This window comes from Agelaius phoeniceus, chromosome 7 (assembly GCF_051311805.1).
Source record: "Agelaius phoeniceus isolate bAgePho1 chromosome 7, bAgePho1.hap1, whole genome shotgun sequence".
NCBI lineage: Eukaryota > Metazoa > Chordata > Aves > Passeriformes > Icteridae > Agelaius > Agelaius phoeniceus.
This window is the reverse complement of record NC_135271.1, coordinates 49,983,359-50,268,730: the sequence shown is the minus strand read 5'-3', so window position 1 is coordinate 50,268,730 and position 285,372 is coordinate 49,983,359. Positions and strand designations below refer to the sequence as shown.

Below are 285,372 nucleotides of genomic sequence, written 5' to 3'. Positions count from 1 at the left end.
GCCTCCAAACTTGATACCCAGACTGGAGCAACACTTTTGCCCTCCTGACCTTTATTTCAAAATATTCTGTGGCCCACCATTTCTCATTTCACAATATATACCCCATCTTCTTCTCACATTTTATCTGGAGGGCAATTCCCAGGGCTGGGCTGCCCTGTTCCCCCAGAGGGTGAAGAGCTCCAACCCCACAGGTCCCCATACCATCCCACTCCTGCTCCAGGCTCTATTTCCCTATTCCTGGTTGGGCTCAAGGGACAATTCCAGGATTCCTCAGCAGGAATCACTGACAATCTCCGTGCCCTGCTGCAGGCTGGGTTTGCTGAGTGCTGCTGGTGCTTTATTGCAAATAAAAATCCCCCTCCAGCCCCTGGGTTTGCTGAGCACCAATGGCTCTTTATTCCAGATTAAAACCCCCTGCAGCCCCTGGGTTTGCTGAGTGCTGCTCACTTTATTCCAGATTAAAATCCCCTCCAGCCCCTGGGTTTGCTGAGTGCTGCTCACTTTATTCCAGATTAAAATGCCCCTGTCTGGGGCTGTCCCAGGGCAGGCAGAGCCAGCCCCATCCCAGCTCCAGCCCTTCCCTCCCAGCTCTCTGCCCCTGCCTGCAGCTCCTGCTTTTCCCCTGTGCTGCTGCCATTAGAGGGAAATGATTTTTCCTCAGTTTGCTCAAAGGCAGATTTAAAGGCAGGTCCCCGAGGCAGCAGGAAAGTCGATCCCCTAAGCTACTCCCTCACTGTTTGCTTTTTTACATGTAATATCCCATTGCTGAGCCGGGCTGTAATTTCAAATACAGCACACGCTACGTAAATACATCCCTCAGAAATGGGCTAATGTGACATTTAATGGAAATTAACTGCTTTTATTGTGGTGTTTGGTTGCACTGCCACCTGAAAAATGGGTAAATCCACTTCATATACATAGAAGTATCGCCCAGGCTTTTCTTTCTTGCCAGTTTCATGACTTTAAATGGATGTAGCTGCATTTATGCTGCTGAGCCCGTTTAAAATATACCCAAATATATGTAATTTTAACTACAGCAGTCCACCTAAGAATGCCACCTGCATCTCTCCCCCATTACTTATGTACTTAGAGCGCTGGAAAATGCAGAGATCCGTGGGGAAATTCCAGATAAACCCTGGTATTTATTGCAGGGCTGGAGCAGCAAAGGGTTACTTGAGCCCAGGCATTGTAAGTACAAGCAACAGGACTCCATTGGCTTTAATTTGTCCATGTCTTTCATTTGATACTCCCAGTATTAATAGCTTTGCAAGGAAATTCTGCAGTCATTAATCATAATAATTAATCAGATCCAATTATATTGCATATAAATGCGAACAAATTGCTGAAAAAATAATGATCTATCACCAACATGTCACGAGGAAAAAGAGACTAAAATAGTAATTAGAAGCAGGGATTTAGTTGTGTGCAAGTACTCTGTGCCTGATTTTAGCAGTGTGATGATCTGATGATGTAATTAGTGGGAAGAAAGTCAAGCAGGCTTTTGCAGCAGACCCCTTAATGACTGTGCAACGCAGGAAAAAATATCCTTGCATTGCTGACTGCCTTTATATTTACCCTTAAACCCTCGCTGCTTCACTGAGATGCTTGCAAAAAGATGGCTTCTGGCATTTTCCACCCAGATTGCCTCGAGGTGCTTCAAAAACATTCAGAATTCCACCCAAAACTGGCGTGGGGCAGCAGCGCTTCCCCCCTGCACGAGGGCTGGCACCGGGTGTAAAGCTACTGGTGCTGGTGAATCTAGGAACTCTGGGTCTGGTAAAGCTAGGAAATCTGATTGGTAAAGCTAGGAACTCTACTGGTTCTGGTAAAGCTAGGAAATCTGATTGGTAAATCTAGGAAATCTGATTGGTAAAGCTAGGAAATCTGGGTCGGGTAAACCTAGGAAATCTGATTGGTAAAGCTAGGAACTCTACTGGTTCTGGTAAAGCTAGGAAATCTGATTGGTAAATCTAGGAAATCTGATTGGTAAAGCTAGGAAATCTACTGGTTCTGATAAAGCTAGGAAATCTTCTGATTCTGGTAAATCTAGGAAATCTGATTGTATGTCTAGGAACTCTGGTTCTGGTAAATCTAGGAAATCTGATTGGTAAAGCTAGGAAATCTACTGGTTCTGGTAAAGCTAGGAAATCTGATTGTATGTCTAGGAACTCTGGTTCTGGTAAATCTAGGAAATCTGATTGGTAAAGCTAGGAAATCTACTGGTTCTGGTAAAGCTAGGAAATCTGATTCTGGTAAAGGTAGGAAATCTGATTGGTAAATCTAGGAACTCTGGGTCTGGTAAACCTAGGAAATCTGATTGGTAAAGCTAGGAACTCTACTGGTTCTGGTAAAGCTAGGAAATCTTCTGATTCAGGTAAAGCTAGGAAATCTGATTGGTAAATCTAGGAAATCTGATTCTGGCAAATCTGGGCAATCCACTGATTCTGGTGGATTTAAACCTGCTGCACACCCATTTAAATCTGTGCCTAGATTTACCCCCATTGTTAGCAGATTTGAACCTAGGTGCAAATCTCCTGGTTCTGTTTACTGAGCCGGTTCTGTGGCAGTACGAGGGTCCCCATTTTCCTGTCGCTGCCGGGTGACCAATTCCTGCTGAGAGCAGCCAGGTTTTCATGCTTTGCTGTCTCAGAGTGCCCAGGGCAGTGCCAGCCCCTCACACCCACCCCTCTGTCCCTCAGACACGGATTCTGTGCCAGGCACACCCTGCTCAGCACACACTAAACCAGAGTTTTTAGGAACAGCAGCCCCGAGCCTTTAAACTCCCGTGCCCTGCTCCAGTGGATTACACTTGAAACAGTGACTGAAGATTGATGAGCAGGTTTATGACAGATTTTCTACTTGAAAATAAATGTGAAGTTCATCATAGTTTTCAATACTAAGCACTGCACTTTCCTGCCTTTGATCTGGGTGTTGTGACTACTACAAAGAAATAAAACCTTATCTTACCTTTTCCAGCATCTACTGCAGAAGACCTCAATAATGCATAAGAACATCTGGAAGTGCAGTAATTTCGGCTATCAGAGATAAGAATTGACACAAAACAGGTAAACCCTACAAAGTCATCATGTTGAAATGAGCTGATTAAGGTCTGGGAACATAAAACATCATGTAGAATGTTTTCATGCTTGCTCCAGCTTCCCATTTTCTATATATTTATGTAGAAAAGAAGGAATGCCAATTATTTCATCTCTTTTTTTTTTTTTTTCAGTGTGTTTAATAGGTTGATTAGCTGGAAGCCATAATATATTTTTATATAAAGAGACAGGAGTGACTGCAAACCTATTGCCATCTATTTCTGTGTGGAGTTAACTGTGAGTTCATAGAAAATACATGGGCATAGTAAACAGGGGTTTGAAATGACAATTTTTTACTGGTTGCAAGTGCTAATTGCTAGTTTCTCAAGGGTATAGAATTAATCACCTGCTAGATTTACAGTCTCTAGGTTGAGACCTGAGGATGGAGGCAATAAGAAAAGCTCTTGAGGGACATATCATATGGTGAGTCTAAATATCAGTCTCTATGCATATGTAAATTGGCAACAAAGTTTTTTCAAAGCTCAAGTATGCTAATTTCAAACAGGCAAGACTAAAGCTCGCTTTTAGCAGCTGTTTAACGTCTGCCTGTGGGTGGTAGAGAGAGCTTAAAATACAAGCAAACAGTGGTGCATAAGTAATTAAGCAACATTTTGCTGGGCATAAATAATTCTGTTTATATTGCTCTTTGAAGAGTATGGAATACAAAATAACAGCTCGAGTGCACCTTTGGTCACCAGAGGTTGCAAGTGCCTCCTCCTTACCTTTGCTGCTTCCACCTTTTCCAGGCAGGAATTAAATGGGGGTCGGGGCTGCTCCTGCCATTTGTGTGTTGGAGAACTTCACTCTGCATTGCAGCAAAACAAAACAGATGCTGGAAAGTTTTTAATGTGCTGTATTTGCAGCTCGGATAATTCCCTTTTTGCTTTCCCCTCAAATATTTCCCCTTCCTTTTCCCCTGGAATAACCCCCCTTCTCCTTGGTTCCCCAGCCTGAAGCTCCCCAGTGCTGCAGAGTGGCTCTGGGAAGGGAATTCATCTGTTTGGAGATCTCTGCACTTTCACCACATCAAAGTTGATAAAATTATGCTGCATGTGCTATTTTGCTAAATTGTAAAAATTAGTGAGTCAACTCGACTATTTTCAAGGTCATAAGGCTGTTGATAATCCATAAAACAAAACAGCCTGACTTTTGCAGTTGTTATCACTTAAATTATTGCATGCATTAAAATAATAAGGTGGTTGCCTTTATGGGATTCTCCTAAACCCAGGAGTCACTGAAGTGGCTGAGCACAAAACGCTCGTGTAATTTTGATGGCTCCTCTGAACTGCCAGAATTGACTAAAAGCTGGAAAAACTAAAACAAGAGAGATTTAAAAAATATCTCATTTGACTCAGTAAAAACCTTGAAATTAATCACAAGGAAGATGAAAGATGTAACATGATTTGGGAACATCTAGTCTGGAAAAAAGGATTATAAGTACCGGCTGTGATAAGAGTCAGGATTTTAGAACTTGGGTTTGATGAAGTGCTGATGGTTTAAAGAATTAGGAGTTAAAAGAAGAGGTGGTTTGTGGAGGAACCCTCTGTGCTGTGTGCTGCAGAGAGGACTGGCACCAGTGTCTGTGCTGGTTTGGTGGCACTGCTGCCCCAGTGTCATCGCTGCTTTGGTGGCACTGCTGCCCCAGTGTCCCTGCTGGTTTGGTGGCACTGCTGCCCTGGTGTCCCTGCTGCTTTGGTGGCACTGCCACCCCGGTGTCATCACTGGTTTGGTGGCACTGCCACCCCAGTGTCCCTGCTGCTTTGGTGGCACTGCCACCCCGGTGTCATCACTGGTTTGGTGGCACTGCTGCCCCAGTGTCCCTGCTGCTTTGGTGGCACTGCCACCCCGGTGTCATCACTGGTTTGGTGGCACTGCCGCCCTGGTGTCATCACTGGTTTGGTGGCACTGCCGCCCCAGTGTCATCACTGGTTTGGTGGCACTGCTGCCCCAGTGTCATCACTGGTTTGGTGGCACTGCCACTCCAGTGTCCCTGCTGCTTTGGTGGCACTGCCGCCCCAGTGTCCCCGCTGGTTTGGTGGCACTGCTGCCCCAGTGTCTGTGCTGGTTTGGTGGCACTGCCGCCTCAGTGTCCCCGCTGGTTTGGTGGCACTGCTGCCCCAGTGTCTGTGCTGGTTTGGTGGCACTGCCGCCCCAGTGTCCCCGCTGGTTTGGTGGCACTGCTGCCCCGGTGTCCCCGCTGGTTTGGTGGCACTGCCGCCCCAGTGTCATCACTGGTTTGGTGGCACTGCCGCCCCAGTGTCATCACTGGTTTGGTGGCACTGCCACTCCAGTGTCATCACTGATTTGGTGGCACTGCCGCCCCGGTGTCCCTGCTGGTTTGGTGGCACTGCTGCCCCAGTGTCATCACTGGTTTGGTGGCACTGCTGCCCCGGTGTCCCTGCTGGTTTGGTGGCACTGCCGCCCCAGTGTCCCTGCTGGTTTGGTGGCACTGCCGCCCCAGTGTCCCCGCTGGTTTGGTGGCACTGCTGCCCCAGTGTCCCCGCTGGTTTGGTGGCACTGCCGCCCCAGTGTCATCACTGGTTTGGTGGCACTGCCACTCCAGTGTCATCACTGGTTTGGTGGCACTGCCGCCCCGGTGTCATCACTGGTTTGGTGGCACTGCCGCCCCAGTGTCCCCGCTGGTTTGGTGGCACTGCTGCTCCAGTGTCATCACTGGTTTGGTGGCACTGCTGCCCCAGTGTCCCCGCTGGTTTGGTGGCACTGCTGCCCCAGTGTCATCACTGGTTTGGTGGCACTGCTGCTCCAGTGTCTGTGCTGGTTTGGTGGCACTGCTGCTCCAGTTGGTGCTGCTGGGGAAGGCAGCAGGAGGCAGAGGGAAGGGACCCTTGTGCAGCAGAAATGGAAATGGCTTTGGGAGCAGGGCTGGGGTGCCTGGGGCTCTCAGGGAAGCGGGCAGGAGGAGGGAACAGCTCCTCTGTTTGTGCCATTTTCCTCTTTCCTTGGACCTTTGGGTTCCTGGATGGCCTGGGCAGGTCCTGGCTGCTCCCAGCCCTCCCCACACCTTTCCTTGGAACACCTGAGAGCTGCTGGCTCCCAGCCTCTCTGACTGAGCCTTCTCTTTCCCTTCCCTCCCGATCTGCTCACCTTTCTCTCCCAGTTTAATTATTCATTCCCTAATTTGCTGCCTCTCCCCGCACTCCCCTGGCCATTTGTCACTGCAGCTGAGCAGCGCCGGCGCTCAGACTGATGGGGACACCTTCCCAGAGCCACCAGCACAGCCCAGGCAAGCCCAGCCTGCCCAGGCCCGGCTTAGCCATGTCCCCTCACTGCCTCCAAATGCCAGACACGGAGAGCCAGGTGGGATTGGGGATTCTGCATCAGTCTCTGCTCTCCCTGTGTGCTCGTGTTCACAGGGGCCCCAGGGTGAGGGGAGAGATGAGGATCTGACTCCATGTTTCACAAGGCTGATTCATTATTTTATGATAATATATATCTTAAAACTATACTAAAAGAATAGAAGAAAGGATTTCATCAGAAGGCTGGCTAAGAATAGAATAGGAAAGAATGAATAACAAAGCTTCTGTCTTGGACTCTCTGTCCGAGCCAGCTGACTGTGATTGGCCATTAATTAGAAACAACCCCATGAGCCCAATCCCAGATGCACCTGTTGCATTCCACAGCAGCAGATAACCATTGGGTACATTTTGTTCCTGTTGCATCCCACAGCAGCAGATAACCATTGGGTACATTTTGTTCCTGAGGCCTCTCAGCTTCTCAGGAGGAGAAATCCCAAGGAAAGGATTTTCCATAAAAGATGTCTGTGACATACCTGGTTCAGCACAGGGTGCCCAGAGCAGCTGGGATTCCCCATCCCTGGCAGTGTCCCAGGCCAGGCTGGACAGGCTTGGAGCACCTGGGACAGGGGAAGGTGTCCCTGCCATGGCAGGGTGGCACTGGATGGGGTTTAAGGTCCCTTCCCACCCAGCCCAGTGTGGGATGCAGTGATCCCATCACGAGTGCCAAGACTGGGTCTGGTTACGGGACCAGCGGTGCTGCAGCAGTCCATGGCCTGGCCATGCATTAATTGTTCCAGGTCATTAATTGGTGTCCAGGTGACCCCACGGGGAGGTGGCAGCTGCACACCCCGGGTGTGGGCAGAGGAGAGCCCCAGGATTGGGCAGCATGGAATGGGGAATACAGGGGGATGGTCCTCCAGGCCTCCCCAGGCCCCTTTGGGTCACTCCAGTGTCGTGGGACAGGGAATTGGGCATGGAAACTCTGGGAGCTGAAAATGCAGGTTCTGCTGAATGCCTCTCTCGGTGCTCTGGCTGTGCCAGGACAATGTTATTTAAAGCTGTTCACATTCTAAAAGAATATTATGTTAAAGGTCCTTTCAAGTGAAAATCTGCCTCCTCCCTTCTCTCCTCCCATTTTTAAATGCCCACTTTAATTCCTGAAGGAGCCCCTCTGTTTGCTGTTGTGATTACAGTTACCACTTTCCATCCCTGTTGCTGAACTCTCTCATTGCCTATAAAATGTGGCTTTTTCAGGCCAGTTTTGCTCTCTGAGCCCCCTCCCCTTCTCCTCCTCGGGGGTGCTGGCTCTGCAGCTGGAGAAGCCACTTTGGAGCCAGCAGCAGGAGAGCAGGGGATTGCACTGAGGACACAAGCTAAGAAAATTAAGAAATTGAGACATTTTAGGGTTTTGTAGTGATTTGCTCGCAGGGAGAGGTGATAAATATGTTCACATTAGTTTTTTTTCTCATAATAAAGAGCAGGTGATGGCTTTCAGCATCCCCTGCAATACCTGAGGAGCTGGCTTCTCACCTGGGCCTAGGGGGAAACTGTGCTCACCTGGCAAAGAGGGGTTTCTCCATCTCCTGAAGGCTTTTAATCCATGGAATTTGTACTCAGTGTCATTTGTGCTTGCAGCTAGCAATAAGAACCAAACTGAGACAAAAATAAAGAAGAGAAAAATACAATTTCTGTCCAAGCAGCTGGTTACTGGAACAGGAGGATCCTTGCAGAAATATGGAATATAATCCCATTTCTTGCCAGATTCGTGCTCTGCTTTTCACTTTTGCAGCAGTTGGGAGACCTCAGGAACTTTTGGGGTGTTTTTCATGGATGCTGTGAAACCCAGTGGTACAGGGGGGTTTTACTGGGAAACCCCAGCTTTGGTTCCCTGTTTGGGAACCTTTCCCTGCACAGCCCATCACCATCCCCAGGCTGGGCTTCCCCACCTGGATCCCCTCAGGCCCTGTGGGATTTTTACCCACTGAATAAAAGGGGAGAATCTGAGCCTCAGCTTTTCTCCCAGAGAGAGGCTCATCCGTTATTTAGGACAACAGTGCAGCTGTGGAATACTGTATTTTAATAGTATATCTGGAGAACAACATCCTCTATTGATTTTTCATTTTGGTTTGTTTTTCCTCAGGGCTTTTTTATTGGTATGATTATGTGAGTTTGCTCCCACCTGCTACCAAGCACTGGCTTTCATCTTATGGGCACTCATTTGCATAAAACCTAAAAGCAAGGGATAATAATAAATATTTGGCAATTTCATGAATTTTAAAATTGTTTTCGTTACCAGGGAGAAATACTTTTGCAGGGCCTTTATTTCCTACTGAATTTTTGACTGCTGGCCTTAAAGGAAAATTTTAAAAAAGGGAATTTCCTATCTCTTTTCCTTCGGTAGTATTGTGCATTTGCTTGAACATAAACGTTTCACAGTAAAAATGTTTGATTAAAACGTACTGATTTCACAGTAAAAACAATCTGATTAAAAGAAAATTACCTGCTCCCAGTGCTGTCAGCTTCCCAGAAATATTATGGGATTAAAAAAAAAATCCTTCAGGAAGCCACGGGTCCAGGTAGTTTGTGCCAATGCAGGGCAGATTCCTCCCAGCTCCGAGACACTTGCACGTTATATTAAAAATATAGAACCCAACCCTCTCCAGCTGTCAGGTTGCTGTGGCAGAATTTAGTTCTGTTCTCAAGAGCTTCCCTGTCCCATGAGTGCAAAGACAATAGTGCACTATATAGAGAGCCAATAAATCAATTAGCTGTAACAGCCAGCGTTCAGGAAATGCATTTATTCTCTTCAATGAAAACACAGTTTTTACTTGTAGCCATACTTCATACTGTTAAGGTCAATTTTTCATGTGGAAATTAAATCCAGTGGATGAAAAACTGCTTGTATATTCCATAAAGCAGGGAAGAAGTGTTCTCACTGATGTGGGATCACAAGTTTGTTTTATTTGTAATTATCCTTCCGCAGAGTAATTGAGATTCCAAACAGTGGCTTAATGGCTTGGCGCCCTCAAATTACCACTGCCTGTAACTTTACCTTTCCAAAAATAAGTGAGCTTTTCAATTGCAGCACGACTGCTAAAGCCCAGCTCCTTTTAGAACAATTAATTGAGAGAGGTGATTAATAGCTTAATAATGGGCTGCTCTGCGAGCGCGCGAAGGCATGGACAGGGAATATGCAATTTTGTGTCCCTAAAACCACTCCTAAGTGGGATCCCCGCGGCTCCCCTGAGCCCTGCCTAAACCCTGAGCCCGGCTCTGCCCTAAACCCAGCTCTGCCTTTTTGCCAAAACCAAAACAACCTAACAAAACAATCAAACAAAAAGCCCAAAACCAAACACCAAACCAACCAACCACCCCCAAAACCGAACCAAACAAACCCAAAACCAAAACAAAAAACCAAACCAAAACAAACAAAAAATCCCAAAATAAAACCAAACCAACCAAACAAACCCAAAACCAAACCAGACAAACAAAAAACCCCAAAAACTGAAACCAAAAGCCAACCAAACAAACCCAAAACAAAAACCAAAACCCAAACCAACCAACCCCAAACCCAAAACAAAAACCAAAACCCAAACCAAACCAACCAACCCCAAACCAACCAACCCCAAAACCAAAACAAAAAACCAAACTAAAACAAACAAAAAATCCCCAAAACCAAATCAACCAAACAAACCCAAAACCAAACCAACCAAACAAACCCAAAACCAAACCAGACAAACAAAAAAACCCAAAACCAAACCAGACAAACAAAAAAACCCAAAAACTGAAACCAAAAACCAAACAAACAAACCCGAAACAAAAACCAAAACCCAAGCCAAACCAACCAATCAAACCCAAAATAAACACCGAAGCCAAAAACCAAACCAACCAGCCAAACAAACCCAAAAATCAAACCCAAGCCAAACCAAAGAAAAAAACCACAAAAAAACCCAAACAAAAAACCCTCCAAAACAACCCCCTAATCCAAGAAAACCCCAACCCACAAACCCCAACCCAACCCCAAACCTTGGGGAATGGGAGCAGCCAAGCCCTGCTGAGGAGCAGGGAGCGGTGCCGCAGCTGCTGTCACTGCCCTTTTGCCTTGGGCCCTTCCAGAACAGAATTCCTGAGTCCTTCAGGTGGGGAAGGAGCTCCAGGACACCCAGCCCAACCTTTGGGCAGCCCCGGCGCTGCTGAGGGTGCTGGGTTTGGGATTTCCTCCCCTGGGACAGGAGGTGAGCAGAGCTCCAGCTGCTCATCCATCTCCTGTGGGATTGAGGAAAGCAGAAATGCCCTGCCCGTGCTCTGCAGCCCTGACCTGGCACCTGCTGCTGTGTCTGATCTTTGTGACACACAGGGCACTGGGTTTGGGCCATAGAACTCTCCTTTATTTGGGGGAACCCATCATGCCCTGTCCATGGGGCTGACAGATCCTCCCAGCCTCTGTCCCGGGCCCTGCTGACCCTCTGTGTGTCCCACAGGTTCTGCTCTCACACCGATCCCTCCACAGCCCTCCCAGGGCTCCCTCCCAGCGCTGGGCCCTGCTGGGGTGGTGCTGGAGCCCAGAGCAAGGGAGAGGAGCAGCAGGAGAACAACACCAGCCCTGTGCTTGCAGGGATGGGGAAGGCTCAGGACCTGCTCCCCTCTGTCTCTGTGGTCACCTCAGAGCCATCAGCTCCAGCAAATGGTTCCTTAGGCTGGCCATAAGTTTAAGCAAAGTGCTGTTTAAAAGCAGCTAATGCATTCATTTCCATTAATGAATGCATCCTGAGCTGCAGCAATTAGCTGTAATTATCATTTGGTGGGTACAGGTGGGGCTGGCTGGGAGGGAGGCTCTGGAGAGCAGCAGCCACCCCTGGGCAGACCTGCACGTTGGGCATCCATGAGAGAGCCCCAGTGTGACCGTGGTCACAAGGGTTTTCAGGATGAAGAAGAGATGAGAATGTTGACTCCATGGTCAGAAGGCTTGATTTATTGTTTTATGATATATGTTACATTAAGACTATACTGAAAAGCAATAGAAAGGAAAAGGTTTCTTCAGAAGCTAGCTAAGCTAAGAATAGAAAAAAATGAATAACAAAGATCTGTGTCTCAGACAGAGCAAGAGCCAGCTCTGCCATGAGTGGTCAGGAAATCCAAACATCCACAGGAGACCAATCACGGGTCTACCTGTTGCATTCCACAGCAGCAGATAACCATTGTTTACTTTTGGTTGCTGAAACTGCAGCTTCTCACAAGGAAAAATCCTAAGAAAGGATTGTTCATGAAAGATGTCTGCGACACCCCAGAAATGCCGTGAAAACTGATTTCTGCTCCTGGCAGAGGCTGGGTCTCAGGACTCTGGCTGCTCACAGGGACCCCCAGATGTGTCAGAAATTCTCTTTTCCCAGCCTGGCACTCAAAGAAGGAGTCAGAGCTCTTCAGTTCTCGATCTCAAGGTTGTTTGTTGTTCCTTATCTATAAAATTCTTTCTCCTGGCCTGCCCAGGTCTGCTCAGCAGGACAGACAGAGGCACTCTGCCTGCCCTGGGGCTGTGTTATCTTTTTATACTAAAAACCACCTGTACAATTGCCACAATCCATCCTTATGAACAGGTGTCGTGATGGCTCGTGGGGTGATCTCAGGGTGCAAAAAACCAACACGGCACAGGGGATTTGCAGTAGTAATCAAACAAGTGCAATTTTATTGAAATAACCACAACAGAAATGCACTGGGGAGGGACCCGGGAAAAAAGAGGAGAAAATAAGGGAGAAGAGTCTGTCTGTCATGATGGTTAAGGACGGGCGAGGGGGGTCTTCTCCTGGAGGAGGGAGCACCCCAAAGCTCAAAGCAGCCAGGCCGAGAGGTGGGGAGGATTCCGGGGCTGCTGTGCCCAGGGGCAGGGTGCCCCTCTGAGCTCAGTGCAGCACACAGCAAACAACACCTGTGGTCACAGTGAGCCAGCAACACCTTCAAGCCTCAGGCACGTCACATTCCCCCCGCTGGTTCAGCAAACAGGGGTTTTGAATTTTTCAGTGGCCTCTCTCCATGACAATCCTGAGGCAAATGAAGGGTGTTTCAGACAGACTCTCACAGCAATATTTACAATGACTTCCCAATACCCATCACCTGTGTTAGACACTGAGCTTCTACTCTAAACCAATCCAAAAGTGCCACCATCACAGCAGGAGATGGAGGCCAAGAAGAAGAAGAAGAAAGGCTGGACATGCCCAGATCCCTCCATCTTGCCCCCTGAACCCCCATTCTAAAACCCCAAAAATCTATTTTTCACCCTGTGATAAATTCACTATCATTCTGCTTAAACTTTCATGGCTTGTAAATCCTTCATATGAAGTTGGTAATTGTTTTTTCCAAGGGCTAAATCAAATGCACAGGGTCTGGGGCTCTGTGCTGAGGTCTCTGAGCCCCCTGGGCAGGGGCCCGAGCCCTCAGGGCAGCCAGAGGAATTCCCTGGGTTCCCACAGCTGGGGACAACATTCCTCAGCTGGGGAGCTGCCCCAGCTTAAAAAGGGACAAAGCCTGGGGTTGGCACAAGGTTGGTTTGGGCGATGCTCAGGGAAGCTCAGTGAGAAAACCCAGAGTGGGAATGGCAGAACTTGCTGAGGAAGAAAAGTGAGCCTGGAATTCTGGAGCTCTGGGAGTCCTGCAGCACTGGGAGCTTGGGTGGAAGGGATTTGTAAATTGTTTTGCAGTTGGTGACCTCCCGCTGAGTTTCCTCAGACTTGGGCCAATAATGGACACATTTATTCTCTCCTTTTTGTCGAGAACTCCATCAGGGAGAGAGAATGGAGGTAAACAGAGCAGGGCTCTGAAAAGGGAGCAGAAAATAAGATTTTTATTGTAGCATTTGCATAATAGTCATCTTACAAAATTGCCTGGGAATAATGGGAGGAGGAGATGGGGATGAATAGGTTAAGGAGAAGGAAAGTCAATTTTTAGTGGTGTTGGAAGTGATAATGTTCTCTCCTCCCTGAGATACAAGAGGGGAGTGTGGCAGGGCTCTGAGGGAGGGACTGCCTGGACAGCCATGCCAAAATCACAGCTCGGGGCTGTTCATCCCCCTGGGGCTGCCTGGAGGAGTCAGAGAGCTCCAGGGATGGAGCTGGAGCTGCTCTCCTGCTGCCCACCCCGACCTCCCCTGCATGGGGCTGTTCCCTCTCCTCTCCTTCTGTTCCCTGTCCTGTTCCCTGTCCCCTGTTCCCTGTCCCCTGTTCCCTGTCCCTGTTCCCTGTCCTGTTCCCTGTTCCCTGTCCTTGTCCCTGTTCCCTGTCCTGTTCCCTGTGCCTGTCCTTGTCCCTGTTCCCTGTCCTTGTCCCTGTTCCCTGTCCTGTTCCCTGTGCCTGTCCCTGTTCCCTGTCCTGTTCCCTGTGCCTGTCCTTGTCCCTGTTCCCTGTCCTTGTCCCTGTTCCCTGTCCTGTTCCCTGTGTCTGTCCCTGTTCCCCGTCCCTGTTCCCCGTCCCTGTTCCCCGTCCCTGTGTCTGTCCCTGTTCCCTCTCCTGTCCCTGTCCCTGTTCCCTCTCCCGTCCCTGTTCCCCGTCCCTGTTCCCTGTCCCTGTTTTCTGTTCCCAACCCCTGGCTGTCCCCTGCTATCAGGAATTTTTCAGATCGCTCAGCTCCCCCTGAGCCTCCTTTGCTCCATTTTTTAAAACTGTAATTCCATTTTTTTTTTAAATTTCATAATTGTGATGGCTCTTGCTGATTAACTGCCTGCTGACCTGCAGGTAGATCAGTTCCAAACTGTTCAGTTCCAAACCTCAGCTGATTTCCCCGTTTCTGGCCTTTGGTCAGTGCTTGCCCATGGTCAGAGTACTTAATTTAGGTTAAAATTTTAGGATTAAATACAACAATAATATCAGTTTAACTGATAGAAACGCCCCTGTTTATTTGGTGCCAATTTTTGGAGGACATTGTAGGGTTTGGATAGAATTTGAATTCATGCTTGAAACATATTGATTAGTGCGAGTTAATTTTTCTTGAGCTCTCTCTGATAGCGCTGTAAATATTTTCATTTGTTACGCATAACAAAATATACATTAATCTGTCAGAATATAAATGGCTTTCTGCTGGCCACTATGGCTGGAGGGATTTATTCCAAGTTCCTCATGCTGCTGTTTGCCCCCAGGATATATAATGTATATTTTAAGGGAATGTGGATTACTGTAAGACACTTATATTATTTGTGTGATTAATATTAGTGTTACAATGAATGAGGTCCCGTGCTCTTACTTTGCTCTTAGAGTGACTTCATCATTTCTCACCACGCCGAAGTCATCTTAATAAAACATTCCACCAGGCTGTTTGTTTTTGCTCAGATGTGACAAATGTGGCTGCAGCAGGACGTGGAGTTTCTGTTATTAGGGATTCAGCATCATGGATTTAATTTCCTGTGCCACGCGTCCATGATGTCCTCCTGGAGCAGGGGCGGAATTCCCAAACTCACAGAATCCCAGAATCACAGAAAATCCCAGAATCACAGAATCACAGAATCACACAATACTAGAATCACAGAATCCCAGAATCACACAATCACACAATCACAGAATAATGAGGTTGGAAGAGACCTCTAAGATCATCGAGTCCAACCTGTGCCCCAACACCTCAACTACAGCACCAAGTGCCATGTCCAGTCCTTTTTCTCTCTACCACCTTTCTCTTTTTTTTCTCTCCACCACTTCCCTGGGAAGAGCATTCCAGTGCTTTGTTATTCTTTCAGTGAAAAATTTCTTCCTGATATCCAACCTGTACCTTCCCTGCCATAGCTGGAGGCTGTGTCCTCTAACTCCAGCCCAGCCTGGCTGCCTGCAGGAGCACGGTGATATGGGGGTGTTTAAAGTTCACTCCTCAGCACCACTGACTCACTCCCCGAGCCTGGATGTGGAATTTTGCACGCTGGAAAAGGTCAGGCCTGTGGAGGAGTGGTTAAACTTTCATGGGTGTCATTTGCCAGGGACGTGAGGCAGCGCGGAGCTCGGCGCCCTCCTGGAACCTGTCCTGTGTCCCAGCAGGGTGTGCCAGGGTCCCTTCCCTGCTCCCAGGGTGTGCCAGGGTCCCTTTGTGCCAGGACCTCTCTGTTCTGGGGTCCCTCTATACTGAGGTCCCCCTGTGCCAGGGTCACCCTGTTCTGGGGTCCCTCTGCTCCAGGGTCCCTTTGTTCTGAGGTCCCTCTGTGCCAGGGTCCCTTTGTGCCAGTGTCCCTCTGTTCTGGGGTGTCTCTGTGCCAGGATCTCTCTGTTCTGGGGTTCCTTTGTGCCAGTGTCCCCTGTGCCAGGATCTCTCTGTTCTGGGGTCCCTCTGTGCCACTGTCCCTCTCTTCTGAGGTTTCTCTGTTCTGGGGTCCCTTTGTGTAAGGGTCCTTCCGAGTTAGGGTCCCCCTCTGCCACTGTCCCTCTGTTCTGGGGCCCCCCTGTGCCACTGTCCCTCTGTTCTGGGGTCCCTCTGTGTCAGGATCTCTCTGTTTTGGGCTCCCTCTGTTCTGGGGTCCCTCTGCTCTGGGTTCTCTCTGCTCTGGGTCCCCCCTGTGCCAGGCTCGTTCCATGCTGGGGACCCGTCCCCCTCCTGCCAGAGCCCAAATGGCCCCGTGAGCCCTGGTGGGAAGGGATGCATCCTGACCCTTCCCCTCCAGCCCTGCTGCCCCAGGTCCCAGCCCAGCTGGAGGCTCCTGAAGCTGCAACGTTCCCAGATGGAATTGGGACCTCACAGAGGTGGCCAAGGGGAGCTTTTCCCCAGATCACCTTTCCCCAGATCATTGGTGGATCATCATCATGTCCCCAGGTGTGAGAGGCTGTTTCCTGTTCCAATCATTTAATCACAGCACTTTTTAATTGCTGCCAAAGCCCTCGTGGCCAAATCCTGCAGGAGCTGCTCCTGGGGCTCCCATCTGTACGGGGCTTGCAGGGATGTCCCCAAAGTGGGGCTGGGTGCCCCAAGGGCTCAGCCGCTGCCAGGGCAAGCTCAGGGAGTGGCAGGGCTTGTGCAAACAGAATTAGAGAATTCTAGAACCTCAGGGGTGCAAAGGACATTACAGCCCCTCTCGTCCCACCCCTGCCATAAACAGGACACCTGCCACTGTCCCAGGCTGTCCCCAGTTTATGGACACACTCCTGCCAGTGCAGATTTGGGGCAGATGGGCCTCAGTCTATGGACACACTCCTGCCAGTGCAGATTTTGGGGCAGATCTTTGCAGATGTGTCTCAGTTTATGGACACACTCCTGCCAGTGCAGATTTTGGGGCAGATCTTTGCCAGATGTGTCTCAGTTTATGGACGCACTCCTGCCAGTGCAGATTTTGGGGCAGATCTTTGCAGATGTGCCTCAGTTTATGGACACACTCCTGCCAGTGCAGATTTTGGGTGTTTCTTTGCAGATGTGTCTCAGTTTATGGACACACTCCTGCCAGTGCAGATTTTGGGGCAGGTCCTTGGCAGATGGGCCTCAGTTTATGGACACACTCCTGCCAGTGCAGATTTTGGGGCAGATCTTTGCAGATGTCCCTCAGTTTATGGACACACTCCTGCCAGTGCAGAATTTGGGGCACATGTGTCTCAGTTTATGGACACACTCCTGCCAGTGCAGATTTTGGGGCAGATCTTTGCAGATGTGCCTCAGTTTATGGACACACTCCTGCCAGTGCAGATTTTGGGTGTTTCTTTGCAGATGTGTCTCAGTTTATGGACACACTCCTGTCCCCAGCCTGGGAGGGGCTTGGAGCACCCTGGGACAGTGGAAGGAGTGGGACAATCTTTAATGTCCTTTCCAGCCCAGGCCTGCCCCTAATCCTGTGCCATTGTCCCTAAAATGTCCCCGTTGTCCCTGTGGTGCCACCAGCCCTGTCCTGTCAGTGCCACTCTGCAGCACATCCAAGGATGGATGTTGGGACAGCAGAGTCCCCTCCCTCCCCAGAGCTCAGGAAGTGCCCTCTGTGCTGGAGCAGGGCCTCTGTGGGATCAGGAGGAGCTCTGACACCCAAACGAGCATTTCATGCTTTAAAGGACTTAAAATTATCCAGGGAGAGCCGTCTGCAGTGCCCAGGAATGGTGCTGGTAATTACAATAAATTCATCCAGGATACGGTGGACAAGAGCTTTAGAAACTTCAGAAACATCAATTAAAGCCCAAGTTCTGTGCAATAAGCATCAAAAATTGATAAAAACTCAAATTTAGGTTTTTAGATTTAGTGTTTAAATCAATCAACTGCAAACAAGATTTAATTAAAGAATATTATTTCAAAGTGTAATTACCTACTGGGATTAGAATGAACCTCTATTGCCCATAATGTTCTCCTACTGTGATCCCACACTGAAAAATGTTGAGTTTTAGATTAATATGCATCTTGTAAGTACAAGTCCTAATCTCAATCTTAAAGGACATTTAAAACACACTTGGAACCTTCTATGCAATCAAGCACAGTGTGACTACAATGTCCACCATGCTAAATTTGTGATTACATTTTTTATGTGCATGATTTAAATCGCTTTAGCAGCCGTCCAGGGAGCATTTTTCCCTGCATATTAATTACACAAAGGCTTTGTCATGTGAGGGCTCGCTGGTCATGGTCTGTAATCCAGCTCAGTGGAGCTGGCAGCGACTTCTGCCCACGCTGAGCACACCCAGCAGTGCCCTGGGGAGCAGGGAGGGGCAATGCTGCACAGCTGGGCACATCTGGCAAGGACCTGCCCCAAATCTGCACTGGCAGGAGTGTGTCCATAGACTGAGGCACATCTGCAAAGAAACACCCAAAATCTGCACTGGCAGGAGTGTGTCCATAAACTGAGGCACATCTGCCAAGGACCTGCCCCAAATCTGCACTGGCAGGAGTGTGTCCATAAACTGAGACACATCTGCCCAAAATCTGCACTGGCAGGAGTGTGTCCATAGACTGAGTGCATGGGGAATAGCCCACCCTGCACATCTCTCAAAGCCCCAGGAAAAACGACCAGAAACCAACCCCAGTCCTCACTCAGACAGAGACTCACACTGTCCTTCTGATCCCAGCCACTGCCAGTCAAAACTATTTATTAACTATTTTTCTAATGATGTATTTTTTTCCTTTCCATCTAAATACCCCTTCCCCCGCCTCAAAATTAACTCACCCTTCTAATTCTTTTTTAATTTTAATTTGTTTATCTTATTGGTGTCATCATCTCAGTTTGCAAGGGATTTACTGCACAATGCTGCAAACCAACCAAGTGTCCCTGCAATAAGTGAGACACACAATTTTTTAGAATTCACTCTGGCGGTTTTAAACCCTGTTTTTATATTACCTGTGGAAAATTGTATCTGAGGGCTGATTTCAGGGATTTGGGGTCCTGGGGTATCCTTGCTCACCTCAGCACAGACAGCCCAGGATTTGCTGGTTTAGTTTGGGCAGAGATCAGATCCTGCAACCCTTAATTATTTCTCACTGAGGAAACCTTTAATTGGAGCCATAACCAGACCATATTTTTGTTATTCTAATGACATTCCTGGGACTAATCACATCCCACAGACAGCCCTGGAACCTCTGCTGCCTCTCCTCTTGCTCAGGGACAACAGGAGGACAGCCAGACCCAGAAATGTGCTCAGAGCTTTGGGGGAAATTGCCAAAATCTGGGGTTTTGGCAAATCCCAGATTCCTCTGGGCTGGGAAAGCCCCTGGAGAACATTGAGCCCAACCATTGCCAGCATTGCCAAGGCCACCCCGTGTCCCCAAGTGCCACATCCAGAGGGCTCTGAGGGCTCTCCAAAAACACCGGTGAGGAGGTAAAATGAAAGCAAGCCCAGGTGGAAAATGGATTTGTGGGGATGTTCTGGTGGTCTCAGCCTGGGGGAAGGAAAGCCCCAAACCCTTTTCCACAGAACCTGGAGCAGGATCTGTTGTGGGTCTTCCTGAGGAGCATTTGCACCACAGATGTGGGGGAATTCTGGGCTGGGCCCAGCTGCTGGAAGAAGCCAGCGAGTGATGTCTGTGCTGGATTTCTCAACCCACTGAGCAAACTCAAAAAGAGAAACGACTTCAATTATATCACTTTAGTGGGAATTCTTCTTCCCTGTTGGTAAGATTTTTGAGATTGCACCAATAGGCAGATTGGGAAGGAAAACATGGTTTTCAATGGTGAAAATCCTTCTTTGTCTGGCTTTGAAATAGATTTCATATTTGATTTTTTCCCCACATTGCACCTTACTCTTCAGTTTGCCAAAACTGTGAATTTGGCTGGTTTTGGTTTTCTTCCATAATAAGACCAGACCAACCATCACACACAGATGTTTAACATTTATTCTTGGTAATTCCTGCTCTTCTTGATGTGAACTTCAGAGGAACTGGCTGTGTCCCTGTCTGCCAGGGATGGCTGGGACGCCTAAATCCCAAAATCCCAAAATCCTAAAGGTTGGAAAAGACCCCCGGGATCACTGAGTGCAACCTCCCAATGCAAAAGGCCCAGCCCAGCCAGTGCTGCTCTCCTGGAATTCCAACCCAACTTTCTTTCCCTTGAAACTTATGCTGAAAAAGCCAGAGAGATTTTTGAAGTGAAAATGCCATTTTCATGCCTCTAATGTCTTTTATGGTGCCTTCTAATAGAGGTGCACATTAATGAAATCTCTCCTCGCAGGTTGGGAAGCGATTTTTCTTGCCAACCCACCCCAAAACGTTGGCCTTTTCCATTAAATTTTAATCAGTCTCGAATTTTGAAATCTCAGCATAAAGCTCTTGATATCGGGCTCCTTTGATAAATTATAAAGGTAAACTTTAATGAACAGTGAATGGGATCACCTTTGCTACTTGGGGGTAATAGAATAAAAAAGCAAACAAACACATTTTTCTTACTGCCACATGCCTCTCCTTAATAATAAGTTTTGTGTCTTCTGCAGAAATGGATGCTGGATAAAGTCTCATTAAATTAGCTGAGTGATGGAATAAATGCACAGCCCGTGGCTCTCCAGTCCAGAGCAGAGCACGGGGCTGATATCTCCGAGTTCTGCTTATTTACACATGCCTCGGACTCTTCTCACAGATATGTAAATTATCCTGGTTAAAACTAAATGCTAAAGTCTACACCATTAGTCTTCCACTTCATGATCTCCACATGGGGCTGTTAGAGGGATAATGTACCATACAATACACGGTTTACTTTTAATTAATAGGAAAAAAAAGTGAAATGAATATTAAATGTAGCTTAATGTGAAAGAAGCCTCAAAGCAGTACGGTTGTTTTTTGTCGGGTTTTTTTGTTGTTTTTTTTTTTTTTTTTAAAAAAAATTCAGCTGTTTCTGCAGCAGGAAATAAACGTGGCAGGAGCCTGGAAACGTCCTGGAACATGGGAAAAGGAGGAAAAGCAGGAAAAAGTGCTGGAGAAGGGAGGTCAGAGCCTCCTTGTGTGCGCTGATGTCCAGGGAGGCTCTGCCAGAGCTCCCAAATTCCCAGGGATGGGAATTCTCCCGCTCCCGTGGGAGCCCTGCCCCAGCACCCAAGGCAGGAATAGCAGAATCTGGTATTAAATCTTAATATAAAACCACCTCATCAAACAGAAGCATTTAATTAAAACACAAGATCTGTTTGTCTGCGTTATAATTCAACGTGTCAGAATTAATGCCCCTGTTTTTAATAAATAGAATTACCGATTCACAAACAGTTTATCACGCCGCTCCCGACGCCGGGGTGGAATTTTAATGATATCCCGTTATTTATTGCGCCCAAACGAGCGCCTGGCCGCTGTTTGCCGGGGGCACGGGGCGGGATTTAGGCAGGAAAGCCCCGCTAAGCCGAGCTTTGCCGGGTGAGCCCCCTTGGTCTCACCTGGGGCCAGGTGGGGATGAGCGAGCAGACAAAGGCTGCGGAGGAGATAACGGCACTCGCTGGTTTGGGGATTAAAGGGCTTCAGCTACAGCCTGAAATTAGCGACTTCTCACCCCCCTCCCGAGCCAAACCAGGGCTCTGCACTGAAATAAAAACCCAGCTTTAAATCGACTTCAGCGGGGAGAGGGGGAAGCCCAAACACTGCTGCTCAGGGCTGAGGGGTTCAGGGATTCACATTCCCCACTGGATCCTGTCCCTGTAAAGTGTGGGAATGGCACCAGTTAAACACTGAACTCAGCTTTCCCCTGGGAATGGCACCAGTTAAACCCTAAATCCGGCTTTTCCATGGGAATGGCACCAGTTAAACCCTGAACTCAGCTTTCCCCTGGGAATGGCACCAGTTAAACCCTAAACCTGGCCTGCCTCTGGGAATGGCATCAGTTAAACCCTAAATCCGGCTTTTCCATGGGAATGGCACCAGTTAAACCCCGAACCCGGCCTGCCCATGGGAATGGAAACAGTTAAACCCCAAACACAGCCTGCCTGTGGGAATGGCATCAGTTAAACCCTAAACCTGGCCTGCCCATGGCAATGGCACCAGTTAAACCCTAAATCCAGCTTTTCCCTAGGAATGGCACCAGTTAAACCCTGAACTCAGCCTGCCCATGGGAATGGCATCAGTTAAACCCTGAACTCAGCTTTCCCCAGGGAATGGCACCAGTTAAACCCTAAACCTGGCCTGCCCATGGCAATGGCACCAGTTAAACCCTGAACCTGGCCTGCCTCTGGGAATGGCATCAGTTAAACCCTAAAACAAGCTTTTCCCTGGGAATGGCACCAGTTAAGTCCTAAACTCAGCTTCCCCCTGGGAATGGCACCAGTTAAACCCCAAACCCAGCCTGCCTGTGGGAATGGCACCAGTTAAACCCTAAACCTGACCTGCCTCTGGGAATGGCATCAGTTAAACCCTGAACTCAGCCTGCCCATGGGAATGGCACTGGTTAAACCCTAAACCTGACCTGCCTCTGGGAATGGCATCAGTTAAACCCTAAACCTGGCCTGCCCATGGCAATGGCACCAGTTAAACCCTGAACCTGGCCTGCCTCTGGGAATGGCATCAGTTAAACCCTAAAACCAGCTTTTCCCTGGGAATGGCACCAGTTAAGTCCTAAACTCAGCTTTTCCCTGGGAATGGCACCAGTTAAACCCCAAACCCAGCCTGCCCATGGGAACAGCATCAGTTAAACCCCAAACACAGCCTGCCTGTGGGAACAGCACCAGTTAAACCCCAAACACAGCCTGCCCGTGGGAATGGCACCAGTTAAACCCTAAATCTGGCTTTTCCCTGGGAATGGCATCAGTTAAACCCTAAACCTGGCCTGCCCATGGCAATGGCATCAGTTAAACCCTGAACTCAGCTTTTCCATAGGAATTGCATCAGTTAAACCCTGATCTCAGCTTTTCCCTGGGAATAGCACCAGTTAAAACCTAAACCCAGCCTGCCTGTGGGAATGGCACCAGTTAAACCCTGAACTCAGCTTTTCCATGGCAATAGCACCAGTTAAACCCTAAACTACCCTGGGAAAAGGGTTGTTTCAAACCCTACACTTCCTAGGGACTGGGCATTGTGAGAAAAACACAAACAAACCAAAAAACCCAACAACAACAACACCACCAAAGATCAGAATTTCAAGCATTTATTTAAATTGCACAGAATTGTGTTTGTTTGAGAACTTTAAGAGGTGCAAAATTGGATTTTATTTTTATTTTTTTGGTGCAATCCACTGCTCAGCAATGAAGCATTAAGCTGTATTGATTTCTCTGGGGCTCCTGACGTGGGTCACAGTTTGGGAGGCTTTTAAGGGCTTTTACAGGGCCGTGCCTGTTTGCAGGCAGCCCCATCAGGCGGCTCTGGGGGCAGCTGCTGTGCCCCAGCTGAGCCCAGGGCTGCCCACAGGTGGTGGCAGGGCCACCCCCTGCCCACCTGAGTGGGGCCACCTGTGAGGAGGAGGAGCAGGAGGTGCCCGTGGGCAGGAGGGAGCCACAATAAATTCCCTTTATCAGCAGCAGAGCAGCTCCCAGGAGGGCACAGTTCAGTGTGTGAGGGGCAGCCCTGGGGACAGGAGGATCCAGGTAAGCTCGTGGTTTTTTTGCTATGGAATGTTTGTTGTTATTTCTGGGTTGTTTTTTGAAAGCAACGGTCGAGAAGTCTGAAAGCTGATTTTTGTGTAGAGATGTGGGTTTTGGGAGCTCGTGTGAAAGCAAAGCAGAGTTGGGTTGTTTTGGTCCCAGTTTCTCTGCAGCAGCCAAAGGCCCCTGGGGGAGCAGGGTCAGGGCTGTGCTGCCCTGGGCACAGCCTGGGCAGGGTCTCAGGTCCTGCCTTGCAGGAATTGTCACTGCTGGGTGCTGAAGCTCTGCTCTGGGGACGGGACTGGGGGACTCTGGCTCTGCTTTGCTGCAGGCTGAGATGGTTTGGAGCCCTAGTAGCAGCAAAATGAGATTTGTAGAACTTCATCTGTTCTGTTTTCCCCACTCTGTGTGAGCTGCAGACTGAGCTGCTGCTCCCTTTGTATGTGACAGTTCCTGGGTGCTTTCGTGGCTGGGTTATTGGCTGCTCCTTTGGGGCTCTGAGGTTGTGTTTTAGGGTCAGGTCCCTGAGCCTGGTGCTGGCTGGGACTCTTGGATGCTGCTGTGAAGTTAAGGAGCAGCTCACACTGTCCAGGATGCTGCTTTTTCAGGCTGCAGTAAGATTGTCAACTGAAGGCCTGCTCTGGGTTGGCCTTTTCTCATGGGCTTTGGGCTGCAGAGGGAAGGTAATCTAATTAATCTGTGATTTATCTGTAGTCTGTGCCCCTTGTAAAACATCAGCACAGGTGTGATGGTTGGCCAGAGCTGGTGTTTGGAGCCTCAGCTGCAGCACAGGCTCAGAGCTGGCAGCCCTGGTGGCTGGGGAACATTCTGAGCAGTGCAGCCTAAGCAGAGGGGGCAGAAATAAAGGGCTGGTTTACAATTTCTCTCTGGTTTGTGCAGTCACACGCTGGTTTTCCCTCTGTGCCTTGCCTGTCTAAGAGCTGCAGTGCAGTGAGTGAGGCGGCTTCTCCAGGGGGTGAGCTCCCATTCCCTTCTCCCAAGGGACAGGGGAGCTTTAGGCTGGAAATCAGGGATCCCCAGCCCTGTGGATGTGTCCCTGGGGACACGGGGCACTGCTGGGGATGGTTGGGCTCTGTGATCCTGGAGGAATTTCCCAGGGGAGCCTGCCCTGCACAGCTCAGCATCCCCTGGTCCAAGGACACCCATTCAGGGCTGGCAGCCCCTGGGAGCTTAGGAGACCCCCAGGGAGGTTATCCCTGGGAATTCAGTGTTTTCCTCACAGTTACAGGCAAGCAAATGGAAAAGCGTGCAGGTTCCTGGGGTGTGTCCTCAGGCAACACCAAAAGTGCTCTCCTGTTCTACACCAAACTCCAGGAGAGTGAGTCAGAGCTCACCCCCAGCCCTGCCCCGCAGGAACGGAGTTTTGTTACAAGCATTTCAGATCCCTGGAGCTCCCCAAAGCCCCAGTAAATGTATTTATGGCTGAGTCTGTCCCTGGGCTGTAACAAATGCAGCACATCCCCGTGGGGCTCCCTTTTCACACTGCCTTCAAAGCTGAGGCACAGACACTTCTGTGCTCGGGTTGTGCCTCGGGCACTGTTGTTGGAGGGGAGGAAAAGTGGATTAATTCACCTCACCAGGCTTCCAGAGCTCCCCTCCTGAGCCTGCTCTAGGTGGAGTTTTCATTTCCTAAATACCAGGACCCAGAGCTCTGCCTTGGGAGCCTCCTCAGTGCTGCAGAGTTTGTAATTTTGCACACAATAAAACCCCTTTCTGTTGGTAGGCAGTGCTTCAGCTGGTGGGGTGCTTTTAAAACAGAGAAGCAGAGTGGGGAGGTGGGTGAGGGAGGAGATCTGAGTGAGAGCTGTGTTCTGACACCTGTGGTCAGCCTGTTTGTGAGATTATGGGATATCCAGAGCAGGAAGGGAGCACGGGCTCTGTCCCACAGCCCTGGTGAGGGGTTGGCAGGATGGAGGATGGCAGGATGGGCTCTCAGGTGTTCCTCCCATTCTCCAGCCAGGAGCCAGTCCTGGCTGGGAGATGAGAGCTGTGTTCTGACACCTGTGGTCAGCCTGTTTATGGAATCATGGAATATCCAGAGCAGGAAGGGAGCACGGGCTCTGTCCCACAGCCTGGTGAGGGGTTGGCAGGATGGAGGATGGCAGGAGCTCCCATTGCCCAGGCAGGATGGGCTCTCTGCTGCCCTGAGGGCTCTCAGGTGTTCCTCCCATTCTCCAGCCAGGAGCCAGGCCTGGGTATGTTTGGTCTAAGCCAACCTCATACACGATGGTTGGGTTTCCTTCCAGCGAGGAAAACAAATCTCTTGAAGCCTGCCTTTGGTGGAAACTGAGCACAGAGGTTTCACAGGCAGCAGGGCAGTCTGAGTCCTGTAGATGGGAGCGTTATTTGTGAATAAGTGCCCTTGGTAGTCTGGCAAAATTATTATTCAGGATGTCTTCCCATCTCACAGGTGAACTATGAACTAATGGTTCCTTTTTGCATAGTTCACTTGACAAAGAATTGGTAGATTTTCTGTGTAATTTGCTATTATCCTAAAACTCTCAGCAAACCAAAATGCCAACCTGGGTTTTAAAATGTGATGTGTTTGAAAATGGAAATTTGACCACTCCAAATAGCAAAATCTTCATTTCCATTAGGATTTTTATGAACTGTCTGATTATAGATCAGGAAAACTCACACTGTTCTCCAGCCTCCTGCGATGCACAGACAAAATGATGAAAACAAAGGCAATTATTTGTCCTGGGAGTGGTGTGTTTCATTTGCAGCTTTAGTGGGGAATTTGGTCACATTGAGGATATTGCAGTGGCAAGGATTTATTTACTCTGAGAGGCCAGAGGTGTCCCTCAGCCCTGGGAGTGTGAGTGGGACCTCACTGCCCAGGGCAAGGAGCACTGAGGTGGGATATTGTTCATATTGGGATGTGTCCACTGACACACGGGGACAATCCCATTGGGATGGGGACATTGGGATGTCCCCGTGGGAAGGGGCAGGGGCTGGGCAGTGCCACGGCCTCCCCTTGAGCTGGGTTTTATTGCTCTGTGGGCAGGGATGGGACTGAGCCCAGGGACAGCAGCGAGGGATGGGCAGGCTCTGCAGGGAGAGACTGGGGACAAGGGATGGAGGGACAGGAGCCAGGGAATGGCTCCCAGTGCCAGAGGGCAGGGATGGATGGGACATTGGGAACTGGGAATTCCTGGCTGGGCTGGGATTGCCAGAGCAACTGGGGCTGCCCCTGGATCCCTGGCAGTGCCCAAGGCCAGGCTGGAGCAGCCTGGGATGGGGAAGGTGTCCCTGCCATGGCAGGGTGGGGATGGATGAGCTCTAAGGTCCCTTCCCACGCAACCCATTCCAGGATTCTGTGACTCTGTGGAGATGTGCGTTCCTTCACTGAGTATTTTTGTGCCTTTATCCCGCGGATTTCATCCCGGATTGCTGGCTACAGGTGCAATGTGCACTAACTGCTGTTCTTCCCTTGTCCCTTTGGGCCCGTGCCCGGTGTCCCTGCCCGCTGTGCCCGGTGCGTGTCTCGGGCCACCCCCGCGGGGTTTCTGGTTTCTGGAAATGCCGCCTGTCCCCGGGGCTGGCAGCGCTCTTGCCTGCGGGCAGCCGGGCACAAAGGCAGCGGCGGCACAGCCGGAGATGTCCCCGCGCTGCTGCTGCTGCTGCTGCTCCCGGCTCCCCGAGCGGTCCCGGGGCCATCCCCGCATCCCGGGCGGGCTGCGGAGCCCGGGGCTGGCAGGGACGGAGGAGAGGACAGGACAGGACACGGCTCAGCCGGGCTCGGGAGGATGCCCCGCATCACCGCGCACCGCCGGTCCCGAACGGGTCCCCCCGGGGCTGCTGGTCCGGCTGGAGCTCCCCTGGACCCGGCAGGGGAGGTGGGGATTGCGAGAGGAAGGGTTTGGCTGCCCTGGAAGGGAGCAGGGAATTGGGAGAGGAAGGGTTTGGCTGCCCTGGAAGGGAGCAGGGAACTGGGAGAGGAAGGCTTTGGCTGCTGCTCCTCCTCTTCAGCATCGCGCTGGACCCGTTCCCTGAGAGAGCTGTCCTCGTCTCTTAGGATGTTGGGGTTGCTATTAATTATTAACTTTGTCAATAGCCAGGCAAATGAATTCTAGAGGAGTTATGAACTCTTGAGGGTCTGGGCTTTAAGGGTGCTGGGCACTGCCTGGGCTCCCCAGGGAATGGGCACAGCCCCGAGGCTGCCAGAGCTCCAGGAGGGTTTGGGCAGCACTGCCAGGGTGGGAACTTGGGGTGTCTGTGCAGGTACCGGGTTGGGTCAGCGATTCTGTGGCTCCTGTCCGGCTCAGGGTGTTCTGTGACTCTCCAGAAAAGCATTTCTGCAAGGGCAGGTTCTAGACCAAGCTCAGGCCTAGCTAAACCGGAGTGTTTGAAGCTGTGAGTGTCTGACCGAGGCTGGGACAGACTGTGCTGGTGCAGACTGCCAGCCCTGGGTGTCTCCTGGAGAGCCCCAGACAGGAGCAGGTGCTGGCACAGCCCTCAGCTCTGGGCTCCCCTGCCCAGCCAGGAGCAGGTGCTGGCTCCCCTGGGCCCAGCCCCGGGCCCGGCTCTGGGCTCCCCTCTCCAGCAGGGCTTTGGGAAATCCCAGAACAGGCCCTGCCACCATGGGTTTCACACCCACAGAACCCCCTCAGGGCACTGCTGGCTCTGTCAGCTCCAGGATTGTCCCCCTGGGGAGGAACTGCTGGACCCCACCCTGGAGAGAGGGGATCTCTGTCAGCAGCTCTTCCCTCTGTCCCCACTAATGGGGCTGCTCTGTGCTGCTGTAAATCCCTCTGCTCTCACCCCTGGAAGAGGCCCCAAAGCTTCATCATGGAACCCTGGCAGTTCCCAAGCCATCTGTGTCCTCTCCCCTTCCCCTCAGCGTTTCTGGGTTTCCCCTCCCTGCCCAGCTCTGGCTGCACACAAACCCCAGTGATGGAGGTGGTGGATGTGGATGTGGCTGGGCAGCCCTTGGAGGGGCTGAGCCCTGATTTCAAACAGAGAAATTATCCCACGTGAAGTCAGGATTTTCCTCCTGGGGGACTGGGGTAGTTCCCTATTTCATATTTCCCTGCTGCTCTGGGACACAGATGAATTTTGCAAGTAATTGTTGGGTTTTTTGTTGGGGTTTTTTTTTTTAATAGGCGTGATGACTTGCTTGTGAAAATATGAGCTCTTGAGCCCCACATTTATTCTGTCAAATTTTTCTGATAAAAAAATCTTAAAAGATTTCGCTTTGAGTGCTGTACTTTTAAAAAAGTTTATTTAATGGCTTACACAATGAATTTCTGTTTAAGCAGTCAATAGAAAAGATAAGTGCTGCAGCTCAGTCTCAGAGAATGAAAGTGATTTTTGCCTTTCAGGGAAATCCCAGAAATATAAAACCTGAGTATTCCTGCTATTTATTATTTTCATATCACTGTGTATTTTATTTTTTTTTCCCATGCAGTTTTATATAAACAGAGTCCTGACTATCTAAACATAGTGCTGCTCTTTCTGAGTGAAGAAACAGACACTGCAGAGTATTGGAAATCACCATTTCCAGTACTGTGGTACTGCTCCCAAGAGCAGGACATGGTAATAATGAGGATAAAATACTTTAATGGTGTCTGGAAGAATCTTGGCTTTCCCTGCTGATGGCTGAGGAGCAGGGAGGAGTTTTGGGCTGTTGGGTGCAGAGTGTGGAGCTCTGCAGGTTTGTTCTGTGCTCAGGGCTGGGACAGGAGCAGGCTGGGGCCAGATCCAGGCAGGTCACCCCCATGGGGCCGTGCTCCTTGTTTGCCTCCTGTGTTTTTAGCGCGTTTCCCTGCTCTCAGCAGACGCTCTGGGCTGGTTTGGGAGCGCAGCCCCTGCTGCTGGGGCCCAGCAGACACTGTCCCTTTGTCCCAGGGGCGCGGCGTTGGCGGTCTGTCCCGCTGCGGCGGTGGCAGTGCCACAATGAGTCCCCTGTGCGCCCTGTGACTCAGTGTCACCCGCCAGCTGCCAGCCTGGGCCCGCTGCCGTGTGCCCGTGCCACCCCCGTGTGCCCTGGCGGGGAGGGACCAGCCCAGGGGAGCTGGCACAGCTGCTTTGGGACAGTCCCGTGGCACGGCTGGTGCCAACCTGCCCAGCAGCAGGGGCTGGCCCGGTGCCTGTCCTTGTCCTGGGGAAACAGAGGCAGGAAACAGGACTGGGGTCCTCTTGTCTGCCACAGAGCTCCTGGAGGGGAGCAGGAGGTGCCAGTGGGGACCCTTGGCCTGGAGTCTTGGCCACTGTCCCCACGGCCCCATCCCTGTGTCCCCATGCACTCATGGCCCCATCCCAGTGTCCCCATGAACCCACAGCCCCATCCCTGTGTCCCCATGGCCCCATCCCAGTGTCCCCATGCACTCATGGCCCCATCCCCATCCTGGTGTCCCCATGGCTCTATCCCTGTGGGCCATGAACCCATGGCCCGATCCTTGTCTCTCATGGCCCAATCCCTGTGTCCCCATAAACCCACAGCCCCATTCCTGTGTCCCCATGCACTCATGGCCCCATTCCTATCCTGGCATCCCCATGGCCCTGGCCCCATTGCCAGCCTGGTGTCTTCATGAACTTGTCCCCATGAACCCATCCCTGTGTCCCCATGAACCAATGGCCCCATCCCTGTGTCCCCATGAACCTGTGTCCCCATGTTCCCATCCCTGTGTCCCCACGGCCCCATCCCTATCCTGGTGCCCTTTGGCCCTGATCCCATGCACATCCTAATGTCCCCATGGCCCCATGAACCTGTGTTCCCATCCCTGTGTTCCCATGAACCCACAGCCCCATTCCCATCCCTGTGTCCCCACCCCTGTGTCCCCAGGGCCCCATCCCCACCCCGCTGCTCCCTCCCAGGCTCTGCCATTGCTGCTGCCATGGAGAGATCCCCGTCACCGAGGGACTGCAGGATAGAAATCCCAAAGGTTAATCTATCCATTATTATAAATATTTATAAATGGGTTGGATAAATCATACTGTGTAATTATCTACCTAGCTAGTCAAGCCATTAGGACATTAAATAGCACAAATCAGAACTCATTTGGTTCATCATGAGCCTGATATTGTTATGAAACAGCTGAGCAGTGCTGTGAACCTTCCAGGGCTTTCAGGGCAGGCAACTTCAGCTGTGAGGGGTGGTAGGCCTGGAAAACTGGAAAACCAGGGGGGTTTGGTTAAAACCTGACTGTCTGCAACAGGCACTGAAAGGTTTCACCAGCACTGAGTCAAATGTGAACTGACCAGCAAAACTGAAATGTGGTGTTGGAGCTTCTACATCCCCTGTTGGCAGCATTTTATTTCTGGTGCTCACACAAAGTGCAGCCAGCTTTACTCGATGCTGTTTGTGATGATGGGTTGATTGTGGGGGAGGCAGCACCTTGTTTTGCCCCAAAGGCTTTTGGGGCTGCCCCAGCCAATGGCACAGACACTGTCCCTGAGACTTTCCCCCGTGTGCTTTCCATGTGGCCACTTCCTGAGCTCCCATGGGATTCTCCAGCTGTTCCTTGAATGCTCCTGAGAACACGTGGGTAACACCCAGCTGTGAGCCTTGTGCTGCTGTGGGAGGCTTTTGGGCCATGATTCTGGCATTCCTGGGCTGCAAGGAGCCTCCTTTCCAACCCCATCCAGCCTTCCTGTCAATGCTCCTTGTGGGTGCCTTCCAGCTCAGGCTATTCTCTGATCCCCTCTGCCCTTTCCATCCCAAGGAGGCAGAGAAAGGCTGGGATCTGATGGCATTTGCTGGGTTTGGGCAGCTGAAGGAGAGGAAATGCTGGGATCTGATGGCATTTGCTGGGTTTGGGCAGCTGAAGGAGAGGAAATGCTGGGATCTGATGGCATTTGCTGGCTTTGAGGCAGCTGAAGGAGAGGAAATGCTGGGATCTGATGGCATTTGCTGGCTTTGAGGCAGCTGAAGGAGAAGAAATGCTGGGATCTGATGGCATTTGCTGGGTTTGGGCAGCTGAAGGAGAGGCCCAGGGCCTGCCCTTCAAACTGAGCTGGGCTTGGGCTCTTACATTTCACACAACCCCTGGCAAGAAAAACAAAACCAAACACCCCAAAGCAAACAGGAGGGGGATTGTGGGTTTGGAATTACCCAAAGTGACACAGCTCTTGTGGATCTATAAGTTGGGGATAGGGTAGAAGTTGGATTGCTGGGGGTGGATTCATGGATGTGGCAGGATGGTGTGGAAGTGGTGCTGGAGAGGATGAGCAGGATTCCTCAGTGGGAGTCATTGGACACTATTTACCTCATCTATTAAAAGAGAAATGGCGTTTCCACTCAAAGCTGATTTCTGCAAACAAACAGAAATTTTGGGGTTTTTCAGACCAAGCTGAAATCCCCTCACTCCTGGCTCAGCTGGATGGTGGGAGCCCCTGGATTTGGAGTATCCCTGGCAGGATTTGTGCTGTTCCTGCTGAGCCCTGTGTGCTTTGTTCTGTGTGCTCTGGGCACTGTCCCCATGCAGGGCAGGGTTTGGGGTGTCCATGGCAGGATGTGTGCTGTTCCTGCTGAGCCCTGTGTGCTTTGTTCTGTGTGCTCTGGGCACTGTCCCTGTGCAGGGCAGGGTTTGGGGTGTCCATGGCAGTTTGTGTGCTGTTCCTGGGTTCTGTGTGCAGCTTTGTGCCTGCTCCTGGGCACTGTCCCTGTTCAGGGCAGGGTTTGGGGTGTCCGTGGCAGGATGTGTGCTGTTCCTGCTGAGCCCTGTTCCTGCTTTGTTCTGTGTGCTCTGGGCACTGTCCCCATGCAGAGCAGGGACATGGGGTGTCCGTGGCACTGAGCCTGCCCAGCCTTTGTGGGGCACAGACAGCTCTGGGCTGGCAGGGATGTTCAGGAGGATGCTGCTGCTGTGTTTGCAGGGTTCCCCTCCCCAGGAATGCCCTTTAGGCTCCAGGCTGGGATTGGCAGCGCCGGCACCCAGAGCAGGAGCAGCCTGGGGGTACCACAGCTGCCACCCCCAGGCAATGCAGATCTGAGCAGCAGCTCGGGGGTGCAGCGCCGAGCTCAGGCTGGGCCCGCTGCTCTCTGCGCGCAGATTGGAGAGCCGGCTCCGCTCTGACATTTAAATACCAGCCATGGAAAGGAGGCAGGGACTCCTCGGAGCACGCTCCTCTCCCGGCGGCTGCGTGCGGCTCCCACCGGCGCTGCCGCCGCTCCTGCACATGTGGCTGAGGAAGGAAAAACCTTTTGCGTTGCATAACCAGCCTGGATTTCTCTGGAGAGCCGCGGCTCCTGCAGCAGTTGGCAGAAATTGCGGCGTTTCAGAAGTTGTTTGTTTTACCTGCGCATCAAACTCCAACTTGTGTTTTTATTCCCCCAGTATATTGCACGTCCCGCTTGTGGGAAGAAGCTGCCTCCACATTCCAGTTAAATTGTGTTTCACGCTGTGCCTAAATACGTTCAGCGAGATGAGGTTCAAACAATTAAATGTGTCTTCCATGATTTTCCCTCTGTTCGTCCAGTAGCCTAATAATTATCCCAACTCTTTTAATATGACTCGCACGGCGTTGTCAATTTATTTAGTTGGAATTAGTTTTCTATTTCTTCTTGTAAGTGTTGCCTGTTTACTTAACAATATTTGGCTTTGCCTAATGATATGTACAGAAGACAGGGCTAAGTGGAACATCAGCTGTTTACATCAGCTCCAACAATTAATGCATGTTAATTTTTAATTACAGTGATTGTACTGGAGGCAGAATGTATGTTTTCTCACAGAACAGATGTAGCAGTCAGCTTTGCTGGGGAACAGGCAGATCGATGGGCTGGGGCTGCTGCCAGCCCTGGGCTGTGCCGCTGCTGTGTCCCCAGGAGCCTCTGCTGTGTCCCCTCTGTCCCCAGGAGCTGCTGTGTCCCCCCTTGTCCCCAGGAGCTGCCACAGCAGGGTCCTCACACACAGGTGGGACAGCTCTGGGGTCCTCGGGGGTTCCTCTCCCCAGCCATCCCAGTGGGTGCTCTCTCTGCCCCAGAGGGAGCTGCAGGGCAGCAGAAAAGCTCATTTTGGGTGGGATTTACTGGAAACCCTCAGTGGGCAGCAGCAGGAGTTGGTGGTGTTACATGACCAGGGCTGTGTCTCTTGGGTACAAATGTGTTGGAGGATTTTGTTGTGGCTGTGAAGGGCAGGACCCGTGGGCTAAAGGGAGCCAGGGCGTGGCTGGTGCTGGGGAAGGATGGGGGTGAGGCCCCAGGGCAGCTGGGGGGCCCAGGCCCACAGAATCCCACATCACTGAGCTCTACTCAGTTACCTTTCCATCCCAGGTGACTTCACACCCTCAGCTGTTTCACTCTCTTGTGTCAGGTTGCTTTTGCCTCCAGTGCATTTGGAGTTCTCACCAGGCAAATCCTTATAAAAAAAATGAACTTATCAGAATTAATTATTTTAAGCAGAAAGCTGGTGTAATTCCAGGGTGGTGCAGGGAAATAAGAATCAGAATGAAAACATGCATCCCCTAATTGGTGTTAGAGTAATTTCCATCAGCAGAGCAGAGTTGCCAGACTGAACTTAAAGCTGATCCTGCTGCACAACATCTTCACCCCCATGTGCACCCTGGCACCTGTTGGGGATCTCAGCAGGTATTAAAGAATTTAAAGAGTACAAATACTGCAGGTAACAGACTCCTCGTGTACAAACCACAATATTCATCACAAAGCCACCTCATGAGCCATAAAAATGAATCATGGTGCTCTCACAGGGCATTATGAGCAAGTTGATCCTGGCTGAGAGGAGAACCTGCTGGGTCTGGTGTCTCTCACAGCCCCCACGCACCAGCACCTGCTGGGGAGAAGGGAAAAACCCAGGGAATGGCTCCAAAGGCAGAGCAGGGTGGGGTGGGTGGTGTGGAGAAGCTCTTCCCTGTTTGGAGGCGAGGGGCTGGCCAGGTTCCCAGAGGAGCTCTGGGGTTTGTGCCCATGCACAGGTGGGACAGTCCTGGGGCCCAGGGCAGCTGCAGGACACAATTCCCTGGGGAAATCCCCCATTCCTGGCAGTGAACTGCTGGAGAGATTGCTCCCTGTGCCAGCAGCAAGAGGTTAATGGGAGCAAGGTGCCCTGATGTGATCATCTCTGTTAGGGAAAGGACACGGAGGAGTTACTCCCTTATTGACCTGGGAGCCCAGTGGGGCTCAGTGCTGCGGTTTTGGGGTTCCTGGCTCCCCCTTCTCCCTGTTCCCCTTTTCCTGGCTCTGGCAGGGCTCAGAGGTGGTGCTGGGCTCACCTGGGAAATGCTGAAGTGCCCAGAGCTGCTGGGCAGCATCACTCACGGGGGGCAATCCCTCCTTCCCATCCCATCCCCTGGCAGAGGGCACAGTGCTCTGGGCACTAATTGCACTAATTGGTGTCCCTGCTGGGGTGCAATGGTGTGGTTTCAGTGTCCCTGCCATGCTGAGGGGTGCAATGGGGTGGTTTCAGTGTCCCTGCCACACTGAGGGGTGCAATGGGGTGGTTTCAGTGTCCCTGCCATGCTGAGGGGTGCAATGGGGTGGTTTCAGTGTCCCTGCCACACTGGGGGTGCAATGGTGTGGTTTCAGTGTCCCTGCCACACTGGGGGTGCAATGGGGTGGTTTCAGTGTCCCTGCCACACTGAGGGGTGCAATGGGGTGGTTTCAGTGTCCCTGCCATGCTGAGGGGTGCAATGGGGTGGTTTCAATGTCCCTGCCATGCTGAGGGGTGCAATGGGGTGGTTTCAGTGTCCCTGCCACACTGGGGGTGCAATGGGGTGGTTTCAGTGTCCCTGCCATGCTGAGGGGTGCAATGGGGTGGTCTCAGTGTCCCTGGTGCACTGAGGGGTGCAATGGGGTGGTTTCAGTGTCCCTGCCACACTGAGGGGTGCAATGGGGTGGTTTCAGTGTCCCTGCCATGCTGAGGGGTGCAATGGGGTGGTTTCAGTGTCCCTGCCACACTGGGGGTGCAATGGGGTGGTTTCAGTGTCCCTGGTGCAATGAGGGGTGCAATGGGGTGTTCTCAGTGTCCCTGCCACACTGGGGGTGCAATGGGGTGGTTTCAGTGTCCCTGGTGTAATGGGGTGGTTTCAGTGTTCCTGGTGCAATGAGGGGTGCAATGGGGTGGTTTCAGTGTCCCTGGTGCAATGAGGGGTGCAATGGGGTGGTTTCAGTGTCCCTGGTGCAATGGGGTGGTTTTCATGTCCCTGCCACGCCGTGGCTCTCAGGGTTTGGGGTTCCCATCCCCTCTGGCTGGGGTGCAGGGGACCAGCAGCAGCAGCACCCCTGGCTGGGCTCCTCTGCTGCAGCGTGCACAGAGAACAGGGAATGGGAATATTCTCCAAATCTTTCCAGCAAAGTAGTGGACAGCAAATGGGAATATTCTCCAAATCTTTCCAGCAAAGTAGTGGACAGCAAATGGGAATATTCTCCAAATCTTTCCAGCAAAGCAGTGGACAGCAAATGGGAATATTCTCCAAAGAGTGCCTTTGAGGGGTTTGGCAGCCTGCAGCTGTTGGTGCCTCGCTGGCTCTTTGCAGGACCCTGGTACAGCCGCTCTGTGCTGGGCTGGCTGTGATGCCCCAGCCCTTTGCTCAGCTCCCTGGACACACCTTCTAGCTGGGAAATAACCTTGAACATAAAATCATGGATCTTAGGGGCTTTATAACCCCTGAAATATCTGGGGGGTTTATAGCCCCAGATCCCTGTGCCTGCAGTTCCTTTATGTGGTGCAGAAGTTTTGGGCACAGCTGTGGGTTAATAGTTACTAAGAATAATTATTTCCTGGTGTGCGTTCTTTTCCCAAATTTTCTCCCAGCCTTTCTAAATTTAACTTCCCAGATGTTTCACCTGTTCCATGGTGAGATGGAGCAGCTCCAAAGGGCTGTGCAGGGCTGGGTCCCCCGGGGATGGTGCTGCTTCCAAAGGGGCCCTGCTGCTCCCCTTCCCTGCCCTTGGAGCTGGATCAGCAAACCTCCCACCTCTGAGGGGCTGGGCAGAGGTGCTCAGGGTTTGGAAACAGCTCCTCATTGCAAACAGCAGCATTCCCTTCAGCCAGGGCAGGCTGGTGGCCCAGCCAGTTCCCACGTTCTCCACCATTCCCCTTTTCCCCGTGCTCGGTGTCAGGGAATTGTGAGGGATCCCATTTCCTGTGTGTGGGGTGTTGAAATGAGCCCTGAAGCACTGGCTGGGAGCAGAAGGGAGGGATCATTCCTCTGTGCTCCAGGTACCTTGGACTTTTGGTACCTTTTGGTTCCCCATCACAAGAGGAGCATTACTCATTGTGCTTTTAAATCAAACCCAGATTGTGTGAATGTTTACAAGAGAGATGATGCCTTTTTGCTCTTTATGGCAAAACATTGCTCTAAACCCTATTTTTTTTTTTTTTGTGGACTTCTTTCAAAGTTATCATTTCCAAGCGCCTGTTTTCATTCTTGACTTATATGAGCTCAGGCACAGAGATGAGACTGGAATGATTAAGGTTTTCTCTCCAGCACAGGAGTAGTTTGCATGTCTGGCATCTGGGCTTTTTAAATGGTTCTGGGGAATGAGGGACACACAAAATCACTTTGGGGTTGGTTGTTGGGGTTTTTTTGTTTTCTTTTTTCTTTTTTTTTTTTTTAGCAAAGCAACAGTATCTAAAATTAGTGTCCTATAATCTATATTTCAGAAAGACAGCAAATATATTAGTCCAGGGGGAATGCATCATTTTAAATGAAAAATCGATAAATAACAGCATTTGGTGGGTTTTTAATGTTAAAATATGTTCCTTTTTAATTAGTCATTATATGTATTGATTGATGCTTACTGTACTTGTGATGCCTTTCCTTCAGGGCTTTGTGTATTTCATAGATTGGGAGATGTAAAAATACTTTAAATCAAAGCAGTAAAATAAGCGTAGTTAGAGGGAGAACACGGGGGTTTTTTCTTCATTTACATTCATTACATATTATGAGTTTAATTACCTCCCTCAAATAATCCCAGGCTGAGGGGATGATGCTGGAGAAGGCGTACTTCCATGATGATTTTATTGATTGTGACTGATGGATGGCATCAACATTTCATAGTGAAGAATCATGGTTTTGTTACATCAGGAAAATTAAATTGGGAGAGTTATTTTCTTTCCCAGTGATAGTGGCAGTTAGAATATTTCACCTGTAATGAGATGTGTGCGTTATGTGCCATAGTGAACCACTGCTGAGCCATTAAATATATGTAAATGAAGAGAAACACAAGAGAGCCTGGGCATAATAACGTGCAGAACAGAGAAATGGATCCTGGAAAGTGATTAATTTATTTGATGATGCCTCAAGTGAGGAATTTTAGGTCACAAATGAAGTGACAGAATGACAAATTACCATTTTAAAGAATTTACTGGGCATCATTACTGAACAATTGTCAGGTAGTTTATGGTGGCTGAGAAGATGGTATAAATATAGATCTTTTCCTTATCTGAGATGAATTATTAATCACCTTTTTAAAAATCTTTGTGAGTGATGGTTGGCTGTCTGATTGGAAATAATGTGTTCTACAATTTTAACTAAATTCTAATATGATGTGTAACAGGAATCTTTACAATTAAAGTCTCAGCGGAGAGTGGTAGGAGGTTTACAGTCAATTGCAGTTTTAATGTGATGAAAGAGGAGGAATTCTCCAGCATATTTCAATAGGTTTCCTTAGGTATATTATCCCTGCTGTGATGTTATTCAAATGTTTACAGTTTATTTTCCTTTGAAAAATGACATTCAGATACTCAAATTGTTTTCCTGGGTTTATTAGTTAATGAAAATGAAATTCCGGTAATTACTGCCTGCCATGACATTGGGGGCAGCAAGGGGCTGTGGCAGGGGCTGGGAGCGTGGCCCCCGCATCCTGAGGGGCTCCAGGGACACCGTGTTCCTTTCCATGAGCGCCATGTCCCTTTCCTAGCAATGGCAGTGTCCCTTTCCATGGCCATGTGTCCCTTCCCTAGCAATGGCAGTGTCCCTTTCCATGAGCGCCGTGTCCCTTTCCTGCTGGTAGTGGCCGTGTCCCTTTCCTAGCACTGGCAGTGTCCCTTTCCATGGCCGTGTGTCCCTTTCCTAGCAATGGCAGCGTCCCTTTCCATGGGCACCATGTCCCTTTCCTGATGATGGCAGTGTCCCTTTCTGTGGGCACCATGTCCCTTTCTGTGGCTGCCGTGTCCCTTTCCTGGCAGTGGCCGTGTCCCTTTCCCTTTCCATGGCTGCCATGTCTCTTTCCTGGTGGTGGTCATGTCCCTTTCCATAGCCACTGTGTCCCATTCCTGGCAGTGGCTGTGTCCCTTTCCCTCTCCATAGGTACCATGTCCCTTTCCTGGCAGTGGCAGTGTCCCTTTCCATGGCCACCATGTCCCTTTCCTGGCAGTGGCAGTGTCCCTTTCCATGGCCACCATGTCCCTTTCCATGGCCACCATGTCCCTTTCCATGGCCACCGTGTCTCTTTCCCTTTCCATGGCCACCATGTCCCTTTCCTGGCAGTGGCCGTGTCCCTTTCCATGGCCACCGTGTCCCTTCCCCTTTCCATGGCCGCCGTGTCCCTTTCCTGGCAGTGGCAGTGTCCCTTTCCCTTTCCATGGCCACCATGTCCCTTTCCTGGCAGTGGCAGTGTCCCTTTCCCTTTCCATGGCCACCGTGTCCCTTCCCCTTTCCATGGCCACCATGTCCCTTTCCTAGCAGTGGCCGTGTCCCTTTCCATGGCCACCGTGTCCCTTTCCCTTTCCATGGCCGCCGTGTCCCTTTCCCTTTCCTGGCCATGTCCCTTTCCCTTTCCATGGCCGCCATGTCCCTTTCCTGGCAGTGGCTCCATGCAAAGCGCGCACAGGACCCGCGCAGGGCTGGAGTCACTCCTGGACCCACCGAGTGCTGTCCCAGGCCCATCCCGTGTGCAGGACGGGCAATCCTCTGCCCTGTGCCTCGGAGCAGGCCTGGGGTCCCTGCTGGGGCATTTCCTGAAGCTGGAAATGTTCCTGAGGTTTGGAATGCTGTGTGTGTGCTCTTCATTGTGGTATTTTCTGGGGTCCCCGCTGTTGGAAGGAAAGATGAATCCGACTCCATGTTCTTAGAAGGCTAATTTATTGTTATTATATTATATTAAAGAATGCTCTACTAAACTATACTAAACAATACAGAAAGGATACTTACAGAAGGCTAAAAGATAATAATGAAAAACTCATGACTCCTTCCAGAGCCTTGACACAGCCTGACCGTGATTGGCCATTAAGTCAAAACAATTCACATGTTGGATAAACAATCTCCAACCACTTTCCAAAGCAGCAAAACACAGGAGAAACTGATCAGATCATTATTGTTTTCCTTTTGCTCTGAGGCTTCTCAGCTTCCCAGGAGAAGAATCCTGGGCAAGGGGATTTTTCAGAAAACAGGAATGTGACACTTTATTGCTTCCTGGGGATTTGGAGGTTTCCCCCTTGAGCTGTGCACAGCTATAAATAGTTGGATATTCCCACACACACTTTGAGGGGACAGCAGGCACTCACCAAAGTGCCCAAAAAGGGGATTTGCTCTCCATTTCTCTATAGAATTTATTAATCCATCTGCTTCTCACACTGCTAAAATTCCATGTTTTTCTGACCACCCTTTGAATTCAAAAGTAATGAATGAATCAGGATAAATAGAGCTGCACCATCATTAAGAATAGGATTTTTTCATTAAAATTAATTAAAACAAATTAAATTTTTAAAAATTAATTTTCCCCCAATATTGTTAGTTAACTTAGTGACTGATTTGTAAAATCCCCTGCTCTGGTGGGGTTGCACCAGTGTGTAGTTGTGGAGCTCTGGGTCTTAACTCCTGTTTTGGGGGCTGTGTTTTGGGAGGGGAGTAGGTGCCCAGAAAGTGGATGCAGGGCTGGAAGCACCCTTGGAATCTGCTTGAAAAATCTCTGGTTAAGCCCTGTCCTTTTGGAGGCAATTTCCTTTTCATTTTATAATTTTATACTAAAGTTCTTAAATTTTAGATTTCCTTCTGTGTGCATTGACAAAGTAGCTCTAGAATTAAAAAAGCAATAAAATTAAGCCATGTTGACTTTTCTGTCACTATTTTGCGTCGCCAAAGGGGGAGTAAATCCAAGGGAATTTATCTGGACCCACTTGTGAAGAATTTCTGGGGGTTTTTCTCTCTGACAAGGGTTTGACACTCAGCTGCTTTGCTTTTCCTGCACTGGGATCTTGGGGCAGATTCCCTGCTCCTGCCGTGGTGGTGCTTCCATGGAACTGCAAGTTTGGCAGGAAAAGAAGCAGCCCTGGCCTTAAGAAGGAAACCCAGGTGATGAGGCTGCTGGATTTCAGTTTGTGTGAGAATCACACAGGTGATGAGGCTGCTGGATTTCAAGTTTTGTGGAAAATCACACAGGGGATGAGGCTGCTGCATTTCAGTTTGTGTGGAGAATCACACAGGTGATGAGGCTGCTGGGTTTCAGTTCATGTGGAGAATCACACAGGGGATGAGGCTGCTGGGTTTCAGTTTGTATGGAGAATCACACAGGTGATGAGGCTGCTGGATTTCAAGTTTTGTGGAGAATCACACAGGTGATGAGGCTGCTGGATTTCAAGTTTTGTGGAGAATCACACAGGTGATGAGGCTGCTGGGTTTCAGTTTGTGTGGAGAATCACACAGGTGATAAGGCTGCTGGGTTTTGGTTTGTAGGAGAATCACACAGGTGATGAGGCTGCTGGGTTTTGGTTTGTAGGAGAATCACCCAGGTGATGAGGCTGCTGGGTTTCAGTTTGTATGGAGAATCACACAGGTGATGAGGCTGCTGGGTTTCAATTTGTATGGAAAATCACACAGGTGATGAGGCTGCTGGGTTTTGGTTTGTATGGAAAATCACACAGGTGATGAGGCTGCTGGATTTCAGTTTGTGTGAGAATCACACAGGTGATGAGGCTGCTGGGTTTCAGTTTGTGTGGAGAATCACACAGGGGATGAGGCTGCTGGATTTCAGGTTTTGTGGAAAATCACCCAGGTGATGAGGCTGCTGGATTTTGGTTTGTGTGGAGAATCACACAGGGGATGAGACTGCTGCATTTCAGTTTATGTGGAGAATCACACAGATGATGAGGCTGCTGGATTTTGGTTTGTATGGAAAATCACACAGGTGATGAGGCTGCTGGATTTCAGTTTGTGTGGAGAATCACACAGGGGACGAGGCTGCTGGATTTCAGTTTGTATGGAGAATCACACAGGTGATGAGGCTGCTGGATTTTGGTTTGTATGGAGAATCACACAGGGGATGAGGCTGCTGGGTTTCAGTTTGTGTGGAGAATCACACAGGTGATGAGGCTGCTGGATTTTGGTTTCTGTGGAGAATCACACAGGTGATGAGGCTGCTGCATTTCAGTGTTTGTGTGGAGAATCACACAGGGGATGAGGCTGCTGGATTTCAGTTTATGTGGAGAATCACACAGGTGATGAGGCTGCTGCATTTCAGTGTTTGTGTGGAGAATCACACAGGGGATGAGGCTGCTGCATTTCAGTTTGTGTGGAGAATCACACAGGGGATGACGCTTCTGGATTTCAGTTTGTGTGAAATTGTGGGGCAGCTCTGGGGGAAATTTGTGAAATTTGGCTCCCACAGAACCATCCTGGTCCTCAAATTCTGAGCTCCTCACTCAGTGAGACTCAAATCTGACTAACTCCCAGTTACACATCCCATAGAAAATGTAATCATGAATAAAACCCACTCTCTGCCCTATAACCCTGACTGGACACAGGCTTTTAGGGGGAGGAAAAAATGAGGAAGTGTAGAAACATTTGCAGTGTAAAACGGGAGGCTCCAATTTATTCTCTGCCTCTGCAGAATGAGGAGAGTTTTCCCTCAGACTCAGAGAGGAACAAATTTGGAGCCCCCTACAAAGGAGCAGCTTTTCCCAAGGTTTTTTCCAGGGAAAAGCTGGCAGCCTGTGAATGGAGGAGGCTTATTCTGCTCCAGCAGAATTCCAGGAGTGCCTGGAGCTGCTGCAGAATTGTGGCTCCATTTCACTCTCCTCTTTCTGTCAGATGATCTGCTTTGTTTTCCACAATTTCTTTTATTCCCCAAAATGTTCTGTAGCAGTGTTAGATTTCTGATACGTGACACTGTGTTAATTTGTGGCTTTTTCTCTGTAGGGAAGCCTTGATGAGAAATTATTGCAATTTGTGAAAGCTTTATTTGTGCTGCTGATGACTCAAAAGTTAGAAATGCTGCTCTGCTGTGATTACTGGCCTTAAAAAAATGACACAAATGAAAGTGGGATTTTTTGATTCCAGCAGAAGGACTTTGTTTGAGGCAGAGAATAGAAGTATTTTTTATCATTAGCTTTCACTCATTTCAGAGGAGCTGGGCTTGTTAATAACTTTAAATGACACAATGAATCTGAAATATTAATCCACTTAGTGCTCTTCTAAGGACATGGGAAAGCAAATGCCAAGCAAGAAGCCCTGGGAGCTTTGGGAGAGGAGGGAGTTAAAAGTACAGAGCTGGGGACAGAGGAAATAGAAAAACACAGGGAATTTTCTTCACCTGAATATCCTGGGAAGCTGTGACCAAAAGGAATCCACACGCTGCCTGCAGGAAATGCTCAGGTGGGAAGGGAAGGGCTTGGCTGGGACACAAGGATGATTCCAAAGCAGGATTCCCATCCCAGATCCCCAAACGGGGCATTTTGGAAAGGCCACAGAAAAGTAGAGACCGAGGGGGAAAGTGCTAGAAGTTTCTCTTTGCAGTTTACTTTTTGGGTTTTTTTTAAAGGAGTCTCAAAATGAATCTGGGAAAATTAGAAGGGGAATTTACATGGTATTTGAGGGATTTCCTTGGTTTTACAAATATTTTATCTTTTCTAATAAAAAAACCATTAGGAGGTGTGAAAGGAAGGCGAGAAAAGGTCAGGCTGTGCTCTCGTTTGCTCTGGTCTAAGTCCAGCCCAGCCCCTTTAATATCAGTGCAGCCACTCTGGATTTGTGGGACTGCACAGCCAGCCCTGCTGGGGGATGGCTGCAGCCACTGAAGGTGCAGGGATTCAGCTCCTGTGCTGAATTGGGCAAGGGGAGGCTCTGGGACCCCTCAGAGCTGGGCAGGTTTGGGGCACAGAGAGGGGAAAAGCAGCCGGGGGCTCAGGGGTGTCACAGGCATCTTTTATGGAAAATCCTTTCCTTGGGATTTCTCCTCCTGAGAAGCTGAGAGGCCTCAGGAACAAAATGTACCCAATGGTTATCTGTGCTGTGGGATGCAACAGGAACAAAATGTACCCAATGGTTATCTGCTGCTGTGGGATGCAACAGGTGCATCTGGGATTGGGCTCATGTGGTTGTTTCTAATTAATGGCCAATCACAGCCCAGCTGGCTCAGACTCTCTGTCCGAGACAGAAGCTTTGTTATCATTCTTTCCTATTCTATTCTTAGCCAGCCTTCTGATGGAATCCTTTCGTCTATTCTTTTAGTATAGTTTTAATATAATATACATCATAAAATAATCAATCAGCCTTGTGAAACATGGAGTCAGATCCTCGTCTCTTCCCTCATCCTGGGACCCCTGTGAGCACGGTCACACAGTGGGGCACAGCAGAGTCCTGGTGGGGCTGGATGGAGCCAGGAATAACCTTGGTTTGGGGTGTCTGTGGGATCATGGAAACACAGAATTCCTGGGGTGGAGGGGTCCTGAAAGGGCATCCCATTGCCACCCCATCCATGGGCAGGGACAGGGTCCTCACCAGCGCCACTCTGGGGGGCTGCTAAATGAAAAACAGGCAATCCTGGGAGAACAGGATCAGGGAAAACTCTGTCTTGGGTGCTGTTTTAAATTCTAGTTTATTTTACATGAATTGCCCTTGAATTGTTGGCTCTGCCCTGTGTCAGACAGCCCCACAGTGCTGCAGGGCCATGGTGCTGTGGATGCCTGGGGGTGTTTTGGGCTCACCCACTGCTGGCAGGAGTCCCAGGGGAGAGAAAGGGGGGAAAGCAGCAGGAACTGGTGCAAACTGGGCGAGGCAGAGGGTCTGGGAGCCCACCCTGGGCTGGGCACAGCAGCCTCTGTGTTCTGCTCTCCCTCCCCTCTGCCTGCTTTTCCCCATCTTGTGCTTACAATTTTAAGATCTGTCACTTCTCTGGAGCAGCAGGAATTTGGTTTGTGCATCAGTGGTGTCTCTGAAACTCGTGATGTGCAGTTGGTGTTATCTCTGTGCCTATCAGAGAGAGGAACTGGGAGACCCCTGCCTCGGTTTGTTTGGTTTTAGGGGCATGGAAGTTACACTTGGGCTGGGCCTTTCTGAGGAGCTGATTTGTGGGGAGGTTTTGTTCATTGGGGTTTTTTTGGGGGGGTTGGTTTTTTGGGGTTTTTTTTTTTGGTTTTTTGGGGGGGATTTTTTTGTTGGTTTGGTTTTTTGTTTGCTTGGGGCTTTTTGTTGTTGTTTTTGGGTTTGTTGTTTTTGTTTTTTAAATCTTGGGTTGTATTTAGCAATATCTAGTCCAAGCCACAGAAGCAGAAAGCTTGTGAGTAACCATGTGTGGCTTCACAGTTTATAAAGGATAAAATATTGGGTTTCTATGTAGATTTTCCAAAAGCAGCCGAGTTTTTTCTTTGCCAGATGTGAAGGGTTGTGTGGGTGGCACTGGTGATGTTCCCTGGCCCCAGCTGCAGAGCTGAGGATGTCTCTGGATGGTTCCCTGTTCTCCTTTCCTCATTCTCCCCTTTCCTCCCCTCAGCCCCATACCCTTGCAATGTTTATCTGTGTTTTCCAGCTGAGGGAGTGTCCCTGGTGTTTTCAGTGGCACCAAGTGACACAAATTACACCTTGGTGCAGTGTTTTATCACTGTGACCCAAATTTAGGTCGTGACGGGGGCCTGAGGAAGAGCATGGTGGAAACACAATTGTCACAGGCAATCATCTTTTATGGAAAATCCTTTCCTTAGGATTTTTCCTCCTGAGAAGCTGAGAGGCCTCAGGAACAAAATGTACCCAATGGTTATCTGCTGCTGTGGGATGCAACAGGTGCATCTGGGATTGGGCTCATGTGGCTGTTTCTAATTCATGGCCAATCACAGCCCAGCTGGCTCGGACAGAGAGCCGAGCCACAAGCCTTTGTTATCATTCTTTCTTTGCTATTCCATTCTTAGCCAGCCTTCTGATGGAATCCTTTCTTCTATCCTTTTAGTATAGTTTTAATGTAATATATATCATAAAATAATCAATCAGCCTTCTGAAACATGGAGTCAGATCCTCGTCTCTCCCCTCATCCAAGAACCCCTGTGAGCATGGTCACATGCAGTAATGTCTTGGATGAGTTTTTTTGGCAATCCCAGACTGGCTTGTGTTGGAAGGGACCTTAAATCCCACCAGGGCCACCCCTGCCATGGCAGGGCCACCTCCCACTGTCCCAGGGCTGGAGCAGCCCCAGGTCCCTGGCTTGGCCCTGGAGCTGCTGAGTGCAGCTGTTGGGAGAGAGAGAGTGAGCTGCCTTTACCAAGGCACTTATGCAAATGGCAGCAAAGAACAGCACAATAAATACAAGCATTTATTTTTCCTCTTGCCCAGGCCATGCTGGGGAAAGGTGTGAGCCCAGAGCTCTGGGAATAGAATTTGCAAAGGTCAAAGATTGCTCACAGAATTCATAAATGCCCCTGCTTAACGCAACTGCCCAATTACTCTTCATGAGTAACTTACCAAGCACTTCTCATCTCGTGTCAGACAAACTGGTACCTATTAGAGAAGCCTTTTCTCAGATTTCTGCCTTTGGGAGGACAAGTTTTGGGATATAAACACCTTTTGTTACAGGATGAGTTACAAATCATCCTGGTGGCCTGGGCAGTGCTTGCTTTCAATGCTTTTAGGGGTATTTTCCAACCCAAATGAGTCTGATTCCAAGCTGTACCTCCTTGGAACCAGGAGTTTCCCGTGGCTCAAAGGGCAGCTGGGCAAGTTTGCTGCTGAGATGAGGGTTGGTACCAAGGCCAGGGGTTCAGGAATTCCCTGCACCCAATTTTGGAGGAGAATGGCTGCAGGTGAGCTCAAGGCTTATGTGCCTGCTCCTGGTCACTGATCTCAGTGGGAACGAAGCTGAGCTTCTGTGGGCTCCACAAGGAATTCTTCATTTTCCTCAATGAGACAGAGTGGGTTGACCACACGTTTCTTCTCTTTTTGCATGGCATTGCTGGAGTTTTCCCTGAGCAAGGCCAGCTTTCCTGAGCTCACTCAAAGCATGAGCCACGGCACCTGGATGAGAGGAAGAGCTGGAATGGGGCTGGAGAGGAGGAAATGCAAGAAGCACTGACAAAATTATATTTATTGGGGGTTTTTAGTTTCTGTTTATGCATATTGGTTAAAATATGAGTGACTGTAAAACACAAGGAACTGAAGACAGGTTTGAATCCCAGGGTTCAGGGCTGTAGGGATCATCTGAGGGCTGGACCTTGAACTCCTTGAGTGTGTGTGGAAGGCAAAGCTGTTAAAGAGCATCGGGAGTGTTTGTGTGCACTTTGTGGGGAGGTGGGAGGGAAAGGAGCTGCAGGTACAGGTGGCTCTGATCATGGCAATGCCTTGAAAATCGCCCATTAGTTCTGTCTAATAGGCTTATTCTGAGCATAATGGTTCTGCATATCTTTGGAAGATTCACTCCAAAGTCTCAGCATTTGCCGTGTCTTGCCTGGAGAAAAATCGCTGCGCTTGAAAATCAGGAATTGTCAGTGAGCGTTGTCAAAACAACTTTATTTTATCAAGTCAAGATAATGTTGAGAGAAGTCTATACCCACTTTAATTGCTTTGACATTCAATTAGCAAGACATTCTACTCCTCTCCAATGGAGTGAGCTTCTGTGTGGCTCACAGGAAAACCCGGCTGGAAAAGCACCAGGGGAAGTCGTGGGGGCCACGTTCCAGCCCAGCTCCTGCTGATGGGCTGGACCTGCCCCACTCCCCACTCCTAGGAATTCCCAAGAAACTTCATCCAGTGCTTAACTCTCCCATATTGGCGTTGTTGTTGTTTTTTTTTTCCTTCTGCATCTCCTTTGTAGCAATTTAAATCCCTTTTTTTCCCCCCCAATTCCACCATATACATAAAAAAACTGATTTTCCTCCAGTCTCTGCCACAGCTGTCGCCACACTTGAAAATTGTTATCGTGTCCTCCCCTAAGTGCTCTTTTTTTTTAGGATAAACAACCCCAATTCTTTTAATCTCTGCTCAGGTGTCAGGTTTTGCAGGGCTCTGATTAATTCTGTGGCGTTGCTGGAGGTGCATTATGCCGGGTGAATAATGGCCCTTGTCCCCCAGGATAGGTCATTGCTACCCGTGGCCGGATATTTATTCATTTAATCACCAGCCCAGCCCGCCAGGAGCCTCAGGAAAGGGGGGAATGAATCCTGAGCAAGAGCTTTGGAGGGAGCCTTGGCACTTGTTGCTCGTGGTGTGTCCAATGAGTGACCCCAGGAGGGGCAAATCCCTGAACTCGGGGAGGAACTGGGGAGTTGTGCCATGTTCTGGTGCTCAGGCTCCCCAGGCTTGGCCTGCAGGGAGCTTTGCTCACCCTGGGGAAGCTGGAAGGGTTTTGAAGTTCGATCCAAATGAATGGGTTTGTGCCAGCATTGTGGTGGGTGCTGGGGCAGGTCTTGTTGAGAGCCTCTGCAGGTTTGCAGGTGCTCTGGAGGTGTGCTGTAATTAATGCAAATTATCACAGACCCCTCCACTGCCCGCCCTTCCTCCCTCATCTTCCCTCCTCTTGCTCTAGGGCTGGCAGCTGAAGGCCAACAAGTTGCAAATATTGCAAATTTGGTACCTTCAAACCCCTGCCATAATGAACATAAAGAGTGGTGGAGCTGCTGCCCTGCTCTGTGCCCACAGACCTGGTCTGTGCTTGCTCTGGCACGCTGGAAGCAGCTCCAGTGCTCTTGGATTGCAGGTTTCCCTCTCTCTCAAAGGAAAAGAGGGTAACTGCATTTTCCTGCTGTGATGTCCTAGAGATTAACTTACCCAATTTAAATATTTGAGCTTTCCAACAGGAGGTGGGGCAGAACAGGAGAGGGAGGCTTGGATGCAGTTTCTGCACTCTGTTCTTTTATACCCTTCATACACTGTTCTGACAAAAGCTGAATCTAGGATTTTAATTTAAAGTTAAATTTAAATTTTAGCTGTAACTTCAGGAGCCTTAATGATTTTCTTGGATTCATTAGAAATTTGTTATTTTAAAAAGCTACCGCAGTTACACCAAGGAGCAAAGTCAGTGGGTGAATGTTTTTGTTGTTGGGTTTGTTTTTTCCCCCCCAAATCAGTGAAAAAACCTGAGAGAAGCGAGACGGAGTAGGAGCTAAAATAAAATGCTTGGGTGTGATTTCTCTGTTTCTTGGAACTGAAATATTTGCTAGAACCAAGTAAAGTACTGCAGTACATTTTTGTTGTTGTTGTTGTTATGTAAGTTCAGAACTTTTCTCCCTCCCTGCCCATGCAGGGGTGGTTTGTGGGGCGGCATCATGGAATGGTTTGGGTTGGGAGGGACCCCAAAGCCCATGGCAGGGACGCCTCTCACTGTGCCCCCCTCCCAGGCGCTCCCAGCCCCAGTGTCCAGCCTGGCCTGGGATCCAGGGGCAGCTGCTCTGGGAATCCCAGCCCAGCCCCTCCCAGGCAGGAATTTCACCCAAATCTCCCAGCAGGCTGGGGTTTCCTCTCTCTGGTGACAGGAGGAGGAATTCTCGTGCTGGGTTAGGATTTCATGAGCTCTCCAGCCATGGTTACCCAGGCAGAGCCCATTTGGACGCCTTCGGTTCCATTCTCCCAGCTCAGGCATTTTGGGCCTGGCTTTGAAAGGTGCCAAGTGCCTGCCTTGTGCAAAAAGCAGGAGAGGAGCGAATGAAATGCCAGACTTGCAGGAAATGAAGAGCAAAACTCTTTCTGGAAAACAATATTTTCTATTCTAGCTCTGCATGTGTTAAATATTTGATATTTTGAGCTGGAGAAGCCGAATTTGCAAGTGGCAGTTGATACATGTGCATATAAAGCATTTGTCTGTCTCCAAAACAAGCCCCCAGAGAAGGATGGGGTGAGGCAGCGTGAGAGAAGCATGGGGAGAGATCTTCAAACTCCAAAGTCTCTCCTTTTAACCCATAAATATTTACACTCCACTTCTCTCACAACATCTGCTCGAAGGAGTAGCCCTGGAATCGTACATCTGACACGAACAGTGAAACTGATAAAGAGTCATAATTAATGGGAAATTGGTGAGAAATTAACTGGCTCATTTGCATGTTGAGGCTGTGCCATTTCAGAGCGGGGCTGTTGTTTGTGTGCGGGTGGGAAGGTGATCCCAGAGAGCTCCTCCTGCAGCGTGGGGGCACTCCCAGACATTTCCCAGGGTTCCAACCCTGGCATCTTGAAAAGCCCTTTGGAAACAGAGCTGTGCTCTTTTTTTCTTTCTCATTTGAAATGTGTAAAGTGATGGAATTTCTGGGGTGTAAATGAAGTCGTGTTGAGGGAAAATCTGTGGGGCCGGGTGGTGCTGCAGGGAGGGAGAGGCTGCACGGAAATGTCCCTGTCCCCAGTGAATCCCAAATGGAAAGGCCACATCACAGCCCAGCTACTGTGGCCCTGAGCTGATCCAAACTTACAGTTACTTTCAATTTTATTTTTTTTATTTGAGGTTATTTTGATTTATGTGCACACTTGGAGCGTTGGGACACATGATCTCCTCCTCTGGGCTTCCCTTTAGTGCCAAGTGTGAGGGACAGTGGGAAGAGGGAGAAGCCCCAATGGCCTCAGGGGTTTTAATGCAGCCTCACCTCGTTGTCTCCAGAGGCTCCAGTGCCCTTGGAAGGGACAGTCCCCCTGTGCTGGCACTGCTGGGGCACCTGCAGGGCTGGGGACAGCTCTGGGTCATCGTAGTGGGAGATACCCCACGGGGCTGGAGCATGTCCAGGGAAGGGAACGGGGCTGGGATGGGGCTGGAGAATCCCTGAGGGAGCTGGGAAGGGGCTGCAGAATCCCTGAGGGAGCTGGGAAGGGGCTCGGCCTGGAGCAAAGGAGGATCCAGGAGGGAAAAGCTCAGCAGCAGAGCCCTCCATAAACTTCCCACACTTTTTTTTCCTCTCACGTTTTTCTCCCACAGCAAGGGAGACCCTGAGGGTTTTTGATTTTCCCCTCACAGCAAGGGAGACCCTGAGGGGCTGGAGCGGGGCCAGGGAAGGGAACGGAGCTGGGCAGGGGCTGGAGAATCCCTGAGGGAGCTGGGCAGGGGCTCCGCCTCAAGAAAGGAGGATCCAAAGGGAAAAGCTCTGCAGTGGAACCTTACCCAAACTTCTCGCACTTTTTTTTCCCCTCACGTTTTTCTCCCACTTTTTGGTTTTCCCCTCACGGCAAGGGAGACCCTGAGGGGCTGGAGCGAGGCCAGGGAAGGGAATGGAGCTGGGAAGGGGCTGGAGAATCCCTGAGGGAGCTGGGAAGGGGCTGGAGAATCCCTGAGGGAGCTGGGCAGGGGCTGCAGAATCCCTGAGGGAGCCGGGCAGGGGCTGGAGAATCCCTGAGGGAGCCGGGCAGGGGCTGGAGAATCCCTGAGGGAGCTGGGCAGGGGCTGGAGAATCCCTGAGGGAGCTGGGCAGGGGCTGCAGAATCCCTGAGGGAGCTGGGCAGGGGCTGCAGAATCCCTGAGGGAGCTGGGCAGGGGCTGCAGAATCCCTGAGGGAGCTGGGCAGGGGCTGCAGAATCCCTGAGGGAGCTGGGCAGGGGCTGCAGAATCCCTGAGGGAGCTGGGCAGGGGCTCAGGCTGGAGCCAAGGAGGATCCCCAGGGATCTTTTCCCTCTCTGGAATTCCCTGCCAGGAGGGCACAGCCGGGGGGGTCGGGCTCTGCTCCCAGGGCACAGGGACAGGAGCAGAGGGAACGGCCTCAGGCTGGCCCAGGGCAGCTCAGGGTGGGCACAGCAGGAATTTCCCCATGCAAAGGGGGCTCAGGGATTGCAGCTGCCCAGGGAGGTTTGCAGTGCCCATCCCTGCAGGTGTCCCAGGAATTCTGGAGGTGGCACTCAGGGCTCTGGGCTGGGGGCATCAGGCACAGCTGGGACTGGATCATCCTGGATGGAGTTTCCAGCACAAAGGATGATGGAATTCTGGGATTTGGGTTCAGGCTGCTGAAGCCCAGCTGGGCCTGGCTTGGGCAGCAGCTCCCTGCAGCAGCTCCTCATGGGAGGTGTCTCCTGGGGGTGGCACCATCCCAAGAGCTTCCTAGGGAATGGGGCTGTTGCTTTGCTCGCTTAGAATACCAAAAATACAACCATTAGAAAAGGATGTTGAAGCGTTTGATGCTCTTGTTTTCTCCATAACCACATTCCTGTATGCCTGATGCTCTGGGCAGCAGATTTCCCAGCTGCAGGTGTGTGTGGTGCTCTCCAGGTAAAGGCACCTCTGAGCTGGAGCAGGCACTTCCAGGCTTTATCCTATTTATTTTTAATATTTCCCGTCGTGGCTCAGCTTTGCAGTTGTTTTAATGATAAATTGTGGCCACTGTAAACAGAAGTGCTCCAATCATGGTCTCACTGCACGTGTCTTTCATGGCTGTGCTGCCACAATAATGAGGGATGGGAGATAATGACTTAAGGAAAAAGCTCTGGATTAAGTGGGACAGTAAATTAGGCATTTATCTCTCTCCATTGGAAGCCTGTTTCCAGTTCCCTTTGAGGTCTCAGCTGAGCTCTATTTAAAAGTAAACCACGTCGTATTTCACCAAGCCAGCCCACTCCATAGAAATCAGCATATAAGCACTCACATTAAATTACCATATTACCCAGGAGGTCCTGGTTTTCAGGAAGGTCAGAGTTGAGGTGTATTAGCAAGAAAAAATAAGGTTATACCATTCCATCATTTTACTGTGCATCCAGAGGGTGGAAAATTCCCACTCCCTCTGTGGCTCTGTGTTGTTTTTTCCCTCCTGTGTGTTTTAAATTCGGGTGATTTTTGGCCATGGGAGAAGAAGAAAGCACACACCTGCAGTTCCCCCTGAGGTGAAAGGGGTGTCCTGGGGTCCACTGAGGGCCCTTTGGCCCTGCATTCCCTCAGCATTCCCTGGGCAGCTCTGCCCAGGGGGATTCTTGGGGCTGCAGTCACGGGACCCTGGCTCTGTTTAATGTGGGGGGCTGAGCTGCTGAGAGAGGGATTGGAGATTGCAGAAGGGAGGAAACTGTTCCCCCCAGGAGCAAATCCACCATGCTGGAGAGACAAGGAGGCTCCTAAGCCATGGAAGGCTGGGATGGGCTTTGTTATCCACCGTTCTGCTGAGCTGGCCTAAATTAGGGGACGTTTTTGAGTTTTCAGTCCATTTTCCAGTCCTGATTTCAGCCTGATTTGGGGGCTGGAGCAGGTGATCTCCAGAGGTCCCTTCCAGCCTGAACTGTCCTGGGGTTCTGTGGTGTCTGCAGTTGTTTGGGGGGAAACAGGAGGGAATTGGCTCCTGGGTGTGTGAATCACTGAGGCAAAGCTCTGCCCGTCCCTGTTCCCTCTGCTCCTGGGGATCTCTGTGAGTTCTCATGTTCAGTGCCTTGGATCTGCAGAGGGATGGCACATTTGGCAGCAGTGATTAAGGATATGTATTTTCTGTGCTGGCAGAAGCATCAAAGGAAGGCTTTAACCAAAGATTTATTGGGTTTTCCCCTCTGGCCACCCTAACTTCCTGTCTGAAGGCATCTCAGGGAATGGTCCTTCTTTCCACTGCTAGCTCAGCCCTCTGGCCTTGCTTTCAATAAAAGCTCAGTGCTGGCAAGCTCATTCCCAGAAGTTTGTGCTGGAAGTTGATCTCCCAGTTAGTTCCTCCATAGGTCAGAACACCATTAATAAATTGCATTAGGTGTTGAGGCAAAGGTTGGAGAAGGCAGAATCCCAATCAGTATTTTACTTGGCCACAATATTCAATTAAAATATATAAAAATATATATTTCTGCATATATATTTTCTCTCCGTGATGTTTTCTTGAACAAATTTTCTCTGACTTGCAAAAAGTAATGCAGAAACATATTCTCAACATTACAGAACCACAGCTGAACCCAAGCAGGGTCAGAGGGGCCAACTTTTGAGGTGTCAGCACCATGGAAGTTGATAATCAGGAACAGGAGGCTGATACCATGAAAATATCAATGATTCTAATTGCTGCCAATTCAAGTCCTGACCTTCATTTCTAACAAACTTTGCAGATTAATTCAGACCCGAGGTATTTATACAGCGTGATCTGAACTGGTTTATAACTTCCAATTTTTCAAGCCCAGGATAAGGTTGTGGGTGGAACTTTAACTGAGCAGCTCCTGAATGCTGCAGGCACAGCTGGACCTGCCCAGGGAGCTGTCTTGGCTTTTCCATGCTGTTGTGGGACAGCCCAGCCCAGAATTCCAGGATCCCTGAGGCTGGAAAAGCTTCTGAGGCCAAATCCCAGCTGTGGCCATGCCCACCCTGTCCCCAGCCCAGAGCCCTGAGTGCCACCCCCAGAATTCCTGGGACACCTGCAGGGATGGGCACTGCAAACCTCCCTGGGCAGCTGCAATCCCTGAGCCCCCTTTGCATGGGGAAATTCCTGCTGGTGTCCACCCTGAGCTGCCCTGGGCCAGGGCAGGGCTGCTCTGTTGCAGCTGGGCTCCTCCCGAGGTGCTCGGGGCACTGGGCTGAGCTTCCAGAGCACAGGGATGGGATGGGATGGGATGCAATGGGATGCAATGGGATGAATGGGATGGGATGGGATGGGATGGGATGGGATGGGATGGGATGGGATGCAATGGGAATTCCAGTGGGATGCAGGTGCTGCCAGCAGCTGATCTGTGTCAGATCTTCCCCTCCAGGAGAGGACTCCTCTTCCTCTCTGCATTTCCCCTGTGCCCCAGAGCCGAGCTGCCCACCTGCCCTGGAATTCCTGAGCTGCCTCTTTGGCAAGATTTACACCCCTAACCTTTCTGCTGGCACCTGGGACTGAACTCTGCTTCTGGAGGGAGGTGATTAAAGCCACCGTGCCCGCTCCGCTCGGTTTCTGAGCAGGGGAAGCAGCGGCTGTGCCTGAGCCAGCCTTGGGCTCGCTGCTCAGCTCAGCAGATTTTTTAATGTCAACAATTAAGAATTGCCATTAAAGAGTATCACAATCAGAGAGTATCTGCAATCCAGGCCGAATTAATGAGGTACACTGGAAGCTCCATTCCTGGAGATGCTTCTCCCCCCTCTTCCTCACTGAGCCCACCTGTAGCCATTGCTGCTGCCCTTGATGGTTTTAAATGGAATTATTCAGCTTTTGCTCTGAAGATGAAGAGTAGCAGAGGCAGTGTGCTGGCAGTCAGGATATGGGTCACAGATCTGGAGTGTAACACCCAAACCTGCTGCTGTGGTGTCCCTGAGGGGCTTCCCTGGCACTTCCCTGCCTAAGAGACCTCTAGCAATCAGTAAATTCAAATCAAAGGTGCCATTCAAGGCTAAATGCTCGGTGCAGTGGTTCTGTTGATTCCTACAGAGTCAGGATTTGGCCTCTGTGCTCTCCCTAATTTCTGCACAGATTGGGATCTCTGTTCTCAGCCCCAGGACTGAATGTGTGGCACTTCTGCCTTAGGTGGCACTCCAGTAACTCAGGTGTAAAGCTTAATCCCTATTTTTATTTAAGAAAATACCAAAGGAAACTCTAGAGGTCTTTTTTTTTCCATGGCATGTGATATTCCAGCAGCTCTGCTCAGCACTGTTGATGAGCAGAACTCAGATCCCACTCCTTCTGGGAGGCTGCTCAAGCAGCAATTTCTGCCTTGAAATAGTTTTGTTTTGAGTCAAACTGTGTCAGAAAAAATAAAAACCACCCACCAAAACCCAAACAACAAGAAGAAGCCCCGCCTGCTTCTCCTGCAAGGTGTGGACTGCATTTCCAAACACATTTGAAGCCATTTGCTTTTCAAATTCCTGCCTGCACGTTTTGCCATGCTCCCTGATGAGCACAGAGCAGAGTTTTCCATGTCCTCTCCGTCTATGCCTTTCTCAGGTGTTTGTCCTGGCAGGGAGTGTCGCGGTCAGGAGTCACTGAGCTCTGGCAGGGAGGTTTTACTGGCAGAAAAACTTGGTTTGGTGAATTTGTGGGCAGCTTTGTGGTCTGTGCTGCTGAGTTCCTGAGGGAGGGTGATGCTGGTCAAGACAGCCATGGGAAGGAGGGCTCAGACTTGGGCTCATCTTGGGCATCTTCACTCCAGGGGAGCCGTGGGTTTCATTCCTGGGACACCTGCAGGGATGGGCACTGCAAACCTCCCTGGGCAGCTGCAATCCCTGAGCCCCCTTTGCATGGGGAAATTCCTGCTGTGCCCACCCTGAGCTGCCCTGGGCCAGCCTGAGGCCGTTCCCTCTGCTCCTGTCCCTGTGCCCTGGGAGCAGAGCCCGACCCTCCCCAGCTCCAACCTCACAAAATTCCATGGAACGACCTGGCTGGGGCATGGAACCAAAACCCTTCATGAAGCAACACGGGCGTTTGAGTGGCCACAATCAAATTTGCATTTGAGTAACTGTAACCAAATGTTTGGATTTGCAGCAGTGACCAAAGTGTGTGAATGCACACCTTGCTTTCCAGGGAGCCCTGAACTTAATGAAATAGAACTGATAATTTTTATTTTTTTTACTGAAACGTGGGCCAGAGCCCATGGGTGAATTTGGACCCAGTGTGGTCGGAGATGGTTGCAGTCTCATCCCAAAGCTGGCAGACTGGAATGCTTTTTTGAAAGATAGGAAATACTTATTTTATTATCAAAGGATTTTGGAAGAGGGGAAAAAAAATTCAAAATTGTCTTTCAGCCTTAAAAATTGTGTTTTGTTTCATGTGTGGGCAAAGGGAAATGTAGCCAGGCTGGGGTTTTTTATTATTATTATTATTTTTTATTCTCCAGAAAGCACTGGCAGCTGGATTGCTCTGATCAATAAAATTACAGCACGGGAGCAAGTCACAGTTTGTCTGCAGGTTCCAGTGCAGCTGGAGGGAGGTAATCAATAACTTTGTTTATAATGACATCTAGCTGGCAGCGTGGGGCTGCTGCTGAGCAGCCTGGCCAGACAGAAGTTGGAGGGAGCAGGGCAATGCTGAGCTCACCCTGTGGGGCTGGCACAGCCTGTGCCCCAGCAGACCAAGAGGGAACAGGCAGGGAGGGTGCCCACGTGTGAGGGGCTTCTTGGAAGAGAAGGGCATCGTTTTGTGGCTTTTGATGCTTCTGAAGAATTGCAGCCTGTCCTGTCCTGTGCTGGTGGGGTTTGTGGCTCCCCTCACCCCGGCAGTGCAGCCCCAGGACCAGGGAGGCTCCCTTGTTGCTCACAGGGAGTTCCTCTGCTCTTGCCTGTTGTTGTTAAAATGCTTTGAAGTGTCCACTCGCTCCTGGGCCTCCTCTGCTCTGCTCTTCTCAGCCTGTTTTTGGGAGCAGATTGAAATCCCCACCTCAGCTTGGTCTGGGATATGTGAGGGTGCTGGAACAGATGTTTGGGAGTGTTCTGTGGAGAAAGCAATGGCATGATAGGGCTCTTTAAAAAGAATTCTGCTTTGAACTGTTGGAGATCTTACAGAAACTTGTAAACAGCGTGACAAGCCCAAAAACTCGCTGGTTTTTATTGACAGTGTGGTACAAACTCAGCCAAATGCAAGGTGTGAGGGGCTGCTGGCCCATGTGCTGTGGGTGCTGGGGGCGGGTTTGTTCCTGGCTGGCACAGACATCTTTTATGGAAAATCTTTTCCTTAGGGTTTTTTCCTCCTGAGAAGCTGAGAGACCTCAGGAACAAAATGTAACCAATGGTTATCTGCTGCTGTGGGATGCAACAGGAACAAAATGTACCCAATGGTTATCTGCTGCTGTGGAGTGCAACAGGTGCATCTGGGATTGGGCTCATGTGGATGTTTGTAATTAATGGCCAATCGCAGCCCAGCTGGCTTGAACAGAGAGTCTGAGCCAGCTGCCTTTGTTACCATTCTTTCTGATTCTATTCTTAGCTTAGCTACCTTCTGAGATGAAACCTTTTCTTCTATTCTTTTAGTATAGTTTTAATGTAATATATATCATAAAATAATCAATCAGCCTTGTGAAACATGGAGTCAGATCCTCGTCTCTCCCCTCATCCTGAGACCCCTGTGAGCACCATCACACCTGGTGTCACTTCATGTCTGAGGCAGAGTTTGGGCTGGGCTGTGGGATGATGAGGATGAGGATGAGGATGATGAGGCCCGGGCTCTGTACCTCGTGTGGTGCTGGAGGGAGGAGCAGAGCAGAGCATCCCGGGCTCTCTGTGTGCTCTGGGGCTCTGGCGTTATCGGCAGCTTCACGGCCCTCTCCGTGCTGCTCTCCCTGCCCCGCGGGCCCGGCTGCTGGCGGGGGCCTTGCCCCGTGCCAGGCCCGTGCCAGGCCCGGGTGGCAGGGCCGGGGCCGGCCCGTCCGGCCGCAGCTGCAGCCCGGGCCGGCCCCCGGCGGCCGGCGGGGATGCTGCGGCTCGGGCAGCGGAGCGCGGGGCTCTGACAAGAGATCAATACTGTCCTCCCGGGCGGGAGCGGCTGCCGGCCCTGTCAGAGGGATGTGTGCCGTAATTGGATCAGGGATGCGGGAGCCATCCCAGCCTCCCGTCAGCACTGTCACAGCTGTCAGATGTCATCCCTCCGTACAGCTGTCACCGCGGGAGGGCCGGGGCTCCTTCTCCCTGCTAACCCAATGCAAATGTCCACTTAGCGGATGAATATTGAAGATATTAGACACTTCTCTATGCCTTTATGCAAAATAAAGATCTGTGTCATCTGTGAATTTCATGGAAATAAGTTGCAATTTATTCACTGTGAGAAAAGTGAAGTGAAGCCTGTAAAAATGAGAAATTATTTGGTTCAGGCTATTAAAAAAAAAAAAAAGAATATTTTCCAGAATAAACAAAATATGCAGATTTTCTTCTGAAGAGTAAAAAGTACCAGCTAAATATATTTTCATGAGAATAGCACCTTTATCTTAGAATATTTTTCCATGCATATAAAAATTTATCATTTCTACATATCCTTCCTGCGAGAGCGTGATTGGAGTAAACTTTGATTTCTTGGCGGGGAGGGTGGCGGGGGCGGGAATCACTATTACAAATTACTGAGAGATATATTCTTAATATTTGTTTCCCAGTGGCTCTGTGCCGGGCGAGGCTCGCTGAGCGGCAGCGCGGCTTTGCTCTGCCGCTGCCACGGGCGGACGTGGAGCCGCATCCCGCAAAGGCAAACGCGGCTCCGGCGGCAGCGAGCCGGGAGCGCCCGGCTCTGCCCCGGTTGTGCCCGGTTCTGCCCCGGCTCTGCCCTGGTTGTGCCCGGTTGTGCCTGGCTCTGCTCCGGTTCTGCCCGGCTCTGCCCCGGCTCTGCCCCCGTTCTGCCCCGCTTGTGCCCGGCTCTGCCCGGCTCTGGCGCTTCCCGGGAAACCAGAGCCGGACAAACTTTGGGGAGGAAGTGTGGGAGCGCTGCGCAGGGGGGTGAAGGCGGCGGGGCTCTCGGGGTTTGTTCCGCTCTCTGCTTCCCCCGCTCCGGCCGCCCCCGGAGCGGAGCGCGGTGCTTGGGGAGCATCGGGGCTTAAGGCAGCGGCAGAGCCGGCGGTGTGGGCTGAGGCTGGGCTGGTTCCCCGGGCTGGGAGCCGCTCCCCGCGGCGCAGCGGGCTCGGATCTCGCCGATGGCACCGGGCAGGGATGAGCGGCTGCGCTATTGCCTCGGGAATTAAACCCCGACAGCGGCCCGGGCTTTGCAGCCCCGCCGCTGCCCGCACATCGCTGCCTCTCGGTGCCCGCACATCGCTGCCTCTCGGTGCCCGCTATCCCTGCCTCTCGGTGCCCGCACCTCCCTGCCTCTCGGTGCCCGCTATCGCTGCCTCTCGGTGCCCGCTATCCCTGCCTCTCTGTGCCCGCTATCGCTGCCTCTCGGTGCCCGCACATCCCTGCCTCTCGGTGCCCACTATCCCTGCCTCTCGGTGCCCACTATCCCTGCCTCTCTGTGCCCGCTATCCCTGCCTCTCGGTGCCGGCCGTTCCCGAGCTGCCTGCTCGGCTCTGCCTTATTTATTTAATTATTCCGTGCCTCTCTCTGCCCGGAGCCCGGGGCTGCCTCTGTCCGGTGGTGACGGAGGAGCCTCACCCCGATCCCCACCGGGTCACCCCAGAGCTGGGGGAGCCACCCTGGGAGCCTTCATCCCCTTCTCCAGCCCAGCCCCGGCATCTGTGCCAGCTCAGAGCCTCTGCCAGCCTCGTCCTTATGGCCGGCTGTTATTTGCAGCACAGGAATAATAATAATAATAATTACAATAATAACAGTGCCAAGTGGAAGCAGCAGCCGTGGTGGTCCAGCAGGGCACAAGCAGACTCTAAGGGGAACTTGGAGAAGGTGGCCTGAATATTAATTTAAAATGCAGAATTGTCATTGGTTTCACCGGCAGCAGGATCAGGAATTGTTTCCTGACTTGTGCTGTTTGGGAAGTTAAGAACTAAGCAGGCTGTGCTTGACTTTTGTTTTTTTTTTTTTTTTTTCTGGTGGAATACTGATAGAGCCAGAGGGATAATCCGGGCTCAGGGAAAGCAGGAGGCCGGGGATGAGGGCCCTGCCACGGGTTCGTGCCTGTGGCTCTTTTTGGAGCATCCCTGGCTTGGACTGGGTGTCCTTAAAGGTCTTTTGCAGCCTGGAAGAGTCTTTGATTCTGTGATCTCCATCTCCACGTGCACCTCTGTGCTCAGCCGTGGTGACAAAGGAAGTGCTTTTTTTTCCCCCTTTCCTTTTAAACGTGGTTTATGGCTAATTACATCAGAGATCCCAAACAATCCTTCTTACATTTGCATTAATAAGGTGTCTCACGTGATGCCTACTGAAGGAGGAGTATACATCAAAGGTAGATTAAAGGTTGGTTAGGCATCAAACTATGTTCTGTATGTAAATTTATAGCCATGATGTGCTGTGCAAAGATAGCTCCCTCTCTATTCCTGTGCTCCTAAATAAAATTAAAAATTCACAACTCTGGTTTATGGGATTTTAAATGAATTTGATCTCTCTTTTGGGCAGGGCAAATAAGTGTTTTGTGATGTATTATTTTACAAAAAAAAAAAAAAAAAGAAAAAAAAAGACGACCATCGTTCTGGCTCATTTAATTTTGCAAGTGAATGATCTAAGATTAACTACAGACTAGTCAGTGCAGTTTAAAAGCTGAAAGCAATTTTCAGCCATAGATGGTAATGCCACATTTAGTCCACAACCGAATGACTCTAAATGACTGAGCTGCAAGGTCTTTGTATATGACCACAGGGCCTGATAAAGCCGTAGGAACACAGTAAAAGCACAAAAATAGTTCCAATTTATTTGGTGCCATCACCTTAATGAGATTAATACAGACGTGTTCATGTGCCTAATTGGTGATTTTGTTTTAACTGGTAATGAAGGATTAAATCTTCAGGCAACAGGCTCCTCGCTGGAAAAGGGGATTGGAGAGAAAAGTTTTTAATTATAGAAGGCAGCTAGTGAAATACACCACTGCAGAGTCAATAATGCATCTTTAATAAAATATAGATATAATATATAATACATGTGTGTTTGTTGTGCCTGCCCTGCCTGGGTGAGCTCGGGGAGTGCTGGTTTGGCAGGGAGCGATGGTGCTGAACTTGCTGGGCGGCGTTGGCGTCCCTGGGTGCAGAGGAGGGGAGAGCCTGGGCAGGCTGCTCCCTTCCCACCCTCAGGAAAACCCAAACCCAGCGGGTCCATGGGTTGGGAACGTTCCCCCAGCGCTGCTGCATCAGCTGGAGCAGGGTTTGGGGAAGGCCCCTCCTGGGCCCTGTCCCGGCTCCCGGGAGCTCCAGAGGGGGAAGTTCAGCCGGCGGCTCTGCCCTGCCGGGGCCAGTTGTGAGCAGGGAAATGTTAACACCATTAACCCGCTGCCAAAACACAAACACCCAGCCTGACTCATTAAAATCTAATTACAAGGGGGCAGCTGAGCCTGGGCTCGCTTTTGACTCAGAGGAATCTTGCAAAAGGCACCAGCGCAGAAACCCAGCCCCAGCCCGGTGTGGGCCTGGCACATTCCTTGCAGGGAATAATCCTGTCTGTCTCCTGAAATGGCTCTTCTGGTCATTTGAGTCAATTTAGGGGGGTTTTGGTTCGTTTTGTTGTATTTTTCCCTTTCTTACCTGTCATGCATGGATGTACAGCATGGGCCTTATGGCACTCTTGAGTTGAACTTTCAGCAGAGACAATGCCTAGGTCTTTAACACCTTTGATTGAAGACATCCTTGCATTTTTAAATTGTTTTTTACTTTAAATTGCATGTGAAGATGGTGGATTTTATCAAGCAAATGGCTTTTTTTTTTTTTATAAAAGAAAAGTAGCTTCTGAATTTGTCTTGGCAAAAGAGCAGCTCCGTCACCGTGTTTTATCACCACTCCCCTGTTATTTGTAAAACCAAGATCCTCTCAATTTTCTTCTGCTTTCCACGGTTTTATTTTGCCACTGAGAGGGGGAAAAAAACCAAAACCCAAACCAAACCCTGAAATATCAACAGCAAAAAAATAGAGAAAAGAGGAACCATCAGAGCATCCTGTAGCAAACCAAAGCCCGCGTGCTCGTCCCATCTTTCAGCCTCCGATGATATTTGGGAAGCGCTTTAAGAGGGCGCTGGGAAGCTGCAGGATTCTCCCTTCCCGTCGAACGGAGACAGGAATATATTTTACATTCCCTGTCAGGTTGAACTTTAAGCCATCTCGCCCGCTTTCTGTGTAATTTCAGCATCCAGCCCAAATGGCAGCACGCTCCGCTCGGTTCCGGCTGCCTGGAGCCGCGGTGCTCCGGCGGCTCCGGCCCCGCGCCGCATCCCGCTGTCCCCGCGGCGTGTCAAGCCATTACAGCGGGGCCCACAATGTCACCCTGGTCTCAATGGTTCGTCAGCTGAAGGATATGGTTAACAAATGTAAGCCCAAACTTCAGAGGAGCTGCTTTTCTGTGCTAAGTGATCTGTATTCCCTGTGAATTTACTTTCCCCTAACCCCGTGAAATTAACAGTACTTTCTGACATTCGACCTCCTGACCTCCCATATAATAAGAATTTAAAAAGCACCATGCATGAGTGTGTCTGTGTAATGCAAAACTGGGAAAAATGACCATGTCACCGTTTTATTATACAAAACCTTCTCCATCTCCATTGCATGCTTCATATGTGAGTGCTCGGTTCGGAGTTATTATAAAGAAAAACACAGTTTTAGCCGTAATAACTCACCGCTCCTGACTTTTATAGACAATAAATTGTAGCAAACACACATTGCTGCGGCAGGGCCCTGCACTCCATTAATGCAGATATTTACTGGGATAAGTGTTAAAAATAGGCTGGGGGGAGAGGCCGGAGCAGCGGCGGCTCTGGGGGGCCGAGTGCCGGGGGTGCGGGTGCGTGCACAATGTGTAGGTCTCGAGGTTTAAGAGGCAGAAGCAGAAAAGTGTTATGTGGAAATGATTTTGCAGTTATCAGGCTCAGGGGATGACAGCCTACAAGAGTAAGAACAAGGTGCTATGTGGCTTTTTCTTCACTGTGAAGTAAAGATTGGCAGCTGGAAGTAAGGCTTACAGGCAGACCTGCACACAGGACCTCTTCACCCAGGACTCATAATCACTACTCAAAGGAAAACGCATTTACCAGTAAAAGGCGGCTGTAGCCATCAGAAGTGTGCTTAAAACACCACTTAAATATCACTTTATACGCTATTACTTGCAAACTGTGGCTTGGTATTAAATTATACTTGCATAGGCTTTTGCTTAGGTGCTGATAATGCTTTTGAGGTTGCATTGGTGAAGAAGAATTTAGGCTGCTTTACAAGAGACGTGACTGGAATATCCCCCGGTGCTGACAGTGACAGGGTGAAAAATTGCAGAACTGTACTTTCTTTCCCCATATAGATTGTAATTTTAATTGTCATTGTGGCCCTTCTGTTTTAATTATGGGACTTCTTTGATATATACCAGGACATCGTATTGAATGAAAATATGGTGCTATAATAGTCTCTTTATAATTAATGACCACATGTAGATCTTGGTGCATAAAAGGAAAGGAATAAATGAACAATTTATTTAACTAGGTTTTGGATTTCTTTCTGTCTTCCAGTGAATATAAAATGATCCTGGGGCTTCTGAGGCTGTTTGATGTAAGAACTGCACTGAATAGCTAATAAAATTACATTGGTGTAGATTACTAAACATATTAGGTGGTTTTATTTAAAAATGTTCCCATTACGGCTGGTAAATTTCCCCTATTTACCGCGTTAGCCTCCCTGGGCTCCCGATTCCGAAACAAACGAGCGTTTTCTTTCGTTTATTTGCGAAAGCCCTTAAAAAAATTAATGCAGCTCCGGCTGGCGGGGGCAGCAGGGTGGCAGGTGAGCTCTGACGTGGGCTGCAGGTACCAGGCAATTTGTGCATCCTCCACAGGCTGCGAAGGGCCCTTCCTCCCCCCAACTTCTGCCTTCGGAATAGGGTGGATTCCCGTTCTATTAATTTCTGGCTCAGTAACTCGTCCTGCGTGTCCAGGCTTACGCAGGGGTGGATGTAGGCAAACAATAAAAATAAAACCGAGTGGTAATTTTGGGGTTTTTCCAGCCCGGTCCAGGCAGGGGAAGCGAGGCGGCCTTGGTGGGGTGCCTGGCCTAGGCCCCCGGCTCCTTCCCACCGCCGTCCATTCCCGCAGAGCGGGCTCCCTGAAACGCAGACGTGTTTGTCCAGAGTCTGTCAGCGTAAAAGTAGAAAATATCCCCTGACAAGCTTCTGCTAATTTTATTGCGGCGCGGCGCAGCGTGCACGCAGCCGGGGCGGGCGGCGGGGTTCAATCGCCGAGCAGCAGCGAGCGCGATCGGCAGAGACAGCCGCTACCCTGGGGTCAGCCGCGACCATGCCACTTCCATGTGATGTCTACTTGGGGTGATGGTGTGTAAATAAACGTGGGGAATTGCAAATCTTGTCATGGCCACGCAGAGCAGCTCAAGCATTTAAAGATGGTTGCCCGCAAACCTGACTGGGAGGTGGTTGCTCTGTGTGGTGGCTGAGGAAAAACTCCCCTCTGCGCCCGAGTCTTCTCCTGGCTGACATCTCGGGGAGCACTGACCCAGCACGGCATCGCTGAAGGGATTAATCACCAAATTGTTTCTCATTTTAGCGGAAAGTAAAGAAACTGAGCGCGCTCCAATATTGGTCTTTTAAAGCCGGGCTCTGCCGGCGCCGGCTTTGTATTTATGTTATCTGACTTGATTTATTTGTTTTTTAAAATGAGGTGAGGAATCTTAATGTCCTACTGTTTAATGAATTTGGGCGCATTAAAGTTCCATGAGGTCTTTTCATTATTATGAACTTTGCTAATGTTAGAAAATAAAATATTATAGAATTCACATTTTCTGCTCATGAAGCTAATTTTATTTAAATACTCCTTACAGTGGTCATTAAAACACACTTAGATTTTGCTGCCTTCGACCAGTCAGATGTATTTTTTGCCAGTTTTACATTTACACATATCTGTTTTTCTGTTACTTTTCCCACATGACAATTACCTTTCATTACAAATTTATAAAATCATTTACATTTGAGCAGTTTAAATGTTTCTGCTGACATTTTGTAACTATTACCCTCTCCTAGAATGGCATATGTTCAGGCAGTTAATAAAAAATTAAATGGAATAGCACTAGACAAGGTGAAGCTTTGTATCAGAGTGTTCTGCACATTTCTGGAAATACCATCTTTGTGTTGCAAACTGTGAAGTGAGGTTAGGGCTGTGCCAATATGTGTATTTGTCAGAACTGTCACAGAGTCCATGAACCAGCCAATCACTCCGCTCTTAATTAGACAGTTACACTGGGCTTTTTAGAAAGCATCCTCATGTAAAATGGTGTCTGAGCTTCCAGAGAGGTGCGGGGAGCACCGGGGGCACGGAGCAGCAGCATCACAACACCTCCTCCCCGGCTGAGGCAGAGTTTGCAGCTGCTGGCTCCTTGTCGAGGGATGGAGACCGTGGATTGCAGGAATCCTCCTGGATTTCCAGCAGGGAATGTTGTCTGAGGCTGCAGGGTGGGGGGGATTTAGGTGCGGGGGTGTGCATGGCACAAATAAATGAGAGTGGCCACTTAAGAGAAATAAAATTAGAGGAGGGTTTGCCTGGGCTTGCCCGGGGGCTGCTGGGCAGCGTGGGCTGTGTGTGCCCGTGGGAGGCTGGGGAAGCTTCTCTGAGCCACGTTGTGGCTCTCAGGAACATCTCCTCCTACACCTGACCTGGCCCCGCAAAGATACCCACAGAATATTCCACCAAATGCAGAATCCGTGGCCAGGCTTAGACTGAAGAGAGCAAAAAAATAAGGGTGAGAATAATCCTGCCTGCCTGCCGTGTTTCAGTTTCCTTTTTAGTTCTGGATCAAAAGGCATTTGGGATTTTTTTTTTTTTTAAACAAACCCCAAAATTGCAGATCTCCATTTCTGACCAAATGTGCAGTTTACAGCTATATCATAATCCTGTGTTTAAACATGAAGTTCACAAAGATCCTTTTTAAAAACACACATAGATTTGCACTGCTAGGAGGCAGGGTTTGCCTAATAAGTGTGGAGTGGCCAGGAGGGATTATTAGTGTTTGCCACGAAATTCACCTTGGGATACGGCTGGGATAAATTCCTTGGCTCCTTATTTAAGCAAAGCAGGGCAGTATTGAATTCAGAATACCAGAGAAATTCCATTTCCTCTCTGGCTATGCCCACACTGCTTTGTTTCCCAGCACGGGTGCTTCGGTGATGCAGGAAATATTCCTGAAAATCCACGATTCCCCCTCTGTTTAGGGCAGGATATTTGCTGTGGGGCAGCTTGGAACGAGCTGTTGATGGCCATCAGAACCCGGGGAGCTGAGCAGAAACGAGGAGCTCGTGTGGGGTCCCCGATGTGCAGCCCAAGAGGGGGGTTCAGCTCCGGCTCTGCCAGCAGAGACAGCGGGGCCGGGCCAGACTTGGAGGAGCAGGATGAGGAGCAGGATGAGGAACTAGTTTGGGGTGAGTGGCACGGCTGCTCCCGGTGTAAATCGTTATTCCAAAGGCGTCTCCGAGAAGTTTTAACAGTCATAGCAGATTAACCTTGCCTGGGCATTGGGAGGCGAGTCAGCTGATGAATTTACATGCAGCCGGATGAAAATGCTATTTGGAGAGAGATTGAGAGTTTATTTGATTAAATCCCTTTCTCCAATACCTTGACCTCTTTCTTGTGAAATAATCAGAACTGTTTAGCAAGAATATTCTGGCATTAATAATAAATTGCTTTGGAGCAGGTTTTTCCTGCTCTGGACCCAACCCATTGGTGCCCATGCTTTTGGGGGGACGTGGGGATGCCGCCGTGCGGAGCGAGCGCCGCGCGGAAAGGGCTGAAGAAACACATTTTAATTTTTCTTCTGGAATTTACAGTTGGATGGACAATTTACAAGCCAATGTATTATTTAGGAAGTGCATTCTCCTGGCACATCTACCGGCAACTCTTGTTTTTCGTGCCTCGTGGATGGAAATGAGGAGGGAAAGCCGTGCCTGTTGGGTGGGTCACAGGGTCACGGGCACGAAGGGTGGCTGGATCCAGGGGAGGGAAGGCTGAGAGGGGATCTCATCAATCCACACCAATAACTCCCAGCACTGGCACAGGAGGGTGCCAGAGCCTTTCCGGTGCTGCCCAGTGACAGGACAAGGAGCGATGCCCGTAAAATAAAGCACAAGAAGTTCTACCCCACTGAGGGTGGCAGAGCCCTGGAACAGTTGCCCAGGATGGCTGTGGAGAGTCTCTGGGGACACCCCAGACTCACCTGGATGTGTTTCTGTGTCACCTGCCCTGGGTGACCCTGCCTTGGTGGGGGCTTGGGCTGGGTGATCCAGAGGCTCCTTCCAGCCCAAATGATTCCAGGACTCTGTGGCTGATTCTGGAGGGTGTGCAAACTCATTTTATTGTTTTTAACTCTTGTGTCACCTCCACGTCCCCCATTGGTCCTGCAGTGGCAATGTGAGCCCAAACCTCCCTCTGTGGGAGCAGTGTGGGAACACAGTCAGCTCTGGGTGATTTATTTTGGAAAGGGCATTTGGCAGTCGGGATCTGGAGCCACAGCAGTGACTTTACAGCATCCTTGACTTCCAGGTAAGGAGACCAACATGAGCACTCGTGGGCAGGGAGCTCTTACCTGAGCAGGTGTGTGTGTGTAGCTGCTTGAGGTGCCCCAGCGTTGGTGTCAGAGCTCCCTGAGACACCTCCTGGCACTGGCAGCGCCAGGCAGTGACAGGATCTTGGCTCCCAACTAAATTTAGCTTCGTTATAATTTGTTTCTTAATAACCCGCACTTCACCGTAATGTGTAAAATGCTCGGCTCCAGAACAGCCCCATGCCAAAGCTGTACAGTAGCTCATTTGCATTGAGCAATTATATTATATTACAATATATTAAGCTGCAGAAAACCTAATCTAACATGATAATTTCAAATCATAATTTACAGTGCTTTACACAGGGCATACAAGGCAGGTTACAATAACACGTTGCCGTTCCACAGCAGCCAGGGAAATTATTTACTCATCTATTATTTCATTTTCCAAAATGTTCTGGGTGCATTTAATTTCATTTATTTATTTATTTATTTCAGTCCTATTTACTGAATTTTACACTGGATAAATAACAATTTCTGCTTATTTATTTCAGTACTATTTACTGAAATTTGGCAACTGGCATTTCCCCGAATAACAATTTAGGTGGAATATTTGCATTAAACGGGGAGTGGTTTCTGGAAGGGAAGGCTGTTCCAGCAAGTGTAGGTTTACCCAGATATTCTTTGCTGCTAAAAACAAAAGGAACAGAGGAGGGCCCCGTGCTTTAAGGACTTTATCCAGGTTGTGACACAGCATTTGATGAATCATTTAATATGCAGCTCGTGACGCAGAGTGTCAACAGCTGGCTCCTGTTGCAGCCTTTGTTTGGATCTGGCTCCCAGATAAACTTCAGGGAGCAGCAGCCTGGAGCTCTCAGTGCTTCCAGTCACTCCAGTATGGTGAATAAGCTTTGTCAAATGTCTGCTTTTTCATTCCAGCATGAAGAATCCAGTATTAAAAGGAATATGGGCTCCTTAGCTGCTGATTTAGCAGTTAATGGTTTAATTCTGGTGAAATTTATTCCTCCAGGTAGCAATATTTGATCTGAGTGGGTATTAAATACTGGGACTGAGTTTGCAGCATGGAGGGAACAAGGGGTCTGTTTCAAGTTTAGAGAATCCAAATCTTTTACATTCAGCACAGAAAGGAGGAGGCTGAGGGGAGACCTCGTGGTGGTGTTCAACATCCTTATGAGGGGAAGTGCAGGGACAGCTTCAGTCTCTGCTCTGTGACAGGGCCAACCCCAAGGGAATGGCTGGAGCTGGGCCAGGGCAGATTAAGGTTGGATTTTGGGAAAGGTTCTTCCCCCAGAGGGTGCTGGGCACTGCCCAGGCTCCCCAGGGAATGGGCACATTCCCAAGGCTGCCAGAGCCCCAGGAGGGTTTGGACAGCGCTGCCAGGGGTGCCCAGGGAGGGATTTTGGGATGTCTGGGCAGGACCAGGAGCTGGATCCGTGATCCCTTCCAGCTCAGGATATTCCATGATTCTGTGGTATTGTAAAGACCAGAAGGAGAATCTTTTTACCTTCAATAACATAGAAGTGTGTGAAGCTCCTTGTTGCTCTCATCCCTCCTTCCCCACTCAGAATCATGGAATGGTTTGGGTTGGAGCTCTCATTCCACACCCGCACGATTGCAGTCCCTGCAAATCAGCATTTGGGTGTTGATGTGTCCCATCCATGTCTCAGCAACAGACCTCAGGAAATGCCTGAAAATAAGAGAACTTTGAGTTTTGGGTTGTTTGGGGTTGTTAGAGCTTTTATTTTAAAAGCACACTGGTACCACCATGGTTTGCACTGGAATGGGATCCACCTCTCCGGAGGGGATTTTCCCTGGGAATTAGCCCCTGTTAGGAATGTCAGGAAAAGAGAGACCCTCAGTTTTGGATGACTGGCCTGTTGTGTGGCAGGAGTGGCTCTGTTCTCTCGAGTTCCTGGTCTGGCCTTGGGGCAGGGCCTGCACCAATGCCTGGGCCTCTGTCCTGCTTTCCATGAACAAAACCCCTGTGCATATTTTAATTAAACTGTGCTGGATCACTCTGCACGGGGATATCAATGCTCCAGCCCTGGCATTGCTGCGCTTCCCTCGTTGGGAATATTAATGATGGCACTGTGCAGTTGCAAAGGATGTTGTCAGCTCCTGTGGTGATTGTGGAATTCCCAAGACTAGAAGTTCCCCTGGTATTGTGGGATGCAAAGGCTGCAGGGTTTATTTGGTGCTTTTGTGAGGAGCATTTTATTTGGCATGACTGTGTCCATGGGCTCACCAAGGCATCTCTCTGGATATTTCATCTCACCGTGAGGCTTTCCAAATTCCCATCTACTTCATTTTCCCACTCCCACTCTCTAGCTGTGCAGTCAGACCATTAATTACCACTGGTCTTCTCTGTCGCCCCTCTCCCTGACCTGACTGTCCCAGGACATTCTGGCCCTTCTCTCCTCCAAGGTGCCTGTGATGGACAGTGTGAGAAAAGGCCCAGCACTGGGAGAGTTGGCCTTAATGAATTTAAAGGTCTTTTACAACCTTAATGATTCCGCGATTGCTCTTTCCTCATCAGCCTCAGATCTTCACTCACGTACAGCCTCTTCAGAACCTTTGAGTTTTCCCCCTTTTCTTTCAAACGTGGTTTTTTTTCCCCAGACTTTTCTTTCCCACCTTTCTTTCCCTGCAGAGCAGGTGGGTTGTGCCCTGCTTTTCTTTACCCAAATTTTGCTCTGCTGTGTCACCACATGGAGCTCCTGGCCCTTGCCATGGCCTAAGCTCATCCTCTGGGCATCCCCTGGACCTGCATCTCCATCCCTGTGAACTCCTGGAGCTCGACCAAAGCTCGCTTTGCAGTTCCAAGGGCTGAAATGGGGACAAAGTCTCCGACTTTGCTGGATCCCAAGGCAGTCTCTTAGCACCTGGCAGGAAGAAACGCGATGCAGTTTTTCCACCTCGCGCTTCCAAGGCTCATCTTGCGCTGAATCCCAATTGCAATCTGCAGCTCGCTCCACACCCGGAGCAAAGGCAGCAAACAACGGCATCTCCATGGAGAGCCTCTGCTCCTCCCGGTGTCCCAGGGAAGTTGTCACTCTGAGCAGGGAGGGGTGAAAACTGTCACCTGTTTTTAAACACTTAATGGATTCCATGACTGCGGGTTGTAAACCAGCGCTGCCGTTAAACCGCGCCTCCCGCACTGCTCCTTCCCTGGGTTCTGTGGAAGAACAAACAGTAGTTAGGGAAATAAATGTGGAAGAAAGGAATAAATCCTGGAATGAGATGCATAGCTAATGAGCTGCATTAACCTCCCAGTACCGGTGGAAGCACAGAGCAAAGTCAAGGCAAATACTCCGTCCTGCCCATGATGGTGGTCTGTAATAAAGCTCACAGATGAAGCTGGGGGATGAAAAGATGAGTTATGGCTGAAAAGAATATGAAAATTTGTCCTTGCCTCCAAAAGTGTTCCCATTCCCACTGCTTTTCCAGGGCTTTTAGAGCATTGTTCCCTGAAATGGGAGGTGTCTTTTTTTCATGATCCTGATCCCTGGAGCTGATTCCCAGGGTCTGTAGGGTCCCCCAGACCCCAGCAGGTTGACTTCCAGCCATAGCAAAGCCCTGGGTGAAAAGTCCTTGAACTTTCTATTCATTGTCTGTCGTCGTCTTTATTAGGTTTAAATTGATTGACTCTGCAATGCCATTACAAGTAGAATATTTCCCAAGTTATTTAGCTGGGCTCTATTTTTCCTGGAGACTCGTGATATATTGGATCCTCAGCCCTGACAGAGCTCCTGTTAGATCAGGGCTTCTCGTGACTGAGAGATTCTGGGTCATGGCTGCAAAGCTCTCCCTGGCAGTACCTTTGGGATTGGGAACCTGTTCCATGTGTGCACTTAGGACATGTGAAAAGTCAGTGGGACAAAAGAGTGATGCATCCTCTCCAGCTGAGACTCACAGAGCAATCGAGGCTGGAAAATACCTCCGAGATAATTATCAGTGTAATCTTCAGATTGTTAGAGAGACAATGCCAGTGCACCCAGCAGATCCCTGCAGTCAGAGTGGAAATGCCATTGCACAAATAAAGACCTCGGAATACTTTCGTTTGCTCCCAGGGCTCAGACAACCCCACTTCGGAAAAAACTGCTGGCTGTGGGTTGGAGTTACATAAATGACAAGGAGACGTTGTCCCCTCTGTGCCCCCCAGGCACAGGGGGCTGCTGACACCCCAGGCAGGGCGGGGGGCTGAACCACCTTCAATATCCCAGAGTTTTAAATGTCCTGGGCTTCCTTTGCCTTCCTGCCTCATGTCCTACCTGCCCTTCCTCATGTCTGGGCATTGACAGCACTAAAACAGGCTCTCAGAAGTGATCAAAAGGCATTTATTTGGGGTTTTAAAGCGAGGTAAAGGTTTCAGTTGTTCTCTGCACTCTCAGATCTCCCAACTCGCAGCACCCTTGTGGGATTTGTGCCATTGGCAGGGAGAGCCCTGAAGGTTCCTGGCTCAGCCGGGGAGTGCAGGTGGGGATGGGAGATGCCGAGTGCCTCAGTGTGGGCACACAGATCACTCAAGCCTTGAGGAACTCAAGTGCTGCCATTTCAACTCAGAGAAGGAAAAAAGAAAAGGTTGCTCTTTTTCTCACGCAAATTTTTCTGCATTTCCACGTGCTTGAGTGTGAGAGTCCCTGGGATGTAAATATTCCTCTTTTGGCTCCCAGACAAAGCTGATGTGGGGATCATTAAGGATCTCCTGGTGTTTTTGTAGCAGGGCAGGTGTTGATATTTATGTCTGAACTGGGGGCACACGAGGGTAATTCCAGCATGAGCCATCCTGGGGTGTGCCAGGGGCTTCCTGATGGTGCCCAGTGCTCCATCCCATGACAGCACCAGGATCTGCTGGACCTGCTGGACAGTGAAGAGCATCACTGGGGGATTCAGCCCAAATGGTGTGATCCCCTCCAACAGGATGGTGAATGTGTGCTTAGTCTAAATGCTCTCTCTGCCCAGAGGGATTGTGGGCTCCCTGGCAGTGCCCAAGGCCAGGCTGGACTGGGCTTGGCACACCCTGAGACAGTGGAAGGTGTCTCACCGTGGCAGGGGTGGGATGAGATGGGCTTTAGGGTCCTTCCCACCCAACCCATTCCAAACTCCGGGGGCCAAGAATGTCCTGTGGAAAAGGCCCCAGTGCTGAGGAAAAGCCACCAGCAGGCTTGCAGCACTGCTGAGGAGCAGAGTCAGCTCGGTTATCACAGCAGCGCCGGCATCAGCCCATCTTATCAGCAGGGTGGGTGAGATAATGCCGATAATCTCGAGTTCCCATCGCGCGACGTGTTGCTAACACCTCGCGGAGTTTGGAGGCGGAAGGGCCCACGAGGCAGGGAAAGATATGTACATATATCTGTGTGCAGAGGAGCTCTTACCCTTTATTATGCAGGTATTTTCAGGAGCTCGAAATGCCACCTTTGGAACAGAAGATTCCGATCGCGCGCGGAGGGAAGGGGGAGAAGCTGGGGGGCCCCCCCTGCTCTCCCAGCTCACTTGAAAGAGCACGCTGGAGGTAAATTAATTGCCACAACTCTGCTGAGATGAGATCTCAGTCTGGCCAAGGGGCTGGGAGCCTCTCCGGGTGCCGTGTGTGATTGAGGGGATCCAGAAAGGCTTTTTCCCATGGGAAGGAGAGGATTCACAAGTGCCGTCCCTGCCTTGTGCCTCTGGCTCCAGCGACTCGGTGTTAATTGCACCCCAATTCACAGAGTTCCGAGGTGCCCTTTGAGCCGGGCCCTTGGCCCCACTCAGGGCTCTCCCGTGTGAAAGCACACTTGACTGCTGGCTTCTTGGGATAAATTAGGAGTGATTTTAGTCGGGTTTAAGCAGCCATGGAGCCTGGGCATGGCTGTGGCTGGGAGCACCTGGCAAGGCCACGCGGAGGGGAAGCACTCGGGAGTTAACAGCCTTTCACCACAGCCTTAAATTGAGATGTTTTTACCCTCTGTTTTCTTTCCCATATTTTATTTTATTCTTCTCTCATAGTTTCCCCATCCCCGCAGTGATCAGCCCTGATATACGAGAGGGATTTTCACTTGAAGGACTGTGCATCTTTAAAATGTCTTCCCTTTATTCTTCCTAGTTCTTACACATGTAATTTCCCCTTTAATTTGACATCATTTAACGGCACATTACACGTCAATGATGTGATCTGTGAATATTTACAATGTTCGTGTCATTTTTATTTTCTAATCCAATTTAAGTAGCTCTGCTTTTTATGACATCATGAATTCTTCAGTCTTTTTAGTCTTTTTGGAACTAATTATTCCATTAGTTCCTTTGAGCGGGCTCCGTGTTGTCAGTCATTTTCTCCCTGTTTGATCATCAGACCTTTGCTGCCCTCCTTTGCATCTGCAGCCGGAGCTGGAGGAGGCTGTGCCCAGTGCTCGAGCTGTGCCTGAGCCTCACCCTGCCCCCAGCACGGCTTTGCTGCTCAAAATAATCCTGCAGAAAGTCCTTCACATACATCCAGATGAGCAACTTCCCCCCAGGCCTGTCCTTGTGTCCTCGCAGGGAATGTTGTGCTGTGCCTTGGTCTCCAGGCTGGACAGGACTCCCTTCCCAGCTCTTGGCTTTCTGCTGGTCCACGTCCCCGGAGCTGGAGTCTGGGTGTGAGGGCATGAATGGGGCAGAGAGCACCAAGAGGATCCAGCTCGTGGCCCTGTGCTCCACCCTCATGTTGTGACTCACGGTTTAGGGGAGTTTTTAGTATCTGCCCTTGCTGAATCGACAGGAGATGGGCTCAGCTCGCTGAGCATCCAGGCTTCCCAAAGGCTTTCCCAGCCTTCCTGTTCCCATCCCAAGGAGGCTGGAATGTGGGACAGGCAGATCCCAGCCTCTCCAGCTCCCTTGTTTACTGGGAATGTTAAACATTCCCTCTGTCATGCTAAAGAGCTCTGTTGTCTGTTGCTGCCCTCTGTAGTGATAGAGTAGAGACCACACGGTTCTCCTGTGCAGCAATAATTCTGTTTGTTGGCAATCGTGAATGCATTACGGAAATCAGCGTGGCTGCAAACCCAGGGCTTTCCCAGTTTTTCCTTCTGTTGCTTCCTTTCATTTAGGGTTATCTGACCTTCCCCAAATCATCACATTGAAGGGGTCTTCATGGACTATTTATTTTTATTTCTTCCCAATTAATGTTTAGAATTTTTCAGAGTAACCTTTTGTTGCTGACCTGCTTGAAGTGCAGCACCTTAAAAGCCATAAAAACTCAGTGGTTTTACCCCCAGAAAAGAGAGAGGCTGTTCCTCTGGATTCCACAGCACAATTGTTTCTCTGAAAGGGCAAATTGACAGAAAATCCCAAGTGTTGCTCATTGTCTCCTTTCCTCGAAACTTTAGGTAAAGCAACTTTTTTTTTTTTTCTATATATACAGTCAGTTGTAAAATGCAGATTACTCGGGGAATAAAAAGCCAATATTGGCCTGTGTCTGTTGTCCAGCCTCTTCCATTGTTATGCAGATTTCTCCTCAGTGTTTTATGGCAATGAGTGCAATATAAACTGAGATTGCTGAGCAAATAATGCCAGAAAATAATGCTGGAATCACCCTGCCTCCCCGTGTTGATGTATTTTATTTTATTTTCCTCTTGGTATAAAAATTCAAGTAATGAACCTTTAAATATTGAAGACTTCATAAAAGTTAAAGTAAAATCAGACTGTGTGTTGTAGACAGTAGCCCACATGCTTTAGGTGGTGGAGCAGAAGTCCCTCACACCGGAGGGAGTTTTGGAGAGGGTTTCACTTAGTGGTGATTGTGGGCTTTGTTTTCATTTTGATATAAAGAAAGTAATTAATTTGCCATCTCTAAAGTTGTCCCTGGCCGTTGTCCAGATCACACAAAGTGTTGAACATGAGGCAATGGTCCCGTTTGGGAGTGTGGAGTGTGTGGGATGTGACATTTGGGGTGCAGGTGCTTTGTTTGAGGTGGTGTTCCGTGAAACAGGGAATTTCCACCTGGAGATCGGCAGGTCTGCATTGCTCAGAGGGGATCATGTGTTGGTGCTGGCTGGAAGAGATTTCCATGGGATACTAGGTAGGAATTCTTCCCTGGCAGGGTGGGGAGGGGCTGGAATGGAATTCCCAAAGAAGCTGTGGTTGCCCCTGAATCCCTCAGAATGTCCCAGGCCAGGTTGGACAGGGCTTGGAGCACCCTGGGATAGAGGAAGGTGTCCCTGCCCATGGCAGGGGTGGCACTGGATGGGATTTAAGGTCCCTTCCCACCCAAACCAGTCTGGAAATCTGGGATCCATTAAAGATGTTGAGGTGTCCATGGTGTCCATGTGCTGCTGGAGCTTGGGGCTGTCCCTCAGTTCCTGGTGCAGTTCAGGTGGGGAGTTCATCCATGGGGGTTCTCCATCCATCCATCCATCCATCCATCCATCCATCCATCCATCCATCCATCTTCCATTCATCATCCATCCATCCATCCATCCATCCATCCATCCATCCATCCATCTTCCATTCATCATCCATCCATCCATCCATCCATCATCCATCCATCCATCCATCATCCATCCATCCATCATCCATCCATCCATCCATCATGCATCCATCCATCCATCCATCCATCCATCTTCCATTCATCATCCATCCATCCATCCATCCATCCATCCATCCATCCATCCATCATCCATCCATCCATCATCCATCCATCCATCCATCCATCCATCCATCCATCCATCATCCATCCATCCATCCATCCATCCATCATCCATCCATCCATCCATCCATCCATCCATCATCCATCATCCATCCCCCATCCATCCATCCATCCATCCATCCATCCATCCATCCATCATCCATCCATCCATCATCCATCCATCCATCCATCCATCCATCCATCCATCCATCCATCATCCATCCATCCATCCATCCATCCATCCATCATCCATCATCCATCCCCCATCCATCCATCCATCCATCCATCCATCCATCCATCCATCCATCATCCATCCATCCATCATCCATCCATCCATCCATCCATCCATCCATCCATCATGCATCCATCCATCCATCCATCCATCCATCCATCCATCCATCATGCATCCATCCATCCATCCATCCATCATCCATCCATCCATCCATCCATCCATCCATCCATCATCCATCCATCCATCATCCATCCATCCATCCATCATCCATCCATCCATCCATCCATCCATCCATCATCCATCCATCCATCCATCCATCCATCCCCCATCCATCCATCCATCCATCCATCCATCCATCCATCCATCATCCATCCATCCATCCATCCATCCATCCATCCATCATCCATCCATCATCCATCCATCCATCCATCCATCCATCCATCCATCCATCCATCATCCATCCATCCCCCATCCATCATCCATCCATCCATCCATCCATCCATCCATCCATCCATCCATCCATCCATCCAGAACGAAGGCAGAGCAGGGCCTTTTGAATTAACCAAAAGTGAGGGAATCCACCTGGGGGCTCCAGAGCATCTGGGCTTGCCTTGTTCCCACAGCCCCAGTTTTTTGCCAGGTTCATTTTGGACAACCAGGGTAGGAGTGGCCCCAGCAGGGAGCTTATTCACTGCCTCTTACACCACTCATTAAATTAAGTTTTGTTGTAACACTTCTGCGGAGTTCTCCTTGGCAGGGCAGGATGGACATGGAGCAGTAGCTGGAGTTCTCTTCCCACTTCCAAACTGAGCTTCCTCTTATTTCTGTTTGTACTGCACCTGCAGCTTCCATATCTAAGCATGGCCAGGATGTCCCCACAGTCAGCAAATGGAATTTCATGGAATCATCACAGAATCCCAGACTGGTTTGGGTTGGAAAGGACCCTAAATCCCATCCCATTCCACACCTTCCACTGTCCCAGGCTTCTCCAAGCCCTGTCCAGCCTGGCCTTGGGCACTGCCAGGGATCCAGGGCCAGCCACAGCTTCTGTGGGCACCTGTGCCAGGGCCTGCCCACCCTCACAGGGAAGGATTTGTCCCCAGTTTCTACTCTAAACCTACACTCAGTTAAATTTATTTGTGTTCCCACGAGTTAACAATTAAGCAGGACCCAAATATTCTACTAAAATACAGAAGGATATTAAAAGAATCACTTGGACAATTATCCTCAATCTTTGAATATTATTTTAAAGAGATCAAAAAGAATAGCATTGACAGGTGTATGAAAGCAAATGATAATCTGAGGAATAAATAACACTCTGCAATAAAAACCCCAGAAAACAATAATTCCAGAGAAATAACTTTCCATATGAAGTAAGTAAAGGAAATAAAGGCAGGAATTGTGGTTATAGCATGGCTAGGTGTTAAATTTATACGCTAATAATTACATATTTGTTGGAAAGGATAGTGGAGTCAGATCACGTAGGGGCAGAAGCAGGAAAATGCATTGTGGAAGGATTTCCTTTAATCCTGCTTGCCCAGCCTGTGTGGATGTGTGTGGTTTGCTCTCCTGGAACGATCTCCAGGGAAGGAGGATGCCCCCCACCAGGCAGAGTGGCTCCTTTCCCTTTCAGGAGGTGCCTTTTGAAATGTTCCCTGTGCTCAGAAGTTTAAAAGGGAGCCACCAGATCCTAGAGAATTTGTTAATAAATATGGAGAGCACGGCGGAGTTTTTTTATTTCTCTACCAAATTGCAGCAGGAGTAGGGAAACCAAACCCCTCAACAAAATGGAATTTTTGTAACTGAGTTACAAAGTCAAAATCTTTGCTGGTGACACGCAGGAATAACCCTGTGCATTACTTCTTCATGTGGAAATGGGAAAACCCCATACATTCTTGTCCTGAAGTGAGCATCTGTAGTTTGTGATGAGGATCTGTAATTTGTGACCAGAATCTTTAGTTTGTGATGAGGATCAGTAGTTTGTAATGAGGATTTTTTCTTTGCAATGAGGATCTGTACTTTGTGACGAGGATCTGTAGTTTGTGACCAGGATTTTTGGTTGTGATGAGGATTTTTAGTTTGTCATCATTTGGGAGCACTGGAGTGGAACTCCATTAGGTCTGTGGCCACTCCGCAGCTGCTCAGTGCAGCTTAAGTGGGAGAAGAAGTGACTGCAACAATCTGGTGGAAAAAAGTCAGTTTTGTGACATGAACCAGCTGTGGCTCATGCCCATCTCTGTGATGGCCAGAGCTGCTTCTCTCTGTAACATTCCAGGTGTTTGCACTGGGGATTATGTCTGAAAAAGGATCAAACCAGCTGGTGGTACCCCTTGCTTCCAGTGAGACAAGGACAACTGTCAAAAGTTGGTTTAGAATGCTTAAAACTTAGAGGAAATTTGAAAGCCAGGAAGTTTTTCTATAAATTTTCTGTTATTTTGATGGAAACGGGATACCGGGAGATCTTGAGGCCAAGTGATTTCCAGTAAATTTGGGGACTGCTTGTACACACACAGTCACAGCTGCAGAGATGCCCCCAGAGCACTCAGGGTACCCCAAATCTTTAACCTCAAACACGTTACAGATCATTTCTGCTGTCACCAACCCAGCCCTCAGCATGGGCTGCAATGTGTTTGTGTTACCTGAGCATCCATCATTTTCCCCCAGGAGCTGCACCCAGGTTTCCTTGGCACACCCCTACCCCTGCCCAGGTTCTGCTGTTTATTGGTGAATGGGTATTGGGATTTCCCTGGAGTGCTGTTAGTTAGCCAGGCAGCTGTGGGGCTGAAGCATCCCTCTGGCAGGATCCTGGTGCCTGTGGGATGCAGGGTGGGCCACGGGCCCATCCAGGAGCCAGCGCAGGGACACGAACAATCCCTGGAAAGCTTGGACTCCTTGCGCAGAGAGGGTTCCCTGCCGTGCAATCGCAGGGAGCGCTGGCTGCAGGGCGTGCCCGCAGGCTCGGGGTGAAGCTCGGCCGGCCGGGGAAGCTGCCGGCACGGCTCGGTGCGGTTCTCCCGGGCTGGAAATGCAGCAGATGCGGCAGATGCGGAGCTGCCGGCCGCGGGGAGCGCGGGGTGCGGGCAGGATAATTGAGTGTACCTGTGGCACGGGGCTGTGTCTAATCAGCCGCTGCGGAGGTGGGCAGTGTCAAGTGCCATCCATCTGCTTCCCCTGAGCTCGGCGCACGCAGGAGGAGGGGGAGTGATCAGACAAAGATATATAACCGTGTTGACCACTGAAGTACCTGGTTAACAACTTAATTATCTGAGTTCAGCTATCAGTCAGCAACAAACCCGGACAATTTAGACATCCTTTATAATTTGCTATAAAAATGGCATAATGATAAGGACAGTGTTGCTCGAATTAGAATCTGCATTAAGTGTGTTTAATTTAATTTTTCTAATTATATTTCTAATAGCTTAAATATGTGCACTGATAAAATGGTTAGCCACCTGCATTTAAATGCCACCTGATGCGTTTATTTTGGAACAGTAGCAGATTGATATAATTTGAGCACGAGCTCCCCTGAAAATTCCTTTATTAATGGGTGTTAAATTATTCTTTGTGCTGCACGTGAAGTTCTGGAGCTGCCACTGGGATGGCAATGGCTGGGAAATGCCTGAAACCTGCAAATATTTATTGTATTTTCTGAGCTGGAAACAGGGAGGGGTCTGTTTAATTAAAAATTAAAATTTGTAGTGGCATTTCACAGTTCTGTGCTCATTAAGCCTCTTTTTTTCTTATATCAGGTAGGTTAATTTTCTTTGCATGGAGTGTGTGGATTGAGGGTATTCCTATAGAATTCCACATTAAGCATCCCCATATGATACCAATTTACCAAATTCATTAATAGCCACAAATCTGACTAATTCTATGTTGCAGGTTCAGTGACAGCTGCCTGTTTGCAAATGTTGGATGTTTCCTGAATAATTCCTCTTTTGAGCTGAAATTGGGCCTTTTTGCCTCAATCTCTGTGTACGATCAAGGCAAATATTAAAAAATTTGTTAGAGAAAAACACAAAAAAAATCTTGTTCCTTTCCTGGCAGTAAATGAAAATTGACTTTTAAAACAACTCCTGTGCAGCTAATGCTGAGCTGATGTCTCCAGGCCAATTCAAATGTATAATAAATTACAAATAAAAGAATCATTTAGAAAACACTACTTAAAAAATAACTAAAACAGCTTCACTTCCTGAATTGCATGTGGCAGATATTGTTCACAGGGCTAGGACAGGAACAGAAATCCATAAAATCAATGTTTATTAATTGTTTATTTGCACTCGGAGCTCTGTTTATTTTCTGTGCTTTACTACCAAGCGAGGAGGTTGTGCTGTGAGAGGAGCAGGAGCCTCTCTGCTGGGACAGACTCACCATGGAGTTGGTGTGAGCAGAGGATTCCATTCAGAATTTTAATTCCTTGCGTGGAACAAGGTCAGATAAAAAAGTACTTTTAACGAGCACCATAAAGGGCACCAGGAAAATGAAGCTGAGAGTGTCCATCAGCCCCACACAGCCGGGCTGGGCTCTGCTGCTGTGTCTATAAAAACCGGGCAGCTGGGAGTCTGGGAATGATGGATGTGAGCTGGGGATGGAGCAGGGACAGGGATGCTCCTGGAGGTGCTGCAGGGCTGCTCCCCACGTCCCCAGCCTTTCCTTACATTTGAATTTTGATTTGCTGCTTTTCCCAAAGAACTTCTCCCTCTGCCACAGCCCCGGGGACAATTCCCCTGTGTCTCACTGGATGATCTGGGATCCTCCTGCTCCTCTGGCTCTGCCCACATTCCCCATTCCCTTGTGCCCATTGCTGGGTGGATTTTAGAACCATCACCCCCAAACCAGCTGGTTCTGATCCGAGGGCCGCTGTTGACAAAACCCAAAGTGCTCAGATCTCACAGGAAGCACTGTAAACACAAGGAGCACTCCCTTCCCAAAGCCCCTGAGCCGGAGCCGTGGGTTCCCTCTGAGCCCCTGGAAGTCCATGGGATTCCTTTTATTGACTTGGCTGAGCTTGGATCAGCCAGTGCCACACACACACAGGGACCCCAGCCCCTGGCATGGGGATGATTTCCATTGCAGGGCCCTTGATCTCCCGTGGATTCCTTTAACATTTACCTAAAGAGGAGTAGTATTTCTGGTGTCTCGCACCAGAGGCGTGTTCATATTTAAATATTTCTGCTCTGGGGGCTGGTGCAGGCAGTACCAGTGCTGGAGATGTTGGAGGATGGACCCTAAACTGTGATCTGAGCCCACACTTCCAGTCTGAAGCTCCCTGTGCTGTCACTACCAGCTGTGGTAAATGGGCTCTGCTCTGGCAGAGAAGATGGATGCAAAATAACAAAACTTGTGGTTTTTGGTGAATTATGCTGAAATGAATGTGTTTGCACAGAAAAGCAGGAGGTTTTGTAGCTGTACATGTACATCTGTAAATGAACTGCAAATTCACTGAGGCTGGGGTGGAGCAGGTGCTGCTCCCTCTGAGGGCTCTGCCTGCAGCCCTGTTACTGTTCGGTGATGTCGCTGCTGCTCTTGCCAGTACCAGGCTTTGTTGGAAAGACTTTATTTTCTGATGTTTGTGTGGATGTCATATGGCCAACAACATCTGTCCCGAGCGCTTCCTAGCAGGGAGATTTTGAGCCACTGCCAAAAAGACGGGTTCCATCTCTCGGTGTTGTTAGCAGGGTGTTACAAGGGTTAGTATTGACTAATCCAGCTCAGTATTGGAAGGGAGCTGTGGGGAGGCACAGGCTGCTGCAGGCCGCTGCTTCCCCACACACCGGGGATGCTTTGCTGTACAGACCCCTGAGGGAGCTGCTCCTGCCCCTCTGAGGCACATCTGGGGTGATCCTGCTGCTCTGAGGCACCTCTGGGGTGATCCTGCTCCTCCAAAGCACCTCTGGGGTGATCCTGCCCTGGGAGGCACCTCTGGGTGCTGTGTCCAGCTCTGGCTCCTCAGCACAGCAGGGACAGCAGCTCCTGGAGCTGAGCAGGGGCCTGGAGCATCTCAGTGCCCAGGAGAGGCTGAGGGAGCTGGGGCTGCTCAGCCTGGAGAGGAGCCCCAGTGAGAGGGGCCTCAGCTCTGCCTGGCCCTGGCTGCCCCTGTGTGTCCCTGTGTGTCCGTCTGTCCCCGTGTGTCCGTCTGTCCCCGTGTGTCCGTCTGTCCCTGTGTGTCGTCTGTCCCTGTGTGTCCGTCTGTCCCCGTGTGTCCGTCTGTCCCCGTGTGTCCGTCTGTCCCTATGTGTCTGTCTGTCCCTGTGTGTCTGTCTGTCCCTGTGTGTCCGTCTGTCCCTGTGTGTCCATCTGTCCCCATGTGTCTGTCTGTCCCCATGTGTCCGTCTGTCCCCGTGTGTCCCCATGTGCAGGGAGGTTGGAGCAGGCCCAGGCTCTGCTCCGTGCCCAGCTCCGGCCCCAGAGCCGCGGGCAGGGCTGAACCCCGGAGCTCCCAGCACAGCAGGCAGAGCCCCTGCCCCGAGCAGAGCCCGGGCAGGGCTGGAGTCTCCTCCCGGGGCCATCCCAGAGCCAGCCGGACACAGCCCGGACACTGCTGTGCCCTGAGCTCTGGAGTGGCACCGGTGACCCCATGGGCTCTGCCGGCCCGGCCCAGCCGGGACCAGGCCCTGAGGGAGGCTGTGAGGGAGCTTTGGGGGGGTGGGGGGGGCTCTGAGGGAGCTCTGAGGGAGTTTGTGAGGGAGCTCTGTTGGAGCTCTGATGGAAGTTCTGAGGGAGGCTCTGAGGGAGATTCTGAGGGAGCTCTGTTGGAGCTCTGAGGGAGCTCTGATGTAGGCTCTGAGGGAGCTCTGATGATGGAAGTTCTGAGGGAAGTTCTGAGGGAGCTCTGATGGAAGTTCTGAGGGAGGCTGTGCTGCAGCTTCTCCTCGGCCCGCCGCAATCCCCAGGGAGGAACGAGAACTGTGAGAACACCCTCAGTGCCTCGGGCGATGATTCCGCTCCTCCTGAATTCCAGGATTGTGCCTGGCTCAGAGCCCTCCCTGGCCAGTCCCTCCCTGTCCCCGCTCCCTGGGTGACAAACACTTGGATAATGCTCCATTGTGCACGGCTGAGAGACAAGCGCCATGTGTCAGCACGAGAAAATGAAATCAGTATTTAATTACTAAATATTCTACATCTAAAATTAAAAAAAAAAGCTTAAATAATTCAGTTTGATTTGGTCTAATTAGCCTGATTTCCTAGTATTTAGCCCTAATTATGTGATACATAAGCCCTAATTATGTAGTACGTATACAGTGTGCTCTCTAAAGTTAAAGATCAGAACGGATACTGACTTAAATGATAAAATATGTTAAATTATTAATTATAATTAATCTTACAAAATAGGCATAATTAGTTTAAGTACTTTAGATATTCTACTTAATAGCATAACGCATTATATGCAAGGTTTGAGCGTTTTACAAATACTCTTATCCAAGGAAAATACTGGGGAGGGCTGGGATTCACTGGAGCCAGCACAGGGGCCTGGGCACTGTCAGGGTCCTGTGCTGTCCCATGGGAGATCAAAGCCTGGGAATCTCTGGAAATATCTTTTAATGCCTCTCAGGTTTATCAACTGCTGCTGCAGAGCTGGGCAGGGTTCCTTAGCTGCTCAGTCCAGAGCAAAGAAGGGTTTTGGGGGTTCCAAATCCAGCCCTTTCTGCTCCTACAACCCGCTGTGAGTCACACCAGCACCCTGGGCCAGGGCAAAATGTCCTGCCCATGGAATGGGATGAGCTTGAAGGTCTCTCCCACCCCAACTCATTCTGGAGTTCTATGGGATCAATCAGCGCAGTAAAAATATGTGCCAGGTGTTTGTAGTTCTTCCACTTCAAGGGTGCTTTCCAGCTCATTTCCCCAGGGTGATGTGGGCATAGTTGGGCTGGAATTGCTGGGAAAACTGGGGCTCACTGGGTTTTTTATAGTTCTGCCTCTGGTGAGGGGAGGAGTTGCTGAGGTCAGCTTGGCTCAGCGGGGTCTGTGTGGGGAAAATGCAGGAATGGGTGAGGGAAGGAAGGGATTCCAAAATCTCCTGAAAAAGGGAAGGAAAGAGAGAAAAAATACAAGGGTTATTCTCTTTTCAATCTCAACATTTGCAGGAACAGGGGGCAGGGAAGCACTCAAGAATATTTTTATAAACAGATTCAGCCACTCCTGGTGAATTGTTGTTGCACACCCAGCTCGTTGCAGATTGATGGTTCTGCAATGAAATAAACTCCAATAAATGTAGAAATCACAGTGAACCAAAGAAGGCCTTGAAACCATCCCAAGAGAAAAGACATTTTCAAACCCACTGCCCCACAGCCTGTACCTGTGACACCACCTGTCCTTGTGGCATCACCTGTGCCTATGACATCACCTGTCTTGTGACATCACCTGTCCCTATGACATCACCTGTCCTTGTGACATCACCTGTCCCTGTGACATTCCTTGTCTCTGTGACATCACCTGTCCCCCCTGTCCCTGTGACATCCCCTGTGCCCATGCCAGGAACTCCTGGGCTGTTCCTCAGCCCCAGAGCAGCAGTAACAAATGAGGCACTTAAAATGTCCTTTGTTCACAGTTTTGAGCTTTCCAAGCTCTGCTTCTCATCTATCTGAGGGAAAATGCTCCCTGACAACTGAATGGGATTATTCCAAGATTGGGAAAATCAATATTCTTGGCTGGGTTATTCCACAAACCAGATGTAAAGCTGGAATCTCCTCCTGTGACACATTTGCAAATACCTGAAGGAAAGAAAACCCCAACAGAATTAAATCTGCTGACCAAGGCTTTCACCTTTATGGAGGGCGTTTTCCCACCAATTCCAACAGGATGGATTTATTCCCAGAAATATTTCTCCCATCCCTTGGATAGCAGTGGGTAGCAGCACATGAGGGGATTTTTCCCTCTCTTCCATGTGTTTATGTACTCTTAATCCACTATTTGTTTTAGAAAATGGGTGAATATAACAATTTTTTTGTTTTATTGAAACCACCTAAGAAAAATTATTTAATACACAAAGGAATTTCTAAATCTTGGTTTAATTTTTTTTTTGTGTTCTGCATTACAATACGGAAAAGATCTGTCCTTCTGTCTGACTAATGTTAGTTTGATGATTATACCAATATTAACTGCTTTACTTGAGCAAGCAAAGAAAAAGTAAAATACCAGTCAGAGCAGCTGCTAATTCACCGAGTGTTGTACTCTGGTTATTAAAAATACCCAAAAGATGTACCTTGGTGGTTCAGGCTTTTGAATTAGAAGCAGAATATTAATTTAGGCCTGAAGCATGATTAAACATTGTAAGGCCCCTTAAGAATTTTCACCAAATTTTCTTGGATTTCTCTTTATTGGGTCTTCCTCGACTGTGTTTAGCCGTGTAATTGCTTTGCTCCTTTGTTGATAGGTTAAAGCACAATGTGATTTTCTCCATGTCATAATATTTAAGAGGACGGTTCAATGTTCCGCATGTCTGATGTGCAGCTGAGGCAGCGCAGGGGGAGCGGGCCCGGCCCTTTGGGGGCGTTTTTCCCTTCTTCCCTGCTCTTTTCCCTTCTATTTATGACACTCCGCAGAAGCTGCTGGGCTGCAAAGCTACCTGTGCTGCCTGGGAGTTTGGGAGGGGTTTTCTGGAGCAGAGAAACTCCCAATCACAGAGAAAGGGAATTAAAACACCAGGTCCTTCTCTGCTCTCCTGTTTTTAGAAGGAACTCAGAACATGACATTTCTCGGGTTTCTCGGGGAGAGACAAGAGTTAAAATGTAATACTTGAAATTCATTGCTCATATGTACCAAAATAATGGTGATTTGGGCATAAAGAGGATTAAAATGTGGAGCAGGAGCTGGATGTCAGGGGTGGAATAAATCAAAAATAATCTGGGGTCGGCCATTGGGCTTGGGACCTTCAGTGTGGCTGAAGCCAGGCCAGACCTGGGCAAGCCTAAAGGGTGACAAGCCCCAGATTTGCTGCTGTGGAGCTGGGTTTGGTAACCAGGTGGGAATTGTCCACGTGGGTGTTTCTGATTGCAGCTCTGGGCAGGAACTGCAGGATCTGGGGTGTCCCAGGCTCAGAGAGACCTCGGTGTTGGGCTTGGGGAAGGAGCAACCCATGGGTGGGACCTTCCCTTCTCTCCAGGAAGGCTCCCACGGCACAGGACCATCAGCAGAGCCCATGAGGTGACACTCAGGCGTCTGGGAGGGTCCATTTCAGCTCCTGGCAGTGGCTGGATGGTGCAGAAGGAGCAGGTTTGGGTGGTCCTCACCAGTGCCTCTGCCAGCCTGGCAGAACAGCAGCTCTGGGTGTTGTTTGTGAGATTTCAGGAGAGCTGGATGAGTTATCCGAGCCGAGGATGGAGCTGACAGGGAAGGGAAGGGCTGAGGGATAACTTTGGGCTGGGGATGCTGTGCCACAGCCCACGAGGAGGGGCAGCAGGAGTTTGGGTTGGGATTTCAGGGGCAGCCCAGGCAGGAATCCAGAGTATGGTGTGTGGTGTTCTTGGAGAAAAGGCCCTTCCTAGAAAGGTGTGATGAGTTTTCATTTCCATCAGATTTCAATGTGCAGATTCTCAGCGTTGCAGAGGAGGCCTCATTATCAATAACGAGGGGTATGTGTGGATCACTCTGGGAGCCAGGAGGGGTTTGAAAGGCCCGAGTATTTGGCTGTGGTTTGATAATTTACATACAATTTATATAAAGGACTACCAAAACTCTAATCCAGCAGCAAAAATGTTGACAGGGCTTGGAGCGCATTGGATAGAGACAGTCAGACCGGTTGATTTCATTGCTGAAGAAAGCAATAATTATCTTTTACATGCATTGATAAAAACCTTCCTGTCCTCAGCTTTTGGACAGCAACTGTTGGCTAAAAATCCTGGGATATCCATTTCCCACAGAACAAAAAAAAGAGAGATATAGTAAAAAGGACTGAACTGCATCCCAGATGTGTCCCAAGGCTGCAACACCTGATAACAAACTAAAATACATTTTAGTGGAGCATGTCCCAGGAAGGTTGATAAGAACAGTGATGCTGAGCTGAAGGAAATGCTGAAGATTGAAATAAAGGTTCAGAGGGAAAATGACCTGGCAATTCATGAATAAAGGATGAATTGTGGCAATGACGGAAAGGAGGGAAGGAGGGAAGGAGGGAAGGAGGGAAGGAGGGAGGGAGGGAGGGAGGGAGGGAGGGAGGGAGGGAGGGAGGGAGGGAGGAAGGAAGGAAGGAAGGAAGGAAGGAAGGAAGGAAGGAAGGAAGGAAGGAAGGAAGGAAGGAAGGAAGGAAGGAAGGAAGGAAGGAAGGAAGGAAGGAAGGAAGGAAGGAAGGAAGGAAGGAAGGAAGGAAGGAAGGAAGGAAGGAAGGAAGGAAGGAAGGAAGGAAGGAAGGAAGGAAGGAAGGAAGGAAGGAAGGAAGGAAGGAAGGAAGGAAGGAAGGAAGGCTCAAAGCACAAATTGTGCACACTCTCAGTGAGAGGTTTCATGACTTCTCTTGGAAGAGCAGTGGCCAGGTGTGACCAGCCCCATGACCAGGTGTGACCAGTGATGTGCCAGGTGTGACCAGCCCCGTGGCCAGGTGTGACCAGTGATGTGCCAGGTGTGACCAGCCCCGTGGCCAGGTGTGACCAGTGATGTGCCAGGTGTGACCAGCAGACCCTGAGCCCGGCAGAGGAAGGAACTGGGTGTCCCCCGTGGTTGGTAGGCTGGACTGGAGTAACCCTGGTTCCCCACAATCCCCAAATGAGGGTTTCAGGAAGCAGAGGAGTTGAGCTCCGATAATTACAGACAGTCAGAGAGGAAAATTGCTGCAGTGCAGACAACCCAGGCAACCCAAAAAATATGTCCTGGTCTAGTTAGCGCAGCTCCACGAGTGCATTAATTAGTGGTGAAACGAGTGCAGGCGTCTGGGGCTCTGATTCAGCAGGGAAATTAAAATCCTTCAGCTCCCAAAGGCAGCAGCTGCTGGAGTTGGAGATCAGTGTCCTCTCCAACTTGAGCTGCTCGTGATTCAAGCGTGGTTCTCGTGGTTCTCGGTTGCTGTTAAGTCATGAAATACCAGGAATTCTCCTTGAAGTGCTCGGATTATCTCAGTATGTTCAAATCGAACAAGCAATGGAATTTTTAACTTTACAAGGCACAACAGGTTATTTGCTTAAAACCTAATGAGTTGCATTTTTCTATTTAATGTGATATATAATTATGTGATTCCAACCTGAACCAGATTAGCTCATTTCCCTGCATTTCCCTGTTTTCCTGCGGGCTCTGGTAGTGTGTTCCTGCAAGTGTGGCTCTTCACATTCAGAGAATGACAGAGCTCAGAAATACACTCACAGCATCTTTTCCCACAAAGAATCCATAGGCAGGAAACATAGTCTGTAAAACTTCCAGAAGTTTTCCTTTTCCTTCCAGAAGAGTGTATGGAAGTTTGGAGTTATCGAGGTTTATCTGCTATTTGAACATTTCTAAAAATCAACATAAATGGTGCCCTGGGTTAGAGAATCCCTCCCCATGACACACAGGCTTCACCTTCACCAGGGGCTTTTCCAGTTTGATAAATTTTATCTGGATTTTCGTTACAGGAAGGAAACACTTTGCTCATATTGCAAATAAATACATTTTAGAGCAAAGATGTTTTCAAAAACACTGAGCTAAATTTAGTGAACAAAACAGAGAAATGGATGCTTTGGATTTCTGGGTGTTGTTTGAATGCAGCATTTCAGCAGAAATTTCAAACCAAAGCATCCTTGCCCTGCAATAAATGCACATCCAGCTCTGCCCACAGCCCCTTGGTTGACTTTTCCTTTCGGGAGGTGATTCCTGCCCTGTTGGATGGAATCACTGTTAACCAGATCATCTCTGCAGCAATTCCTGCTGGCTTTGGGCAGGATTCCTGCCTTTTCCAGGTTATGGGCAGGATGGATTCCTGCCTTTTCCAGGTTATGGGCTGGATTTCTGCCTTTTCCAGGTTATGGGCAGGATTCCTGCCTTCTCCCAGGTTATGGGCAGGATTCCTGCCTTCTCCAGGTTATGGGCAGGATGGATTCCTGCCTTCTCCTGGGCTTTGGGCAGAATTCCTGCCTTCTCCCAGGTTATGGGCAGGATTCCTGCCTTCTCCAGCTTATGGACAGGATGGATTCCTGCCTTCTCCTGGGCTTTGGGCAGGATTCCTGCCTTCTCCAGCTTATGGACAGGATGGATTCCTGCCTTCTCCAGGTTATGGGCAGGATTCCTGCCTTCTCCCAAGTTATGGGCAGGATTCCTGCCTTCTCCTGAGTAATGGGCAGGATTCCTGCCTTCTCCCAGGTTATGGGCAGGATGGATTCCTGCCTTCTCCCAGGCTTTGAGCATGATGGATTCCTGCTTTCTCCCGGGTTATGGGCAGGATGGATTCCTGCCTTCTCCCGGGTTATGGGCAGGATGGATTCCTGCCTTCTCCCAGGCTTTGAGCATGATGGATTCCTGCTTTCTCCCGGGTTATGGGCAGGATGGATTCCTGCCTTCTCCCGGGTTATGGGCAGGATGGATTCCTGCCTTCTCCGGGGCTGCAGGCAGGGTCTCTGCCTTTGGAGCCGGCGCTTGATTTGCTTTCCACTCCTGGAATGCGAGCGTTAATGAGGAATGTGGGAATAACAATGCCGCTCGCACTGAAGCCTCGCTGTCGGTGTCGCCTTTCCCTTTGTGGGTTTTCCATGCGGGAACCGGGGTGGATCGCGGGGAGCAGAGGAGAGCTGCGGGCAGAGCTGTTTGCCAGGGCTTGTTTAGGGAATGCTGGGCTGGAACGGCGGGACGCGAAGGAGGGAGCGGTGCGCGGCACCGGGGTGATGGTCGGGGCAGCTCTCAGCGGCTTCGGGGTGATTATCCCGGCACTTCCCGGCGCGGCAGGCGATACACGGACGGTGTCGGCTCTGCCACTTCGATTAGAGCCGCTCCCGGCTCTGCGCATCCCGAGCATCCCGCGCATCCCGCTCTGGGAGCCGAGCGGAGCAGGCTGGGCAGGGGCACGGCCCTGGGCAGGAGCCCGGCCATGCCCAGTGCCAGGGAAAGGCTGGGATGTGTCACAGGAATGAGCCCGGCCATGCCCAGTGCCAGGGAAAGGCCGGGATGTGTCACAGGAATGAGCCCTGCTGTGCCCAGTGCCAGGGAAAGGCTGGGATGTGTTCTGGGAATGAGCCCGGCCATGCCCAGTGCCAGGGAAAGGCTGGGATGTGTCACAGGAATGAGCCTGGCTGTGCCCAGTGCCAGGGAAAGTCCAGGATTCTCTCCTGGAGCCCACGGTGTGGGCATCCCCAGGGATGGAGCCCCGCAGGATGGGCAGAACTCTGTGGAAATTCAGCATTTCAGGTTGTGAAATGTAAGGGAAAACCAGCCCAACCAAGATTTAAGCAGCATTTAGGGGTAGTTTTCTGTGTTTCCTGGCTCACACAACCCTGGTGAGGCTGCCTTAGGGTACTTTGGGATGATCTGAGTTCATAAATTGAACAAATAGCTGAAGCTGTACAGAACTCTAGGAAATCAGTATTACTGTCTTTTAAATTGAGTTTATTTTAAAGTGGGGAAAAAGTGGAGAACTGTGGCCTGTTGTACTCCCTCGACATGAAAAGTAGCAGCTAAATACTTTATTTTTGCCCACTGGTCTTTTTTATCCTTCTGCGTCACTTTTCAGACCCATGGGGAGCCTGTGCCTGGGGGTGTGAGGAGCACACACAGGATCTGTGTTTAACGTGGGCTGATTTAATAATTCCCAGTGCTAGGAGCCCTTGCCAGTATGGAAATAGGCTCCTCATGGGCTGCCTCTGCAAGCTTGCGGGAAAAAAAAATCCCATTTCTGGAAAAATAACCAAAGATTCTCAGCTTTCTCAGCTGCACCCAGGACTTTTTGGAGTCTCGTGGGGAGAACTCCTCTGCCCATCTGCAGTTTAACTTCCCCAATGACACAGAAATATGAGGCTCATATTAAAAATATATCTGGATATTTCTGTGGCAAACTCCCATCACTCTGCTCTCTGCCAAGATACTGCAAAGGATGGAGTGAAAATGATGTTGGAATAATTAGTGGATGGAACCAAAGCAGTGAAAGAGCACAATAAAGTCAGAGCAACCCCAAACCCCATGAGCAGAAACCTGGGCTGGGCTCCCCTGGCTCCAGCACCCATGGAGGGGTCAGTGCCATTCCTGTCAGATAAAATGTGCTCAAGCAGCTCCCTGTTAAACACATTCAGGGGCTCTGGGAAGTCCCAAGGCCGGGATTAGGAAGGGAATGCTGCTCCTGTCGGGATGTGCACGGAGGTGTTTGTCATCCCTAAGGAGCACCGAGAGCATCTTGCTCCCAAAAAGAAACAGAATTCCAGCATTATCACTCAAATCACAGCAGAGATACACAATAAAAAATAATATATATGTGTGTGTGTGTTTATATTGTACATATATGTGTGTTATGTTAGTGTATTTATAAATCTATCATGTATATAATATCTATATATTTGTATATATCCACTAATAGGTATTAAATGCTGATCCCTGCACACCTCATAGGATAAGAAAGGTCTTTTTGAGCACTGAGTAAATATTTAAATATTTTAAAATACTTTCCAAATTCATGTTTAAATACTCCATCATCATATTTGGAAGAAAAGATTAAACCAATTTAAAAGTCCTTCATCCTCCTAATGTAGCCCTTTTGCCCTTTATGTTCCCTTTTTTTAAAAAAAACCCTTATATAAATATAGTTCTAGAGCATCATGAGTGAAATTCCCAGGGGGGATTTTTGTGGCACTCAGAGCAAATGTGGTTGACACTTGTTCTTTGTTACCCTTGGGCTACTGTTTTGATCCTTGACTGAATGGATTTATCCCTGTCAGCACAAGGAATTTCACACTCTCGTCCTAAGTAAATTCTACAGCCCTTTCTCATGTGGAAATGCAGCACCAGAACGTTCAGGTGCTTCATGTTCTGAGCAGCTTTGGGAATTTACAGAAGGAATTCCATAGGTGAGCCCTGGAATCCTGATCCCACTCTCACCATCCAGGGAAACGCGCTGCCATTGACATCCCTGGTTTATTTGTTCCCCCCTTCGTGTGGATGGGAGGCACACGAAACTCTAAACAGCCACGGGAAATAATTGGTATGAAGCTGGAGAAGCATAATTTTGATGAAGCAATTAGTGGCTGTTTCCTGATTGCTCTCAGAGCCGTGAAGAGGAGGTGAAGAAGATCGTGCCGCCTCTTTCAATTCCCAGCCCTTCCCCAGCTCCCCAGACCTTTTGCCCTCCTATTGGACACAGCCAAAGTTGCTTTGAATTTTTTCAGAAAGTGTCTTGTGACCATGGATTCTCCAGAAGGTTAAACATAAATTAGTCATAAAGCCAACAAAAGGGAGAGGAAAGGAGGAGGCTCAGCAATTCTCAGCCAAATTTCTCCCTTTTCGAACTGCTGGGGGATAATGAGAACCAAGAAAAGCTGAATTCTAATTCCCCTTTCAAATAATAATAATAATAATAATAATAATAATAATAATAATAATAATAATAGTAATAATCTCTTTGCTGCCATTTCTAACCTCCAGCATTAATGTGCCATGAGCTCTCTAGTGCTGCAGATCTGAGCAGTGTTTAAGACAACAAAGTGCCGTTTGATAGTGGAGCCTTTCTGTGGAGCAGCTCCTCTTCCTGCCTTTGATGGGCGATGCTTTATTTAATCAATTATTCATCAAAGTTCGGGCATTCTTCTTATATATTTAGGGAAAAACTAAAAGATGCCTTTCCTGGCTTTCTTGTTTGAATAAAAGTTTAAATAGAATGTGGAAACAGTCGCTTTTGAAGGGAAAAAATCCCACAGCTTGGAGAGCTCGCGGTGTCGAGCGCCTGAGCAGGATTTGCGTCTTTGGGAAGAGAGAGGAGGGAAAAAATAGACATTCCCAAGTTCTGTCTCTCAGCCAAAGGCGCCGGGAAGGTTCTGCCAGCCCGCCTGGCTGACACAAAGAGCAGGACCAGGGACCTGCCCGGGCTGTGCCTCGGCCAGGGCTGAGCCCAGAGGGCAGCAGGGCTGGGCCGGGCGGGCTCCGGACACTCCGAGTGGGGCTGGGGAGCATCTTGAGCAGTTGGGAACATTTGGCAGCTTCACACGGAAAAAAATGACTGCTGGGGAAGCTGAGCGGCTGCTAATTAGCAGCACTGAACTGTGGGTAAGGACAGTGGATTTTAATGTGAGAGGAATTCTACAATAACCACCCCGGTGAAGGAAATAGCAGGAAATGCTCCCGAGCTGACCCTCGTGGCAATCTGAGCTGCACGTTGCAATAATCCTGTAAATTACTCGGTTTTTTTATCCAGGAACTTGGAGTTAATTAGTAATTTAACATTCCTCCACGCTATTAAATGTCTTTCTTGCATTATATTATGTTGTTTCATGGTCTTACCTTAACACTAATGGGGTTTAGTTCTATTTTCTCCAAACAGTAACAGTAAAATAAAACCAAGCTGGAAAATTAATTAGTTCTCTTTTACCTTTGATTTACCTGTTAGGAACAATTAAGTGGCAGAGTAGAGGTTTGGAGTGGTACGAGGCTCCCTGGAGATGAATGGATTCCCGGGAAGTGCTGCTGGAGTGGGGCTGAGGAGCAGCAGTGGGTGAAGGGCTGGGGGCTCTGGGGGGCTCAGGGCTGAGAGGGGCCAGGGTGGGAGGGGACACAGCCCCTCTTCCCTGTGTCCCTTTATCCTTTTATCCTTGTGTCCCTCTATCCCTGTTCCCTGTATCCCCTCATCCTTGTGTCCCTTTATCCCTGTGTCCCTCTATTCCTGTGTCCCTGTGTCCCTTTATCCTTCTATCCCTGTGTCCCTCTATCCCTGTGTTCCTGTATCCCCTCATCCCTGTGTCCCTCTATCCCTGTGTCCCTCTATCCTATTATCCTTGTGTCCCCTCATCCCTGTGTCCCTTTGTCCTTTTATCCTTATGTCCCCTCATCCCTGTGTCCCTTTGTCACTGTATCCTCTCATCCCTAAGTCCCTTTATCCTTTTATCCCTGTGTCCCTCTATTCCTGTGTCGTTGCATCCCTTTGTCCCTGTATCCCTATATCTCTGTGTTCCTGTGTCCCTTTATCCTTTTATCCCTGTGTCCCCTCATCCCTAAATTCCTACATCCCTGCATCCCCTCATGCTCAAATCCCTACACCCCTGGATCCTCTCATCCTCTCTTCCCTGCATCCCTGGGCTGCTGGGAGCAGCTCTGTTCTTCCAATCTGGAATTGTGTGCAGTTTATTCCTCCTGGTGTTGTCCTTGCAGCTGCAGGAGTCCAGGGGCTCCTTAGGAGTATCCAGCACCTGAACTGGGATCTGAGGGAACGTTTGGGATACAGTTCCAGGGGGCATCAGGTGAAGGAGCCTCTCCTATGTTAATCCAGCACAAATTCAAACTTGGAGTGCCCTGCTTCCTCCACACTCAGTTGCTCAGCTGCAAGGTTTGCTTCCTTGGAAAGACAGCAGAGAGTGTGTTGGTTAAGCCAGGTTTGGGATTTGGGTGATTAAGCCAGGTTTTTGGTTTCATTTTATTAAGCCAGGCTTTGGGTTTGATTTGATTAAGCCAGGTTTTGGATTTGTACTGATTGAGCCAGGTTTTGGATTCAAGTGATTAAACCAGGTTTTGGATTTGTACTGATTGAGCCAGGTTTGGGATTTGAGTGATTAAGCCAGGTTTTGGATTTGTACTGATTGAGCCAGGTTTGGGATTTGAGTGATTAAGTCAGGTTTTCAGTGGCATTTTCTGCTCCTCTAGTGGTTGGCAGCAGTGGCAGCTGGGGGGATTTCCATTCCCTATGGGATGGGTTTCCATGCCCTATGGGATAGGTTTCCATTCCCTATAGGATGGGTTTCCATTCCCTATAGAATGGATGTCCATTCCCTATTGGATTGGTTTCCATGCCCTATAGGATAGGTTTCCATTCCCTATAGGATGAGTTTCCATTCCCTATGAGATGGGTTTCCATGCCCTATGGGATGGGTTTCCATTCCCTATAGGATGGGTTTCCATTCCCTATGAGATGGGTTTCCATTCCCTATAAGATGAGTTTCCATTCCCTATAGGGTGGGTTTCCATACCCAATGGGATGAGTTTCCATTCCCTATAGGATGGGTTTCCATGCCCCATGGGATGGGTTTCCATGCCCTATGGGATGGGTTTCCATTCCCTATAGGGTGGGTTTCCATGCCCTATGGGATGGGTTTCCATGCCCTATGGGATGGGTTTCCATTCCCTATAAGATGAGTTTCCATTCCCTATAAGATGAGTTTCCATTCCCTATAGGATGGGTTTCTGTGCCCCATGGGATGGGTTTCCATTCCCTATGAGTTTCCATTCCCTGTAGGATGGGTTTCCATGCCCCATGGGACATGTTTCCATGCCCTATAAGATGAGCTTCCATTCCCTGTAGGATGGGTTTCCATGCCCAATGGGATGAGCTCCACCCCAGAGCACTTTGGCAGACCTGGGAGCAAGGCAGGCCCGAGGAGCTGAAGGACTGAACCCCACACAAAACCCTTCCCAGGGCTCATCCCACACAAAACCCTTCCCAGGGCTCATCCCACACAAACCCCACACAAAACCCTTCCCAGGGCTCTGTCTCCGGGGGCTCCCGCTCCCAGCAGTGCTGCTCCCATTTAAAGCCCGTCCTTTGCTGCTGGACTGGAGCTGCCATAAAAAATTCATCGGGGCTTGAAGAGATTTGTGCGTCCGTGTCCTGCCCATTGTCAGACAAATTGAAGTGTGCAGGGAAGGCAGAGCCCAGCCCGGGATTTATTTACTCCTCGCGTTCCAATATTGAGAGGAGCCGCTCCGGCCCTTCAAAGGGGACGGTGACAATGCGGTGACACCGGGTCAGCGGCGCCGCGGTACCTGCGAGGGGATTGTTCTGCTGCCAGAGAGGAAGTGACTGAAACCTCTTTTTCTCATCACTGTCTGCTCTGATTGATGGCTCGCTGGTCACACTCAACGTGCCCTTTTTAAATAATTCACGATGTCATCACAGCACCAGTTTATAACTGGCCTGTTATTTTTACCTTTGTTCACTCACTAACAGGAGATTCCATAAATTAACTACTCGGGGCTTTGGGAGCCTTAGGACTGGGTGAAACGTTCCTTTTGCTTTCTCTTTTCTTATTCTAGCTGATTTTTTTTTTTCCTAAGCTTTCAAAGCCCTCCTGCACACGGCAGCAAAGATTTTTCAAAAGCCACAGGCTCCAGGTGTGATAATTCATTAAAAACCAGCTTAGAAAATCAATAGATTCTTCTTGATGACATTAATAAAAATATAAGGAAATGCCCAGAATAAAGCAGCCACATTTACCCAGGTTGGGATGAGTTTATCCCTCATACAGGGAGGGCTGGTTTAGGCATCACAAATTCCTGCTGGAAGTTCAGGATGAGAACTGGGCATTAATTGATGCTGAGTGCTGTTCTCTGACTGTGCTGGAAATAATCCAAATAAAGACAGCTCCAATTGGAGCCCTGAATTATTTCAGCAGCAGTTAATGGCTAAAATATTGAATAATGTACTTTGCAAATCAGATTCTATTTGTTTAACTCGGGAACTGGGGCTGGGTCACTCAGATTAGGCGCTGGCTGAGTATTTATCCTCTCTCACTGGGCTGTGGAAATGTGGCTCCTAATTAATGGATGCCAGGAATAATCCCTGGGATTCCTTTGCCAGGCTCTCTCATTAGAAGACTTGGGGCAGTTTTTACTGTATTGTTTCAGTAATTTTTTTATGAAACACCTGAGGGTAAATGTCTGATTCATCCAGAAATGGTGCTTCCCCCTTCCCTGCCCCCTTGGGGTATGTGTGTTCCCAGAGCCAGGGGATATCCCTGGATAGGGACAGCAGATTCCTGAGCAGGGAGGGCTTCCAAAGGTCCTATATTGAAGGGGACTTTGAGAGGTCAGCTGTCAGGGAAAATGGGATTGGGATGCCCATTTTCACCCCTTTTTGGGACAGGCAGGGGCAGCCAGCTGGGCACAACCAAACCAGGAATTCACCCTCAGTTTCATTCCCTGTGCCACTCTGGATTTGGGTTCTGGAGCTGGAGAAACTGCAGCAGCTCCTCAGGGCTGGGATGTGCTCTGGGAATGTACAGGATTTTCCAGCACCAGAAATCACAGGACCAAATCCCTGGGGTGCAGAGCAGTGACCCCAAAGGATGTCCTGGAATGGGCAGGGCATGGAAGGATGAACCCAAAACTGCTCTGGAAAAAGCTGGGGATGAAATATCTGGTGATGCCTGAGAGATCTTTTCACCTTTGGTCTGCTATTCCAATCTAGTCAGGATAATAACAGCCACAATATTTGGGGTTTTTATTGTTGTTTTGAGTTCTTTTTTCCTGGGTTTGGTTTTTGTTATGGGGTGGTTTTTTTGTGTTTTTTTTTTCCTTGCATTTGGTGGTGGTTTTGAGGGGCTTTTTTGTTTGTTTTCTTTTGTTTTGTTTGTTTGGTTTTTGCTGTTCGTGTTGTGTTTGGTTTGTTTTTATTTTGTTATTTTGGGTTCTTTTTTCTGTGGGGTTTTTTTTTGGTTGCTGGTTGTATTTTTGTGAGGTTTTTTTACTTGATTTGTTTTTACCTTGTTGCTGTTCTGAGTTTTTCTTTCTGAGTTTTTTTTTTTTTTTTTTGGTAGTTAGTGGTATTTTTGTGGGGTTTCTTTTGCTTGGTTTGTTTTTATTGTTGTTTTGGTTTTTTCTGGGTTTGTTTGTTTGTTTGTTTGGGGTTTTTTTTGGTTGTTGTTGTTGTTATTGCTGATATTTTTATGGGGGTTTTTTATGAGGTTTTGGGTTGTTCTGCTGGGTTTTTTGTCTCTCTGAGATTTGGTTTCCAAGCCCTTCCCTGATACCTGCCGGGGGCAGAGCTGATGCTCAGCCCCAGGACCCCGTGGGGGTAATTAATAAGGAGTCAAGTTCTGAACTAACTGAGACAAATTGGAAAGCTGCGAGTTGGGAGATAAGAGCCGGGGGTGACACTTTATTTGTGCCGGGGTTATCAAATCAGAATAAGCACTTGGAGCAAACAGCAGCATAAAAGGCACGAGGGAGGTACAAGAACCCCGCAGTAATTGGGTTTCCCCACACAAATGGGATCCATGTAGCAAAAGGGTTTCCCTTTGAAGCCGCTGCGCTGGGTTTGGGGTGCACGGTTTCCATTAGCCCCTGCTCGGCTCCAGCCCCTTGCCAGGCAGATAAATGGAGCAAACATCCCAACATTTGATATCCTAATCCCATTTGCTTCTCTTTCCAGCAGCCCAGAGTGGCCAGAAATAAATCACAAAATTGCAAGAGGGATAATACAGCACACGGTGCCTTTCATGAGAATATAAAAATGAGATTATTTGTTCTTTTTAATAGATTTTTTTTGTATTTTTCAGTATTTGGTTATTGATTTAAAAATATTAAAATCCCAGTTTTATGCACCATAGGCTTAGGGAGTTATCTAGAAAAGCAAAACAGATTTTAGTCTTTAAAATTTTGAAATTTCTCCCTTGTATTCAGAAAGGAAATAATGAAGGGATAAAAGCAAAATAGAGAAATAAAGAATCTGTGGAAATATATAAAATACAAATAAAAGAGATAAAGAAAATATAAATTGATTTTCTGGGAGCATAAAAAAGAAAATCCGAAGTGTTGACTCTGTAGCTCAGAACCGCACAACTGTTACCGGGTTTAAAATATTCCTGGGCTCTTGGACTGTATTTAATTTTATTTTCCAGCAGGATTTAGAAGGTAAACAATACTAATGTGTATATATATATATATATATATATATATATATCTCCCCTGTGGAACCATTGCTCAGGGGACCCTTAGTCCCCTCCACTCCATGTGCCAACCACAGGTGACAATTGATGCCACCACAGTGTTTGGTCCCAGCACTGGGTCCCAGCTGGACCCAGGAGGCCTCATCCCCTCTTCCCGTGCTGCCTCAACCCAGAACCTTCTGGAATTTCCACAGAATCCCAGAATCTTTTTAGGTTGGGAAATCCCTCCAGGATCATGGAGCCCCAGCTGTGCCCATGCCCACCCTGTCCCCAGCCCAGAGCCCTGAGTGCCACCTCCAGAATTCCTGGGACACCCCCAGGGATGGGCACTGCAAACCTCCCTGGGCAGCTGCAATCCCTGAGCCCCCTTTGCATGGGGAAATTCCTGCTGTGCCCACCCTGAGCTGCCCTGGGCCAGCCTGAGGCCGTTCCCTCTGCTCCTGTCCCTGTGCCCTGGGAGCAGAGCCCGACCCCCCCGGCTGTGCCCTCCTGGCAGGGAATTGTGGAGAGTTTGGGTTTGTGGTTTTCTTTAGCCCAGCAGTGAGGGGTTGGTTTTAGTGGGGTTTCTGTCAGGTTTTTATGGGGTTTTGTGGGTTTTTGATAGGATTTTGTAGGGTTTGCTCCCTCTCCCCCCTGCTAAGCATTCCATGGTCTCAGGAATCCCAAAGCCATGGGGCAGCTCCCTGCTGGCTCCTGGTGAGTCCAAGCTCTTCCACTCCTGCCCTGGGTTTGCAGTGGGTGCCCCTGGATGTGAGGGAGTGTTCCATTTCCTGGGAATGTTAGTGTTCAAAAACACATAAAATCACATCAGCCATTATATGTGGTGCTTTTTATTCAAGAGCTCTGGGAATCGGGGTAGTTTCCACCCAAATCTGATTCTGACCATACATTCGAGGTGAATGTGTTTTATACTCTATTGTTCTATAACTTTCATGTTAATTATTAAACTTATGTTGCTCTATTGTATACACAGATTTCAGCTAAACATAGCCCCCTTTAAATTTCCAACATAGTTTCTCATGATTCTTCTTATGGTTACATAATAATTATATTTAATTACTAAACAATCATCACATCTAACAATTATATCTTTTATCATACTGCCTACGCAGGTGCAGTGATCTGAGAAAACACAAGGCCCAACATTTTCAAAGACTATTTTTAACATTTTCCAGGGCTCCACTATCAGGAACCCTCCCCTGCCCAGGACTCCACTGGTTTCCTTGGGTTTCACTGCCATCCCCCCATCAGTGGGGGCCTCAGCCAAAGCCATTCCTGGGGCAGGCACAGCCTGGTGGCTTTTCCCGGGGATGGGAGGTGGGAACAGGCTGTGGGTGCTGCTCCATGGGGACACAGCCCAGGCCTGGCTGCAAGCCCAAACTGCAGAGGGGGAGCCACTCCTGCCTCAGCTCCTGGGGCTCCCACCAGGGCCAGGAGTTTATTTTTATATATAGACATCATTTCGTTTCATTGTGTTTCATTTTCATGGAAACAGGAAGGTGGAGATGCCGGATCAGGGCAAGGGAACAAACAAACAAACAAACAAACACCTTCTCTTTAAAGGGTTTTCCCTTTCCAGCAGGGTCTGTCCTTCCTGCCTGGGCCTCCCTGAGCAAGCCCAGCTGCCAGAGGAGAAAGGCTCCAGGTGTGAGTGCAGGAGGAGGGGCTGTTTTCTCAAAGCTGGGCTTTGGCTCAGGTGCTTCTGCAAGAGGAGAAGTCCACATCTGGCTATTCCGCTCAGGGTATTCCAGGATGCTATAAAAACCCTTTTCCACCTTTTTTATCCATCCATTTCTTAGCAGGGACCAAGCACCCAAGGACTCCCAGCTCAGGCTGAGCTTTCCTCCCTCAGCAGGGAGATGAAGGTGAGGATGAGGAGCTCACACCTTGCCTCAGACAGGGGCACCACCAGAGGGCCTGGGGGACACGGCCAGCAGGGATTTGGGCTCTCCTCCCTTTTCCACAAGGTCCTGCTCAGCCTCTGTGGGAGGCAGCGCTGCAGATCCACCACGGATCCGCTCTGGGCAGTGTGGGATGTGCCCTCCCCATCCTCACAAGGATGGTCCCTGCTCCACATGAACTCATCCAGCATTGCCTGAGGAGGGGTTTATCCCCAGAGAAGAGCTCTGGGCAATGAAGCCCAAACTCACTCCTCCTCCTGCAAGGATTTTCAGTTTGCCCAGTGAAGCAGAAAACCTCCCCTACCCACCAAACACGCGAATGCCTTTGGAGCACACAGGGGTGGGCAGGGATGGCCTTAACCCTTGTCAGCACCTCCCTGAGCAGCTGGAAAAGGCCATTTCCTGCTCCTTCTGGGTCCGTCCCACCTGTGGGAGCTTCTCCCAGCCTGGAGCAGGCAGCAGGGGTGGGGTGGGATGGCTCCATGTGCTCAGGGACACCCTACCTGTCCCTGGGCCTGGTGGCAGCACAGGCAAAACCCCCTCGTGCAGGAGAAACGCTCCCAGCGCAGAGGCCTGGTGTGGAAAATCGGGGCTGCAGCACCTGAATCGCCGTCTTTAGTTTATGAAAATTATAATTATTTTGATTTTAGTCCACAGACAGCTTGAAATGTTGCAAAACTCTGCAGGTGCTCTCGGTTATAACAAAACCCCAGAACAGATGGTGCAAGGTACCAGGCCAGCTCAGGGGATTAAACGCAAGGCTTTTGAAATTTAAAATTAAAGCTGGGTGATCTTGGGAAAATGTACCTGCCAAACAAGCTCGCTTAAAAAAAAAAGTTCTCCAAGTTCTCCATGCAAGCTGATTTAAATTCAAATTAGACAAAAATTGGGCACTTTAAAAGTGCTTAAGAGAGGATTAAAAATCTGCGTGCGGGAAGAAATGGGATGGATACGAAACATTTGTTGCGGCAGTGGATTTTTTGGTGGCCAAAATCGCGTTCCGTCTTCGTTTCCCCGGGAGTCCTTTCAGCGGGAAAGGCCCTGCCGCCCTTCCCTGGGCACTGCCGCTGCTCGGGGCGGCCTGGCACGGGTCGGTGGCAGGAACCATCCTCGGTGCCGCCCCAGCGCCGGCTGGGCAGCGGGCAGTGCCTGCTCTGGGGTGCAAAACCCGTCCCTGAGCCCGGGCAGGGCAGGCTCGGGCACCGCGGGGCAGGGATGGAGCAGCGCGGGGCAGGCGGGGCCCGTGCTCCAGATGTCCCCTTTGTCCCCGCACCGAGCCATTCCCGCTCCCCCCGGCACGCCGCATTGTTTTCCGTCGGTTTTTGGTCAAATCGCTCTTAATCGCCGGCCCGGTGGGGGCATTGAGGCTCACAATGGGCAGGGAGCCCCCGGGGTGGAAAAGCCGCAATCTGGCCGGCTTTGATGGCCTTGTTGGCCGGAATTTGGGACTCCAGCGAACGCCCCGCCGCAGCTCCTTTCAAAGCAGAAAGGGCTGGCAAAGCCCGAGCTGCGCGGTGTTTGCCGCAGCCTTGGGTAATGTGCGAGATAACCTATTAATCACAACTTTTATATTCATATGCAAAACGTGCCTGGAGGACAATTTAATCATTTATTACAAGCGCTCGCTGTATTTACTCTCCCTTTCCCTCTCCCTTCCCTCTCATTAAGGGAGAGGGAAAAGGGATTCGGTCGGGACGGGCACCGGGAGCCTCCTGGAAAAGGCAGAAGTGCACAAAGTTTCAGCCCGCGCCGTGTTTTGATAGGGATTTGAAAGTCAGCGTGATTAAAGTAATTGAAAGATCCTCTCTTATTTTTCCTGCCCGTTCCTGTCTCGTCTTGTCACATTAAAGGTTTTTAAGGACTTTAATTAGGTGTGGTGGTTAGGGAGCCGACAGAGAGCAGCCCTGTCCACGCCCAGCCCCTTGATGGGAGATGATCACTCTGGCAGGTACAGGCTGGCAAGCTGAACCGATATAAATTAACTAGGAAAGGTTAAATTAGAGTAAAATGAGGATTGTAGACCAATCTAGGAAGCAAAGTCAGTTCTGAGCCGGTGCCTGTTCTGCCCGCCGTTCTCAGCCGTGACTGCACGGAGAGCTCGGGATTGGGAAGCTTTTCCATGGGGATCACCATTAATTGTTTCCTGGAAAATAAATTCGGATGTGGGGAGACGAGTCAGGGCTGGGAACTCTCAGGGAGGACAGTGCGAGGTTTGCACAAAATTTTATTTTCTGAGCGGTGCAGGAAGGTGGAATTTGGGGGATTTGCAGAAAGCGAAGGGAACAAACATTGGGAGGGCTCTGAGTGGAGCAGAGCAGAGGAGGCAAAGGGACAGAGGGGGACTCTGTGCAGCCACCTGGACCTTCAGCCTGTGTCTGTGTCCCTGTGTGCCACTGTTCTGTGCCCCCGTGTGTCACTGTCCTGTGCCCATGGCCCTTTGTGTCACTGTCCTGTGTCCCAGTGTGTCACTGCCCTATGTCCCTGTCTGTCACTGTCCTGTGTCCCTGTCTGTCACTGTCCTGTGATCCTGTGTGCCACAGTCCTGCGCCCATGCGCAGTGTGCCACTGTCCTGTGCCCCTGTGTGTCACTGTTCTGTGCCTCCGTGTGTCACTGTCCTGTGCCCATGGCCCTTTGTGTCACTGTCCTGTGTCCCAGTGTGTCACTGTCCTATGTCCCCATGTGTCACTGTCCTGTGTCCCCATGTGTCACTGTTCTGTGCCCCCGTGTGTCACTGTCCTGTGCCCATGGCCCTTTGTGTCACTGTCCTGTGTCCCTGTGTGTCACTGTCCTGTGTCCCAGTGTGTCACTGTCCTGTGTCCCTGTCTGTCACTGTCCTGTGTCCCTGTGTGTCACTGTCCTGTGTCCCTGTCTGTCACTGTCCTGTGTCCCTGAGTGTCACTGTCCTGTGTTCATGGCCCTGTGTGTCACTGTCCTATGTCCCCATGCGTCACTGTCCTGTGTCCCTGTGTGTCACTGTCCTGTGCCCCTGTGTGTCACTGTCCTGTGTCCCTGAGTGTCACTGTCCTGTGTTCATGGCCCTGTGTGTCACTGTCCTATGTCCCCATGCGTCACTGTCCTGTGCCCCGTGTATCACTGTCCTGTGTCCCTGTCTGTCACTGTCCTGTGCCCCTGTGTGCCACTGTCCTGTGCCCATGGTCACAGCCCCAGGGAGTCCTCTGGGCCCATTTCTCCACCCTGCCACCATTCCCTGCCACCATTACCAGGCACAGTGCTGGGAATTTGTCCCCGAGCATCCCAGCTCCGAGGGACAGCCTTGGCTGGGGCTCACCTTCAGCACCCTTTGGAGTCAGCACCACAGGCTTGGGATGAACCTTGGGTTGTTTTTCAATGATCAGGACCAATAAAAAAGGCAGTGTGAGAGCAATGCAGAAATGTTAATTTTTAAATGTGTTTGTTAGTTTTTATTATATTTAAATTATTCCACAGCACACAGCAAGACAGGACCACCTCAGGATGGTCCTTGATCACTTTTGTAACTCTCCTGTAGGACTGCTGAACAATGCAAACAAACAGAGATGGATCCTATTCTTTATCTAAATTAAAAAAACAACACTCCTTGTTGTGTTTTATCAGGATGTCTATTTGGCTGGGTATTCAATTACAGGGTTCATTAAATCAAGATCGCTGTAGCCATATTTCATCTTTTCATTGCACTGCGACACTGAGGGGGGTTCCATGCTCGGTGCAGGAGGCTCAGTTGTTGCTTGCAGTCCAGAAATGACATTTGCCTCCTCAAACTGGTGGGAATTTCCAGAATTCCCAAAATTAGAACCTCACATGCTGCCAGTACATCCATAACCGGGATCACTGGTTCCACGCACCCTTTTACCCAGCCATAACAGCCAGGAAAAGTGGCTTTAATTTGTCTGACAGTCTTTAATCTCCCCCTTTGCTGGAGCCTTTGGTGTTGAAGTATTTTTTCAAGGACTTGGTGGTTGCTATAGATATTTTTTCTCCGTAACAAGGATTACATTGCATTAATCCTACAAAAAGATACCATAATTAATTTGAAAATTGCTCCGGAGTCGAGAAGTATTCAAAGACCTTAATCAGGCCCACCCTTGTTTTCTCTCCCAGCTCCTCAGATGCGGGCTCTGAGGAGGGGAAGGTCCCCGTGCCTCTCTGTCCCCGCGCGCCGCCGGGAGCAGAGGGAAGCGGTTCTTTAAAGCTGGCCAGAAATGCAGCGCATTTATCAGCTCTGAGTGGATATCATTGTGTTTATAACAGAGTGGAGGCACCATGCAATTTTGCTCTTGAAATTGGTTTATATAGATGACTGGTTGCTGTGAAGTGTGTGTCAGAGTTGCATGCAGCCCTTATGAAGTAGTACAATTGTCATCGCTTCTTACATGGTTGTTGAGGAGAGCTGAGAGCCCGGCTCAGTCAGCTGTTGAATAGATAACCCAACACACTTAACGTGGCATACATTGTAAAGAATTACATGCCTGCTACAATGAGCTCTGGGCCTCTGCTCGAGATAATAATCCTGGTGGGTGTACCACGTGTGGCGGCTGTCTGATCGCTCAGATATGACTGACGAAACATAAAGAAAAATGTCAGGCGGCTGCGAGGAAAATGCTGCTGGAAGTTTGTTTAAGGTTCACGGCCACGGCTGCGCTCCCGCGTTAACCCCGGCTCTGCCGCGGCCCCGGCAGCTCGGGCTGGGCCGGGCTGGGCTGGGCTTTGTCAGCTGCCACCAAGGCTCTGCCTGTCCCTCCCCATCGCCGCGGTGGCCTTGTCGAGCCAAGTCCTGGTGTCACTTCACATTTGCCAAGCGCCACCGCGGAGGGCGAGCGCTCGCGACTTCTTAAGTGCCGTGGCACAACTCATTGTGGGGAAGGGAAGGGCAGCGCGGGTAATCGAGCTGGCAATGTGGACTGGGCCTCAGCAGCAGTAATTAGCAGCGCTGGCATGTTAATGAGGGAAAGAGAGAAATAAACAGAGAGCAGCCGCTGCGGAGGGGCTCGGACGCTGCGCAGGTGAACGAGGGAGAGACGCGGACGGGGCCTTGAGGCGCCCCGGGGTCAGAGGCTGAGTTCCCTGGATCTGCTGCAGCAGAACCTGCGCTCTGCACACCCCTCCTGGGACACCTTCCACCCCTCCGCTGCTCCTGGGATGGAGCATCCCCAGGAATGGGCCTGTGGAGGGGCTGGAAGGGCCCCCTGGGCATCTCCCTTGGAGCCGTACAAGTCTGAGGGAGCCCATCTGGGCTGGGAGCTGGGAGCTCCTTCTGTGGGAAAGCTCAGGAAGGGTTTGGATGGAAGGAGGGAGGTGGGGAGACCCTGTCATTTGTCATTTCTGGTATTGTTCAGCCCACAGCTGTCCTATGGGATGGGAGATGTCCTGCACACCCTTCCCATGCATATGGAGGGAAATGCCAGGGCCAGCTGTTCCCTGCTGGATTATTTCTCTCTGTTTACATGGAAGCCTTTTACCTGCATTTTTATTTAATTCCCAATTTATTTCCTTGAGGGAAGGTGAGAAGGGGTGGGATTATGCCTCAGTAACCTCTAGAAATGAAGTGTGTGGCTCTGGAATGGGTTTGGACCTTTGGGGCCGCAGTCAGCAGCATCCCCACAGAGCAGAGCAGGGCCAGGGGACAGGAGGCAGAGGTGATGGGGCTCATTTCCCTCACCCTGAACTCATGCATAGCATTTGAGCAGCCTGGACCGGGGAGGTGTCCCTGCCCATGGAAAGAGGTGCAATGAGATGAGCTTTAAGGTCCCTTCCAACCCAAGCCAGTCTGGAATTCTGTGATTGAGTTCTACAATTTTCCCAATAACTTGTGCCTGATGTTCCTCTCCCACCAGCCCATCCCAGCCACCCTGGATTTGGGATATTTTCCTGTCAGTGCAGCAAAATCTGGCTTCTTCTGGTAAGAAAAAAACAGGGCTTTCCTACTACACCAAGTCTTTTCTAGATCTTTATTGTTGGGATGTGGCCAGTCTCATAATCTGGCCCTAATTCTCGTTGTTCTACTCCTTTCCCCCTCCCATCCCAAACACTTTTTTCCCCTCTTTTTGATAAAGTCTCCATAAAGAAATCCTGTTTCAGGAGCTGTAGCTGAAAATACCCTGTAGTGAAGCTGCCAATTTTTTTTGGTAAAAGTTGAAGTAGTCTTAAATTGGCGACTTATTTGGCCCAGGAAAGGGTGCAAAGCTCATCCCAAGAGGTGAAAAAAATCTCAAGAAAATAAAAATCCAGGCAACCTCCTGGTTAAACCCTAAACTCAGAAAAAAAAAAAAAAAAAACAACTAGAGGCTGGGGGAAATTATTAATGCTAAATAATAGAAATATAGGAGCAGAATGGATCATTTTTTCAGCTAAGGCATGGAATTCACACAGGTGCTGGAGTTTTCCTTCCCATGCCGTGGATTCCCACCCCCTGAACAGCCAAACTGGGGCTCTCTGGGTTGGATTCTGGGGCTGGCCCTCTGGGGACTCCTGTCTGCTCTCTGAATCCCCAAACTGGCATCAGCACAAGGGGCTGCACTTGGGGGCTGGGCTGGGAAATGCTCCTCGTGTCTTCTCCTTGGAAATCTCGCAGGAGCTCAGAACTCCACTGGAATTCCCTCTCCCCCCACAGCCTGTGTCTGTGCATTGTGGTATAAAACCCCTCCCAAAGGGTCCTGTTCTGACCTGGTTTTCTGTGGTGTCATACTATATGTGTGTATGCATATATATATATATGTATATGTATGTATGTATATATGTGCACACATGCAAATAGTATAATTAAGGGGGTATTTTTATTTTTTTTAAGGCTATCTGTTCATCACTTACACAAACCTAAGTTAGGAGCAATACAAATTATTGCAGTGTGAAGCTAAATTGCTCAATGTGACAATATTACCTGATCTATGCTACATTCTTTTTTTCTCTCTTTTTAAAATATCTGCAGGGAAAAACCCCCAGTGTCTTCCTAGAAGGAATAGGCAATAAAAGAGATGGTAAGAGAATGCAGCCCTCACCCAGGCTGAGGGTGCAGTGTGTGCAGCAGGAATTGCAGGCATTTTTCAGTGTCCATCGCTGCCTTCTGCTTGTGGTGCTCAAATTCCCACTCCTGCTCTGCAACCTGGCCCCAGCCTGGGAAGAGAGCTGGGAAAACAGAGTTTTATATCAATTAACACCAATTATTTAATTTCTGAATACAGAACAGGGGCTCACCGTGGTTGTTTAGGGTTTTTTTTGCTTTTCTTCCACCAAAGCCTCACTGATTTGCATGGAGCTGGTTTGGGAGGTGATCCCGTGAGTGAGGGTGGGAGGAACCTGAGATCCCATTCCAGGGCCACATCCCAGATTTCCTGCTGGTGCTGGGAAGGTGGTGGTGCCCAGCCCCAGGAGTGAGCAGCTTTGCTCTGCAGAGAGCTCAGGGAGCTCTGGGATGTTCAGGAGCATCCAGGGCGATGCTGTTTGGGAGATTTGGGATAGGGAAAAATGATCAGATGAGGAATGCTCTGCAGAAATGCAGAAAATGTCAGCCTGTAGGTGTAGAACATTTATATTTAGGAGAGTTGCATATTGTTCCCTTCAGAGAGGACACAGGGCTCTTGTGCCCTGATTTTCATATTTAGATTTTCATGTTTATGACATGTTGCTCAATTGATTGAGTTTTTGGGACACAGAGCATTTCCAGAGCTGGCCCAGAATGTCAGAAAATGGGATCCCACAGCAGGGCAGAGAGTTCTTGGTCACTCACCTGATTTTTCATCTAATAATGGGTCCATGTTTAAATCTGACAAGTTGTGGGGTTCCAAGTACTTGATTCTAATCTCCCTTAACTCTTCCTCCCTTTTCTGCCTGATATTTCCCTTTCCAGATTTCCTGTGCTGGTTTTCTCACTTTGCTGATGCCCCAGGGCAGAGCAGAAGTGCCTGGTGTCAGAGCTCGGGGTGCAGCCCTGCCCTGCACAGGGACACACACACACATACACATTTATTCCATCTTTCCCTTTTCCCCTCTCCCACTGACAGTGCCTTGTCCTGTGCATCCTCCCAGAGCGTGGAGCTCTGTTTGAGGCATGGGAAGATGGAATTCCAGAGCCTGTGTCCCCACTCTGGGTGCGTGGGGAGCAGGAGCCTCTGGGGCTGCTCTGGGGAACCCTTCGTGCCTCACCTCTCCCTCCCAATGGGGGAATTCAATCCCTGAAAGGCAAAGCTGCCTGAGCCCTGCCCTGACTACCAAACCCCAGGATCACAGAGGCTGGAAAACCCTCCAGGATCACTGGATCCAAGCTGGGACCGACTCCCTTGGTCAGCCCTGAGTGCCACATCCAGGGGTTCCTACAGGGCTGGGATTTTGTCTGTACAACACTGCAGGATGCACTGGGAACACTGGCACCTCTGAAAGATGGGAAAATGCAGAGGGTTTGTTCTCGTTTTTAAATTTTTTTTCCAGCTTAAGTGGTTTGGGAACTATTTTTCTTTCCCAGGTAAAGTAGTTTTATTTTAATAACTGCAAGCAGCTCTGTTTGTGTCCTTCAGGCAGAAATCCCCACCGCGACCACGTTGCTGTGCTAATGGAAATAAAAGGTGAGAGAACTAAAAATAAAAATAAAAATACTTCAGGTGTCTACACTTGAATTCAATTAATGCCTCCATCTTAGTCTATCAAACACTTGACAGAGCCACAATAAGAGGAAATATAGATATAAGTGCCCAAACAAAGTGGCCAGCAGACAGAAATCACCCCCTCTTCACACAAATGCTCAGAGAATCAAACAATCACTTTGATTTTCTCCACTCACTGGAGCTACTTTCCCCTTCAACAATATCAAATATTCCCTAATACCAAACCCAGCCAGGTGAGGTTCCCTCTGCTGCTGGGAGAGGAGGAGCTGCAGGCCCATCCTGGTGGGCAGGCAGGGCCCAGCATTCTCCTCCTGGCCCTGTTTTCCACAGAGCTGGGCTTTGCTGCAAGCATCCAAAGGAAACCACTGAATTATGTGATTTTTTTTTTTATTTTTTAAGTGTGAATCCCTGGGGATAAGTTAGAAAATGCTTCAGTGCTTTTTAAAATAGCATTTTGCTCGAGTGCTGGCTTGGCTGGCTCTGCAGAGCGGAGATTTTATTTATTGAATTAATTATTTGTTTGTTCATTTATTTGTTTTAGGATCTAAATATTATTTTATTTTTATTTTTATTTTATTTTATTTTATTTTATTTTATTTTATTTTATTTTATTTTATTTTATTACTAAGATCCAGGGATGGATTCCTGCCCCTGCATCTCTTCCTCTGAGTCTTCCCATTGTTGGAAGTACTTTGGTTCCCTCTGTTTTTCTTCCAGCTCTGTTTGCAGCCAGCCCTTGAAGAATACCAAATTGGTTCATTTTTATGGTTTCATTGGTTTTCCTCTCGGATGTTCCTGAGGCTCCGGGGAGCACATGGACTGAAATGAGGGACAGGCACCCCTGATGTGCCTGGAATTTGGAGAAAACCTCACAGCCAAGACCCCTTTGTGCACATCAACCCCAGATTTGGGTGTAAGGGACCTTAAATCCCCTCCCATCCTGGGCAGGGACACCCCCAGGGAGCAACAACTTGGACATTTATCTCGAGAGGACTTGGAATAGCCAGAAAATGTGTGACCACAAATATTTCTGTTTACAGGTGGAAAACTCAGTCAGAGGAGCTCGAGTTCCTGCTGCCCGGCCTTGGGACATCCTGGAAACAATTCCAAAGTCAGGGCTCTGAGGGGCACTTCAGAGGAATTGTCACATTTTGGGGACACCCCGGGCTGAGCAGGGCAGGGACAGGGGCAGAGGGCTCAGGGTGGGCTCTGCAGGCTCAGCTCTCCCCACCCAAAACCTCTGATCCTGCCCAGGGTGAGCACACGGGGCTGAGCTTCAACTCCACGCTGATTTCCAAGTCTGGATCTCACCCCCTGGGCCCAGAAAAGTCAAGATCCTTATTTTAACTTTCAAATCTCAAGATTTCCATGAATTAATATAACAAAGTGCCCCTGACTTATTTACTGGGATAATTCCGAAAATATTTTTGCTACAAAAACTTCATTTTGGTGGGAAATCGTGCTTTCGTCGCCCAGAAAAAGGCATCAAAGGGGTGATAAAAATACCTCTGGCAGTGTTGTGTGGGGTGAAAAAAGGCATCAGTTTTCCTTTCTTGAAAGGCCACGTTTGAGCACAAAGGGGCTGGGAGTCCCTGGGCAGCCCTGCCAGGGGTGGCTCTGTTCAGGGACAGGGTCAGGGTCACCCTGGATGCTTTTGGAGCATCGTTCCATGGCACCCACAGGCTCAAACGCTTTCCCTCTCCTCACGCATTCAGAGACACGATATTTGTGAGGGAAACGTGGATTTGTCCTCAGAAGCCTCGATCCCAGGTTGAATTTCCAGGAAATAAATCAGTGTTTGCAGCTGGCCCGAATGTCAGCGGGATATTTCTTACCTGCCACTCACAATTCTGATTTTTGGGGGTCATTTTGCAGCAGGATCCTTTTTCCTGGAAAGACCAGGCAGGTTGAAATAGCTCTTTCCCATAGAAAACCCACAACGAAATCCTTTTCAGTCTGGGATATTTTTCCATCTTATTTCTCACTTCTGCATCATTAATTTAAATATCTCCCTTAATCTAAGATTGTAAAAAAGAAATTGTACAAACATTTTAAAAGCCCAAATCTTGATGCACCTGTGCCCACTGGTTACTAGTGAGGGGTTAAAATAATTGATCCCATTATCCTAACGAGTTCCTGATGCACCCAGAGAGAATTTGCCAGGTGATTTGGTTAAACCCAGAACCCTGGGGCATTTTCCCAGTGATACATCAACACGTGGAGAGTGGGAAAAACACGTCCAGGCTCTTGTGAAAATGTAAAAAGTTTAATGAAGGACCATAGGAGACAATTGTACCTTGGCACTCAGCTAAGACTACACGTTGTTTTGGAAAAACTACTTATATACTATTTTTACTATATTAGCTTATTATATATTTATAAGTAATTATGTATAGTAAGCTTTTTTCCTAAACTAGTTTATATATTCTAAGTACTATTTAGTGTGATTCTTCTTCGGTTTTTACTTTTTTAGAGTATGTGTATTCCTGGTTGTGGTTGTACTTTATTACTTCTAGTTTTTGGGGTTTGGTCTACACTGCCTTTAGACAGTGGCTGTTGATAGTTGGTATATTTGCAGTAGGTGGTTTTGTGATATGATTATTGGATCTTATCTAAGTAGGTAGGTACTGTGACACAAGTATACTTATATCAGTTATTTTACTACTGTGCCTAAGCTTAATTAACAACAGAAATAAAAATTATATATTTATAGCAAAGTTTCTTTAACACTACACATTATTACATGATACATAATATATATTATATATTATATAATATATATAATATAATATAGATAATATATAATATAATATAGATAATATATAATGTAATATATAATATATATAATGTATAATAATAATATATATTATATTATATAATATCTTATATATAATGTATAATATATAATATATATTATATTATTTAATGTAGTATAAAGTACATCATTATACATTATATTATTTTCTATATCATTATATATAATGTAATATAATATAATATATTTTATATATTATAGATAATAAGTTAATACAATAATCAATCAATATAATATTAATATAATATTATAATAATGACTGGTATACTTTAATTATAAGTAATAAAATTATAATTAATAATTAATATACTGTAATACTATATATTATATTATATTATTAATTATATTATATTATATTATATTTATTATATATAATATTTTATTATATAATATTGTATTATATATTATGTATTATATTTATTATATTATTTTTGTTATATTTATTATATTTATTATACTATATTTTACATATTTTTAACATTTTTAATATTTGCGACAACCCAGTATTCTAGTATGTCCCTGTACCCATGGTGGGTGCCAAGCTGGGTGCTGGCACGGCGATGAGCGTTCCGTTTCCAGGCAGGGCTGGTGTCGCTGGTGTCGCTGTCCCCGGGCCATCAGGGCGGGCACAGCGCTCCCGGGCACCCCTGCCCGGCCCCGAGCATTCCGCAAGGACGGAGCCGCCGCGCGGGGTTTAATTTAAAGCGTGTTTCTCACTAGGCTGCTCACAGCACTTAATTAAACCCCGCTGCCGTGGCAATGACAAATGCTGCGGCGCTGCCGAGCCCGGCCACAGCCACCGATTCTCTTCCATGCAGGGCACGAGAGAGGGGAGCTCCACAGTGGGGCTGTGTCAGGGCTTGGGGGCAGCTGCCACTTCCTGAGGAAAGGTTCGGGGCTGGGATTCGTCAGTCTGTGCATTTGGATATGGGAAAACATTCCTGCTGTTCCTCAGCCTCTCCAGCTGAGATGCTGCTCTCCATCCCAGGTCCCTCTCTCCATCCCAAGGTCCCTGTTTTCATCCCAGGTCCCTCTCTCCATCCCAGGTCCCTGTTTTCACCCCAGATCCTTCTCTTCCCCCTGCTGGATCAAGGGCACTGACTTCCTCCTGTGCTGGCACTGCTGGGCTCACACCTCCAGGGCTGGGGACAGATCTGGGACCCTCAGGACAAGAGGGACCCTGAGGGGCTGGAGAGTGTCCACAGAAGGGAACAGAGCTGGGCAGGGGCTGCAGAATCCCTGAGGGAGCTGGGCAGGGGCTCAGCCTGGAGCCAAGGAGGATCCCCAGGGATCTTTTCCCTCTCTGCAATTCCCTGCCAGGAGGGCACAGCCGGGGGGGTCGGGCTCTGCTCCCAGGGCACAGGGACAGGAGCAGAGGGAACGGCCTCAGGCTGGCCCAGGGCAGCTCAGGGTGGGCACAGCAGGAATTTCCCCATGCAAAGGGGGCTCAGGGATTGCAGCTGCCCAGGGAGGTTTGCAGTGCCCATCCCTGGGGGTGTCCCAGGAATTCTGGAGGTGGCACTCAGGACTCTGGGCTGGGGGCATCAGGCACAGCTGGGACTCCATGGGCTGGGAGGGCTTTTCCAACCTTGATCCTGGGATTCTGCTGTGGGACATCTCTTCCCAGGAATGCCTCCAGGTGCTCTCCAAACCCAGAGGCTCTCCCTGGAGGAAGGTGATCCCAGAGAGAATCACTGCTTTGGACAGATTGTGCCATCCCCTACATAGCCAGATTTTTAAATAAACAACTTTCTTCCGAGTCAATAAAAAAAAAAAAAATCTATTTTCTCACATTTCTGCCACGAAATACCAGGCTGGGATGTGAGGAAACACTCTTGCCTGGGTATTTTTAGCTGCCAGCCCTGTGTTTTAGGCGTACACGGACACAAACGCCGGTGCATGTTCAAGCACGGTGTCCTCTGGTTTAATTCCCTGTTCCCTGTCCACCTGTCCATGCAGCTCAGGCAGGGGAATGTAAATTGTCAGGAATGTGTGGTCTCGTTTAACACCTGCATTAATAAAAGAGGCAGTGAAAAGCTCTCTCTGGTGGGAGCAGTGGGGCTTCTCCTCTCTCTCCCATCCCCAGCCACAGTGGGCAAGCACACAGTGGGAACAAGAGGATCCTTAGGGCTCCTCCCAACCCAAACCCTGGGATTCCATGAGGACACACATTTTGGGAAGCTGCCCCTCAATTTAAGCCTGTCCTGAAGCTGAAAATTTCTGAGGCAAAAAAAAAAAACAAAAAAAAAAAAAACGAGTTTTTTTTGCTGTGAAAACCTTTATTGGGAAAAATAAATTAGAACTTTACAAAATGAGGCTTCAGTTTCATCTGGGGTGTTAAAAGAAGGGGATTGGGCGCAGGGGAGGAGGCAGGTGCCCCCAAACCTTGGGTGTGATTCCCTGTGGGTTCCAGAGGCTCCCAGACATTGCAGGGAGCGTTTCCTGGGCATGGGCTCAGTCCTTGGGCATCGGGCACGGCAGCCAGAGTCACAGAAACAGCACCCTGCTTTAAGCTTGTTTTGTTCTTTCCAGGGTGTTTTTGATGAATTCTAATGCAAACCATTTTGTTAATTTAATTGATTTTTTTTTTTTTCTTTTTAGCAGGGACTTGAATAAAACCTCACACGAGTCCCCAGGGGCCAGTGCTTCCCTTTGATGTGGCCCAGCTCTTCCTTCCCCTGCTCTCTCCCATCCTTTCCCATCCCTTTCTCCTCTCCTTTTCCTCTGCCAGGAGCTCTCCCCCAACCCTTTGCAGTTTCCCCCTTCTCCCCTCTCCAGCTGGGGTGACCCCAGAGCATCTCTCAGTCACAGGTGGGGGAGATTCCTGTTTCCCCACCCTCCCAGGGATCACCTGCCCCTGGATTCCCTCTGATGAGCTCTGATATTTTTCCCTCTCATCCCCACCCACCCTCTTGGGTGTTGGGTGCTGCCCTTCCCAGGGCTTTTCCAGCAGCAGGAGCTGCTCCATCTCTGCCTCCTGGGGCTGCCAGGTGAGCACAGCCCTGGCTCCTCTGCTGCTTCCTGAGCCTGCTCCAAGGGAGAAGGTAAAAGTTCCTCTGCTGCGTTTTCCTGGGTGTAGGAAAATGAGTCAATGGGTTTGTAACTGCTCTGGGTTTTAGGCCTTTAGGATGGTTGTGCCTGTGCTGGGAAGGGTTTTTGCTCTGTTTAGGAGGGGACTGTGCCCCAAGCCTGCCCATACCCACCTGTGGTTCACAGCTGTGCTGAGAAGCCCAAAAAATCTGAGTATTCACCTGCAGACAGCAGCTCTGGTGTCACAGAGGCCGTGGTGGCTCCTGTCACAGAGGCAGGAAAATGTCACTGCCAGGAGATCTCTTTTCCTGCTGCTAAAATGCTCTTGGTTCTTTATTCAGCATCCTTTGGATTGTCCTCCTTGTGCACCAGTGTGTCAGATGATGGATTGTTGTTCAGTGTGTCAGATGATGGATTGTTGTTCCTGTGGCGTTGGTTGTTTTGGTTTGGGGTTTGTGTTGGGGTGCTGTTGCTCTTTTGGGGAGGTTCATGGAAACAGATGGTTTGGGTTGGGAAGGATCTTTGGGAGCATCTCGATCCAAACCCCTGGAGTGGATTTGGACTTTGGGTTGGTTCTGATCACCCCAACATGAAGAGGAGTTTCTGGGGCTGCTGTGGGCCCTGTGCAGGGCTGGGTGAGGCTGTCACAAGCATTTGATGCTCTGGTAACCTCAACTCTTTGTCCCACCTCTATTTCCTGGTAGATTTCTGTGGAGTTTTGTGGCTCAGGGATGTCTGAGCCCACTGCTGGATTTCCACCACGTCCCAGCCTTGCCATGGCCCTGCAGTGCCTCTGGGGCTGCTTTGGTGCCCAGGCCGGGCACACCATGGACACGAGCCATGGAAAATCTTCCCCTGCCTGGAAAATTCCACCCCCTCAGTTAAACTGGGGATTTAAGAGCCACCCGTGCTCTGTATTAACACAGACTTTGCCTCCAAATCTCAGTGTTTGCTCTGACTCTTTGGCCACTTTTCTCCCCTTCTTTCATTTTCCCTCCTGCCTGTGCCTGGCTACAGTCTCGAGATGTTTGCCAAATATCCCCCAGTACAGCAAGAAATCCATGTTGAGAGATACCAAATTCCTGTTAGCTCTTAGGGCTGGGAGAGGTGTGTTAGGTAGCCCATCACATAAAGCTTGATCAAAATCCCTGAGTAAATGCCACGGGAGCCCTCCAGGAATAGAGCCTTTAATCTTTAGATGGTCTGAGAGGAGCCTGGTGACATGGCTGGGCTTATTGCACAAAGCTCATTTCAGGCACTCTGATATTGGGAAGAGCCTCAGGTCCTTCTCCCCATCCTCTTCCAACAGGCAGAAATGAGTTCTTCCTCTCTTTTTTTTTGCCTTTCCCAATGCTAAAATATGAAAAATTACATGGAAATGGAAACTCTTGGAGTGTCTGAGCCCTTTTACCTTCTCAGGGTGCTGGATGTGGCTGCTGCTCTCCTCACCAGTTCAGAGCATCCTTGGGACCACTTGGCTCAGGGTCTGTCTTAGGGAAGGAAACTGCAGCAGGCAAGAGTAGAGGTTTCAACCTGTTATTTATCATCCAAATACCTGATTCTTTTCTTTTAAATTACATTATGAAGGGGGTAATAAAAGGACATACTTGGGAAAAGTAACATTGCTTTATTTAAAAAAAAATGGGACCTGCATAGCTAATTCCCATTAGCTTGGGGCTTTTTTTTTTCCCTCAGAATTTTTTCCCAATAAGGAATAAATCTTGGCAAATCTATTATTATTATTATTATTATTATTATTATTACTATTATTATTATTATTACTATTATTATTACTATTATTATTACTATTATTATTACTATTATTATTACTATTATTATTATCTGTTTCTTGCAATAATATTTCATCAGTGGGGAATGTGTAGAAAAATTGGTTTGTGGCCTGCTGTGGGCAGGGTGAGAGGGAATGGCCTGATCTGGGCCCGGGCAGCTCAGGGTGAGCATTTCCCCATGGAAAAGGTTGGTAAAAACTGGAAAGGGATGCCCAGGAAGGTTTGCAGGGCCCATCCCTGGAGGTGGCACTCAGGGCTCTGGGCTGGGGACAAGGTGGGGATTTGAAACAGGCTGGACTCCATGGGCTGGGTGGGCTTTTCCAGCAATCCTGGGGTTCTGCTGTGGGACATCTCTTCCCAGAAATGCTTCTGGGTGCTCCCCAAAGGCAGAGGCTGAGACAGGGACAGCACCAGGAGTGCCCCGTGCCACCCCAGCTGAGCCCTCGGGGCACCCATCCACCTCCTGCTCCCCTTGTGCACTCCTGGGTGCTGGCAAAGGCAGAGCTGTGTTGAGACAAGGCTCAGCCTGGGTTAATTAGCTCCTCTGCAGGGCTAATTAGGAGCTGAGCGCTGTGCTAACTCACCTGCATCGCTGGGGAGGGGGGAGCTGCAATTCCTCCTCATATTCCAGCTCCAACCCAAGGTCCTGCCTGGCTCCAGCCAGGGCCTGGCTGTCAAATTCTGGGTGGTTTTTATTTTGTGTCAATTGGTCCTTCTGATCTCCTTCATCTGAAAATCCAGTGTTTGCCTGGCTCCCCAGGGCTCCCAGTTTGGGAGGCAGGGAGGGCTGGGCAGCACCAGTCTGGCTCCAGGACAGAAGGGAGGCAGTGCAGGGATGGTTTGAGCAGGAATTCATCACCAGCTGAGGGACAGGAGGGACCCCTGGGCTCAGCAATTGGCCTCTTCCTGGAATGCCTCCCCTGGAATGGATGGATCCAGGGAATGTCCAGGTGGGGCCATGGGGCTGGTTTAGTTTTACTGTTGTTTGGAGATTTGGATGCTGGAATGGCTGATAATCACTGCCAAAGCGTTGTCTGCACATGGAAAACACCCCAGGAGCTACAGGGACCTTCCTGGGGTCTGGGTGGGGCTCAGGGACCCCCACTCTGGGGGGTTCCCCCTGTTCAGCTTTCCAAACTGCACCATTGAATTGATCATTTCACTGAACATGAAAGCTGGGCTCACTTTTTCACCATAAAATAATAATTCTTCTGTAATCACCTCTTTAAAAGATTATTTTCACTATTTCACAGCAAGATTACTTAAGTGTAAACTTTTTAAGGGTTATAATCCATTTTAAGAGCAAAAATACCCTAAATATTGCTTGTAATGCACCAAGCAAAGATGGACTCCTGTCCTTCAGCTGGCACCATGTTCAAAATAAAAAAAAAATATGGAAATATTTCCATTTCACCCAACTTAAAACCATTTGATCCATAGTAATATAGCAGTGCTGGGGAAAATTTAAATAATAATAAACATGGTATGCTGAACAGCACTTTGGAAGGTGCTGCCAGTGCTCTCAGAACAGTTAATAAAGTAGTCACAAATGATTCTGCCCACTTTTGTCCCAAAGAGGATCATATTTAATGCTCCATTTAATTTGCTCAAATGTCAGGGAACATCAAAAGGGGAAATTTATTGTATTAGTCACTGAAAGAGATATAGTAGGAGCATCCTGCTATCTAAAGATGATTAATAAAAATAGCTATTGATTCTGCAAAGTCAATAAATCCAGCTGTTCCGAGGGTGGCATTAGTCAGTCCCAGGCACTGCTGGAGTTTGTTTGGCTCCTGCAGATGGATCTGCAGCCCCTGCTGCTCCCCCAGCCAGGCAGGAGAGGAGGAGCTGCCCTGGGCTGTGCCCTGCCTGCATCAGGATCCCACCAGCCCCGATGGAATCCTGGCTCCAGGGTCTCCCTTGCTTGGGCCCAGTGCAGAATTCCCTGGTTGGGCTCTCCTGGAGCTGCTGGTGAGGCTCAGGTGGGACAAGCTGGAGGAACACCCAGAGAGGGGAGTGAGACTGTGGCATGGATTGGGTTGGAAAAGTCTCTCAGACCATTGAGTCCAAGCAGTTCCTTCAGCCAGCACTGCCTTGTCCCCAGTGCCACACCCTGAAATCCCTGCAGGTGTGGGGGCTCCACCTGAGCACCTTTTCCTGCAGGAATTGCCCCAAAATCCACCCTGAGCTGCCCTGGGCCAGCCTGAGGCCGTTCCCTCTGCTCCTGTCCCTGTGCCCTGGGAGCAGAGCCCGACCCCCCCGGCTGTGCCCTCCTGGCAGGGAATTCCAGAGAGGGAAAAGATCCCTGGGGATCCTCCTTGGCTCCAGCCTGAGCCCCTGCCCAGCTCCCTCAGGGATTCTGCAGCCCCTGCCCAGCTCCCTCAGGGATTCTGCAGCCCCTTCCCAGCTCCCTCAGGGATTCTGCAGCCCCTGCCCAGCTCCCTCAGGGATTCTGCAGCCCCTGCCCAGCTCCCTCAGGGATTCTGCAGCCCCTTCCCAGCTCCGTTCCCTTCCCTCACCCCTTCCCAACCCCTCAGGGTCTCCCTTGCCGTGAGGGGAAAATCAAAAAGTGGGAGAAAATGTGAGAGGAAAAAAAGTACGGGAAGTTTGGGTAAGGTTGTCACTGCAGAGCTTTTCCCTTTGGATCCTCCCTTCTCCAGGCCGAGCCCCTTCCCAGCTCCCTCAGGGATTCTGCAGCCCCTGCCCAGCTCCCTTCCCTTCCCTGGGTCTCTCTTGTCCCAGCTTTCAGGTGCAGCCTCAAGGTTTGCTCAGCATTTTAATGCTCCTCAGCCTCTCTCTCTGCTGTAATTCCCATTTCTGGAGCAGCCCTTGCTGGTATTTAGGGAGAGCAGGATCTCATTCCCTCCCTCCTCATGTGCCAGAGCTTTGGGATAACATTTCCAACCATTAGGTTTGGTGGAGTTTTTTCCCTCTCTGCATAACTTTTAAAGGAACTCCAAAGAAAAAGCCCTGGCCACGTTTGGAATTCCACCCAGGGCCCAGCCAGGTTCCCTGTCCCCATCTCCCACTGGCCTAAGCCTCAAACTCTGCTTGAGACTTCTGGAGAGCCCTAAAATAAATCAGTGTTTGGCTCAGGGCATGGAAAGCACTGTCTGATTTCAACACTTCCTTCCCTGTTTATTTCCTCAGCGGGGCCAGACGTCACCAGGCTAATTTTTCTTGGGCTGATGATGGGAAAAAATTAGGGATGCTAACTTTAGCTGACAAATCTTCCTGCAGCAATATCATCTCCACATTTCCCTCCTGAACCCTGGAGCAGCTGAGCTCCATCTGCAGAAATGTCCATGGCAAACTTGCAGGGAGTGCAGGGATTGGTGCTGACCATGATGAGCAGCACAGGGATATTTCCATGAGGGGGAAAAGCCCCTCTAATTTAAATATTAAAATCATTTGCTAATGAAGTGCAGGGGAGGTTGTAAAACGGGGTAGATTGTGGCAGCTTTGAACATTCCAGGATGGTGCTGCTGCTTCATTTCTGATCTCTTGTGATGCTGATCCCTGCTTTAATTAGCAGTAGGGAAACAGGAGCTACAAATGGGCTGCATTCCCTGTGCCCTGGAGTACTGAACGGGAAAAGAGAGAAATTCCTCAAAAATCCCCTTGTGCTGCTGCAGGAATGGAGGAGGTGCCATCCAGGGCAGGGCTGAGCAGCCACTGAGCACTTTGATGGGACCTTGCCTGGCGTTCATGGCACTGTCCCCTCACTGGAGCCCTTCCTGGTGTCCCTGTGCCCCTGCTGGCTCTGCAGGCAGCGCCTCTGGGATTTGGGAGCTGCCCCAATCCCCCTCACTGCCCCTCTGCTGTCCAGAGCTGTCCTGCTTGGCATCACCTGAATTTCCCAGGTTGGGCTGGCCCTGGATGTATCTGCAGGTCTGTGCTCAGTGAAACCTCCTCAAGTGTCTTTTGGAAAATTCAACTTTAGTTTAGCCTCTGCTGATTTTCCCTTCTCTGTTGTGGCAGTAGCACCTTCAAAGAACACCAGGGATCAGTGGGGCTGCTGTCCCCAGTCAGCCTCCTCTTCCTCCTGCCTCCCTCGGGATTTTCCTTCCACAGATAAGGAGCTCCCTGCTCTGAGGTTCCCAGTGTGCCTGTGTAAAGCAGCTGAGGGCTGTTTGACAGCTCCAGAGCCTCTGGAATCTCGCCCCAAAGTTTATGAGCTCTTTAAAATGTCCATTAAAGATTCACAAGTTGCCACGCTCATCATTTGACACTATAATTCAAGCACCTCTGTTCTCCTCCATTTTTAGGTGGCGTTTTCTTTAAGCTTTTTCTTTAAGCTTTTTTTTTCTTCAGGGAAATGTGCTGATAAAATCTTGTAGTGGTCACTGGTGTGAGGTTGCACCAGGGCAGGGTCAAGCTGGATTTTGGGAAAGGTTCTTCCCCCAGAGGGTGCTGGCACTGCCCAGGCTCCCCAGGGAATGGGCACATTCCCAAGGCTGCCAGAGCCCCAGGAGGGTTTGGACACCAGGGATGCCCAGGGTGGGATTTTGGGACATCTGTGCAGGGATCCATGATCCTGTGGCTCCCTTGCAGCTCTGGATGCTGTGATTCCAACCCTGATTCCCCCCAGCAGTCTCACCCCCCTTTGAAGCCCCCCTGGAGCCCCAATGGCCCCAAGCTGTGGCCAGGATGGAGCCGAAGGAGCCTGTGTGTGCCAGGGAGGGGAGAGGGGAAGCTGAGGGGCAGGGCAGGGCAGGGGGTGCCCAGGCAGGGAGGATGGTGGAAATGCTGGCCCATTATGGCAGAGAGCAGATAATGTCCCTGCAGGGGCATTTGTCACCGTGGGTGCTGAGCCGTGGCAGCGCTGAAGAGGCACCCAAGGAGCCCTAATCTGGGGGGAATGGAGACATTAGGGAACATGGCCCTCTGGAAAATGGTCTCATCTCACACCTTGCATATGTACCGGCCCTTCTGCAGGGCCCACGATAAGTAGGGCTCCTTGTTTCACTGAAAGGAGCAGTAAATAGTCACATAAAACCCATATAATTTGCTGGCTTGTAAGTTAAAGCCCCAGGCAGTCTTATCACTTCTTTTGTCATGTTCCTTACACTTCCAGGGCAATTCCAGTGTCAAATTGCTCTACATTTTGCACCCTGACCCAGCAAAAGTGGAAGCCTGCAGAAAACTTACCACTCTTCATTTTTCCTTTTTCCCCCTTCTTCCTTTTTCCCCCTTCTTCCTTTTTCCCCCTTCTTCCTTTTTCCCCCTTCTTCCTTTTTCCCCCTTCTTCCTTTTTCCCCCTTCTTCTTTTCCCCCTTCTCCCTTCCCCCTTCTTTTCCCCCTTTTCCCTTCCCCTTGTTCCTTTCCCCATTTCCCTTTCCCCCTTTTCCCTTCCCCTTGTTTCTTTCCCCATTTCCCTTTCCCCCTTTTCCCTTCCCCTTGTTCCTTTCCCCATTTCCCTTTTCCCTTTCCCTTCTCATGCTTTGTGAACTGAACTCTTTTTCCTCCCCGCGAGCAGAGTGTGTCACTTTATGGATCTGCCTGTGAGTGTGTCTGGAGCTGCACCCAGAGCACAGCCTGTCTGTGTGGGCCATGCAGGAAGGGAAAGCAGCGCTGTGCGCCCAACTCCAGGAGTGAGGATATCCATTATTGGCCAGGGAGATCTGCCCTGACACTGATGCCCAGGCTGAGCCCCTGAACCAAGGTGGCCAGGGGAGGCTGTTTGCTGCCTCTGCAGCCCTGTTTGTGCTGTGCCAGGCGGGGCAGGGCCGTGGCAGCTCCATCCCAGCCCCGCTCGGTAAATGCCAGGGCGCCGCAGCCCCGCTGGAGTTAACGGCGCGGCACTTTTGTGTTCGCTAGCATGAATCATTAATCATGAGGCAGGCCATATTCTTGTACTGCTGCTGCTTTCATTACTTGGCCTAATTAAACAGTTCTCTGAACTGGAATCTCAGATTCCTCTGTTACAGATTATCATTAATTATGGTGAAAGTGCTCAGAGATGTTGGACTCAATTATATTCTGCTCAACTCTGGCACGGCGTGATTCATTGCACAGCCTGCGCTGCAGATGTACTCTGTTCTTATCTCGCACTCCCACTTTTGTAAATTGGGCTCTGCCAGCCAACAAACCGAGAGTTATGTGCCGCCTTTTCATTAAAAACATGTTGGAGAAGCACACACCAATTAAGGAGCCTGTATTTTATGCCCAACGAGGAGCGGGTTTGGGAGCGAGAGCCGAGCGAGCGGCGGCTCCGCTCCTCGCTCAGCCCTGGCAGCTGCTCAGGCTCCTCTCTGGGGTTTGGGATCCTCTCCTCCACGTCCCCAAGGTGTGGCTCCTCCCAGGAGGAGCAGGCACAGTGCTGGCATCACCCGTGTGTGATGTGTGTGTGTGCGGGGTGTTCGCAGAGCCCGGGGCCCTTCCTGCACAGCGTTATCCATTGAAATGCTGGGAATGGCCCGAGCAGCCTGGATTTCTTCTTATGATTAATGCAAAGAGTGGCCGTGGCATTGAGCAGTGGTGTAACAATGTTAATATTAATTATTATTTTAATATCCAACCAGCCTCAGCACCTTGCAGCAGGCAGTTTCATAAATTAAGGTACGAAGTAAACGCACGGCTTTGAGGGTTGGTGGTTCAAAATGTTTTGTGTTCTAAATTGAGACTAAATGTGAAATGAGAACTAACCAGAATTAAAAAATATTGGGATCTGAAATGCAGTGATCATGCAGAAAAAAAGAGAAGGGGCATTTTTTCCTTTTATTTTTTTGGCATCTTTAGAACTCGGTGTTTCTACCTGCTCGTGGAGCTCATGGGCGGCTGTGAGGTGACGCTGTGGTCAATTAAACCCCCTTGAGTAGAGTGAAAATAGATATTGGGGTAAAATCCATGGGAAATGTCACAGCCATGTGTTGTCCCCGATGGAAAACCCCTGCTGAGCACCCTGGCACGGCTCGGGCACCGATGCCAGCTCTGCCCACACCCGGGAGCAGGGCTGAGCATCCCTGCCCTGCCCTGCACCCCAGCTCTCTCCGGAGCGCTCCGCCTCGGAGCTCAGCTGTTCCAAAGTGAAATAGATTGCCAACAAAATTGCTTCTCCTGCTCCTCCATTGTCAACAGGAGAGGATTTCCCCAGTGTGGGTTAACATGGCTCACATGAGAGAGCCGGGGCAGGGCCGGGCTGCGATCCGGCGCGGGCAGAATTGATATTCAGCAGCAGCGCCGAGCGCGAGCCGTGCCGGGGCTGAGATGATGATTAGCTAATTCACCTGCCCTAAGTGGATTTGTTTCTCCGTGTCAAAATACACCCTGGGTTTTATCTACAGGTAGATTGGAGCAGAGAGTCCTTGATTAAGTTATCAGGAGAGCGGCGTGGTTTGTACTCGGGCTTTGATTGCAGGGACAAAAGGCACCTCATACACAAATAATTGGTGTGGGACTGGGAATCCTGCTGTGTCACCCAGAAATGGGGGCTTGGAGCCTGCCATGAAGGAAAATGAGTTAGAAGATGGGTTGGAAGAGGGTTCTGTGTCATCCTTCTCTCCGTTGGCTCACACCCCAAAGCGGCGTCACCACCTGGCTGGGCTGAGCGTGCGCCACGTCCCCTTCCCATCCCTCCCTCCACGTGAGCACCTTCCAGCCCAGGTGCTGCATTTCGGGTGTTCCTGGAGCTGCACGGCCAGGCCCACGTGGGGCTGGATGTCCAGACCCCGCAGGACATCCCCCTCTGTCCCTGCAGAGGCACAAGCCCAGCCAAGCCCTGAAGTTGGCCGCGGGAGCTTTCGGGCGCCGCCGCGTGCGGAGCCTCATTTTTCCGCAGGAGTTGCAGGGTTTAATATATATGAAAATCAGGCGTGGTGTATCTTTGCATATGTGCCTTTTGTAATCTAATTTTGACAGATGGCGAGCTCCATAAATCTCGCTCCTCGCTAGAGAAACCCTTGGCTTGACTCGCGCTCTCCGCAAACTCGCTGCCGACTGCGTTTGCATTTCAGTTTTTAATATAGATGCGGATTTTTTTCCCCCCTGCTCTGCTTTTGTTTTGATTTTCAATGTATCTGCCAAGTATTTCCACCCCTGATTTCCACATACAAATTGCAACCGAGCTCTGGTTTCTCCTTTCTTTCTATTTTTTCAGCCCTCTTCGGTGCATAATGCCAGGGACTTTGCTATTCTGCATGTTGCCTTATTAAAAATAAATATGCTGCCCTGTCCCTGTTTGCACCGTCTCCCATTACTGACAACAATCCCGACAAATTCTTACTATTTAAGGGTGGTGAAAAAACTCCACCAGGAAGCAGTTTCCTCTCCTGCCAGCTCCAGACAGGCTGCTCATTGAAAATGTAATACACTGCTGCCATGTCACAGGTCAGCTGGCAAATGGCAATCTGAATTTTAAAAGGAATATGAATAAAATTCTGTTTTATTTTGAAAATGAACTTTGTGCCCTCCATCATGAATCCAATATATGTCTTAATCTTCTATGCTCTTGAAGCCTGCGGCTCCTGGCTGAGTCCTTTGACTCCTGAACCTAATAAGGAAAATAGGTTGTTTTCCCATCCTCGCCTCATTTTGAGAGGAGCTGAAACAAACAGTCCCTATTCCAGCTGTAATTGGCAAAGCATAAAAACATGTGTGTTATATAATTTTGGGGGTTTAGGGCCGGGCTCGGCGCGGCGGTGCTGGGCTTTGAGCTTTGATTGAGCCGTGCTGCCTCTGGAAATGACGCTGTCAGCGCCGGGGCGCCAACGCCGCCCGTGTTTACCCACGCTGCCCGGGGAGGAAAGGCCCCTCGGGGTGGGAAGTTCTGCCTCAAGCCTCGATTTCCAGCCCCGTTCTGAGGGCTGGGTGTTCCCAGCGAATCTGGGGCTGGAGAATTCCCAGCAGGAGGGACAGAGGGCGGGTTTGTGACATGGGTCTTGTCCAAGTGCTTTGTCCTCCAGGACACGTGTCTGTATTGCTGTGGACATGTGTCTGTATTGCTGTTTTAGGATGTTTTCATTGCTGAATCACCCAGGGCACCACCTGCCTGTGCCATGAGCACCCCTCGTGTCCCTGCCCGTGCCCAGAGGTGCAGCCACAGGCCGGGGGCTCTCCAGGTGCTCTCCAGGTGCTCCATTCCTGACCCATCCGTGTCCCAGCACAGTCCTGCAGCTCAGCTCCTGGGAATTCATGCTGACCTTTGCCTGGCTGGGTCAGAGGAACACCAGGGTGGCTTTGTTCCCAAACCACCTCGTTGAGGTGCTGTGCTGGGGGGGCAGGATCCCAGCTGGCAGCAAAACAGGAATTCTGGAAACAGGAGCCTTTTCTCTCCTGTTAAACTGGGATGTGGGTTTGAGAGTTCACTGTGAATTTGGGGAATTTCCTCTCAAAGGTGGGAGAAAAATCACAGACTGTGAGGGAAGATTAGCCATCTATCAATCGTGGATTGGTTGTCTATCTATCAACTGATGCACAATTGATAGACAGCTGATGACCTATCAGTACTCTATCATCAATCTATCAATTAGCTCTCATTGATCTTTCAATTATCTCTCATCAGCCTCTCAATTGCCTCTCATCTCCAGGAATTATCTATCCCTACACATCTCTGTGGATACACACGGACAGAACCACTCGGTGCTTCCCAGCACCCCAAAAAGCCAAACCCCCAACAATTCCCCATTTTCCTGCAGAGAGATCCCCCCTCTGGGAAGGGAAGCATTTCCTCGAGGGCTCTGTTGATCAGAGCCAAATCCACCTTAATCCCTCATCCTGGGAGCCTCAGGGGCTCTGGGGTGTTTGAGGTAGGGATGGGGATGGAAATGTTGGGATGCACCAGGATAAACAGCACCAGGGAGATTCCAGAGATCCCAGTGGATCCCACTTGGGTCAAAAACGTTTAATTTATAAAAATAGTTTATGTGGGCACTGAACACCCCAGGAGATTGGGAGGAACAAACTCCTTGAGAAGAGCAGGGAATGAACAGGGGGACCACTGCAAATATAAATATATGATAGATATATACTTATATATATGCAAATATATCAAATTAAAAATCAGCTGCAATGCTGAATCCTGTATTGCCTGAAACCCTCCAGAAATACAAACAATTCTTTTCCACATTTATCCCACTTCCAAGACATTTGGGTGTGAGCATTGTCCAGGGGGGCTGCTCCCTCAGGGGAAGGGAGATCCCTGCTCAGGTGAGGCAGAGAATAACAGTAATAATAATGGCAATAATAATAATAATGGCAATAATAATAATAATAATAATAATAATAATAATAATAATAATAATAATAATAATAGGTTTTGGCTGGTGGATATTTCCAAACTGAAGACTCCAAAGGAAATTCTGTGTGAGAGGAGCTGGGATCTCCCCAGTGCCGTGGGCAGGGCAGGACTGGTGGCTGCAGAGTGTCCAGCCTGGTGTAAAACAGGGAAGCTCCGTGTCCCTGGCACCGGGAGCAGGGAGGGGTCTGGGGGCTGGGAGTGTCCCTGGGCTGCCGAGCACAGCAATTATTTCATTACCCAGCCCTGTCTCATTTAGCCCCAGCTCCTGTTTGTGTTTGATTGCTGTACTGATAATGATGATGGGGAGAATTGCTGTGATGAGAAATTGCAATCAGCTAAATAGCAGCAGAGCTTCCCCCAGGGACAGGGACTCGTGGAATCCCACTCCGGGTTGTTTGGGGCTTCTCCCTCTTTGTCTGGGTGAGCCTGGTGGGAAAGAGGAGCCGGAGGCAGGACGGGTGAAGGAGCTGAAGGAGGGAAGCCAGAGGCAGAGCAAGTGGTTCTGAGTGATTTGGATTTGATGTCCTTGTCCTGTCTGTCACCGTGTCCCTGCGTGGGCACAGATTGTGGCAGCTTGTCCAAACACTCACAGGCATGGAATCCTGAATGGATTGGGCTGGATGAATCCCACACCTCCCACTGTCCCAGGCTGCTCCCAGCCCCAGTGTCCAGCCTGGCCTTGGGCACTGCCAGGGATCCAAGGGCAGCCACAGCTGTGCCAGGGCCTGCCCGCCCTGCAGGGAACAATTCCCAATTCCCAATGTCCCACCCATCCCTGCCCTCTGGCAGTGGGAGCCAGGAACTTAGGCTGGGGGAGCTGCCTGGGAGCAGCTTTGAGGGAGAAATCCCACTAAAGCAGAGCCAGGGGTGAATCTTGGGTGTCTCCCATTTTTCAGGGCTTGTGGCATCTTCTCACACAGGGAACAGAGGGAATTCAGAGCAGGCAAAGGGTCTGAACAGAAGACCCTGGGGGTTAAACCCTCCCAGCAACTTCAGCCAACTGAGGCACCTTCATTACAGCAGGAGCAGCCAAAATTCCAGGGGAAACAGCAGCTGAAATTCCAGGGGAAACAGCTGCCAGGACTGGCAGATTGTGGTCCAAGGCCTGGGAATGGTGGTGGTTCTGCAAGGGGCATTTGTGAGATGTGCAAGGCAAGCAGCTCAGTGGGTTTGGGGAACTGCAGCAGCTTTGGGAACGGCAGTGCTGAGGGCTGGCAGCCAGCTGGGAACAGCCCCACTCCATCCCTGGCACTGGGAGGGACTGGGAGGGACTGGGATGGCACTGGGAGCTGCCCTGCTGCTTGTCCGAGGTGGGACCATCCCCACATCATCCCTGGCACTGGGCTGGCACTGGGATATCCCTGGGATATCACTGGGATGCCTCTGGGATGTCATGGGCTGTCACTGGGATATCACAGGCTGGCACTGGGGTGTCACTGGCTGGCACTGGGATGCCCCTGGAATGTCACAGGCTGGCACTGGGCAGGCACTGGGATGGCACAGGCTGGCACTGGGCTGTCACAGGCTGGCACTGGGATATCCCTAGGATATTACTGGGATGTCACTGGGGTGTCACTGGGGTGTCACTGGGGTGTCACAGGCTGGTACTGGGCTGGCACTGGCTGGCACTGGGATATCACAGGCTGGCAGTGGGATGGCACTGGGATATCACTGGGCTGGCACTGGGCTGGCACTGGGCTGTCACAGGCTGGCACTGGGATAGCACAGGCTGGCACTGGGCTGGCACTGGGCAGGCACTAGAATGTCACTGGGCAGGCACTGGGATAGCACAGGCTGGCACTGGGCTGGCACTGGGCAGGCACTAGAATGTCACTGGGCAGGCACTGGGATAGCACAGGCTGGCACTGGGCAGGCACTAGAATGTCACTGGGCAGGCACTGGGATAGCACAGGCTGGCACTGGGCAGGCACTAGAATGTCACTGGGCAGGCACTGGGCAGGCACTGGGATAGCACAGGCTGGCACTGGGCTGGCACTGGGCAGGCACTAGAATGTCACTGGGCAGGCACTGGGATAGCACAGGCTGGCACTGGGCAGGCACTGGGCAGGCACTGGGATGGCACTGGGATATCACAGGCTGTCACAGGCTGTCACAGGCTGTCACTGGGATGTCACTGGGGTGTCACTGGGATGACACTGGACTGTCACAGGCTGGCACTGGAGCTGCCCTGCTGCTGTCCCATCCCAAGGGCCTGGGCAGGACCCCCCAGCAGCAGCAGCAGCAGCAGCTCCAGTGTGCTCCAGTCCAGGGGGATGGATGGATGGAGGGATGGATGGATGGATGGGCTGCCAGGATCCTCCCCCACCTCCAGCAGCAGGATTAGCAAATTGGAGCTTAATCCAAACCCCCTGTGACCCCCTGGGATTCATTAGCTGCAGGTTTCGAATTATCTCCCAGGTTAAACAAAAGAATTGGGCCTTTTTGCATATCTCGGGAAGGTGGGGATCCTCTGGAGACTGTAGATTATCTTGGTAATATTTTTTCCTCCCCTGTACATTCCTGTAGCTGAGAAATCTCTGAAAATAATTTCTGGAACACTTACCAGGCTTACAGAGACTGCCTGCCTTAAATAAGGATATTACACTTAATTAAGCATTGTGCCTGTGGGGCCGAGCGTGCAGGGTTCAGCTGAGAAGTCTCAGGTTATGGGAATTTATCCTTGAATGCGACGGCTTCAGCAACTTTTTGGATTCAGGCTGTTGGCTGGTGAGGAAATCTAAGATGTTTTGAGAGGGGAAAAAATGACTGATCTGATGTAAAAAATTATTGTATTGCTGTGTTGAAAGTGCTGCGAGCCACGGGGCTGTTTAGTCATGCTCAGATGAAGGCTGAAGCGTTGCCTTTATCCTCGCCACAAAAAGAGGATTATTATTTTTAAAATGGTGATTTTTTTTTTCTTTCCTTCCCCCCACCCCGCTCCACAATTTCAAATTAGGCTTTGATTGTGCAGCAGCACAAACAGAGCCCCGCTGCCGGAGCTATTTATCTTCTGAAAGGAAAAAAAAAATCTGAATAAATAAATAAATAAATAAATAAAAGGAACAGGAAAGAAAAGAGAGGGAGAGAGAGGAAAAAAAAAAAAAAAAAAAAATCCCCCAAAGTTTGACTGACACTAATTTCCCGAACAAGATCCCCTGGAAAGTGCAGTTTATGTGGTGAGATGATAAGAGGCAGGGTTTGTGCTGTCCCCTCGGTGAGGGCTGTCTGCTGTCAGCTGGCAGCGGCGCTGACGGAGGGAGATGCGCGCGCTCGGATGCCAGCGCGGGGAACAGGAGCTGTCACCAGCAGTGTAATGTGCTGTGTATTATCACTCACTCTGATCCGGGGGCCCGCGCTCTGTCAGCTCCGGAGACTGTACAAGTCAACACAAATAAAACTGAGGAGGCAAATGATAATGTCTGAGATAGATCCAGGCTCATTCTCGCCATTGCTTTTTATTCAAACCTTAGAGATGACATGATGTGAAAAATGAGCCTGTGTCTAGTTCAGTGCCCATTAGTGTGTGAGCACATTATCTTCCACTTTTCACATTGAATCTCCCCGTACATCCCGTGGCAGCTGCAGCTCTGCAGCCCGGCAGCTCCGGGGGCAAACGCTGCCCCTGCAGGGCTGCCCAGCTTGGAGCTCCTCATCCTTCCTGCCCGGGGGCAGCAGGGCTGGCCTGGCTCCTCTGCACCCAGGCAGGGTCCCCGTGTGCCTCTGGAATGTCCCAGGCCTCCCCACCAGTCCTTGGATCACCCTTTGCTGCTGTGGGATAGCCAGGGCTGGTTTCCTTCCTCACCATCCTCATCAGCACAGCCCTGCTGTCCCTCCCTCCCCACAGAGAGCCCATGCTGGGCTGGCTCCTCTGCACCCAGGCAGGGTCCCCGTGAGGCTCTGGAATGTCCCAGGACTCCCCACCAGCCTTTGGATCACCCTTTGCTGCTGTGGGATATCCGGGGCTGGTTTCCTTCCTCACCATCCTCATCAGCACAGCCCTGCTGTCCCTCCCTCCCCAGGAGGCTCCTCTGCACCCAGAGCTCTCCAGGTGGCTCTGGAATCCCCCAGGATGCTTCACCAGGGCTTGGCAGACCCATCCTGCTCTGGGATAACTGAGGGCTGCCTTCCTCCCCTCCTGCTCCTCCATCCTCATCCTCCCAACCCCGCCGCCCGTGCCCCAGCACAGGGCCCTGAGCCAGGGCAGAGCCATCCCTGACCTTGCCCTGGGGATAAATCCATCCCTTGCCCTCCTCTCCCTGCTCCTGGGGCCAGGGGAGGTGCCCATGCCAGGGGAGGTGACAATGCCAGGGGAGGTGCCCATGCCAGGAGAGGTGACAATGCCAGGGGAGGTGCCCATGCCAGGAGAGGGCCCCTCAGCACCTTCCTGGCATCCAGGAGCTGCCAGGGCCCTTGGGAGCCCCCAAAACCCCCAGAGGGAGCCTCAGCTGGGCACAGGAATCACCTTCCCGAGGAGCTTTCAGCACAGCTGCTGACACCATCAGCACCCGAGTAAAATTCCTATTACTCTCCTGTATAACCTTTAATTACCCCCACCACCCCAAAAATATCCCTCAATTACCTCGCAGGCAGAATTATGCATATTTTTAAAGTTCTCCCAGGGATATAACACTAAACGTTGGGTTGTTATGGTTCAGTGGTTTAAATTACAGTGTACTTAATTAAAACAGCATAAAAAGCTGTCAGTATTCCATATAATTTGAGAGACTTTGATTAGTGATTTCTTTCTTTTACTGTTAGAGCGCACTCAGCTTGGCCATTAGGTTGTCATTTACCAGCACCTTGGTGCTGCAGCCATCATTTCACAGCACTGGGGGAAAAAAAGAAAGGTAAACAAATGACACTTCCAGCAAAAGAAGTGACAAGCAGAGAGCAGCCGCCCTGAAGGAGGAGGGGAAACGGGGTGGGAGGCGGGATTTGGGATAGGAGATGGGGGAATGAGCCCTGCTGGGGACAGAGCTGGGCCAGGGCAGCTGTGGGAGGTGGAAGGAGGGAGGGCAAGGAAGAGCTGGGATTCCTTCCTCCAGAGCTGGGAATTCTCCTCCAGAGCTGGGATTCCTTCCTCCAGAGCTGGGAATTCTCCTCCAGAGCTGGGATTCCTTCCTCCAGAGCTGAGAATTCTCCTCCAGAGCTGGGAATTCTCCTCCAGAGCTGGGATTCCTTCCTCCAGAGCTGGGAATTCTCCTCCAGAGCTGGGATTCCTTCCTCCAGAGCTGGGATTCTCCTCCAGAGCTGGGAATTCTCCTCCAGAGTTGGGATTCCTTCCTCCAGAGCTGAGAATTCTCCTCCAGAGCTGAGAATTCTCCTCCAGAGCTGGGAATTCTCCTCCAGAGCTGGGAGTTCTCCTCCAGGAGCGAGGGGGAAGCTGTGCTGTGCTCCCTGGGCTGTGCAGGGAAGGCAGCAAAACGCCACAGGCACAGGGGCTGCAGAGGGGTTTGGGCTGGGAGGGAGCAGAAATCCCAGCCTGTGCCAGCCCTGCCATGGCAGGGACACTTTTCACTGTCCCAGGTGCTCCAGCCTGGCCTTGGCACTGCCAGGGATCCAGGACAGCCCCAGCTGCTCTGGGAATCCCATCCCAGCCAGGAATTATTCCCAAAAATCCATCCCTGCCCTCTTCCACCCTATAACCATTCCCCCTTGTCCCATCACCCTCTGCCCATATAAAGTCACTCCCCTGTTTTCCATCAGCCCCATTTTCTATTCCTGTGGGAGCACACTCAAGGCTGCAGAGTCTGGGACAGCTCCACCATTCCTGGTGCTCTGTCCTCCCCAAAGCCTCCCAAACCCCCAGGTTTTATTTCCAGAACCTCCTCCTGAGCTTTGGGAAGAAAAGCTGCTCCCCTCCCCAGCAGAATCCCAGAAGGGTTTGGGGTGGAAGGGACCATAAGGACCCCGCAGTTGCAAGCCCCTGCTGTGGGCAGGGGAGCCTGGGGTTCCCTGGAGCAGCTGCAGCATCCCCTGGGAGCTCAGGGATGCTGGGGGAGGTGTTGCACTGCCAGGTCACTGTGCTTAGGGAGGCTTTTGAACATAATCCATGTTTATTTATAAACCAGTGATGTGACAGTGCTCACGCTGGGAACATCTATATTTTTCATCAAGGCTTTTTATTATGGCCAAACACGAAATCATAACTGTGAACAGGAAAATCCTGTTTAGCCACGGGCTAAACATCTCAGCCACACTCAGAGCCGCGGTTCCCTCTCCACATTATCGGCCTAAACAAATATTTTTTAAAATACACTTAGAGCAGAGCAGATGCTGGGGATTCACAATGGTTTTTTCCAGCTCAGAGGGTTCTCAAGGCTATTTGCTGGCTGGGAATGTGCAGATTCATTCAGGCTTGCTTGAAAAATTATCCTGTTGGTAAGTAATGACTTGCTGGTAATTGTTATCTCCTCAGAACTCGGGCACTTCAACCTGTGCTCATCCAGGGGCTGAGCCTGCCACTAATGGGGGTTTATTTATCTCCTGGTTGGGGTTTTGCAAAAATGTGGCACCTGAGGAAAACAGAGCTCAGCTGTCCTGTATGCCACAGTCAGAGCTGGGGCTGGACCTGCCCTGATTTAGGAGGGAATGAAGCAGTTGTGAGGCAGAGCCCTCCAGCAGCATTTCCTTCAACTCTCCGTGCTCCTCTCCCCATTTCATCCGTAATTCCCGAGTTCCTAATTGTTCTTCCCAGGTTCCTTCTCTCCAGAGAAAACGAGGAACTCAAATTTTCACCTCCTCACCACAATTACCCTGAAAGGGCCCAACTCCTCCATCCCCGTGGGTTTCCTCTCTGTCCTGGCCCATGGGCCAGGCCTTTCCCAGTGCCCCTGGAATTCTCAGTGCCCCTGGATTTCCCAGTGCCCCTGGAATTCCCAATGACCCTGGAATTCCCAGTGCCCCTGGAATTCCCATTCCCCCTAAAATTCCCCATGTCCCTGGATTTCCCAGAGCCCCTGGATTTCCCAGTGCCCCTGGATTTCCCAGTGCCCCTGGAATTCCCAGTGCCCCTGGAATTCTCAGAGCCCCTGGCATTCCCTTTCCCCCTAAAATTCCCGGTGTCCCTGGATTTCCCAGTGCCCCTGGAATTCCCAATGCCCCTGGATTTCCCAGAGCCCCTGGATTTTCCAATGCCCCTGGCATTCCCATTCCCCCTAAAATTCCCAGTGTCCCTGGAATTTCCAATGCCCCTGGAATTCCCATTCCCCCTGGAATTCCCAGTGCCCCTGGGTTTCCCACTGCCCCTGGAATTCCCAATGCCCCTGGAATTCCCATTCCCCCTGGAATTCCCATTCCCCCTGGAATTCCCAGTGCCCCTGGATTTCCCAGTGCCCCTGGAATTCTCAGTGCCCCTGGAATTCCCAATGCCCCTGGCATTCCCATTCCCCCTGGAATTCCCAGTGTCCCTGGATTTCCCAGAGCCCCTTGGAGCCCTGGCTCTGCCCTGGCTGTCCCGGCTGGGCAGCACCTCTGGAATTCTCCTCCCCCCAGCATCCAGCAGTGCCAAGCAGGGCGAATTCCTTCACAGACTCCTTCTCCAGATTGCCAATTCCCTGCACAGATGGCTCTGCAGGAGCCTGTGTGGGAGAAGAGTGGCTTTTTAAGCCAATTAAACAGAAACCTTGTCCAAGAAGGCTTCTGGAAGTGCTGGTGCCTGTGAATTCCTGACGTCCTGGGCTCCGTGCTGCCAGGGCTGCTCCTCCCTAGCAGGAGAGGGAGGGATGGGCACAATTTCCTTGGTTTAAGGTCACCGCTGAATTTGAACAGTTTTTAATTTTTTTTTAATATATTTTTTTATTTAAAGCAAAACTCCAGAAAGAACTTCCAGCTCAGGAACATTGTGGAGTATTTTAGATATCCAGAGAGAAGCTTTTTGTCATCTCTGCCCATGAATTCTCCCTGCCACCTTCCAGCCTGGTCCTCAGCGTGAAAGGCAAGCCATGATTTGTAGTAGCAGACATGAGAGGAAGGGAAAGAGAGAGTAAAAGGTGTTTAATGACACCCAAAGGGGGAAATCCTGGTTTTTCTCCCCTTATTTTCCTCCTTATTTTCCTTCTTCTTCCTCCCTTTTTTCCTCCTCTTTTCCTCCTCTTTTCCTCCTCTTTTCCTCCTCTTTTCCTCCTCTTTTCCCCCTCTTTTTCTCCTCCTTTTCCCCTCTTTTCCCCCTCCTTTCCCTCTCTATTCCCCCTCTATTCCCCCTCTATTCCCCCTCTATTCCTCCTCTATTCCCCCTCTTTTCCCCCCTCTTTCCCTCCTCCTTTCCCCCTCTTTTCCCCCTCCTTCCTTTCTTCTTTCCCCCTCTTTTTCTCCTCCTTTCCCCCCCCCGTTTTTCCCCCCTTTCTTTCCCTTCCTGCATCCTCCTCTCCCTTTCCCTTTTCCCTGCTCTTTTCCCCTTCTTTTCCCTCCTTCCCTTTTCCCTCCTTCCCTCTTCCTTCCTTGCCCGGTGTCCCCAGAGGTCCCTTCCGCCCCCATCCCATGTTTGGGATGCTGTTTGTCCCTTCCTCAGCAGAATTGCTCAGGATCAGGATGGAGAGGACAACCCTGGCATTGGGAATGGTGCTAAAACACTTCCCAAATCCCTCCAGCCCTTTCCCCCTTGGATTTGGGGAGGGAATTGTTGGCGCTGTGGGCTCTGCGGTCAGAGGGGAGCTGCGGAATTCCCTGGTTTTTGGAATTCCGGGATTTTGGGTGCCGCACATCCCGGGTGCCCGGCGTTTCCGAGGGAAGGAGCCGGAGAGGAGCAAACAGGATGGAACCGCTCGGGAATGAGGCAAACACAGCCGGGAGAGGCAAATATTGGAGCAGCACAAACGCTGCGAGGCACGGCCGGGCTGGGAGGGGAGCGGGCGGGCAACGGGGAGGAGCAGGAGGGGACATCCTGTGGCATCTGCCATCCCTGTGCCACTGCTGCTGCCATCCCTGTGGCACTGCTGCTGCCATCCCTGTGCCACTGCTGCCGTCCCTGTGGCATCTGCCACCACTGTGCCACTGCTGCTGCCATCCCTGTGGCACTGCTGCTGTCCCTGTGGCATCTGCCACCACTGTGCCACTGCTGCTGCCATCCCTGTGCCACTGCTGCCCCTGTGGCACTGCTGCCCCTGTGGCACTGCTGCTGTCCCTGTGGCACTGCTGCTGTCCCTGTGGCATCTGGCACCACTGTGCCACTGCTGCTGCCATCCCTGTGCCACTGCTGCCGTCCCTGTGCCACTGCTGCCCCTGTGCCACTGCTGCCCCTGTGCCACTGCTGCTGTCCCTGTGGCACTGCTGCTGTCCCTGTGGCATCTGCCACCACTGTGCCACTGCTGCTGCCATCCCTGTGCCACTGCTGCTGCCCCTGTGCCACTGCTGCTGTCCCTGTGGCATCTGCCACCACTGTGCCACTGCTGCTGCCATCCCTGTGCCACTGCTGCTGTCCCTGTGGCACTGCTGCTGTCCCTGTGCCACTGCTGCCCCTGTGCCACTGCTGCTGTCCCTGTGGCATCTGCCATCACTGTACCACTGCTGTCCCTATGCCACTGCTGCTGCCATCCCTGTGCCACTGCTGCCGTCCCTGTGCCACTGCTGCTGTCCCTGTGCCACTGCTGCTGTCCCTGTGGCATCTGCCACCACTGTGCCACTGCTGCTGCCATCCCTGTGGCACTGCTGCCGTCCCTGTGCCACTGCTGCCGTCCCTGTGCCACTGCTGCTGTCCCTGTGGCATCTGGCACCACTGTGCCACTGCTGCTGCCCCTGTGCCACTGCTTCTGTCCCTGTGCCACCGGGCTCGGGGACCGCAGATATTGGTGTGTGGCACCCAAGGGAATGGGAGAGCTGCTCCTAAATCCCCACGTCCAGCAGAGGAATTCCTGCTTGTATCAGCACAGCCCAGGGGGGCTGGGATCTCTGGGGGTGCTGGGATTGGGAATTCATTGGAGGGGAGCTTATCCCCAGCAGGGTCCCAAAGCTCTTCCTTGTCTGCCAGTGGGATGGGATAATGGGATGAGATCGATGGGATGGGATGGGATGGGATGGGATGGGATAGGATGGGATCCATGGGATGGGATGGAATGGGATCCATGGGATGGGATGGGATCAATGGAATGGGATGGGGTGGGAGAATGGGATGGGGTGGGAGAATGGGATGGGGTGGGAGAATGGGATGGGGTGGGAAAATGGAATGGGATCAATGGAATGAGATGGGATGGGATCCATGGGGTAGGATGGGATCAATGGAATGGAATCGATGGGATGGGATAGGATGGGATCCATGGGATGGGATGGGATCAATGGGAACACTGGGATCAATGGGATGGGATCCATGGGATGGGATGGGATTAATGGGAACAATGGGATCAATGGGATGGGATGGGATCAATGGGAACACTGGGATCAATGGGATGGGATCCATGGGATGGGATGGGATTAATGGGAACAATGGGATCAATGGGATGGGATCCATGGGATGGGATAGGATGAGATCCATGGGATGGGATAGGATCAATGGAATGGGATGGGATGGGATTCATGGGATAGGATGGGATCAATGGAATGGAATCGATGGGATGGGATAGGATGGGATCCACGGGATGGGATAGGATGGGATCCATGGGATGGGATGGGATCAATGGGAACACTGGGATCAATGGGATGGGATCCATGGGATGGGATGGGATTACAGCCACAGATCCATTACTCCATGGTAAATGGATAATGAGAAAACCAGGAAAATCTGTTTGAGGGAAGTGTTGAAGAAGTGCCAACATTTAGAGGTTGTGTCACTGTGCAGGGACACCTGAGGTGACAAATCCCAGCCTCCCCCAGAGGTGACCTGGGACATTCCCAAGGCAGCCTCGTCCATCCAGAGGATTTGATCTTTCCCAGCACTCCCAGAGCAGCAGAGCTGGGCCCAGCTCAGGTCCTGTGGTCCCTAAAGGTCCCTTCCAGCCCAAGCCATCCCACAGCTCTCCGGGATCGGCTCCCTGCCAGAGCCACCCATGGAATTGTCTCCTGGAGGTGAGGATGGGGAGCCCTGGGGTGCTGCTGATGGGGCTGGGGAAGCTTTGCCAGCTGCTCTGGGGTCTCCTTCTCCAGAGATGCCCAACCCCTGCTGGGATCCTGTGCTCCCAGTGATCCAGCCTGGCTGAGATGCTCTCCAGAGGAGCCTTCAATCCCAGCCACTCTGTTTTCCTGGGATTCTGCACTGCCTCTCAGCTTTGAAGGGTTTTAGATTTCTTCATTGCTTCAGGGGCTTTTGTTGGGGGGAATTTGTTGGTTTGTTTGGGGGTTTTTTGTTTGTTAGTTTAGTTTTGGTTTGGGGATTTTTATTGTTTGGTGGGGTTTTTTTTGTTTATTGCTTTAGGATGTTTTTTTGTGTGTTTTCTTTGTTTGTTTTGTTTTAATATTTTTTATTTTATTTTGATATTTTATTTTATTGTTTTTTATATTTTTATTTTATTTTATGTTATAATTTTTGTTTAATTAATTTTATATTTTATTTTATTCTATGTACATTTATATTTTATTCATATTTATTTATATTTTTATTGATTTTATTTTTATTTTATATTTTGTTTTAATTTTATAGATTTTTATTTTAGTTTAGTTTTTGTTTAATTATTTTTATATTTTATTTTATTTTATTCTATGTATATTTATACTTTATTTATATTCCTTTATATTTTTATTTTATATTTTGTTTTAATCTTATATATATTTATTTTATTTTAAATTTTGTTTAATTATTTTTATATCTTATTTTATATTTTATTTTAAATTTTTGATTTATTTTATTTATTTTATTTTATATCTTGTTTTTATTATTTTATTTTATTTTAGTGTATTTTATTTTATTTTAATTCTATTTTATTTTATTTTATTTTTATTTTATTTTATTTTAACTCTATTTTATTTTATTTTATTTTTATTTGATTTTATTTTATTTATTTTTATCCCTGCCCTGGCAGGTGCTCAGTGCCTCCCAGCAGCTTTAAGCAGTCACTTCCTCCATCACCCAGTGCTCCCCTTGGGATGGCAATGAGGTTTTCCTTCATTCCCGACTCGGAGTTTCCCGGACTATCCCATTCCCAGGATCCTGCCAGGGCTCAGCAGCTCCTCCCAAACCCCTCCCCTCCTGCTCTGGATGGGATGGGATTAACGGGATGAACTTCATGGATGGATGGGATTACACCGGGACAGGGGCACCCCGAGGCTGCCCCAGGCTTAGGAAGGATTCCCACGGGGAAAGCGAGGACTAAAAATGTCTGACATTTGTAGCAGATGTTGGGAAAAGAAAGGGAGACTCAGGAGAGGGGGAGAGGAGGCTGGGAACACATTCCCAAAGGGCAGGAGAATGGAAAAGAAGTGGGATGTTAGGGGAGTTCAGTTCTGCTAATCAGGCACCTCTCCCCTTTTTAAAAAGTTCTTTTCTCCTAAGAATTTCCAAAGAGAGGAGGAGTTTAGTGTGAATATTGCTGTGCAGGAGGAATGCAGGAACAAAAATCGGTAAATGCTAAAATCTCCCTTATTTTCCATAGAGAATTGGACTTTTTTTAATACACGGACTCCAGTGGGTGTGAATCCTTCCTTATGCTCTCCCAGTGGGTTTGAAGGGTGGAGGATATTTATTTGTAACGGGGGAGCAGCTCCCATTTGTGTTGGAATTAGGGCAGAGGGGAAGTTTTGCTCCTGTCAGTGCAAGGAGAAAAAGGATTTTCACCCTCCTGGTGCCTCTGGTTGCCTTTGCCACACTTGGGATCCTGATTTTGGGTCTCAGCCACAGAAATGAATGATCTGTCAGGGAAAAAAAATTCCTAAATAATAGCTGAGATACCCTAAAAATGTGCTAGAAGTTCAGGAGGGCTGCAAACAACTGAGCAGAGATTGTGAAATGCAGAATAAATCCCTGAGGTTTGCAGGGCACACAGAGAGTTCTCCATGACCCCAGCAAATTCTGGGGTCAGAATCCATCCCAAACAAAAATGCAACAGGAAAACAGGCTGAAAAAAAGAGGATTTGGGGGCACATTTTGAAAAATTCTGCTATTCTGAGAAGGATTCAGAGCCAGCTGTGAGTGCCCAGAGCCATTTTTCACTGGGAGGAAAATGCCAGCGCTCTTTGTGTGGCTGGGGGTGTCCTGGAAGGGAAATCTATGGATCCATGGACATCCCCTGACCTTCCTCAGTGCACCAGGAGCACCTGGCACAGGCCATAGCAATGCCATTAAAAGCAGTCAGGTGAGAGACAAATTCCCAGGCAGAGCCATCAGCTCCCGGGATTTAAACAAGCCCCACACGCTGGCTGCCTCTCAGCTGCCCAAATTGCCTAATAAGCTGCATCTCCCCATAAATCTCACTTCTCTTTAATTAGGACATCACTGGAAAGCTGAAAGCACGAAACTTCCAGGGCTGGGTTCGGTGGGAAGCAGAGCCAGGCTGGAAAACCTCCCTGGGAAGGTTTGGAATGCGTTTGGAATCGCTCTGATGAAGGTTTGAGGAACTCCAAAGTGGGAAAGATCAGCAGGAGGGGCTGGGAGGGAAGGAGAAATTGCTGCTGGATTTATCAGGCTGCAATCATCCCCCAGTATTCCTGAGGATGAATGGGCAGGAATCCTTTCCAGCCAAAATAAAAAGCAGCGTGGCAGAGTTGCCTTTGCCACAGGGGTTATTGGTAGCTGTGATAAATTCCCAACATCCAGCCGGGAAAAATCCCAGCAGCAAGGCTGGAAGTGGGGCTTGGGAGGTGCTGGAAGTGCTGGGGATGTTTCCTCCCAGCCCAGCCTCATTATGCCATGGGCAGAATGTAAAACAGAGGCTGGGGAAATGTCTCATTAAGGATTTCCCGGCTCGTTCAGGGCTGGAATAATGAAAAATGCAGGAGAACCTCTGGCACACGGGGTGGGGGGTGGCAGGAGCAGCACTTTGGCATGGGGGTGAATTCCTGGGACTGGGAGGGGGACAGGGCTGGGAACACTGGGGTTCATGGGGGATTTTACACCTGGAGGACTGGATCTGGCTCAGGCACAGAATCCCAGCATCCCTGAGGCTGGAAAAGCCCTCTGGGATCATCAGATCCCACCCTGTCCCCAGAGCCCTGAGTGCCACCCCAGGGATGGGCACTGCAAACCTCCCCTGCCAACGTTCACCAAGCCCTGGCCCTGGAATTCTTGGCCCTGTTTGGTCTCTGTGGGCTCTGAGCAGGAGCAGGGGCTGGGGACGATGCAGGGAAGCTGACAGGATTCAGGTCCTCCAGGCAGAAAAGCCAATTCTTTATTCTTTATTCACAAAACTCCTATTTCTAGGAAATACCAGAAGGCACCGTGGCCAGCAACGCCCTGACACCCAGTTTGGCGCTCTGTAAATGGCCCGGGTGTGTGTCTGTCCATTCTCTCTGTCCTTGGTTCCTTCACACGTTTTGTTCCCCCATTCCCAGGGGACAGATTTCCTGATTATTGCAGGTGCACATGGTTTCCTTCCCAGAGCAGTTTGTTGTGCTAACTGCTCTCACTCTTAGCGCTTCTCACACGGGAGGTTCCAAGCTGATGCTGGCTTAGCCAGAGCAGCAGGGCCTAAACCATATTTTATAGAGCCCTTCTCTTATGATGTCTCTACTTGTGTGCAACATGGAATAACCACAAACTTCCTTTATCTGTTTATATTCCTTCCGGATCCATCCAAACACAAATTCCCCTGCAAAGCTGGCAGTGTTTCTAGCTTCCAGAATAGCTGAATTATTTTGAAATATTTGGATATTTGAAGTATTTTGAATGCTCGAAATGTTTTGATGCTTGAAATACCTCTATTTGAAATGTTTTTGATGATTGAAGTATTTTCTTATTTGAAATATTTCGATGTTCGAAATATTTTGATGTTGAACCAAAAAATCTTGAAATTGAAAATTTCCTTTCTTTCTTTCAGGGGGTTGAGTTCCGACAGTGACAATCCAGGTTGGAAATTGCATCCAATTTTTTATCCATCCACTGAGAAAATAAAGTGAAATTTGGAGATTTAAGGATGTCCTGGAGTGATAGGAATGGTCCCTGGATTTTTTTTTCTGCCCTGGATGTGGGAACACCTGATCAGAACCCCTGTGAGGCTGTAGGGACTCTGATTTACTGGAGGGGTGAGTGATCTCCAGGGATGTCTGAACCTGGATTTCCAGGTGTGGGGGGCGAGGGGTGCCCAGGTACCACCTCCTCCCGTGGAGAGGGCGCTGGAAAACGGATCCCGAACCTCCCTCTGGCCAGAGGCACCTTCGGGACGAGCTTCTGGAGCTTTGGGAAAGGGTGAACAGCAGAGAATTCCTGCCTTTTCCCCAATTCCCCACAAAACTACCCTGCAACACCACCTAGTGCTGCCGGGCCGCGCGGCGGGGCAGATCCCGGTCCCAAAACCCCGCTGGGAAAGGCTCCGGGAGGAATTCCCATCCCAAAACCCCTCTGGGAAAGGCTCGGGGAGGAATTCCCTCGGGAATGGATGGGGGCTGCAACTGGGAACGGAGAATTCCCTCGGGAATGGATGGGAATTCCCAAAACCCCTCTGGGAAAGGCTCCCCAAGGAATTCCCTCGGGAATGGATGGGAATCCCTGTCCCAAAACCCCTCTGGGAAAGGCTCCGGGAGGAATTCCCATCCCAAAACCCCTCTGGGAAAGGCTCCCCGAGGAATTCCCTCGGGAATGGATGGGAATCCCTGTCCCAAAACCCCTCTGGGAGAGGCTCTGGGGAGAATTCCCTCGGGAATGGATGGGGGCTGCAACCGGGAACGGAGAATTCCCTTGGGAACGGATGGGAATCCCGGTCCCAAAACCCCTCTGGGAAAGGCTCCCCAAGGAATTCCCTCGGGAATGGATGGGAATCCCTGTCCCAAAACCCCTCTGGGAAAGGCTCCGGGGAGAATTCCCTCAGGAATGGACGGGAGCTGCAACCGGGAACGGGGAATTCCCTCGGGAATGGATGGGGGCTGCCAGCCCAAACATTGGGACAGGGAAAGCTGGGAGCTCCCGGGAGCAATAATGATAATGATAATGATGATGATGATGATGATGATGATAATAATAATAATAATAATAATAATAATAATAATAATAATAATAATAATAATAATAATAATTTATACCATTGTATGATATCTATATTATAGATTCATATAATATCTATATTATATATAAATATATAATGCATAAATGCATATAATATCTATATTACATATAAATATATAGTGTATAAATTATTATTCCATAAATTTTTATGTTAATAATAATAGCATCAATAATAATAAATTTTACATACCACTATATATAATGTAAATAAATAATATATATAATGTATATAATATATAATGTAAATAAATTTTACATACCACTATATATTATGTATATAACATAAACTTTTATGTTAATAATAACAGCAATAATAATAATAATTTTTCTATACCATTATATATAATGTATATAATATCTATGTTAAATAAAAATATCTCCTGTATAAATTATTATTATTGGATAAACTTTTATGTTAATAATAATAACAGTTATAATAATAATTTTACATACAATTCAATATAATGTATATAATATCTATATTAGATAAAAATATATCATGTAAAAATTTTATTACTGGATAATTTTTATGTTAATAGCAACAACAATAATAATTTTCTATACCATCTTATATAATGTATATAATGTCTATATTACAAATTATTATTGGATAGATTTTTATGTTAATAATAATAACAGCAATAATAATAATAATAATTTTTCTATACTATCTTATATAATGTATATAATATCTACATTCTACATAAATAGATAAGGTATAAATTAATATTGGATACATTTTTGTCTTAATAATAATAACATCAATAATAATAATTATGAGATATGGAAAGTTGACTCTGCTTTCAATGCCAAAATATCAATATCACTGGAAGGATCCTGCAGGAGCAGGGATTGGAAAAGGGATAAAATCCAGCGTTGGAAGCACCCCAGTGATGTCTCAGCCAGCTTTCCAGGAAAGGTGGAGCTCTCCCAACTCCTTCCCTGTGTGTTTGGGGGGAAATGATGGAACTTCTGCACCAGGGCAGCTCAGGGTGGGCACAGCAGGAATTTCCCCATGCAAAGGGGGCTCAGGGATTGCAGCTGCCCAGGGAGGTTTGCAGTGCCCATCCCTGCAGGTGTCCCAGGGATTCTGGAGGTGGCACTCAGGGCTCTGGGCTGGGGACAGGGTGGGGGTCAGGAAAAGATGGAACTCAACCCCAGCTTTTTTATGGTATGTACATTTTTTAGGGTATTCTTAGGGCAAGTTTAATTTTTAGCCTAAGTTTACCTTTTAGGGTATTTTTTAGGGTAGGTATAATTGCTTAGGATAAGTCTTGTTTTTTAAGATAAGTTTTGAATTTTTAGGATAAGTTCAATTTCTGGGGCAGGTTCCTTTTTTAGATAAGTTGCATTTTTAAGGTGAATGCAATGTTTAAGGTGAGGTGTGTTTTTTTAAGTTTAATTTTTAGGATAAATGTGAGGTTTTTTTGGTGTGAGTGCATTTCTTTTATTTTGTTTTTAGGCTGAGTTCATTTCCTTAGGCTACATCTATTTTTTTTTCAGGTAAATGCATTTTTAAGGATAGATTGGTTTACCAAAGAAAGTGCATTTTTTCAGGGTCAGACTAATTTTGCAGGAAAGTTGTGCAAGCACCTCCTGCTTCCAATTCCAATCCACAAAGGGGAAAAAGGAAAAGGAAGAGGAAAAGGAAAAAAACTTGGCCCCACAGATGGGCTGAAAAAAGAATCACAGAATCCCTGAGGTTGGAAGAGTTCTCCAAGGTCACGGAGTCCCAGCTGTGGCCATGCCCACCCTGTCCCCAGCCCAGAGCCCTGAGTGCCACCTCCAGAATCCCTGGGACACCTGCAGGGATGGGCACTGCAAACCTCCCTGGGCAGCTGCAATCCCTGAGCCCCCTTTGCATGGGGAAATTCCTGCTGTGCCCACCCTGAGCTGCCCTGGGCCAGCCTGAGGCCGTTCCCTCTGCTCCTGTCCCTGTGCCCTGGGATGATCCCAAACCCCCCTGGCTGTGCCCTCCTGGCAGGAGCTGGGCAGAGCCACAGGGTCCCCTCTGATCCCCCTTTTCTCCAGGATCTCTCCCCTGTCCCTGCAGCAAGGATGTCCCCAGCCATCCCCAGGCTCTGGGGTTTGCTCTCTGAGCCTGGCCCTGACAGCTCTGTCACAGGGGACAGACAGCAGCCCTGATTCAAGCTGAAGCCTCCTCTCTGATGGCAGCAGGCTCCAAAGCAGATGCTGATCATCAAGATAATCAAATCAAGCTGCTGAGATGTGAGCCTGTGGGACGGGCAGACACGTTGGGCTGTGTGAGCAGCCCTGGCATTTATTGCACTCACTCCAGGCTGCCCGGGCTCCACAACCTTTTCCACACAGATTATTTTGGGGCTGGGGAAAAATCGCTGTGAAGAGCGAGGCTGCTGCTCAGGAAGGGCCTGAGCCAGCCCTGAGCTGCTTTAATCTGCTCTGACGTGGCTCAGTGCGGGCACAGATTGCACTCAGCAGCTGCCTCACAACTGCTGGGGACAAATGGTGCTCCCAAAGTGGCCAAAGTGTCCCTGGGCTGTCCCTGGGCTGTCCCTGGGCTGTCCTGGCCACGGTGCTGCCACCACAGAGACTCTGTGCAATGAGCTGGCAACTTCTGGGAACAACTTCCACGTTCCAGGAGATCAGGAATGTCCATCACACCTGGAGCTGGGAAAAACCCAGCCAAAAATGGTTGGATGTGTCCCAGGCCAGGCTGGATGGAGCAGCCTGGGGCAGTGGGAGATGTCCCAGCCCATAGGAGGGGTGGGATGGGATGGGATGGGATGGGATGGGATGGGATGGGATGGGATGGGATGGGCTTTCAGCCTTCCAACACAAACTATTTTAGGATTCTGTGGTTCTTATCCCTAATTTTTTTTTTTAATATTTTAAGGTGGGTTTAGGAGAGTCCAAACCATTCATCATTACCAGATGAACTTTGTGGCTGGACCTTAAAACTTCCTGCACCTGTCAGGGATCTCTAGGAATGAGAGATCAAAGCACAGCACTGAGGGTCTGCAGCTCCTCCTATAAACCAAAAATTCCTGTGCCTGTCAGGGATTCCGGGAATCCCAAATCCCAGCCCTGAGGATCTGTCAGGGATTCTGGGCATGGCAGAGGGAATCCCAAATCCCAGCCCTGAGGATCTGTCAGAGATTGCAGGAATTGGAAAGGAAATCCCAAATCCCAGCCCTGAGGATCTGTCAGGGATTGCAGGAATGGGAAAGGGAATCCCAAATCCCAGCCCTGAGGATCTGCAGCTGCCCAGGTGTGGCTGACCCGGTCTGGGTGGGGCTGACCCAGCTCAGGTGCTTCTTATCCCTATTTTATTTTATTCTTTTTAACATTCCTGGGCAGGGAATTCACTGGGAGTTGTGCCCCTGGTGCTGGGTAACCCCTTCCTGAGCTCCCTAAATCTGGCAAAGGGAATGGGAATGATTCTGGAGCTGGTGGTTTGGAACTCTGCTCTGGAAATACTCCTGGGTTCAGTGGTACTTGCTGTTATTTCCTCTCTGAAGGGAAACAGCTCCTTTGGACTTTCTTTTTAGGGAAGTTTAGGATAATTTGTCCCAAAAGTGTGAACTGAGTGCACACAGGAGGTCTGGACCTGAGCAGGGGCAGTGCTGTGAGTCCCTGCTTGGGCCACAGGGTGTGGAAGGAGTTGCATGGTTTTTAATATTTATTACTGCTTCAGATTTTTAATATTTATTACTGCTACAGAGTAACCAAGTAATCAAAAAATCCCACATTTTTATTAAGGTAAAGAAATAGGAGTTGCATTGTAGGGGGATGGGTGTGCTGGGTTTTCTTCCTTTTTTTTTTGTGAGGGTTTTTTTTTTGTTGTTTTTGTTAGTTTGTTCTGCTTTGTTTTTTTGTTTGTTTGTTTGTTTGAGTATTTTGGGTTTTGAGGGGTTTTTTCCCCTCTTTATAATCTTTCCTTGAATTGTGGTTGAACTTGAAACGACAACTCCAAACCTGCAGCTGGCTTCACTTCCAGCCCTTCAGCTGAGGTGCTGAAGTCAAGGCACAGCTGCTGCTCTTGTCTCTGGCACCTCTGCAGTCACAGGCTCAGACAAAACTGAAAACAGCCTCGGTGATTTGAGATGAGTTGGCAGGAAAGGTTTCTTTAAATTAAATAAATAAACAAACCATCCTCCGGCTGCGGACAGTGAGCTTGGGCCTGGAGTTTGCTGAGAAACACTGAAAGGGAGCTGGGGTTGAACTGCAGGATTGTTTTTGAAGTTTTAGATGATTGGCTTTAAGGCATTTACACTGTAGTGTGGCAAAAGCTGATGGGCCAAAAAATGCTTACAGTGTATTGTGATTAGGAAATATTTGGCTTCTGCTTGTGGTGGTGTGAATTATAACACCTGTATTGTCCCACCCTTCACATGAGACTGAAAATGGAGCAGAAGTTTCTAAAACACCTAGGCAGTCACTGCATTTTTCTGGTTTATCCCCATTTCTAATTCATTTCCAGGGACAGAAAATGGGCTCAAGCACTGAGCCTCGGTGTCTTGATACCACCCCCAAATATTCCAGAAAAAACCAGCTGAAAATAATTGTTATAATTTCTTATTCTGTGATTTTGTGAGCAATGCAGCTGCACTGACTGGCACCGTGGGGATGAGTTGGAATTTGGGATGGAATCCTGCGCCCTTTTGGGACTGTGCCTGTGTCCAGGTGGGACCATCCCTGCTCCCTTTTGGGGCCACCCCCAGGGCCCATTTGGGACCACCCCTGCTCCCTTTTGGGACCATCCCTGCTCCTTTTTGGGACCATCCCCAGGGCCCTTTTGGGACCATCCCTGGTGCCCTTTTGGGGCCATCTCTGGTCCCTTTTGGGACCATCCCTGCTCCTGCTCCCTCCTCTCCTATTTGAGACCATCCCTGGTGCCCCTTTAGGGCCATCCCCGGGGCCCTTTTGGAACCATTCCTGGTGCCCTTTTGGGACCACCCCTGCTCCCTTCTGGGAGCATCTCCAGTGCCCATTTGGGACCATCCTCGTTCCCTTTTGGGGCCATTCCTGGTTCCCTTTTGGGACCATCCCGGGCTCGGTGCTGCTGCAGCTCCAGAGCCAGCTCGGAGGGAGAAATGAGGAGATGGAGGAGCGCGGCTGCCGCTGATGAGGGCCAGCTCCGCGGGAATGTTAATTGCTGTAATTGGCTCGCGGTTGCCATGGTGATGGCAGGGCGCTCCGCCGGGGCTGCCACGGGCGAGGGGGGTTTGTTCCCTGGATCCTCCCTGGATCCTCATTCCTGGAGGGCGGCGGCCCTGCAAATAAAAAAAAATAAAAATTAAAAAAAAAAAAAAAAATCCCTTTTTCCCTTAAACTCTGCGCCTGGATCTGGGGATGTGCTGCCTGTGGCAAGACACGGATATTCCGTGGATATCCCATGGATATTCCATAGATATCCCATGGATATTTCATAGATATTCCATAGATATTCCGGGTGTATTTATTGCTGTGGGTGAACCTCTGCTGTGGCTCCGGCCGCCCTCTCTCCAAGGGGTCCCAAAAGTGGCACTGGTGAAGGGTGGTGGGACGTAATTGGCATCTGTAGGAATGATTTCCCGGCTGATCCAGAGGGGAGATGGGATTTGGGATTTTTAGGAGCTAATTTGGGATTTTTAGCAGTAGCATTCCTGGAATAAGGAATTGCAAGCTGCACATCCCTGCCTTCCTCGGGGTTTGTTTTTGAAGGATTCCAGCTCAGGTATTCCTGTTGTGGAGGAGTCTTCGGGAATTTCAAGCTTTTACACTAAAAGGACAATTTGGGGAAGTTCTCAAGGATCTGTGGCTTTTCCTAAGTGAGGATTCCTGTGTCCCACCCCCCTCCATCCCTCCCTGAGCCCCCCCTGTTATCCTGAAGCAGAACAAAGTTTCTAACGGAGAGCGCAGAGCTGCCAGAGGGCCCTTCCACGCTCGCAGTGCCAATAATTCCCTGCCCAGCTCAGCCGGGACCAATCCACCCGTGCCCGTTCCTTCCCCGCAGCCCAGAGCAAGCGGGGGAGGAAAAAAGAAATAATTTGGGAGGGATGAGATGCCCGTGCCTGGCGCTGCTCTCCGAAGGCAGCAGGAGGGGACTCGGATGTGCAGCGCTCCCGGAGCTCGGGCAGTCACAGCCGATCCATCCGTGCTGTGGCCAGCAACAGCCGCCGATGAGCCCCGTGCGGGAAGGATCCTGTCCCCCACCCCTTCTCCCGGGTTTCCAGGATGATGGGCTGGATCCAGCCCCGTCCCCGGGGCCCTGCGGAGCCGCTCCCGCTCCCTTTTCCCTCCCTCGCTCCCCGGGAAGCTCTGGCCAGCCGGGAGAGCCACGTGCCCGGCTGATAATAGTCCTGATAATAGTCCTGATAATAGTCCTGATAATAGTCCTGATAATAGTCCCGGCCGCGGCAATTCCTTGGGAAATCAGGCGCCGGGGAAGGGCCACTGGAGCAGGGGCAGCTGCTGAGCCCTTTTGGGGCTGTTCGGGGCTGGGATCGGGATCCCGCAGGAGCAGCCCTGGCCTGGCACACACCCCTCCCTGAGAGGTTGTTTATTTTCTATAAACAACCCAATTTTTATTGTCCGAGAGGTTGTTTATTTTCCATAAACAACGCAAATTTTATTGTCCGATTTTCAAGAGCTGGGCTGGGGTGGTTCGAGAGGCGCTGGATCGTTTTTCCCGGCAGGGAGAGCGCCAGCCGTGCTGGGAAAAGGGGGAAAGTTCTGGCCGGGCTCTCTTGCCCAGCCAGGGCTGAAATCCTCGCGGATCCTCTGGAACAGAAAGCGAATCCCCCGAGCTGGGGGTGGGCTGGGTTCGGATGGGAGCGTGGGTCCGGGAGCAGCGGGGAGGGCGGGGAGCCCCGGGTTCGGTGTTCCCGGGGGGATCCGGCCGAGGCCGCGCCGTGCGGGGCTGGAGCAGCGCTCCCGCCGCCGCTTCCCGGCCTGCGGCCCTGAGAATTCACATTCGTGACTAAAAGAGGGGATTTAGGCAGAGATTTCCGTTTGAAATCTCCCTCGCCGTGCTGAGCTCTGCGGGGACATACCCAGCAAAAACAAGCGTCCCTGGAAGAGGGATCTTTATTTCTCCTGGCAGTGCAGTCGTTAGCCCAGTGACAATCTGCTTTTGCCGTTTTGCTCTCAGACAGTGACAATAAATCTGAGCTCCGGGGGTTTTCCTCCGACAATTCCTCCCGAATGCGGGCTGGATGTGCTCCCTGTGCCAGGAGCTCGGCTCTAGCCCGGGTTTTCCTTCACGGGAGCAGCCTTAGGCAGGAATTTCTCTCTCCCCACTCCAGCTCCATCGTTCCCAAGTTTATTCCAAAGATTTAACTCCTCGTTGTCCCCCGTCCCATTTCCCAGCTCCAAGCGGCAGTGCTTGCGGGATCAGATCCCAAATTCCAGCCCAAAACACACAAAGGAAGGAAAACCCATCCCAAAGGAATCCACAGCCCGGGAACGCGGCTGAGCGGCTCCGGGATGGGGGAGAAGGGGAAAAGAGCCTTGATTTAAAATCCCCGTGAAGCCGCAGGGCTGGGGCGGCGAGAGGCTTTGGGAGCGCTGTGTGCTCAGGGATATTTGTGTGTTTTCGTGCGTCCGGCTCGGGCAGGCAGGGACTGCTGCTGCTGCCGAATTCCCGCTGGAAGCAGCCGGGATCAGCGCGGGGCTCCCTGAGCCCAGCCGGGAAGTCATCCCCGAGTAATTGGGACTTTTTTGTTTTGTTTTCTTCAAGGGAGAAATCGCCCGTCCTCCCTGATTGCTCCGAGAGGGTGGGAGGAGGGTGCTGGTGGGAACAAAGCTGGAATGGGATTCATCCTCCCCGGGAAAAGGGGCTCGGCCCGCCGGGCTGGGCGCTCTCCTGAAAGGATTCCTTTTCTTTCTTTCTTTCTTTTTTTTATTATTAATAGAAATGCCAGTTAATTTGATTTATAATCCGGAGTGTTAATGGAAGAGAATCGTAAAGCAGCCAGCTCGGGGAGCTCGCCGAGCGCCGTGCAGCTCCTCTTTAATTAGCCCCGAGCTGCCGGACCATTCCGAGCCCCAAAGCCCCGAAAATCCAACCCCGCTCTACCCAGCACCCAAATCAAAGTTTTCCTTCCCGATGATCAGAACAGAACCCTCTGTTGTGGCGGGTTCGGTTTGTTTGGTTGGTTTTATTTTTATTTTTTTTTCCCCGGTAATTTTATTTTCTCTCCAGCACGGCGGCTGCCAGAACCCAGCAATGAGCAATGTTTGAAGGGGCAAAAGCGCTGGCTGTAAATGTGCACAATATTCCACATTATATACATGTCATTCCTGAGCACTGTTGGAACGAGGCAGTGTCAAATCTGGATGACAGATTGAGGTGAAAGCTGGGAAGGGAGAGCCTGGGAAGGAACAGCCCTGACTGAGGCAGGCACCCTATAGAATTTATCCTGCAGGCTATAAGGAACCGGTTCCATGGCAGAGAGCGGCGCAGGAGGGATAATTGTCACTAATTTGGGGCTGGGCGGCCGCCGGTCTCACAATGCCACCTAGTGCTGCTGGCTGGCTCCCCAGAGCCCGGCCCGACCCCAAAACCGGGACCTGGCCCCGGGTCCCCAAAACCCGGCCCCGATCCCAAAATCAGGACCTGATCCCAGAGTCCAACCCCAACTCCAAAATCGGGACCTGTCCCCAAATCCCAGCCCCGACCCCAAAATCGGGACCTGTCCCCAAATCCCAGCCCTGACCCCAAAATCAGGACCTGTCCCCAAATCCCAGCCCCGACCCCAAAATCGGGACCTGTCCCCAGATCCCAGCCCTGACCCCAAAATGGGGACCTGTCCCCAGATCCCAGCCCCGAGCCCAGGCTGGGATCTGCCCCCCTGCCCTTCCTGGGCTGCAGGACAAACCTGCCCCGCACGGGGCTGTTAAAGCCGCCCTTGGGGCTTCCCATGGGGCCGGGCGCGGGTGGGATCGGGGCTCCCCGGGGCTGGGAGGCTCCAAAGGAGGGATGAGGATGGCTCAGGTGTCAGGGGTGGCTGCTCCCCTTGATCTGGGGCTGGCAGGAAGGAAGGAATTACCACAGGAGTAAGGACAGGCAGGCTGCAGCCCGAGAGCTGCACAGGGCTGGGCAGCTTCGGTTTATATTTCTCATTATTTTTTTTAAATTAGCTTAAATTATCTGATTTCACCCTTTTTTTTTTAAATTTTTATTTTTTTAATTTATTTGCTCCCACTCAGTGCTGGAAACTTTCGGCTAAAACACGCAGGCTCCACAGAGCTGGAAACCAGCAATGAGCTCCTGGGGGAAATGGAGAAGCTCCTGTGCCTCCAAGGAGGAGCATTAACCCCCATCCCTGGGTCAGAAAATTCCAGGGAAATATTCCCAAAGTGAACCTGGGTGCAGGTGGGGAGCCAGGATCCGACATGCGGGGCCTCCATGCCCTTCCTCCAGGGTGGATTTTGGGAGCAGAGCTCCCAGTCCAGTGCTGAAACTCCGAGCTTTCAGTCATTTTTTCATTTTCAGTTTTTGCACAGAAGTCGTGATTCTCAAATGCCTTGAAAATCTGCAAAACAACTTTACAACTTTGGATTTGTTTTGCTCTTTTAGAAGGAGCTTTTTTGGTTGGGTTTTTTTGTGTGTGTGTGTGTGTGTGTTTGTTTTTTTTTTTTGTTTTGTTGGTTGGTTTGGTTTTTGTTTTGTTTGGGGGTTTTTTTTGTTGTTTTTTTTTCTTAAATCTGTAGCATCTGAAGCAAATATTCCATCAGAAATACATCATGGATCTCGGGAAGGGTTTTACACCCCAGCACTTTTCTATACAGAGGAAACAGGGGCATTTATTTGGGATTTTTTTTTTTTTTTGGTGCTGTTTCCCTCTCCCTGCACATTTTGGGCCTGGGACACAAATCCAGGGATGCTCCAGGTTTGGGGGCAGAGCTGGGCAGCTCAGAAGGTTTTCCTGGGAAACCTGCCTGGCTTTTGTCAGAAAGAGCAACAAAAACCCAGCAGGTCCTTGCAGCGCGGGTTTACCCCACCCAGCTGGCTCTTTCTGATAGCCAAAAGGACCCATTTAAAAAATTAATAATAATTAAAAATCTGACGAGCCCTGTGCCGAGCAGCATTCCCGAGCTCCCCGGAGCTGCTGCTGCTGCTGCCGAGCTCCGGCAGGGGAAACTGGGAATTGTTCACAACTGGGGCTGTGTTCAAAGGGATATTCCCGGCAGGAACGAATCCTGGGTGCTCTGGATCCATCCCAGCCTGTCTGGGGGGCTCCGGAGAATTTTTAGCTTGGAGGAGCTGGGAAGAGCCAGGAATCAGGGTTTGTGTTGCTATTTTTTATTCATTCATGGAGAAGTCCTGAGGTGCTGCTTCCTCGGAGAGGGAAGGATGATCAAATCCTGGAATGGTTTGGGGTGGAAGGGACAGGAAGGATCATCCCACCCCACCCAGCCCTGCCATGGCAGGGACACCTCCCACTGTCCCTGGGTGCTCCAGCCTGGCCTTGGGCACTCCAGGGATCCAGGGGCAGCCCCAGCTGCTCTGGGAATCTGTGCCGGGGCCTCATCTCCCTCACAGGGAAGGATTCCTTCCCAAAATTCCATATCTCCCTCTGGATCTGTGAATTCACTGATCCCAGCAGGCCTGTGAATTCAATGATTGCTGGGGATCCATGAATTTATTGATTCCTGGGGATTTGTGAATTCACTGATTCTGGGGGATCCATGAATTTATTGATTCCTGGGGATTTGTGCATTCACTGATTCCTGGGATCCATGGATTTATTGATTCCTGGGGATTTGTGCATTCACTGGTTACTGGGATCCATGAATTTACTGATTCCTGGGGATTTGTGAATTCACTGATTGCTGGGATCCATAAATTCACTGATAACTGGGGATCCATGAATTTATTGATTCCTGGAGATCCATGAATTCACTGATTGCTGGGATCCATGAATGTATTGATTCCTGGGGATTTGTGAATTTACTTATTCCTGGGATCCATGAATTTATTGATTCCTGGAGATCCATGAATTCACTGATAACTGGAGATCCATGAATTTATTGATTCCTGGGGATTTGTGAATTCACTGATTCTGGGGGATCCACAAATTCCACGCGCCCAGTGCTGGGAGAGCCGGGTCTGCAATTCCTTCCTTTGGGATGGCAGTGATGCCCAGCACTGGGATCACAGGGTCAGGGTGGGCTGGGGAGGCTGCTGTGGGATGGGGTGGGCACTTCCCAGGAACGCTGCCCCCATCCCGGGGTATCTGCCCCCATCCCGGGGTATCTGCCCCCATCCCGGGATATCTGCCCCCGAGCATTACTGAACTCTGGGGAGCAGCCCCGCTTTTCCCTGTAGGGATATCTCTCCCGGGCCTCCATGAATTCCCATAAAAGCGATCCTGAAGGACGCTCGGGCTGCAGGGAGCGGGGCTGAGCCCGAGCCGGCATTCCTGGGGCTGCAGCTCCATCTACCAGCAGCTCCGGGAATGGCCTGGGTGCGGGATATAGGAGATGAGATATGGGATGCGGGATGTGAGATATGGAATGCCGGATATAGGATGTGGGATATGTTATATGGGATATGGGATATGTTATATGGATATGTTATATGGGATGTGGGATATGGAATGTGGGATATGGAATGTAAGATATGTTATATGGGATGTGGGATATGGGATATGGGATGTGGGATATGGAATGTGGGATATGGAATGTAGGATATGTTATATGGGATGTGGGATATGGGATATGGAATGTAGGATATGTTATATGGGATGTGGGATATGGGATGTGGGATATGGAATGTGGGATATGGACTGTAGGATATGTTATATGGGATATGTTATATGGCATGTGGGATATGTTATATGGGATGTGGGATATGGGATAGGAGATGCAGGATGTGGCATAGAAGATATGGGATGTGGGATGAGTGATATAGGATGTGGAATGTGGGATATGGGATGTGGGATGCAGGATATGAGATGTGGGATGTGGAATACGGGATGTGAGATGTGAGATATGGGACATGGCATGTGGGATATGGGATGCAGGATACAAGATATGGGATGTGGGATACGGGATATGGGATATGGGATGTCACATGTGGGATATGGGATGCAGGATATGGGATACAGGATGTGGCATGTGGGATATGGGATGCAGGATATGGGATGCGGGATATGGGATGTGGCACGTGGGATACGGGATGTGGCATGTGGGCTATGGGATACAGGATATGGAATGCGGGATATGGGATATGGGATGTAGCATGTGGGATATGGGATACAGGATATGGAATGCGGGATATGGGATACGGGATGTGGCATGTGGGATATGGGATGCAGGATATGGGATGCTGCATGTGGGCTATGGGATACAGGATATGGAATGCGGGATATGGGATACGGGATGTGGCATGTGGGATATGGGATGCAGCCGCGCCACCCCAGCGCACCTCCACCTCCATCCCCCTCCCTGCAGAGCTCATCACCCGCCCCTCTGTGGCCACAAACGCCTCGAATTAATGGAGATCTCCTTTCTTTAGCCCTTTTCCAACTCTATCCCCGTTTTCTGGCGCACCAGGCTGTGCTGGGCAGGACCGAGCCGCTGGACCTTTGCTAAGGAATTTTGGAAGGATTTTTGTCCCGCCTGTGGGAAGAGGCGTTCAAAGCCCTTTCCTCCCCATCAGAAGCGCCGAGTGCTGTCTCTCTCAGGTGATGTAATTAACGGCCGTAATTAGCGGCTGGAGCGGATCCCCAGCGGCTCGATGGAGGTAACAGAGCCCCGCATTTCGGGGGGCTGAAGGACAGCCTGACCCGGCCGAGCTCGGCACTCCGTGTCCCCTTTGGAGTAAGGCCGGCTCGGGGAGGCGCTGCCACCCTCCGCACACCGAATTTCAGCCAAATATCCGCTCGTTATCCGCTCGCTGCCTTTGTCGGGGCGGCTGATTGCGGCTCGCTCGTTAATTGCCGTTGATTAGCAGAGTTTGATAGCACGGGGACCTTTCTGCTGCTGGGGTTTGCTGGTTCCAGCAGCTCCGGGTCCCGGCAACGTGGGGAAATGCTTCCCTCTAGTGCTGCTGGCTGGGCTGTGCCTGGAATTAAACATTCCGCCTCTGCCAAGGCGCAGGGATCGCTCCGGGGTGATTTGGGGGGTGCTGGGTGGGGTTGGGTGTAGCCAGAGCTCCATGGAGGATTGAGACTCAACAGCAGGAACTGCTGAGTGATGATGAGGCAGCAAAATAAGCTCCTGTCTTCTGTCTCGCCCCATAGCTTATCTCTGTAACCCCACAGGTCACCTTTTCCCTGACCCTCACTATTGGACAAGTTTGGATCCCCCTATACCCTATAAAAAGGGGCTGGTTTAGCCCATTTGGCAGGAGAAGAGCTGTCATGGAACCCTTCACAGATCCCTCAATAAACCATGGCTGTGGCACACCAGGACCTCTCCTTCTCCTCTCTCCTGTCTGCTTCTGCCCCAGCCAAAGGCGCCCCAGCGAGCAACAAAGAGCTGGGAATCCTGAGAGAGCTGAGAATCACTAAAGAGCTGGGAATCACTAAAGAGCTGGAATCCTGAGAGAGCTGGGAATCACTAAAGAGCTGGAATCACTAAAGAGCTGAGAATCACTGAAGAGCTGGAATCACTAAAGAGCTGGAATCACTAAAGAGCTGGAATCACTAAAGAGCTGAGAATCACTGAAGAGCTGAGAATCACTAAAGAGCTGGAATCCTGAGAGAGCTGGGAATCACTAAAGAGCTGGAATCCTGAGAGAGCTGAGAATCACTAAAGAGCTGGAATCCTGAGAGAGCTGAGAATCACCAAAGAGCTGGAATCACTAAAGAGCTGGGAATCACTAAAGAGCTGGAATCACTAAAGAGCTGGAATCACTAAAGAGCTGGAATCACTAAAGAGCTGGAATCCTGAGAGAGCTGGGAATCACTAAAGAGCTGGAATCCTGAGAGAGCTGAGAATCACTAAAGAGCTGGAATCCTGAGAGAGCTGAGAATCACTAAAGAGCTGGGAATCACTAAAGAGCTGGGAATCACTAAAGAGCTGGAATCACTAAAGAGCTGGAATCCTGAGAGAGCTGGGAATCACTAAAGAGCTGAGAATCACTGAAGAGCTGGAACCCTGAGAGAGCTGGAATCACTAAAGAGCTAGGAATCACTAAAGAGCTGGAATCACTAAAGAGCTGGAATCCTGAGAGAGCTGGAATCACTAAAGAGCTGGAATCCTGAGAGAGCTGGGAATCACTAAAGAGCTGGGAATCACTAAAGAGCTGGAATCCTGAGAGAGCTGGGAATCACTAAAGAGCTGGGAGTCACTAAAGAGCTGGAATCCTGAGAGAGCTGGAATCACTAAAGAGCTGGGAATCACTAAATAGCTGGAATCCTGAGAGAGCTGGAATCCTGAGAGAGCTGGAATCACTAAAGAGCTGGGAATCACTAAAGAGCTGGGAGTCACTAAAGAGCTGGAATCACTAAAGATCTGGAATCACTAAAGAGCTGGAATCCTGAGAGAGCTGGAATCACTAAAGAGCTGGAATCACTAAAGAGCTGGAATCACTAAAGAGCTGAGAATCACTAAAGAGCTGGAATCACTAAAGAGCTGAGAATCACTAAAGAGCTGGAATCACTAAAGAGCTGGAATCCTGAGAGAGCTGGGAATCACTAAAGAGCTGGAATCACTAAAGAGCTGGAATCACTAAAGAGCTGAGAATCACTAAAGAGCTGGGAATCACTAAAGAGCTGGGAATCACTAAAGAGCTGGAATCACTAAAGAGCTGGGAATCCTGAGAGAGCTGGAATCCTGAGAGAGCTGGAATCCTGAGAGAGCTGGGAATCACTAAAGAGCTGGAATCACTAAAGAGCTGGAATCACTAAAGAGCTGGGAGTCACTAAAGAGCTGGAATCACTGAGCTTGCCAAGGGTGGCCACGGCTGAGAGCTGGCAGGGGATTTGGGCACTCTGTCCCCCACAGGGACTGAGCTATCCTGACCATCCTGCAGTGCTCAGGGACAAGGCCAAGGTCGGGCTCTGATCAGCTGGGGATGCCCTGGGAGGGCTGGGGCTCCTTGGAGCAAACCCCTCGTCCTGCAGGGATGGGCAGGGGAAATCTGGGCTGTGGAAATCGCTGCTCTGCTCCAGATGAGCTCAGTTACAGCTCAGCTTCTCCTTGGTGTTTTGGGGACATAATCAAAACTCCACAACTTTAGTGAAAGTTGTAAAGCTGGTATGTTCAGTACAGCACTGGATGCAGGTGGGAATCGTTCCCCTAAAATGACATGTGTACCTTGGGGAACTTCGGGTCCCTTTTTATCCCCCTCTCAAATACAAATGCATACAATTTCACAATAGGTTCATACATATTCATTGTTATGAATTTTGTGTGACATTTGGCACTAGCTTTTCTTTATCAGAAAGCATTCCTGGGTCAGCTTGGCCTGCTCTCACAGCAGTCTCTGTCTCTCTCTATCACCCTCTGTCTGGCCCCCTTATCTCTGTCCTTCATTGAATCCCTGAGCCTTGGCCTTGCAGTCAGGTTACAGACTACAGGCTTCAAACTACAGACTTAACTCAAAAATGAACATTTCACTTAAAACAGATTTCTGCTCTGGAGAGTTTCTGCTCTGTCTCATTTGGGACCCGGCTGGGAGGGGACACAGGGCTGGCCCTGGGGCTGGGGGCTCCTGCTGCCCCACCAGGGCTCCCCTCGGAGGGACACTGGCTCTCCCGAATTTCCACCCAGTTCTGGATGGAAACAACCCCTAAAAACCCAGCCCAGGGCTGGGTTTGACCCCCCTGAGGTGGTGCTGAACATCCACACCTGGGACTGCTCCCAGACCTCCAGGTATTCCCCAAAATGCTGGGATTTGTGTGGGAATTAGGAAAAACGGGGAAGGAGACGCTCATGGATGGCTGCAGAGTGAAGGTTTCCTGCCATTAATTCCCAAAGTTATTCCTCATACAGCATGAAAAGCTCTGCTCTGGCAGCACTCTACTGAAGTGTCTCAAATGTGCATTTAATTTGGATTTAATAACACCATTTTTCCCTCGGAAAACTCCGTCAATTATTGAAAGCATTTCTTGAGGTTTAGCAATTATTTAAGAGGTACATTTACAGTAAAGTAATTAACTCAAATGGCATCGTTGTGGAAATGGTGTATTTCAAACAAATTTCAATATTTGTTCACCAGGGAAAATATTTTCTCCTGCTCTAATTTGATCATCTCACAGGCATTGTCTGGAAAAGTTTTTGGTCTCATTCAGCAGCTTGCTGGGGAGTTTTGAGGGGGATGTGACAACAGGAAATTGTCTTAAAGTGGGAATGGCTGTGTCCAGCCACTCATGGATTCTTCCTAAGCTGCTTGTTGGGTTTTCCTTAAAGAAAAAAATCAATTACAGGAGAAAGTCTGGAATCTCAGATTGGTTTGGGTTGGAAGGACCTTAAATCCCATCCCATCCACCCTTGCCATGGCAGTGACACCTCCCATCATCCCAGGGTGCTCCAGCCTGGCCTTGGGCACTGCCAGGGATCCAGGGGCAATCCCAGCTGCTCTGGGAATCCCATCCCAGGCAGGAATTCCCAATTCCCAATGTCCCATCCATCCCTGCCCTCTGGCACTGGCAGCCATTCCCTGGCTCCTGTCCCTCCATGCCTTGTCCCCAGTCCCTCTCCAGCTCTCCTGGAGCCCCTTCAGGCCCTGCCAGGGGCTCTGAGCTCTGCCTGGATCCTTCCCTTCTCCAGGGGAACATTCCCAGCCCTCCCAGCCTGGCCCCAGAGGGGCTCCAGCCCTGGAACAGCTCCTGGCTCCTCTGGGCTCTGTCCCTGTCCTGCTCTTGGCTCCCCCAGGGCTGGGGCAGTTTTTCCCTTCACTCTCCCACCTCCTCTCCCCTGGGCAGCAATTTCCTTTCCCCAGGGAAAGGAAACAAAACCTTGGATTTGTTTAATCCCAGTAAGAACCTTTGGAGACCCCAGGGAGGGGGACAGGAGGGAGAGACCTCTGGGAAAGCAGCCATGGAGTGACCTGTGAGGGACATTAGAGTGATCCCATTCCAGCACATGGGGCAGGGACACCCCCACGTTTGTGATTAGCCCAGGGATGCCTCATTACTGCCCTCAATTAACTCCTCCTCTCTCCTCCTCCTCCTGCCCTGCTCACTCTCAGGCCTCTTCTGCTCATTTAGAAGGAACTGTTCAGCCAGAATTAAAAGAATATCCAAGAAATTGTCACCAAAACTGCCTGAGACTGCATGGCTGGGGATGCTGAGCTCCCTGCTGGAGTTTGGAGGCAAGCCCTGAGCTGCAGCTGCAGTGACACAGGCCCAGAGCTCAGGTGAGTGCTGGGACAAGCAGGTGAGGAAACTCCCCTGAGCTGGGGTGAGGGTGGCTGGGGTGGCCCAGGTGGAAATCCCAATGAATGTGTGCCCAGGGACTGCCAGGATAACAAAAACCTGGGATGGGACCTGCAGGAGCCACCTGTCAGAGGCCACAAACAGCTCCTGATCCATGGAAGGTGATATGTTGGAGTTCTGGATGCTGGGAATTTCAGACTCTCTGTGCTGGGAATTTCAGATTTTCTGTGCTGGGAATTTCAGACTCTCTGTGCTGGCAGGCACTGACCCCCAGGAGAACACTGCATTGACCTGAGGCCGTGGGGAAGCTTCCAAAATGGAATGGTGGAACTGGGATTGTGGGTGTGCAGTTTGGATAGAAGTGTGTGATATCACAGGGTGGGAAACTCAGAGTTTAAGGGTTTAGAATACAGGAATAGATAGAGAGCAAGGTGGAGGTTTTTGGGTGGAGGCTGGTCCTTCTCCTCCTTCTCCTTCCTCTTCTCCATGGGTTTGGGTGTTATTGTGTAATTAATAACCAAGAACCAACAGTGATGGATGCAGGGCAGGGGAACAGCAAGGAGGGGCCCTGGGGGCTGAGCCCACCCAGACCCCAGCCTGGGAATTGCCTGCCCTCAGCCAAAGGTGTGGCAAAGCTCTGGCATTGCCTTTGTCCAGCTCTGCCTTTGGCTTTGTGCAGCTCTGGCATTGCCTTTGTCCAGCTCTGCCTTTGGCTTTGTGCAGCTCTGGCATTGCCTTTGTCCATCTCAGCATTGGCTCTGTCCAGCTCAGGATTGGCTTTGTCCAGCTCTGGGATTGCCTTTGTCCATCTCAGGATTGGCTTTGTCCAGCTCAGGATTAGCTCTGTCCAGCTCTGGCTTTGGCTTTGTCCAGCTCTGGGATTGGCTTTGTCCAGCTCAGGATTGGCTTTGTCCAGCTCAGGATTGGCTTTGTCCAGCTCTGGCTTTGGCTTTGTCCATCTCAGGATTGGCTTTGTCCAGCTCTGTCCAGCTCAGGATTGGCTCTGTCTAGCTCTGGCACTGGCTCTGTCCAGCTCAGGATTGGCTCTGTCCAGCTCAGGATTAGCTCTGTCTGGCTCTGGCACTGGCTCTGTCCAGCTCAGGATTGGCTCTGTCCTGCTGGCTTTGCCCAGGGACGCTCCTGATGGGAATGTGGCTGGGACAGGGTAGCAGGACACACAGACTGGGCCCTGCTGGCAGCTCTGGGTTTGCTCCTGTGCCACCTGCCTGCACCTGGTTTATGGAGAAGCTCCTGCCTGGGGATATTCCTGCCCAGGAGGGGATGGATCTGCTCAGAAGGGTGGAGGAAACACGAGCACAGCTGGGACAGGTTCCTTGCTTGAGGCTTCCTTGGAAAATGCTGCATTACAAAATCAGGGAATTGCTCAGGTTGGAGAAGCCTTTTGGGGCTATCAAGTGCAGCCACCACCCACAGCCTTCACCACTGCCCCGTGTCCCCAGGTGTCACATCCACACATTCCCCGAATATTCCCATGCCTTGCAGTGCCTTCCAGCCCTTCCCATGGAAACTCCTTTCCTCATATCCACCCTAAACCCCCCGGGTACAGGTTTGTGGAGGCCAACATCCACCTCTCACACGAAACAACACAATGTGGACACGCTGCTGTTTTTAAGGTAAAAAGGGAAGTTTGTTTTTTGACTTTAACATTTACAGACTTCTAAAAGCACCAGTGGATCGGAGGGTGGAAGTGCCACCTCTCCAATGACACTGGACAAACCAACAGTTTATCATTTTTTTTATTCCATAAAAGAATGTGAAACAATAAGTTACTTACATAAAGTGTGTGACAAAGTTCGTTACAAGAATGGAAACATCAGAAGGCTCAGAAAATCTTAAAAAATCAGGGTGACATCCGCCCAGAGCTGGAGAACTGCACTCAGGGCACCCAGATCAGGCTTTTCCCAGATTTCCTTGACTGCTGTTTTGTGTGGCTCTGAGCTGCTCCAGGACTCCAGGCTCCATTCCCGGGGTTCCAGCCCCGCTCCAGGCCGGGAGCAGCTCCTGGCACCGCTGGATTCCTCCCTGACAGATCTCCCTCTTTGCAATATTGGCTGTTAGACACTTTTCTCCCCCTGAATCTTGTGTCTCCCAGCAGGAATCCGCACGGGGATGCTCGGGGTGAATTCCACAGGCGATTCCCAACAGGAATTTTCACGGAGTGAGCCCTGGAGGAAGCTGTGCCATCCCCGGAGGTGTCCGAGGCCGGGCCGGACGGTGACTGGGGCTGTGCCCTCCCTGCATCCCACTGAGGGGAGCTCTAATCCCAGCAATGAGCGCTCAGCCTGCCCGGGCTCACCATTTACCGCTTTGATCCTTATTTGTCATTTTTATCGTTATTTCCTGTGGCAACGGGACCGGGGCTGAAGGTCTGAAAGTGCCAGAGGGCAGGGATGGATGGGATTTGGGAACTGGGAATTCCTGGCTGGGCTGGGATGCCCAGAGCAGCTGGGGCTGCGCCTGGATCCCTGGCAGTGCCCAAGGCCAGGTTGGACACTGGGGCTTGGAGTGCCTGGGACAGGGGGAGGTGTCCCCAGGGTGGCACTGGGTAATTCTCAGTGTCCCTTCCAACACAACCCATTCTGTGCCCTACAATCATTCCTGTGAATCTCTGGTGCCTGGGTTTGTTCTGTCAGTCCTTGGAAGCCTCTTGGGTTACCTGATAGAAGAAATTTAATTGTTTGTGGGGTTTTTCCGTCCAGGATTTATATAATATAATATGAGCATAAACATAAATATAAATATGAACATAAACATAAATATAAATGTGACCATAAACTTAAATAAATATAAATATAAATATAAATATAAATATAAATATAAATATAAATATAAATATAAATATAAATATAAATATAAATATAGTATAAATATAAAATATAAATATAAATACAGTACAAATATATGTTATTGTATTAATTATTATTAATTATAAGTAATAAGAATAATAATTATTAAAATATACATGGTTGAATATTATTATAATAATTACTATAAATATAATTATTTCTATAAATATGAATTGTGGGAACTCAGCACATCGTTCCCGATGTCCAGAGATGCCAGCTGTCTGTCTCTGCCCCGACAATGAATATTAATATAAATATAAATATAGTATACCTATAACTATAAATATAAATATGAATATAGTATAAATATAGAAATATAAATATAGTACAAATATATGTTATTGTATTAATTCTTATTAATTATAGGTAATAAGATTAATAATTATTAAAATATACATGGTTGAATATTATAATAATAATTATTATAAATATAATTATTTCTATAAATATGAATATAAATATAGCATACCTATTAATATTAATATTAATATAGTATAAATATATACTTATAAAATATAAATATAAATATAGTACAAACATATGGTTTTGTATTAATTATTATTAATTATTTAATAAGATTAATAATTATTAAAATATACATGTTGAATATTATAATAATAATTATTATAAATATAATTATTTCTATAAATATGAATATGAATATAAATATTGTGTATAATTCTATTATTTTGTATATTATTATATATTATTTTTATATTATGTATTTATATAATATATGCTATATATTAACATAATATAATGTCATTTATATATACATATAACAATATATTTCTATAAATAATTCCCGGAACAATCCACTCTGCCTTGGCAGGGACATTGTCCCCTTGGTGTCCCCTTGGTGTCCCCTCAATGCCACCAGTGCCTGGTGACAGCGATTATGGAATTCCTGGCAGGAGGGACCTGGCACACAGTGCTGGATGTCCTCAATTCCAGCAGCCACAGAACAAACTCCAGCAGCCCTTGGTGTGCAGGGGCTGGGATTTGTCCAGCCCTTCCAGAGGATGCTGGGTGTGGGGCTGGGATTCTCCTGGGCTGGGTCGGGTACCCTGAGTTCCAGGGGGGTTCCAGAGCTGGGAATTCTGTGCCAGCCCCTTGGAAACCTGGTCCTGGTGGGGAACTCCTTGGCACAATAAATAGTTTTAGTGGTTGGAGATGAAAGTTACATTTGCTCTGCTGGAACAACTTAAAAATGGCACATTCCTCCCTCTAGGTGTCCTAAAAATGGGATTTTTGTTCTGCAGGGTCTCTCCAGAGCTCAGAGCTCAGAGCCCCTGGCAGGGCCTGAAGGGGCTCCAGGAGAGCTGGAGAGGGACTGGGGACAAGGGATGGAGGGACAGGAGCCAGGGAATGGCTCCCAGTGCCAGAGGGCAGGGATGGATGGGACACTGGGAATTGGGAATTCCTGGCTGGGCTGGGATTCCCAGAGCAGCTGGGGCTGCCCCTGGATCCCTGGCAGTGCCCAAGGCCAGGCTGGAGCAGCCTGGGATGGTGGGAGGTGTCCCTGCCATGGCAGGGGTGAATTGGGGTGATTTTGAAGGTCACCCCAAACAAAACCAATCTGTGACTCCAGACTTTCTAAAAAGCAAGAACAGTTCTTGTTCTCTGCAAACCACTCGGTTTCCATTGACTCCACGTGGATTTGGCCCCACCAAGGCCCTCTGGCCTCACTAGGACCTGTCTGAAGGGTGGAGACCACATTTAACCCCAGGTAACTCCTTTCTTCTCGGGCTGCCTTCCAGTTCTACATTTTCAGGTATTCTCTGACATTTGAAAACAGCTGTGCTCCTCCAGAGCAGAAACACAAACCCAGGGAATGTCACCCCATTCCCAGAGCCCCTGCTGACAGCCCAGGGTGGCAAAAACATCACCCAGGACAAATCTTCCCCTGGAAGCACCTAAGGCGTGCCTTGGCTGTGGGGTATTGGCCTTACCCCACATTAAAGGTTAATTTTCCCTCCATTATTGGATGGAATTGCAGCAGCCCCACGTTTCCTGGCAGCTCCTTTATCTGAGATGCTCAAGAGCAGCTCTGCAATGATTTGTGGCCATCACATGCTTGGTGCTGGGCTATTTCTGGATCCTTATCCGTGGCCAGCAGTCCCAGCTCCAGGGTGGCAGTGGATGGGTGGCAGGGACGGGCACAGCAGAGGTGCCAAGGCAGTCAGGAGCACCCCCAGGGCCTGGCAGGGACTCCAGCAGGGCATTTCATGAATCTGGGGACATTTCTTCCATGGGGGATCTGTGTCCTGGTGTGGGGATATCCATGGGATGCACCTCATCCATCAGCTGATGAGCCCAGCCCCAGCTCTGCTTTTCCAGCTCCTGCAGACCTTCCAGTGACTCTCCAAAGGAATTTATGGGGAGAGGAGGCTCTGCCTCCTCTGCCCTCAAGCCCAGCCTCATGGAAGGCTGCTCCAGCTCCCAGACCCTTCCCTGGGCAACCCAGACCCTTCCCTGAGTCCAGACCTTCCCTGGGCAATCCAGCCCCTTCCCTGAATCCAGCCCCTTCCCTGAATCCAGACCTTCCCTGGGCAATCCAAACCCTTCCCTGGGCAATCCAGCCCCTTCCCTGAATCCAGCCCCTTCCCTGGGCAATCCAAACCCTTCCCTGGGCAATCCAGCCCCTTCCCTGAATCCAGACCCTTCTCTGACCAATCCAAACCCTTCCCTGAATCCAGACCTTCCCTGAGGAATCCAAACCCTTCTCTGACCACTCCAGACCCTTTCCCTGGGCAATCCAACCCTTCCCTGAGGAATCCAGACCCTTCCCTGAATCCAAACCCTTCCCTGGGCAATCCAACCCTTCTCTGACCAATCCAGACCCTTCCCTGAATCCAGACCCTTCCCTGAATCCATACCCTTCTCTGACCATCCAGACCCTTCCCTGAATCCATACCCTTCTCTGACCAATCCATACCCTTCTCTGACCAATCCAGACCCTTCCCTGAGGAATCCAGACCCTTCCCTGAATCCAGACCCTTCTCTGACCATCCAGACCCTTCCCTGAATCCGGATCCCCTTCCCTGGGCACTCCACAGGTGCTGGGGGTGGCACAGTGCCCTCCCCTCTCCAGCCCCTTTGTCCCAAAATCAGGAGTTTCCCTTTGGAAGCTGCTCTGGTCCCAGAGGGCACTTCAGGGTGGATCCTTTGCTGGAAACCACTTTAATGTGGTTTTATTTTATTTCCACCAGGAGAACAGAGATCTTGGAGAGCAGTGCCCAGTTCATGGCACGCTCCCATCCCAGCTCCCTTGTCCCAGGGCACTGCCCCATCCTGCTGGAATTCAGAGCAATCCATGATGGGGAAATGGGAAAGACAATGCCAAAGGCAGGCAGCAGGGCTGTGGGAGCTGGGACAGCCCAGGGATGGGGCTGCTCAGTCCTGTCCCACCTGGAGCAAGGACTCACAGCCCTCCCTCTGCCTGGGATGGGAGGGGAGCAGAGCCAGCACCTCAACCCGAAAACACCCCAAAATCCTGGGCTTTGAGTCTGCTCTGCAATGTTGTAGTTGGCCAAATATAGCTTTCCTGTAGTGAGGAATATCGATGGATCTCATCTGACTGTGCCCAAAATAACCTCTCCAATGTGCTGAGCGTGGATTTTCTGTCAGGAACTGGAGCAGGGATTTCACTGAGCCCCACTGTGGGCACAGGGAACTCACAGCTCACCCCAATCCCATGGGCAGGGCTGGATCCCAGGATCCCAGCTGGCTCCAGGCCACCCAACCCAGTGTGGAACCCCCCAGGGCAGGCACAGGCACAGCCTGGGGCCAGGAGTGTGGTATTTGAGAGGTGCCTCGTGCTAGGAAGGAAGTGGTGAATTTTCTTTATGTTCTTAGAAGGCTAATTTAATTATTTAAATAAATACTAATATATAATTATTCAAATTATTAAATATATATATATATAAAATATAATTATATATTATTTAAATTATATATAGATAATATATATAATTATATAATTATATCCATTATTTATATATGGATAATATGCTTAAGTATATAATAATATATATTATTTATATTATATATAAATAATAATATATTATTATATTAATTTTTAAAAATAATTTATTATTTTAGAATATTACTTTACATATTATTATATTTAAATATATTTTATTCATTAAATAGGTTTTTAATAATTAATAATTTATTATTTAATTAATTGTTTATTTATTTAAATTATTATAAAATAAAATATTTATAATGTAATTATTTATAAATTTAAATTATTAATTAATTATTTAATTAATTTATTGATTAAATTATAATTGCTTATAAATATTATTTAAATAATTATTTTAAATATTTTTAAAATATGATTTATATTATATTAAATAATACTAAATTAACTGTACTAAAGAATACAGAAAGGATACCAATAGAAGGTTAGAAAGACATTAATGAAAAACTCGTGACTTTTTTTTTAGAGTCTGACACAGCTTGGCTGTTATTGGCCAATGAGTAAAAACAAATTCACATGAAACCAATAAAACAATTACCTGCTGAATAAACAATCTCTAAACCACATTTTAAAGCAGTAAAACAAGAGAAATAAACGAGATGATATTGTTTTCCTTTTCCCCTGAAGTTTCTCAGCTTCCCAAAAGGAGAAATCTTAGCAAAGAGATTTTTCCAAGAAACATAACAGTAACACAGGAGCGCTCCAGAAACCCTTGGGATCCTGGGGAAGGACAAAATCCCGTGGGAAGGACAAAAGGGGTGGCAGCTCCAGCTCTATTTCCGTGCCACGAGGGTGGCAGATGGTGCTGCTTTTGTGCCTCCCCCTCTGCCCATGTTTAATTACAGCCCAGAAATAGCTGCCTCCGTGCCTTAGGGTCAGCTGCTCCTCCAGCACGTGGGACAGCCAGCGAGAACAAAACCAGATTTTTGTCCCCCTTCCCTGCAGGAAAAAACCCCAGGAATGGTGGCAAAGCCTTTCAGAGAGAGGGGTTCAGTCAGGTTTGTGTTTTACCCTGGTTTTCTCCAGGAAAAAAACCCAGGAATGGTGGCAGAGCCTTTCAGAGATTGGGTTCTGTCAGGTTTGTGTTTTATCCTGGTTTTCTCCAGGAAAAACCCCCAGGAATGGTGGCAGAGCCTTTCAGAGATGGGGGGTCTGTCAGGTTTGTGTTTTATCCTGCTTTTCTCCAGGAAAAAAAAACCAGGAATGGTGGCAAAGCCTTTCAGAGAGAGGGGGTTCTGTCAGGTTTGTGTTTTATCCTGGTTTTCTCCTGGAAAAAACCCAGGAATGGTGGCAGAGCCTTTAAGAGAGAGGGGGTTCTGTCAGGTTTGTGTTTTACCCTGATTTTCTCCCCTTCCCTTCAGGAAAAAAAAAAAAAAAAAAAAAACAGGAATGGTAGCAGAGCCTTTCAGAGGGGGGTTCAGTCAGGTTTGTGTTTTATCCTGGTTTTCTCCCCTTCAGGAAAAAACCCCAGGAATGGTAGCAGAGCCTTTCAGAGATTGGGTTCTGTCAGGTTTGTGTTTTTCCCTGGTTTTCTCCAGGAAAATACCCCAGGAATGGTGGCAAAGCCTTTCAGAGAGAGGGGGTTCTGTCAGGTTTGTGTTTTACCCTGATTTTCTCCCCTTCCCTTCAGGAAAAAAAAAAAAAAAAAAAAACAGGAATGGTAGCAGAGCCTTTCAGAGGGGGGTTCAGTCAGGTTTGTGTTTTATCCTGGTTTTCTCCCCTTCAGGAAAAAACCCCAGGAATGGTAGCAGAGCCTTTCAGAGATTGGGTTCTGTCAGGTTTGTGTTTTTCCCTGGTTTTCTCCAGGAAAATACCCCAGGAATGGTGGCAAAGCCTTTCAGAGAGAGGGGGTTCTGTCAGGTTTGTATTTTACCCTGGTTTTCTCCCCTTCTCTTCAAGAAAAAACCCACAAATGGTGGCAGAGGCCTTCCAGAGGGGAGGCTTCAGTCAGGTTTGTGTTTTACCCTGGTTTTCTCCAGCCACCTGAGGGATTCGGTGGTGCTGGAAGGGCTGTTCCCTATCAGGAGTGTTTATTACACAGAAAAATTCCAGATTTTCTGTCCCATCCCTGCCTGGCAGTGCCCAAGGCCAGGCTGGCCATGGTTTGGAGCAGCCTGGGACACTTAGGGAGTTGTCCTGCCCATGGAATTGGATGGGATTTTATGTCCCTTCCACCCCAATCACTCCAGGATTCTGGTTTGAGGAGACAATAGCTGAGCCTGTGCATCCCTGGGCCCTCCCTGGAAACAATCCCTGTGGAAAAGGAGATCAGCTGGATGTGACAAACCCAGCAATCAAACACCTCCTGCTCTGCCACCACCCCATAAAAAATGGGATCTCCCCCTTCTTCCCTGAGCCTCTGAAGCCTCATTCCAATGGATGCAGCACCCAAAGCTTGGCTTTGGCAGTGAAAGCTGCACCCTGGAGCCTGGCTTGGGAGGGAAATCCTGACTGAGAGCTTCCCCACATTCCCTGCCATGGGGAAATGTGGATTTCAGCCTCATTCCAATGGATGCAGCACCCAAAGCTTGGCTTTGGCAGTGAAAGCTGCACCCTGGAGCCTGGCTTGGGAGGGAAATCCTGACTGAGAGCTTCCCCACATTCCCTGCCATGGGGAAATGTGGATTTCAGCCTCATTCCAATGGATGCAGCACCCAAAGCTTGGCTTAGGCAGTGAAAGCTGCACCCTGGAGCCTGGCCTGGGAGGGAAATCCTGACTGAGAGCTTCCCCACACTCCCTGCCATGGGGAAATGTGGATTCCAGCCAGGATTCAAAGGGGTTTGTGGAGCACTCCTGGCCCCAGGCTGTGCCTGTGCCTGCCCTGGGGGGTTCCACACTGGGTTGGGTGGCCTGGAGCCAGCTGGGATCCTGGCATCCAGCCCTGCCCATGGGATTGGGGTGAGCTGTCAGTTCCCTGTGCCCAAAATGGGGCTCAGTGAAATCCCTGCTCCAGTTCCTGACAGAAAATCCACGCTCAGCACATTGGAGAGGTTATTTTGGGCACAGTCAGATGAGATCCATCGATATTCCTCACTGCAGGAAAACTACTCCTTCTCTGGGAGAAGAAGTTCCAGACCTGGACACAGGGCAGAGCAGGGGGTGGGAGCAGATCCCAGGAACATCCCAGGCTCGGATTCTGCTCCTCCTGCCTGTGCCATTCCCTGGCTCCTGTCCCTCCATCCCTTGTCCCCAGCCCCTCTCCAGCTCTCCTGGAGCCCCTTTGGGCCCTGGAAGGTCTCTGAGGTTTCCCTGGATCCTTTTCCCTCTCCAGGGGAGCATTCCCAGCTCTCCCAGCCCGACTCCAACCTCCTCAGTTTTCCCCCTCAGTTTTTTCCCCTCAGTTTTTCCACCTGGATATGGAACTTTGCTGTTATTCAGCAGAGCAATCTCTCTGTGATTGGGGTTTGATTGATTATTGCTTTTCCTCCATGAATTGCCTCATTAGCGTGTTTGGAGTGCTAATTGGTGCTCTCCAGATTGGGAGGCACAGCCCCACCCTGTGCCTGGCTCTCGCTGCTGGCACCGGCTCCCTCTGCCTGGCCCCATTCCAGGCTGGGCTGTTTTGCTTAAAGGGAAGCAGAAAAACCTGGAGCTGGTTTTCCCCTGGAAAAATGAGGCTCTGATTGCTCTGCCCAGCAATGGCTGAGCTGGGTTTGGCGCAGGCCAGGGGTGGGTTAGGTCTGGCCTTGGCTCTCTGGCTCTGCCATTGATGACACCCCAAGCAAGGCAAGGGCATCATCAGGGATGGTTCTGCTCCTTAAACAGACCCCACTGATTGCAGGGAGTGCAAGGAAAGCAGGGATTCTCCCAGCCAAGGAAAACGTGTTTGCTGTGCTGTCCATCACCCTGCTGCTCAGCAAAGGGAGCCAAGGCCAGACCTGCTGATGTTCTACTGATGCAGCCACCATGAAGCTGAAGAGGACACTTTAAATTATGGGAAATCCCTTTAATATTTAAATTATGGAAAACATCTTTAATATTTTAATTATGGAAAATTGCTTTAATAATTAAATTATGGAAAACCCCTTAATATTTAAATTATGGAAAATACCTGTAATATTTTAATTATGGAAAATCCCTTTAATATTTAAGTTGTGGGAAATCCCTTTAAATTATGGGAAATCCCTTTAATATTTTAATTATGGAAAATCTCTTTAATATTTAAATTATGGGAAATCGCTTTAATAATTAAATTATGGGAAATCGCTTTAATAATTAAATTATGGAAAACCCCTTTAATATTTAAATTATGGGAAACCCCTTTAATATTTAAATTATGGAAAATCACTTAAATATTTTAATTACGGAAAATCACTTTTGATAGGATTTAGGAGAGCTTTGGGAGGATTCCCCATCCCTGGCAGTGTCCCAGGGCAGGCTGGACAGGGCTTGGAGCAGCCTGGGACAGTGGAAGGTGTCCCAGCCATGGCAGGAGTGGCACTGGATGAGGTTTAAGGCCCTTTCCAACCCAAACATCCTGATGTTTTAGGATTCTATGGAATGTGTATGGATAAATTTTCCTCTGCTTATTTAAGATTTTGGTGGGACTGAGAACAACACCTGGAGGAGCAACCTTGCTTCCATTTTTAGTCATGTTGCCTCCCAAATATCTGGGAGTCTCAGGAAACATTTTAAGAGGAGGAGGAGGAGCAAACCATCAGCAGCTGGTTTCCTTCTCCTGGAAGAGGATGAGGAGGAGAGGAAAAGGTGAAGCTGGAGAAATTAGAATGAAGGGAATCCCAATGCACAGGGGATCCATTCCCTGTGAAAACCAGCGTTCCCTGGGCCTCTGAAACTGGGGAATGATTTCCCTGCTGGGGTGGATCCAGGCTGGGAGGGATCACCTCCCACTGCTCCCTGGGGAAGCTGGGCTCTGCAATTCCCTGATTTTGGGAGGAAAATGGAGTCACTGGAGGGTCACAAGGCCGCAGCTCCACCCAGGATGTTCTTGTTCCTCAGCCCTTGGAATCAGGGGCTCCTGACAAGCTTGGAGAGGGCCAAGGCTAACAGAGAGGTGAAATATGGGATCTGTCAGGAGTTTAATTAAAGAGAGAACCGTTCCAGTCCCTCAGCTCGTTTAAAGCCCAGCTCAGGAGGCTCTGCTCTTCTCACAGGTAATTATCCAAGCATTCCCTGCACATATTCCCACCGAAGAGCAGAGTGTGCTCATCCATCACCTGGTTAATGCCAGGGCTGGTGATAAACAGGAACAAGGAGTTAGCAGGGTGAAAATGGGATTGGGATCTGCTCAGCTCCCTCAGCACAAGAGGAGCTTTTCCCAAACCAACCCCAAGAGTTGTTTCAGAGCGGGAAGATTTTACCATATTAAACAATTATTAATAAAATTTAATTAATTGGATAATTAATTTAATTTCGTTTAAACACTTAAATATTTAAATAATGAAATAATCTCTTCCCAGCGCAGAGAGGAAGAGCAAACCCTTCCATGGCACAGGTGAAAATCCAGCATTTCCCTGTGCTCTGTGTCCCTCCTGTGCAGAGCTGGAGGCTCCCCCAGGCTGAGGAACCTCCAGCACCTGGGCTGGGACTGCTTGGGGGAGCTGCTGGGGAGGGAAACGGGGCCCAGCACGGCTGCTGCTCCTGGCAAAGAGCACCTGGAAGCTGTGCCAGGGCCTTGGGGCTCAGCCAGAGCAGAGCCCAGGCTGCCCCAGGAGGGCACCATCCCCTGGGCTGGCAGCTCTCAGCAGGCTCGCCTTGCTCTGGGTCCTGCTCTCCCATTTCAGGGCACAGAAAGCCCAGTTTGGGGGGCACAGACAGCCCAATTTAAGGGGCACAAAAAGCCCAATTTAAAGGGCACAGAAAGCCCAATTTGGGGGGCACAGAAAGCCCAATTTGGGGGGCACAGAAAGCCCAATTTAAGGGGCACAAAAAGCCCAATTTGGAGGGCACAGAAAGCCTGATTTAAGGGGCACAAAAAGCCCAATTTAAGGGGCACAGAAAGCCCAATTTAAGGGGCAGAGAAAGCCCAATTTAAGGGGCAGAGAAAGCCCAATTAAAGGGGCACAAAAAGCCCAATTAAAGGGGCAGAGAAAGCCCAATTAAAGGTGCTTTCCAGCATGGCTGGAAGGTTCCTTTCCCTGCCCATGGAGGGGTGGAAGGAGATGTGTTTAATGCCCCTTCCAACCCAATCCAGTCTGGGATAGAGGGCAAAAAGGGTCCTTGAACCCCACAGCTGCACCCCTGGTGTGGCAGGGGTGGGAATGCAGCAGCAGGGTGGGATGGGATGGGATGGGATGGGATGGGATGGGATGGGATGGGATGGGACGGGATGGGACCCCCAGGCTGTCCTTCAGCTCCTTCCCACCCTGTGCCTCCAGTGAAGGGGGCCCAGTGGGACCCTCAGTGTCCCAGCCCCTGCAGCTCTGGGACCTCCACCCCGGGCAGGGCTGCTCCAGGGGGCTGCAGCTCCACATCCCAATGGCCCCAGGACCCCCAGCCCATCCCAGCCCAGCCCAGGGGGTGCAGCTCCACATCCCAATGGCCCCAGGACCCCCAGCCCAGCCCAGGGGGGGCTGCAGCTCCACATCCCAATGGCCCCAGGACCCCCAGCCCATTCCATCCCAGCTCAGGGGGCTGCAGCTCCACATCCCAATGGCTCCAGGACCCCCAGCCCAGCCCAGGGAGCAGCAGCTCCAGGAGAGGCCACCCTGGCACCCCTGGATCTCAGTCCCGTGGCAGCTCCCAGGGAGCAGGGCTATATTTAGGGTGGGAATGATGTGCATTATGTATGAGGGCACACGTCACAGCAGCCCTAACACGGAAAGGCACTCGCAGTGCTGCTCTCCTGAGGGAACAGGGCTTGGCTCCTTTCTCTGTGCTTCATCCATATGCAAAGCCCCTCTCTGGAGGTAAAAACCTTTTATGCTCATCCATAGGTAATGAGGGACAGAGTTATAAATACCTGATGGTGTTTAGATCTTTCACAAGTTCGTGGCTTAGCTCTTCTCAGGGCTCGAATTTTCTCCTGCCAGCCCCATCCCAGGCTGTTCTCCCTGGAGGGAACACTTGGAGACAGGAAAGTGTTTCATTAATGACTTGTCAGCTCCAAAGGAGTGCTCAGGAGGCTGTTTAATTGGTGTGTGCACGCGGAGGGGCTGGCAGCAGAGGCCTGAACAGCTGAGTCACCCAGGGATGCTTCACGGAGCAGAATGGAGCTGTGGCCCGGCAGGAAAAGCACGTCAGGAGCGCTGCACACCCCTCCCCTGCCTGAGCTCCGAGGTGCAGCTCAGCAATCAGCTTCCCACAGCAGGAGTGCAGGGAACACAGCAGGGATGGCATTGTTCAGGCTGTCCCCAAGGCCGGCCATCCCCTGGCTCCCAGCAGCGATGGATCCAGCGGGCTGGATTGTTCCAGAACACTCTGAGGGCAGAGATGTGCCCAGCTCCCCATGAATCCCTGCTCTCCATGGCCCCAAGTGCCACACGTGTGTGACCCAGGAGGCCCTGCAGGGTGGGGACAGGCCCTGGCACCAGGGAGGGGTCAGGCCCTGCCCACCTTCAGCCAGAGAGCACAGAGCATCTCCTTCCACCTCCCTCCATCTCCTTCCACCTCCTTCCACCTCCTTCCACTTCCTTCCATCTCCTTCCATCTCCCTCCATCTCCCTCCATCTCCCTCCATCTCCCTCCATCTCCTTCCATCTCCTTCCATCTCCTTCCACCTCCCTCCATCTCCCTCCACCTTGTTCCTCCTTCCATTTCCTTCCATCTCCCTCCACCTCCCTCCATCTCCTTCCATCTCCTTCCATCTCCTTCCATTTCCCTCCATCTCCCTCCATCTCCTTCCATCTCCCTCCGTCTCCTTCCACCTCCCTCCACCTCCCTCCACCTCCCTCCATCTCCTTCCATCTCCTTCCATCTCCCTCCATCTCCCTCCATCTCCTTCCATCTCCCTCCATCTCCCTCCATCATCTCCTTCCATCTCCCTCTGTCTCCCTCCGTCTCCCTCCACCTCCTTCCATCTCCCTCCACCTCCCTCCATCTCCTTCCACCTTGTTCCTCCTTCCATCTTCCTCCTCCTTTCATCTCCTTCCATCTCCTTCCCTCCTCCTTCTATCTCCTTCCACTGAGCATCCTCGTTCCACCTCCTTCCACCTTGTTCCTCCTTCCAGTTCCTTCCTCCTTCCATCTCTCTCCACCTCCCTCCTCCTCCCAGCCCAGCCTGTTGTGTTTCCATCCTCTGGGCTGTGGGATTTTGGATGTGGGCTGTGTGCTGTGTGTGTGTGCCAGGCTCCTGGCGCTGTTCCAGCACATGCAGCTGCTCTGGGGACAGAAGGAGAGCAGGGCCAGGGAAATCATTTGGGATGGTGCAGAACCTGCCCGGGGGAAGAGTGGGCAGGGCTGCAGTGACAGCACCACCCAGGTGTTGGTGATGGAGAGAGACCAGGACTCGCTGAGAGGGTCAAAGGATTTATTGTGGGATACAAATGCTTATGTTGTATTTTAGGGAGGCCAGTAATGTTTTACCACAGTGATTGGATTAAAAAACAAACTTATGCATTTTACATCATCTCTTGCTTGCAGAGTTTGATGCCATTTTCTTTTTCAGGTAAATCTGTGTGATTGAATCTTCTCTGAATCTTGATTTAATCCTCCAAGTTCTGTTTGCTCTTGCCAAGGCACTTTGTTTATCAAATCTCTTCTGGTCCCAAAGCTTTGTGTACCCCAGTACCCAAACTCCTCCTGCCAGGCCAGGAAAGGCTTACAGCTCATGGGCTAATTAGCTGGAGTGCTAATTAGGGGCACCCTGCTCCTCATTAGGAGGCCCAGGGGGAGCTGTCCTGGAAGGGAGGTTTGGGATGGCCCCGGCTCCCTTTGGGAATTGTCCTTGCTGCTGGCCTGGGACACAGGTGGGTGTGGGGGGCAGAGATCTGTGGGGTGCAGGGATGCGCAGGGTCCCTGTGGGGTCCCTGTGGGACACAGGGGCATGTGGGGTATCTGTGGGATGTCTGTAGGATACAGGGATGTGTGGGGTTATCTGTAGGATGCAGGGATGTGTGGGGTATCTGTGGGGCCCCTGTGGGATGCAGGGATGTGTGGGGTATCTGTAGGATGTGTGGGGTTATCTGTGGGATACAGGGATGTGTGGGGTCTTTGTGGGGTGCTGATGAGATGCAGGTGGGTGTGGGGTCCCTGTGGGATATGTGGAGTGCCTGTGGGGTGCAGGGATCTGTGGGGTTATCTGTGGGATCTGTGGGGTGCCTGTGGGGTGCAGGGATGTGTGAGGTATCTGTGGGGTGCCCATGGGATGCAGGGATGTGTGAGGTATCTGTGGGGTGCCCATGGGATGCAGGGATATGTCAGGGAGTGCCTGTGGGCTCCCTGTGGGATGCAGGGATGTGGCACTGGTGTTTTGGGAACGGGTTTGTGTGCCCGGGGCGGGGCTGGAGCTGGGCTGTGATGGCTCGGGGTGGTCCCTGTGCAGCCACAGCTCCTGGGGGCCGTCCCACAGCCCCGGGATGTCCCTGCCGGTCCCACAGCCCCGGGAGGGCCGGGCAGGGCTGCCCGGGCAGGGTTTGAGCCCAGCCCTGTCCCTTCCACCCCTGGGGATGGGATGTGCGTGTGCCAGGCTCCTGGAGCAGCCACCCTGCCTGGGGACGGCTTCAGCAGCGCTGGAGAGGCAGGGACAGCCAGGCCAGGGGGGATGATTCAAACCCCTGAGCATCCCCAGCCTCTGGGACCAGGAAAATGTGCCTGGCCCTGTCAATCCCCCAGCCTGTGGTGACGAATGGCTCGCTCTGTGTCACAGGCATCTTTTATGGAAAATCCTTTCCTTAGGATTTTTTCTCCTGAGAAGCTGAGAGGCCTCAGGAACAAAATGTAACCAATGGTTATCTGCTGCTGTGGGATGCAACAGGTGCATCTGGGATTGGGCTCATGGGGTTGTTTCTAATTCATGGCCAATCACAGCCCAGCTGGCTTGGACAGAGAGCTGAGCCACAAGCCTTTGTTATCATTCTTTCCTTTTCTATTCTTAGGCAGCCTTCTGATGGAATCCTTTCTTCTATTCTTTTAGTATAGTTTTAATATAATATATATCATAAAATAATCAATCAGCCTTGTGAAACATGGGGTCAGATCCTCGTCTCTCCCCTCACCCTGGGACCCCTGTGAACACCATCACAACTCTGCCCATGCAGAGCTCCTAAAAACGGCCCAGCCTCGTTATTTTGTAGCACATGGAAGCGCTCCAAGCCAAAACAGCTTCTCTGGAATATCTGCTGCCAGGCCCAGGTGCAAGTGGGAGCCACAATCAGCAGGCTGGGCTGAGAACCCAAACAATTCTGATCCCGTGGGATGCTCAGAGCTCCTGCAGCTGCATCCCCAGCTGGGTGCTGGCTCTGGGACTGGGCTGGGATCCTCCTGCCCACCACGGTCCCATCCCAGCCTGCAGGGACCCTCCAGGGCAGCCTCCCAGAGCTCCTGAGGCTCTGCTGGTGTCCCCAGGTGTTCCCTGCCCTGCTGAGCCCCATCCTGCTCACCTTGGGCTCACCTGGAAGGAATGGGAGGGGAGCAGGGGCTGATGGAGCTGAGGGCCCTGGCGGTGGGGACAGGAGTGCTCTGGACACTCTTGGAAAACACAGGGCAGAGCCCTCCTCCTCCTCCATCACCTTGGAAATCCACAGCTTTCCACGCTGTGCCCTTCCCCGTGTAGGGTTTGTGTGTGCCCTTCCCCATGTAGGGTTTGTCTGTGTCTTCCCCATTTAGGATTTCTGTGCCCTTCCCCCTGTAGGGTTTGTGTGTGTGTCTTCCCCCTGTAGGGTTTGTGTGTGTGTCTTCCCCCTGTAGGGTTTGTGTGTGTGTCTTCCCCCTGTAGGGTTTGTGTGTGTGTCTTCCCCCTGTAGGGTTTGTGTGTGCCCTTCCCCCTGTAGGGTTTGTGTGTGCCCTTCCCCCTGTAGGGTTTGTGTGTGCCCTTCCCCCTGTAGGGTTTGTGTGTGCCCTTCCCCCTGTAGGGTTTGTGTGTGCCCTTCCCCCTGTAGGGTTTGTGTGTGCCCTTCCCCCTGTAGGGTTTGTGTGTGCCCTTCCCCTTGTAGGGTTTCTGTGCCCTTCCTCCTGTAGGATTTCTGTGTCCTTCCCCCTGTAGGGTTTTTGTTTTGAGGCTCCCCACAGCCTGCAGGGGCTGCACAGAGCTCAGCTCAAACCCTGGGCTGGTATTTACCCCAGGCAGAGCCACTTTGCCATGGAAAAATGCAGGTAATGGGTGCTGGAGAGGAAATTTGGGCTTTTTTCTTTTTTTTTTCAGGGTATACAGGGCTATTGTCCTTTAAATTAACACCAGCCAGTTCCAGCTAATGAGCTCCAGCCCACCCCATGTGCAAGATGAACCCTTGCTAGACAGAGAGCTTTGGTTAATCTTGTAATTATCAGATGAATAAAATGATCCCTAACAGCCTGTAATTTCGTGGTCAAGCAGATAATTGCCAGCCCTGCACAAAGCAGGGAAAATCTGCCTTACTGGAGATCAGCTTTGAGGGCAGAGGCCTCTCCCCATCCCTGCTCCAGCCTGGCCGCCCTGCAGGGCTCTGGGGACACTCTGGGGGTGACCTCAGTGCTGGCCTGAGCCCCTGCCCCGGCCTGAGCCCCTGCCCAGCTCCCTCAGGGATTCTGCAGCCCCTGCCCAGCTCCCTCAGGGATTCTGCAGCCCCTTCCCAGCTCCCTCAGGGATTCTGCAGCCCCTTCCCAGCTCCCTCAGGGATTCTGCAGCCCCTTCCCAGCTCCGTTCCCTTCCCTGGCCCCGCTCCAGCCCCTCAGGGTCTCCCTTGCTGTGAGGGGAAAACCAAAAAGTGGGAGAAAAACGTGAGGGGAAAAAAAAGTGTGGGAAGTTTATGGAGGGCTCTGCTGCTGAGCTTTTCCCTCCTGGATCCTCCTTTGCTCCAGGCCGAGGCCCTTCTCAGCTCCCTCAGGGATTCTCCAACCCCTTCCCAGCTCCGTTCCCTTCCCTGGCCCCGCTCCAGCCCCTCAGGATCTCCCTTGCCATGAGGGGAAAATCAAAAAGTGGGAGAAAATGTGAGAGGAAAAGAAGTGCAGGAAGTTTGGGGAAGGTTCCACTGCAGAGCTTTTCCCTTTGGATCCTCCTTTTCTCCAGGCCAAGCCCCTGCCCAGCTCCCTCAGGGATTCTCCAGCCCCTGCCCAGCTCCCTCAGGGATTCTCCAGCCCCTTCCCAGCTCCGTTCCCTTCCCTGGCCCCGCTCCAGCCCCTCAGGGTCTCCCTTGCCGTGAGGGGAAAATCAAAAAATGGGAGAAAATATGAGGGGGAAAAAAAGTGTGGGAAGTTTATGGAGGGCTCTGCTGCTGAGCTTTTCCCTCCTGGATCCTCCTTTGCTCCAGGCTGAGCCCCTTCCCAGCTCCCTCCTGGATTCTGCAGCCCCTTCCCAGCTCCCCCTCAGCTGATCCAGGTATTTCTGGTTTGGAGGGGGGGGGGGGGGGAAAGAAAAATAATCTTTAGATTTGGTAATTCCTAAAAACACATTTCCCTAAAAGTTTTGACAACTGGAAATAGAAAAGCAGCAAAAAACTGAGAGTGGAGTCTGAGAATGGAGTCACTTGGTGCTCTGGGCTGGGGAGGGGGCACAGGATGGGTTTGGTGGTCCTGGAGGGGCACAGGATGGGTTTGGTGACCTTGGAGGGGGCACAGGATGGGTTTGGTGACCCTGGAGGGGGCACAGGATGGGTTTGGAGACCCTGGAGGGCTTTTCCAGCCTCAGGGATTCTGGAATTTTCCAGCCTCAGGGCTGCTGGGTGTGAGCCCAGCAGTGGCTCCAGCCTGGCTCTCCCAGCAGATCCCAGCCCTTCCTGGGGTGGGCATCTCGCCCTTCTGAGCTCTGCAGCTTTGCCTCCTCCTCGTTGCAAGCCAAATTTGAAACCCCTGCTGTTCAGGAGCTGCTGGAGTTTCATTTTTCCTTGCACTCTGTGCTTTGACCCAGCTGCTTTGGGTTTCATTAAGCAACTGCTGACTTTCCCCTTATTAACATTTGCTGCTGCTTATAAATAAGAAACGAGCTTCTAATAATAATCGCTTTCTTTGCTTAATTAAGGCACTCTCATTTAAGGGCTGCTGAGTGTTTTTTCTGCTTCCTGGTTTGTTTTTTAGCACCTTGCCCTAATGATCCCAGAGTCTGAGGCATGGCCCTGGGGAGGAGGAACTTTCCTGGCCACATTTGGGGCTCTCTGGGGAGCAGCACTGGTGGCACTCAGGGCTCTTCCAGTAATGACTCCCAGATGTCCCCAGTGCTGGGAAAATCAATCCACAAACACCAGAGGTTTGTGCCCAAAAAGGAGCCAGAGGAGTCCTTTGGCTTTATTCCAATCAAGGGAGAGGCCATGGGGCATTTCCACTGGGGTCTCTCACATTTTTGGAGGGTGCAGCCTCCCTGTTTATCCCAATTTCCCAGCTGCATTTCCCCTCTCTCTTTCCCCATTTCTGAGGTACCTGAGAGGTTCAGACTTCCCAGAACACCTGATCCCAGAGATTTCCCTCTAATGTACAACCCTCCCTTTTCATTTTTAATTCTTATGGAATTTAGGGGGTTTTCCCCATTGTTTCTTTCATCTCTCAATGTCCAATTTCGTTTATCAGCAATCTAGAGTTTATTTGTAAAAGCAAATATCTCTTTTTCCATGCATCAATCAGTGGAATCCTTCCCATGGTTTCTTTCATCTCCCAGTGCTGGTTTCACCTCCCAGCAGCCCCACAGCTGCTTTGGAAAGGCAAATCCACCATTCCTCTCAGCAGTGAGGTTCTCAGGGAATGTCCTGTGATCCTGCCAGGGGATTACAGTGGATCCCAGTTCCAAGGGCAGCTCCCTGTTCCTCACCACAGCCTGGAAGGGGCAGAGCAGAACAAATGGATCCACCCAAGGCTGAGCAACGGGAGCAGAGCAAGGCTGGAGCTTTGCTGCTTCTGACAGCCCTTCCCATTTATTTAATGTCATTTCCTTTCAAACCTTGTTTTAAAAACACACCAGCCTCAGAAACAGAGAGAGCTTTAAGGTGACATTTTTGTACATCTCTGCATAAACACCCAGGAACAATGGCATGAGTTAATATTGAGAGGAATGGTGGATTTGCCTTTCCAAAGCAGCTGTGGGGCTGCTGGGAGGTAAAACCAGCACTGAGGGATAAAGGAAACCATGGGAAGGATTCCACTGATTGATGAATGGAAAAAGAGATATTTGCTTTTACAAATAAACTTTAGGTTTGCTGACAAATGAAATTGGACATTGAAAGATGAAAGAAGCAATGGGGAAAACCCCCTAAATTCCATAAGAACTAAAAATGCAAAGGGAGGGTTGTACATTAGAGGGGAATCTTTGGGAAATCTCTGGGATCAGGTGTTCTGGGAAGTCTGAACCTCTCAGGTACCTCAGAAATGGGGAAAGAGAGAGGGAAATTGGGATAAACAGGAGGCTGCATCCTCCAAAAATGGGAGACACCCCAGGGGATGCCCCATGGCCTCTGCCTTGATTGGAATAAAGCCAAAGGACTCCTCTGGCTCCTGTTTGGACACAAACCTCTGGTGTTTGTGGATTGATTTCCTGACAATATAAATTCATGGGGATGTTTGGGATGAAAGCTGCCAGGGAGCCTGGGAATGCTGAGTGCAGACATTTCCTGCCCTTTTCCAGAAGGTGTCCATGGAATGCAGCCCATCCTGCAGGGCCCCGGGCCTGGAGCCCATCCCTGCCCACCTGCTCCAAGGTGGGTGGAGCAGCTAAAAAAATCCTTCATTAAACATTCCACCTGTGCCAGATGGAGCCGGGCTTCCCGGGGCTGCTCTGGGGGATTTGGGCACCTGGGGAGGGACAGAGGCACTGCCAGCCCTGCTCTGAGAGGGATTTGGGGGATTTGGGATCCTGGAAAGGCACAGAGGCACTGCCAGCCCTGCTCTGGGGGGGATTTGGGATCCTGGGAAGGTACAGGGGCACTGCCAGCCCTGCCCTGGTGGGGATTTGGGGGATTTGGGATCCTGGGAAGGCACAGGGGCACTGCCAGCCCTGCCCTGGTGGGGATTTGGGATCCTGGGAAGGCACAGGGGCACTGCCAGCCCTGCCCTGGTGGGGATTTGGGATCTTGGGAAGGCACAGGAGCACCAGGGGTGCCAGTGATGGGGGCCAGCAGAGGATTTTGAGGGAGGTTTTGGGGGCAGGGGTCGGGGACGCTGCTGTGCCTGCCCGGGCAGGGCTTCCCAAGGCCTCTGCAGTGGCTCCGGGATGCGGAGATGCCCTTTCCAGGCAAGGTTGTTTCCATGGCAACCGGACGGGATCTCCGGGAACGGCTCCGCAGCCAGCGCCGGGAATTCTGCTCCTCTCCCTTCCCCGGGAGCAGCAGAGCGGGGCCGGGGCTGCGAATAACCCTGCAGCTCCAGAACTTCCCTCCCACGTGCCCGGGCCGCTGGCCTGGGAGAAAATTGCTGGGATTTTGGATGGAAAAGCTGCGGCCCCGTTCCCGAGCTTGGAGGTGTCTGCTGCAGCTTTCCATGGGATGGATGTGGAATAGCCTGGGAGAGCTGGGAATGTTCCCCTGGAGCAGGGAAGGATCCAGGCAGAGCTCAGAGCCCCTGGCAGGGCCTGAAGGGGCTCCAGGAGAGCTGGAGAGGGACTGGGGACAAGGGATGCAGGGACAGGAGCCAGGGAATGGCTGCCAGTGCCAGAGGGCAGGGATGGATGGGACATTGGGAATTGGGAATTGCTGGCTGGGAGGGTGGGCAGGCCCTGGCACAGGTCATTCCATGGATGCCCCTGGATCCCTGGAAGTGTCCCAGACCAGGCTGGAGCACACTGGGACAGTGGGGTTGGGATGGGATTTAAGATCCCTCCCAACCCACCCCATTCCTGGGTTCATCCATTTTCCCAGTGCCAGAATTCCCTGCTCCCTCCAGCTGCCAATCTCAGCCCCTGGGGCTGTTCCTGCCCATTCCAGCCTCCAGAACACCCTGAGGCCAGAGCTGGACTGAACTCCTGCAACATCCTTGGGCATTCCTGAAAACCCCTGGGCATTCCTGCAACATCCCCTGGAATTCCTGCACCATCCCCAGGAATTCCTGCACCATCCCCAGGAATTCCTGCACCATCCCTGGGCATTCCTGAAAACCCCTGGGCATTCCTGCAACATCCCCTGGAATTCCTGCACCATCCCTGGCAATTCCTGCACCGTCCCCGGGCATTCCTGAAAACCCCTGGCAATTCCTGCACCATCCCCCGGAATTCCTGCACCATCCCCAGGAATTCCTGCACCATCCCTGGCCATTCCTGCACCATCCCTGGCAATTCCTGAAAACCCCTGGCCATTCCTGCACCATCCCTGGCCATTCCTGCACCATCCCTGGCCATTCCTGCACCATCCTTAGGCATTCCTGCAATATCCCTGGTGATCCCTGCACCATCCCTGCCAATTCCCACCTCCTTGCAGGGTAGTTTTGTGCTTTTTTTCCCCAGACAGGTGGCAAAGCTCTGCTGGCTGCAGGTGGGCGCTGGATGTGCAGGGGAAGGGCCAGCACTCATTAAAGGGCACATGCTGCTGATTGGTGGCAGCTAATTAGTGGGAGCTGTATCCATGTGGGCAGCCCGCACCAACTCTGGCATTTATTGTCCCTTACAGAAGGATTTCAATGACGTTTCGGGGGTGTGGCAGTGCCACAGTGACCCCAGCACTGCCTCCTCTGCTCTTTTTTAAACAATATTCTGAATTATGGCCACAGCAGCTCCTAAAAACACTCTCCTGCTGCCCGTGGCTTTTGAAATATCCTTGAACCGGGCTTGCTGAAGTGCTGCCCATAAACCACATCCCATCCCTGCCGGGGAATTGGGGATCCGGAGCCATTCCCTGATAAATCCTTGCTCTGCAGGGGAACTGCAGGGGTGTGACCGCATTCCCCAGGGCAGACTTTATGGAGGAGGTGAATCACCTGCAAATCCCTGCTGAGCCTCAGCTGGGCTCTGGCAGAGCCCCGGGAAGTAAATCTTTGCCACAGGGCAGGATTTAGGGGTCTCCAGGAGCTCTCACATTCAAGGCTCTCCATCCTAACCCCCATTCGGTGCCATCTGGGCTCAGGTGATTTGTGGGAATTGCAGGTGGCAAAGGTGAGCTGGTTTGCCTTGGGGTGGATTTCCTCTCCCGTTCCACACGCAATGGCCTTGAACTGCCCGGTGGGGTTGGGAGGGAGATTGGTGTCAGGAAAAGGAATCCACAAACACCAGAGGTTTGTGTCCAAAAAGGAGAGAGAGGAGCCCCTTTCTGGCTTTATTCCAATCAAGGGAGAGGCCATGGGGCATCCCCTGGGGTCTCTCACATTTTTGGAGGGTGCAGCCTCCTGTTTATCCCAATTTCCCTCTCTCTTTCCCCGTTTCTGAGGTACCTGAGAGGTTCAGACTTCCCAGAATGCCTGATCCCAGAGATTCCCCTCTAATGTACAACCCTCCCTTTTCATTTTTAATTCTTATGGAATTTAGGGGTTTTCCTTCTCCATTGTTTTTTTTCGTCTTTCAATATCCAATTTCATTTATCAGCAAACCTAAAGTTTATTTGTAAAAGCAAATATCTCTTTTCCCATTTATCAATCAGTGGAATCCTTCCCATGGTTTCCTTTATCCCTCAGTGCTGGTTTTACCTCCCAGCAGCCCCACAGCTGCTTTGGAAAGACAAATCCACCATTCCTCTCACTTTTGTTGGGAAAATCAATCCACAAACACCAGAGTTTTGTGCCCAAACAGGAGAGAGAGGAGCCCCTTTCTGGCTTTATTCCAATCAAGGCAGAGGCCATGGGGCATCCCCTGGGGTCTCCCACATTTTTGGAGGGTGCAGCCTCCTGTTTATCCCAATTTCCCAGCTGCATTTCCCTTCTCTCTTTCCCCATTTCTGAGGCACTTGAGAGGTTCAGACTTCCCAGAACACCTGATCCCAGAGATTTCCCTCTAATGTACAACCCTCCCTTTTCATCTTTAGTTCTTATGGAATTTAGGGGGTCTTTTTCTCCACTGTTTCTTTAACCTCTCAATATCCAATTTCATTTATCAGCCAACCTAGGTTTTATTTGTAAAAGCAAATCTCTTTTTTTTCCCATTCGTCAATCAGTGGAATCCTTCCCATGGTTTCTTTTATCTCCCAGTGCTGGTTTTACCTCCCAGCAGCCCCAGAGCTGGTTTGGAAAGACAAATCCACCATTCCTCTCAATGGGAATTGGGAATTCCTGGCTGGGCTGGAATTCCCAGAGCAGCTGGGGCTGCCCCTGGATCCCTGGGATTATCCAAGGCCAGGCTGGAGCAGGCTGGGGCAGTGGGAGGTGCTGGGGTTGATATGGGTGGAGATTTCAGGCTCTTTTCAACCCAAACCAGTCTGGGATTCCACACACAGGTTTTTTTGGTGACATTTTGGGATTTTTTGGGTAAATGCATTTCCGGTGGTGGTCACAGCCAGTGCTACTCTCCATCCCTGGGTTCTAATTCCAGTGGGTTCCAGGGGAGTCTCCTGTTCCAGCTGGATCCCATATTCCTTTTCCTTAGGCTCTGCTGCTGAACCATCCCTGGGAATTCCTTTGTCCTGGTGTGTCCATGAAACTGTGGATGGAAACCCTGGTTTGGGATGCAAGAGCCAGGTTTGGGATCCTGCTGAGCCCAAACCCAGCAATCCCTGCCTGTGCTGGTGCTCACAGGGGTCCCAGGGTGAGGGGAGGGACGAGGATCTGACTCCATGTTTCACAAGGATGATTGATTATTTTATGATATATATTATATTAAAACTGTACTAAAAGGATGGAAGAAAGGATTCCATCAGAAGGCTGGCTAAGAATAGAAAAGGAAAGAATGAATAACAAAGGCTTGTGGCTCAGACAGAGAGTCTGAGCCAGCTGGGCTGTGATTGGCCATGAATTAGAAACAACCCCATGAGCCCAATCCCAGCTGCACCTGTTGCATCCCACAGCAGCAGATAACCATTGGGTACATTTTGTTCCTGAGGCCTCTCAGCTTCTCAGGAGGAAAAGTCCTAAGGAAAGGATTTTTCATAAAATATCATGGCTACAGATCTATGGGACAGAGGGCACAGCAGGACAGAAAACCTGGGATAGGGATAGAGGGAGCAGCAGGACAGAAAACCTGGGATATGGGGATGGAGGGAACAGCAGGACAGAAAACCTGGGATATGGGATAGAGGGAGCAGCAGGACAGAAAACCTGGGAGATGGGATAGAGGGAGCAGCAGGATAGTAAACCTGGGATAGGGGATGGAGGGAACAGCAGGACAGAAAACCTGGGATATGGGATGGAGGGAACAGCAGAGGGGAAAACCTCAGATACAGGATAGGGAGAATAGCAGGACAGAAAACCTGGGTTAGGGGATAGAGGGAACAGCAGGATAGAAAACCTGGGATAGGGGATGGAGGGAGCAGCAGGAGGGAAAACCTGGGATAAGGGATGGAGGGAACAGCAGGACAGAAAACCTGGGATAGGGGAGGGAGGGAACAGCAGAGGGGAAAACCTCAGATACAGGATAGGGAGAATAGCAGGACAGAAAACCTGGGATAGGGGATGGAAGGAACAGCAGGATAGAAAACCTGGGATATGGGATAGAGGGAGCAGCAGGACAGAAAACCTGGGATAGGGGATCCAGGGAACAGCAGGACAGAAAACCTGGGATAGGGGAGGGAGGGAACAGCAGAGGGGAAAACCTGGGATATGGGATGGAGGGAACAGCAGGAGGGAAAATCTGGGATAGGGGATCCAGGGAACAGCAGGACAGAAAACCTGGGATAGGGGATGGAGGGAACAGCAGGACAGAAAACCTGGGATATGGGATGGAGGGAACAGCAGGACAGAAAACCTGGGATAGGGGATGGAGGGAACAGCAGGACAGAAAACCTGGGATATGGGATGGAGGGAACAGCAGGACAGAAAACCTGGGATATGGGATGGAGGGAACAGCAGGACAGAAAACCTGGGATCGGGGCCAGGGAAGCAGGAGGAGGGGAAAGCTGGGACGCGGTGCCTCTGTGCTGGGAGCAGTGGGAGTCCAGCAGCAAATCCCCTTCCCAAACCCTCATTCCCTAATTCGAGCCGGCTCCAAGCCCCACATGGCCGTGGGTTCCAATTATCCAGCGGATTTAATCAAGGAACAATGGAGCCGTGGGCTGGAGGGGCCCCGGAGGAGCTTTGGGTGGCGCTGCCGTTGTCCTGCTCCTTTTCCCTGTTTTCCCAAGGCTTCCCGGGATGCAGGCAGCTCTGTCTCTATAGAAACGGGACCTGGGCTCTGCTGCAGCCGCTTCTCCAGGGCTCCATTGCTGAAACGCTCGGAAAATTAACGGCAGGAGGAGGAGAAAATGAGGGATAGGGAAGGAGCAGTTGGGAAGAGATCAAATGTACAAACTGGGGGTTGTTTTGCCCTAAGAGGGAGGGGAAAGGAGGAGAAATATGATGAGTTCTATAGATTGAATTGATGTTTAATATATGTGGAAGAATGGGAGTATTCAAATTGCTTTTTCACCCAAAAATGGGTCAAAGAACCAGAGCTGGGTGGAAAATAAACACAAATTTATTTGTTTAGGAATATCAGTCCCAGACAGATTGGCCTCCCTGCTGTCGGAGTTTTCCTCTCTCTGAAGACAAAACCCAAAGGTTTCTTTGGTGAAATCCTCGATTTCTGATGCATTTGTTATTATTTAAGGTTTATTATCCCACAGGTTGTTTGGAGAACCATCCATGCCAGAATCCCTGCCCCACTCCCAGGAAGGGCTGCATTCCATGGGGAGTTGGATCACAATTCCACAGAGCTCCCAGGGTAACACACGGCTGTTCCCTCATTTCTTCCTCCTTTGGGAGCAGGTTCCATATGAATGTCCGTTCCTCTGGTTGAAATTCCAAGGATCTCATTCCAAAGGGTGACTTTGGGCTGGATTCATCTTTTTTTAGTGCGTGATTTAGCAAGTGCTGGAAATTCTCCTCTGCGCTCGTGCAGCCTCCACTTCCAAAATATCCTGGAAAAAGCCTGGAATGCAATGCAGCATCCCAGCTCTGCCAGGAGCAGGGCTGTGTGGGAAGTGTTGTACAGAAACAGAGCCACTCCTGAATGGAGGGGAAAAGGGGAATAAAACCCAGGAGGTTTGTACTGCTGGAAATGACTAATTAAAAAAAAAAAGGAATCATAACACCTTTCCCAAGCATTGTCTCCTGCTGGAAGCAGGATTTTCCATCAGGTTTTCAGGATTTGGCAAGAATGTCTCAGGTAAAGCAGGATAAATATTTCAGATGTTCAGCTCGAGGTCACTCTGGGGAGGAATGACAACCTGAAGTCATCCCTTGCGGTCTGTTTGATTTGGAATGATGCTCTGGAATCTTCAGGACGGGGCAGGTTCCATCCAGAGCACCCCATGGGAGCAGGAACACTTCAGAACTGCTGGGATTAAGCAGTTTGTCCCCAGCTTTGGCCTTCCCAGATCCGTGGGGATCGGGTGTTGCTGTTTGAAGACTTTAAAAGCAAACAGAGCTGGGAGGAACCGTGGGCAGCCCTGGGGTGGGGTCCCCTCATCCCTCACAATTCTCAGCCCCTGGGAGTGACTGATCCCAAACTCCCCACAGGGAAAGAGGCACCCAAACAGGAGTTTGGGATGTTAAAGGTTCAGGAGAGGGGTGATGAGGCCCTGTCAGCTGGGGTGTGAATCGTGGCATGATAAGAGGATGATAATTTGGATTTTATTGGAGAAAAATTTCTGTTCCAGAATTTTGGATGCTGGGAATGACTTCAGCTCCCAGCAGTGGTTCCAGGTGGAAGGGTTTGATAATATTCCCATTTCACCATCTCCTGACTCCAGAGCTCTCCTGGTGGGTGCAGAGCTCCCACCGGGCTCTCCCATGGATATGGGAGCCAAACCAGAACTGGGGGACTCTGGAGCTGAGGACAAAAGGGCAATATTTTGGAAATACATCCTTTTTTAAATTCAATTCTCTCCCAAATAATATTCCAGCTTTGGAGCCTCCTGCCTCCCTAGCCTCCTTTCCTGGCTGCCTAGGGCACCTCTGGATTTTCCAGCTCCTGATCTGTCCCTGGCAATGGGATCATTCTTGTTCCACAGGACTAACATTGGAAAACACCTTGGCTTTCCTTTGTTCCCTATTCCTCACAGGAATTCCTGCCACCAGGACTGGGGAACTGTTCTCTGTGCTGGCACAGCCCAGAGCTTCCTCATGAGGTGCTGCCAGAGGGATTTTTCATGGATGCATCCCATGGTTTCCTCCATGGATCTCCGCAGGTGATCTGTGGGTGCTGCCCTGTTTTTTTGAGATTTTCTGAGCCTTCTGATGTTTTCCATTCTTGTAACAAAGTTCTCACGCACTCTATGTAAATAACTCATTGTTTGGCATTCTTTTATGGAGGAGGAGAAATGTGATGGACTGATGGTTTGTCCAGTGTCATTGGAGAGGTGCCACTGTCACCCTCCAATCCACTGGTGCTTTTGGAAACCTATAAATGTCAGAGTAAAAAAATCAACTTCCCTTTTTAACCTTAGGAAGAGCAGCGAGTCCACCTTGCGCTGTTCCGTGTCCTACAGTGACCTGTGGGGAATTGGGTGTTGGATTTTCAGCGTGGATGAGGGAGACCTGCGGGAAAGGAGGAGCGGGAGGCACCGGGACCCGAACGGCTCCCGTGCTCCATCGCCATGGAAACAGAGATCCGCGCACGGGCCCTGGATACCGCGCATTGCAGCCCTGGAGCAGCCCCTGTGAGCAGCACCGAGGGGAAAGCTGGGGAAAGGCAGGGAAAGGTGGGGAAAGGTGGGAAAAGGCGGGGAAAATTGGCAAAAGGCGGGGAAAATTGGCAAAAGGTGGGGAAAATTGGCAAAAGGTGGGGAAAATTGGCAAAAGGTGGGGAAAATTGGCAAAAGGTGGGGAAAATTGGCAAAAGGTGTTTCCATCTGCAGCTCACCCCAGCACTCCTGGTGGGTGATGCGGCTGAGCTGTGGGATGGAGCAGGAGGATTTTGTTGTCAGTTGGTGAGGGCAAGGATGAGACATAAACTTGAAGGGATTACAGATTTTAGAGGAGCTAGGATTTTAGTTAGAGATAAGCTTTATTGGAGTTAATTGAAATAAATGGGGAGGCCTTGGTGAAGTTAAGAGTTAGTAGTTAACTAATAATTGATTGCTTGTCAGCACAATGTTTGGTTAGCTGGGTTTATAATGAAGAATACAGGAACTGATAAATGGCTTTTAGGAACATCAGACAATTGTAGGAACATAAGACAAATTCCTCTGTTCTGAAACCAACTGAAGACAGGAATGGGAGTTCTACCAAGGGTTCATTTCTCATATTTGTATTGAAAATGTAGAAAGGTCAGAATGAGGAAGACTTCATTTACTTCCTCATTTTGGGACCCCTCCCCATGAAAGGGACCACTGACCCATTTCAAGGAACAAACTAGGCATGCTTAATGGCTTTTGAACTAATTACCATGGGAAGTGGGGAATGGGATGTACCAAAGTTATGAATATATGTTTGTATTTTGGGCATTCAATACTTGTATAGATAAAAGGGCTCTGTGATCACCTGTAAATTGTGCTGTGTATTTGGGAGCTATCCCACAATAAACATTCGCTTTCTAACTTTAAACTGTTAGAGAGTTTCTGACCGTCACAGCTGGGTATCGGTAGTAGATCAATATCCATATTTTTTAGTAAATTAAGGACAAGGAAAATCCCTGAGGAGATCCCACAGAGAGAACCCCACATGCAGGGTTTAGGCTGGGAAAGCCTTCCAAGACCACAGAGCCCAACCATCCCCAGCACTGCCCCATGTCCCCAGTGCCACATGCACAGGGCTGTGACATCCCTGCAGGGGTGGGGGCTCCACCTGAGCACCTTTTCCTGCAGGAATCGCCCCAAAATCCACCCTGAGCTGCCCTGGGCCAGCCTGAGGCCGTTCCCTCTGCTCCTGTCCCTGTGCCCTGGGAGCAGAGCCCGACCCCCCCGGCTGTGCCCTCCTGGCAGGGAATTCCAGAGAGGGAAAAGATCCCTGGGGATCCTCCTTGGCTCCAGCCTGAGCCCCTGCCCAGTGTCGTTGCTATTTTATGGTGGGATCATTTTCCCTTTTTCCCATCTTCCAACTTCCATCCCAGTGAAATTCTGTGGCAGCAGAATCAGTTTTCCCTGGCAAGTCAATAATATCCCTGTGAGTTTTGTGCTTTTGCTCTGAGGGAAAAATAAAAAAATGGGAGGAATAGTTTTATATATTATTATATTTATTTTTCTGTATATTTATTACATTTACATTTATTATATATATTATTATATCTATTTTATATATTATCAGTATTTTATTAAATATTTAATGATGTTTTGTTATATGTTTAATTATATATTTTAATTAATGTATTAATATAGTCTATAGTTTTTCATATTTGTAATATATTTTACTTCGTATACTCTTGTATATATTTTCTTATATTTTATTACATATGTATTATTTAATTTCATTATATATTTACTAATATACTTTATTATATACATTCTATACATTGTTAATATATTTCATTATATATTTACTAATATATTTTAGTATCTATTAATACAGTCTCATATATTTATTTTTCTATCTATTTATTCCATATTATTCATTATATATATTATTTTTTATATTTATATATTATCTATATTTCATTACATATTTAAATATGTTTCATTTTAGATTTACTAACATATTTTATGAATAATATTTTAATAATAATATAATAATATAGTAAATGTATAATTTCATATATAATATATATTATATAGAGTAAATTTTATTATTAATAATTTACTAATACATTTTATTATATATTTATTAATATCCTAGATTACAGATTTATTATATATTATTATGTATTATTTTATATATATTATTTATATTTGTACTTTATGACTTTAATATTTTTATATATATTTTATTATATTTAATATATTTTCTTTTATTATAATTAATACATTTTCTAATGTACCTGATTATGTATTATCATTATTATTATTGAGTGTTTCTAATGTTTATGTTATTGTATTATTATTGTATTATTATTAGTACTATATATAGATATTATATGCTATGTTATTAATAAATTATATTTATATTTATACAGTATTCTATTTCTATTTAATAGTTTATTCAATTTATTTTTATTATTATTATTTTGCTCCCCAAGTGCTGGTGCCCAGCACTGAAATTTCCCCTCAAGCCCCAACTTTGACCCTGAGTTTCCCTGAAAAGCCCAGAGGATTGTCTGGCCGGGATCTGCCAGCTCTGGGTGATTCCTGGGGCTGAATGTGGATGATCCTAAGGAAAATTCCCACTTTTCCATGGACAGGGAAAGGCCTTTCCCAAAGGAATTCAAAGACCTCAAAATGCAGCTCAACCCAACTCAATTTTTTTTTTTTTGCTGCTTTTTAGAGCAGAAAGACTTTGATTTTTGCCCTTCCCCAAAGGTGAGAGGAGGAAATTGAGGAGTTTATTATTGGTAATTTTATTAAAGTGACAAAAGGGGGGGACAAGTGACAAATGCCTTAAAACCACCCCAGTTGGGGCCAGTTTAACAAAGCTGGAGATAAAGCCGAGCTTTGCAGCCTTCATCCAAGACTTGGTTTCACTGTAGAACTCAAACCAGACTTGAACATTTATCCAGAGAGACACTGCATGCCCAAAAACGCTTTTATTTCTTTTATTTCTTTAATTGTAATTGAAATATTTACAATTTCCAGGAGAATCCAAGCGGGAATTCAGCAGGAGAGAACACAGACCGGCTGTGCAATCAACCAATCAACCAATCAATCAATCATTGTTAATTACAGTCCTTTTTAATGAGCAGAAGCAAGGGCTGGGTTCAGATGTTCATAAATAAATTAAAATAAAGTGAGCACACCATAAAAATGAAGTATGAACACGAGGAAATCCCTAAAATAAATAAATATGGACAGGTGTCTGTTCTTGTACCTCAATCCCAGCCACAAACTTTGGGAATTCTGCATCCAGCAGGGATGGATTGAACATCCAACAACCCTGGCTCCCTCAGCACCCAGACTGGGTTTTACCACTGCAATAATTCCCTTAATATTTGCTTTTTTGGCACATTTTCATTTAAAAATCAGAATTTTCCAGTTGATCCCAACTTGATGTTTTTATTGCATTAAAGGGGGCTCCTTTTCCAGTTTTTGCCCCACTTCCAGGGGGTTTTTGGAGGGTTTTTCTCACCTCCAGCTCTTCTCCCTGGGATGTTTTCCATTTGTGGAGAAACCCCTGGGGAACCCCAAATTGCACCTGGGCTGCTGTGCCAGAGTCAGGAAATACAATGGAATAAAATGGGATAGGATATGGAAAAGAGAAAATGAATAGGATAGGATAGAATAGAATAGAATAGAATAGAATAGAATAGAATAGAACAGAATTCAAATTAGAAATTAAAACCAAAATAGAATTAGAATTAATATAGACTAGAACAAGGCTACCTCAAGAATAAGAATAGGAAATAGAATATATTAAGAAGAGAATAAGAATAAAAATAGATCTAGAATAAGAATAGGAAATAGAATAGAGTAAGAGATTAGAATAAAATAAAGTAGGATAGAAAATAGAATAAAATAGGACAGAAAAAGAATGGAATAGGAATAAAGAATAGAGTAAGAACAGGATAAAGGATGGAATAGTAATGGGTTAAGAATAATAATAGAATAAAGAAAAATAATTAGAATAGAATAGAATAAGAGGAAGAATAAAAGGAAGAAAAAGAATTAAAATGGAATAGAAAACTAAAATGAATAGAATAGAATAGAATAGAATAGAATAGAATAGAATAGAATAGAATAGAATAGAATAGAATAGAATAGGAGGAAGAATAAAAGGAAGAAAAAGAATTAAAATGGAATAGAAAACAAAAATGAATAGAATAGAATAGAATTATAGAATAGAATAGAATAGAATAGAATAGAATAGAATAGAATAGAATAGAATAGAATGAAGAATAAAAGGAAGAATAAGAATTAAAATGGGATAGAAAATAAAAATGGAATAGAATAGAATAGAATAGAATAGAATAGAATAGAATAGAATAGAATAGAATAGAATAGAATAAGAGGAAGGATAAAAGGAAGAATAAGAATTAAAATGGGATAGAAAACAAAGATGAATAGAATAGAATAGAATAGAATAGAATAGAATAGAATAGAATAGAATAGAATAGAATAGAATAGAATAGAATAAGAGGAAGAACAAAAGGAAGAAAAAGAATTAGAATGGAATAGAAAACAAAAATGAATAGAATAGAATAGAATTATAGAATAGAATAGAATAGAATAGAATAGAATAGAATAGAATAGAATAGAATGAAGAATAAAAGGAAGTATAAGAATTAAAATGGAATAGAAAATAAAAATGGAATAGAAAATAAAAATGAATAGAATAGAATAGAATAATAGAATAGGAGGAAGAATAAAAGGAAGAATAAGAATTAAAATGGAATAGAAAACAAAAATGAATAGAATAGAATAGAATAGAATAGAATAGAATAGAATAGAATAATAGAATAGGAGGAAGAATAAGAACAGATAAGAATAAGAATAAGAATTAAGAAACAAACTAGCTTAAGGAAAACAATAGAATTAGAACAGAATAAGAAAAGAATAAGAGTAAGCTCAGGATAACTATGGGAAGGAACTCTGGGAATTGTGCAGCATCCTCAGGAATACAGTGACAGTCACACATTGACACTTCCAGGGACACTGGTGGCTGAGCCAGCTCCAGCAGTGCTGGGCTTCCAAATCCTCATTCCATGCCAGCATCTCTAAAATCCCAATTTTTTCCTCAAAACCCATCATCTCTGTCATTAATTATCCAGCAATGCTGGCATGGCTGCAGGGGGATCCAGAGGTGCCCAGTCAGGGATGTTCCTCTGCCACACCCGGGAGCACCTGGATGTGATCCCAAGGGTTTCACCCAGGGGATGGCACTCGGAGCCCTGCTCCTGCTGGGGTGCCTGTCCCACCCATCCCTCCATCTATCCCAAACCTCCTCCAAGCAGCCTCTGGAAAGGCCCCAAATACAGCCCAGGGCTCCACGGGCACCTCAGCCCTCTGGATTTTGGGGAGGTTCTCCATCACCTCCAGGCCTCATCCCAGGGCCCACCCTGCCTTGATCCAGTGGACAGAGGAAACCCAAACACAGGCACCGAGGGATCAACCCCAGCACTTCAACATTCATCCAAGCTTTGGCTCACTCTGGAGCCCCAGGGGTGACCTGCAGCTCAAACAAGGTCAAACAGCACTTTCACCACAAAAAGCAGTGAGGAACAAGGCTTGGGAGCACCCTGCCCTGCCTGGCAGGGAAATCCAGGCCCAGAGGGACGTGGGGAATTGGGGCTCTGCTTTTGGGGTGCAGTTTTTCCAAGAGAAGAGCCTGCTTGGCACCACGGGTACATTCAGCTTTTTTCATGGTAGGCTGTTTCAGCAACCAGAGAAATCAAGCACATCCTGCTGATTTTCTTCCACGTATAAATCACAAAGATTTTATAAAAACATTACTAATTGTACCTAAAGTGTGAACTCGAGTAATTTATTTATCACTTTGCCCCAGGCTTAAAAACACAAGTTTCTTTTCTAAACAAAGCCTGATGAAATACAGATTTTTATTTTTCCCCCCCCAGTATTTTTCCTTGTGGGTTTGACACAGGGAACAATCACCCCCCCCCCAAAAAAAACCTGAAAGCAAACTAGAAACCAGCAGTGGATTTAAGGCGAGCAGATTTGATGTGAAAGGTGAACTAAAACACCTCCTTGGAGGAAAAAAACCCACATGCAGCAAACAACTTGGGTGAGTAAATCACGACCCACGGCAGGGGAAAAAACAAACCCCAAACGCTTTCAACTCAAGTTCAGCTCCCCCTGCACGTTCCCCACTCCGTGTTGTCCCTATTCCCTGGGGAATGCAGGGGCAGGGAGGCCCCTCTGGGTGTTTTTCGGGGTACAGAGTATAAATACAGGAGAGGTCATGCCACGGACTAGATGCAGAGATTGCACACGGTTATTGCATGCGCTGGGACCGGACGCGCCGAGGACGCGGCCCTCGCTCGGAAGCCCGCGGGACGCCCCCAGCTCCTGGAGCCCTGAGCCCGCCCCGGCTCCCCCGAGCCCACCCCGGCCCCTGGGCGGCCCCGAGCCCCCGGCAGCCCCCGCTGCCCTCCTGGCAGTCCCGGCCGTGTTATGTGAAGCGGTCGGAATTCATTTTGCGCAGTTTGGGCGGGAGGTTCCCCTCCATCCTGCCGCCGCCCCCCGAGAGCTTCTGCAGCTTGGGGGGCAGCTCTGCCACCGACTGGCTCATGGGATCCGACATCATCTTCGTGGTCTTAGAGCCCAGTTTCTCCTCGGAGTTGCCGGGCACCGAGCTGATGCGCTGGAGTTTCATGGGCAGGTCGCCCATGCTGTAGGCCTTCTCCGAGGTGGTGGAGCTCATCCTGAGCAGTTTTTTTGGGAAGTCGTCCCTCCCGGTGATTTTCTGCAGTTTTGAGGGCAGCTTTGTGCCCACCTCGTCGAGCCCATCCAGGCACTCCACAGAGTTGTTCCTCTCCTTGCTGTTGCTGACGGCGGGTGGGATCAGGGGCGAGGACATGAGGAGCATCTCCTCCTGCTCCTTCACACTGTAGGGCGGGGTGGGCACCTCGAAGGTGGCGTGGAACTGGGAATAATCCACCTTGAAGAACCCTTCCTCCAAGGAGATCACCGGGAAGAAGCGGTGGCCCCAGAGCACCTCGTCCTCCGTGTAGGATGTCCTGGCCTGGCACGTCATCCCTGCAAGGAGAAGGGAGGAAAAGCTTCCAGCAGTCCCAGGAAACTGGGGATGCAAGGAAATCCTTCAGCAATTCCATGAAATGGATTTTAGGGGTTTAAATGTATTTAAAAATAATAAAAAAAAAAGGATTGGCCTGCCCTTGTTTGGAGGAAATGATGCACCAGGGGAGGTTTGGTTGGATATTAGGGAAAATTCCTTCATGGAAAGGGTTGTCCAAGGCAGCGGTGGAGTCCCCATCCCTGGAGGGATTTCAAAGCCCTGTGGATGTGGCACCTGGGCAGGTGGGCCAGTGGCATGATGGTTGGACTTGATGGCTTTAAAGGTCTTTTCTAACCCTAAGGATTCCATGATTTTAGGATTCTACAGCTGTTAAATTGTCATTCCCAAGGGGAAAGGATCCAACACCAGTGGATGGGGCAGAACTGAAGAATTCCACCTACATTTACAGACCCTTTCTGAAGGTGCTGCTGCCAAAGGGGCATCAGGGCTACCTGAGAACCCTGGGACTGAAGCAGCAGGAGCTGCAAGGGCAAATGGGACTTGTCAGATCCTAAAGTCTTCCTAAGTCATTCCACATTTCCCTCATATCCATGAACGCACACAAAACCAGCCCCTCATCAGCACACTCCATTCCATCAGCAAGTCCCACAAAATACATTTATTCCTCCTCAAAGGCCTCACCAGCAACCTGCTCCCACATCCATCGCTGCCAGGCTGGGATCCAGCTCCAAAAGATTAACAGGGAATAAAATCCATGACTAATAGGCACAACACTGCCCTTCCTCTTCCTCCCACCACGGAGAAAAGTCCCCCCAAGCACCAGACCTGGCCACCCTGGTGACCCCTGGAAATCAGAGGGAGATGATGCTCATGGATTGCTGGAGGCTTCCAGAAGAAATCCTGCTTTTTTTCATCATGATTAGTATTATCATTATTATTATTGTTATTATTTTTAACCACTCTCTGTAGAAATCTGCAAATAGATTTACGCTGCCATTTGCTCCTCACGCAGCCAAGTGGAAATGTGACATTTGGATTTCAGGAAGCTCCATCCACCTCTGCAAACACATCCCCTGCCTGGCTCACCAGGAGCCAGGAGAAAAGGAAAGGAACTTGGGAAGGCACAGGAAAAACAACAGCGGGGCTGCAGCGGGGGGAGTGGGATGGAATGTGACACATGGCCAGGAAAATTCCAGTTTATCCCACCTCATGCTACTGCTGATGGAATCAGTGCTGGTCTTGCTGCTGATCACAAGACAAAACTCTGTTTCCCACTTTATCTCTTGGGAGGAAAATATGAATCCAGGGGTTTTAGCACTGGATGCTGCTCCCACTGCCAGGGAGGCCTCCCATCTGCAGGAGCACAGCCAGAGCCATCCCACAGCCTCACCCAGGACATATTTTGTACTTCCCAGTGAATTTTCACCCAGAGCCCAGGTGCTCCTGTTTATGAAGTGGAGTGGAAGCAAACCCATTCCTAAAGGGCTTAGGAAAAACCAATTCTGAGAGCAATGGCAATTTGAGTGAGTTCCTCTTCCAGCTGTGCCCCTCGCTCTGCAGCTGCTCAGCAGCAGCTTCAGCAGCAGATCCCAGAGCTTCCCCTCCTGAGCCTCAGCCCTGACTCTGACCAGGTCTTCCTTAGGGATTGAATGTGGGATTCCACATCTGTATCCCCATCCACATCTGCATCCCCATCCACATCTGTATCCCCATCCCTTTCTGCATCTGCATCTCCAGACCTATCTGCAATCCCATCCCCATCCCAATTCCCATTCACACCTATTTTCATATCCACATCTGCATTCCCATCCCTGTCAGCATTCCCATCCCATCCACATCCTCATCCCCTACTGGATCCACATCTCCAGACACAGATCCATCCACACTCACATTCCCATCCAAATTCCCATCCCAGTCTGCATCCACACCCCTGTCAGCATCTGCATTCCCATCCCCATCCCCCTCTGTGTCTGCATCCACATCCACATTCCCATCCCCTTCTGCACCCACATCTCCAGACCCAGATCCACCTGCATTCCCATTCCCATCCCCACCCAAATTCCCATTCAAATCCCAATCCCCATCCTCATCTGCACCAGCATTCCCATCCCCTGTCCCATGTGCATCCCCATTCCCATCCCAGGCAATCCCATGGCAATGTCCCAAGGGCTATTTCCACCTCCTGCCCCATGGTCCTGCCTCTCCCAGCAGGCTTTCCAAGGAGGAATTCTGTACCCACTATTACCATGGAAAAATTCATCAGCACAATCTCAGGAAAATCAGCCACAAATTCTGTCTCATTCCCACACCAGCTCACTGGAGGGGCAAATATCTGCAGGAATATCATTTGTCTTTCAGATCCATTTATCTCCTTCCCAACAAACCCAAGGGCACAAATTATTTAAGAGCCTCTCAGGGTGAAGAGCAGCAGCCAATATTGCCAACGTTCTTGAGAATACGTGTCAGCCAGCAGACAGTGCTGAGACTTGCTACCAAGGCCAGGACGGGAAATCAATTCCCAGCTTTTCTTCCAGCTCTGCTGCATTTTCCAGCTTTTCCTTTGTGTTCTGTTCTCTCAGCAACGCCTCAGCCTCAGCTCAGAGCTCTCACTGTTGTTCTGCTGTTCCACACTTGTATTCCAGCAACAACAGAACCCCACAATAGTTTGGGTGGGAAGGGATCTTAAAAACAAAACCATCCCATCCCATCCCATCCCTGGCATGGGCAGGGACACCTTCCACGGTCCCAGGCTGCTCCAAGCCCCAGTGTCCAACCTGGCCTTGAGCACTGCCAGGGATCCAGGGGCAGCCCCAGCTGCTCTGGGAATCCCAGCCCAGCCAGGAATTCCCAATTCCCAATGTCCCATCCATCCCTGCCCTCTGGCACTGGGAGCCATTCCCTGGCTCCTGTCCCTCCATCCCTTGTCCCCAGCCCCTCTGCAGCTCTCCTGGAGCCCCTTCAGGCCCTGCCAGGGGCTCTGAGCTCTGCCTGGATCCTTCCCTTCTCCAGGGGAACATTCCCAGCTCTCCCAGCCTGGCTCAGGGAGCAGAGGGGTTCCATCCAAGCCCAAATCCATGAACATTTCCATGTTTTCCCACAGAGAGAGTAGGATCAGTTGCATGCGCCCCACCTCTGCCAACCCTTCTGCTAACCACCCCAGGATTATTGTCCATGAATTTTCCTCATGGATATCTCTCCCTCCTGGCTCCCAGTGTTCCATTCCTGCTGTGGCCATGGAAGGGTTTTCATTTTTTGAGTTTTTCCCCTCAGGAGTTCCCCCTCAGCAGGGCCCGCGGCCTGCGCTGCTCTGAGGCCTCCACCCCGACCACGGGCCTGCTCCCATCTTCCCAAGTTCTCCCAGGATTAATATCCATTTGCAGGATAAATTCCCAGCTCCAGCTTGGGAGCTGCCTGCAGTGGAATTATTTATTATGGAATTAAGCAGTGTTTGTCAAAGGAAAAGGCTTTGGAGCATTTTGTTCCCTGCTCCCAGCTCAGCCCCCCTCACCGAAGGCTCTGGGAACCAGCAAAGCTCTGCCTGCACACAAATCCCACCTGAGCAGGTACAACAATTCCAGTAGAAATACCCCAAAATAATAAATATTATTATATCAAATAAACCCCTTCTCCATAGCTTCAAAACCAGGGAATGCTTTTTGTGCATGTGGGGAACCCAGAGCAGCTGTGGCTGCCCCATCCCTAAAAGTGTCCAAGGCAGCTTGGACAACCTGGGATGGTGGAAGGTGTCCCAACCATCCAATTAAGGATGATCCTTAATTTCCCTTCCAATCCAAGCCATTCCACGATTCTGTGACTCGCTGTCAGCCCAGCTCATTGCTGCATTCCCAGATTAATGAGGGGGCAGATGGAGGCCAAAAAAAAAAAAGCCGTAAATAAATGCTTCGACTAATTCCACCCTCTAATAATCCTCCAATTACTTCCAAATTTCTAAAGGGCCCAGATGGAGCTGGCTGTTTTCTAGAGCTCATCATAAATTGTCTTGAAAAGAATCCCAGCCCTGTTATTTATCCCATTTGATCCCCGAGGTTGGCCGCTGCCTGGGAAATCACAGATCATTAATCAGCTTTTAACAGCTTCCCCCTGCCCTGGGAGAGGCTGCAGAGGCAATTCTGGCACCCAAAGGTTCCCTGGCTCTTTCCCTCTCCAAAGGAATGCCAGAAATGTCACCTTCAGCCGTTGGAATGCAGTTAGCTGGACACAGGGACACACTGGCTGTCCTTCCCAATGGGGAAAAGTTCATCCTCATCAGTGGGGAAAGGGGGAATTAATTGGGAATTACAGCGACTCAGCAGCATGGGGTCACAAAAGGGCATCTCTGTGTCCTAGCATTGGGAGGAAGAGGAAGGAATTCCAGCAGGAATTCCTGGCCAAAAGGCACAAACATCCTTCTTTTTGTCAGGTTTTTACCTTTTTCCTTAGGAAGAGCTCCTGTCCTGCAGGTTAAAACCCCCAGAGCTGAGCCAGGGGCTCCTCCCTGTGCACTTTGGGGCGATGATCTGCCTTAAACCTGCAGCTTACCTGTAAAACCTCCAAAATACCAGTGAAAAATTAATCACACAGCAAAGTCTGATGAATTTCTGATAACTGAGCTAATTCAGAACTGTAATTTAAGGCCCATGAAGGGAAGAGTAAAGCCTGGTTGGGACTTGATATAGAGACATACAACATTTGCCCTTTGCTCTTGTAGGACTGAGGGAGGACTTGCTGCTGCAGGGAAAAGGATTCCCACAGCAACCTCTCCTCTTCCAGGAGAGCAGGGGAAATGATGGAATCTTGGCATGGTCTGGGTCAGAGGGGAAATCAAGGATCAGAAATCAGGATTCATCCCACCCCTGCCATGGGCAGGGACACCATCCCAGGCTGCTCCAAGCTCCATCCAGCCTGGCCTGGGATGGTTCCAGGGATGCAGGGGCAGCCACAGCTTCACCCCAAATACAGGGACAGCAGCTGGTTCATCCCATTTATCTAAGGAAAACTGATAAATGGGGTAACTGATAAACAGGATATCCTGATATTCACATCTGCAACGGTGACAGATTGTTACCATGATATTTTCTGAAAAATCTTCTTTGCCCAGGATTTTTCTCCTGAGAAGCCTCAGAAAAGAAATGTAAACAACAATTATCTGATTGCTTTCGGAATGTGATCTGGAGGTTGCTCACCAACAAGTGCCTCTTTGATTGGTTCCATGTGAATTGTTTTTAATTAATGACCAATGCCAGACCCCCGTAGGGACTCTGGTCAGTCACAGGTTTTTATTATTCATTCCTTTCTAGCTTTCTGATGTATCCTTTCTCTATAGTTTAGTATAGTTTTAGTATAGCATTTCTATGATATATGATATGATATGATATAATAAGATATGATATAACAAGATATGATATAACAAGATATAATATAATAAATATAATAAATATAATATAATAAATATAGTATAATTAATATAATATAATTAATATAATATAATATAATATAATATAATATAATATAATATAATATAATATAATATAATATAATATAATATAATATAATATAATATAATATAATATAATATAATATAATATAATAATCAGCCTTCTGAGACCATGAAGTCAAATTCTCATGTCTCACCTTGTCCTGGGGACCCTCTCCCAACACCTCAACAGATGGCTGAGATCTGCAATCAGCCAGAAAATGGGGGCACCAGTGGGGCTCAGCCCCCAAACCCAGGAGGGTTTCAGCTCCCAGGCTCTCCCTGTCCCCCTGCTTTCCCATGGCAGTTCAGTTGGCAGACTGGGAAGGGCACAGCCCTTTGGGAGAGCTCCTGAGCAGCACAGACAGCGTGGGGCTGCAGCTCCAGCACCTCCAGCTCCCTGGGAACAGCAGCAGCAGCAGCTATTTCTGGCACTCACATTTCCCCAGCACCAGCGCAAGGCTGGTCCCTGATTAAAGTGATGATGGCTTGGAGTGCTCCAGAATGTTCTGGCAGTCGTGGCCAGGGAGCTGGGGATGTTCCCCTGGAGAAGGGAAGGATCCAGGCAGAGCTCAGAGCCCCTGGCAGGGCCTGAAGGGGCTCCAGGAGAGCTGGAGAGGGACTGGGGACAAGGGATGAAGGGACAGGAGCCAGGGAATGGCTGCCAGTGCCAGAGGGCAGGGATGGATGGGACATTGGGAATTGCTCCCTGTGAGGATGCTGAGGGAATTTTTTCATAAAAACCCACTTTGGTTAAAGAGAAAAAAAATACAGCATTTCCTGAAATGAAAGACACAAAATGCATCCTAAAGGTACCAACCACAAAAACCCTTTATGAATCCATGAAAATACCACAGAATCCCAGGATTATCTGGGTTGGAAGATGATTAAAGCCCATCTAATTCCAACCCATGGCCAGGGACACCTTCCATTATCCCAAGCCCTGTCCAGCCTGGCCTTGGACACTTCCAGGGATCCAGGGGCAGCCCCAGCTGCTCTGGGAATCTGAATCCCTGGGAATTCCAACACACACAGATTTAACACACAAAGTCTGTGTGCAAAAGGGAACCAAGATGATCTCCAAGATCCCTTCCAACCCAAACCATTCCATGATCCCATGCTCCCGTGGCTCCAGACCACACTCCTGTCAGTCAGACATGGTTTTATCCCAAACACTTTATTTCTCCTCACCCTGGGGAGCAATCCAGGCTCCTGCCCTGCTCCTCAGTTCAGCCATGCTGTTTATCTCCGTTCCATAAATACCTCCTGCGTTATTCCCACTGTCCTCACGGAGCATTCCTGACATTTAAACAAGAGCCATGACACCAAAGGTATTCTCCTTATCAGCCAGGCCTCTTCCAGGAGCACTTTTTGATCCTCACACCCCTAGATTTCCCTGGCACCCTCAGCAGCTCATCCTGTGTTTGCCAGGACCATCCTTAGCCCAAATCACAGCAGGTTTCCAAAATCCCATGGAAGCAGCACAGGAAAGCATGTCCTGCTCCTGCTCCCACATCCAGGGATGCAATGGGATGCTGGCATGTCAGGAACCTCCTTAATTTGGTACCAAAACAAGAGGGGAAAATGAAAGTTTGGCAGCCTCCAGGCCTGGAGCAGGGCTGTTGATCCTTTTGGAAAAGCAGAGGCAGGAGCAGTTATCTGGATCAGACATTCCCTGCAATAACACACATTCCACGCAATAATTAATCCTGGCTGAGAAATCTGCCCTGCTATTTTTAGCCCCTCCTGATTATATATTTTTTTTTTTTAATCCCAAGCCCAGGCTCCGCTCCCGTTCCCCACGGCCGGAATGCGTCAGGGCCCATGCCAGCCCCTGCAGCTCGTTCCTGGGAGCAGGCTCCTTTCCCAGAGCCATCTGCCACCCTCCCAGGTCTGCATCACTGCCTCCCACCTGCCTGGGACTGACTCAGCAGCACCAGAAGGGCAGCATTTCACTGCCTGCCCCACGCAGCTCCTGCCGGGGAGCACTGGCAAGGGCAGGGGAAAGGGGCGGGAACGGGATGGGAATGGATCCCCTCTCCTTGGCTGGGGATATTCCCAGCAGCTGGGCACATGGGTAAAGTGGGGTTTGCATAAAAGCTGGAATTGCCCATCCATGCCCTGGAAAAACGCAGTGGATGCTCTCCAGAGCTCCCATCAGCCCCAAATATTCCCAGATTTTTCCTGACAGCACAGCCCTATGGAAACATTCCTATGGAAACATTCCTTATGCTGGACAGATAATTCCAGACTGCTTTAGGTTGGAAGGGACATTAAGGATGATCCCAATCCACCCCTGCCAGGGGCAGGGACACCTTCCACTGTCCCAGGCTGCTCCAAGACTGTCCAACCTGGCCTGGGTTAATTCCAGGGATCCAGGGACAGCCACAGCTTCTCTGGGAATCTGTGCAAGGGAAAAACTCCTTCATGGAAAGGGCTGTCCAGCCTGGCAGTCCCCATCCCTGGAGGAATTCCAAAGCCCTGTGGATGTGGGGACATGGGGCAGTGGTGGCCTGGGCAGTCTGGGACTGCATGGGTTCCATGGTCTCACAGGGATTTTCCTAAAAAAAAAAAAGAGCTGGTTCTGCTTTTCATGGAGTTAGGGCTCCAAAGTGCAGCTGGAAAGGAGGGGATTCATTTGTAGCTCGATGTTGGGAATGGTGGGGAAGAGGCACGGGGAGAAAGGAATGTTCTGTTAAATCCCAGGAGACTGGGAGGTCAGAGCAACAGCTGAGGGAAGTCTGGGGACCAGTGAGAAAAGGGGGGGAAAAAAAAAAGATATTTACAATAATTTCTGCTCTCCAGACGAGAACATTTTCATTGTGAGGCTGAGCCCAGCCCTCCCCTCCCCTCTCACAGCCACTCCTCCAAACACCCACCCGGCCATATGGGCTCAGCACCAAAATAGAGCTTCCCTCTGCAGCCCCAAAAACACCCTGAGGGATCCAGAGACGCCTTCCTGGATGGAAAATCCAGCTCTCCTCACGTGGAAAGGGACAATTTACTGGGCTGGACACAGGGCCACACAGGCAGAGCATTCCTGGGCTCCAGGATCTGGGGATGATCCCTGAGTGCTGCCAGAGGCAGCTCTGCTGCTCCACGCCAGCATCCCTGCCTGCAGCCACCCCATGGCAAAAGGATGGCTGGGAGACTGATTTAAATAGAACACAGAGTCAGCAGCCACTTTCTGAGCTGAAAATAATCTGTAACAACGTCAGGGCTGGTACAGAGAGGGATCATCTGCCTCTGATCGCCCAGAGAAGGTGTGGAATCCCCACCCCTGGCAGTGTCCAGGGTTGGATGGGGCTTGGAGCACCCTGGGACAGGGGAAGGTGTCCCTGCAGGGTGAGTTTAGGGTCCCTTTCCACCCAAACCAGTCTGGGATTTCATGATTTACAGAAGGCAGCATGGAGCTGTGTTTGGGAATAACCTCTCAGGATTTAGTGCTGCTGGTTTAACACAGGGATGGATTTGTTGAGTCTCTTAAAACATTTTGAGGCCATCAATTCATGCCCAGAACTGCTTCCAACACAGCTGCTCTGTGATTCCTGCTCCTCTCCTCCAGCCTCAGCTTGGCCAAGGAATTCAGGGGGAGACCCCCCCAAATCCATCATGGGAGAGGGAAAACAGCTGGGGCTGTGCCAGAGGGGGCTGGCATGGAGATCAGGGCAAGGCTCTTCCCCCAGAGGGTGCTGGCACTGCCCGGGCTCCCCAGGGAATGGGCACATTCCCAACAGCTCCAGAAGGTTTGGGACAGCACTCCAGGGATGCCAGGGTGGGGTTTTGGGGTGTCTGTGCAGGGACAGGGGTTGGATCCATGATGCTGTGGCTCCCTCCCAGCTCTGATACTCCACAATTCCATGCAAACCTCACTCAGCAGCCCCTCATATTTAAACCCAATATTTATAAACCAACATCCCCCAATACTCAAAACCCCTGGAGAGCAGAGGCTGCACTCCTGTGTTCCCAGGGCTGGATGCAGGGGATAACCCCTCCCAGAGCCTGCCAAAGGGATCAGCAGCCCTGCCAACCCCAAACTCCTGTTCTGGGGGATCCTTCCGCTCCTCTGTGCCCAGACAGCTGCTGAGGCTGGCTCTGAGCATCTTTCCCAGCTCCTCACCTGCATCCATCTGTCTGGCACTGGGAACACCCCAGTTGCCATCCCCAGCACCTCCCAGGCTGGAACATCTCCTGTCCCGCGCCTCAGAGCTGTGCACAGCTGGAACAGCACATCTGTGAACCAAACACGGATTGTGGCACACAGCTGGCAGGAGGGGCTGGCAAACACTCCCTGCCTGACACCAGGAGCACACAGACTCCCAGGAAAGGGAGGATCAGCACTGTCAGCCCTGCCAGCTGGGACTGGGGGCTGCAAGAGGCTCTTCAGGAATCCACACACTGCTTGCTGGGCCATAGATATACAAATCTATGCAAATACCATGGAATGACAGACTCCCAGCGTGGTTTGGGTCGGGAAGGACAGTAAATCCCATCCCATCCCACCCCCTGCCATGGGCAGGGACACCTCCCTCTGTCCCAGGTTGCTCCAGCCTGGCCTGGAACACTCCCAGGGCTGGGGCAGTACCCCCTTCCCCTGCAGTGAGCAGGGATCTCACTGGGACCTCCCCCACTTGGAAAACCTGGAAAACCTTTTCCCCTAGGAAAAAAACTCCCCAACAGCCCCTCCACACCCTCAGCAGTTCCATGTTGGATTCTCCCCCTTGGTGACACATTTTCCTGCCCCCCCAGGTGCTCAGCACCTCCCAGCTGCTCCTCCCTCCTCAGCACCCTCACACCTCTCCCGAGGAGAGCCCACATCCCAGAACACCTGGGACAAGGATCCCCAAATCCCACAGCCCTACACCTCTTGCAGCAGAGGAAGGGGAGGCTCAGAGGGGCTGGGTGCTGCTCCCTCCCTGTGGTTCAGATCCCAGGGTGGCACAGGGAGATCATTTCCTGCAGGAGGGAGGGAGAGAGGGGGGTTAATTAGGGCCCCCCATCCCCAGGGATGTGATACCATCCAGCAGCTCATTATTCCCAGGAGGATCAATCTGATCCCAAACCCATCCTGCATTCATTAGGGCCCCCATTCCTGGGATGTGATACCATCCAGCAGCTCATTATTCCCAGGAGGATCAATTTGATCCCAAACCCATCCTGCATTCATTAGGGCCCCCATTCCAGGGATGTGATACCATCCAGCAGCTCCTTATTCCCAGGAGGATCAATCTGATCCCAAACCCATCCTGCATTCATTAGGGCCCCCATCCCAGGGATGTGATACCATCCAGCAGCTCGTTATTCCCAGGAGGATCAATCTGATCCCAAACCCTGCATTCATTAGGGTCCCCATTCCTGGGATGTGATACCATCCAGCAGCTCCTTATTCCCAGGAGGATCAATCTGATCCCAAACCCTGCATTCATTAGGGCCCCCATCCTGGGATGTGATACCATCCAGCAGCTCCTTATTCCCAGGAGGATCAATCTGATCCCAAACCCATCCTGCATTCATTAGGGCCCCCATTCCTGGGATGTGATACCATCCAGCAGCTCCTTATTCCCAGGAGGATCAATCTGATCCCAAACCCATCCTGCATTCATTAGGGCCCCCATTCCTGGGATGTGATACCATCCAGCAGCTCCTTATTCCCAGGAGGATCAATCTGATCCCAAACCCATCCTGCATTCATTAGGGCCCCCATCCCAGGGATGTGATACCATCCAGCAGCTCCTTATTCCCAGGAGGATCAATCTGCCACATCCCAGCCCGAGCTGCACAAATACCCACATGCCTGCCAGGGGTTTCTAATTTTACATCCCAGCCTTGCCTGCCATCCCCATCGTGCTGATTTAGCTCTCCCCAGGCTGGCTTAAAAGCCTCCAAGTCTGGAGCATTTTTGCCATTTTAGGGAAAACGATTCCTTTTATTTCCTGCAGGTTTCAGAAGCGTTTGGTGTTTATGACACTGGCAGTTCTGGCTAGGGCTCTTTGCCTTTTCCCATCCCACATGTCAGGGCCCTGCTTTGCTTCCAGGAAAAATCCCGGTGGGCTGCAGAGGTGCTGCCACACCTTCACAGCCTGGTTTGGGTGGGAAGGGACCTTAAACCCCATCCCATTCCAGCCCTGCCGTGGCAGGGACACCTCCCACTGTCCCAGGCTGCTCCAGACCCAGCCTGGCCCTGGACACTGCCAGGGATCCAGGGCCACCCATGGAATCACCTGTGCCAGGGCATCCCCCCTCCCAGCCAGGAATTCCCAATTCCCAGTGTCCCATCCATCCCTGCCCTCTGGCACTGGCAGCCATTCCCTGGCTCCTGTCCCTTCTTGTCCCAGCTCCCTCTGCAGCTCTCCTGGAGCCCCTTTTCCTCTCTGCAAGTGTCCATGGCCAGGCTGGACAGCACTTGGAGCACCCTGGGATAGTGGGAAGGGTCAGGGGTGGGCTGGGATGGGCTCTAACATCCCTTCCCACCCAACCCAACCTGAAATTCCGTGATTTCCATTCTTAAAGCTTTCCGAGTAGGAGCCCCTGCTGCTCATTTCCCCATCTTTTCCCAACCTCATCATTCCCAGGTACCAGTTTGGGCTGAGCAAGCCCCAAAGCAGGAAGCCAGAGCCACCCCACGGCACCATCCCAGCCCTCCCACAGCCCCAAAGGGCGTTCCAAAGGGAATTCCAAAGGGCATTCCAAAGGGAATTCCCTCGGCAGCAGCACCCCCAGAGCCCAGCCCCACCTCGGTGCTCCCGGGGCCAGCAGCGGCGCTGCCAGGGTGGAGCCCACTCCCCGAACATCATTAATTGCTTTGTTTGTGTTGTCGGGGTGCTCAGGCTGATCTGCTCAGCACTAATGAGCCATTAACTCCCAATTAGGAGCCTCTCTCAGAGCACGGCTCTAATTCCAGGCAGTTCTGCTGATGAATTAATTACCAGGTGAGCTCAGCTGCTGCCTCAGCGCCCCAGCAGCCAGGGAATGCATTCCCCAAGCGCTGCTCCTGCAGACACCTTCCCACCGGGGCAGTACAGACACACGGACACCAACCCCAGCGTGGGCAGGGACCCCAAATCCCATCCCAGGCCACCCCCGCCATGGCAGGGACACCTCCCATCCTCCCAGGCTGCTCCGGCCCAGCTTTGGACCATTCCAGGGATCCAGGGGCAGCCACAGCTTCCCTGGGAATTCTATTCCAGGGCTCCAGCATCCTCAGAGCCAGGAAGTCCTTCCCAATATCCCACCTACAGTGCAAATCTGGGATGCTTTCACAGCCATCATGGACCAGGCCACAACTCCAGGCATGTTTTTCATGCAGCTTTTAAATTCTTAACCTCTTCCAGTTTAAAAAAAAAAAAATAAAAGGCAAAATCCCCTTTTTTTTTCTGGCTGAGGTCCTTGACACAAAGCACTCCCTGGATTTTTTCCGAGTTTTCCATGAATTTTTCCGAGTTTTCCACGAATTTTTCCAAGTTTTCCACGATTTTTTCCTATTTTCCCAGCCCTGCTTGGGTCTGGCTGCTGAGCAGCAGCCACGGGCAGGGAAATCGTGGGCAATATTCAATAGAAATGCCAGCTCCTCCATCACACAGAGCTCTGAACACGGAGTCAGCAATGTTCCACTGGGGGAAATCCCACCCCCAGCTCCCTGCCCCGGGAATTTAAAGTGTCTGCAGCACGAGGAGGAGCAGCAAAGGCTCCGGAGGGATACGGGGAATGTGCTCAGCACCACGGGAAAAAAGATGGGCAGAGTAATGCTGTGGGACGGAAAAGGGAAAAGGGATGGAAAAGGGAAAAGGGATGGAAAAGGGAAAAGGGATGGATCACTCACAGGGATCCTGGGCTGGGATTCCCAGAGCAGCTGTGGCTGCCCCTGGATCCCTGGCAGTGCCCCAGGCCAGGCTGGACACTGGGGCTGGAGCACCTGGGACAGGGGGAGGTGTCTCTGCCATGGCAGGGGTGGCACTGGAGGGGCTTTAAGGTCCTTCCAACCCAACCCATGATCCTGATTCCCTGATCTTTGTTACCCTTGCACTCACAACATATTTTCAATTTAAACATTTCTATTTCTATTTCTAACAATCCAAACATTCTTATTCTTACTTACAGCGATCCAAAAAACATCCAGAAGCCACGGCCAGCCCCACACGTGCCCAACTCCAGCCCCTGGGGAGCCAAACCCGGGGCACAGAGAGCAGGAGGATGGAGAGACCCTCCCTGGGCCACAGAGCCAGCTCCTACATCACAATCAGTGCTGCCTGTCCCGGGTTATTTATCCCGGAGCTGTGGCCCGGGGGAGGGCCAGCAGCCACAGATCAATATCTTAACGAGCAGAGGAAACCTCAGCAGGAACATTGCTGCTCCATTCATCTCTGCACCTCGGGCTCAGCTTTCCCCAGTGCAGCAGCAGGAGGTGATTCCTGAGGGGATTGGGCTGCCTGACCCACCCCAGAGCAGCTGTGGGACCTCTCAGCATCCCGAAGTCATCACTGCCACCCATCCCAGAACATGGTATGGGTTGGGAAGGAGCCCTAAATCCCATCCCATCCACCTCTGGACACCTCCCATTGTCCCAGGGTGCCTTGGACACTTCCAGGGGCAGCCCCAGCTGCTCTGGGAATGTGTGTCAGGGCCTCCCCACCCTCCCAGCCAGGAATTCCTTCCCAATATCCCAGCTAAATCCCCCCTACCCCCACCAATCCTGCAGTTAAAAGCCATTCCCTCTTGTCCTTGTCACACAGTGGCTCCTTGAATCATTATCCCTTCTGACAAAGCCTGAGCAGAACGAATCCTTGCAGGCAATAAATGGAATAAATGCATAACAACAGCAGGAATTCCAGCAGGAGGGGCAGGGCAGAGGCACAGAGCAGATCCAGGGGCTGGGTAAGCACAGGGTGATTCCAGCCCGGGCTGCACTCACACAGGTGAGGGCTGACCACAGCCAATAAATCTCTGCATAAAATTGACTCCATGGAGCATTTGCCTGTCTGGGGGCACAATTGTTTGTTTCCTTGTTGTTTTTCTTTTTTTAATCCTGTCAGTGCTGAATGCAGGGGCAGCCACAGCTTCCCTGGGCACCTGGCCCAGGGCCTCTCCTCACTCCCAGCCAGGAATTCCCAATTCCCAGTGTCCCATCCATCCCTGCCCTCTGGCACTGGCAGCCATTCCCTGGCTCCTGTCCCTCCATCCCTTGTCCCCAGTCCCTCTCCAGCTCTCCTGGAGCCCCTTCAGGCCCTGCCAGGGGCTCTGAGCTCTGCCTGGATCCTTCTCTTCTCCAGGGGAACATTCCCAGCTCTCCCAGCCTGGCCCCAGAGCAGAGGGGCTCCAGCCCTGCAGCAGCTCCAGGTCCCTCTGCTGTGGGAGCCCAGGGCTGGGGCAGCTCTGCAGGTGGGCTCTCACCTGAGCACAGGGGCAGAACCCCCCCTTTCCTGCAGGTCCCTGACTCCAGAGGCACCTGGACACCTGATCCAGTTGCCTGCTCCTGGAGCCCCATCCCAGACTGGGTGTGAAATCCAGATTTGGGGTTCATCCCCAGCACAGGGGCTGAGCCTGCCCTGCAGGGAGCTCTGGGATTTGCTCAGGAGCTGCAGAGAGTCACTAAGGCTGGAAAGCAAGGACAAGGAGCCTGTAATAAATATTGCAATTAGAGGAGGGAGCTGTTCCCAGCATTGCCAGAGCCTCTCCCGCTGCTGGAATGGCACAGACAGCTCCAAACCTTTGGAGCCCTGTCACTAAGGTCACTAATGGGCTTGGTTTGGGCTCCCAGATGCACTCAGGGCACAGCACACGATGATCCCCCCTGGCTGCCTCCAAGGGCACTCAGGGCTCAATAAAAAGGGGCAGCTGTGGTGGTGCTCACAGGGGTCCCAGGATGAGGGGAGAGACGAGGATCTGACTCCATGTTTCACAAGGCTGATTGATTATTTTATGATATATATTACATTAAAACTATACTAAAAGAATAGAAGAAAGGATTCCATCAGAAGGCTGGCTAAGAATAGAAAAGGAATGATCACAAAGGCTTGTGGCTCAGACAGACTGTGATTGGCCATTAATTAGAAACAACCCCATGAGCCCAATCCCAGATGCACCTGTTGCATTCCACAGCAGCAGATAACCATTGTTTGCATTTTGTTCCTGAGGCCTCTCAGCTTCTCAGGAGGAAAAATCCCTAAGGAAAGGATTTTTCCTAAAAGATGCCTGTGACAGGCAGGCTCTGTCTCCATTCCCCAGGAAGGATCAACCAGTAGTGGGCAGGGCTGCTGCCCCTCACCCCTTGCTCCTGCCCCTGCTCCCCAAACCCCACAAACCCCCCCAAAACCAGCCTGGAGCACAGGGAAGGGAGGCAGAGGCAGCCCCCAGCCCTCCAGGCTCTCTCCAGCCCGAGCACAGCTTTCCCCTCCATGAATTCCCAATTCCTCCTGACGTTTCTGATGACTGTCCTGGAATGTCCCAGCGTTTTACCCACGCCAGGCCTCTCCCCCTTCTCCTGCCAACCACTTTTATCATCACTGAGCTCACAGCAGCCTCGGTGCAGCCTGGATTGTGTAACACACCAGCAGCTAAACCAGCACTTTCCTCTTAAACCTCACCTTCAAATCACCCCAAGAACCAACAGCAGGCACAAAGCAAGGCCTGAACTACAACTGGTTTATGTCACCTGTAAACTGGGAGTGCCCAGCTGGGACAAACCTGGCTGCAAAGTGTCAGACTGGGAAAACAACAAGGCCAGGCTTGGGTTCTTCCCTTAGGATGAGCCCCCAGGAAGGGCTGGGGTGGGATGGGAGAGAGGGGCTGGAGGGGAAATGGGGCTGGGAAGGGGCTGCAGAATCCCTGAGGGAGCTGGGCAGGGGCTGCAGAATCCCTGAGGGAGCTGGGAAGGGGCTGCAGAATCCCTGAGGGAGCTGGGCAGGGGCTGCAGAATCCCTGAGGGAGCTGGGCAGGGGCTGCAGAATCCCTGAGGGAGCTGGGCAGGGGCTGCAGAATCCCTGAGGGAGCTGGGAAGGGGCTCAGGCTGGAGCCAAGGAGGATCCCCAGGGATCTTTTCCCTCTCTGGAATTCCCTGCCAGGAGGGCACAGCCGGGGGGGTCGGGCTCTGCTCCCAGGGCACAGGGACAGGAGCAGAGGGAACGGCCTCAGGCTGGCCCAGGGCAGCTCAGGGTGGATTTTGGGGCGATTCCTGCAGGAAAAGGTGCTCAGGTGGAGCCCCCATCCCTGCAAGGAGTTTCTTGTGCTCCTTGCCCCACAGCACATCCTGCTCCCCAGAGAATTCCAGGGGTTCCAACCCCTCGAAAGGCAGAAGAAACCCAGAGTTAACCTGGAAGAGAGCTCGGGGGTCTGTGCCTTTCCAAAAGGAGACACTGGGCATGGCTGCTCAGGGATTGCACCAAGTGCCCTGGGAAGGCCAGTTCAGCTGGAATTGTGGAATTCCAGAAGGGTTTAGGCTGGAAAAGCCTCTCAGAGCATTGAGCCCAACCATCCCCAGCACTGCCCCTGTCCCCAGTGCCACGTCCAGGGAGCTGTGAAACCCCCCCAGGGATGGGGACTGTGTGCCAGGCCTGGACAGCCCTACCCATGAAGAAATGTTCCCAAATATCCAACCCAAACCTCCCCTGGAGCAGCTCAAGGTCATTCCCAAGCCAGGATCCCTCAGGAGAGCGAGCCTGTGAGGAGGAGGTGGGAGGGAGCTGGAATATTTAATATTTAACACCCTCCCCCCCCCCGTTGTGCAGAGCTGGAAATAAAGAATTACAAACAGCAGAATATCCAGGCCAAGGAACAGGTATCCATGGAAAAGGCAGCTGGGCATTCCTGGAGCAGCACACCTGCCCGAGGCACGGAGCTGCTGCAGGCCATTGAAACAATAAATAAATAAAAAACACTGAGCAGGGACCCGTGGGCTGCTGCAAAAACCTCTGGCAGCAGCAGCCATAACTCACTGAGGGCAAATATCCAGGGAAAGCTGCACTGCCAGAGGATCCAGGAGGTAAATAAGGAGTGGGCAGGAGGTGCTACAGAGAAAAAATGGCTCGGATTGCAGTACAGTGAAGGATTCAGGGACAGGGATGGGAGGGAATGGCTTCACATGGAAGGGTTTAGGTAGATTTAGGTGGGATATTGGGAAGGAATTCCTGGCTGGGAGGGTGGGCAGGCCCTGGGTCACATTCCCAGAGCAGCTGGGGCTGCCCCTGGATCCCTGGCAGTGCCCAAGGCCAGGCTGGGTGACCTGGGATAGTGGGAGGTGTCCCTGGCCATGGAATGGGATGGGATTTGAGTCCTTCCATGCCAAGGCATTCCAGGATGCTGTGAATCAGCCCCACTGGAGCCCTGAGGGTTTTATCTGTCCATCAGTTTCTCCAGGAGGAGCAGTCTGGGGCTGTATTCAGCCAGCAGCATCCCCACATCCCAGCCCTCCAGGACAAATCCCAGCCCTCTGCCTTCCCCTTTCCCACCCCAGCATTCCCAAACCCCCGTTCCAGCAGGAGCTGGAATATTCCCCTTTTCCTGCCCTGCTCCCCAGCTCCTGGCAGCAGGTGCAGAGCCTCAGCAGAGATGGAGTTTTGGTGCTCCCAAAATCATCATTTCCAGCTCAGCCTCCCACAGCAATCCCTGGAAAAATGGGGCTCCACAGGGAGCTCCAGAGGCTGTGGGAGCAGCAGCTCAGCACAAGGAGGCTGCTCGAGCAGAAGGAATCCTGCCTGATCAGGCGTGAGCGGGGAATTTTGGCAGAGACTGCCGCGATTTCAGCTCAGCCCCTGCTCACAGGGATCATCCACGGGGAGAGGGAAAGGGAAAAAAGGGGAAAGGAAAAAAAGGGAAATGGAAAAAAAGGGAAAAGGGAAAAAAGGGAAAAGGGAAAAAAGGGAAAAGGGAAAAAAGGGAGAGAAAAAAAAGGGAGAGGAAAAAAAGGGAAAGGAAAAAAAGGGAAAAGGGAAAAAAAGGGAAAAGGGAAAAAAGGGAAAAGGGAAAAAAGGGAAAAGGGAAAAAAGGGAGAGAAAAAAAAGGGAGAGAAAAAAAAGGGAGAGAAAAAAAGGGAGAGGAACAAAGGGGAAAGGAAAAAAAGGGGAAAGGAAAAAAAGGGAAATGGAAAAAAAGGGAAATGGAAAAAAAAGGGAAAAGGGAAAAAAGGGAAAAGGGAAAAAAAGGGAAAGGAAAAAAGGGAGAGAAAAAAAGGGAGAGGAAAAAAAGGGGAAAGGAAAAAAAGGGGAAAGGAAAAAAAGGGGAAAGGAAAAAAGGGGAAAGGGAAGAGAAGGTGAAGGGGGAAAAGGGAAAGAAGGGAAGGAAGGGAAAGAAGGGAAAGAAGGGAAAGAAGGGAAAGAAAGAGGGAAAAAAAGAGAAAAAAGGGAAAAAAGAGAAAAAAGGGGGAAAAGGGAAAAAAAGGAAAAAAAAAGAAAAAAAAAAGGAAAAAGGGAAGAAAAGGGAAAAGGGAAGAAAAGGGAAAAGGGGAAAAAAGGGAAAAAGGAAAAAAAAGGAAAAAGGGAAGAAAAGGAAAAGGGAAAAAAAGGGAAAGAGGAAGAAAAGGGAAAAGGGAAGAAAAGGGAAGAGGGAAGAAAAGGGAAAAGGGAAGAAAAAGGAAAAAGGAAAAAAAAAGGAAAAAGGAAGGAAAAGGGGAAAAAAGGGAAAAGGGAAGAAAAGGGAAGAGGGAAGAAAAGGGAAAAAGGAAAAAAGAGGAAAAAGGGAAGAAAAGGAAAAGGGGAAAAAAGGGAAGAGGGAAGAAAAGGGAAGAGGGAAGAAAAGGGAAAAGGGAAGAAAAGGGAAAAAGGAAAAAAAAGGAAAAAGGGAAGAAAAGGAAAAGGGAAAAAAAGGGAAAAAGGAAGAAAAGGGAAAAGGGAAGAAAAGGGAAAAGGGAAGCTCCTGCCCAGCTCCAGGTGAAAATCACTCCCAGTTTTCTCTCCTGGGCCTCCAGAGAGATCTGAGGGAGAAGAAGAGGGGGCAGGAAGGCCTGATGCAGGGGGATTTGGGGAATTGTGCCTCAGGCAGGAGGAGCCAGCGTTACCCCAGACAAAAGTGGGATGGATCCCAGGCTCCCAGGCTGCTCTGGCTTGGGAGAGACCCCAAATCCCACCCCATCCCAGCCCTGCCATGGCAGGGACACCTCCCACTGTCCCAGGGCTCCAGACTGGCCCGGGACACCTCCAGGGTGTGTTTGGATTCTTTAGGATTTTCTGAGCCTTCTGGTGTTAATATTTTTGTCATGAACTTTCTCACACACTCTATGTAAATAACTCATTGTTTTGCATTCTTTCCTGGAGGAGGAGAAATCTGATGGGCTGTTGGTTTGTCCAGTGTCACTGGAGAGGTGCCACTGTCACCCTCCAATCCACTGGTGCTTTTGGAAATCCATAAATGTTGGAGTCAGAAATTAAAAAGTCCCTTTTACCTTGAAAAGAGCAGCATGTCCATGTTGTGTTGTTTCGTGTCCTATACTGACACCAGGGATTTGTTGTTCCAAACTCTCCTCTCCCACCAAACACATCCCTGCATTTCCCCAGCACATTCCACCTTTCCCTCAGCTGTAAAAATCCCTTTTCCCCCCTTTCCCAGCCCAGCAGCTCCAGGGGGGCAGAGGGAAGCTGGAGCTGAAGGTCCCAGTCCCAGGAAATCCCAGCTCTGCCAGGGCCAAACGTGTCTGTCCACATGACCAAAAAATATTGGATTTTCCACTGACAGATTTCCTATAACGGCAGCACTGGGAAAAGATCTGAGGGATGTTCAGCCCTGAGAGTTTTAAAGGGATATTTTACCATGCTCAGGCTGGGCTTAAAAATGTTTAAAATAAAATAAATGCAATTTCAAAGCTGCTGTCAACATGTGAAGTGCTGAGTCCTCTTTTCCTGTCGCCCTCCCATCCAACACACACAAAAAAAAAATCCCAAAATCTGAATGGAAAGATTAAAAAACACAAATAAATTGACCTTTAAAGGTCCCTTCCAACCCAAACCATTCCAGAATTCCCATATTTTATGTTCTTTAAAGGTGCTGAATTTGTATTGAGGTTTCTCACTGACCCTCAGAACAGACATCCAAGGAAAAAAAATCCCATTTTCAATGGAATCATCAGAATCCTGGTAATTTTCAGAGCTGTCCCAGCTCTTTGTTCCCTCAAGTTGCTGCGTTCTGAGCTCACCCCCATGGATCTCAGAGAACCCTTCCTGTGATTCCAGAATTCCAGTTTTTTCATGTTTTTAAAAGCAAAACCAGAGGAAAAGGCCTTTGATGCCATCCCTATTTCTTTAATTAAAAAGCCTGGCAGGCTCTGGAGTTCCTTTAATCAGCAAATCACGGGAAGAGGTTTCCAAAATAAATTCAATGAGTTTGGAAAACGGATGCACAAACCATTCCTGCAGGGTTTTGTCTGCTTCAGATTCCTATTAATGGCTCATTTTTTCAGGAATTTTAGCAGCTTATCAATAAATTGCAGGATAACACAAAATTCTAAAGGGTTACATAATCCCAAACACATCCAGAGGCAAATCCCAGCAGGAAAATCCAGGATGAAAGTCAAATTCTGCACAGGAACGGCACCAGGAAGGCTCTGCTGACAAAGGAGCTTCCAATTCTCCATGCCAACAATGGGAAAGGAGGACAAAAGGTTTGGGAAATAAACCCTTGGGATGTTCTTCCCAATTCCAGTTTATCCTAGTAATTGTAGGGTGGAATGGGATATCCAAATATCCAAAATGTAGGGGTGGAAGAGATATCCAAAAAAACCTGGAATGATCAGCACTGACCCTCAGGAATTGTCACCAGCTCCATTGGAGCATCTCCACTGGGAAAGGCTCCAAAACCTGGGAACAATCCCAGTGCAGAGTGGGGCTCCTCCAGCTCCTGGGGGCTGGCAGCAACTCAGGGCACTCCCCATGCAGGAATTTGAGGTCATGGAACCATGGAATGGTTTGGGTTGGAAGGGACCTAAAATCCCATCCCATCCCATCCCATCCCATCCCATCCCATCCCATCCCATCCCATCCCATCCCCAACGCTTCCCACTGTCCCAGGCTGCTCCAGCCTGGCCCTGGGCACTGCCAGGGATCCAGGGCTCCCTTCTCCCTTTGCCCATGGGTGATCCCAGAGAGCTCCTTTCCCTCTTCCCTTTTTCCTTTTCCCTTCCCCTTTCCTTTTCCTTTCCCTTTTTTCTTTCCTTTTCCCTGGATCCCACAGCTGCTCTGGGAATTCCAGCCCAGCCCTCCCCACCCTCCCAGCCAGGAATTCCTTCACCCCAATATCCATCTAAATATTCCCACCTTTAGTTCAAACCATCCCAAGGAATCACCTCCACCATCATAGGCCGGGACCCCTCCTAAAAAATCCCAGAGGAGACACTTCCCTAAACCAGGGAGGAATTCCAGGAAGCTCCCAGGGAATTCAGGAAGGACCAGGAGCTCCCAAGGAATTCCAGAAAGAATCAGGAGCTCTCAGGGAACTCCAGGAAGGAGCAGGAGCTCCCAGGGAATTCAGGAAGGATCAGGAGCTCTCAGGGAACTCCAGAAAGGATCAGGAGCTCTCAGGGAACTCCAGAAAGGATCAGGAGCTCTCAGGGAATGCCAGGAAGGTTCAGGAGCTCCCATGGAATTTCAGGAAGGAGCAGGAGCTCTCAGGGAATCCAGAAAGGATCAGGAGCTCTCAGGGAACTCCAGGAAGGTTCAGGAGCTCTCAAGGAATTCCAGAAAGGATCAGGAGCTCTCAGGGAATTTCAGGAAGGATCAGGAGCTCCCAAGGAATTCCAGAAAGGATCAGGAGCTCTCAGGGAACTCCAGGAAGGTTCAGGAGCTCCCAGGGAATTCCAGAAAGGATCAGGAGCTCTCAGGGAACTCCAGGAAGGTTCAGGAGCTCCCAGGGAATTGGCTGGATCCACTTCCCACATATTTTCCTCCAAATATTTTCCTCCCAACAGCCCAAAGCCTGGGACCAGCGAGTGTAAGGACAGCAGGAAGGGATGTGGATGTTTCCCAAAATTCCAGTTGCACTGGGGAGCAGCACATGAGCTCCATCCAGGCAGGATGAAACTGTCTGGATCCCGTGTCAGAAATGGGAATTTCCATCAGGCAGGTGGCACTGAGCAGCAGGAATCTCCCCAAACCCCTCCAGTGCCTCTGCACCCAGATTTATTGGGAATATTTCCTCATTGGCCAAACCCCCCAGGGCTGGAGCTGATCAAAGGCAAGGATTAAAGCAGGGAAAGGAAAAAAAAAACTCCTCCCAAGCTGGAGCCAGCCAGGAGGCTGCAAATCCACAGGAAAAGAGAGAGGGGCCTCAAACCATGGATACTCCCATTCCTAAATCCCTGATTATGGTCAATATTGGAGGCAGAAACACCCAGCACTTCTGACCCTGGCTGTAACCTGGGAGGGGTTTGCAGCACAGGGAGAAGGGGGAGGAATGGAATGGGGATAACCTGGGAAATGGGAAGGAAACAGGATCTTTATATGATTAAAGGAGGAATGGAATGGGAATGACCTGGGAAATGGGAAGGAAATGGGATCCTTCAGTGATTAAAGGAAGGAAAGTTAACAGGAAAAAATTCCTCACAAGCACCTGCTGGAGCCAACCTGGAGGCTCCAAATCCACAGCAAAGCCAACTCAAACCATGGATACTCACATTCCTAAATCCCTGTTTATGGTCAATATTGGAAGAAGAAACACCCAGCACTTCTGATCCTGGCTGTAACCTGGGAGGGATTTGCAGCACAGGGAGAAGGGAGAGGAATGGAATGGGGATGACCTGGGAAAATGGAAGGAAACGGGATCCTTCCATGATTAAAGGAGGAATGGAATGGGAATGACCTGGGAAAATGGAAGGAAACAGGATCCTTCCATGATTAAAGGAAGGAAAGTTAACAGGAAAAAATTCCTCACAAGCACCTGCTGGAGCCAACCTGGAGGCTCCAAATCCACAGCAAAGCCAACTCAAACCATGGACATTTGGATTCCTAAATCCTTGATTATTAGAAATAATGTAAAATGGAAAGGGAGAAACACATCCCTGAATGCTGGTCCTGCCAGTGCCTTTAATTCCCTTTAATTCCCATCTCTTATCCCACCCCTGAAGTGACCAAGGCCAGGCTGACCTCATGGATCATCTGCTCCAACCTTTCCTGCCCACAGCAGGGTCTGGACAAGGTGCTCCAGCTGAATTCCCTCCAAATTATTCCACAAAGAGAGAAAAAAAAATGGGATTTGTAAATTTTTCAGCTTTTTACAGGTCCTGTCAAAGCTGAGGCTGAACCTTCATCCCAGGCCTTCATCCCAGCTCCAGGGTCACATTCCCAGTACCACACTCAGCCTCTCCAAATCCCCAAATTAATACCATTTTTCCCTTCCCAGAGGTATCCAGGGATGTGGCCCATAGAAAATGCATCCCGTTATTCCCAATATTTAATGCCCATTTATGTGCAAGGATGGCAGAGTTTGCTCATGGATCACTGCAGGTTCCCACAGGAAAACCTCTGCTTTTCCAGAGCTTTGGGCTGCCAGGGGAAGGATGGGAGGGGAAATGCAGCATTTGCTGGGAAAAGCCTGGAACCGAGAGGAGAATCTGGGATTTCTGCAGGGTTTAAACCCACAGGGGTGTCCCCTCTTCCCTAAAAACACCAGCATCCCTGGATGAGCTCTCCCATCCCTCAAACCCAGCCCTGCCCTCTCCTCCTCCTCCTCCCTTTGCTCCCTCTGGGAGATTTTCCCAACCCTTTCATTCCCTCCTGTGTTATCCAGATCCAGCACATTTTGCTCTATTTTGCCCAATTTTCAGCTCAGCTCCCAAAAGTAGGTCACAACATTTGGAACCTTATCCCAGTTATGCTTTAAAGACTCAGAAATTGCCTTTTTTTTTTTTTTTTTTTTTTTTTTTTTTGCCCATTCCCTGTATAATTTCCAGGTTAATAATATTTCCCAAAACAAAGCCGGGGTTTAAAATTCCAAGAGTTATTTACAAAAGAGCTTTTCTTCCCTCATTTTGTTTGGAATTAATTTTTTGAGGAATTAAAACAAGGTCTGGTCTGCAGGTCAGGCCTGGAAGTTTTCCATGAGCTTTTCCAGGGAATTTTTATGGCAATATCACAAATTTTTTAGGGAAATAGCAGGGAGTTTAGAGGGAAATATCAAGGAGACTTTAGGGAAGTGCAAGGGGGATTTAGGGAAATATCAGAGAGTTTTTAGGGAAGTATCCAGGAGTTCTGGGAAAATATCAGGAAGTCTTTATGAAAATATCAGGGTTTTTTTTTTAGGGAAGTATCAAGGAGTTTTCAGGGAAATACCAGGAGGTTTTTAAGGAAGTATCAGGAAATTTTTAGGGAAATATCAGGGCGGTTCAGGGGAAATCTCAGGGAGTTTTAGGGAAATATCAGGGGGGTTTTATGGAAATATCAGGAATTTTTTTTGAGAAATATCAGTTTTTTAGGGAAACATCAGGGAGTTTTTTAGGGAAATGTCAGGAATTTTTCATAGAGACATCAGGGAGTCTTTATGAAAACACCAAGGAGTTTTTAGAGGAATTTCAAAGAGATTTTAGGGAACTATCAGGGGGTTGGTAGGCAAAGATCTGGGGTTTTTAGGGAAGTATCTGGGGGGTTTTAGGGAAACATCAGGGAGTTTTTAGAGGAATATCAAGGAGTTTTTAGGGAAGCATACAGAGGGTTCACCTCCCTCTCTCTGGGCTCTGGTCTCCTGTCCTGGGGGAGCAGGGTGGGAATACTGGGACTCCACAACACGGCCCCAGATGGATCAAAGGTACCCTGGACATTCCCTGTCCTGGACATTCCCTGTGCCTGGCAGCAGCTGGGAAATGCAGGAGCACCACATCCCAGCCAGGAGCTCCACATCCCCAACCCCACATCCTGGGAGAGCCCCAAAATCCATCCCCTTGGAGAGACCTCAGCACCAAAATCAATGCCCTGGAGAGAGCCCCAAAATCCATCCCCTTGGAGAGAGCCCCAGTGCCAAAATCCATCCCCCTGGAGAGCAAAAAAATCCATCTCGTTGGAGAGAGCACCAAAATCCATCCTCAGAGCACCAGTGCCAAAATCCCTCCACCTGCAGAGCACCAAAATCCATCTCCAGAGCACCAGTGCCAAAATCCATCCCCTGGAGAGAGCCCCAAAATTCATTACCCTGGAGAGAACCCCAAAAATCCATCCCCCTGGAGAGAGCCCAGCACCAAAATCCATCCCCTTGGAGAGAACCCCAGTGCCAAAATCCATCTCCTTGGAGAGAGCCCCAAAATCCATCTCCTCTGAGAGAACACCAAAATCCATCCCCAGAGCACCAGTGCCAAAATCCATCCTCTTGGAGAGAGCCCCAAAATCCATCCTCTTGGACAGAGCACCAGTGCCAAAATGCATCCCCCTGGAGAGAGCCCCAAAATTCATTACCCGGAGAGAACCCCAAAAATCCATCCCCCTGGAGAGAACCCAGCACCAAAATCCATCTCCTTTGAGAGAACACCAAAATCCATCTCTTTGGAGAGAGCCCCAAAATCCATCCCTTGGAGAGAGCCCCAAAATCCATCTCCTTGGAGAGAGCCCCAAAATCCATCCCCTTGGAGAGAGCCCCAAAATCCATCCCCTTGGAGAGAGCCCCAAAATCCATCCCCTTGGAGAGAGCCCCAAAATCCATCTCCTTTGAGAGAGCCCCAAAATCCATCCCCTTGGAGAGAGCCCCAGTGCCAAAATCCATCTCCTTGGAGAGAGCCCCAAAATCCATCCTCTTGGAGAGAACCCCAAAATCCATCCCCCTGGAGAGAGCCCCAGTGCCAAAATCCATCCCCCTGGAGAGCAAAAAAATCCATCTCGTTGGAGAGAGCACCAAAATCCATCCCCTGGAGAGAGCCCCAAAATTCATTACCCTGGAGAGAACCCCAAAAATCCATCCCCCTGGAGAGAGCCCAGCACCAAAATCCATCTCCTCTGAGAGAACACCAAAATCCAACTCCTTTGAGAGAGCCCTAGCACCAAAATCCATCTCCTTGGAGAGAGCCCCAAAATCCATCTCCTTGGAGAGAGCCCCAAAATCATCCCCCTGGAGAGAGCCCCAGTGCCAAAATCCATCCCTCTGGAGAGACACCCCAACACCAACACCCCTCTGCAGCAAAGCCCAGCTCCAGCTGCCCCCCAGCTCTCCAGCCATGCCAGGAGCCAGGGGAACCCCGAGTTGTGCGGGTCCAGCAGGGAACCCCAGCCAGGCCGGGCGCACTCACCCGTGGTCTCCACGATGCCCTCGAGGATGACGACGATCTCGAACTGCTCCGTGTGCATGCTGCGCTGGGACAGGTCGTAGAAGGGGCTCTTGGAGTCGATGACGTGGCAGATGGTCAGGGGGGACACCAGGAAGAGCTGGTCAGCCCCCGTGCTGAAGCCCACGTCCAGCTCCAGCTGGTCCAGGGGCAGGAATTCTCCCTCCGGGGTCTGCCGGGACTGCGGGGGACAAGGAGGGGACATGGGAGCTGCTGGGAGTGCCCAGGGGAGCTGGGACAGGGCTTGGGGCAGCCTGGGAGAGCAGAGTCCTGCACATGGGATGGGATCGAGAGCCCTTCCTGCCTGAACGTTCCAGGATTCCGGGATTTCACCAGGTGGAATCGGGAGTTTGGGGATACCCAGGGAAATGGGGTGAGCTTCAGGGGGAGGGAAGGAAACAGTGCAATCCCAGAAAGTCCGGGTTGGAAAAGGCCTCCAAGATCAATTCCCAACCATTCCCAGCACTGCCCCAGGTCCCCAGGTGCCACATCCATGGCTTTACAATCCCTGCAGGAATGGGGCTCCATCCATGGCTCTGCAATCCCTGCAGGAATGGGGCTCCATCCATGGCTCTGCAATCCCTGCAGGAATGGGGCTGCATCCATGGCTTTACAATCCCTGCAGGAATGGGGCTCCATCCCAGGCTCCTCAATCCCTGCAGGAATGGGGCTCCATCCCAGGCTTTACAATCCCTGCAGGAATGGGGCTCCATCCCAGGCTCTGCAATCCCTGCAGGAATGGGGCTCCATCCCAGGTTCCACAATCCCTGCAGGAATGGGGCTCCATCCATGGCTTTACAATCCCTGCAGGAATGGGGCTCCATCCCAGGCTTTACAATCCCTGCAGGAATGGGGCTCCATCCCAGGTTCCACAATCCCTGCAGGAATGGGGCTCCATCCATGGCTTTACAATCCCTGCAGGAATGGGGCTCCATCCATGGCTTTACAAACCCTGCAGGAATGGGGCCCCACCCCTGCCCTGGGCAGCTGTGCCAGTGCCTGACCTTCCTTTCCCTTCCCATGGATAAATCTTTCCTAATATGCAATATTAGGAAATATTAGGAATATTAGCAAATACCTTTCCCAGCTGCAGGTTAAATTCCCACAGCACCAGCGCTGCCCTCCCTGTCCCTGTTATTCCCAGGGATCCAGCACATCCCTCCCAGCCCTGCTGTGGGACAGCTGCAGGGATCCAGGTGTTCCCAGATCCAGCTGGGATTGCACACACTCCCAGCTGCTCCCAGGGAATTCAGATGGAATTCCAGAGCTCAAATCCAGAGAAACCAAGTTTAATTTTACACCTCCCCAAGCCCCGGGAAGAATCCAACCCCAGGCAATTCCAGAGGGAACATTTTGCTAAGGAATGAACCCAGAGCAACTCCTTTGCTCCAACTGATGAGGGAGGAAAAGCTCAGGAATTCTGAGTGACATCCGAGCTCCTTCGGATCCCAAAAATCCATCCCAAAACTCCTATTACATCCAAAGAGGCTTGGCACAGATTTCCCACTTTGAGGCTGTGGGGTTGCTTTTGCTCCTGGCCTGAGCTCAGCAGGAAAAATGAAGGAATATTTCCCTATGGACTGGGATTGCCAGTTCCCCCCAGCTCTGCAGGAAAAGCACCTTTTCCATAACAAAAACCCTTCCCAAAGGAGACCTGACCCCGGGGGCTGGCACAGGTGGGAGCCAGCCTGGCAGGAGCTCTGGGAGGAATTCCTGAATTCCTGAATTCCACATCCCTGTGCCCCAAAGCTGGGAACACCGGCCAGGCCTGGCTCTCCCTGCTGCAGCCCTGGCTCCTCTTTGTTCCTCCTTTTCCCTCCTTGTTTTCCAATTTATTGGTTTTCTTCCCCCTCCCCCCCCCTTTTTCCTTTTCTCCCCTTCCCCTTCTTTTTTGTTTTCCTTTTCCCTTTTTTCCTTTTATTTCCTTTTCATTTTTTCCCTTTATTTTCCCTTTCCCTCATTTTTTTTTAGTTTTCCTCTTATTCTCCCCCTTGTGGGTCCCTTTTATTTTCCCTTTCTCCTCTACATCCCTTTTTCTTTTATTACATTTTTTGTATTTTTTTACCCTTTCCCCCTTTTATTTTCCCATGCCTTTTATTTTCCTTTTTTCTTTGATTTTTTCCTTTTATTTCCCTTTTTCCCCTTTTTATTTTTCCTCTTATTTTCCCTTCCATTTTCCTTTCCCCTGCTTTTTTCATTTTACTTTTCCCTTTTATTTTGCTCTTCCCCCATTTTTTCCTTCTAATTATCCCTTTTTCCATTTTTCCCCCTTCCTTTTTTTTTTTCCCCAGGAGGCCTGGCCTGGCTCTGCTTCCCTTCCAAGCACAAACCTTTCTTTTCCCATAATTCAAATCCAGGCAATTCTTTTGGAGCCACACTAAGTTTAAATCTCCATCTTTTAAAATTTGTCCTCTGGGACTTCCAGAGCCCAAAAAAAAAAGAGCAATTTTCAAATGCTGAACTGGAAATTACTCATTTTTGATCTTTTATAGCTTGAAACATATGAAATTATTTAAATATATTGATACAGTATGCAAATATATATTTACACATTATTAAATACTTTAAAATAAACTGTATGAATTATATATTGTTAAATATAAATATTTATGATTGCATATTACATAAATCCACGCTATTATGTTTTAATGCTATTTTATACATTTATCCTTATAAATAATATTTATAAATAATATCTATAATATTTATAAATCATATTCCATCATTTTAAAGGTATTAAAGGGTTATTTGGGGAGATTTTTAGGAATTCTTTCCCTCTTTGAGGCACAGACTCCCTCAAGGTTCAGGGGACCCCAACACTGGGCCAGTCCTGATCCTGAAATCACACGGGAAACAGGGATTTGGGAGAACAGGACACGGGGATTTGGGAGAGCAGGACATGGGACACTCATCCCAAGGACAGGACATCCCCATTCCCTACAGGATAGCCTAAATCCCTGCAGGACACCCCCAATCCCTGAAGGATATCCTAAATCCCACCAGGACACCCTAAATCCCTGCAGGACACCCTTCCAATGGAAACAGCACCCACATTCCCTGCAGGACACCCCACCCCAAGGACAGGACACCCATCCCAAGGACAGGACACCCATCCCAAGGACGGGACACCCCATTCCCTGCAGGACACCCTATTCCCTGGAGGACATTGCCCCGAAGGACAGGATACCTCAACTCCTTGCAGGACACCCCATTCCCTGAAGGACACCCCCATTCCTTGTAGGACACCCATCCCAAGGACAGGACAGGACTCCCCATTCCCTGCAGGACACCCATCCCAAGGACAGGACTCCCCATTCCCTGCCCAGCCCCCCTGCAGGTATCCCGATTCCCGGGGGTCCCTGTGGGATGCTCCGCGTGCACCAAACCCCCCCCGAGCCGGCTCCTTCCTCCCACCGGCTCCATCCCCATCCCCATTCCCCATTCCCGACTCCCATTCCCGATCCCCTCTGGATCCGCGGCCGCCGGGCGAGCCTCGGACCAGCGCTGGCTCTCCCAGCCCTCCGGGGCCAGGGATGCTCCGGAGCCAGGGATGCTCCAGCTTTAACCCTGGCACTCCGCTTTCCTTGGAGCTCACGTCAATAAAGTTCAGCCTGCCCAAAAAGCTCTGGATTATGCCCGGAGCTTTCTCCTTCCCGGCTCACGGAAGGCTCGGAGCTATAAAGGATTTGATTTCCTTGTCAGGGAAACGGAGCATTTTATAGGAATCTATAAATACCCATCCCAATCCTGCGCTGAATGTAGGAATTATCTCCGAGGAGGCTGGGAATGCGCTGCTGATGGCTGAGCCCGCAGCCCGAGGCTCCAGGAGATGTTCCCTGCGCCAGGAAAACAGGGCAGGGATGCTGGGACAGCGGCAGGACCCAAAACACGATCTGGGATCAGCCAGTCCGACCCCCGGCCACAGGCAGGGCCACATTCCATGGACCGGGCTGCTCCAAGCCCCCGGGACGAGGGGACAACCACGGGCAGGAGCAAGGGACCTCCAAGGGACACGGAGAGGGGCTGGGATGTCCCCGGGGAAGCGGCAGTGGGGCCACGGTTCTGTCACAGAACCATGGAATTTAGGTGGGAAAAGCCCTCCAGGACCACGGAGTCCAATCATCCCCAGCACTGCCAAAACCCTCACAGAATTACTGAGGTTGGAAAAGCCCCCCAGGACCATGGAATCCAACCATTCCCAGCAGTACCTGGGCCTCCATGGAATTACTGAGGTTGGAAAAGCCCCCCCAAGACCAAGGAATCCAACAATTCCCAGCACTGCCAGGGAACCCATGAAATCATTGAGGATGGAAAAGCCACCCAAGGCCATGGAACCCAACCATACCCAGCACTTCCTGAGCCTCCATGGAATTACTGAGGCTGGAAAAGCCACCCAGGACCATGGAATCCAACCATTCCCAGCACTCCCAAGGCCCTCACGGAATTACTGAGTTTGGAAAAGCCCTCCAAGGCCATCAAGTCCAACCATCCCAACCATGCCCAGCACTGCCAGGGCCCCCACGGAATTACTGAGGCTGGAAAAGCCACCCAAGACCATCGAGTCCAACCACCCCAACCATTCCCAGCACTACCAAGACTCCCACATCCCCAGGCGCCACCTCCACGTGGGATGGGGACTCCCCCACTGCCCCGGGCACCTTTCCAGGAGGGAATTTCCCCCCGGAGCACCCACCTTGAGCAGCTTGCAGCGGATCTGGGCGGACACCATGTGGCTGTTGCGGAGGTTGCCCACGCGGAACATGAGCGTGAGCTTTCCGTCGCGCATGGAGATGGCGGCGTGCTCGCTGAACATCAGCGTCTCCGCCCTCTTCTTGGGCTGGGACATCTTGATGAACATGCAGCCGATCAGGAAGGCGTCCACGATGGAGCCCAGGATGGACTGGAAGAGGAAGAGGATGATGCCCTCGGGGCACTTGTCGGTGATGTAGCGGTAGCCGTAGCCGATGGTGGCCTCGGTCTCGATGAAGAAGAGGAAGGCGGAGGGGAAGTTGTACACGTTGGCCACGCACGGGGTGTAGCTGTCGTCGTGCGCCTTGTTGAGGTCCCCGCGCATGTAGGCGATCACCCACCACATGGAGGCCATGAAGAGCCAGGCCACGGTGTAGGTGAGGATGAAGATGAACAGGTTCCAGCGCCACTTGAGGTCCACCAGCGTGGTGAAGAGGTCGGACAGGTAGCGGCTGGTCTCGCCGCCCAGGTTGCCGTGCTGCACGTTGCAGCGCCCGTTCTTGTCCACGAAGCGCTGGCGCTTCCCGCGCGGGGCGCTGCGCGGGGGCGGGAGGCCTCCGCCGCTGGCCGAGGTGCTCACCACCTGGTACTCATCGCCCAGCTTGCGCCGCAGCGCCGACATGCTCCGCGCAGCCCCGCGCAGCGCCGCGCAGCCCGCACGGTCCGCGCAGCTCCGCACAGCCGGCAAAACCCGCGCAGCCACCGACACCGACACCCCGCGCAGCCACCGACACCGACACCCCGCGCAGCCGGAAAGATCCGCACAGCCGGCAAAACCCGCGCAGACACCGACACCGACACCCCGCGCAGCCGGAAAGATCCGCGCAGCCGGCAAAACCCGCGCAGCCACAACACCCGCACAGCTCCGCGCAGCCACAACACCCCGCTCAGCCGGCACGGTCCGCGCAGCCACCGACACCCCGCGCAGCCGGCAAGATCCGCGCAGCCACAACACCCGCGCAGCTCCGCGCAGCCCCGCTCAGCTCCGCATCCCCCGCGCAGCCCCGCGCAGCCCGCCCGGCCCCGCCGCGCCGCGGCCGCGGAGCCTCCGCCCGGCGCCGCCGCCTCCCACGCGGAGCCGCCGGCAGCGGCCCCGGGCAGGGCGGCACCGCCCCGCGCAGCGACACCCCCCGAGCACCGCCCTCCGCACCGCCCCTGGATCCCGCACCGCCCTCCGCACCGCCCCGCGCAGCGACACTCCCGACACGCCCCCCGCACCGCCCCTGGATCCCGCACCGCCCCTGGATCCCGCACCCCCCGTGCCCCTGCGCGCCTCAGCGACCCCGCGCACACCCCGCCCTCCGCAGCCTCGGTGCGCTCCGCATCTTCATCCTCAGCATCCTTCGCTTCCCCCGGCATCATCCTCCTCCTCCTCCGCATCTTCCTCTCTCCCCAGCATCCTCCCCCGGGCCTCCATCCCTCCTCCTCCCTCGGAGCGGCTCCAGCTCCCACGGAACCAACCAGGAGGGGCCGAGGAGGTCGGGCACTTCTATTCTATTCTATTCTATTCTATTCTATTCTATTCTATTCTATTCTATTCTATTCTATTAATTTATTTTTGTTTTCTATTCCATTTTAATTCTTATTCTTCCTTCTATTCTATTCTATTAATTTATTTTTGTTTTCTATTCCATTTTAATTCTTATTCTTCCTTCTATTCTATTCCATTCTATTCTATTCTATTCCATTCCATTCCATTCTACTCCATCCCATCCCATTTTTACCTTCATTACATTTGATTTTAAGTTTTTGAGCTGTTTAGATCCCCACAGCAGCCAGGCAGCACTGCAGGACACAGAGGGGACACAGCCCCTTCCACCTGGGAAGAATTCCCCTGAGAGAAGCCACAGAGCTCAGCCCTGATCCAGGACCGGTGGGAAGCAGGAAACCAGCCCCAAAATGTGGATAAATCCAGGGAATCACGGAGCAGTTTGGGTGGGAAGGGGGCTGCTGATGCTCCAAAGGGCCAGGCTGGATCCAAGGGTGCTCCTCACCACTCCTGCTCCAGGACTGCTGCCAGCAGCTCCAGAAAAAACTCGGATCGGCAGCTTTGACCATGGGATAAAGCCCAGCCACACCTCATATTTTAACCATTATCCCTTCACCTTCCTCAGAACAGATTCCCAAGGATTTTTTCTGGCCACTGCATTTCTATTCTAGCTTTTTTTTTTTCTTTTTGCCAGAAAATTAATTTAGTTTTCTCACTTTTCTGTTTTCTATTCTATTCTATATTTCTATTCAACTTCTCCTGTTCCCCAGCCTTTTTTCCTGTGATTGACACAATGCCTGTTAATTTTCCCACCCAATTAAAGGAAATTTTGCATGGAATTCATCCCAAACTCTGGCCATGCTGCCAGAACCCTCCTGGCTCACAGACCCAGCAGCCTTGCCAGCTTCCCCTCTCCTATTTCTCCTTCCTCTATCCCTCCTGTTTTCCCAGAGGCCTCTCCCTGAGCTGGAATTGGGCAAAGATTCCCTGTGATCCATCCCAATGTGACAGTGACAATCCAAAGGGAGCCATTCCCTGTAATTACTGCAATTAAAATCCTCCTTGCTTTTAGGGGCATGAGCAGATTCCCAGCACTGCCAGCATGCTCTGCCAGCCAGGGTGGGATGAGGGAATAGTGGCAGTGGGGAAGGAGTGGTGGACATGGAACAGCGTCCCCCAGAGGGTCCTGGGGACAGGAGGCTGCTCCAGGCAGCCCTGGCAGAGCCGTTCCCCTGGAATGATGGAATTCCCAGCTGATCCTGCCATGGCAGGGACATTTCCACCATCCCAGGCTGCTCCATCCTGGCCTTGGGCACTGCCAGGGATCCAGGGGCAGCCCCAGCTGCTCTGGCAATCCCAGCCCAGCCAGGAATTCCCAATTCCCAGTGTCCCATCCATCCCTGCCCTCTGGCACTGGGAGCCATTCCCTGGCTCCTGTCCCTCCATCCCTTGTCCCCAGTCCCTCTCCAGCTCTCCTGGAGCCCCTTCAGGCCCTGCCAGGGGCTCTGAGCTCTGCCTGGATCCTTCCCTTCTCCAGGGGAACATTCCCAGCTCTCCCAGCCTGGCTCCATGGCTCCTCTGGACTCTCCAGCAGCTCCACGTCCTCCCTGTGCCGATTATCCCACAAACCCAACCTTCCCCTGCCTGCTGCCATCCCAGCTTTCCCATCCCTGGCCCGAGGTTTGTGTTTAGATCCATTTAAACTCACCTGGGCAGGAGCTCCCTCTGGGGCTCCTTTCCCTGTAATTCCATTTCTTACCTGCAATTCCCTGATTTCAGCACCTGGAGGCTTTCCCAGGCTTTAGCTGATGTGGGGACGATGACAAATGAAATGATGAAATTCATGATGTGTTCCCTGAATGAACAGATACATTCCCAAACCTGTCTCTGCCAATCCCACTGCTTGGATGTGGATCTGAGGGCAGATCCTGCTGTTTTTCCTTGGAAAAATCATTTCCAGTTTGAAATGGGAGTTGGAGCAGGCAGTCACGGCACCAGCACCAGGATATTCCTGACCTAAAAAATATCCTAATATCCCTCTGGATGAATCCCTAAATCCCTTAAATAAATCCCAAAAAAAAAGGGATAAATCAGATTTCCAGGGAAATGAGATGGAGGTTGGTTCCCTCTCTGTAATTTTCTGTCAATCCTAATTATTAACATTTCTGAGAAATTCCAAAAAAAAAGGGGAAATACCTCCATGCCTGCATTCATCCCTCCCAAAGGGATTATTGGGTGATTCATTCCCAGGCTCCGCAGCCCATCATTAACAGGAACAGTTAATTACCTCTAAAGGCTTTAATTACCAGCAGGGGAGGCTGGGCCGCACCAGGGTTTGGTGTCACCTGCAGCTCCAACCCCCCAGACACCTGCAGGGACAACCTGGAGCAGGGAATTACTGAGAAAAGGGATTTTAGTTGGGCTTTTTCCATGGTTTTTGGACAAGGAAGCAACTCTGGATGTGGGGAATCTCATTAAATGAGTCGTTAATTAGTCCTTTTGTGATTTGGTTGATTGAAGGGCACTGCAGCAGTGTAGGATGAATTACAGAATTATGTATTAATATAGAAATTCTATTTATAAAATCCTGGTTTTGTGAACAGCTCCAGCTCTGATGTCAAGGAGCCTTGGGAAGGGACAGGGCAGCGTTTGTTGGGAATGTGGAGCTGTCCCCCTCTGGAGCCAGGGGTGCTCCACAGGGAGGTGGCACCGCCCTGTCCCTGTCCCCAGCTCATTCCCCACCTCCTCCTTCCCACCCCAGAACCCACCCAGGGCCAAAGCCCTCAGGAAGGAGGTGAAATAAATAATGGATTCCTCTTCTCCTGCGTGGAAATTCCTGTTTAAACTTCATCCTGACGTTTTCCTGCTCTTTTTACGAAGCAGAACAGAACCTCTCCCTTTTTGGGGGATCTTTTAAACCACATTTTGTATTTTCGGAGGATGAGCAGGAGGCTAGAGATGAACCCCAAAATACAAGTTAATCCAGGATATTCCAGCTCCATGGATGCCCAGCAATCCCTGTCCCAGCTGAACTCCCTTCCTGCTTCCCCTTTAATGCTCAGTGTCCAGCAAATCTCCTCTGTCATTTACACCATCCATAAACCCCAGGATGAATCCAGAACCAGCAGAGCAGATACAGAAAATACCAGCATTTTTAATGACCCAGTGCATTTACAGAGATTTCTGGGGAATTGTGAGGGAAATCCTGGGAAACATTTCCCCACTTACCCGTGCTGGGATCCCGCTGCCCTGGGATTTCAGTCTCCTGAACCCTGGGCAGTGAGAATTCCCAAAATCCCAGCCCAGAGGGCCACAGCCGCATTGGGGTGGCTCCCACAGGAATGTCCCTGTCCCCACATGCCAGCAGGGAGCAGCTCCTGAGGGCCAGCAGCGCTTTGGGAACATTGGGAACAGCCACACCCACGCAAGGACTGAGCCCCCAAATTCCTGAAACCAGAAAGGAGCCCCTGTGATTCCAGGGAAGGCCTGGAGGCAGAGCTGGGAGCGGATCCGGGGACAGAGCTGGGTGCAGGGACTCATGGATGTGTTGGCATGGAGGGATGGAGACCCTCCGAGCTCCAGAGGTCTCAGTTTTGGTCCTTCCAGGTGTCCCCCGAGCCCCAGGTCCAGCTCCATTCCCATGGAAGGAGGGGACAGCTCCCCCCATGCCACCCTGAGGTCCCACGGGTGTCACTCCTTCCCCTCGGCATCCGCGCGTCTCCTGTGGCCTCATCTCTTGGAATTCCTGCTGAGGTGCACTCTTGGCCTGGTTCTCCCAACACTGGGTCCTGTTTTATCCCAGCACAACCCAGGACGCTCTGGTGCTGTTGAATCCCACTGGGCACGAGAGAACAGCCGAGATCCCCCAGGATTTCCTCCAGGAGAGCCCAGCACATCCCAGCAGCTCGGACCACACCTCCCCGGATGGCTCCCAGTGCCAGCTGGGGCCACAGGGCCCTCAGGCTGGGCCACCTCTCCCTGGTGACGTGGGACAGTGACACCTCCATAGCCCAGCTTCTCCAAGGTGCCTCTGGAATCTCTGGAGTGACAGCAACGCCTCCATATCCCAACTTCTCCAAGGTCAGGTGCTGGCTCTGGAATCTCTGGAGTGACAGCAATGCCCCCATATCCCAACTTCTCCAAGGTCAGATGATGTCTCTGGAATCTCTGGAGTGACAGCAACGCCTCCCTATCCCAGCTTCTCCAAGGTCAACTGGTGCCTCTGGAGCGACAGCAAAACCTCCCCATCCCGACTTCTCCAAGGTCAGATGATGTCTCTGGAATCTCTGGAGTGACAGCAACATCTCCATATCCCAACTCCTCCCAGGTCAGCTGATACCTCTGGAATCTCTGGAGTGACAGTGATACCACCCTATCCACCTTCTCCAGGGCCAGCTGCTGCCTCTGGAGTAACAGTGACACCTCCCTATCCCAGCTTCTCCCAGGTCAGCTGATGGCTCTGGAATCTCTGGAGTGACAGCAATGCCTCCATATCCCACCTTCTCCAAGGTCAGCTGATACCTCTGGAATCTCTGGAGTGACAGCAATACCTCCCTATCCCACCTTCTCCAAGGTCAGCTGATGTCTCTGGAATCTCTGGAGTGACAGTGACACCTCCCTATCCCACCTTCTCCAAGGTCAGCTGATACCCCTGGAATCTCTGGAGTAACAGCGACACCTCCCTATCCCAGCTTCTCCAAGGTCAGATGATGTCTCTGGAGTGACAGCAATGCCTCCCTACCCCACCTTCTCCAGGGTCAGATGATGTCTCTGGAATCTCTGCAGTAACAGCAACGCCTCCCTATCCCAGCTTCTCCAAGGTTAACTGGTGCCTGTGGAGTGACGCAAAACCTCCCTATTCCAACTTCTCCAAGGTCAGATGATGTCTCTGCAGTAACAGCAATGCCTCCATATCCCAACTCCTCCCAGGTCAGCTGATGGCTCTGGAATCTCTGCAGTGACAGCAACGCCTCCCTACCCCAGCTTCTCCAGGGCCAGCTGCTGCCTCTGGGACCTGGAGCCCGCTGCCGTCGGCCCCAGCAGATCCCGGATCCCCTGGAGAGTCCCAAGGGCAGGGCGGCCCCAGGAGCCCCCGGTGACTCTGCCGGGAGCAGCGGGAGCAGCGGGATGCGGTGGGAATCACGCCGGCAGGGTCATGTTGCGCAGCAGCCACTGCTGGGCGCGGCCGCCGCCGCAGTCGCGCACGGTGGGCACCAGCCGGTCCTCGTCCGACGGCTCCGCCAGGCACTGGTTGCTGTTCAGGTGCCTCAGGGTGAGCTTCTGCAAGAGGGGGGACAGAGAATTCCTGCTGAAAACACAGCGTCCCACTGGAATTCTGCAGCCGCCATGTTTTCCGAAAAATCCCTTTGCCGGGATTTTTCTCCTGAGAAGCTGAGGCCTCAGAGGAAAAGAAAAACAAAATTATCTGCTGCTGTGGAGTGCAACAGGTGCATCTGGGATTGGGCTCATGTGGTTGTTTCTAATTCAAGGCCAATCACAGCCCAGCTGTCTCGGACTCTCTGGTCAGTCACAAGATTTTATTATCGTTCCATTCCTTTCCTTGCTAGCCTTCTGATGAAATCCTTTCTTCTATTCTTTTAGTATAGTTTTAATATATCATTTTAATATATATATAATAAAATAATCAATCGCTTCTGAAACACAGAGTCAAGATTCTCATCTCTTTCCTCATCATGGGACCCCTGTGAACACCACCACAGAATTCCACCTGGGAAATTGCAATTTCCCGGCATTCCAGGCCAGGTTTGGCCACTGGAGCAAATCTGCTGGAGCTCCAGGACAGCCCCACCACCCCTCAGGACAGCTCCAACAAACCCCTCAGCAAAGGGAAGGGAATTCCAAGGAAATCTTGTATTCCCAAGGCACAGCTGCTGGATGGAGGAGTTTGGTCTCCACAGCCATGGATACGTGGAATGTTTGGGACCAGAGCAGGAATTTTTTGTTGCTGATGGAAACGTATTTGCTCAGTATTCCACGGAAATGCTGCTGTTCCCTTCTTGGGACACCTCCTCTGATCCCACCCCATTTCTGTGGGATGGGAGAATTAGGAAGACACAAAACGAACTGGAGGGAATAAAACACCACCTTTTCCACAGGGAGAACAAATTCCCAGAGAAATCCCAGGAAGTTAAACAGGAAACTCTGTCCTTAAGTAACACCAGAGAGGTTCAGTCCCAGCTGAGCTGGGAGCGTTCCCACCACCATCCCCTGGGATTGTGCCAGGGCTTCCCCACCCTCCCAGCCAGGAATTCCCAATTCCCAATGTCCCATCCATCCCTGCCCTCTGGCACTGGGAGCCATTCCCTGGCTCCTGTCCCTCCATCCCTTGTCCCCAGTCCCTCTCCAGCTCTCCTGGAGCCCCTTCAGGCCCTGCCAGGGGCTCTGAGCTCTGCCTGGAGCCTTCCCTTCTCCAGGGGAACATTCCCAGCTCTCCCAAGAACCCTGGGAATGGGGAGCTTCAGGGTGGAAATCCTGTCTGCAGATCATCCACTGGAGCAGAGCTTGATTTTATGGCAAGGGAACAAACAGGGAAAACCAGGCTGGGCAGGAAAATCCTGGAGCTCTCAGGAAAGGAAGAATTAATCCCAAAATTCATCCCAAACAGCCCAGGCTGATGTCAAACCTTGGGATCTCCTCAGGGATAGAGGGGCTGGAATGGTGGGAGATGCTTGAGGTCTTGGGCTCACCCAGGAGGATAAATATTGATATAATATTTTTAAAAATATATAAATTAAATAAATTATAGAAAAATTATATAAATTAATATTAAATATAAGATTATAAAGAATATAAAAATAATATATTAAATAATATAGATTACTATATGTTATGTACAATATAACCAAATATAAAAAAAATAGTATAGAATACAAAATTTAAGGGACTAAAAATAGATTAAATAATATAATCTAGAATAATATAAAAGATGCGATTTATAAAATAATATACTAATAATATAGCACCCAATAATATAAAATATAGGTTAAAATAAAATAAAATAAAATAAAATAAGACTACTCCTAACTGAAGGAAAATCAGGAATTATTTTCACAAGAGTCTGATGCTCTCAGGGCTCACAAACACCATTTATGTTCATTATTTATGATATTTCTATATAATGTTATATTTACTGAAAAATACAGCGTTATGCTTATATATTACATAATAAATATATGGGTGTTTATGAGTGTAAATTTATAACTATTATAGCCCTATATATTTTAATTTTATATAGAAATAAAAAATTACAAAATAAATACACATATATATAAAAAATTAAATATATATAGATATAAAGAAAGACTTTTTCCTACTGTTCCAACTAAACTGGTGGGAAATTCCAACAAGGAATTTGGTTTTCCTACCACCCATCTCCTTGTGCTACTCCACTGAATGGGAAGAATTCCATGAAAAGTACAGGAAAAAAAAATCTATTAAAAAACCAAATTCTAGGAAAATTCTAGGAAAAGTCTGTGGATAATCCCAGGAAAAGTGGAACCTTTTTGAGAAAATATTTTGCAACTGGAATTAGTTTTATGTCCTGGAATAGGAACCAAATCTTCAGCTCCTGCAGATTGGAACAATCATGGTGACAGCAAGAGATCAAGGGAGTTTAATTCATCCAAAATCAATTAAAACTAACAATAACTAAGACTAATAATTACTAGTAACTAATAACTATTAAAAACTACAAGAGCTAACACTAAGCATCTTTTCTATCATACAGCTATAAAATCTTCTTCTGTCTTGTTTTATAGGAAAAAATCGATATGAAAAATTATATTAAATTATATGAAAATTCGATGGGAAAAACATGAGATTTTATGAAAATTCTATCAAAATTATATTAAAATTCTACAAAAAATTATATCAACATTCTATGAAAACTCCATGAAAAATTATACGAAATAACTGTATGAAAATTCTGTGAAATAATTGTATGAAAATTTTATGAAATAATTGTATGAAAATTCTATGAAATAATTGTAAGAAAATTTTATGAAATAACTGTATGAAAATTCTGTGAAATAATTGTAAGAAAATTTCATGAAATAATTGTATGAAAATTCTATGAAATAATTGTACGACAATTATATGAAAAAAGTGTTAGAAAATTATATGAAAATTCTACAAAAGATCCATGAAAATTTAATGGAAAATTCCATGGAATATCGCATGGAACGATGAAAAACTGTGTGAAAAAGCGTTTCAAAAATTCTCGTAAAATTCCCTCGAAACATTCCATGAAGATCTATGAATTCCATGAAAAACGAACAGTGGCGAAACCGCCAAAAAAAAAAAAAAAAAATTTCAAAAGTGCAAAAAATTCCACCCAAAACTAAAACAAGACAGAAACTCCACCGGGCTCCTCCAGCAGAGCCCGGAGCAGGAAGATTCCCTGGCAGTTCCTTACCACATCCCAGCTCTCCTCCCAGTCCCGACGGCCCTACAGGAAGTAATCAGTGGGGCTGGAGTAAACCTTCCTAAAGACTTCCAGGCGGGAGTAATTCCTCAGGCTCCAGGTCTGCAGGGCGCTCCCGTCGCAGGCCTCCACCGTGGGGCCCTGGGAGCCGTCCTCCACCCTGCCCAGCGTCAGGCACGACTGCGTGATGATGTGCAGGAACGTGCGCCTCTGGAAAAGCGGGAGCGGCGCGGAAAACCGGGAATTGTTCACGGAGAGCGGGATGGGAACGCGCCGGGGACAGGCGGGGATGGGCGGAGGGGAATTCGTGGGCTGGGGCTGAATCGCACACAAAATCTCCTCCCTGCTCTGGAGAGCGTTCCCATGATCCAGACTGTGGCTCCAAATCCTGTTCTCCCTGCCCTTGGATTGCTATTCCCCATTGGGAAAATCCACAGATGGCATTTTCCTAGAAATATCCCCAAACTTCCACCTTGCTTTTGAGAGCGTTCCCATGATCCAGACTGTGGCTCCCAATCCCCTTCTCCCTGCCCTTGGATTGCTGCAATTCCCTGCTGGGAAGATCCACAGATGGCGTTTTCCTAGAAATATCCCCAAACTTCCACCTTGCTTTTGACAGCATTCCCATGATCCAGACTGTGGCTCCCAATCCCCTTCTCCCTACCCTTGGATTGCTATTCCCCCTTGGGAAGATCCACAGATGGCGTTTTCCTAGCAATATCCCAAAACTTCCACCTTGCTCTTGAGAGCAATTCCCATGATCCAGATGGTGGCTCCCAATCCCCTTCTCCCTACCCTTTGATTGCTACTCCCTACTGGGAAGATCCCCAGATGGCGTTTTCCTAGAAATATCCCAAAACTTCCACCTTGCTTTTGAGAGCAATTCCCATGATCCAGAGTGCACTGTAGCTCATTCTCCCTACCCTTGGATTGCTGCAATTCCCTGCTGAGAAGACCCTCTTGCAATCCACATATTTGGGATATTTCTATCCAATTTTCTATTGGATAGAAATATCCCAAAACTTCCACCTTGCTCTTGAGAGCATTCCCATGATCCAGACCAGATTGTGGCTCCCAGTCCTGCTCCTCCAACCCCTTGGATTGGGACTACTCCCTGCTGGGAAGACCCAGGCATAGATGGGGTTTTCCTAGAAATATCCCAAAACTTCCACCTTGGTCTTGAGAGCAATTCCCATGATCCAGACTGTGGCTCCCAATCCCCTTCTCCCTACCCTTGGATTGCTATTCCCCATTGGGAAGATCCACAGATGGCGTTTTCCTAGCAATATCCCCAAACTTCCACCTTGCTTTTGAGAGCAATTCCCATGATCCAGATTGTGGCTCCCAATCCCTTTCTCCCTACCCTTGGATTGCTGCAATTCCCTACTGGGAAGATGCACAGACGGGGTTTTCCAAGAAATATCCCAAAACTTCCACCTTGCTCTTGAGAGCAATTCCCATGATCCAGAGTCCAGAGTGCACTGTAGCTCATTCTCCCTACCCTTGGATTGCTGCAATTCCCTGCTGACAAGATCCTCTTGCAATCCACAGATCCACATATTTGGGATATTCTATCCAATTTTCTATTGGATAGAAATATCCCCAAACTTCCACCTTGCTCTTGAGAGCATTCCCATGATCCAGACCAGATTGTGGCTCCCAGTCCTGCTCCTCCAACCCCTTGGATTGGGACTACTCCCTACTGGGAAGACCCAGGCATAGATGGGGTTTTCCTAGAAATATCCCAAAACTTCCACCATGCTCTTGAGAGCATTCCCATGATCCAGATGGTGGCTCCCAATCCCCTTCTCCCTGCCCCTTGATTGCTATTCCCTGCTGGAAAGATCCACAGATGGGGTTTTCCTAGAAATATCCCAAAACTTCCACCTTGCTTTTGAGAGCATTCCCATGATCCAGATTGTGGCTCCCAATCCCCTTCTCCCTACCCTTGGATTGCTGCAATTCCCTCCTGGGAAGATCCAGGCAGAGATGGGGTTTTCCCAGCAGAAATATCTCAAAACTTCCACCTTGCTTTTGAGAGCATTCCCATGGTCCAGAGTGGATTGTGGCTCCCAGTCCTGTTCTCCCTAACCTTGGATTGCTGCAATTCCCCATTGGGAAGATCCAGGCAGAGTTGGGTTTTGTTCTGCACAAATATCCCAAAATTTCCTCCCTGCTCTTGAGCCCATTCCCAAGATCCATGTTGGAACACAGCTCTCAATCCTGCCTCTCCAGCCCCTTGGATGGCTGTGATTCCTCACTGGAAAAATCTGGGCACAGATGGGGTTTTTCCTGCACAAACCACCCTAAACCCCATTTGGGAATTACCCAGTTAAAACCAGAATTCATTAAACATTTATGAGGGTTTGTTTTTGTGGTTTTTTTGGTTTTTTTCCCCACAATTCCAGCTGTTCCTTTCCAGTGCCAATTCCAGGTGGGTGAGATGAAGGGGAGCTTACACTTCTCTAAATTCTCTAAAGGTGGAATGCTCTTCCCACATCCCTCCCCCGCTCCTTTTCCATGTTTTTGGCTTGGGAATGGAAAAAGTGACATGAAGATAAAGGAGCCACTAAAAATACCAGAGCCCAGTGTCCCTAAAATGTCACTTGGAGTCACGGGCAGGGACAGCACTCCCTGTTCCCTCCTGTCCATCAGCCCTTCCAGGGAGAGCACAGGTCCATCAGTACAGGACTTGGAATTCTCTCTCTGCTGTTCACAGGATATGAAATATCCAAAGGTGGCAGATTCCCTCACATGGGGATAAACATCAGTGTGGGAATCTGAGCAGGCTTTTCTTGGTACGTGGATTCATGGGATGGTTTGGGGTGGAAAGACCTTAAATCCCATCCCATCCACCCCTGCCATGGCTGCTCCAAACCCCAGTGTCCAGCCTGGCCTGGGACACCTCCAGGGATCCAGGGACAGCCCCAGCTGCTCTGGGAATCCCAGCCCAGCCAGGAATTCCCAATTCCCAATGTCCCATCCATCCCTGCCCTCTGGCACTGGCAGCCATTCCCTGGCTCCTGTCCCTCCATCCCTTGTCCCCAGTCCCTTTCCAGCTCTCCTGGAGCCCCTTCAGGCCCTGCCAGGGGCTCTGAGGTTTTCCTGCATCCTTCCTTTCTCCAGGGGAACATTCCCAGCTCTTCCAGGCTGGCTCAGGGAGAGGGAAGCTCTGGAATGTTGGAGCAGCAGCTATGGAGAAGCTCTGAGTGAGGGCACTGCTACAGGAGCTATTCCAGGGATTGGGATTTGGCACAGGGATTGCACCAGACTTACCTCAAAGCTATACTCCCATTTCCCAAAATACTGAGGGAAGGGAAGACAGAAGGAAAGCGGAGTCAGTGATCCAAGGAACATTTTTTGTGCAGCCCCTCAGCTCTCCCTGGATGGAAATTCCACAACTTTGCAGGGACACCATGACTGGGGACAAACAGTGGCAATTATCCAGGAAAAAAATCATGGAATTCTGAGCGGGGAGGGATCCACAGGGATCACGGATCCAAACCTTGGGCCTGCCAGGATATCCCACAAGCCCATCCTGTCCCTGAGAGCCTTGTCCAAACACTCCTGGAGCTCTGGCAGCCTTGGAATAAACCCTGAGGGATCTGTCAGGAATAAATGCTGAGGAGCTTTTCAGGAACAAACCCTGACATCACCACCCTTCCACAAGGAATTAAACTCCTTTCCCATCAGCTGTGACACATTTCCAACTTCATTTTTTCCCTGGATCCCTTCGTGCATGTCACGTCCCAGGATCTCATCCTTCTCCACATCCAGAGGTTTCTCCAGATGTCACAATGGGAATCACCAGGTGTGGGAGCCTGGAATCTATTCAGCATTTAAATACCACAAATTAAATTATATTATTTAAATTATATACTATTATAAAAATAGTAGCAGGAAATCATAGAAAATTCCATGAAAATCCGTCAGAGAAACCCCTTTTTAGGATTATTTCATGTCCAGCTGTGGCCATGTTGTCCATTGCCAAGCCAGAATTCCTAAAAATTCCTAAAAACCACTCAAAATCCCTCCATGCAATGCCTAAATAAGCAAGGTAAGGAAAAATCAGTGTAATTCCACTGGAAAATTAAATTAATGAATACAAGGGATCCAGGAAATACCCTGTAATTGTTTCTCTTGGGAAAAAAAATTGGAATATCACAACTGGTTGTTTTCTTGGGAAAAAATTCCTGGATATTAGGAATGTTTGGAGGTTAATAATACACTAACAAATATATAATAATGGCAATAATGAAATGAAAGGGAAAATGGGCAGCTGAAATCTGAATATTCCAAGGAAAATTGGCAATAAAAAGCTTTGCTCAGTAAATCCAGGGACAGGGAATGCAATGAGATGTTTTCCAGGAGAACAAGCAGCCAGTCCTTGGAGATGCCATAAAACCATGGAGTATTCCTGTTTTAGGAGCTCCACCTCATGGCCGAGCTGGGATTTACACAATTCCTGGGAAATTCAGCTCAGTTTAAGGGAAAAACCAGCACATTGCCTGTGTGCATTTTATTGGAAGAATTCCAGCCTTCCAGGCAGGAAGGGTGGAGGTGCCCAAGGAATTCCTGGATGCAGCTGGGCTGGGGACAAGGTGGGGATGGGGCACAGCTTGGACCTGATGACCTGGGAGGGCTTTTCCAGCCTCAGGGTGGACACCAGCAGGAATTTCCCCATGGAAAGGGTGACACTGTCATATTTTCTGGAAAAATCTCTTTGCCCCCGATTTTCTCCAGGGAAGCTGAGAAGCCTCAGAGAAAAAATGAAAACAATAATTATCTGATTTGCTTCTCCTGTGTTTTGCTGCTTTGGGATGTGGGTTGGACACTGTCTACCACCTGGTCATTGTTTCCTTGGTTCCATGTGAATTGTTTTTATTTATTGGCCAATTATGGCCCAGCTGTGTCAGGGCTCTGGAGAGAGTCACCAGTTTCCATTATTATTATCTTTTCATTATTATCTTTTATCATTATTATTATTATTATTATCTTTATTATTATCTGTATTATCTTTTCAGCCTTTTATTATCATTATTATCTTTTCAGCCTTCTGTCTGTATCCTTTTTGCATTCTTTAGTGTAGTTTTGTACAGTTTTAGTATAGTGTTCCTTTATATAATATAAATTACATAAATAACATCAATATAAATAACATAAAATAATAAATTAGCCTTCTAAGAACACGGAGTCGGATTCATTCTTTCCTCCTCCATCTGGGGAACCCCAAAAATACCACAGGAAGGGGGTTCAGGCCTTGGCAGGGGCTGCCCAGGGGGGTTTGCAGTGCCCATCCCTGCAGGTGTCCCAGGAATTCCTGGAGGTGGCACTCGGTGTGAATGGAAATCCCTGTGGGAATTGTTCAAAGTGAGATGGAATTGGGTGAATCCCAGGAGGATTTCCCCAGGAGCTGGCTGGGAATTGGAACCTCCGTGTGAGTGGACACCAGCAGGAATTTCCCCATGCAAAGGGGGCTCAGGGATTGCAGCTGCCCAGGGAGGTTTGCAGTGCCCATCCCTGCAGGTGTCCCAGGAATTCCGGAGGTGGCACTCAGGGCTCTGGGCTGGGGACAGGGTGGGCACAGCTTGGGAGACACCATGACCCTGGAATGCTTTTCCAGCCCCAGGGATGCTGGGATTGTGCCAGAACCACCCCCAGGCCCGGGTACCTCAGCATCGTACTCCCAGAGCTGGTTGCCCCTCAGGTGGTGGCACTTGAGCATGAGGACGGGGCCGTTGAGCCGCGACACGTCCAGGCACAGGTCGTCCGTGCGGATCTCCTTGTCCGCCGTGTAGGAAAACACCTGGAACACAGAGGGGCTGGGAAAGGCCTGGGAAAGGGCTGGGAACCCCAAGCCCAGCCCTGGGAGGGAGCCCGGGCTGGAAAGTTGGAGCCTTTCATCGGAGAATCCATGGGAATTCAGGGGAAGAGAAAGATTCTCCACTGGAGAAATCCATGGGAATCCATGGGAAGGGGAAGGTTTTCCCCTGGAGAAATCCATGGGAATTCAGAGGAAGGGAAAGGTTTTCCACTGGAGGAATCCAAGGGAATTCATGGGAAGGGAAAGGTTTTCCACTGGAGGAATCCATGGGAGTTCAGGGAAAGGGAAAGGTTTTCCACTGGAGAAATCCACGGGAATTCAGGGGAACATTCTCCCTTAGAGAATTCCCTGGGAATTCATGGGAAGGGAAAGGTTCTTCCTTGGAGAAATCCATGGGAATCCAGAGGAAGGGAAAGGTTTTCCCCTGGAGAAATCCATGGGAGTTCAGGGGAAGGGAAAGGTTTTCCACTGGAGGAATCCAAGAAAACTCATGGGAAGGGAAAGGTTTTCCACTGGAGGAATCCAAAGGAAATCATGGGAAGGGAAAGGTTTTCCACTGGAGGAATCCATGGGAATTCAGGGAAAGATTTTGCACTGGAGAAATCCACGGGAATTCAGGGAAAGGTTCTCCCTTGGAGAAATCCATGGGAATCCGGGGGAAGGGAAAGGTTTTCCACTGGAGGAATCCATGGGAATTCAGGGAAACGTTCTCCCTTAGAGAATTCCATGGGAATTCATGGGAAGGGAAAGGTTCTCCCTTGGAGAAATCCATGGGAATTCAGGGGAAAGGAAAGGGTCTCCATTGGAGAAATCCATGGGAATTCAGGGGATGGGAAAGGTTCTTCCTTGGAGAAATCCATGGGAATTCAGGGAAAGGTTTTCCCCTGGAGAAATCCATAGGAATTCAGGGGAAGGGAAAGGTTTTCCACTAGAGGAATCCATCAGAATTCAAGGGAAGGGAAAGGTTTTCCCCTGGAGAAATCCACAGGAATTCAGGGGAAGAGAAAGGGTCTCCCTTGGAGAAATCCATGGGAAGTCAGGGGATGGGAAAGGTTCTCCCAGCCAAAAAGCAGGGAAATGAGGCCAAGCTCCAGTGAGGATGGAGGAAGTGACAGGAGGAGATGGCAGGAGCTGGGATGAACCTTCAGGATAAATCAGGGATGGGAACATGGAGCATATCCCAGCCTTTCCCAGCAGGAATGTGGCCAGGAGCAGGTGTCTGGAACACCAGGGCTACCAGGGAATTGTGACCGTGCCAGGCTGGCACCACCCCTGGAAAATTCTATACATAAATAATAAACTCTAATTAATTAAAATAGAGTTAATTTAAAATCTGCTTAGAAGTCCCTTAATTATAATTTACATCCCAAACCCCATCTGGAGCAGCCATGCTAATTTGAATATCCACTGGAATATGCAAATTTTGTTCTAATTAACCCAGAGTTGTTGGTCACAAGACCAAGAATTCCATCCACTCTTCTACTCCCTTTCCAGTTCCTCCAAATGAAACTCCCCAGGCCCCCACCATTGGAATTCCACTAAAGAACTTCCATGAATATCCTGGATATTTATTTTCCTGCACACGTTCAGAACAGATGGATTCAGCTACGTTTATGGATTATGCCCATTTCATTTTTATGAAAATAAATTCGAATTCCTGATCACACTTCCTGAAGTTCATGTCTGGAATGTTTAATTTATTATTAAATGACAGCAGGATTCTATTCAATATATTCACTGGGAGACTTCCCATGGATGTGCCCCAATATTCCCCCATAATCTGGAGCTAAAACTGAAAAAAAAGGGGCTGAGTCCTCTTAAAATCCTTCAGCTCGAAACTGAATGTATTTTGGAATTTTCATTGATTATTTCGCTATTACTTTCACAAAAAATCTAAAATAGAATTGAAACAGATATTTAAAATATTCCAAAGGAATTCTTGGACAAATAAGCCACTTTTCCCTGGTTTTTATTTACCTGGTTCCCTCCCATGCCATGGCAGTTGAAAAATCCCACTTTCTCATTCTCCTTGCGGCCCATGTTGTCCAAGCACTGGTTGGTTTCAACATTCCTGATCTGGAAAAAGGAAAGAGGTGAAAATTCCTTAAAGAGGAATTCCTTAAAGAGGTGAAATATTCCTTAAACTATTTCCAGGCCACACTGCACAGTTCAGGTGTTTTAATCACTTCTTCCTGCCAGATTTGTGCAGAAAATGGCAATTTGTGAACAGATCACATTCCCAAATAGTCAGGGAATGGTCTGGGTTGGAAACAGCCCCAGAGCTCATCCATGGCCAGGGACAACTCTCGCTATTCCATGTTAAGCCATGAGGGAATTCAGGGTGATTATCCCAAGTCTGTCAAAATCTCCATTTCTTTTTCTCCCAATTTGTCCCAGAAAACAACAAAACATCCACTTGGGGAATGCCCTTTGAGGCCTGGTGCTCCTCACCTTTGATTTATACCATTTTTCCTTGGGTTTGAGCCCAGGAGGAGCCATCCAGGGCAGGATGTGGATCATTTATGGCCTAATGATGCTGCTGCAGCTTGGATGGATCAAATCCTGCCCAAATCTCTTTGGCAAGGCAGGAAAATGTCCAAAAACCGCACTTCCAATGCCTTAAAAATCCCCCATTTCTCTGCTGCTCCCTGGGCTTTAAGGCTGCAATTCCCTTTTCCTGCTCCACTGGAACAGCCAAGCAGGGCTTTAATTCCCAGCTCCTGCCTGAGCCGCTGTTTCCATGGGAACTGAGGCCACACTGCACACATCAGGTGTTTTAATCACTTCTTTCTGCCTTTCTCATCCCATTTTCCAGCCTGACAATGTGCCACAATCCCACTTTGTTTGACATTCCTTAGACAAGTCCTTTCCTTGCTGGAAACCCCCGTTTCCCTTTATTTTGGCAGGATTAAACCTGGAATCCTCCAGTGCCTTTTATTCCTGCCTACAGTGGCAAATTTCAGTGGGAAATCACTTCCCTGGATGTCAAAAAAAGCCATTTGTTCCTCAGAGCGTTATTCCAGCATTGTTATTCCATCACCAAATCCTTTGATTGTTATTCCATCATCTCAAATCAACCCATTCCAGAGCCTTTAAAAGGCAGTGCAGGCACAACTCAATGTAATATTTTTAACTGTGAATTTGTTGAATTTCAAAGAAATTCCAGCTCCTGGTGGTCCCAGAACCTGGTGATTACCAGGAATGACTGTGACCCTCAGCTCCAGGCTGGAAAACATTCAGTGAACAAACATTTCTTTAAAAAAATTTCAAAAAAAGCCATTTCTAGTCTCTTTCAAAGCAATTAATGATGATGGAAGGTTTCCCTCAAGGGCTGCATATTCATTGTGTCAAAATATTAATTCCAAACTTCACTTTTCCAATCTCCTGCTCCACTTGGGAGATAAATTCGCCTCGTGAACATTTGGAATAGACACTTGATTTAAAGGGAGATTTTTAAGGAGAGGGAATATGTTTGGAACAGCAACTTCTCCTTAAAAAGGACTTTAAAAAATGGAAATAAAGAGAAATAAGAAATTGAGAGGAATAAGAGGGAACTCCAGGACCTGAGTCTTGGCTCCAAAGCCACCTCATCTCCTTGGGAATGGATCCATTGGCTCTGGACACCTCCTGGTTTTACTGATTTTCTACATTACTGGATTCCTGCACTTACTGGTTTCTTTCCTTACTGGTTTGTGGCACTTACTGGATTCCTGCACTTGCTGGTTTTTGGTACCTGTTAGTATTCCTTACTAACAGCTTTCCAGTTCTTACTCTTTCCTGTACTACTGGTTTTTCCTTTACTCACTGCTTTCCTGTACTCCTTGCTCCCTTTGCTTACTGGTTTCCTGCTTTCCTGAATTCTTTTACTTACTGGTTTCCAGTACTACTGATTTGCTGCACTTCTTGGTGTCCTGGATTTACTGGTTTTCTTTACTTGCTGGTTTGCTGCAGTCACTGGTTACCTGTAAGGTTCCTTTCCTTTCCTTACTGGTTTCCAGTTCTGACTGGTTTCCTTTATTTCTTGGTTTTCCTGCTTTCCTAGACTTCCTGCTTTGTTGTAGTTACTGGTTTCCTTCCCTTACTGGTTTCCAGTTCCTGCTTTACTTACTGGTTTGTGGGACCCATGGAGGGTTTGTGGGACCCATGGAGGGTTTCCTACATGGATTGATTTCCTTTAATTCCTGGCTTCCTCTATTCCTGGGTTCCTACATGGATTGATTTCCTTTCATTCCTGGTGTCATCTATTCCTGGTTTCCTGTACGGATTGATTTCCTTTCATTCCTGGCTTCCTCCATGGATTGATTTCCTTTAATTCCTGGTTTCCTCTACTCCTGTTTTCCTGTATAGATTGATTTCCTTTCATTCCTGGTTTCCTGCATGGATTGATTTCCTTTCATTCCTGTTTTCCTGCACAGATTGATTTCCTTTCATTCCTGGTTTCCTCCACTCCTGGTTTTGTGCAAGCCCTGCTTTCTTTTCTTTCCTGCTTTCCTTTCTTTCCTGCTTTCCTGCCTCCTGGATGGCTGCCCTGCCCGTTACCCCCCATTCCCATCCCATCCCATCCCATCCCATTCCCATCCCATCCCATCCCACCCCATCCCACAGTGAGTTCCAGTACCTCTCCCAGGGAGTAGTAGCGCCGCGGGATCTGCGAGTCGGGGTACACGTTCTCCAGGTACCAGGAGAAGGGTTTGCAGCCCAGCCTCTCCCGCAGGGCTTTCCTGACAGAAACGTCCCCATAATCCACCTTCACCACCCCTGGAATGGGGAGAGAACAGCCCATCAAACATCCCAGCTTGGGGAAAATCCCAGAGCTGCCCCAGCTCCACTGCAGGGCTTTCCTGATGGAAACATCTCCACACTCCACCTTCACCACCCCTGGAATGGGGAGAGAACAGCCCATCAAACATCCCAGATTGGGGAAAATCCCAGAGCTGCCCCAGCTCCACTGCGGGGCTTTCCTGAAGGAAACGTCCCCATAATCCACCTTCACCAATCCTGTAATGGGGAGACAAGAGCCCATCAAACATTTGGGCGAAATCCCAGAGCTGCCCCAGCTTCCCTGCAGGGCTTTCCTGAAGGGAATGTCTCTATAATCTACCTTCACCAATCCTGGAATGGGGAGACAAGAGCCCATAAAACATTTGGGGAAAATCCCAGAGCTGCCCCAGCTTCCCTGCAGGGCTTTCCTGAAGGGAATGTCTCTATAATCTACCTTCACCAATCCTGGAATAGGGAGACAAGAGCCCATAAAACATTTGGGGAAAATCCCAGAGCTGCCCCAGCTCCCCTGCAGGGCTTTCCTGAAGGAAACATCTCCATAATCCACCTTCACCAATCCTGGAATGGTAACGTAAGAGCCCACAAAACATTTGGGGAAAATCCCAGAGCTGCCCCAGCTCCACTGCAGGGCTTTCCTAATGGAAACATCTCCATAATCCACCTTCACCAATCCTGAAATAGGGAGACAAGAGCCCACCAAACATTTGGGGAAAATCCCAGAGCTGCCCCAGCTTCCCTGCAGGGCTTTCCTGAAGGGAATGTCTCCATGATCCACCTTCACCACCCCCTGGAATGGTGACACAAGAGCCCATAAAACATCTGGGGAAAATCCCAGACCCATCCCCAGGTCCCCTGCAGGGCTTTCCTGATGGAAACATCTCCACAATCCACCTTCACCACCCCCTGGAATGGTTTTCTTAAATCCAGCTTGGCTTTATTAAAAACTCTGTCTCCTGACTCATCTCAGCACAAATAAAGATTTTCCTGTTATCCACACAAAAACAGGAGTAGGCACCAATTAAAAATAGGCTCAATATCCTAAAAATTAGAGCTGAGCTCTCCTCCAGCAGAATTCTGTTTTCCCAGGGAATCAGATCTCTCCAGACATTTAATTTTGGATGTAATTGTGAGGTGTGCCCCTAATTATGCTGAGAAGTCTACTTCCCACAGGGAGCAGCCCCTGGCTCCTCTCTCCTGGGATCTCAGCTCAGGAATGGGATGAATCAGCTCCCAGAGGAGCTGGGGGATGAGGCTGTGCCAGACAACAGAGCCCTCATTACCAGCAGGCAAATTCCTTTGTTCTCCCAGAGAATTATCCAGAGATCTCCATTTTCTTCATTAATAGGAAAGGAAAAGGATCAAAAAGCAGATTAAAAATATTTTAAAATATCTTTTATATTTAGGAAGGCCCTATTAAAAAAAAATTCTGTGATTTCCTACTTCTTTTTATGGAGAATTTCCATGAAAACTTTCATTTTATTTCCCTTTCTCCTCCATTTGCTTCTCAACGCCGGGGAACAACCTCATTATATTTTATCTATTAATTAATGCAGATATTAATAACATGGAAAGAGATCAGGGGCTGGAGCATGTCCAGGGAAAGGAATGGAGCTGGGAAGGGGCTGCAGAATCCCTGAGGGAGCTGGGAAGGGGCTCAGCCTGGAGCAAAGGAGGATCCAGGAGGGAAAAGCTCAGCAGCAGAGCCCTCCATAAACTTCCCACACTTTTTTTTCCCCTCACGTTTTTCTCCCACTTTTTGGTTTTCCCCTCACGGCAAGGGAGATCCTGAGGGGCTGGAGCGGGGCCAGGGAAGGGAACGGAGCTGGGAAGGGGCTGGAGAATCCCTGAGGGAGCTGGGAAGGGGCTGCAGAATCCCTGAGGGAGCTGGGAAGGGGCTGCAGAATCCCTGAGGGAGCTGGGAAGGGGCTGGAGAATCCCTGAGGGAGCTGGGAAGGGGCTGCAGAATCCCTGAGGGAGCTGGGCAGGGCCTGCAGAATCCCTGAGGGAGCTGGGCAGGGGCTGCAGAATCCCTGAGGGAGCTGGGCAGGGGCTGCAGAATCCCTGAGGGAGCTGGGCAGGGGCTGCAGAATCCCTGAGGGAGCTGGGCAGGGGCTCAGGCTGGAGCCAAGGAGGATCCCCAGGGATCTTTTCCCTCTCTGGAATTCCCTGCCAGGAGGGCACAGCCGGGGGGGTCGGGCTCTGCTCCCAGGGCACAGGGACAGGAGCAGAGGGAACGGCCTCAGGCTGGCCCAGGGCAGCTCAGGGTGGATTTTGGGGCAATTCCTTCAGGAAAAGGTGCTCAGGTGGAGCCCCCACCCCTGCAGGGATTTCAGAACCCTGTGCATGCAACACTGGGGACATGGGGCAGTGCTGGGGATGGTTGGACTCAAAGACCTCAGAGAACTTTTCCAACCCAGACAACTCCATGACACCTCCCATTCCCAGCTCCCTTTTTTCAGGAAGCACTCCAGACCTCCAGAGGACCCCACACCCAGCCATACCCGGGGAGATGATGTAGAAGAAATCCTTGAACTCGTCCATCCAGACCTCGGCCAGCCTGCGGTTGTTCTTGTTGATGACGTGGCCGGTGCCCCCGGGGAAGGTGTAGGGGGTGGCCTTGCGGAACACGTGTCCCACGTGGGAGCAGGTGACGATCTCCAGGGAGCCTCCACACTGCCAGATCTGCAACGGGAATGGGGCCAGCCTGCAGGACACTGGGCAGGGCCCAGGACATCCCTCTGGCTGCCCTGGAGGGCTCCAGACCCTGGCAGGGGCTCAGAGACCTTGGCACGGAGTCACAGACACCTGTGCCTTGGATTTTAACCCACAGAAACAATTCCCAACTTTGTGTGAGGAGTTACAAGCCACAAGGGTTTGAGTAGAGTGATGGTGAATTTGTCACAGGGTGAAAAAGTAAAATTTTGGGGATTTAGAATGGGGGTTCCAGAGGCTCAGAGACCTTGGCATGGAGTCACAAACACCTGTGCCTTCCACTTTAACCAATGGAAACAATTCCCAACTTTGTGTGAGGAGTTACAAGCCACAAGGGTTTGAGTAGAGTGATAGTGAATTTGTCACAGGGTGAAAATGGAGAATTTTGGGGATTTAGAATGGGGGTTCCAGAGGCTCAGAGACCTTGGCACGGAGTCACAGACACCTGTGCCTTGGATTTTAGCCCGTGGAAACAATTCCCAACTTTGTGTGAAAAGTTACAAGCCACAAGGGTTTGAGTAGAATGATAGTGAATTTGTCACAGGGTGAAAAAGTGACAAATGAACTATCACTCTACTTGAAAGACTTCCAAGAATTTTGGGGGTTTAGAATGGGGGTTCAAGAGGCAAGATGGAGGAATCTGGGTGTGTCCTGTCCTTCTTCTTCTTGTCCTCCATCTTCGGCTGTGATGGTGACACTTCAAGATTGGTTTAAGAGTAGAGACAGAGTGTCTAACATAGGTGATGGGTACTGGAAATTATTGTAAATAAAGCACATGTAGATTCTCAGGGCTCTGGCTGCTCACAGGGACCCCCAGATGTGTCAGAAATTCTCTTTTCCCAGCCTATCACTCAAAGAAGGAGTCAGAGCTCTTCAGTTCTCGGTCTCAAGGTTGGTTATTGTTCCTTATCTATAAAATTCTTTCTCTGCCCTGCCCAGGTCTGCTCAGCAGGACAGACAGAGGCACTCTGCCTGCCCTGGGGCTGTGTTATCTTTTTATACTAAAAACTACCTGTACAATATTTACAATGACTTCCCAATACCCATCACCTGTGTTAGACACTGAGCTTCTACTCTAAACCCATCCAAAAGTGCCAACATCACAGCAGGAGATGGAGGCCAAGAAGAAGAAGGAGAAGGACAGGACACGCCCAGATTCCTCCTCCACACAGGAATTCTATGGAAAACAACTAGAAAAGGAGGATTTTAACTGGGTTTTCCTGCTCTTCCCCAAAATCCACAGAGCTCGGGCCCAGCCCCACTCCAAGGAGCAATAAAGACAATTTTGACTGGATTTTTCCTGCTCTTCCCCAGAGCTCCCAGAGTGGAAATGCTGGGAATGGGTCACTTGGATTTGTCCCTTGGAGCACATCCTGCTGGGAAAGGCGTCATTCCCTAATGGATTCATGGAGGGCGTGGATATTCCAGGATTCCATAATATTCAAAGGAACAGAGCAGAACTTCTACCTACACACTCAAATATATAATCTTTCCATCTATTTTGATATACAGTTAGGTATACATATTATACATGTATATATAAACATAGACTATATATTATAATATATTTCTATTTTTATATAATTACATTTTATTTACATATTTACAGAAATTTTTCCAAGCAGAATCCCATCCATGGTCATCCTGAGGAAAGCCCCAGCATTCCCAGGATACTGCCACACCCAGGGACACAAGGAAGCACATCCCAGACCCCCCAGAGATGAAACCCAGGAATTCAGGGTGTGCCCTCCACCTCACGTGCTGGTGAAATCCCAAAAATTCCATAATAAATGAAGAAGGCAATGTGGGGGACTTTTCCCAGATGGAAATTTTCCCTCTCCAAGGGAAATCCATGCTAGGGATAATCTAAAACGTGCTGGAATGCTGGAATTTGGAACTTTGGGGTTAAATAAAGTAACGAATTCTGCTGCTGGATCCCTACGGAGTGAGAAATGCTGGGAATCCTGGAATTATTTAGCTTGGAAAAGACTTCCAAGAACATTGAGTCCAATGTTAACCACATCCACCACTGATCCATGTCCTCATTCCACAGCTTTTAAATCCTTGGGGATGGGACTCCACCTCTGGCGGGGTTTTAGTCCCCTCCTAAGGAGCCAGAAGGACCCAAATTATTTAATTCTTTATTTTAATTAATTTAAATATTTTATTTTAATTATTTCAATTATCTATTTCATTTTAGTTGGGTTTTTTATTTCAATTACTTATTTCAAGTATTTCTTTCCATTTTTAAATTTCAATTATTCATTTCAAATATTTTAATTATTTCAACTTTTCATTTCAATTATTTTATTACAATTCTTTCGCTTCCAGGCTCCTCCTGGTGTTAAATCTCTGAGTTTTTAGGGAGTTTTGAAGAGGAGCTCCGGTGGAATCTTGGAATTAAAGCTCCTTGACACAGACCCGAGTTCCCATGGCAACCAAGGCAGATTTAGCTAATTAGGGCTCCCTCCATTTCCAGAATTCCATGAGAATGAGGAGGGATGGGATCTGTGGGATCAGCAGTGAAACATCCCTGTGTTAACTGCTCAGGGACTCAGGGGGAACTTCAGGATCAGGGGTGCCAAGGAATTCCAGAGGGAACATGGAAAAATCCCAAATATACACCTGGGATGTGCCTATGGAGCAACCTGGGAGCACGGAATAACCCCAAATGACTCCATGGAATAACCCCAAATAATTCCAGGGAATAACCCCAAATAACTCCATGGAATAACCCCAAATACACCCCAGAGAATAAATCCCAAATATTCACCCAGCATGTGCTCATGGAGCAACCTGGGAGCATGGAATAACCCCAAATAAACTCCAGGGATGTGCTCATGGAATAACCCCAAATAATACCATGGAATAATCCCAAATAACTCCAGGGAATAACCCCAAATATACCCCAGGGAATAAATCCCAAATATTCACCCAGCATGTGCTCATGGAGCAACCTGGGAGCATGGAAGAACCCCAATTAATTCCATGGAATAACCCCAAATAACTCTATGGAATAACCCCAAATAACTCCAGGGAATAACCCCAAATACACACCGAGGAATAAACCCCAAATATTCACCCAGCATGTGCTCATGGAGCAACCTGGGAGCATGGAATAACCCCAATTAATTCCATGGAATAACCCCAAATGATTCCAGGGAGTAACTCCAAATATACACCAGGGAATAAATCCCAAATATTCACCTCATGGAGCAACCTGGGAGCACAGAACAACCCCAAATAATTCCATGGAACAACCCCAAATAATACCATGGGATAACCCCAAATATACTCCATGGATGTATTCCCAGAGCAACCTGGGAGTGTGGAATAAATCCCAAATATACCCCAAGGATGTGTTCATGGAGAAATCTGGGAATAACCCCAAATACACACCAGGGAATAAATCCCAAATATTCACCACGGATATGCCCCTGGAGCAACCTGGGGATAACTGGGCACCCAATTTGAGGCACCCTCCATCCCAAATCCCAGCATTCCCCTGCTGGTTTCCCATTCCAGCTGGCAGGGAATTCCTCCCACAGCACCACTTTTAAAAATCTCTGCTCCTGGACACTTTTCCAGCCCATTTTTGGCTCTCCTTGGAGCAATCTGCTCCCTGTGCCAGCTGGGATAGGATGTGGGGGAAAGGAAAATATCCCTTTTTTTTCCTTAGGAAAAGGGATATTTTTCAATATTTTTTTTAAATCCCAACAAACCAACCTTTCTGGGACACTCCCTGGGAATGTAACTGCTTCCCAAAAGTTCCCATCCTGCCTAAGAATTGTGGGGTTTCAGGGATCTGTTCCCCTCACAGACTACGGGATGCGTTCATCCCTCGCTGTGGTGACCCCAGGGAGCCAGGGAATTCTGGAATGGTTTGGGTGGGAAGGGCATTAAATCCCATCCCAACCCATCCAGGGACACTCCCACTGTCCCAGGCTGCTCCAGCAGGAAAATCCAGAGAAATCCCCTTTCCCCTGTCCTTCCTGCACTTCCAGCAGTGCCAGAAATCCCAAATAAACCCCATCCTACCCCACCCAGAGCTCACATTCCCTTTCCCAACCTAAGGAATCCTAAGGAATAATCTCATAGGATTTTTATTTTTTTTTCTGATGGACAGATCATTTTTAATTCCCATAGGAAATCCTTTCAGAGCATCAAGTTTTCAGGGCATTCTTCAAGTGGGATAAAACCACTTGGAGAATTTAACAGGAAACTAAAAATTTCAGTAATTCCATAAATAAAAATAAAGTTTAGGAATAAATCAGATTTTCCTTGAATAAAGCAAACCCCTGGAGCTGTAAGAGATTTCTGCCAGGAATTGTCATCATTCTTCCCCCAATTAAAAGACATTCCTAAAAGGACTCATTAAAGACCCATCAGCAACAAGAAGCAGCTAAAAGAAAAAACATGGATTTTCCCAAAATAATCAAATTATACCCCATGGATGCTCCTCCTGGAAATGCCCCTGAGAGCAAAAAAAGCTGGAAATCTTAATTATTCTTTGGGATAATGTTGGAGCTGGATACAGATGAGACAGACACGATCCAGGGGAAGCAAAGGCACTGGGTGACATTTATGAGGATTCAGGAATTCACAAACCATGGGGGGAATGGCTGGGTTTATTTTATTTTTGGGGATTTATTTTTTGGGGATTTATTTTATTACTCTGAACCAGTCGCAGATTTCCCCTCTCCCTTTGGTGACACAATCCTGGGTGCAGGAACAGCTCCAGGAACACCCCTGTGCCTCCCTGCAATCCCAGCCCTGTCCCACAGCAGGAATTGCCCCCAGAGCTCTCCTGACAGGAGAAATTCCCAAACCCCACTGGAAAAGGGAAAAGCTCCAAAAAGCTTTGGAGCTGGAGGAATCTCCCTGATCCTTCAGCTCTCCTGGCCCTCATTCTCCCATGGATTTGTTCCCTCAGCTGGGATTTGAACCCTTGGATGTCCCTGACAAAGTCACACAAAATATCCCTGGATTTTCAGTTGGTTTTCCTTCCAGAAAAGGAATTAATCCCAATTAATTAGGAATTAATCTAATTAATCCCAATGAACAGCACCAGGTGATTTCCTGGCCTTCCCATGGCAATATCTCCATTTATTCCTATCCCTGCCCCCATTGATTCACTGGTTTAGGGTGGAAAGGCACATTTGGAATGGTTTAACAGTGCCTGGCACTCCCTGCTGCAGGGATCTCCTGTAGAACATGGAAAACCATGGAAAAGAATTCCTGCACAGGGGCCTTGGCACACCCCAGGAGGAATTTTAGGATTTAAAACAGCAAAAAAAAGTGGGAATCTCCTCATTGGAAGCATCCAGGCTCAGGGGAGGAACAGAACCCTTTGATTTTCCTGCAAAGGGAACAATTGAAGTTCAGAGGAATGGCCTGGGAAAGCTTTCAAAGTCCCAGCTGATCTTCCCTGGAAAAGTCTTTTCCCTAAAAAACTTCAAGGGGTCCCTGGCAAGGAAAACATTCCTGGCAGAATGGAAAAGACAGGAAAAGGGGGGAAAGGGCATTGCCAGGATGTGCTGTGGGCACCAGAGGGATCCTGGGCGTTATTCCCATCACCAAATCCAGAAACTGGGACACATCCCAGGAGTTCCAAGCCATTCCCACCATCCCTCCCAACCATTCCTCAGCCAAGCCTCAGTTTCCCATTTTTCTGTCCCAAGGGCAGTGACTGGATGCATTTCCCTGGGGTGTGGCTCACCCCTACCCCAGCAGGAATATCAGCATTTTCTGCAGGATAGGAATTTCCCTGGCACAGACCCAGAATTCCAGCTGGAACTTGCAAGTCCATGATGTCACCGTTCCCAAAGTGTCTTAAAACGTATTTTTAATTTTATTTTTCAATGTAAATTCATATCAAATTTCCGCTGGGCACCTCATTTCTTCCATGAAGGAATGACCAAAATATATGGAATTTTGGAGGGATCAAAACCCTCAATACTAAAATATTCCACGCAGCAAAAAAATCCCAAAACACCCAATGAGGCTCCCCCGAATTTTAAAAATTCCATTTAGCTCATGACTTGCAGGCCAGCTAAAGCAGGAGCTCCCTGAAGAAATGAGAGCACAAAAGGGGGATTTTTGGGGTTGGGGGTGGGAAGAAAAGGAAGGAAAACAGGAATTACCCTAAAGGACATTTCAAGATTCTCGCCACCCCAGATATCCATTCCTGCATCGTAAGTTCCTATCTCTTCAAAGTAGTTCCTGTCAATAGAAAACAGGCCACCAGCCATAGTTGGGGTCCTGGGTGGGAAACAAACAGGAAAAAAAACAAAGGAAAACAGAAAAGAAAAGGAAATTAAAAAAAAAAAAAAAAAAGGGAGAAAGGAAAGAGAAAAGAAAAAAGAAAAAAAGACCTTTTAAAGGACACTCTGGAATTTACAGCACATTTCACTACACAGGAATTCTACTGAAAACAACTAGAAAAGGAGAATTTTAACTGGATTTTCCCTGCTCTTCCCACAGATCCATGGATCTCAGGCCCAGCCACACCCCAAGGAAAAATAAATACAATTTTAACTGGATTTCTCTGCTCTTCCCCAAAATCCATGGAGCTGGGCCCAGCCACACTACTCCCATTTCCATGGATTATTTCAGGGGAATTGTGAGGGAAAATTGGGTGAGGTTTGGGCATCCTGAGTGAGCAGCAGCTCAAATCCAAGCAGGAATTCTTGGAAGGAGTTAAATGGGGGAAAAAAAATACTTTTTGAAGGACACTGTGGAATTTGCAGCCCATTTTACCACACAGGAATTCTATGGAAAACAAATAGGAGCTATGAAAAGAGAATTTTGACTGGATTTCCCTGCTCTTCCCCAAAATCCATGGAGCCTTGGGCTCAGCCACACTCCCAGGAGCAATAAAGATACTTTGGAATGGATTTTTCCTGCTCTTCTCCAAAATCCATGGAGTGCAGGCCCAGCCACACTGCAGGGAGAAATAAAGAAAATTCTGACGAGATTTTCCTGTTCTTCCCTAGAATCCACGGACCCCAGCCCAGCCACACTCCCACTTCCATGCATTATTTCAGGAGAACTGTGAGGGTAAATTGGGTGGGATTTGGGCCTCCTGAGTGAGCAGCAGCTCGAATCCAACCGGGAATGGATTTGGGAGGAGTTTCATGGCTGGGATTTGCCTCAGGGGGAGCCCAAAACGGCATCAAAGGAGCAGGAAAATCTCAGCTAAGAGGATTAGAAATCCTTACAAACAGGCAATCCCAGGGGACGGCTGAATTTCCCTGGAAATGGGAATGCCAGGGAATGCCCAGCCCAGCTCAATCCCAAACCCAGCTTTCCTCTGAGATGTCCCAGCACAGCCAAAGGGGTTTGGGGGCTCTGCCCATCCCAGCCCCTCTGCTGAGGCCCCAGCAGCCCTAAACCTGTGGGATTTGGGGCAGTGACCCTTGGGACGAGGCTCTGGAGCTGCTGCAGGGCTGGGGCCAGGCTGGGAGAGCTGGGAATGCTCCCCTGGAGAAGGGAAGGATCCAGGCAGAGCTCAGAGCCCCTGGCAGGGCCTGAAGGGGCTCCAGGAGAGCTGGAGAGGGACTGGGGACAAGGCATGGAGGGACAGGAGCCAGGGAATGGCTCCCAGTGCCAGAGGGCAGGGATGGATGGGACATTGGGAATTGGGAATTCCTGGCTGGGCTGGGATTGCCAGAGCAGCTGGGGCTGCCCTGGATCCCTGACAGTGCCCAAGGCCAGGCTGGAGCAGCCTGGGATGGGGAAGGTGTCCCTGGGTGAAATGGGATGGGATTTCAGGTCCTTCCCAATCCAAACATTCCCATTCCTCCTTCTTCCCTCCCATGGGTGCAGACACTCTTTTCTTGACACACAATTCCCCATTTTTTCCAAGACTGAGCCTTGAGCAAGTTTTGAAGGATGAAACTGAACTGGACACACAGACCTGGATTCTTGCTAAGGACCCCAAATCTCCTTCGCTTCCTGGAACCAAACACCTCCCAGATCCCTCCCTAACAAACCTGGGAGTGCTGAGTTTCACCCTGGAAAATTCAGTGACTCCTGCCCCGATCCCCAGCCCAGCTCCTGGGATAAGGGGAATGCAGCAGGCAGGATTGTTCCCTGGGATGTGAATTTAATGGGACACAGCCAGACCTGCAGAGCTTCCCTTGGAAAATCCCCTCCACCAAAACCCTCTCCATCAAAATATCGGGAAGGTCAAAGGCCTTAAAGTGGTTTTTAAACTGTAAAAATAAATTTTTTTCCTCAGTTCTGCATCTTTTCCCTGTGGAATCACCTGACAGCTCCTCCTGGGAATTGCTGTGATTGACTCAGGATTCCCATTCCTGCACAGAAAAATGGGAGCAATCCCAGGTTTGCTGCACCCCAGCCAAGCCAGAGCCCATGCCAGGATTTTATGATGGGAGAGGAGGAGGGATGGCAAAGGGCTCCCCATGGCATCACCTCATCCTGCTTTTCCCAAGGAATCCCATCCTGGGCATCCAAAGGGCTCCAGCAGCACAAAATCCCACTAAACCAGACCTCTGTGGGCATAGCTGGGAATAAAGGATGGGCACCAGGATCAACATCAATCCCTGCTGTTCATCACCCAGGCAGGGCTAATTAACTGCAATCATCTCCAGGTTTAATTATTCACAATCAAGATATTAATATAATATCAAGATAATAAGTAACATATTTATAATATCCAGAGTTCCAGGAGCATTTGGAAGATGTTCCCAGGCACAGGGGGGATTTTGGAGATGTCTTGCAGGGCCAGGGGTTGGATTGATGGTCCTTGAGGGTCCCTTCCAGCCCAGGGAATGCCATGATCTGGACACATTCCTGATATTTCATCTTGCCTTTTTCCTATTTTTTTATCTTGCCTTTTTCCTAGGATTTGAGTCCTAATTTATACAAAACATTTCCTGCACCACAATCTGTATTTTTAGTATTTCTAATCCCAGCCTGGAGTGCCTTCAGCTTCAAAAACTGAGGGAAGAGCATGGAAATATCCACAAAAATGGGCTGCACCGAGCCTGGAAATGCCCACGATTCTGGGATTCTCTGACACCAAAACTGAAATTCCTGGACTAAAACCTGAGATTTTGGACTTAATCCAGCCTAAAGCACCAACCCTTCACTCTCAGCTCTTTGTGACCATTGTGGCACAGGTGACATTTGTCCCTCTGCCTCCTTTGCTTCCCAGCTCCCACTTCATCCAGAGAATCCCCCAAAATTCCAGCCAAAAAACTGATGAGAAAAAAGAAAGGAATTTTAAAAACTCCCATTTTTTCTTGCTTTATCAGTTTTAAGAGTCAATTCAGTGTCTGGGCTGGGATGAATTTCGAGCCCAGCTCCATTTCAAGGTAAGGAAATAAGGATGGATGGATGGAGCTCAGCCAGGCCCTGCAGCTCGTTAGGAAAATTCATTTTCCCAATTTCCATGCACACCTGAGCTTTAATCAAGAGCTGCTGGCCTGGAAAGGAAATCTTGGATCAGGAGGAAAACGATTCCCTTGGCTCTGACAGCCAGGGCCTGCTGGCTTTTCCTGGGAACAAACCCCAAATCCCGGGAATAAACCCCAAATCCTGGGAATAAACCCCAAATCCGCCCTTCCCCGATTCCAGCCTTGCCAGGACAATCAGGGGCAGAAATGGGAATTTTGAAAGCAATTTTGGAAGGTTTTTCCTGCCCTTCCATCCCTTCCTTGCCTGGTCTGATCCCTGAGCTGTCCCTCCCTCCACCTGCAGGCTGGAATTCTTCCCCCTTCCCAGATTTAAATCCATTCCATCCACTCGGGAACCCTTTTTTGGTCTCTTTTGGAATTTTGCAGGAAGCTGAGCAAACATCCCATGGCCAGGAATTTATTCCATTTGTTCCCTTTTCAGCTCCATTTGCAATTTTGGAAGAGGTTTTGTTCCACTCTGTGATTCCAGCAATTAAATGGAAGAGGTCAGGACACGCTCTTGGATCATTTTTCCCTCAGGGTGCTGCTCCGTTATCAATCCCATTTTCCAAGCAATAAACCAGGAATTTAAGTGCAAATTCACTGGGGTTCAGTGCTCAAAAATGCTCAGAAATCCTTTAGAATATCTGCCCTAGATTCCGAAAAAATGGGCATTTAAATCCCAAAAAAAACAGGAATAAAATGCATATGCAGCAAATTAACAGAGGGAGCTGAACAGGCAGAAATCTCTGGAATTCCTGAACATTGGGAAGAGGATCGGATGGGGTTAAGTGCAAATCACTGAGGTTCAAAACTCAAAAATGCTCAGAAATCCTTGGGAATATCTGCCTTAAATTCTGAAAAAACAGGAATAAAAATCTGTTTGCAGCAAATTAACAGAGGGAGCTGAACAGGCAGGAATCTTTGGAATTCCTGAACCTTTGGAAGAGGATGGGATGGGGTTAAGTGCAAAACACTGAGGTTCAAAGCTCAAAAATGCTCAGAAATCCTTTGGAACATCTGCCTTAATTTGCTGCAAACAGATTTTTATTCCCGTTTTTTTCGGAATTTAACAGAGGGAGCTGAACAGGCAGGAATCTTTGGAATTCCTGAACATTGGGAAGAGGACGGAATGGGGTTAAGTGCAAATCACTGAGGTTCAAAGTTCAAAAATGCTCAGAAATCTTTGGGAATATCTGCTTTAAATTCCAAAAAAAAAATGGGAATAAAAATCTGTTTGCAACAAATTAACAGAGGGAGCTGAACAGGCAGGAATCTTTGGAATTCCTGAACCTTTGGAAGAGGATGGGATGGGGTTAAGTGCAAAACACTGAGGTTCAAAGCTCAAAAATGCTCAGAAATCCTTTGGAATATCTGCCTTAATTTGCTGCAAACAGATTTTTATTCCCATTTTTTCGGAATTTAACAGAGGGAACTGAACAGGCAGAAATCTCTGGAATTCCTGAACATTGGGAAGAGGATGGGATGGGGTTAAGTGCAAATCACTGAGGTTCAAAACTCAAAAATGCTCAGAAATCCTTGGGAATATCTGCCTTAAATTCTGAAAAAACAGGAATAAAAATCTGTTTGCAGCAAATTAACAGAGGGAGCTGAACAGGCAGGAATCTTTGGAATTCCTGAACCATTGGAAGAGGATGGGATGGGGTTAAGTGCAAAACACTGAGGTTCAAAGCTCCAAAATGCTCAGAAATCCTTTGGAATATTTGCCTTAATTTGCTGCAAACAGATTTTTATTCCCCTTTTTTTCGGAATTTAACAGAGGGAGCTGAACAGGCAGGAATCTTTGGAATTCCTGAACATTGGGAAGAGGATGGGATGGGGTTAAGTGCAAATCGCTGGAGTTCAAAGTTCAAAAATGCTCAGAAATCCTTGGGAATATCTGCCTTAAATTCTGAAAAAACGGGAATAAAAATCTGTTTGCAGCAAATTAACAGAGGGAGCTGAACAGGCAGGAATCTTTGGAATTCCTGAACCTTTGGAAGAGGATGGGATGGGGTCAAGTGCAAAACACTGAGGTTCAAAGCTCAAAAATGCTCAGAAATCCTTTGGAATATCTACCTTAAATCCCAAAAAACAGGAATAAAAATCCATTAACAGCAAATTAACAAAAGGAACAGGCAGAAATCTTTGGAATTCCTGACTGTTGGGAAGAGGATGGCATGGAAGTTAAGGGCAAATCAAAGCTCAAAAATGCTTAGAAATCTTTTGGAATATCTGCCTTAAATCCCCCCCCAAAAAAATGGGAATAAAAACCTGTTTGCAGCAAATGAACAGAGGGAGCTAAACAGGCAGGAATCTTTGGAATTCCTGAACCTTTGGAAGTGGAAGAGGTCGGGATCGGGTTAAGTGCAAATCAATGAGGTTCAAAGCGGTTCAAAGCTCGATAATGCTCGAAATCCTTTGGAATATCTGCTGGTACTAAAAACCTGTTTGCAGCAAATGAACAGGGGGAGCTGAGCAGGCAGGAATCTTTGGAATTCCTAAATCTTTGGAATTCCTAAATCTTTGGAATTCCTAAATCTTTGGAATTCTTTGGGAAGAGGACAGGACGGGGTTGGCCCAAGCTCGCAAGGCCACGCTGGGGTTTGGGCTTTCCCTGCCATTCTGCCTGTGATCCTGCAGCGGAATTTTGGGATCTGGGGTGGGGATTTTTGGGAGAAGGGGGGCACTGACCTGACGGGCAGGGTCCTGTCCCCTTTCCTGCGGTCCATCTCCCTCTGGGGCACCGGGTACCAGCGGAAATTCAGCTTCCAGTTGAAACCCCCGTAGGTCATGTCCGAGCCCGCCATGTACTCGAAGGTGTCGTCGCTGATCACGTCGATGATGGGACACACCACTGTTTTCCTGGGGGAAAAAAATGGGAATTTGGGGGTTATGGGGGTGTTTGGGCATGGTGGGAGGGAAGGGGGAAAGAGGGGGGAATAGAATGAGGGAGAAGGGGAGAAGATGGGGAAAAAGGGGGGAAAATAGGAGAGGGAAAGGAGAAGGAAAAAGGTGGGAAAGGAGAAGGAAAAAGGTGGGAAAGGGTGAGGAATGGGAGGAAAAGAGAGAGGAAAGAAGGGGAAGAAAGGGGGAAAATAGGAGAGGGAAAGGAGAAGGAAAAAGGTGGGAAAGGAGAAGGAAAAAGGTGGGAAAGGGTGAGGAATGGGAGGAAAAGAGAGAGGAAAGAGGGGGAAGAAAGGGGGAAAATAGGAGAGGGAAAGGAGAAGGAAAAAGGTGGGAAAGGAGAAGGAAAAAGGTGGGAAAGGGTGAGGAATGGGAGGAAAAGAGAGAGGAAAGAGGGGGAAGAAAGGGGGAAAATAGGGGAGGAAAAAGAAGGAAAAAGGTGGGAAAGGGGGAGGAATGGGAGTAGAAGAGGGGGAAAAGGGAGAGAAAAGGAGGAAAAAGGGGGGAGAAAAAGGGGGGAACAAATTGAGGGAGAAGGGGAAAAGAGGGAAAAAAGGGGGAAAAATAGGAGAGGGAAAGAAGAAGGAAAAAGGTGGGAAAGGGTGAGGAATGGGAGGAAAAGAGAGGAAAGAGGGGGAAGAAAGGGGGAAATAGGAGAGGAAAAAGAAGGAAAAAGGTGGGAAAGGGGGAGGAATGGGAGTAAAAGAAAAGGAGGGAGAAAAAGGGGAGAATGAGGGAGAAGGGGAAAAGAGGGGGAAAGGGGACAAATAGGAGGGGGAAAAGAGAAGGGAAAAAGTGGGAAAGGGTGAGGAATGGGAGGAAAAGAAAAAGAGGGGGGAAAGGGGGGAGGAAAAGGGGGGAATGAGGGAGAAGGGGAAAAGAGGGGGAAAGGGGAAAAATAAGAGGGGGAAAAGAGAAGGGAAAAAGTGGGAAAGGGTGAGGAATGGGAGGAAAAGAGGGGGAAAAGGGGAAGAAAAGGAGGAAAAAGGGGGGAGAAAAGGGGGGGAATTAAATGAGGGAAAAGGGGAAAAGAGGGAGGGATGACAGGAAAGAAAGGAGGAAAAAGAGAAGGAAAAAGGTGGGAAAGGGAGAGGAATGGGAGTAAAAGAGGGGGAAAAGGGGGAGAAAAGGAGGAAAAAGGGGGGAGAAAAAGGGGGGAATAAATTGAGGGACAAGGGGAAAAGAGGGAAAAAAAGGGAGAAAAAATAGATGGAGAAAAAGAGAAGGGAAAAGGTGGGAAAGGGGGAGGAATGGGAGGAAAAGGGGAGAAAAGAAGGAAAAGAGGGAGAAAAAGGGGGGAAAAGGGGGGGATAAATTGAGGGAGAAGGGGAAAAGGGGAAAAAGGAGGGGAAAAAAGAGAAGGAAAAAGGTGGGAAAGAGGGAGGAATGGGAGGAAAAGAGGGGGGAAGTAAAGAAAAAGGGGAAGAAAAAGGGGGAAATAAACAGAGGGAAAAGGGGAAAAGAGGGGAAGGAGGAGGGAGAAGAAAGAGGGAAAACAGGAGGGGAAAAAGAGGGAAAGGGAAAGAAAAGGGGGTAAAGGAAAGGGAAAACAGAGTAAAGGTAGGGGAAGGAGGGGGAAAAAGGGAGAACAAGGAAGAAAAAGGAAGAAGGGGGAAAGGGAGAACAAGGAAGAAAAAGGGAGAAGGGGGAAAGGGAGCAAAGGGGAGGAAGAAGGGAAAGAAGGCAAAGGGAGGGAAGGGGAAAAAGGAAAAGGAGAATAATACAGAAAATCAGGGGGAAGAGGGAAATGGAGGGAAATAAGGAAGAGGAAAAACGAGGGGAAGAAGGAAAAAAGGAGGAAAAGGGGGAGGAACAGAGGGGAAAGGGGGAAGAAAAGATGGGGAAAAAGGAGAAAAAAGGGAAAACAAGAAAAGAGAAGGAATAAAAAGGGTGCGAATTTCCATGAGTTCAGGGGGTCAGAGAGAGAAGTTGTTCCTGGTAAAAAACAGGGAGAAAGCTTCCTTTGAATGGGAGAGATCCAGACCTTTGGAAAGCTGCTCCCACATTTACTCAGGAATGAGATTTTGATACAAACAGCAGCGAATTCAAAAAATATTCAATGTTACGTTCATTCCAGCTCAGTGAATCCTTTTAATTCCTGATGGGTTTTTTGGGGTTTTTTTTTGTTTGGTTGGTTTTTTTGTTTGTTTGTTTGTTTTTGGGGTTTTTTTGGGTTTTTTGTTTTGTTTTGGTTTGGTTTTTGGGGGTTTTTTTTTAATTTTTTGTTTTTTGGTTTTTTGTGGGTTTTTTTTGATTTTTTGTTTTTTGGTTTGGTTTTTTTTTTTATTATTTTTTGTTTTTTGGGTTTTTTTTTAATTTTTTGTTTTTTGGTTTTTTGTGGTTTTTTTTTATTTTTTGTTTTTTGGTTTTTTGGGGTTTTTTTGATTTTTTGTTTTTTGGTTCTTTGTGGGTTTTTTTTTTTATTTTTTGTTTTTTGGTTTTTTGGTTTTTGGGTTTTTTTGTTTTTTTTTTTAATCTGCCCCAGGGAAGGGCCAGGAGCAGATCCCAGCCTCTGGAGCTGGGAACCCCTCACCTGTCCTCCTTGATCCTGGCCAGCAGAGGCTCCAGCCAGCCCAGGGTGCACTCGCAGTGGGCATCCAGGAACGTGATCACCTGGCCCTTGGCAGCCGCCGCCCCTCGGAGCCGCGCCCGGATCAGCCCCGACCTCTGCTCCATCCGCAGGATCCTGACGGGCACCCCCAGCTTCTTCACGTAATTCTCCAGGGAGGCCTTCAAAAACTCTGCCAGAATTGGGGGCAGACAGAAGGAAAACGGGATTTTTAGGGAGGTTTTATTCCGAGGTGGTCACAGAAGCTCCCTGCTTGGAGCACCTGAGGTGGGAGTGGGCTTTAAGGTCGCTTCCAAGCCAAAGCATTCCCTGATTCCAGGATAATAGCTCAGGAATTTTAAGCAAAGCACAATCAGTTCCTTGGATGAACCAGCAACCACAAAACAAAGACATTTTCAGCAATTTGCTGCTGGTTCAATGAAAAAAATTGGCATTTTTTGACGGATTTCCCCACTGGAGCTCTTTGCATGCTTTTAGGAAAAATAGGAATCACTTGGCTCAAATCTTCCTCCACCTTCTGGCACGGGGAATCATTAAGTCACTTAATGAGCAGGGAAATCCAGGGAGTAATTAGGGTTCAATTAATGCTCCATGGGGCAGAACTGAAGGATGGAGTGGCTGCAGGGTTGAGTTTGCCATCAGCACTCATTGGGCAGCTCCAGGATCCTTTCTCATTCCACTGATTCCATTTAAGGAACTTGATGGGGTTCCTTTTTCAGGGAGTCCCTGTTCCACAGGCAGAGTTTGCTTTTTTTTAAGTCTGGGGTCAAAACAGAAATGAAAAGGCAAAAAAAAAAAAAAAAAGTGAAGAATGAAGGAAACAAAGCACAAAGAGGAGCAATAAAGGCAGAGTTAGAATGAGATGGTCCCTTCCAAGCCAAACCATTCTGGGATTCTATGGGAATGATTTAGTGGGGATATTCAGGAAAATCTGAAGCATGGAATGAGGAGGGTGGAGAGACAGGAAGGAAAGGATTGACCTTTCCAGGAACATCAGATTTACTGAGCTGGATCTGATCCAGGGCCTGAAGGGGCTCCAGGAGAGCTGCAGAGGGACTGGGGACAAGGGATGGAGGGACAGGAGCCAGGGAATGGCTGCCAGTGCCAGAGGGCAGGGATGGATGGGACATTGGGAATTGGGAATTCCTGCCTGGGCTGGGATTGCCAGAGCAGCTGGGGCTGCCCCTGGATCCCTGGCAGTGCCCAAGGCCAGGCTGGAGCAGCCTGGGATGGTGGGAGATGTCCCAGCCATGGTGAGGGGCTGGATTAGGTGCCCTTTAAAGGTCTCCTCCAAACCAAACCACCCTGGATTCCATGAATTTTTTCCACCCCCCCTCTAGAACCCACCACTGCCGGGATGAGCTGGGTGGGAACCACACTCTGAGCCCTGCCTGAGCTGCAGGAGCTGCCCTGGGAGCAAAGGATGGGCTGTGGGATGGGATGGGCTGTGGGATGGGATGGGCTGTGGGATGGGATGGGATGGGCTGTGGGATGGGATGGGCTGTGGGATGGGATGGGATGGGCTGTGGGATGGGATGGGCTGTGGGATGGGATGGGATGGGCTGTGGGATGGGATGGGCTGTGGGATGGGATGGGATGGGCTGTGGGATGGGATGGGATGGGCTGTGGGATGGGCTGTGGGATGGGATGGGATGGGCTGTGGGATGGGATGGGATGGGCTGTGGGATGGGCTGGGCTGTGGGATGGGATGGGAGGGGATGGGCTGTGGGATGGGATGGGATGGGGTGTGGGATGGGATGGGGCTGTGGGATGGGATGGGGCTGTGGGATGGGCTGTGGGATGGGCTGTGGGATGGGCTGTGGGATGGGCTGTGGGATGGGCTGGGCTGTGGGATGGGGTGGGCTGCGGGATGGGCTGTGGGATGGGCTGTGGCAGCCCCACCTCTCTCGCTGGCATCGTCCACCAGGAGGATCTCGGCCAGCAGGCGCGGCGGGGAGCGCTCCAGCACGCTGTGGATGGTCCTGAGCAGCGTGCTCCACGCCTCGTTGTGGAACACGATCACCACGCTGGTGTTGGGCAGCTCCTCCGGGTACACCTTGCTCTTGCACCTGCCCGAAACACCCGGGGAACAGGGAAAGGGCTCAGCCCCACAGCAGGGACAGCCCGGAGGGGATCCCTGCCCTCCCGGCATGGAAACGGGGCTTGAGAGGCACCGCGGCACTGCTGCCACTCCCGGGGATGGGGCAGGAATCACAGGGGCAAAATCCCAGAAAATGGAATGCCAGGAGCTCTGAGGGGGGATGGAAAAGGGGCTTGGAAGCAGCCATGGCTCTGCTCCAAGGGGGAGGTTCCACATCCAGGGGGTTCGTAATTATAGGAATGAATTAAAGGGGCAAAGTGGAGATCAGAGACTGGAATTCCTGTGGCTCTGAGGCAGGATGGAAAAGGGCCCTGGAAGCAGCCATGGCACTGCTCCAAGGGGGACCTTCCACATCCAGACAGCTCAGGATGGTGGGGAATTAAAGGGGAAAAGTGGAGCTCCAGAGACTGGAATTCCAAATGCTCTGAAGCAGGATGGAAAAGGGCCCTGGAAGCAGCCATGGCACTGCTCCAAGGGGGAGGTTCCACATCCAGGGGGTTCGAAATTATAGGAATTAAGGAGGCAAAGTGGAGCTCCAGAGACTGGGATTCCAGTGGCTCTGAGGCAGGATGGAAAAGGGCCCTGGAAGCAGCCATGGCTCTGCTCCAAGGGGAACCTGCCACATTTCAGGCTGATGGGATGAATTAAGGAACAAACTGGAGGCCCAGAGATTGGAATTCCAGCTGCTCTGAGCATGACACAGCTGGAGAAGGGGCTCATCTCACTCTCCCATTCCTGACATTCCCTGCAAGGACCGAGCTCAACCGCAGGGATCTGACTCCAGCCCTGAGCTGTTTGATCAGGAATTCCAGGTACAGCCATTCCCAGGTGGATTTGGCCCCAGGGAGGTTTGGAGCACACGGGGAATGGCCTGGCATGAACTGCCAAGGAAAGGCAGAGCTGACCCAGGACTGATCCACTAGGAATGTTTAAATCCCGCCTGCTTTCCCAAATTCCCACTCGAGGACCAAACCCTGCCAGCTGAACCAAGCACCATTCCATTTTTGAGGGTATTTCTGGGAAAGCCATTTTAAAGGACGTGGGGCACCTGCACGTCCTTTAAAAATGGGATGTTCAAAGTTAATCCATGCACACCAAAGCCTTCAAATTCCCCCTCCCAAACCCCATTTCCAGAGGCCTGTGGGAAAGGTGGGATCCCAGATTTCCTGCAGATTCTCTAAGAGAAGACACCGTGGGAAGGAGGTGAGGGCCCTCCCAAGGCAGCCTGAAAATTCACCCTTGGGAAAAAAAAAATCCCTGCAAAATAACCCTGAGTTTATCTGGAATTTTATCCAAACTGCTCCAGCATTTACTGCAATTCCAAGCCCCTTGAAACCAGGAATAAAGGAAATTTAAAAATCCCCTTTGGAACAATTTTCCTTAAATAAAACCTGGTTTTTTTCTCCATCCAGGGATGTCTTGGGGGCCCCTCCAAGGCTGCCAGGGAGGAAAATCTGTTTTCCATGATTTTCACACTAATTAAGGAGCTGACAGCTCCTCTTTTCCAATTATATCTCCCATGCAAACGGCTGCTCCAAAGGCAGCTGCAGCCCACGTGGAAAACATGGGAGGGGGAGCAAGGACTGTGCTTCTGGAAGGGAAATTTTCACATGTTCTCAGAATAAAGGAGAACTGCAACAATCCCAGGGTGTCCATGCCCATGAAAAACATTCCAGGGATATTCCATGGAGTGCCAGAAACGCCATCACTGATCCATGGGATCAGGGAATCCCAGGATGGGCTGGAAGGACCTGGAATCCCAGTCCTGCAAGGGGCAGGGACACCTCCCTCTGTCCCAGGCTGCTCCAGCCTGGCCTTGGCTCTGCCAGGGATCCAGGGGCAGCCTCAGCTTTCCTGGGAAAGCTGGGCCAGCATCTCCCCACTCTCTGAGGAAGGAATTTTATATCCACCACAACTAAAGAGCTGGAAAAATCCCAAATCCAAAAATCCCAGGTCCCGGTGGAGAACAAATGCATCAGGTGTGGCTATCCCAAAATAAACCAGTTTTCCCTCCCCTAAGGGCTAAATTTCAGGAATGACAAATTTTGGTCCCACCTCAAAATCCAATCAAGAATTCCTGCCCTGAAACATGAATCTGAGGGAAGGATTTTCCCAGTTACAGGGAGTTTTCCCACACATCCACTGCCACCCCTGCACTGCTCCATCCCAAGCCCTTTCCCTCACCCAGGATCACATCCCAGTGTTTTTTCCTTTGGAGAATCCCCACAAAACTCCAGCTCCGTGTTTAACCCTGGCAGCTGTTCCAGAAATCCCAAAGTTTCTGCTCAGCCCTGGATGTTCCCAAGCACTGAACACACCCAGGAGCCAATTCCAGCTGCAATCTCCAGGAGAAAATCCAATTAGGATGCTCCAGCAATCCATGGAATAGCACTTGCAGCCTCACTCATCCAGAAAAGATTGAGGATGGATTTCTTCCCTCGCTGGAGAAAATCCTTGGGAATGAAATGAGGCATTTCCCTGGTGAGTTAAGCTGGGTTTAAGGTCTATCAATAGCTCCTAATTAGAGCTGCCTCTGATTAAAATCTCCAGCTTGGCCATTTCCAACAGGACCCTGGAAATCCAGGGACATGCCCTGACAGAAAACCCAGGATGGAAAGGGAATGAAATGAAACTCTGGGTGTGAGATCCCATGGATCAGCTGGAATTAAACCATCAGCCCCAGGGCAGGGGTGCAATGGGAGCCAGTCCTGCTTGGATGCAGCAATGGGATGGGGAATTCCGGGGGTCCTGATGAGGAATCCCATTCCCACAGAATCCCACTGACCCTGGAGCCAGGCTGGGAGAGCTGGGAATGTTCCCCTGGAGAAGGGAAGGCTCCAGGCAGAGCTCAGAGCCCCTGGCAGGGCCTGAAGGGGCTCCAGGAGAGCTGGAGAGGGACTGGGGACAAGGGATGGAGGGACAGGAGCCAGGGAATGGCTCCCAGTGCCAGAGGGCAGGGATGGATGGGACATTGGGAACTGGGAATTCCTGCCTGGGCTGGGATTCCCAGAGCAGCTGGGGCTGTCCCTGGATCCCTGGCAGTGCCCAAGGCCAGGCTGGAGCAGCCTGGGATGCTGGGAGGTGACTCTGCCATGGCAGGGCTGGGAGGGACGGGATTTCAGCCTCCATCCCATCCCAATCCCCGGGATTCCTGGGATGGGACTTCAGGCCCTCAGCCCATCTCAATACCTGGCATTCCTGGGATGGGATTTATGTTCCCCGAACACCCCAATCCCCTCATTGCCAGCATGGGATTTCAGCCCCTATTCCAGCCTGTCCTCCCATTCCCAGGATGGGGGTTCCAGTCCCCAGCCCAGCCCAGGATCGGGCTCCAGCTCCTGCTCCTACCCCAGGCTGGGGTCCCAGCCCCGTTCCCAGCCCAGAATGGGTTCCCAGCCCCATTCCCATTCCCAGGCTGGGGTCCCACCCCGTTGCCAGCCCAGAATGGGGTCCCAGTCCCATTCCCAGCCCAGAATGGGGTCCCAGCCCCATTCCCAGCCCAGAATGGTGTCCCAGCCCCGTTCCCAGCCCAGAATGGTGTCCCACCCCGTTCCCAGCCCAGAATGGGTTCCCAGCCCCATTCCCAGCCCAGAATGGGGTCCCAGCCCCGTTCCCAGCCCAGAATGGGTTCCCAGCCCCGTTCCCAGCCCAGAATGGGTTCCCAGCCCCATTCCCAGCCCAGAATGGGGTCCCAGCCCCGTTCCCCCCCAGAATGGGTTCCCAGCCCCATTCCCAGCCCAGAATGGGGTCCCAGCCCCGTTCCCAGCCCAGAATGGGTTCCCAGCCCCGTTCCCAGCCCAGGCTGGGGTCCCAGCCCCATTCCCCCCCAGAATGGGGTCCCACCCCGTTGCCAGCCCAGCCCCTCACCCGTCCAGCCGCACGTCGGGCAGGCTGCGGTTCAGCGCGATGCGGTCGCTGGCCAGCAGGTTGAACTGGTTGATCTTGAACAGCTCCTTCATCTTCTCCTGCTCCTCCTTGGGGATGAGCACGGCCCTGCCCATCTCGCCCGGGCCCTCCTGGTTCCGGGAAATAACGGCTGGGAAACCAAAGGGCAAAAGGTGCTGTGAGCCCCTGGGGAATGGGTTCATCCTTAGGGAAGCTGCTGCTTTTCCACAAGCAATGCTGGAAATCCAACCCCCATCCTCCCTGCTCCACTGGGAGCTTTTACCCCTCTCTGCATCCAAGAACATCCAAGATGACTGAACCCCCTGGATTTGTTCCCTTCCACTATCCCAGGTGGCTCCAAGCTGGCCTTGGACACTTCCATGGACCCAGGGGCAGCCTCAGTTTCTCAGAGAAGCTGGGGCTGTTACTGGATCCCTGCAATGTCCCAAGCCAGGCTGGACAGGGCTTGGAGCAACCTGGGCTAGTGGGAGGCATCCCTGCCCCTGGAATGGGATTTAAGGTCCGATTTAACCCCAACCATCCCATAAAACACAAACTCAGACAACACCAAAGCAGCCCTAAATCCTGCAGATCCTGGGATTTCCTTGTAGGAAAGGCTTCTGTGCTGCTCTTGTGAGCCAGCAAAGGCCTCCTGAAGATAAAGGGAAGCCCCATATCTCTCTCTTTCTTTCTGTCTCTCTTTCTGTCTCTCTTTCTCTCTCTTTCTCTTTCTCTCTCTCTCTTTCTCTATCTTATCTTTCTCTCTCTCTCTCATCTTTCTCTCTTTCTCTCTAACTTAATCCCTGTATCACATTTTGCAGTGGTCATTCAACAAAGGCGCATTTGTTTTGATTGTCTGCACATCCCCTGTGCCGTGTCAGTTCCTTTTGCACCCCGAGATCCCCCCTGGAGGAGGATGGATGGATGATGGATGGATGGATGGATGGATGGATGATGGATGGATGGAGGGATGGATGGAGGGATGGATGGAGGGATGATGGATGGATGGATGGATGGATGGATGGATGGATGGATGGATGATGGATGGATGGATGGATGGATGGATGATGGATGGAGGGATGGATGGAGGGATGGATGGAGGGATGATGGATGGATGGATGGATGATGGATGATGGATGATGGATGGATGATGGATGATGGATGGATAGATAGATGGATGGATAGATGGTGACAGGGATGAGGCGGGAGGGGCCGGCGCAGCACTCACCGCGCAGGGCGGGCAGCAGGGAGCGCTCCTTGCTCTCGTCACACTTGTTGCACTCGCTGAAGTAGAGCAGCAGGAACACGTCCAGCAGCACCCAGAGCAGCGAGGTGGCCAGCACCACCCGGCAGTAGCCAAACCTCCTCATGGCTCCTGGCACCCAGCAGCAGCAGCAGCACAGCGGGCTCACAGTGCCACGGCACCGACCCACCAGGCAGGCAGGGAGCAGCTGCCCACTGCAGGCAGAGGAAAGGCAGCAGATCCTCATGGATTCATGGATATTCATCCTTGTACTCAACATTGTTTGACACTGAAATGATCGTTTGCCTCAAATAATGATTTTATATTTCTCAATATTTGAATTTTCGTCCTGCCAAAATATTTCAGACTCCACCTGGTGAGCACCAAAGATCCCTTGGAAAAGGCAGCAGAGTCACGGACCCAGGGTGGGTTTGGGCTCCTGCCTGAATTAGGGAGTTTGGAAAACAAAGCTAAAGGTGAGGCCTCCATACCCAGTTCTCCAAAGGGTGGAGCCAGGCTGGGAGAGCTGGGAATGTTCCCCTGGAGAAGGGAAGGATCCAGGCAGAGCTCAGAGCCCCTGGCAGGGCCTGAAGGGGCTCCAGGAGAGCTGGAGAGGGACTGGGGACAAGGGATGGAGGGACAGGAGCCAGGGAATGGCTCCCAGTGCCAGAGGGCAGGGATGGATGGGACATTGGGAACTGGGAATTCCTGGCTGGGCTGGGATTCCCAGAGCAGCTGGGGCTGCCCCTGGACCCCTGGCAGTGCCCAAGGCCAGGCTGGAGCAATCTGGGATAGGGAAGGTGTCCCTGGGTGGATGGGATAAATGGGATTTCAGGTCCCTTCCCATCCAAACCATTCCAGAATGCCATGCTCACCCCCCCCCCGTGGCTGCAATCAGTAATTAGAGCTCTGTAATTAATGACCCCCACTCACCATCACTGCCTGCATTCCGTGCCCAGACTCCGTGTCCTGCTCCAGCCATGCTCCCACAGAATTCCCTCAGCACTGAACCACTGGATAATTTTCCAAGTACCTGGAATAGAAAAAGAGAAGAAAATCCCATCACTTTTCCGTATTTCCTAAAACATAAAGAAATTTCGTGTAATTAAAAATTCCTCCTCAGTTTTATGCACATTTTAACTTCCTTATCCTCCCCACCTCAGCTCCTCATTCCCAAGTGGGATCTTTCCATTTTCCATCCCATTTTAATTCATTTTCATCTGAGCCAAAGGGATGGAAGAGCTGGAATGATTTAAATAAATTAAATAAATGATTTATTTAATTATTCTTGCAGCATTTCTGCATGGACTCCTCATTAATAACAATTTCCATCTGTCCTAAATATCAACCAATGGCTCTTCCTGCTGAGGGATTCCCAGGACACTGATTTAAAATTTCAGGAATTGCTGTTCCAGGGTAACACAATCCATTTCCACAGTGGTCACAGAGAACAGATTCACTATAGGAAAAAAAAAAAGGAAGAAAAACCCAAATTTCCCAGCAAAACTGTGGATGCTCCATCCTGTGAAGTGTCCAAGGCTGGAAGGGCCTGGAGCAATTTGGGATCAGGGAAGGATTCCCAGCCCATGGAACGGGATGAGCTTTAAGGTCACTTCTACCCCAAAACATCCCAAGATTCTGGGATTCCATCAAATCCCCTCCTCCAGACCTCCAAAAGGAAGACTGTTCCCCAAAATAAGTTTTATTTTAACTGAAATTCAGCCTAACAAGGTTTGCGGGAAGAGGAGGAAGGGAAAAACCCACAGGTTCTGAGCTGCCTCTTCCTGGAATAAACCCAATTTTACCCCATTATCCTGCAGCAAGGCAGAGGGAAATTCCTGCCCCAAACCCTGCAGGGCTGGGAGCAGGAAAAGCAGGATTTGGGGATAGGAAACAGGAGGCAAACCAAGGAACCTGCCAGCATTTCCTGGGACTGACCCCACACAGTGCTGGGGGGAATTATGGAGGCTGCAAATCCAAGTGGATGGCAATTCCAGACTCCAACCCTGGATTAAAAACCTCACATTTTTGTGGGTATAAACCAATTGTTCTGGATTTTCTCCTGTAAATTGTTCAGTATTTTCTCCCCCCCAGCCCCTGTTATCCCCACAGCCAGGCCATGCCCAGAATGACCAATATTGAATTTTTTGAGGCTCAGAGACACAGAATCCATCACTGCTCCCTGAAAATCTCTTCATTCCCATTCCCAATACCCCTGCAAGGTAAAATAAACATGGATACAGCAAAAGTCCCCAAAAATACAGCTCAAAACAATCCTTGAGCTGTATTTTCCCACCATTTCTGGTGATTCAATTCTTTAGTGAAACTTGGGGTAATTTCTGACTCTCTCATGGGCTGAAAATGTGGAAATTACAGCAGCACAGAGTGGGGGTAGGAAATAAAAGTGTGTTCAGAAGAAACTCAGCAGAATTTTGGGGAATCACAGAATTCCAGACTGGTTTAGGTGGAAAGGGACATTAAGGATTATCCCATTCCACCTCCAGGGACACCTCCCATTGTCCCAGGCTGCTCCAGCCTGGCCTTGGGCACTGCCAGGGATCCAGGGGCAGCCCCAGCTGCTCTGGCAATCCCAGCCCAGGCAGGAATTCCCAATTCCCAATGTCCCATCCATCCCTGCCCTCTGGCACTGGCAGCCATTCCCTGGCTCCTGTCCCTCCATCCCTTGTCCCCAGTCCCTCTCCAGCTCTCCTGGAGCCCCTTCAGGCCCTGCCAGGGGCTCTGAGCCCTCCCTGGATCCTTCCCTTCTCCAGGGGAACATTCCCAGCTCTCCCAGCCCTTCTGGCCTCATTCCAGGAGGTCAAAGCCCTTCATTCCCAAATGGGCACTTGCTGTAAATCCGGCTCAGCTGAGCCCTGAGCTGCTCCTTAATCCTCTGGCACTCCTCAGGCTCATCACGGATGAAGTGTCCTAATCCTCAGCAGGACAGGAATGACCTGGCCGTGGAAATTCCCAAAGGAAATCCCAAAGCAAAGCAGAGCAGTTGGCCAGTTTCTCACCCAGCTCCTTGACTGATTCAGCAGAGTTGGAATTTCAGAGTGCAGCTGCATCCTTGACATGTGATTAAATCTTCCTCATTAACCCCAGAACTGCTCTGAGCCCAGTGTGACCTCACAAACCTGCAAGACTCCAACTTTCCTTGGCCACCTGCATTCCCAGGAATACCAAACCCAAGTGCCCACACCCCTGTGCTTGGATAAGGAAGGACACAAAATCCAAGTTACTACCAGGGAAGCACCGTTCCCAACCTAAATATTCCCATTTTCATGGAATGAAACCCAAACCAGAGCCAAAACCAGAGTTAAAACTGCTTTTAACGCCACCCTAAGCCCTAAGGAGGGATTCCATGAGCTGGGCCTGGTAAAGCTCAGCTTAACCCAAGGCCTGAGACAGGAGCAGGCTCAGGATGGGACAGGGACTTCCCCTGCTCCCTTGCCAGATGTGGCCACATCTGCAGCAGCTCCAGCCAGCTGCACATCCCAGTGGTTGCCTGGCAACAGAGGGGATGCTGCCCTGGGTACCAGGGTCTGCCCAAGCCCCCAGGCTGCCCAGTGCCCCCCAGTCTGCCCAGCTCCCCAGCCTGCAGAGGCTTTGGGATCGCACTCAGGGATTTGTTTTCCCTGCTCCAAGGGGCTCCCAGCTCCCCCAGGAACCCATTCCCACAGGAGAATGCCAAGGACACCCCTCCTGTCCCCTGCTCACAGCCAAAGGATGGAGGAAGAGGAGTAAAACCATCCCAAAATCCAGCCTGGCTTTCCCAGGGGATGAGAGCTCAGCAGGGCTCTCTCTGCAGCTCAGCCATGGAAATGGAATCCAGAACATCCCTGGGAATCTGCTCCTGTTTGTGCTGTTTGGGGAATGGATGGAACCACCTCCTGCTCCCACTCCAGAGCTGAATTCCTGCCTTTCCACTGTCAGTTTTCCAGGGAATCTCCTATTTGCCACGAGGGCCCTTCACAGCCCACTGAGAGCCCAAATCCAGCAGCTCTCACCTCACCCACAGCTCCTCTCCCACCAAAAGGATCTGGGCTGGAAGCGGGAATTGGATCCTTGGGATGGTCTTGGATACTGCTCTGCCATGGATCCCAGAGAGCAGAATTCCAGAGATTTAGGAGCATTTAATCCAGGTTTCAACCCCTGCTGCCATGGATCCCAGAGAGCAAAATTCCAGAGGTTTGGGAGCAGCTCAGCCAGGTTTCAACCCCTGCTGCCATGGATCCCAAAGAGCAGAATTCCTGAGATTTGGGAGCATTTATTCCAGGTTTCAACCCCTGCTGCCATGGATCCCAGAGAGCAGAATTCCAGAGGTTTGGGAGCAGCTCAGCCAGGTTTCAACCCCTGCTGCCATGGATCCCAGAGAGCAGAATTCCAGAGATTTGGGAGCAGCTCAGCCAGGTTTCAACCCCTGCTGCCATGGATCCCAAAGAGCAGAATTCCAGAGATTTAGGAGCACTTAACCCAGGTTTCAACCCCTGCTGCCATGGATCCCAGAGAGCAGAATTCCAGAGATTTAGGAGCACTTAATTCAGGTTTCAACCCCTGCTGCCATGGATCCCAAAGAGCAGAATTCCAGAGGTTTGGGAGCAGCTCAGCCAGGTTTCAACCCCTGCTGCCATGGATCCCAGAGAGCAGAATTCCAGAGATTTAGGAGCAGCTCAGCCAGGGTTCAATCCCTGCTGGCAAATCTAAAGCAGCACCTGACACTCAGGGATGCTCCTGCTCATGAGCACCCAGCCCACGGCAGCAGAATTTGGATTTTTCCTGGAATTTTTAGGAAATCTGGGGGGAAACCCCCCCAAAACCCCATAGCAAGAAGGGTTTAAGGCTTCCAGGACTGCCCTGGTCAGGCAGAGCCACACAGGGCTCAGGAAGCTCACCAGGAGAAATTCCCAAGCGGGAATTAAATCACTCACAAATACATTTTTCCGCCTAAGAAAGGCAGAATCCTGATGCAGAATTCCCAGCTTTCTCCTCTGATAGATTAAAGGATTATTTCTCACAGCTGTCCTGGGATTCGCCACAAAAAAAATTTGGCCAGGAAGGTTTGAAACTCCCCCTTTCCAACTTAAAATTGGATTTTAGGGCCACACTGATCTGAGCAAACCTGAAAATAAAACACCCTCTCCAAAACTCATCATTTAATTCCATGAGCAGCTCATTAATTCATGGATAAGGAAGAACTTTTAATGGCAGAACTGTCAAACTCCAAGATCAGGGAAGCTCTTGCACATTTAGCAAGGAATAAAAATAGGGGGGGGGGAAAGGAAGTAAAAGCAATCAGGTACCTTTAGTCAGAGGCACACAGTGTTTTGTGTCTCAAGAATTCCATTTTTTCTGCCTCTCTCCTCTCCTGAAATTTATTAATAGCCCCATTCTTCCCTTGGGAATTTATTCCTGTGACTCAGGAATTGAAGTGGAAAAGCCTCATTAATTCCTCTCATCCCAGACCTCGGGAGGAAAACCTCTGGGGGCTTTGTTCAGGCACAGCCACACAATTCCAGGCTCCCCCAGTTCCATCCTCCCACATTCCCAGCAGCTCCAGAGCCACGAGGTGGGAAATTTGGGAAGAGCTCACCTGGGTTGATTCCCTCCTTTAAAGTCCTGGGGCTGTGCAAAGCACCGAAAAGCTGCAGATAATTCAAATAAAGATTTGAAACCCCCTAAATCTTAATGGAATGTCACAGAGCCATGGAATGGTTTGGATGGGAAGGGATATTAATCCATGGGCAGGGACAGCTTTTTCTATCCCAGGGTGCTCCAAGCCCCATCCGACCCAGCCCTGGACACTTGCAGGGATGGAGCAGCCACACATCCTCTGGAACAACAAAAAATTTGGGAATTAACTCCCAACTATTGGAGGACAACCCCCTTTCCTATATGTTAAAAGCTCAAAATTCCCCTCCCACTGCTTCTTCCAGATCTTTCCCTCAAACACAGCCCACCTAGAAAAGCAAATTGCAGCACTTTGCTCACCAACTTCCCAAATCCCTCGTTCCCAGGCAGTCCTGGCATCTCCCACTCTCAAACCTCCACCTCTCCCAGGATTTGTCCCTTTGCAGGAGCCTCCTCAAGGCTGATCAGCTGCCTCTGCTTGTTCCCATTCCAGAGCTGGGAGAGCTCCCACATTCCAGGGAAATGCAGAGCACTGAGTGGCACTGGCACATCCCCCCTGCAGGAGTTTTCCAGCTCCTCCAACACAAGGATCTCCTGCTTTGCCATTCACACCCCACTGTGAACCCAAATTTTTTGGTGGACAGCTGTGAGAAATATTCCTGTAATTTATCAGAGGGAAAGCTGGGAATTCTGCATCAGGCACATCCCCCCTGGCGAGGTTTTCCAGATCCTCCAGCCCAAGGAAACACTGCAGAGAGCCCAAGTGGCCCAAGGAGCAGGGAAATCAGGGAATGCAGATTCCCGAGGCTGCCAGAGCTGCAGGAATGTCAGGCAGGAATGTCAGGGACTGTGGGGGTGCATCAGTGATCCTGGGGGTCCCTTTCCAGCATTCTGGGATCTGAGGAGCACAGGATGGCCCCACAAAGCTGTGCCCAAGCAGAATTCCCTCCCTTTTTCCCATCCAACAGATCGGGAGAGACCCCAAATCTCTGAGCACCAAAAGCCCCCATGACAAGCAAGGAATTGTTTAAACCCCGCTGGCTCCCGCTCCAAACTCATCCTCACAAAAGGACTGGGATCTCCTGTGTCCATCCCTGGTTTATTCCTGCCTCATCTCCTGCTCCCTGAGGGAAGCAGATTTGTTGGGATTGATCGGCTCTCACTCTGTGGGGCTTCAAAATAAAGCATTAAAAAACCCAAATATATTTTCCTATGTCCATGGAGGTGCAGGCATGTGGAGCTCCATCTCCCACATTCCCAGGCAAAGTTTTCCTTGGATTCACCCGATGGACAAACCACCTCTGGAATTTCCTAACATTTAAAAAAAATAAAGGAGAGATTCCCAATTCCTTCTTTGCAGGCAATTCCACTTTTCCTCCGTGAGCCACGATTTTCTTGTCATTTCCCAACCCAGTGGGGATTGATCCCTGCATCCCCTGCAAACCTAAAACCCCACTGAACGTGAGGAGGAAGGAACTCCATCCCTCTCCACACATTCCCACATTCGAAGCAGCCCAAATTTCCTATGGAATGGGGCCCTGGGGGTGCAGATGGTGGGGAGAGCTCTGGCAGCTCTCATTCCTAAAAACCAGGAGCTGTTTCTGGAGCAGGTGGGAAGAAGGTGGGAACAGCCAGAAAACCCCAGAACCGTGTGGGATCATTCACTGGGAGGAAAAAAAAAAAAAAAAAGCAGATTTTTTCCTTCAAAAAAAGCAGCTTTTTACATAAGAAAAGCAGATTTTGACCCAAAAAACCCCACAGATTTTTAAACAATAATATCACCCTTTTTTGCACAAGGAAAGCAGATTTTTAAATAATAATATCACCTTTTTTTTGCACAAGTAAAGCAGATTTTTAAATAATAATATCACTTTTTTTTGCACAAGGAAAGCAGATTTTTAAATAATAATATCACTTTTTTTTTGCACAAGGAAAGCAGATTTTTAAATAATAATATCACTTTTTTGTTGCACAAGTAAAGCAGATTTTCAGACAAGAAAACCCCTTCTTTTTTTTTGCACAAGAAAAGCAGGGTTTTTTACACAATTAAAGGAGGGTTTTACTCAAAAAAAAATGAGGTTTTTACACAAGAAAAACAGATTTTCATACTGGTATTTTCCTGAAGCGTGGTTTCATTGGTAACACAAAACACCAAATGTGCAGCACAAGAGGAAAATTTTAAAAATACCAAGAAACACATAAAACCCACCTAAATATAACCTAAAAACTCCTAAAAATACCTTAAAAACTCAAGTTTTAAGGCCTCATCTCCCCCCTCAAAGCCCAGCAGCCACCAAGAGTTAAAATAATCTTTGCCTCCATCATTCCCAGCGTGCCTTAATCTCCTGTTAATCTTTCCTCCCCCTATTCCCAGCACCCAATTAAATTCCAGCCCTTATTTTCCAACAAAAAACAGCTTTTACCAGTTATTTTCTCTTTATCCATTCAGACTGACTCAATTTCTAATGAAAAAAGCAGAAAATAAATGGAAAATAAACTCGATTTTCTGTCAGCTCGGAAGGGGCTTTTCCCCAATTCCTGGGAAAGCAGCTGGCATCCCAACTTTAGGATTTTCTGGGAAAATCCCAGCTTTTAACAGCCGAGCCAAATCCCATTTCCAGCAGTGCAGGCTGTTTCTATTCTTATTTCCACGCAGGAGGAATTTAAGTGGAATTTAAATGGAATTTAAGTGGAATCATCCCGGAATCTTGATCTGTGCAAGCACTGGGAGAAACCACCGGGAAAACCGGGAAGCAGCCAGGCTGAGACACTTCCAGGGAAACCTGCGGCTGGAAGAGCCACAGCCCTGATTCCAGGGAATCCTGGCAGCCCCAGGTATCATTCCAGAGAAATCACAAGACATTCCAGAGAAATCTGACAGCCCCAAACGCGATTCCAGGGAATCCTGGCAGCCCAAAACATCATTCCAGGGAAACCTGACAGCCCCAAATGCCATTCCAGGGAATCCTGACAGTCCAAAACATCATTCCAGGGAAACCTGACAGCCCCAAATGTGATTCCAGGGAATCCTGACAGCCCAAAACATCATTCCAGGGAATCCCAGCAGCTCAAAACATCATTCCAGGGAAACCTGACAGCCTCAAATGTGATTCCAGAGAAACCTGACAGCCCAAAACATCATTCCAGGAAAACCCGACAGCCCCAAATGTGATTCCAGGGAATCCTGACAGCCCAAAACATCATTCCAGAGAAATCTGACAGCTCCAAAAGCGATTCCAGGGAAACGAGCAGCTGAAATCGACAGCCCAAACTGCTATTGCAGAGAAATCTGACAGTCCAAAACGTCATTCCAGGGAAACCTACGGCTGAAATCCATAGCCCTGAGCGCTACTCCATGGAATCCTGACAGCCCAAATTGCTATTCCAGGGAAGCCTGACAGCCCAAAACATCATTCCAGGGAAACCTACAGCTGAAATCGACAGCCCTGAGCGCTATTCCAGGGAATCCTAGCAGCCCTAAACACGATTCCAGGGAATCCTGGCAGCCCCAAACACGATTCCAGGGAAACCTAGGGGTGAAATCCAGAACCCAAAACGTTCTTGCAGGGAACCCTGGCATCTGTTCCAGGAAAACCCAGGGATGAAATGGATAACCCGCCGCTCCATACCACGGGCAGCCTCCGCGCGGTTTTCCAGGGATATTTGGACGCTCCCTCGCGGCCCAGCGGAGCTTCCTTGGGGAGCTCCTGAGCAGAGCCCGGCGCCGGGGCTGGCTCAGGGCTGCTCACACTCCGCTGGCCCAGCCCGGCTGAGCCCGGATTAACCAAAGCTCCCGGGAAAGCCGGGATCAGGGACAGTCCCGGGATCAGGGACAGCGGGGGGAGCGGAGCCGGGGGACCCCTCGGGAGAACGGAGCCGGGAGCCAGGGGAGCCCTCGGGATAACGGAGCCGGGGCTGAAGGAGCGAGGGGAGCCCGGCACGGACCCTCCCGGCCTCACCTGCGGCGGAGCCCCGAGCTCAGAACCGGCCCGGGGGGCTCAGCAGTGTCCGAGGGGCTCAGCCCCGTCAGTCCGAGGGGTCAGCAGGATCCTGGGGGGCTCAGCCCCGTCAGTCCGAGGGGTCAGCAGGATCCTGGGGTTCTCAGCACTGTCCTGAGGGATCCAGCACCTCCAGTCCCGGGGTTCAGCTGCGTCCGAGGGGTCTCAGCAGTGTCCGGAGACGTTCAGCAGCTCCAGCCCGGGGGCTCAGCAGTGTCCGGGGGGGTCAGACTCGCCAGTTCTGGGGGCTCTCAGCAGCGTCCAGGGGCTCTCAGCAGCGTCCAGGGGCTCTCAGCCTCCGGCGGGGGCTCAGCTCGGCCCGCGGGGGGCTCAGCTCCGAGCCGCCGCCCTCCTCCTCCTCCTCATGGCCGGGGCAGAGCGGGAGCGGCCCCGCCTCGGCCGCAATGGCCGCGGCTCCCGCGATGCTGCGGCTGGGCCCGGGGGCAGCGGGGAGCGATGGGAGAGGATGAGGAGGAGGAGGGAGGGATGGGGAGGGAGGGATGGGGAGGGAGGGCCGGGCAGGTGCCGGGGGCGGCTCCGGCCTCACGAATCGCGCACGGAGGGAAGGGGCGGAGGCGGCGCGGGCGGGGAGGCGGGGATGGGGAGGGAGAGGAGGCAGCGGGGATGGAGAGGGGATCGGGGGCCGGGGTGGGGGCCGAGGAAAGGCTGGGATGGAGAGGGGATCGGGGGCCGGGATGGGGGCCGAGGAAAGGCTGGGATGGAGAGGGGATCGGGGGCCGAGATGGGGGCCGAGGAAAGGCTGGGATGGAGAGGGGATCGGGGGCCGAGGGGAGCGGAGGAAGGCGGGGATGGAGAGGGCATCGGGGGCCGAGGGGAGTGGGGGAAGGTTGGGACGCTGAGGGAGGTGGGACAGTGTGGGAAGCAGTGAGGAGGAGAGCAGAGGGATGCGTGAGGGAGGGGTGAGAAGAGCAGGGGATAGGAGGACGTGGGATGGGGTGCTGAGGAGAGATGGGGAAGGCTGGGATGGGGAAATGTGGGATGGGGTGCTGAGGAGAGATGGGGAAGGCTGGGATGGGGTGCTGAGGGAGCAGGGGAAGGCTGGAGGGGCCGAGGGGAGCCCCGGGAATGCCATGGGGAGCCCCGGGAGTGCCATGGGGAGCCCCGGGAGTGCCATGGGGAGCCCAGGGAAGCAGGCACGGGCGCTGGGGCACATCTGCTGATTCCAGGCCCGCACCAGAGCAGTTTCCATCCCCAGGGCCGCTCCCGTCCCGCGGGGCCATTCCGGATTCCCAACCCTCAGGCCCAGGGGCTCCAGCTCTCCTGCCGGCATCTGGGTGGAATTCCCTCACTCTTTTTGGAAGGAAATTCACTCTCAAGGAAAAGAAAACCAAATGATAAATGCTGCTCATCACTCTGTGCAGAAGGAGTGGGGCAAAGCCTGCCCAGACCGGAGCGTTTCTGTCAGGAATTCCCGGACAAATCCCAGAATCCCGGGATGGGTTGGGTGGGAAGGGACCTTAAAGCCCATCCCAATCCATCCTGTCACGGACTTGGAGACCTTCCCCATCCCAGGGTGTTCCAGCCTGGCCTTGGGCACTGCCAGGGATCCAGGGGCAGCCCCAGCTGCTCTGGCAATCCCAGCCCAGCCAGGAATTCCCAATTCCCAATGTCCCATCCA

The 285,372-nt window shown here is 49.9% G+C and overlaps 2 protein-coding genes and 1 long non-coding RNA gene across 6 annotated transcripts; all 3 read right to left on the bottom strand.

The window, feature by feature from the left end:
• Positions 1-162,451: 162,451 nt before the first annotated feature.
• Positions 162,452-175,632, bottom strand: LOC143694466 (uncharacterized). The gene is made up of 3 exons (XR_013182951.1): positions 175,502-175,632; positions 174,415-174,517; positions 162,452-163,313 (listed from the first exon to the last, which is right to left on the bottom strand). It is a non-coding gene; the product is annotated as an uncharacterized LOC143694466 (long non-coding RNA).
• A 20,405-nt stretch (positions 175,633-196,037) lies between these two features.
• Positions 196,038-229,845, bottom strand: KCNJ3 (potassium inwardly rectifying channel subfamily J member 3). 2 transcript variants are annotated; one of them, XM_077181796.1, is made up of 4 exons: positions 229,664-229,845; positions 228,672-229,626; positions 223,943-224,159; positions 196,038-197,290 (listed from the first exon to the last, which is right to left on the bottom strand). In XM_077181796.1, exons 2-4 carry the CDS (start codon positions 229,347-229,349, stop codon positions 196,704-196,706), a joined length of 1,482 nt encoding a protein of 493 aa, XP_077037911.1. In that variant the 5' UTR covers positions 229,350-229,626; positions 229,664-229,845; the 3' UTR covers positions 196,038-196,703. The 2 variants fall into 2 exon arrangements, with proteins under 2 accessions (XP_077037911.1, XP_054492429.1); XM_054636454.2 differs by having other exon boundaries at positions 228,672-229,845.
• A 3,505-nt stretch (positions 229,846-233,350) lies between these two features.
• GALNT13 (polypeptide N-acetylgalactosaminyltransferase 13) lies at positions 233,351-284,242 on the bottom strand. Of its 3 annotated transcripts, XR_013183119.1 has the most exons (14): positions 283,695-284,240; positions 275,038-275,137; positions 274,090-274,319; positions 272,844-273,012; positions 268,778-268,944; positions 266,840-267,047; positions 264,094-264,264; positions 258,121-258,238; positions 251,767-251,947; positions 249,102-249,241; positions 246,461-246,559; positions 244,331-244,465; positions 234,963-235,496; positions 233,351-234,843 (listed from the first exon to the last, which is right to left on the bottom strand). XR_013183119.1 is itself a non-coding variant. In XM_077181794.1 (13 exons), exons 3-13 carry the CDS (start codon positions 274,229-274,231, stop codon positions 235,356-235,358), a joined length of 1,671 nt encoding a protein of 556 aa, XP_077037909.1. In that variant the 5' UTR covers positions 274,232-274,319; positions 275,038-275,137; positions 283,695-284,240; the 3' UTR covers positions 233,351-235,355. The 3 variants fall into 3 exon arrangements, 2 of the variants coding, with proteins under 2 accessions (XP_077037909.1, XP_077037910.1); XM_077181794.1 differs by having other exon boundaries at positions 233,351-235,496; XM_077181795.1 differs by lacking the exons at positions 233,351-234,843; positions 234,963-235,496 and adding an exon at positions 242,557-244,011 and having other exon boundaries at positions 283,695-284,242.
• Between the last annotated feature and the right edge of the window lie 1,130 nt (positions 284,243-285,372).

Bases quoted from the DNA above. Each gene is read 5' to 3' on its own strand.
- KCNJ3 (XM_054636454.2), bottom strand. From the start codon at position 229,349: ATGTCGGCGCTGCGGCGCAAGCTGGGCGATGAGTACCAGGTGGTGAGC. The intron at 224,160-228,671 runs GTGGGTGCTCCG...TGTCCCCCGCAG, and splicing joins TCCGCTGCAAGCTGCTCAAG to TCCCGGCAGACCCCGGAGGG. The intron at 197,291-223,942 runs GTGAGTGCGCCC...TTCTCCTTGCAG, and splicing joins GGGCATCGTGGAGACCACGG to GGATGACGTGCCAGGCCAGG.
- GALNT13 (XM_077181794.1), bottom strand. From the start codon at position 274,231: ATGAGGAGGTTTGGCTACTGCCGGGTGGTGCTGGCCACCTCGCTGCTC. The intron at 258,239-264,093 runs GTCAGTGCCCCC...TTTCCCACCCAG, and splicing joins GACAGGACCCTGCCCGTCAG to GACCCCAACTATGGCTGGTG. The intron at 235,497-244,330 runs GTACCCGGGCCT...CCCCTCTTGCAG, and splicing joins TCTGGGAGTACGATGCTGAG to AAGCTCACCCTGAGGCACCT.